Genomic DNA, 288,358 nt, shown 5'->3' with positions numbered 1-288,358 from the left:
GCCAGCTCGGTTATCTACGTCAGCTAATGAAATTTAAAATTACCTTATTCATCTTTACCACTCAAATATGTTGAATATTTTTTTAATGAGTCCAGCTTCACTTGAGCAGAAGCCGACATGCGGAAGCAAAGCGGCCACCCTGCATCCTGCATGGTGCATTTCTTGTTGGCTTAACTTAGCTACGGGCTCTGTTTTAATCGGCTACGTATCCGTTTAAAGTTAGTAAAGCAAAGTAAAGCCCAGGGATCATTAAGCGGTAGGATAATGAAGCCACTGCGGTCTCATTCCGGGGGATACAAGCTGTACGGATACAGGAAGAGACGGGCCAGGATGGGGAGGGGATGCCACCATGGCCTTGCAGTTGAAAGAGAGGCTCCTTGTTGTGTAATAGTCTCTGCTTGCATCATTTCTACCAACCAAACGCTGCAAACTCCCTTATGTAGTAACCGTAACCCACCAATGAATGGCGCCTTATAGTAAAGAAAAAGTGCGTATTTTAATAATGGCGACCCATTCATTATGCATAAGTCATTCATGCGAAGCTAAACCGTCCTACACAGCGGGTAACGTGACATTGGCAGGCAGCTCCCGATGCTGCATCTTTGCGGAAGTGGATTAGGCTCCACGTTACGTAACCTAATACAAAAATATATAGTAGCTGCGCGCGTTCACTGCGACCCATCACTTAAAAATATCCTCTGTATGTAGAAGCTTTAATGTGAATGCGTGTGATAGATAGGCTACAGCCGCTGCAGCTGGTGCGCTGAGCCGTAGTGAAGCTGGTGTACGAGGTGCAGGAGTGTACGTGAATGGAGGTGAAGCTACGTGCCTCCCCTCGTCTTCATCATGAAGTCTGTCGTCGTTGCGCCATTAGACCAGATGAGTCGTAGGCCAGGCCTACTCTCGCAATGACGGGAAGCAGAGGGCATGAATGGTGATGTAAGAAACGGAACAAATTAATGAACTACCTCGGTTTTATTTCACGTCGAAGATGAAAAGAAAGGGGAGGGAGTTGAAAACCTGTGATGTCTATGTAGGACAGGGAGGCTGCGTGGAGGCGCGTGATTCTGCCGCAGTTTGATCTACAGTCGACAGACCTGTTGATGCGGTGTACAAAGAAGACACGACCACAGCTCATCTATGAGTTATTTAGCCAATCAGCTATACGATATTTAAGCACAATACGGATCCATTAGGAAATTGCGTAGCCTTTTTTTTTTTGCTTCTTTTTTTTTTTTTTAATCTTGCAAAATCAAACCGGAAAAGCCTGGAAACCACACTGCAACTACTGAAATGTTCACTTGTGACAGTAGTACATGAACAGATCGATAAGGTGAATCATTAATTGCTTGCTCATTTTATGTAGGTGTGGTATGATGCAGAGATGTCTGGCCTTGCCTCACTGGTTGAAGGTCATCACTCCAGCTGAGGACATAGCAGGCCCACAGCTGCTGTAGTGATGCTGAGCAGCTCCTAATCTTTATTCTGAAACCTCTCAACTTAAAAATGAACAAGCAAGCACTACTGGACCTGGGGAATGATGTGCACTCACTCCTTACAGCTCAGGTTCTAGATAATAGAGGGTTATTAATAACAGGCCCCCGAGCACTGTAGTCAAACATCTGTGCTCTGCCTGGATTTTATGGCCCTGTGATCACAGTTGGGGAGGAAATTATCAGTCATGTGACATGCATCAACAGATAATAGTTTTGCAGTGTTTTCAATAAACATTCTCTGGGTGGTTTGTCCTCAACACAGAAATTGATTTAAGGATAATAGGGCGTTTCTTTTCTAACAGAGTATAGTCACTGTGGATGGATATTATTATTATTGTGATGAATTTCAAAATTAAAATAAATTTTGTGATTTCTGAGTCATTTTCTGCACTATTTTCATTTATCAATGAAAAACCAATGTGGCATAGGCCAAAACTATGTCTATTGTATGACAAATCTTTATTTAATTAATATAAATATAAACCTATAGGGATATAGAATCTGTGTTATACACAGCTGTGTCTGCTTGCTTTGACATTCATTTAGCTGTTGTGAGTGACTACTGTAGATCAGGTGTCAGCGAAATGTCTAAAATGTAAATGTCAGTGACAGTGTGGTTTGCTGAGTAAACTGTTAGGCAATGAGATTATCTGGCACACACACACCCACAACACACATGTTATTCCAGGCGAACAAGGACTGCAGCCATGTTCTACTGCCATGTTATTAAGCAGATCATTGTGTCTGTTTGACATGATCATAGATGTGGATGGGACTCTTTGTGGCTTACTGTAAGAGGTATAAACACTATCCTTTTCCTCTATCAGATTAGTGTCTGCATGTTACTTAGTGGACATGTCCTCTCTCTCAGACTGGGCTGCCTGGTTCAAAACCGATACAAATTAGTTTACTGCATCCTGCTGTTAGTTAATAATCACTGCTATTTAGAAGTCGGCCATGTCCTTTTATACATAAACGAACGAGTCATTCATCTCCCTTAAAGTTTTCCACTCATATGTAGTGTGGTTGTTTCCAGGCTAAGTGTCCCTCTCGATCTTTCTTTGCTGCTGACTTATCAACCAGACATTTTGTCCAGGATGTGTGTAAGAGAGAAGGAACTCCAGAGTGACTCAGCACAATGTGCCTAACTGTTGCCAATTTAAGGAAATAGGCTGTGTGCAGGTCTAGGGAGTGACATATACAGGTGGGGCAGAAAATGCCTATCCTTTTTTCTTTATATATTGTGGTCATTTAAAGATACAGATGTTTGCACAGCTGTGATATGAAGGAGGCAGCAGACGCAGCATCTTGATAGCTTGAGAGATGTAAGGGACAGACAGGACCAGTGCCTAAGGAAGGTTATCTGTCATCTGCTCGCTGACACAAGCTCATAGGGCTGTGGGCAGTGTGTGTGTGTGTGTGTCCTAGTGTTTCTGCATTGCCCCTGCAGAGTGGTCACATGTTTATCTCGTATTGAGTTCTCTGCAGTTTGATACAGCAGCACACCTTTAACTAATTCATGATTTTGTGTGTGTGTGTGTACACAAGCCTGTTAGTGTGTATGAACAAGTCTTTAATACACAACAATAGCAACTCCTAATTTTAATCAATTTATAAAAGTGAGTGTGAGTCAGTGTATTTAGTCGGAGGAATACATAAAGCTATCAACACTTAGTAAATTTAGTGGCTGCTCGTCATGTTAATTGTTACTGATTAAAACGTCTAGTAGTAACAGTGGAGCTCTTATCTGTTCCTGTCAGCAGGAGGCCGTGCCTGCTGAGTAGAGCACAGCCTGTGGCGTTGTGTGTGTGCACTGGTGATGTGATGATGTTGGACATTTAACTGACTAGTTTAGGGCAGCAAAGTGACATTGCCTCAGCGATGAGACCATAAAAAGGAGAAGAAGCAGGTACACTGCAAAGGAGGGGAAGAAAGAAGAAAGAGTTATTTAAGCTCTTTGCAGCAGACAGAAAGTTTGACTCATTTGACTTCATTAGTATAGTGCATATGAGCGCATTACTGCCTGTTTGATTTCTTAGATTTAATACAAGCCAAGGCGGGCAAGAAGAGAAAACATTGCCTAATTTGACAGTCTGTCTGGCCTCCAGCCAATCAACCCACTGCAGTGGAAAAACACTGGAGAGAAAGAGGGTGTGACAGGGGAATAGGGAGCTGGAGGACAGCTTGAATAGGCGAGAGACGCTGAACGAAGGGCAGACGAAGGAGGAAGGTTTGGGGCGTGGCATAGTGGGCAGAGTCAGTGAGTTCATTCATTCACTGACACATCTTCAATCCACACACAAACTGAGGCAACTTAAAGGATGAGTAAGAGCCACTCTGTATATTAAATAAGCAGGCCAGTTTAACTTACCATCATGAATTGTGTATATAGTTTTGGTCGGTATGTGAACTGTAATATACAGCTCTGCAGTAGATTATCTTTAAAGCCAGTATAAAAGTTACTGAGCTCTCCAAAGACAAGTACAGTCTGCTCGGTCATGTGTTGGTGCTTGACAGGAGGTGTTGGCAGAGGTGAAACGCTGTGTCACGCTCCTCTCCTCTCCTCTCCTCTCCTCTCCTCTCCTCTCCTCTCCTCTCCTCTCCTCTCCTCTCCTCTCCTCTCCTCTCCTCTCCTCTCCTCTCCTCTCCTCTCCTCTCAAGGCCTTGTCCTGTACCCCCACTGGTGAAACTGTGTTTCTGTGAGGACAATGGCAACTGAGAGGGAGGGCAGAGTTGTGGCAAATGAGGGTGACCGGCGGGACAAAGAGTGGAGGGGACATTCAAATTGGGACATGAATTTTAATGACTTAGTTTGGATGGTGGGGGGAAAGGGGAAGGGGATTTGTAATACTCACACGGCTAAAAAAACAAGTGAGTCAAAGACAGATGAGTGTACAGCATTAAATAGATGTGAGGGGAATTATAAAGATCTACAGGTGGAAGTGGAAAAGACTATAACGTTAAATGAAGAAGTAGCATTAGGATGAATGGATAAAGAGGTGGAGTGAACTGCAACATGTACTGTACTTGTGAACTGACACTGACTAGCTGGTTCTTCCCCTTTTCTCACCAGTCAGGAAAGGAGATGATTGCACCACTCTTTGTCAGCGTGATTGACGGTTACTGAAGGTCGTGCACGGAGTAAAGACTCGATGGACTTGTCTCTCTCAGTCCTGCTCACTGTAAATCAAGTCAATCACAACCGGAAGTAAAGTGCATGATTATTTGAAAGCCCCCTGTTCAGTTGAGACACGACAGAGCTCAGCTCCTGACTGTTAAAGTCAGCGCGACTGAAAGCCTCTTGGTCCGTCGTCTGTCTGGCTCTTTGGGCCTGTCGTTTAACGAGTGTCAGCAGATTGAGAGCTGAAGTTACTTGTACGTAACTTCTCTGCTCCGCTCTGCACAATACCTCCTCTGTGAGCGAGGGAAACGTCTGAGTGTCCCTCACAGAGTATGTGCTGAATACTAGATGAGGGCTGATTGGTCCACAGTCAACGGGGGCAGGACTGTGTGGTAACAAGTGGGAAGAGCTGTTGGCCACCAGGTTGATTTTCCTTTTGTAAACTGGCATTGAGTAGTTTACTTCTCTTTTTTATTTGAAAGCATAAACCTGCCCCATAGTTGAGTCTCTAATACTTGGCTGTCAGGCTTTTTTTTTGAAACATACTCACCTTTGTGCAGATTTTAACTCTGACTCCCATCGCTGGATTTGTGTCCCACCAGATCTTTTATGAGGCTCCACTACTCCTGGTCTCGACCCATTTTACATTTGTCAGTAGAGCAGCCATTTTGTGTTGGAAAATAGAAGACAACTCTTTTATTCAGAGAAAATGGAGAGGTTATACTGTAGTAAGAGTGAGATAAATTAGTAAGAGTGAGACAGGGGGAAGTAGAGTTCAAAGGAGAGGAAAGAGAGGCCATTGCAGGGACCTTGATTCACAATAGGTAACGGTGGGAACCAAATACAAAGGAGAGAAGGGACAGAAACATGAGAGCCTGGTCGTACTGTACGGAGGTCTCTTTCTCTCTCTCTCTCTCTCTCCATTAGTGACCTTGTATTAAGTTAGCAGCAGACCACAAAATGGCTGCTCTGCTTTGAAAGAAAGGCTCTACGATGACTAGATGAAACACATCACAGAGCCAAATAAATACACAACATAAATGACCCTGTAGACATCTGACAGTTGAAACTGTGGGGAACCGTTCAATAAATTGATTTTGACCGGAAACAAACAGTGTTACAGCTCCAGCCAGACAGGACATCATCTATCTATCTGTGCTTATTTAACAAATAATCAAAAAATATTTAATTTAGATTTTCCATGTTCATGTTTGACAGTGTCTGGGAGTGTTCAGAGAGATCATTTTTATCCTAATCTGGTTGCCCCCATAGTCTATTTAAAGTGCTCCCACAATGCATTTCACCAGATTGACAGCCTGTCCTACATGCTCCCCACGGACACACATAGAGAGAGAGAGAGAGACACACACACACACACACACACACACACACACACACACACACTCAACAGATTAGGAGATTACAGTAGTCGAACGACCAACCAGTTTCAAGGACAGTCAGTGTTGCCCTTACTGACTCTACCTGTCACACACACACACACACACACCTTAGCTACTGGCTAGTTGGGTACTAGTAGCTACTAGTGAGTTATATCTGCTCACATGATGAGACAGAAATCTCCACAGAGTTGTCTCATCTTATCTCTGCTACCTGCTAGTGATGATTGGTTCATGCATGATGCTCTATTCCTCCAATGGGAGGAAGAAAGTCACGTGACTTGGTTTAGATTTGTGAAGATATCAAAGAGTTTTCACATGCCTGTTACCATAAACAGACAGAGCACAGCAGAGAAGTAGAGGAAGAGGAGGAGTTAGTGAAGAAAAAGGAAGGAAAATGGAAGTTATTGGTAGAATAGATGGGGGGCAGGAAAAGTGGGAGGGGAGGACAGAGGAGGCGTGGAGATGTGGAGACGAGGAGACGAGAGCTCAGTAAGAAAAGGAGGGGAAAGCAGAGGAGAAAGGAGGTCACATAGTTGAGTCAGGGCCAGGCTTCCTTTCTTTCTTCTCATTCGCCAGACAAGTCTGTGTTTGCTGTGTTATGTAGCTACCACTCTCTCCCTTCCCTCTTATCCCACTGTTTTCTAAACATGTCCCAGCATGAAGCAGCAACACCTCCCTTCTCCTGCAGCAGATGCACATAAAACATATTGTTTGTCAGTCATTTGACGATAAAACCCAAACATCCCGTGTGCAGTAGATTTTGAGTTTCCTGTTTTACCCTCCGACCAGTGGCTCGCTCATGTTTTTATACTAACTTGATCAGTTTCTGCTCGCCAGCACACAGTGGCTACCACTTTGGTGTTTGTTTTCACTCTCGTATGTTAATGCGTCACACTGGCTGTAGACGACTGCTACCAGTGTTTAGACCTCACAGCTGACACTGCAAAAGAAACCTTTCCCACGGCGACTTTTTCGACAATGAGACGGCAGCAGTGTGACGACCAGACCATATGTAACAAGTTAATACAGAAGGAAACAAGAGGTTTATAAGGAGCAGAAGTCTAGGACCTCGAAGGCAGATTAAATATTGTCACAATACATCGAGGCAACAAATACCAACACACACAAGTTCATTGTATGTTGCCAGCAACTTGACTCACTTGCCACCTCCCGGTGCCATGGCAACAGTTTGTCTCTGTCCACGCACTCCCGTCCCGTGTGCTTCTGTCATTGTTGTCAAGCAACCGCAAAAACCAATAACAAATAAGTAGAAATTTGCTGTTACATAGTGAACTGCAGCGATGTGTCTGACATTATTTTGTTTTGTTTTTTGTCTTCCAGCTACAGTAACTCCACACCCCCTAAGCAGCAGCCATGTCAGACCTCTGTGTTGGAATCAATGGGTGAGTTGGAAACGTCCAAACATTTTATAAACAGGGTGGTTTTGATTGAGTTTTCCCTCAGCTGCTATTATTAATGCAGTATCAGATAGCAGAGCCTTCTCTGTGGTGACACTATGGAACAGCCGACCTCTGTCTGCAGATTAGGATTGCACAAACGCTTAAGCACTTTAAGTCTCTATTAAAAACTCATCTCTTTTCTTTCTGCATTTTACTTAATTGTCTTCACTTTGGTTTTATTGTTTTATTGCATGTTTTACTGTACATTACCTGTATCCCATTTAGTTTTATTGTGCAGCACTTTGGACAACTTGGGTTTTAAATGTGCTATATAAATGAATATGTATTGTATTGTATTGTATGTATATTAATCTTTGTCTCTCTGTGTCTCTGTGCAGATTCGGCCGTATTGGCCGTCTGGTCCTGAGGGCTTGCCTTCAGAAGGGCATCAAGGTTGTCGCCGTCAACGACCCCTTCATTGACCTGCAGTACATGGTGAGAAAAGTTTCACGCACATACAAATTATTCAAAACGTATACAAATCCAGTGGAGCACCTGACGAACACTACAGCCGAGACACACTTACATGTCAAGGTGTCACAACATTTTATTAACGGCTTAACTGAGTTTTATTCTCTGGAATCTGATTTCTTCCTTTTATTTTACTTTAACACTGCCGTTAACTCCCAAAATCATCCAAGAAACTCAAAACTGGCTGTTTTGTGTTAAAATGAGGCATTAAGAAGGAAAAATCAATGAACATTTTTGTGATGACACAACCAGACATCCCCTCACTGTCCCTCACACTAATAACCCCATCATTTACCTATTGCCACTTAGGTCTACATGTTCAAGTATGACTCCACCCACGGCCGTTACCATGGTGAGGTCTCCCAGGAGGATGGCAAGCTCATCGTCGACGGCAACGCCATCTCTGTCTTCCAGTGGTAAGTAAAGATGATGATTGATGGTCGGTGGAAGTCTCTGCGCCGCAGTGTGGCCAACTGAGTGACATCAGGTCACAGAGTCCCATTTTGATTTTCTCTGTAATTGAAAAGTTCAATTTGAATTATTACACACGTTATTTTCCATTTTAAAGGGGAGGCACCTCGTTCCATTTTGTTTTTAATATCCTGAGTGGATTCCTGGCAGTGGAACAAGGTTGTCTGCTGCCTCGGGGGGTTCACTCCTGTAGCCAACCCCCCACCCTTTGTACAGGCTGTTGTTTTAGCCCATTGAGTAATGGACTCGTGTCTGCAAAAGGCAAAACCAACAAACAGCCAGTTATAGAAGAGACATTCCTGTTCCATACAGTAGATCCTCTTATGTCAGGTTTAGCTCCTTATACCTCCTTTTATTTTTATCATGCTCTCCACCTTTATATCCCAATATGGTAAATTTCATTACTTGCACCAAATTATCCAAAGAGGTCCTGCACACTAATTTAAAAAGGATTTACTGAACTTAAATTACTGTTCTAGCAAGATTAGCCCCCCTCCACCAACCCTCACTTGTCTTGCTCTATATTTAACAATCCACTTTTGTTCTGTATGTCTTTTCCAACTTTTATTTTGGTATCATTAGTTCTAGTTTTTTAACAGTAATCATTTTGTTTTACACAAACTGTCCTTTTTCTTTAATCTAGCATGAAGCCCGCAGAGATCCCCTGGGGCAATGCTGGAGCCAAGTACGTTGTCGAGTCCACTGGAGTCTTCCTCAGCGTGGAGAAGGCCTCTGTATGTATATGCACACAGAAACACTTGTGTACACACACACACACACACACACAAAACCACCAGATGGTCCAGTTTCTAACCTGCACTCTCTCTGTTTGCCAATCACAGTCTCACCTCCAGGGTGGAGCTCAGCGTGTGGTTGTGTCTGCTCCCTCACCTGATGCTCCAATGTTTGTCATGGGAGTCAACGAGGACAAATACGACCCCTCCTCCATGACCATCGTCAGGTAACATCCCCTTAGTCTTAAACACTGTAGATATATACAGTATAGTATAAACACATGCAAACGTGTTTCAGCAGCTTCACCCGAACTCTTATGTAATTACAAGGCTCAGGCAGAGAAAATCAATTTTGATGTTTAGTAAACCAAATATAGTCTGGATGTTATTGACCTTGTCTGCCCATCTGTCTGTTGGTAGTAATGCCTCCTGCACCACCAACTGCCTGGCCCCCCTGGCCAAAGTCATCCACGATAACTTTGGCATCGAGGAGGCTCTTATGGTAAGTCAGAGTGAATGTGATTTTTCATGAACATTCACCCTGTATGCAAGAGACCAAAAAGGATTTAATGTTATTAATGTGTGTTATATGTCATTCTCTTCTGTAGACCACAGTCCATGCATACACAGCCACCCAGAAGACAGTGGATGGTCCCAGCGCTAAGGCCTGGCGTGATGGCCGCGGTGCCCACCAGAACATCATTCCAGCCTCCACCGGCGCCGCCAAGGCAGTGGGCAAAGTCATCCCCGAGCTCAACGGGTAAGGACCAACACATTTTGTCATCAGCCTGATGATCGCCAGTGACACCTCTGAAGTCAAGAAAGACTGTATAAATGCGTCTCTTTTGTCTTCTCTCTCTGTAGTAAGCTGACAGGCATGGCCTTCAGGGTGCCAGTGGCTGACGTGTCAGTTGTTGACCTGACATGCCGTCTCTCCAAGCCTGGATCTTACGCTGAGATCAAGGAAGCCGTCAAGAAGGCCTCACACGGGCCCATGAAGGGAGTGCTTGGCTACACCGAGGACCAGGTAAGACTCAGAGTTCATTCTTTATGAGGGCTACCAGTCATTCAGCATGATTTGATGAAGTGATTTACTTAATTTACTGTATGTATTGCTGTATCATATACTGTATTGCTATACACTATCTTACCTGGGGTCTGTTTTACCTTTGAAAGGTGGTGTCCTCCGACTTCATTGGTGACACCCACTCCTCCATCTTCGATGCCGGCGCTGGCATCTCCCTCAACGACAACTTCGTCAAGCTCATTTCCTGGTTAGTTTTTCAAATTCTACGACCTCTCCCACATGTAGTATAAAGTAAAAGTTTAAAAACGGATCAATTAATGTCACTCTCTTATGCTCTCTGTCTCTATTTCTCTCTCTACTCTTATTTCTTCAGGTATGACAACGAGTTCGGCTACAGCCACCGTGTTGCTGACCTGCTGCTGTACATGCACACCAAGGAGTAGATACTTCCTGTTCAGAAAGGAAGTCAGGAAAGGGACCACCCCAACCATCCGCCCCACCCCTCTCTTCTCTTTTACACACAAGCCCCACCCATAGCCAAGTCATAGCATCACGGCCCTTAGCTCTACTACAGAATATGTAGGAAGCGGCATCAGTGCGTTTGAGTGTTCTGTTTTTTTTCCTTTTAATGACGAGACGATTGGTCGGTGACAGTATTTGTGTCCGTGTGCCCCCTCTCCACCTCCCACTGCCACTTTAGATGTGTCGTTATGGCTCAGTACTATGGTAACTACTGTATCCATCTTCTTGTTGGTGTGTTTTAAAGGCTTAATCACCAGTGGAAGGAGGAAGCTGAGAGGCAGAGCTACTGTAACTCCGCTTAAGAGTAATGAGACAAAGAAATAAAACTTTAAAAACCCAAACATGTCCAAGTTTCATTACTGTTTCTGTTGAGCCCTGACACTGATGAAATTAAGAAAATGGTTGTCAAACCAATGAAAAATGTCACTACAGGCATAATGGTCTTTTCCCCTGACTCTCTCTTTATCTCTATTTCTCTGTTCCTCCTAACCCAACCATTCGAGGCAGATGGCTGCCAACCATAAATAATATTATCAAGAGAAGATGTAGATAACCTCTTTTCTTTAAATAAAAATGCATTAAGATAACGTATGTTATCTTAAAATGGTAATATGTTATGAAGTCCATATAAATGTGTAGTTCAGTTGTATGTAAGGGCATTGTGATAGCCAAGGACACAGGAAGCTGAATAGTCAGGACATAAAAGTGAAATTGAGGAAGCAGACATGTATTAGATGGATTATATTGATGGATCGTGTCTCAAATCTCCATATTCTCTTTTCAGTTCTCTATAGCAAATTGTTCTGTCATGATCCTGTAATGAGACTGTGTCCTGTTCTTAAAGTAAGAAATGGATAATTGGAGAACATAAAATGATATATATGATAAGGAAATGTTGAGTCAAACTGCTCATTGTTTGACAGCTAGTTATGTGACAGCTTTAGCTTGCACATAAAAATAGGCTTTTGATACATTGTTTCAAATCAAATTATCCAACATCAGCATTATTTACACTGACACATCGGTAATAATAATCCCATGTATAATAGTATTAGAGCCACAGCTTTGGTGAGACTTCATCTGAATGCAGGCTGTGTCTCACCATAAAGGAAATGTTTCATCAGCCCCAATTCCTCTCTTGAAACAGGAACTTATGAAAGGAGCTATCAGTTTTGTTACAGTGCCACCTACTGTTTTATTTAACATACTGCAGTAGGAACAGTTCCACCATCCTTCACCTCCGAAAGTCAGGGCTTTTTGGAGGTGTTGTTTACAGTACGTAACTATCAAAGTTGGTATACAAATGTTACCCTCATAAGTCATAGCTACACACATAGATGATTATGTGCCATGGTTTTTGTCTGATTTGTTGTCCCTTTTTGTCTCTTTTTTTTATTAAACAAAACATTGTTTATACACACACACATATAAAAAGATGTTGTTGGACTCATATCCTCTGTAAGTCAGTTTATTGTAAATGGCTAAAAAATAAAGCTCACTGCTGTCTGCAGAGATGCATACTGTTTGAATGCATAATATGTCTGAACTCTGAACTGAAATAAGAGTAAGAATCAGAATCAGCATCTCTTGACCATGAAGATCCAGAGATTCAAATCTAGTCATTTGCCTGAAGTCTGATTCCCTCACCCAAGCACAGAGGCTGAACAGTTTTAAATGTAAAGGATTTGAATCTTTCAGAAGAAAAGGAACACATTTTTCCTCGCTCAGATCTGGTCAAACAGTGGTTTTCAACACATGAAAGGATACTGGTGGAATATCTCCCTCCCTACTCCCCATTCCTAAATCCAATAGAGGTGTTTTTCTCTGCCTGAAGGTGTGTGAATACTGTCCATGCTGCATTACAAGTGATATATTCGCTGTGATGTAGATGAATGTGGCCAGACGGACAGGAATGTCTAGATGTGCAGGAATGATTTATAGTACTCTCTACTGTATGCTCAGTTACAATATGGACTGTAATATGTTTTACAGTTGTGCACAGCTCTACCATCAGGGTGTTTCTTAGGTTTGTTGTAAATACGTGACTGTAGTGTATTTTTCTTTTGCACAATGCTGTGAACGAATTAGAATTGCAAGGAGCATGCGGTAAAAATGTCAAGCATACAAATTCAGTGTCTTGTACTCAGTTACCCCACTAAATACAGTAATATGTAACTTTACAAATGTTTTCAAATGACTGTACAAGTAGCGTACAGGTAGCGTCACCAAGACTGACTTCTTTTTTTTTTTTGCATTGGAAACCACTTAGAGAGTAAACTGTCATCATGAAAACAAGACAGAGATATTTGACTATCTTGTTCATTAACCATGGTGTCAGGACTTATCATTTTGATGACACTGACTGTTTCATTGACATGAATTCTTGTTTTTGAGGAATGAACAATCCATTTTGAGCAAATGACACGATTTTGCGGGTTATCAACTAGGTTTTGCAGTTTGTACTAATTGTTCTCAGAAATGCACTAATGTTAATAGTAATGTGAGAAATGCACCAAAGCCACTGAGAAAAACTATAACTATCAAAGTTGTACAAATTTTACCCTAACTACACACATGGATGATTATGTGCCATGATTTTTGTCTGATTTTTCGTCTCTTTTTTGTTTAACAAAACAATGGTTGAACCAAAGATGTGATTGAACATCAGGTTCTATTTAGGACTCATATCCCTCCGTAAATCAGTTTATTGTATCTAGAGTTTAAAGGGGCTAAAAGGTAAATAAATAAAGATCTCCGCTGTCTTCAGGTCAGACTCCTTTTACCTATTTTGTTTTTTTTGCCTAGAGATGCATACTGTTTGAATGCATAATATTATGTCTATCAGAATCAGCATCTCTTGACCAAGAAGATCCAGAGATTCAAATCCAGTGATTTGCCTGAAGTCTGATTTCCCCATTCAAGCACGGAGGCTGAACAGTTTTGAATGGAAAGGATTTGAATCTTTTAGAAGCAAAGGAACACACACACGACTTGGATCAGTTTTGTTTTTATTTGTTTTAAGGAAATGTGCTGACGAAAAGTAAACTGAAGTCAAATCTACTTTCATACTTTTCAGGATGAATACAGCATAACACAGAGATAGATTATGGGCCAATCTAGATTAAAGCCAGTGATATTGGTACTTTTTGATTTGTATGAAAACAATGTGTTGATTATACAGATTTCAGTTGAAGATGGAGCAGAAAAACTAATGAAAAGTGGTCAAACAACAAGAAATAACGTTCTGACGTCTCTAGGTGGAGTAAAGAAAAAAGGGTATGGGAACCTTTTGGAAATGAGTGACATATTCTCTCATCATCCATCCCAAATAAATATACATGTATATAAATGTATATAACACATCCAGTAGCTCAGGGCAGAGCTTCTCAGCCATAGTCACATGTAAAAAAGGGAATTCTTTGAGAACTTGAAGTGGTACAAACAAGCTACAATGCATAAATAGCCTACATAAAGACACAAACAACTGATATGTATGTATGTGGGAAAAAAAGTTAATCTTCAGAAAGTTTAATGATAAGTTTGAGTAACTAATAATTAATGTGATATGGCTATCTTCATGTGGACTGATTACTTCAAGTGAGTAGAGGTGCTACTAGTCAGCTGGGTCTGGTGAGGTGTGTCTAGGTGGGAGTGACCAGGAATACAGTTGTTATAAGAGCAGAGGGACGGCTCCTCGACAGCCACTGACCCCACTAGAAAACAGACTTGACAAACAATAGCAGGCATTGTTGATTTGTTATTAAGACAGGACCAGTTATGGGGAGCGGCCCTAACCTCACACTCTCCTTACTGGTCATTACTGCTCTTTGCTTGGAGGCATCTATCATAAAAAGGTTGATGTACTTGCCATCTCTGAAGAGTAACTGGACTGAAGCTAGATCGTACTGTCAGAGGAACCACATTGACTTAATTACTCAGACAGCGAGCGCTGGGCATTTAGGTAGGTGGTTGGAGAGCGAAAATGTCAGCCATGCGTGGATTGGGTTACATAGGGATCCTCAGAAACACTCAGAGTGGAAGTTTGTAAATATACAGTGAGTATCCTATTAATCTGTATCTTCATTTCAATATAATATTTCAATATTGATATGCATGATATCACTCTTTTTTTTTTTTTAGAACTGGTGTTGGGCTTTCCGAATACGACTGGTCGTCGGACAGCCAGTGGGCTGCTGGACAGCCCAGCCTTCACTGTGCATTTATCGGTGATGATCAAAAGTGGTACAGTGATCAGTGTTCAAGTGAACATGAGGCAATCTGTTCAGAAAGGGACAAAATTGTCTATTACAACAAGGAGAAATCAAGCTGGGGCAATGCGTCTGAGTTTTGTCAGGATAAGGAAGGTAGCCTTGCCACCATCACTGAAAACACAGAATATTTTGGTAGTGGCTGGATTGGACTGTATCAGGCTGGTCTCCATTGGGACTGGATTGATGTGCGATCCGACTACAGAAATTGGGCACCAGGAGAGCCACTCACTGCAGATTGTGGCTCTATAAGTTCTACCACTTACGCGTGGCACTCAAAAAAGTGCTCCCGAAATCTTCGGTTTGTCTGTTCTTCTGACAACCTGGTGTTGGTGAAAGAGAACAAGACATGGGAGGAAGCCCTGGACTACTGCAAGAGCTTCTGTCCCTATCGGTCCTGCAGCGAGCCCTACAGCCTCCTGAGCCTGCCAAACTTGGCTGAGTACAGTTATGCCAGACAGCGTATCTACAAAGCCACGACAGATGAGGTGGGAGGATGAGTGACACATTAGCAAAAGAAATGGTCATTTTACTAAAGACCTCTTGACATAAATCAAGCTACTGATGTTCTCCTCTCTCACAGAGTTTGTAGAGGCCTGCAGAAAGTATTTCTCAACTAAAAATGATTCTAAATCATGAAATTAAATTATTTTCTTTTGGTTTCTTTTGAGATATTAATGACAGGAAATCAAGATGATAATATCAGCTAAATACCAAGCTGTGAACATGTTTCCTCTTGAACCACATTTAAAACTGAGCATCAACTGGTTTGTTGTCACCATTTTAGGGTTAGGGTTTTCTTTTTCAATGTGATGTAATATTTTGTCATAGAAAAGTGGCTTAAATATTGTGAGAGATGAACCTCCTTTGATAATGATTTGCTCTTGAAGCCAACAACCTTATTGTTCTGTGCTTTGCTAAACTGCAGCTGCCACAGCTAAGTAAAGCATCCATAAGATGAATAAGAGTGAGAGCAAGTGACTTCTAACACTTTCCTTCTGTTTGTCAGGTTTGGGTGGGGCTGCGCTTCCTGGGAGGGAGTTGGTGGTGGGAGTCCGAAGACGAAGTGAAGGATGAAGGGATGTTGCCGAAGTGTCCCTCCAAGTTGAATCACTGTGGGGTCCTCTCCAAATATGACACAAACAAGTGGATCACTAGAGACTGCTCAGAGAGAAGAAACTTCATCTGCTATACCGTGTAGAAGAAACGGTATAAATGAAATTAGCAAAGTTTTCAAGGCCTGTTTTTTGTGTTATTAGATTGATTTTTCTCTACTACGGGTGTTTTCGTATTAAATTGATAATTTAGTTGTTGATTTTTTTTTTCTGAGGAATGAGAAGGAATGCTACCACACAGAAACTGAGGATGCTATTTGTCTTTCTTTTCCTTTATTCAAATCTTGTTTCTTCTGATCTTTGTGATAATTCACACACTTTAGTTCTGATGTAGGCTAATCTGCACAGTAGAAATTCAAGTCAGACAACTGCTTTGTATACAAACTCTCATCATTAACACAAAATCATTATTTAGCTCTGACTGGATCTTTACCAGCCTCTGTAGCCTATTGCATAATATTCTAATGTTTATTTTTAATTGATTGATTTATTTTTTTTTAAAATAAAATTGGAATCATTTGACTGTGTTTTTGTGTTTGTCACATATGTCTTGTCTTTACAGCAACACACACACACACACACACACGATCCTGCTGCTTGTAAGCATAGACATATTAATTAAACCTTTAGTGCTTTGTGCAGGACACTTGGTTACCCTAAAGTCAGATGTGAATAACTGATACGATTGGTCCCACACTCCTGCAAAATGCAGGAGACTTAAAATTTTCCACGGATTTTTTCCATGGGAGGCATTACACGGTTTAGGATTGGACATGCTGGTTTAAATGAAAAATTGCATAAAATTAATAAGCATTCAGATGGAAAGTAAGCATTGTAGTATGACTGAATCTTTCAAGCATGTGATTTTGGAGTGTAGACAGTCCTATAAGGAGGAAAAGGGGATAGAAGGCAGCAGTGGAAAGTGCAAAAATAGTAAACTATAGTCTGTAACTGCCAATCTCTCGAGCCATGCTTAGTAGGGCACCTATAGTAGGCTACCTGGGTTGCCAACACTGCCAAAAAACACAACAGAAGGAGAATGAGCAATGCAATTCAATAAATATGTTGTTGTGGAGCAGATTATGGCAAGAATCGTTCACTTGATACAAGCATGAAATTCTAAGGGTCACGCTTTTGGAAAAAGGCGCTGGCCACTCAAAAAATTCAGTAAGCCTATGGCTCCCATTTTTCAAGATGGCCTATGTCCGTTATCAGCATATCTGTCAAAATCAATTCATTTTGGTCTGAAGTATTTTATGGGTCACATTTCATTATTATTGTTGTTTTGTTATAAGCTACAAGAAATGTTGTATTGAAGATGGCGTGCAAGATGGCTGCCGTGAAACTAATTGGAATATCTCATAATCTAGAAACACAGTTTTTGACCTAGGCCTAGGAGGTTTACCGCGGTAAAGTGAGCCGCTGTTTGCGAGATAGTGGTAAAGTGAGCCGCTGTTTGATTTTCGTTGGGCGCGTGCTACAGTAAATACGGTAGGCACGGTTCTCGAGCAAAGTGAAGGTCCTGAAAGATACATAAAGCCTATGTGCTTTTACTGGAGAAATGTGGAGGAAAATCACTTACAAGATTAATCAACTTTTTAGTTATATTTCACTGCAGTAAAGGGGAGAAAAATCACCTTTCATCGACATTTTACTGTAGAAATGTGGAGAAAAATTAATTTAAAACGACCCCTATAATAAAAGCCATTTACAGTATGCTGACCTTTGACCTTACCTCACATCAATTCCTTCATAGGTGTGTTCCTCATTTCTTTTGCATACTGTTCCTGGGGTCTTATTCTACTTCTGATATCATTTTGGTGGCATTCTACTGTAGAAATGTGGAGAAAAATCATTTTAAAAATCCCACCCATAATGACTTAACCCCATTTACTGTATGCTGACCTTTGACCTTACGTCAGATCAATTCCTTCATATGTGTGTTCCTCATTTCTTTTGAATATTGTTCCTGACATCTCACTCTACTTCTGGTATCATTTTGGTGGCATTTTACTGTAGAAATTTGGAGAAAAATCATTTTAAAAATCCCACCCATAATGACTTAACCCCATTTACAGTATGCTGACCTTTGACCTTACCTCACACCAATTCCTTCATAGGTGTCTTCCTCATCTCTTTTGCATACTGTTCCTGGGGTCTTATTCTACTTCTGATATCATTTTGGTGGCATTCTACTGTAGAAATGTGGAGAAAAATAACCTTAAAGTCACCCCTATAATAAAACCCATTTACTGTATGCTGACCTTTGACCTTACCTCACACCAATTCCTTCATAGGTGTCTTCCTCATTTCTTTTGAATATTGTTCCTGACATCTCACTCTACTTCTGGTATCATTTTGGTGGCATTCTACTGTAGAAATGTGGAGAAAAATCATTTTAAAAATCCCACCCATAATGATTTATTATTATAGGGGTGACTTTAAGGTTATTTTTCTCCACATTTCTAGTAGAGTGAGATGTCAGGAACAATATTCAAAAGAAATGAGGAACACACCTATGAAGGAATTGGTGTGAGGTAAGGTCAAAGGTCAGCATACAGTAAATGGCTTTTATTATAGGGGTGACTTTAAGGTTATTTTTCTCCACATTTCTACAGTAGAATGCCACCAAAATGATATCAGAAGTAGAATAAGACCCCAGGAACAGTATGCAAAAGAGATGAGGAAGACACCTATGAAGGAATTGGTGTGAGGTAAGGTCAAAGGTCAGCATACAGTAAATGGCTTTTATTATAGGGGTCGTTTTAAATTAATTTTTCTCCACATTTCTACAGTAAAATGTCGATGAAAGGTGATTTTTCTCCCCTTTACGGCAGTGAAATATAACTAAAAAGTTGATTAATCTTGTAAGTGATTTTCCTCCACATTTCTCCAGTAAAAGCACATAGGCTTTATGTATCTTTCAGGACCTTCACTTTGCTCGAGAACCGTGTTTACCGTATTTACTGTAGCGCGCGCCCAACGAAAATCAAACAGCGGCTCACTTTACCGCGGTGGAGGTTTTGGGGTTTAAATTCTAGTGGACCTAGGCAATTAGTTGTATTTTCTGAGCATAACTTAGTCAGTGGATGAGCTGAATTAATAGAATGAATTTGTAGTAATGACTGATGTGGAACTCAGCTTAAAAAAAAAATTTAAAAAATAAAACCAAAAACTGTGTTTCTAGATATTTCAACTAGTTTCACTGTGGCCATGAATTGCACGCCAGAAGAATAAGAAGAGGGTTCCTTCCGGTTTTACAGTCGGACGCATTTCTAGGCGGACCAAGCCAACTTCCGGTTGTCAGACGGTTGGAAAGGAGTCAGCTTCCTCTTAGCTCCTCATTTATAACGGTGAGTACCGACACACAAGTCTCTGTTTTACACCAGCTTTTATGAGTATTTCATGTTTATTACATTAAAAACAGCTTCGTGTTTTAACCGGCAGAGGAAATAAAACAGTCTTGGAGACTTGTGAACGGACTGTAGCTTCGTGTCCATGCCGCCGGCTGGGATACACGCTGAGCTAGCGAGTGTGCAGATTTCCTTAATGACATTAACACGGTGTTATCGCTTTGTATATTGATCGATGGGTATATTTACCTGTTAAACGTTTGGCATCGGCTCCTGACAGATTTGTTGTTTTGTTACAATGTGTAAATCAACAGTGTTGGTATGTTTATTGTACCTGTGTGTGGCAACGGCAACACAGTGTTAACATGGTAACCATCAGCCGGTGTAGCTAATGTTTAAAGGACACGGACAAAAATTAAGAGTTGGATTGAAAATATACGCATTGATCAAGGTGTGTTCAGATACTGCAGGCAAAAAGAAACAACCAAATAACCAATCACCGGTTTTCAATCTCATGTAGGCTAATTTGTAAACTAAATGTCATTTGAGTTGAGTCCCAGAGAAGATGACATTTTAATGTTTTTGGGGGACTTAATCAATCTCTCTCTTTCTTTCTCTCTTTCCCTCTCTCTAGGGAGCAGCATTTTGTGACCAGGCATCATGACACTGTTCCACTTTGGAAACTGCTTTGCTCTGGCCTATTTCCCCTACTTTATAACATACAAGTGCAGTGGCCTGTAAGTATCTGCTTGAATGGGGTGGGGTGGGGGTCTGCAACATGGACGGTGTACGATGACTGACCGACTGTGTGCTTTTAAAATATTACAGTAAGATATGGAAAATAGATTTTTAGGTAATCATAAACACAGTCATAGCAACATATGTTGAAGAGCAAGAAAAACCCTGTCAACAATCTTCTTAGTACTGTCAGATGTTTGGGAGGGATTCTGCATAATCCTCTTAGGACTCTGTAGTAAGGTCTTGAATTTGGCAGCATAATGTGTGCTTTTAGTTTGATTATAATTGCACTCATATAAAATATTGTATGGCGAGATGCAAATTTTGGCCTGACCTGTCTTATCTCATAAATTGTGCATTTTGTACCTCCTTATTTTACAGTCCTACCATTTAATTCTGTGTGTTTGTCCTCCTAGCTCAGAGTACAATGCCTTCTGGAGATGTGTTCAGGCTGGTGCGACCTACTTGTTCGTCCAGCTCTGTAAGGTTAGTACCTGGAATAAAATTAAGAAAACTGACCAGATTAAACCATAACATCTTCCCCTAGCTTCTCTGTGTTTTTTTTTGTTTGTGTGTATAAGGATGTTTTCTTTTTATTCTACAGATGCTGTTCTTAGCAACATTTTTCCCCACATGGGAAGGAGGAGCTGGAGTGTATGACTTTGTTGGGGTGAGTGTTGAACTGCAACATAGTAACATCAGGAATGAGCGTTAACATTATTGCCAAAAATGTAATGCAGTGATTAAAATCTGGGTGGGTTTGTTCAGGAATTCATGAAGGCAACAGTGGACCTGGCAGACCTGTTGGGCCTCCATCTCGTTATGTCGCGTAACGCTGGTAAAGGAGAGTACAAGATCATGGTGGCTGCCATGGGCTGGGCAACAGCAGAACTGGTCATGTCCAGGTGAGTAATAACACCGATCCTTTAGAAGAATCTTTAGCTTCATTTACTACTACTACTATATGACTACCACTGTGCTTTGAGGTTTGTAATAGGCTGTAGTTGCCCCATGCAAACCTATAAACTATATTTGATCTATAAGGCTCTTTTTGGCCACTTTCTGCCCTAAAGAACCAAGAGCCATTCTACCTTTACGTTCCTGCACCACTGAATTGGCACTGCATGGGATACTCAGATACCCACATCTCAGTGGGTCTCTATCTGGTTAGATAAAGGTTTAATAACAACTAAAGAATATCAACTCAAAACCTTCAGGTGTCTTCCTCTGTGGGTGGGCGCCAGAGGGATTGAGTTTGACTGGAAATACATCCAGATGAGCTTTGACTCCAACATCAGTTTGGTAAGTAGCCCTTCTCTTTCTGCACCCTCAGTTTTTAGTTTTTATTTGACTCGCTTCTGTTTTCTGCATATTTTTTTTTTCACATCCACTCCCTTTGTTGACAGCAAAGATCGACTGATAAAGTAACTGTCTACACGTTCAGCTAAACATGGAATTCAAAACATTGCATTCTCAGTGTATCCATTGTTGTGTTACTTTGTATATAGCATATAATAACTCACAAAAGTAATAATAATAATAAAAAATGTAGTTGATTTTCAATATTTTCAATATTTAAATGTATTATTACCATTGTCAGTTTCAAGTTACTTCAGTGAACATTGTGGGTTTTTCTTTCTTTAACAGAAGGGTACTAACAGTTTTGTCCATGTGTGTAGGTCCATTATATTGCCATGGCGGCAGTGGTGTGGATGTTTACACGATACGACCTTCCTAAGAGCTTCAGGCTGCCTGTTACCGTGCTTCTTGCCCTTTGTGTCTACAAGGCCTTCTTAATGGAGTGAGTCTCACACACTCTTACACTTGAACTGCTAAACACCAACAAATACACACACCTGCAGACACAGCATGAACAGTGCTGAAATGCAGAGTAAAGGAAACTTCAAGAGTGTGACATTGCTGTTGTATAATACAGCTGGAGCTTAAAGGGATGGAGTCAGTATCCAGACTGCTGGAAGTCATTTTTATCACATTTGATTTCTTACCTTTTCAGTCAGGAGAGGTACGCTAACCTTTCACCCCCACGCAAAGCTAATCACATCCTGGAATTTAATGGGAGTAGTGTCAGTCTTTGTATATATGTTTATACAAGAAGCCAAATAAGTGCATTCTCCATGCCAATATCATTTCCATGCAGTTTCCATTGTAGACCACAGGATGGCACTAATTAGCAGCAACAGTATGACCAATAATAATAATTGAGAGGATTTAAAAACAGTAAATCAAGCTGTCTCGAAGGCATTAAATAAAACTCCTGGCTAAAGATATGGTCAGGATGGCCCATGACCTGTCTGCCTTTCTGGACTACTTGGAGTACATACGTTGCATTTTGCTTAACTGGGTGTCTGTAAAGAGACAAGTACAAATATGGAAATTAAAAAATCTCTGATAATTAAAATGTTCTGCTGTTTGGCAGAATGAATCAGTTTCGAAGTGTTGAACATGAACATGCCCATTGTTCTCTCTGCCAAAAGCAAACAACACTTACACACGCAAAGCTGGATGTGAAACATTAAGCTGGTTGCCAACCACTAAAGAAAACATAAAAGGAGGGGAACTGGCAGAGGAACAGCTCCTGGCACGTGTCAGGCAATACAAACAGCTACAGGAGTTGCATATTTCAATAGGAGAAAAAAATCTGACTGTGGGGTCTAAATGAACAGCTACAGCAGTAAAGAATTCCAAATGATCAAATACATTTTTTTTAGACTATGAGCTTAAATCAAATTCAAAATTGTGAAGTGGGAACTGGTGCAACACTGAACAAATGTCAGGAATCTGTTGAATCAGCTCTTATCTGCATACTTGTCTGTTGCGGCTGCCATATCCAGTTTCAGGAATGACAATTCATAGTTTTGTTCTTAAACGTCGCAGCCAACAATATGTCTTTGTCTGTGTTTTCAGGTTGTTTGTCCACGTCTTCCTCCTGGGCAGTTGGACAGTGTTGCTGGTCAAAGCCGTGCTCACTGGTGCCATCTCTCTCTGCTCACTGTTCCTCTTCGTCACCCTCGTCCACAGCAACTAAATGAACCTCAGCACCCTGAGATAAGCCTTCAGCAGTCTGTTTGCTAGGCAGCGGACCACATTTTTCTGAAATCAGAAGCCGACCCATGACTCAACATCAGGCGAAGTATTACCGTACCACACCAAAGACTGCTGGGAAATACTTTCAGGTACTGGGTAGCTGGATTTTTCTGATGTAAAAACAGACATGAGCCACCGACTGATGCACTTACAGGTTCTTTCAGTTTGTTTTGATCAGCCTGTTTGGTCCAGTGATGGTAAACGTGCATTCACTCGACCAGTTAAAAGTGCTGGATGAAGGCTGACATCAGGAGGCTTCTGCAGTATGAATGGCCTATCTAAACTGTTTGTTTGTTTTGTGAAAAGGTGACTTTTATATCGGAATGACCACAAATGAAACCAGACTTTATAAATTACATTTTTTTTTCTATGTGTTGTCTAATGAGCCAGCGTAAATACTTAGATTAGATAGTGAAATACACTGAGTGGATTTGTAACAGGTGATTTACAGTAGAAGTAATTTAATAATTCAATGTGGCCATGAACTTATCAATTTATTTATATACAAATAAATGTACATGTAGTTAAAACAAAACTGTAACGAGAGTTTTCTAATAATTAAACTGAACTGTCGAGAAGATTGAAGGTTTAACTCAAAGCGCCTGCATTATAAGTAAACTGAGGTTTTCTCAGCGTCATGACATTATATTGAATTGTAAACCTCTATGATTTTGACATAAATATCTTTTGTCTTAACCTCACTATCAATGTCTTGATTGGTCTGCAGTGTTAAATGTTAGTTGGGAATATTCTCTTATATTTCAGAAAAAAGAAAATGAGTCACTTTATATTGCTAAATTTGATTTCAGGGACATGTATAACTATAAAACAGTATAATATCTGTTTAAAGTGCTTCACCTCACACAACCCCATGTCAAAAGGTCCTTTAAATCCTCTCTAACTGTAAAGTGTTTGACATAATGTGTGGCTCACTTCAGCATCTTGATTTGTTTCTGCCATTTAAAGATGAATGGCAAAAAGTTTAAGCTCTTCCCACGCTTCTACTTTTACACTTGACAGCCAGAGACACCTGAACCTGAGCAGGTAATCTGAGAGCGGAGCAAGAACAACCTGAATGCAATCCAGCAAGGGGATTAAATCAGGTCAAACGAATGTTGAAGAAAAGGGGGATAAAGAATATAATAGAATTGGTAAACACCTTTTGTATTCAGCAACGGAGGAAATCCAGCGAAACGAGTGTGAGTGGTGGCAGGAGATGAAGGAACATGGCAAGAAATGAAGGGAGTGTCTTTACTTTTAAACTTGCGCCTCCGGTCAGAAGTCATTTCAATTAATTTCCTTTTCTTCCTCGTTCCACAAAAAATCCACAAGAAGTAGTGATTCTATTAATTACGTTAGGGGAAAATTATTTTTATTCAAATCTCGAGACCTGTAGTAACTAAAACTAGTTAAGCCCAGAGGTTTTGCAGCACCAAAGCACCATTTTAGAAAGATAATGCCTCAGCTATGTTAACTATCACGTACAACAGTAAGGACATGTTTCATATTTTTTTCTTCTAATTGGGACAAAAGATAATAAACAAATCCGAACATAAAGTGATGCTGTTGTCACCTTGCTTGAGCTTGTGGACTCCAGAGAGGACAGTTGACTCATTATTGTAATGGTAGTTGGAATGGAAAGAGTGGTACACTATAGTGCCAAAAGTATTCGCTCGTCTGCCTTCACACGTACAGTATATGAACTTGAGTGACATCCCATTAATTAATGAATCCATAGGGTTTAATATGATGTCAGCCTAACCTTTCCAGCTTTAACAGCTTCAACTCTTCTGGGAAGGCTTTCCACAAGGTGTAGGAGTGTGTTTATGGGAATTTTTGACCATTCTTCCAGAAGCGCATTTGTGAGGTCAGACACTGATGTTGGACAAGAAGGACTGGTTCGCCATTTCCGCTCTAATTCATCCCAAAGGTGTCCTATCGGGTTGAGGTGAGGTCTCTGTGCAGGCCAGTCAAGTTTTTCCACAAGTGATTCGTCACTCCAGAGTACACGTCTCCACTGCTCTGGAGTCCAGTGGGTGACATGCTGTCATTTCGACATCACACCATTCCCACATCCCACCACTCCGACATCCCACCATTCCGACAAGGTTTGCAATATATGAAATGTGCGTTACTCAACAGGTGACTCCCTTCTTTAAGACATGCTGAGAGGAATGAGGAACCACATGGTTGTGCGTAATAATTACGCAGCAGAGCGCAGACAGGGACTAGTCTGCCTGTCTAGCCTCTACCTGGTCTTTTTACTAAACTGGTCTTTTTACTAAACTTAACCATCTCCTTTCTTGATTGCCTAAGCCCAACCAGTGCAAAATCTTTTTGGGGAAAAATACGCTGTTAAAGGAATTGTCGGAAAGGCAGGATGTTTAAAAAAAGAAAAAAATACCGTCATTCCGACCATAGGAGACAAAAATTGTGGGAATGACAGGACATTTGATAGAAAATTAAGTGTTGCCATTTAGACAATTAGAGCCCAATGTCGGATTGGTGGATGTGGGATGGAATGGTGGTTGCCCCCCAGTCCAGTGGCGGCGTGCTTTACACCACTGCATCCAACGCTTTGCATTGCACTTGGTGATGTATGGCTTGGATGCAGCAAGTACCACACTGGAATTCAGTGAGCTCCTGAGAGCGACTCATTCTTTCCAAATGTTTGTAGAAGCAGTCTGCATGCCTAGGTGCTTGATTTTATACACCTGTAGCCATGGAAATGTTAGGAGCATCTAAATTCAATGATTTGGATGGGTGAGCAAATACTTTTGGCAATATAGTGTACCTGCCCTGGCACTGAATCATCTTTTTCTCTGAGAAACTGAACTATAGAGTGCACAAAGGGAAAGTTTATAAGAACATTCAAATTGTTTAAGTACATTTTAGTGTTTCTTCTGCTGATTTACTCGACCCGCTTTTCACACCACAGAATTACTCTGCCATCAGCTCAGAGTTGGTCGCCTGCCTGGAGTTTTTCTGCTTCTTCTTCTTTTCTTTTTTTTAATCTCTCTCTCAGCGAGGGCCTCTGGAGTCCAACAAAGCTCTCATTATTGAAATGCCACAATGGGCTGTTACCTAACACACGCACACACATACATTACTTTCTGTGTCCATACAATGTTGTCGTTTGTGTGTGGTGGCTGCTTGCATCACGTGACCCATTGACATTAGTTTGACTTTCTGGATTCCAGAGAGAATTGGATTAAGAGTAGCCCCTAACCCTGGGTCACGCAGGTTAAATCATAAAGAGTTAGTACCATTTTTATATACAGGATTTTATATCCCAGGAATTAATTAACACCGGTTCACTGCAACTCTTCAGGTCAAGATACAGACTCGATAAGGTTGGGTACCCACAAGCACAAAGAGGGGATTCGTGAGGGTCCTACACTGTTACGTACTGGTCTTTCTTTCGAGAGTCTTTTTACTTTCTATCATTTAATCCTAAAAAAGAGGACTTTTTTTAAGTGAAGGTGTATTTGTATAAACTCTAATCTGGCAGAGGCTCCATCCCCTGAATCAGAAATAAGAAAGCTGCTGATAAATTGCAGTTGAGAGGTGCAATTCAGAAAGGAGGAGCTCAGGGGAAAGGGAATGCGAAGGAGCGAAGAGCAGTGTTTAGTCTGCCACTCCCTCTCCCTCTCCCTCTGCAGAGCTTCAGACCTAGATGCAGGAACATTCATCATGTCCTTCTCTGGGTACATTGAATACCATGGCCTTCTCTTGCCCCCTGAGGCTCACAGCATGGAGAGCTTGGAGTACGCCCAAAATTTCTCTGTGGAAGACACCGATGTTTTTGCTGTGACATACCCCAAATCAGGTACAGTGTATTCACTTTCATATCTTTTTAGCTGCCCCATTTGAACCTTTCCACACGTACAGGCAGATAACTTTGTACTAGCCTATCTACACTTTTTAAAAAACCCACTTGTTCTCCCTGGCCTTCTCTGTCTCGTGATTGCGGATCGCTTTTTGTTTTTTTAATTGGTCTTAAATTTTTTTGTTTTAATCTGTGTTAATTGTCTGTATCTTGTATCTTTTATCATTATTGTTGTGCACTTTGGTCAACGTTGTTGTTTTAAAAGTGCTTTATAAACAGATCTGTATCAAATTGTATCAATACATCACCGTTTTGGCATCATGATATTAGACTTAACTTAGACTCTGCTAATTCTAATTTGCTAGTAGAATAATAAAAGCATCAGCATTGTCGAGTTATTTCGACCTCATCTGCCTGAACTCGACCAGGCTTGGCACAGAGGACGCAGGAGTCAACTCAATTCAACTTATTCCTTTTATTTGATTTTTGCTTGTTGTTGAATCTATCAGGTTGATAACCTCAAAAGAGAAAACAGAAATTAGTTTCAACATTGTAAATCATAATCAGGATCATACACACCATCAGTTCCTTTTTAAATAAATGTATATCCATTTAACATGTACTTAATGTAAATGAAATAACCATAATAGCTCCTAAAGCCTGAGCCAATTAGTGTCAAACAGTGGAAATAAATGTGCCAATCAGGCAAAACCCCTCTAGCTAGCAAAATGATCCTATTAAACATGAATGAAACATGACAGATGAGGGATACAAATGGTTATCTTGTTTTCTGTCTGTATCACTGTGAAAACAATATGATCTGTGTGTTCCTATAATTTAACTGAAATGAGTGTCACGGCCCAGTGTTCATTTGATTATGGTTTAGTTACCTAGCAAAGATAAGCAGATAAGGCATGCATTATATCCACTCTCAGAAATGACCTTTCTGAAACCAAATGGTTTAATTTAAGTGAGACCTCTTCACTTTTTGTGAATACTTGTTTACACTTTTACAGATTTACATACCAATTTATGCATTGGTGCACATTTACAAATCTGATACGCACACAGATTCTGAACACACATTTGCAGATTCATGTATACACACAAATGTCAGTATACACGCATTTACAAATCTCATCACACACACACACACACAGATTGATATACACATTTGCAAATAATAAAGTAACAGTAATACCTCCATTAATAACTGTTTTGATGTTGCGTGTTTATTTTACAATACATAAACAAAACTCTACCAACTCAATGATGCAAATCAAAATGCAAAAATTGTTATTAATAGCCACTAAAATGTGAAGTCACATCAGGCAGGCAGCAGAGTCAGCACCAGAGCTGGCATCAGCTGCAATCCAGTTGAGTCTGGGTTTGTACATGTGGATGTGAACATGTGTTTTTTCCATTTATTTTTTAATCAACAAATCAACATTTCTGCCTAGCCTGTTCTGGCTGCCAATGAAATGATAATGATGGCTAATGATTTAATAGAATTATTTATTAAATCCTTCACTATCATTATCAGATTATATCATAAGATGTATACACACGCACATACGTGAAACATGAACTGCACACTGGAGTGCTCTTGTAATAATAACAATAACCAAATACTACTAATACTAATATTTAATAACAACAACAGCAATAATAATAATAATAATAGTTGTTGTTATTAATATCATTATTGTTATTATTATTATCATTATTGTTATTATTATTATTATTATTATTATTATTATTATTATTAGTAGTAGTAGTAGTAGTAGTAGTAGTAGTAGTAGTATAGTGTGGATAGAAGATTGTTTATATATCACTGCTGTTTTTAACGTCTATCTTGTGACCATAAACTGGAATGTGGCTTCCACTGACTTTGGTATTGGTAACAGTGCGGAGTGGGCGGAGAAGTGGAGGTGCTGTCAGAGTAAAAACTGAACTCGATGCGTGTCGAGTGTATAGTTGGGTAAGGGCTACAGACAGTTACCAGCAGAACAAAGTCCGTGTATCTCGGCTTTAGTTATCCAGACTGACTGAGGCTACTCTGAGCCGTGTTTTCGCCGGTGTTCCGTGCAAGTCTGTGCAGCTGGAGCTGAACCCAACCCTCCAGAGAGGAAGAGAGGGAGAGAAAGGGAGGTAGGGGAAGCTGCAACAGGAGGGGGGGGACACTGTCTGGAGGGAAAGCACACACAACTACACTCTTCCTCGCGGCATAATGTCCACTGAAGACATGTACATACTCCACCACGGCCTCCTGTGTCCGGTTGAGACGCACTCCACCGACAGCCTCAAGTTTGCGCAGGAGTTTACGTTCAAAGACGATGACGTCGTGGCTGCTACGTACCCGAAGTCAGGTCGGTGTGTAATGTAGCCTATATGTAATACAAACTGCTAACTAGACTAGTCGAGCAATGCCATGTCTTTATTACAATCCGTGCATGCGCAATGTGTGTGTTGCTGGTGGTGTGTGCAACAGAAATGACAGGTTTCAACATAACTTTTTTTTCTCCCTCTGCATCTTCATTTTGTCATTTGCAAGTAGACCTACTAGTTAAATTATGCAGAAGAACATTTCTTGTGAATTAATGCAATTTGATTTAATATCATATTGATCTTAATGATTATCATGTTATGTTTCTCTTACTTAAGCTGTGGTGTCTGAAGTGAAGCACCACTTCGGGCTTCCTTCCTCAGACCAAAGACCTGGATTTCACCACAACGGAGTGCAGCACATTCAAAAGATTTTATGCAGAAACCCCCACGTTCATATCAGTTGCATTACAAATTATACTTCATAGATTATCATTGCATTGTAATCTCTCCTATTAGCGTTTCCCACAAATTATTACTATTTTTGGTTCATTGCCTGGACTGTTTCGACAGTGCTTTGGTATTTTTCAACCCTTTCCCAGGAGATGTTACATCTGCAGCTGTAACTTCACATTATTTGCTTTGGCAGTCCAAAATCACAAAATAATACATTACATTTATCATCAGATACCAGTGAATCCTTCTCTAAGGAGCCTAAATTTACACTGGCAAAGTATTTCTTGAAATGATCATCTCACCACATTTAGGCCCCAAGTCATCCTCAAAGGAAAGCAGGCAAGTGTGTCAGTCTCTCCGGACGTCACTTCATTTAACCCTCTGAGCTTTTATGATGCTTCCCCATGACAGTTTGTCTCTGCATCACTGGGTACTGCCCCTGAATCAGCAAACATTTATTGTTGTCATGGGAGAAAGTACAGGAACATTAATGACAGTTCTGATCAAGTGACCCGGTAAGTCTTGTCAGCATGACACTGAGTCAGCATGCACAATAGGATCCTTAAACCAAAGCAGCTATATGAAGTTAACACATTCCTGATGCAATTATTAAACCCTGTGATTTTACTATTGTGACATATCGAAACGTCTTCGTTCAAACAAATAGTCTCTAGGATTCACTATAAAAGTGTCAGATGAAGTGTCCTTCAAAAACATGGGTTCAAAATGCCTCCTGTGTAAATATTTAACCCTGTTCTTAAAGTTTCCTGAAGGCTTCAGCTCCTGAGCCAGGACATGATGTTCCTATAATTTACAGGATTGTGTGTTTTTTTAAGAAAAAAAGATGTTTAACTAACCAACCAACCAGAACCTATAAAAAAGAAGAGCTAGATGTCAGAGCCTCGCATCAGCAGGCTCTTCAGCGAGGCGAAGAGTCTGGTGTCTGTTAACTACGAATTTTGTCTGCATTCTGGTTCCCGTCTTATAGCGGATCCAGAAATCACCAAATTCACCCGAGTAAAAGTGTCCACCAACATAAAACTCATAAAATAGACATTAACTTGTAATACAATAAAAGTAAAAGGTTAACTTAATGGCTCAGGGACTTTCTTGTAAATGATATTCCTTAAATTAAAGAGTTTCACCGCATTTTATTAGCTTGGTGCTTTTATTTTGGTGGAAAGGCCTGCCCCTCTCGCCCTGGATCCGGTAGGTTTCTTACCAAAACAGTGAGTCAACGGCCCCAGACTAGTCAGAGCTGATACTGGCAGAGAGGATTAAAGAGTGGACTACTAGACCCTAATCTGAGCAGAGCCATGTCCACAGATTTGTACTTTCGATATGGCGGCATGCTCCTTCCCTCTCACTGTCACTCCATGGAGAGCCTGGGATTTGCCCAAAGTTTGTCTGTAGAAGATACTGATGTGTTTGCTGCCACTTACCCCAAGTCAGGTACAGTGTGTCTGTCTTACTTACTTTGATGTAAAAGGTTAAATTTAAGTACAATACATGTTGTTGCCTTGTTGTAAATCTGTGTAAATTGATCATGAATCCAGGTGCAGATGAGTAAGAACAGTATTGGTACTGGTCCTAGTGTTAGTCAGTGTGGTTTATGTTCATAGTTGTGAATCACAAGACTTTTATTTATTTATTTATTTTTAATTTATTGCAAGGATTTTTGACTTTTTGAAGAAACCACTGGATCAAAAACCCTTCATGTACAATAACAAAGTGATTAGTGAGAAAATTACACAAACTGTTTTCCATATGTCCAATTCATGACACAAAAAGTTGAGAACATTTGCATGTTGACAATGTGACATATGTCTTGAGCTGGAATATATCATCACGTTTAGTTAACTTTCCTCAGCTAGTTGAAGTTTGAAGAAGGACTGACACAAGGAGTAAAGAGAGTGGTAAAGGCCTTTTTCATATAGACAACAGTTTAAATGTGACAGTTGGAAAAGCAAAGGTTTCTCTCAGGCTCCTATTAATGCATGTCAGCTCACTTGACACATGGTCAAGGCTTTTTGGAGAATTTAAGTAGAAAAAACAGCTCCTTCATTAATGCTCAATGTTAACAAGCCAAAATGTGTGATGTGGAAAGAAGAGCATGATAGCTGTGCACGTGACATGCAATTGCATTATTTTAAATGATTATTTTAATACTTTTATTAGCATTAACACTAACTAGGTTTTTGTCACAGTAAGATTATAGTGTCCAAAATTACACATCTTAATGGAGATCAACTGTGAGTCAGACTTGAGTTAGCCTGGGGGCCGGGCCAGTGCAAGGTTTGAGTGTGTACAGTATATCGCAATGTTAAAGCACCAGCAGCTCAGTGCCTGGCTGCAATTTGAATTCTCAATTTAAGAATGTAATGAGTTCTCAAAACATGTCTGTACTGTACGGTGAGTGATTGATGAACTGCTCCTTTACTGCTCGAGTGACTCAAGGGAATACATTTGCAAACAACCTTCAGTATGTGTGCAAAAGGACTTCCGAACTGTAGTACAGAAATCATCTCTTTGTTATAGTCTGTTAAATGCAGCCCTCTGGCAGAGATAGAGGAACAACAGGGAGTCAGATAAGGAAATAATAATATAGACATTACTTTCCACAGCAGTCCTGTCCCAGTTGTTTCCTATAAGAACAGATGATATCTTCATATGAAGATCCTCACGTATTTGATCTGTTCCAGTTGGTCATCCGGAACAAACGTCCTTGTCAAAAACCTTCTTAGCACGTAAAAATAAGTGTCCTTATCACTTTTTTTACAAACAGGCAGTGCACTACAAACCATAATCATACACAAACTATAGTCATCATTTTGCTCACGGTAAAGAGGTGGTGAGCATGTTAGAACACGTCCCATATGAACATTGTCTGCCCCAGAACGAAAGAACAGCTGATTTTCGCCTGATGTAATTCCTCCTGTCTCTCTCTCTGCTTCCCTGTCTCTTTACACCGTCCTATCCAGTCAAGCTCTGGTGCATGATTTATGAGTCTTATTTGTTTGGGGAATTAACTGGCAGCTATTCGGAATAGCCTAAGGAATGATACACCATCATTAAATGAAATAATTATCAAACCTTAAGACAACATTTTCTTTGACTTGTGCTTTGAAAGGTCCAGAAACAAAACACGGCTGTTTCCATTGGAAACCCTATTTTTGCAATGGGAACAGTTGTGTTTTCTCATTTCAGGAATGTAACAACAGCACATTTTGAGTGTTACATGTAACTTGTGAATGTGTCTATTTGAGACAGATGTGTTGCTTTGAACATTCATTTTCTTTAAAACTAAGTAGCCTTAGTGTTACAGAAAAAGTCCACACTGCACTTAGTCCTCAAGATAATTATCAAGCTTGAGTGAGTCCGGAGCCACTTGTGACCGATAAGAGAATTTGAAAAATAGTTAAAAAAAAAAAAAAATCAGTCAAGCGGGGGATGTTGAGGATAAGGAAAGGCAGTTTGAGTTTTTTTTGCCCACAATGTCAAATCTGAAAGGGCTCCTACATTTGAAATGTGGCTGAGGAAGCTGTGGAACGTATTACACTTGGAGAAAATCAGGTACATTATGTCTAAAGAGGAAATCTTTTTAAAAACCTGGCAACCTTTTCTCGACTTTAGTGTCTTGAAGTTGACCTGATGCTAATCTGTCACTGTGCCATTATCTATGTCCTATATCCTGCTTGTCACGTGTCAAAAACCTCTGTCAGTAAACCTGAACTGTTCTGTGTTCAACCACCAACTATTGGTAATAAAAATGTCAAAAATCTCCCAATTAGACAATATAACATCACTTGATCACTCTTTTGGTTTCCTTTCCCTATAGGAGAAGTAAATGCTTCCTGCGGGCCGTGTAGTAGTGATGGATTGCTGTTCTGTATTTTCTGCAGGTACAATCTGGATGCAGGAGATCCTCCCGCTGGTGCTGAATGGTGGAGATCTGACACCGATTCAAACCATCCCTAACTGGGACAGGGTTCCCTGGCTGGAGGAGAAAAGATTGGCAGAAATTGTGGATCAGCTGGCATCTCCACGGGCTCTGGTCACACATTTGCCTTACAAGCTCATGCCGCCATCTTTCCACGCCTCCAAAGCAAAGGTATTATATAGGAGTCTTTTCAAGATATTCCCATCATGTACCTTTCTTAATCTGATCTCATATTTAATATCTTAAACAGATCACACTTGTGTTGTTTGTATTTTGTCCCTTGGCTGTCTGCCATAGGTGATCTATGTCATGAGGAATCCCAAGGACATCATGGTGTCTTCCTACTACTTCCACCAGATGGCTGCATTCCTCGAGGATCCAGGAACGTTTGATGAGTTCATGGAGAAATTCATGGATGGCCGAGGTCAGAGGTTACATGAAAAGTTGGGAACCTTTGATAGCATAGTCCTTATTTGTCATTTAACCTATGCAGAGCAGTTGTTTGTAAGAATAATAAAAATATGAATTGCCTTACTAATTCTCAAAGGGAAATTCATTTGTCTAGCAGCTTGTCTAACATTTGCAGAACAATTAAAAAGCCTGATGGCTGTAGGTACAAAAGATCTTCTATATCCCTCTGTCCCGCATCAAAGAGAGAGGAGCTGTCATTTATTTGGTTGGAGATTGTTGATTGCAATTATGCTGTAATGTCATCATGTCTGTGTTGTCTGCAGTGCTGTTTGGAAAATGGACAGACCACGTGAAGAGCTGGAGCCACACCGATCTGGGAGACAGAATAATGTTCATCACATATGAAGAAATGAATCAGGTACAACACGTCACGCAGTCTCATTAACAAATGCTGACTTTTTAATGGCAATGTTCTACAGTTTTAGGCCAGAGTTGCTGGAGGACTGATGATATTTGATTTTTTTTTTTTTACCAACAAAGATCTCTTCAAACACAGGTCAACAGGATGTTTCAGACTGTTCCAATAGACAGACAGGTTTTTACATTTCTTATCTCACTGTGGTGATGAAGTTTCAGGTGGTTTATCATGTCATTCGGCCATTGTCACAGGCCACTTTCTTTTTCAGGCCCTGACAGCACACTTACAGTATATTGTTGTCCATCTGTGTGTCAGTGTGTGGATACTTGTTGTATTTCCTGACATCTGACCTAACAGCTGGAAAACATGTAACCATGTGCTCTTCTTCCAGGGGCTACCTGATGCTCTCAGGCGTATTTCTGATTTCCTGGGAAAAAACCTGAGTGACGAAGCCATTCAGAAGATAGCAGAACATTGCTCCTTCAAGACCATGAAGACCAACAACATGTCCAACTTTAGCCTGGTGCCAAAGGTGTACATGGATAATGACAAATCTCCATTCCTCAGGAAAGGTGAGGCTCTGTTTGTCCATGGTGCATTTCACTGATAACCTGCTGGAGGCCGGCTCTCTTTCACATCATACTGTGTTTTTGTGACTGTCTTTGTGCATGTGTTTTTTTGTTGTTGTTGTTGCCAGGTGTTACTGGAGACTGGAAGAAACATTTCAGCCCAGAGCAGTTGGCCCGGTTCACATCTGTCCTTTCCAAAGAGCTGGAGGGGGAGGACATGGCTCTGAAGTATCTAGTTTGACCCTGCAGATACTACAGCTAGTTAGTGTGACTGCTGAAGCAGTCACACTATTGTTCTTCTGTTTGGCCATTTTCTTCCGCCTTTTTACGGTCTTCTTCTAGTCCTTCATACTTTGTGCTATTTCAACAATTCATATATCAAAACGTGCAGCTTTTTTTGAACTTTATCGGCATTACTTTTCTCTTTTTAACTATTTATACTTTTTAGAATATTTAACTTTTTCACAAAAAATCTCACATTCATCAAAGTCTCAACCTCTCTTCATGACAACTCCACTGTAGTGTAGGGGTTAGGGTAACTGCCTGCCAACCCTAAGGTCACTGGTTCGAATCCAAGGGAAGAACTCTTGTTATGTTATGTTGAATTCTGCTCTCCTCCCCCGCCTTCAATTGGTTACAGGTGTTTGTTATCTCCTTGATTACTCATACCAGTTTGCAGCACATCATCACATTACAATGAATGACAACAGTCTTGAAAGCAGTGTGCTCTCTGTAGCCGAGTGGCAGAGTAAAGGTTTTGTGATCATATGGTCATGGGTTCGATTCCTGCCTCAGTCTTTTCACTTCATTGCTTGACTTTTGATTCCAATTATTCAGCTGTCATTGGACAGTCTTTGATTCCTCATAGTATAAAGCTCATTGTAACTCAGGTTCTCTGTGGCCATATGGTTAGTGTGTTAGGTGTTGTGCTATTTCAACAATTCAAATATCAAAACGTGCAGCTTTTTTTTAACTTTATCGGCATTACTTTTCTCTTTTTAACTATTTATACTTTTTAAAATATTTAACTTTTTCTGCAAATTAAACTCTAGACAAATTATTTTCTCCAGTTTTGTAGCCACACTTGTCTTTTGGCTAAAATTCTGGTCAAAAATGCAAAGAGACTTAGATAATAATTTAAAATATTTTTTAAATGCAGCCAGGGAGCTCTCTGCTCTCATTCAGCCCAATGCTGAGAGTTCTCCACAACATGCCTATGTCTGTGCTCTCTGTGGCAAAGTGGCAGAGTAAAGGTTTATTGATCATGAGGTCATGGGTTCGACTCCTTACTTTTTTTTTTAAGCAGAAGCCAGTGATCCTCTTATCAAAGGTTTTCTTTACCCCTCACATACTGTCTCTGTCTGTAGCCTAGTGGTTAGCTTGCTGGTCTGGAGACCTGAAGGTTGCCGGTTGAAATCTTGCCTCAACAACAATTACAGTGAATTATTTTCCCAGTTGTCCTCTGTTGACTTCTGATAACTTGCTTCATGTTGAAACTGCTGCTCTCAGCCTGAAATTCACAGAAATTTTCATTCTAAGTCATTCAAGCTTGACTCTCAAGCTTTCTTGATGTTGACAGTGTGCAGATCATTAACAGACAACAGTCTCTGCAACTGTGTGTGCACTGTGGCCTAGAGGCAGAGTGGAAGTCTAATGACCATGAGGTTGTCGGTTCGATTCTGACCTTGGTCAAACATTTGTATGGTGATCACTGCTTGCACTATTTGCTAATTCTGCAACAGCGTTCAGTTGCTATCAGCAGTCACACCATTTCCATTCTTGGAAATGCTTTTTCTAGTTATTCAATGCAATTTGCACAGGGACGTAAAGCACAATTACCTAGTAAATGTTCAATTAGTATGGTAACTCTCACACATTAATGGCAATAAATGGAGTTAAAACATATCACATAAACATGTAGACTTTTTTTATATTTGATTTGATTTGATTTTCTCCAAGCAGTGCCACATTCTTCACACATTTAAATTTTGTTCACACTGGGTTTTGTTATCAGATTTTAATCATGTATGTATCTTTATATATATTCAGCTCTTCACTCACTATAGTTGCCAGCCATTCCTTCTAAATCTCATTTTTTTTGCATGCGTGCACAGCCTTAATAAAATTTATGGTCAAATCTACTTGATAATCTTTTCCTTTAAATGATGGTATTTCCATTGAAGAGAGTTGTTTTAGTTCCCCGGCAGTACCAGGAAATGACATTTCTCCGGAGACAGAAATTTGCAGCCAAACAAGTTCTTGTGAACTGCAGTGTATTGTAAGCTATGTTCACAGTCATAACCATCACCATCACCACCATCAAAAAACATAGGAAAACAGTTTATGTTTGGGGTCTGTGGTTTATTCAAAGAAATTGGGACATTGTTTCTAGGAATTGTTTCTTACTGTAGAAACTTTTCCAGTATACGTGGACCAGGGATAAGTATGAAAACAGTACAATCAACACCAAATTTCAGCAGACAAGCTCAGACATGTCGAGTGCCTGCTGGCTACCTGTTGTGAAACAACAAAGATATGAGTATGCAACTGTAACAACATAATACAGGCAGAGATGTAGATTGTAGATAAGTAGCCTAAAGCAGATGTTAAAAAAGTAGAGCTTGAGGGATAAGTATTTTTTTTATTCAGAAGGTAATGGGATGTGACTAAAGCCAGTTGAAGAAACATCAGAAAACAAACTTTAATTTTACTGCAGATTCTTACAGGCCATTTACATGCAATCTGAGGCCTCTGCTTGTGTGGGTTTGTGAACATCCTTTGAATTAAATGTAAATGTAAAAATTAACAGTAAGTCCACTCATTTATGTCCCACAGATCTCTGCTATATGTCATTCCTTTCGATGGACGATGGCCCTATACTGTAGCTTTTTGACATGATTATCTGTTTATAACCTCAAACTAATGTATAGTAATAACAATTTGTACAGGCTGCTCTTCTGCCAAATTCATCAATTCTTAATTGCTATCCATGACTCTGAACCTGTTTGATTTTCCAGTGTTGCTGGTTCTTAAGCTGGATATTAACACCTTGACTACCAGTGCTGAGTTTTCCATTGCAGTACAGAGGTTGCTCACAGTCTTACAGACTGTAATAGAAAAACATACTTGGAAAGCGAGGGCAAACAGGTCCAAACATGTTCTCCCTGCATGCAAACATGAGCAAAGACACAGCAAGGGCCTGAGATGCTTGTTGCCTCATGCATATCTCAAGTGGCTGACTTGCACACAAACACATACGCACACTATTGTTGTCAGACAGCTCGTACTGTGAATGTTAAATGTACAGAAATTGTAATTTCACCAACAGTGATGACAAACAAAGATGACTTGTGAAATGTATTTGGTTCAGCCAATAGATGGCAGCCTAACTAAGCAAATCATAAACTCAGTCATTCATCCATAGAGAGACAGTCTGGCAGATACAAACCACACAGCAAGAAAATGAATTCATTCAACTGCAACAAATGATTTAGACTGAGTCATTCACAGAAAACCAAGTGATAGTTCTGCTTTTTACTCACCAACAGCTTTGATGGTTTAGTGCGGTGGCGGTGCTGTATCATCAAATGCACTGCAACACAAGTTTCGGATTTTCACTGACCATATACAGTATGATGAAACAATTATCAGTTACTGTAAACATAACAGCGCAATTAGAAATAAATCTATATGTTTGTATGGAAATCCTGTTCTCACACTCACACTATGGTATTTTATGTCACAGAGACAAGCTGTTTTCTTTCTTCCTTGGTTTCTGTGTATGATTTCTGTGCCATGTGCAAAGAAGGAGCATCACAGAAAAATGATCATTACTTTAGTGTAACTAAGACTATGTAACTCCTGAAATGTTTATAATTTTTACATTTTATCGTCAAATTGTACACAGATTATTAATATCAAGTTCACATGGGTTGATGCTGTAGAAAGCTCCTCTGTGTGTTTGTGTGTCCCTCCCAACTCTACCTCCCCTGAGTTCTGACACTACTGCAATTACATGGTGGCCTTTTGTGCCCGGGGGGAAGTTTGGGTGTGTGTAGTGTGTGTGTGTGTGTGTGTGTGTGTGTGTGTGTGTGTGTGTGTGTGTGTGTGTGTGCAGACGATGTGGTGCCTGCTCCAGGACACCCACCTCGTTGCCGCCTCAGCCCGTCGGTCCTGCCCTGGGCTCCCCACAGGATGCTTGGCTGCTTTGATACTCTCTCTTCTCATCAACACACTGTAGAGATGCACACGCTCAGAAACACACATACACACACTTACACAAGATGATAACCAATAACCCCTCAGAAGATCATGTAATCTTTTTAAAGTGTGTTCAGTCAGCCCAGTCTTCTTAACTTCCTCCGCCCAGAGCAGTTCTCGTTTATCCGATGAAGCTCCATTCAAGGACAAGCAAAGGTTTTTTTTAATACGTTTCAATGTTTGGATTCAGCCGCTGTAGGCCCAAGCATCATGACATTTCACATCTTCTGCCACTTTAATCCAATCTGAAAAATAAAGCATCCCATGGCTTTCTTTTTCTTTTTCCCCGTTTCAATAATCACTAGTACAGTTGGAGCTGCTGAAGGGGCCAGGGGTTTGTGTGTGTAACATAATCTAATGTCTTCTGTTTTGAGAAATCTGCTTATTTCACCTCTTTCAAATGAGTGGAGTTATGTCTACACAGTAAATATTTAGATAGTTTTAACTTAGCTCAACACAAAGACTTGAAACACAGTCAGACTGACAGCTAACCTGGCTCTTCCAGGTTCCAACTAACAAAATCCTCCTCCCCAAAACTCACGTCCTTTCATCAAATTTTAATGCCACCGTGGTGGTGGCAGCAGCCAAAGCCGGAGGCTATTGTTGTACATCCTATTCTCACAGACACAATGATGGCTGACTCCACTTACACATAAATATTGTGCAGGCCCAATTTCTTCATGGTTTTAGTGTCTGGTATCAATCTTTTCACCTGGCACGTGGAGGCATTGAGTAAGAATATTAGTTTAGTAGCAAAGAAGACTGTTTCTGTTCCTGATTATTACTATTCTATGCTTTTTGTTTCTGTATCATTTGCATTGTTAAATGGTCCGTGCTTGATGCCCCTGTTAGATACATACAGCCCGCTGCCAGCCCTCCCCAGGGTCATATAGGCAACTCTAGACATCAGCAGATTGACCCGGGATAACATACAACATCTAAACATCCTCTCCTCCCTTTTTGTGAGACAAAATCATGAGGAAGACGCACCATTACCTTGTATAACCTTTACATTCAGTACTTGGCACTGTGGTGTGTAAGACTAAATACAACTAAGCTGCAGACATGTCCACACTTTACTTTTTATTATGTGGATGATTTGCTGTTGAGGAGATTTTATCTGCTTAAATTAAATTAAAATATTGCTGAGGGGTTTTTTCCTCCATGTATTTTTATGGGGCATACAAACATACAGAACACGTAAACAAAGACATCAGAAACAGAACATAATAGTTGACAAAAAATACCCCCCGCCCCATTGCTGTTTTTTTTAACCTACTTTATTGTTGCTTTGTCCTTCACTCCATCTCATACAGTATTTTATAAATTGAATACACAATACATGTGTGTGGTATTTATGATGTGTCTATATTCTTTCAATGTAAGGCGCCTGGATTTTTCCAGAAAAATAAACTATTATCCTATATTTAACTAAAGTCAACTAGCTCAAAGTTGTTTAGCCATATTCATAATCAAATGTCCCCTTTCTGTCTCTGTAATATACACAGACAACATACAACTTCTGTCTGGCCTCATACTGTCTCTCCCATCCTTCCTTCAGCTGTCCACATACCGCTCATCCTCTCTTCCGGTTTCTATGAATGCATCGACCAGCCCAAAGCAACGCATCGACCATATGTTTCCTCAGGACAGGTCATATATATACAGCGTTAAATACAGCCTCATAAACAGGTAGGTTGCATTTGCGGCCATGTGAACAACTTTCTTAAAAACACACACACAGACACACACACTCCTCAGTCACGCCCCACCCAGGGTGTCTGCACAGTTCCGGGCCGTGGGACAATTAGCAGTAATGGCAGGAAGCTAGTTAGCGTTATCTGCTGCCATGGCGGCTTCCACTGGCACTGACAGACCCTGGACCAGTCACGTAGAGACACAGACAGACAGACACAGAGCCAGGGTGGGAGGAGGAAATAGATGGGTAAGAGACCCCCAGGCATATGGCCTGAGAGGACATTTATACTATTCACCTGCTAGGCTGCAACTTAAATAAGAAAAGGGGCCTAAGCAAGTCAGGAAATACAGCATTGTCTCCAATAATGTGTGTTTATAAAATATTAGAATAAACAGACAAACAAAAAATAACCTTTTCCTTCTTCTTTTTTTGTTTCATATTTGATGTATTGCTTTAATTTATTGAATGGAGGTTCTCAGTTTCAGAACCATATAGTTAGGCCTATCCATTCAAACAACATACTCAACATATTGTTTCAATTTCTCCTGGTTAGAAATTGATACACAGATGATACCTGAAACGTCTTTTCATGTATTTTGGGTAACAGTAATGCATAACATCCCTTCTATGTGCCACTGCTTCGTCTGCAGCACAGCGCCTGGCTGCAGCTGCAATGTCTCTCTATTGTTCAGCAGCATGTCTGTCTTCCTGTACGCATGACACGGCACATGCCTGGGAGTGGGTGGTGGGGTGGGTGTGTTTTGGGGAGCGATGGGAATGACGGTATGAGTAGCGCTGGAGAGAGCGAGAGGATGTGGTAAGGGAGGCCCAAAAAAAGACTGAAAAAAATAAAATAAACAGCAGAAGTCCCAGAATGGGGCTCAGACACAACAACCTTCACGTAGCTTTGGGCAGCTCCTGGTCACATCATCAGGGTCCACTGTGACTGTATTTACGCAACAATGTCATATCAACATCCGGCAGGGTTGTGATTATACAGCAAGTTTTTTTTTATCTGCATAAAAAATCATTGAAGTCATCATAGTTTTTATTTTACCCCTCTATGTTTTATTTAAAAACAATAGATTTTTATGCAGTATAATAAACATTTGGGCTCAGTTTAATTAGTTGTACACTACTCGTCAAAAGTTTTAGAAAACCCAGATTTATCCAGTCTCTTATTGAAAATCATGCAGTTTAATGTCTCATTGTACTCTGAATGAAATGAAAGCATAGAATGGATGAACAATTGGAGTTTAAAAAAAAAAGAAATCATGGAATCAATTTATAAAACAAAATGTATTCTAAACTTTAACTTATCAAAGTATAGCACCTTTGGCAGATACAACAGCTGAACACACTTGTTGTATTCTTTCAATGGAAATCAAAAGTTCTTCTCAACATTGTTGCAGTTACTTTGCTTTCACTCTTCTGCCCAGTTCATCCCAAACCAGCTCGATGAAGACTGTGCAGGCCATGCATGTTTTGAAGCTTACCATCTTGTTCTTCTTTCCTAACGTTGTTCTGGCCTAGTTCAGACTTGTGTTTTGGGTCATTATCTTGCTGTAGGATGAACCCCTGGCCCTGACTAACCAGGCTCATACCAGAGGGTACTTACTGCATGACGCTGCCATTTTGGTTCATGGTGCCGTTTTCACCGTTCTTGGATCCAGTAAAAACCGACCCAGACCATCCTCCATGTTCTACAGTTTGTCATGCACTGAGGAACCATCCTTTCAACTACTTGACAGCGTACAAAATCCTGCGTGATGAACCAAAGATTTCAGTCCATGGTGGTGGCCTGCAGCCTCTTTTTCCTTTACTTTTTTTTTTCAGTTTTGGGTAACCTCACCTTTTTAAAAAAACACTGGCTGTTCACAACTTATCTTTGTACCATTTCAAGATATTCATTGGACTTGAACTGCTTCACTTTCAATAAGAAACTGGAAAAACGAGGGAGTTCTTAAACTTTTGACCGGCAGCGTACATTTGAGGCTGTGTCTGCAGACTTGAAGGATCTGGTGGCTCAGTTTTCTGCTGTAAACTCTGCTTTATGCAGCCAAACTTGTGGCTTCAGATAAAAAAAATAAAATGGGTATATTCCAAGGTTAAAGTTTGATTGTTACAGTATTTCCTCTTTGTGTTATTATTACGCTGCTACTACTGTAAGCAATCAAACACTGTCCAAGCCAACCCTTTACATTGGACTCAACTCATTAATTCTTCTTACCCTGAGAGAAATTCAGTACAGGATCTCCCATCTTATCTACCCCCCCCCCCCCTTTATCTTCAATGAGTGTTTTCCAGAGTGGTCTGCTATTTCTCCTAACCACAAATCATATGCAGCTCCAGTGCAGCTTTCCCATTTGTAAAATCAGCCACTTTGAACAAAGCAAATATATTTTGTATTTACTGGCAGAATATACAGAGATATTCCAAGAATCACATGGCCCAGGTTCTTGTTTCTTCCCAAAATCCCCTAAAAAAATAACAGTGGACAATGCTTTCCTAAGAACCAGGCGATTACCAAAATACTTCTCACAGAAAAACACAATGAGAACTGTGAATCTCATCCCCCATCACTTACCCCAGAAGCATGTTTACACAGTAGCTTACTGACATTTTTACAAACTTCTTTTTTTCCAGATGTGACAACTTTTCCCCCATCCTAATTTAATACTTAATCGGCTCATGTGTGTGTGCAAGTGTATGTTCTGGTTCAGAGATTAAACTGAAAAATTATCCATACTACAGTATAGGCAACAAACTACAAATCCAGTTTGGGAATTAGAACTGAAATCTCAATTAGATCTGATTATTAAACTTTGTTTCAGCAGGATGTGCTGGTGAAGATGTAGCGTAGATTTTCTTAATTTTCTTTTTTTTTTTTCTTAATCTAAATGCCAAAGTTTTTGCTTTTGATTTATTGGCCTATGGACTGTTATTTCCTCTGTGTCTGTGTGAAAGTATGTGTGTCACAGTGATGGGGGGAAAAAAAGGAAAAACAGAGCATTTTCTGTATGTGTTTAAGTAGGAGATCTTCCCTTTTCCCCTCATCAACTCCCCAAGGCAACGGTGCAACAAAAGAAAAGGCCCCAGTCAACATTCAGATAAGGCCCATTTACAAATAACTTACAGTAATACTGCATGGAGAGGTTACGTGCTAGTTTGCCAAGCACTGTGCCACTGAACCTTCACTGTGTCTATGTGCTGCCCTGCTCGCTGACGTCTTACACGTAAAGACACAAATGCATAATGTGTGTGTGTTTTATCTTCTAAATTGTGTCGGAATAGGAATGCTTTAACTTTTCTAAAAATCACAGCCAGAATCCTGTACACACAAGTTCTCCACAAGCCAAATGTTCATTCATAAAATATGATTTGTTTTTACAACTGGCTGAAAATCCTGAGCACAGCAGATATCCAAAGCTGTCGGTTTTAATGATGTCTGCTGAATGAGATGCTCTATGTGTTTGGAAGAAAACATCCTTAACGGAAATTCTCGTAAAATATCAGTTGCTGGCAAAGAGCTCACAGCCCCTGCAGTGTTTGGACATGAATTCAGTCACTCATGTGATGGCATGCAAAATAAACTATAAGTCAAATAAACAGGGCTCCGTTCTGGTAAAAATATTGTTTGTATTGCTAAGTCGGGATGGGGTCAACAACTTCCTCTTCATTTTAGAATGTCAACAAAGGCTGTATAAGCAAAGTTTCCCATTGTAACAGATGTAGGTAGTTTATTCAGAAATCAACATATTGACAGTATAAAACAAGTTGAATTAAAGCATTTAAGCTTTTGTGCATGAGCAAACAAACATACAGGTTTATATCTATCTAAGCCTCGTACAAAGGGAGAAAATAATGCCAAAGTGGATCCACGTAACCATCTACCCATCAGTGCAGAGATGCAAAAGCAACTTGTACAGTACAAATAAGAGCTCATTAGCTGCACTGCTCTGTTTGTTCTTAAAAAAGGTTCATTAGTCAAAGCACATGTAAAGATGCTTAGGTTTGAGACAAGCTGACTGCAGACCAGCGTAACATCTGTCTTCCTACTATTGTTCCTGATTGTATTTTGAATCTCAGTGACGTGCAGCAACTTTGACAGAGCCCATCAACTGACTAACTAAGAGTATAGCCTATGATGACATGTTGATGGAGGACTGAAGAACTTAAAATACTTTTAATTGAGTTTTTTTTTTTTTTACTCCCACTTTTCAATCAAAAAGCACAAAATGAAGAAGAAAAATGAATCTGGAAATTAGCTCTCTTCATGATGTTCTTACAGGAAACATTTTGCCAAGTGACCTAGATTCAGCTCATCTCTGGGACATCTTCACTTGAATTATCTAATTCCGCCAGTGTGTTTTTTGTAGTGTTCCCACAGTGGCATTTCTTTTTTTAATCAGAGCAGTGGAACATCAAAAAGACATCTGCAGCTGGATCTGAGTTTAGATGTTCTTGATGGTCACATGAAAGGTCTGGTGAGAGACTTAATGGCGACATTCGGGATTGTTTAGACTGCCCAGCTGTTTGATGAGGGACATGGTTTAGCCGAAAAAATCTTTAATCTCTTTGAGCGTTGGCCATTTCTTGAACTTCTACATCTCTTTCTGCCACTCATTCTGTGGTCACATAAGTATAGCGGGATGCTGAGGGCATTGCCCAGAGAACCTGAGCAGACAGGTGCAGACGGCAGAGGAGCACATCTGTCACCTGTCTGTGTCCTCTGCTAACTTACTATGAGTTTCCTTTACGGTACGAGAGGCCAGGAGGGGCAGGAAGTAGTCCTGTGGAGGTGCCGGGGTCTGGCAAAATGCTGGACTCGTCCAGAATAGAAGCGGCACGGTAAATTCACACACACAATTGCACGCAAATATGGTGTACAGGATGACAACGTACTGCAGTATTTGTTTATTAGTTGTTTATGAGACAACAATGGCTGGCGTACACAGAGGTTTTAATGACCTTAGGGCGTCGGTCTTACTGTCTATTCTGTGTATAAATATTAGCCTGATAAATATAGCGAGCGGCTGCGTCACTGTCACTTTCACACTGGTAACAATAGAGAGAGTAGGGGAGAAGGGAAGTATTCCTTTTGTTTAGAGTCTTCTATGCTGCTATTTTAGTAAATGTGATAATGCTACAGACGTGCACACAAGCCACAGCTCAGTGTGTGAGAAAGAAGTGATCCAGGGGTCACTATTACCATAATACTTAAAACTACACTGTTACTCACAATATTTGCAATAATTTAAAGATTTTCATACTGCTGTTGACTTTCATCATGTTTTATGTAAGTTGCTTTGTGCAGCATAGTAATATGTAAATTATTTTCACTCATATATTTTTTAATATATTAAAAAAAGAGGGATACACAATGTGTGGTTTGCACTGATGAAAAAGAAAAGCATCAACACACCAATTAGACTTTACTTACAGCAGATTTATTGAGAAAAAAATTCATGTGTCTACTGACGAGCGGCCATAAAAAGAAAATGTTTAAAGTGCCTTAAAGAGGAACTGCAAGTCTGGTCACTTTTCCACTGTTTTGTTAACCCACCTCCTGGCCATGTGCATTTGTGTACAACAAAGCAATGCATGCAAGATGCAAGAAATCAATCGATGGAGTTGTACATAACGTTATGATGTGTATATTTGTGTAGTCTTATCTGATATAAACAAGAGATTACGGGTTACGGGGCGCGTTTGTGTCGCAGTGCCGCAGAGATTAGGGCTGGGACACCGGGGCGGCGGCCCCAATTTTGCAAATTTGGTTTTCAGCCAAGAGATGCTATGTGGAAGAGCCTCCATTCTCCCTTGTAAAAGTTAAGCCATTTATTACACCATCACAATTACTCCAAAGCTGTTTAAATAAGGTAAAAATCCTAAATCCTAAATCCTGCATTTCATATTTCTTGAAATGTAATTCTGGATTCAAATTTTTTGAAACATCTGAAGAAAAATGAAGACCGAATAGATATTTTGGCCAAATGTTTTGCCACTGTCGTGATGAAAGAAAACTTAATTTTGATTCTTTACATTTTCAAGCTTTAGCAACAATGTTTAAGCTCACACACACCTACGCAGGCAAACACATGTTTACAGTTATTTAGTGTGTGGCTTGTCGGCTGAGTCATACTTTCAGCCGGGTGGTGGACGTGCAGTGGGTATTTACACACATGCACGGGCGTATGCACACAATCCATTCTAGTGTCGCTGATTACTATCTTTGTGTGTGAGCACTAAGTACTTCCTGCATCTTGATGTTACAGTAATACTATAGAGTAGGGACAATGACATGATTGCTCCTAAATGTGATTTATTTAGTATCTGTATAGGATTCATTATCCTGTGAGCAGCGAGGTTTTATTCAAAGCAATAACTGAGAAAACGACATGAGTTTTGCGTGAGTGAAGTTCAATCCCTTTTTACAGGAGTGTATCCTCTGCTGTGGGAAAAGACTGAATCAAGGTCTGGCTGTCTCAAGCTCAGTCAAATACAGGAGTGATGAGAGTCTGTTCAGCCAAGGATATCCAAGATTGGAGACTGGAGCGGATTTTCAGGAATGATCCGTGTCATTGCCTTACATCACATTTTTTAAATGAGCTTGATGACTTAAGATACTTGCAATACTGGCATGTCTAAGGATAAGGTTCAAATCATGTCAGATTGGATTTAATGATTTATGTAATTTCAGACACAGTGTTTTTCAGCTAATTGTGAAAGATGGCAACTGTTTTGCCTAAAGGAAATGAATAAAGACAAATTCTGTCCCTACAGAGCTTTAGACAGTAGCTAGTGTTTGTGTGGTTCCAGTTACGTAAACTAATGAACTGAGCTTATCTTTGTAGTAAAGATACTTGAGAAGGTGCACACACACAGACACACGCTCACGCATGCACACATACAGTACGCCTGCTTTGTTCACACAAACGGGAGAGTGAGGGTGTGTCTTCTCCAGTCACGAGAATCTGTCTCTGTCTCTCTCTCCTTCCTGCCTGTCTCGTCCTTACGTCTTCAACTGTCACTGTATTCTTTCTGTCACCACATGTGTGCAGCATATGGGCATGTTTGTGTCTGAATTATAGGTACACAAACACTTATAAATGTTGTTTTTTTTTACAAAAAATTGTGTGTTTTGTTTGTTTGTTTGTTGTTTGTTTGTATACAATTAAAGATATAAGAGCACATACGATACATGTCCGTTGTCCGCAAGCAAACACTGCTGAAATGTCTTTTAGTAATCTGATACTATTACAGCAAAATTACAAAAATGGGTCGTGTCTGCATGTAGGCATTTGTTTGTGTATTTGAGTGTGTGTGTGTGTGTGAGAGAGGCAAAGTGTGTGACTACTATTATAAGAACAATGTGGAAGTTTTGGCACCAACAGAACAGCCAATTGTTCTCAGCATTTTGTTTATTTTTTGGTCACAAAGACAAAGAGAGGAACAGTCAATGCTCAATGTTGTGTGTGTATATTTGTGTACGTGTGTTTACGTGTGTACGTGTGTACTGTATCCAAGAGGGTTTTCTTTGAATGAATAAACCTTTTACAAATTACAACTTTTTAGAATTAGAAGATTGTGTTGCATAATAAAATCAGTCGATTACATATTGATTTGTATTGTAGATTATTATGAACCCACAAAACATTTTGGAAATGGATAGAAGAAATGCAAAACGGATCCAGACTTGATGCTATTTTGCAACATTTTTTCAATGCAGCTTATTACAGCACCGAGACTGTTAACTACAGTGTACCTGTACTATCAGACATACTGCACCCCCTGAATTGTCACACATACAGTAAGTTGCCAACATGATGAACACTGTGCTGTCATAGCATGATGCATGTAACAGCTGTATTCACAAAATTATGCACCAACCACGACTGTTGTTTAGGTTTGCCTTCAGGCTGCAGCTGCAAAATGAGTGAGAAAAAAAAGGAAAAAAATTATCAGACGCACAAGGCAGGAAGTACCAGTCAAAAACTAACATTGAGTTATGTGTCCTATTGACATTTTAGAGTGGTCTTTTATGCAGATGCTAACAAGCTGTTTCCACTATGTAACTGGCGTAAACAAGGTCCTAGGACGAGGTCTGTCACATCTGGCGCATCAGACACTCAGGTTTCACTGAACATGTTTCAGTGTTGGAGATAGAGAATCACCGCTCTGAAAATTTTAGACAGAAAGTCACGACAGTATCATCACTGTGAAATACTTAACAAATATAAAATGCTTAGCTTTGATAATGTATTGATGTATTCTGATGTCTGTTTAGTGTACAAAATAATTCATAATGTTGCTCCTCCCCCATTGAAAACCTTTGTTAAATTCTGCTCTGAGCATAAAGTTTGAAGATCAGTCTCAAGTGGAGATTGTAACATAAGCATATCTCTGCCTTTGCTCAATCTTTTCCCAGGAAGTCAAACAATGGATCCTAAGAAACCAGTCATGTCAGCATTAATCATGAGCCTAAATTATTTTTAACTAGGGCTGGGCGATATATCGAATATACGTGATGTATCGCAGCTAGTCCCCTGTGGGATATAGAAAATAATATTGTGAATATTCGAGTAGGCTACTATACTGTACTCAATTGTCACGCAGTTACTTTTAGTTGCGGGCGGGGTTTTCTCACTCTTTCTCTCTGCACAGAGTGCACCCACCGTAGCAGCATGTCTGGCAGAGATCTGAGGTAGCGGCAGCAGCAGGTGTTATGAAAAGTGGAGGAGGAAGAATTAATTCAGAAGAAAAACAATACAGGATCCATCATCTGGCGGTGGTTTGGGTACCGGAGAGAGGATGTTGACTAAACAACTGTCAGTTGGTTTTAGTCGCGGGCGGGATTTTCTCACTCTTTCTCGTCTCTCTGTACAGAGAGATAAAACAAGCGCACCTAGTTCACATTCTGCCCTCAACATACAGTCTAATTCATCTTTGAGGGCCATGCATCTTAGAAAGAGTCTTGGGTCTGTAGTAACCCAATGTAGCCTGCACTGCAGCATCAGTAGAAACAAGAGTTTTTAACAATTGGGACAGTGAATGAGAGAAAATCACTCACTCTGACAAACGTGGTACCAGCAGCTGTCAGTGTGTGCCCACCCTCGTTAATGGCCCTTGTTAACAGCCCTCATCATGTGCACACTCCGTTCTAATGAGCCATAATAGCACCTCCTGATAATCATCCTGATAGGTAGCCCCCTTTGGACTTTCTGGTCCAGGATTGGCTGACTGGAGGACGGCGTGGAGACATTGGTAGGCTATCAAGGGGACAGTGGGAGGGGCAAGCTGGCTGTTGGCCAATGGAAGTTATAGGACCCCAAGGAATGACATTTGACTGGCGGCCGGCACTAATGCTTCATAGATGAAAGGGCAGTGACGTAAACTGTGTGCGTTCGTGTGTTTTGGTGTTTCAGTCACAGAGGGTCATTACGTAGTTTCATTCATTTTACGTCAGGCATGTTTAAGATTTAAAGTTAATGCTTATGTTAAACCTGCTAAACCCCACGTGCCCCCCAATTGGGGGACTGGGGGGGGCAGGCATACAGAACAACCACTGCACTCATTATGAAAGAATGTAGTCATATTTTACATCAAATCAAACAGCAGAAGCTGGGCTACAACGTGTAAAAACCATGACCCAAACGCAGCCCAAACACTACTCAAATAACTAGACATCAAACTTCATGAAGCACCTTGTGTGGACCCAGTCGCTATATGGCTCGTATACTATTCGAGCCTACATCATGCTAAACACATCAGCTACCGCAAAGAGCAGGCTACAAAGATTGGAACGATACATAGCACCTGCGGCTACACAGAAGCACGGCAGAGAGAGAAGCCAAAAACAAGCAAAGTCGAGCGAACACAGACACTGCTTGGCCAAAACATGGTTGTAAATTTCCTCTTACTTTTGCTGTTTTGCCGTGAAAAGTTTGTTGCATGGGTAAATCCAGAGAATTTCTAATATTGTCGTAGACTGGCTCTGGTTAATCCACAATATTTCCAGTTTGAACTTTGACCAGTGTTACAGGTCCCGCCAGGCTTTAGGAGCCGGGCAGTGATGGCAAGTAACGAAGTACAAATACTTTGTTACTGTACTTACTTAAGTATTTATTTTTCTGACAACTTTTTACTTTTACTCAGTAAATTTTTAACGCAAATATCGGTACTTTCTACTCCTTACATTTCCCCAAAATGCTCGTTACTTTTTTTAATATATCAGGGTTTCCACGGCAAAATAAATTTACGGCAAAATAAAATTACAGTTCGACTTGAGCTGAGTTCTAGTGGAAAAGCAAAAAAAAACAACAACAAAAAAACAAACAAAACTAATAGAGACGTGTTGAGCCGAGTTGCGCTAGTGGAAAAGGGCCATAAATAATAACCCCCCTAAAGTGTCTCAATCCACAAGATTATTACATTGGGACTACGAACATGATTTGTGACACCACAGTTTAGAAGCCAATCCTGGTCCAAAATTTAATGTTCATAAGTGTGATGTGTAAACCTGAAGTGTACAATACAAATGCCTACGATTGACCATAGTGAAGTACATTAGGATACATTTTGTGTCCGGCAGGTAAACTTAGGCTATGTGAACAATGTTTGTTTAAACAATAACATTGATGAAATGGATTCAAGATAAATTATCGTGTGGTTATTTGCTTTGCAGTGAATCGTGCAATGGAAATACTTTTTACTTTTAATAATACTTTCGAGTAAATTTCAGAGCCTGTACTTTTTACTTTTACTTGAGTAGATATTTGGATCAGTACTTTCACTTTTACTTAAGTCGTTTTTTACACAGGTACTTTTACTTCTACTCAAGTAAAGAATCTGGGTACTTTTGCCATCTCTGGAGCCGGGGAACCTTTACGAGCGCTGCACACAACAGCCTGCACGTTCAGGATTCTGCTGATTCTGATTGGCTCATGAGAAGAATTCTGATTCTGATTGGCTCCCAGTGCTGTCAATCACATCAACGTGGGTATAGCCTCATTCTATTGGCTCCAACGGTTCGAATGAGCTGTCAATCAATCAACCAATCCGCTGCAGAAATAGAGCCAGGCGTAACTGCACCCAAATAAGATGCTCTCAGTGCAGATTTACGCAGAGGGACACAGTCTGGCCTAGAAAGTAGCAGAGCCGTAGAGATACAATGTTATATCAATCGCTCTGGATAGTAGGCAAGTTGTTATTTAGTCCCGGTTAAATCTTTTTCAGTTAGTTTATGCAAATTGTGTGGAAAAAAAAGATTAAACAATGGTTTATAGTGGCAGGTGGTTCTAAGCTGTGCCAAAAATAGACATTTTGGAAAGCTCACCTGAATATTTTGTAGTAAAATCTCAATAATTTGGTACCGCTTCACTTTATCAGAATAGAGATAATGTTCATACATTGTACAATCATTTGATAGAGGTTTTGAGCTTTAGCAGCATCATTCTGATTGTTTTGTTATATTAAGTGATATTATGTATGGATTATTGAAGTTTTGAACAGCATAGTTGTGTTTGTATGTTGTCATCATAGGCTACAGGATTTATATCCTGTGTCAGATGTATTTTCATTAAATCATTAAATTAAATATGGCTGATAAGACAAACTTTGTGTGTTACAGTGTCATCTTGTGAAAGTGTTCATTTTAATGATGGCTGCATTGGACATCCCTTTTTTTTCCAAAACAGATATTTTAACTGGAAAAGAAGAGGTGTTACAAAATTTGTGCTTTTCCTGATTTGTTAAGTTTAACTTTGATCAATGTCTGATGTCATCTAAAGCCATGTAAAGTCTATTTTGATTAGACTTTTGAAACTTTTACAAAAACTGAACGTCACTGAGCATGAAGTGTTTCAATTAGAAAACAATCAGTAATAGGTTAAAGAAGGTGTCACTGAGGTTTGTTGATTTAAGGATGTTTGTCTTCAGTAAATGTCGTGCATGTGTAGTTTGGTCCGTGTGCCTGAGAAGAATGTGACCCTTTTTAAATGGAAGAGGAAAAATGATGGAATGATAGAAATATCTTTCTCCATCTTCTCTTCCCCTGGGGGGGGCTGCCTCCCCTGCTTTCATCCGGTAGCCCCGAGGCAGACAAGGAGAGAGACAGAGAGACTGTGAGTGTGGAGGCAAACAAAAGAAGTAAAAAATAATAATAATAATAAAAATAATAAAGTCAGACAAAGGATAGGTGGACACAGTTGTGAGGTAACAGGAAAATTGTGAAGGATGGAGAGAGGGACAGACGCCTTTCACGTGTCATCACCTCCCACTTCTCAGAACAGCAACAAGTAACCCTGTTGGGTGTAAGGAGGGATGAGTGACCAAGACTCTCTCTCTCTCTCTCTCTCTCTTTCTCTCTCTCTCTCTCTGTCCTTCCCGTCACATTTCCTCTCATCTCAGCTGCTGTGCCCCTATATAACATCTGACACAGACCCTCTCCTTGTCACAGTTCTGAAAGTTGTAGGTGGGTGGGCAACAATAGTTGTCTGCATGTCAGTGTGGCACTGAGGAGGAGATATTTGAAGTTTCTTTGTTGTGTTTTAGTTGGTTTTTATTACGTTTATTCTTCTAGTTGAGTGCCATCAACACATTGGGACTCAACAGAGAAACTACAGAGTTCATATTTGAAGTTTTATGGGATTGGTAACCTGCTGCCGGGTGAACATGACGAACCAATCAGCTCTCCTGAAACTGGCTTCGCTGCTGCTGCTACTGCTGCTGCTGCAGATGGATGGCACAGGTAAGATTTGTAATGGTTTGTTTGATGACAAAAGAAAGCTACTAAGAGTGTAAGCATGAAATAACTGAATAATTTGACTGTTTTGATGATGGACAGGATTTTATGAAATAAGTTAAAAGCATGATAAACAAGGAAATGATATTAACAAGATAAAACCTGTCTGCTGTGGGAACTATGAACAGTGACAGTGAACTGTGAGATGTTGTTTTCCAGGTAGAAATGTGAGAAATAGTGTTGTACTGTACATGTGTTTCAGCACATGGGCAAGTTTTTCTGTGACTGGCATCTCTGTCTAGATGTGTTTTTGTTTTGTTTTTTAATTAAAAAAAGGAGAAAGAGATACACAACACAACCTAAACTCCTCTCTTCCTCTAGATGCAAAGCTTGAGATCATTACCACTACCCAAGATGTGCGTGTTGGAAGCCAGATCTTATTGTTGTGTAAAGGTGAGTCACTTCTGTTTCATTTGATATCTGTTAAATCTATGTGATTAACACATGGCACTTTGAACAACTGTTTTAAAACAACAAGTCTCTACTTTTACATTCACTCTCCTTTCCTCCCTCTCTCATTCTCTCACGTCGTAGCTGGAGCAGATGGAACTATAACTTGGCTGAAGGATGGCGAAGACGTTGATGAGGTCAATGTGTCAACTTTAGATGAGACCACCTCTAAATTGACTATTGGGGCGGCCACATTTGAAGATGCCGGCATATACACCTGTATATGTGAATTCGACAGCTCTGGCCACGAAGAGCGGAAGGAACAACAGATGTATGTTTATGGTATGTGACAAGAGGCCGCAGACATATTCACATACTCCATTTATCAGTCATGTTGTTGGTGTTTTCATACCTCATTCGACATGAAGAAAATGTTCAGATTTTTATTTTTTTATTTTTCATGATGTTTTTCACATGTTGATGTAAAACCTCACTCATGATGATATAACTCCTTAGTTGCTTTATAGCAGTGAATGTAGATATACCAGTCACTCTAATCCTACTTCTCTTCATCAGAGGGTCCATCATTTGGAGACACCAAAACCTACCATGAATTACTGGTGGGATCGAAGGCGACGGTGACATGCGTGGCGACTGGAAAGCCAGAGGTGGAAGTTCAGTGGTATAGGGGCAACAAAGAAATCCCTTCTAATGGTAGGACCAACACCCAGGGCATTACAGAGGTTGTGAGGTCAAAATGTGATTGTTGTGTGAATGGCAATATTCATTACATTGACGAGTTCAATGTGATCGATTTTAATTCAGAGATTTAATTCAGAGATAGATAAGACCCCTCACAAAATATTGTCTCAGGAGTTTCATTGGTCTATAATGAACGAGGTAACTAACAGGATTAAGGTTTACACTAGGTAAAGGTTTGTCTGGTAATGAAAAATATACTGATACACAAAGGTGGTGTGTCCAGTTGTGTGTGATGTGGGAGTGAATATTTGACTTGGACCTTGAATATTGAGATTTGATTCATAATGTTGCTCCATATCTGCTGAACATGAAAAAGCACCTTTTGCAAAACAACTTTTATGTCCTCATAATGTCAAAATTGTGTTTGGTACTAGTTTCACTGCCCCCAAGTGGCCGAGTAATTTGCTTGATACAGGTTTGGGGGGAAAGTTAGCACTTGTCCTTTCCTGTGATACATTCAATGCAAACCCACAATGAAAATAGACCTGAAGCATCCTTTACAGTAACACAGGATGTTTATTATTCTGTTTTAGATTAAGTATTTATTGAGCTAAATACTTTGCTGTCCATGTGATGCTTTCTCTTACTTCAGAGGGAGAACGTGTGCGGCAGCTCTCTGACAACACACTGCATTTTGAAAAAGTGAACAGAGAGGATGCTGGACTGTATGTGTGCCAAGCCCACATCAAAGGAAGGCACATCTCTCAAGACCTCAAGGTTTCTATTGTTGTCAATGGTGAGTAGCTCAAATCCAGATTGTATTGATGGATTATCTGTTTTTATTAAGGGATTAGTTCACTGATTGTACACTCCCTATACAGTAGTTAGGAATAAATCCTTCTGTTGTGTTGTGTGTTGACATATTTACAGTACATGTCAGTAAATCTGAATCCCTCTGCAGCTCCTCCGACAGTGAAGCTGAGGGAAGAGGTGAAAAAAGTGACTGCTGGATCAGAGACCAACGTTTCCTTGGTTTGTTCAGCTGATGGTCATCCACAACCCAACATCACCTGGACCTTGTAAGACCTGATTTTAAACACTGTGTCGATAATAAAGATGTTGGCGCTTCTCTCTCAAAGAAACAAAGAAGTTTACCCTTCTGTTTTGTCAATGTTTTGCAACATCACTTGTCTTTTTCTTTCTGTTCTTAGGCCGGCGCCATTTGACCCTTCACGCCATCAGTACAACTCAGACCGCAGCGAGTTGATTATACACTCTGTCAACAAAGGCGATTATGGGGAATATGTCTGCACCGCCACCAACAAGATATCTGAGGACAGTGCTGCCATCATGCTTGATGTCTTTGGTTGGTTCAGCTTGATATCACTTTAAATTGCTCCTTCATCTTGTTGTACCATAGTGGACTTAGTTACTTTCCTTTGAATTTTGCTGAGGTGATTACTGCTAATATATCTGACATGTTTCATTTCAGAGATCCCAGAGGTGTTTGTGTCGGCAGAGAAGCTAAATGTGTCAACGGGGCAGAGTGTATCTGTGTCCTGTAACGTCTCCGGCCATCCTCAGCCGGAGCTGTACTGGCTCAACAAGCACAATGGACACACAATGGTATGAGTGTTTGCATGGATGCGTACACACAGAAACTCATCTATACATATTCACCTTCAGGAACCAAGACTGAAAATGTAAATTCAAAATATTGCTTCTTTTTGCCTGTCATAGCTGAGGTGTTTGCGTTTACAACAAAACTCATTATACATGACATGAGATGATGATGATAATGATGACAAAGATCTATATGTGCTGCATTTCTGATGTTTGATTTAATATTTTTCTCTGTCTCTGTCAGGACTCTGCTGGTCGTGTCCATGTGAAGGATGGTGTGTTGGTGATAGATGAAATAATGCCCTCTGATGGTGGACTGTATTCCTGCATGGCTGTTAGCACCAATAGAAATGCATCCAGAGATGTCGCCATCTACAGTAAGACTTCATGTCCACATTTGTATTTCACACATGTTCCTTTGATATATATATATTCTTCAATCCTCCTCCCTGCCGTGTGACCCACAGCCAACCCTGGTCCACCACACTACCTGTCAGTCTCACCTGGACCGACGTCAGTCCTCTTCTCCCTCAAATTCCCACCCGTCAGTGGGGGAACAGACATCACAAGTTTTGTCCTGCAGTGGAGACAAAGAGAGACAGACCGATGGGAGGAGGTCACAGTACCAGCTTCAGGTACAGTAAATCTTCTGCTCTTCATCGCAGCTTTGATGTTGATGAAAAAAATTAGTTTGTGGATTGTTGGTCCTTACACTGCTTAGATATCAAACTGTTAATACATCAGGTTATGTGTCTTTTGTATGTTTTCTTGTGTAGATCCCCTTGCTATCACCGCCCTCAAGCCATACACAGTCTACATGGTGCGTTTGGCTGCCTCGAATGAAGTAGGAGTGGGACAGTTCTCTAACACAAACACAGTTCGCACCCAGGGAATCCGTAAGTGTTGTAAATTACTTCTAAAATTCACATTTTATGTAAGATGTGTGCTGTGCATTAACAATATTTATATGTGCATGTACACATTTGTACATTTATACATTTGCATGAATGTTTAAAGATGTGCTGGTTTGGCATGTTCACCTCTGTATCTTTATTTCTGCTATCTCTGATTTTTATCGTTCATCTCTCATGCAATCGCCATCATAACATTTCCATGACTTCATCATCTGCTGCCTGGTGGTCACTGATGCTGCTGCTGACACCTCGAAATCTACTCTCAATCAGGAGGTAACAGACATCATGAAATAATGAAGTGAAATGCTCAGTCAAGCCTAGATAAGTCATTGTGGATAAATACAGATATTAGGTGTTAATTTGTATTCATTAACTTCAAACCTGTGGTCATCTTCTCTCTATTCCCTGCCTGTAGGTGAACCTGACAGTCCAGTTTTGTCATCGGATAAGATAAAAATTGAGGGCAACTCCTTTTATGCCCCTCTTAGTCAGTTGGATGACGGAGGAGTACCTCTGCTTCACTTCAAAATACGATTCAAACGGGTAAGAAATAACTTTCTCTGCCCTTACGCTCTCACATGGAATGAGGAAAAACTCCCAACTCCCTCTTCTCTGCTCTCTTTAACCAGGACAAAGAGGGGGCTGAGTGGGATGAGATGCAGCTGCCGTCCGATGCTGATTCTGTCACCCTCAAAGACTTGCCCTATGGCTCCGACTATCAACTGGAAGTCATAGCTGTCAATTCTAATGGTTCTTCTATCCCCGCCACCTTCAACTTCACCATCGCAGACCAACCTGGTACGTAGCCTCCAACGTCTGCCACCACATGCTTCAGTGGATCAATTAGAAAATGTGTCTCAGCTTCTAGTTTGCCCTTAACAACTGAAAGGATTGATACAAAAGCTCTAATTTAGCTCTAATCTATTACTTACACAAACAATATTTACTAAGGTGGTTTGTCACATATTCAGTTTGTTCATCTAGACTTTGTCATCTCTCCTCAAAGCGAGCTGCACCAAAGGCTGCGTGTTTGGCATTGTCATCGTGATCTTCGTGGTGGTGTTCTTGCTGGTAGATGCCACCTGCTGCTACAGAAATCGCTGCGGCCTTCTAATGTCCATCTGGGTGAAAATCTTAGGACAAAAAATTCCAGGCCTCAAAACGCTTGATGACGGAGTGGGAATGAATAATGGGTAAGTAAATGTGATGGTGAAAAAAAGTGTTCCACGGCCTGTCAATGTGCACAAACCACTGTGAATGTCAGCAGATTGTCATCACTGTAATTTAAGCCCTGTCATGTGCCCTGGCTGCAGAGATGTGACGCTGAAGGGTATATCCACTCCTAGAGGCAGTATGCAACAGACAGTCACTAAGGAGGGAGGGCAGCTCAAAGAGGTCACCTGCGACAAAGCCCCCCTCACCAAACATGAGTATGTTCATTCACCTTCATACAGTCCATGGAAAAACGTATATGTTATACAGCAGAGTGGAACTGAATTGTATGTAAAACTGTAACCACCTGCAGTCAGCTGCTTTGTTCATACTCACTCACAGGAATGAGCAGCAGGTGTCTGAAGATTAATAATGCCAGAGAATAATCAAAAATGCACAGAAAGAGACCTGTGCATTTTCTGAACATACAACCCAATTTTTCAGTATGTCCATAGCACCATTACTGTTCTATTAGTGCTTTGGTTTTGTCTTTACATTATGAATAGTAGGGAACCATCTTTTTTTTTTTCCAGTATGCTCATTTATCTCGTAAAACATGCTCTAAGCTTGTGTTATAATTAGATATGATGCCTCTTTATGTTGCATTTACAAACTTTGAAGTAGAGGTAGCTGTATTCCAGTATCTCACTAATAAGTTGTTTCTTTTTCCACAGGAAAACACAACCCGACAGAGAAATTCCCATTGAGGCGTGAGGCCAGAAACTGATGGATGCATGTGAAACATGAGAGTAAAAAAACACGTGATGGTGTTCTGTAAAAACAACAAGAGACTATCAACTATCAAACACCTGGTCACAATCTCCAGCTCAGACTACTCAGTGAGTCCTACATTGAATACATCTGCCACAGGAAAGGTCAAATGTACTGACACGCTGTAAGAAACTGACTGATTCTGTCACAGTGGGGCAAAACCGGCCTTTTTCAAACCCCCAAGCTTTTGGAGTGAGACAGTAGGTCTACTCTGTGCTCAGCCTCTCCAGACAGCACTGTGCTCTCCTCAGGTGGACACAGGCCACCGGTGGGTGACGAGGTCATTATCTAGCTCAGTCTGCACTGATGTTGATTAACTGAGACAAAATCTCCTGTAATCTTGATGTCTGAGTTATACAGGGTAAAATTGTTGTCACTATTTAAATTTCAATATCTTTTTAAAGACACAACGTAAGTTTACCTATTTTACTTTTGAACACTTCATACAGACACAAGGTTTTATTTCATTTTACTCTTTCTTCAACCATACAATGACTGTATTGTCTGATGCTACTTTTTAATGTTTGTATTAGTGATGTGTTTTTTAATAACTTTATCATTATTATCATTTTATAATTATGAGTTTGACTGCTCCTCTAATGGTTGTGTAAACAATTAAACATCTTTTTGTAGTTTCTTTGTATCACTGTATTATGATATTGGCCAATATTATGAACCTCATAAAGGCTGCCTATACTAACCTTAATGTAATTATTATGCTCTGATATTTATTTATTTTTTTTATCCACATGAGGGCTATTCATGATGAGAGGCTTTGGATTTAAAGCCAAATTTGTAGCCAGCTTTACTGCTCAGCACTTTCTTGTGAAAGATTTGTATTATTTTTTTTTTATTATTATTAACATTCAGGGGACCTGCAATGAAAAGCAACTATATAAGGAAACCTTTTTTTAGTACCTGTAATAATAGACAAACATACTCCAAACAAAGTGGAATAAGTTATTTTTATAGTTATGGACATATTATTTACAATATAATCATATGTACAATCTTGTTTAGTGTTTTTTTTTCTTGCTTTTTTTTGACATTATATGCCTGACCATATTCTACTGAACACTGTACATTGTTGTACATACACTTGTTGTTACATCTTTGTGTTTGATAAAATGTGTACTGCAAAACAACTGTATGTGTGTTTTTGTGTATTTGTTGTTCTTTAGCCTGTTTGGTTGTAGTATAACCTCTCAAAATCTGAATGACCAATAGTATTTGTAACAGGTACCAGGCTGCCGATGCCAGTTGGCTGTTGTATTTGTGTGTCTGAGAACTGAAAAATGGTTGAGAGTTACAGTACCATTAGCAGGACATGGTTGCTTCTGTTGACTTCTCACAGACGTTTCATTACACATTCATTAAAATAAATCATAAAGCCAACATGTGAGTCACTGATACCATAATATCATGCTATAATGCTTCACTACCATCACATCTAGGCCCTACATCGTCACATATTCAAAGATTATCCTGAAAAATGGTACAGAGTTACTATTATAGCAGAACATGGTTGTTTTTGTTGAACTCTCACAGACTTGTGAAAACTCAGGTGAGAATTCAATAAGCCTGACTGGTTCCAGATGAAAATACATACCTCTCAGAGAGACTCATTGGTTTTCCTCCAGCTTGAATAAATATGAATTGAGAAAATAGAAGAAATGTTGTTGTGCTCTAGCCGAAACGTCAAGAACAGAGAAACTACTGTAAAACTACTTTGAGCTAAAGAAACCTGTTCACGTTTGCGGTGTAGAATATAACACTTTCTTTGATGGTAAATATTTTTAAAGGTCCAGTGTGTAAAAGAAGGGGAAAACCGTGACATCCAGCTCTCAGATTCTCACCTCTCCCGTCGGCAAAGTGAAAGTGGCCTCCAAAAAAACTTGTTTACCACGACTGGGAGTATTTCAGTACTTCTCTCAGTCCCCAACTTTCCTATTCCTCATTTAATTTTTCAGCATCTCTGAGGTCATTCATGTCACGTCATCGGTTTCTCAGAAGACCAACAGTAACCAAATGCTTTCTCTCTCTCTCTCTCTCTATCTATTTCGCTCTGTCCTTCCTGTCACATTTCCTCTCATCTCAGCTGCTGTGCTGCTACAGTATATAACCTCTGACCATGAGACACTCACTCATTAGCAACAAAGAGTGACGGCATTCATTAAATTCCCATTTTATGTAAAATGTGTGCTGTGTATTAAAGCAGAAGTAAGCGATCTGGTCGTTTTGGCTAACTTTCTGTCAGCCGATGGAGTTAGCAGTCCCCGCCCTCATCCCTACGTCACCACATGCATGCGCATTGTCCTGAGTCTATGCAACTGCCCCCTTGGCTGCACACACAGAGAGGACCGCCCCTTTATGCCGTTCTCTCTCCTCATTGGATAAAGGTTGTAGGATACAAGGAAAGTTTTCTCCTCGGCTTACAGCAGAGCAGAGTGACTGACAGACCCGTGTTTCAGACCAAACACTCTATGTAAGTGATTGCTGTCGGAAGATATAACTATTTAAGACTTATATTAACAGAAACATTCCGCTTACTTCTGCTTTAACAATATTTTCAGTATGTGCATGCATACACATTTGTGCATTTATACATTTGCATGAATGTTTAATGATGTGTATTTATCGATGCACAGCAAATTGCCCAAATTGGGACAAATAAAATTACTTGACTTGACAGTGTGGGATCTACATGTACATCTCTGTATTTTTATTTCTGCTATCTCTGATTTTTATCGTTCATCTCTCATGCAATCGCCATCATAACATTTCCATGACTTCATCATCTGCTGCCTGATGGTCACTGATGCTGCTGCTGACACCTTGTAATCTACTCTCAATCAGGAGGTAACAGACATCATGAAATAATGAAGTGAAATGCTCAGACAAGCCTTGATAAGTCATTGTGGATAAATACAGTACAGATATTAGGTGTTAATTTGTGTACATGATTAAATTTAAATATTAAGTTCAAACCTGTGGTCATCTTCTCTCTATTCCCTGCCTGTAGGTGAACCTGACAGTCCAGTTTTGTCGTCGGATAAGATAAAAAATTGAGGGCAACTCCTTTTATGCCCCTCTTAGTCAGTTGGATGACGGAGGAGTACCTCTGCTTCACTTCAAAATACGATTCAAACGGGTAAGAAATAACTTTCTCTGCCCTTACGCTCTCACATGGAATGAGGAAAAACTCCCAACTCCCTCTTCTCTGCTCTCTTTAACCAGGACAAAGAGGGGGCTGAGTGGGATGAGATGCAGCTGCCGTCCGATGCTGATTCTGTCACCCTCAAAGACTTGCCCTATGGCTCCGACTATCAACTGGAAGTCATAGCTGTCAATTCTAATGGTTCTTCTATCCCCGCCACCTTCAACTTCACCATCGCAGACCAACCTGGTACGTAGCCTCCAACGTCTGCCACCAGATGCTTCAGTGGATCAACTAGAAAATGTGTCTCAGCTTCTAGTTTGCCCTAAACAAATGAGAGCGTTGATACAAAAGCTCTAAGATTACACATAACAATATTTTTGCCTGTCACATGCTGCATTATGCCTTCTTGAACCAGTACTGTGATCTGATTGATATTTTCTAACTTTAGTTTTTCCTTCTTCAATCCTCCTCCCTGCCGTGTGACCCACAGCCAACCCTGGTCCACCACACTACCTGACAGTCTCACCTGGACCGGCGTCAGTCCTCTTCTCCCTCAAGGTCCCACCCGTCAGTGGGGGAACAGACATCACAAGTTTTGTCCTGCAGTGGAGACAAAGAGAGACAGACCGATGGGAGGAGGTCACAGTACCAGCTTCACATTTGATTTGATTTTTACAAACATACGAATAATACCAACCATTTTTCTAGTACACTAATTTATATAAGAGTAGATTAGATTGGATTTTATTGTCATAGACAGGTTCATTAAAAATAGGAGTTAAATAAAAGATATGAAGACAAGATATTAAAAACATTAAAAAGAATAGGACAGACAAGCACATTGTCAGATTGTTAGAGGAATCTATAGTCCTATTGCACATATTGTATTGCACATTTTGGTTTGAGTGAACCATTATGGCTTGGATTTAAAGCCATATTTGCAGCTAGCTTTACTGCTAAGCACTTTTTTTTTAAAGATTTTTTTTTTGTCCGCAACTAACGCTTGGGGAAAAGCCACTTTTATAAGGTCTTCTGAGTACCTGGCTGTATCGGCAAACATACTCAAAACAAAGTGGAATATGCTATTTTATAGTTATATAGTCATATTATTTACAATAATCATATATGTGAAATCTTGTTTAATGTTCAGCTATTTATTTTTTGCTTCGAAGAAACTTTGACATTATATGCCTTGAAGTATTTTGACGTTCTTATAATATTGTACTGAACATGTCCATGGTTGTACATACGTACAACCATGGACATGCAGTACAATATTATTAGTCACTCTGCACAATTACAACAAATTGCACAATATTTTTTCTGTATATATCTGTCTTTATTCCATTATATTTTATTATATTGTATAGTATAAAAAATATGTGTATTTTTTGTACTAGAATATTTTTATTTTATTTTATCTTATTTTACTTTAATTTAATTTTTTAACCAGATCAAGTTCCATGTGCTGTAAAGTGACCTTTACTCCTATCGGCAATAAAAACATTTCTAATTTTGATTCTGATCCTGATTCTTGCTGGAATTTTTTTGGTTTTCTATGGAGTTTTTCCTCAGTCGATGTGAGGGTCTAAAGGCAGAGGATGTTGTTATGATGCTGTGTAAAGCCCCTTTGAGACAAACTGTTTGTAAATACGGGCTATACAAATAAAATTGCCTTGCCTTGCCTTGCCATTTTTTCTGGATCAGTCAGCTGTTTTTCCTTTTCTTTGGCAGCCTTCCTCATTTGACTGGGCTGATATGATATATAGCAATTAATGAAAGCTTATAGGAGTTCTCATCTTTCTGTAGTGCAGGGTAACGGGTTGTAGGGCTTTTACAACAACATTGTAAATACCGTACACATAAAAATATATACAGTATATATCCCCAGAGATGGACAGAGTACTCGACCCCAGTACTTGAGTAAAAGTACAAATACTACTGGTCAAAATTTACTCCGTTACAAGTAAAAGTAGCTCAGTCGACATGTTACTCGAGTAGAGTAAAAAAGTAGGCTAGGCTACTTGTTTAAAGGTACTTAAGTATCCAAAAGTACATGCTTTTAAATTTACTTTAAGTAAAAGTAAGAGTAAGAGTACATTTATTATTTTTCACATCAATGAATTACTAATTAATTTTTTTCTAAATTAATTTAAGGACCTTCTAACTTTCTGAGAATGAACTACCACCTGCACTGATGTGCTGCTTTTAGGGGTTAGGGTTTCCTTCTTTGACAAACACAGCTTGTGTCCAATAGTATTTTAGGAAAAAAAAGGGCAGACCTGAAAGTAACAAGTAGCCTACTTTTCAACCTTCCTAGAAATTAACTCGAGTAGCTAAAAGTAAAAATAGGCTATTTGTCTTGGAAATGTATTCAAGTAAGAGTAATAAGTAGGCTACCAAAGAAATCTAATACTCAAGTAAAGAACAAATCCTCCTACTGTACTTAAGTTCAGTACTCAAGTAAATTTACTCCGTAAATCTCACCATTATCACAGTAGGAAGTATATCCTGACCAGCTCCAAGTGTGTTGACTGTCTGGCAGGCAGCTCTATGTGCCGCGGTGCTGTGACTCCCCCTCGGGGTCCCGCCCCCTGCTGATACGTTCCTGCTGACTACGAGCACATGACCAGGCGTGTTTACACCTGCAGCAGCACCGGACACACAGCGCTGTGACAGGGAGGGAGCCGCCGCCTGCTGTCCAAAAGAACAGACAAGAAGCAGCAGCGTTGTCGTGTCGTTCAGCGGACACACACTGGGACTTGGTAAGTTTATCCTGAGCCTTGTTAGCAGAGTGTGTCTGTGTGTGTGAGTGTGTTTTGGTGGGTGATGATGATGTGAGGACGCTGCTGACGCCTCTTCTTCCGTAGCAGCAGCTGCTAGCTTAGCTTAGCTTAGCATGCTAATGTTACTGTTATCTCCCAGCGAGCAGCAGCAGCATCACCACCACCATCCGGGCAGGTTGAAGGTAATTATTCAACCATAACATTAAATATACAGTAAGAGACACGACCCTGATCGTTTTTTACTCTTTTACGTCTTTTTAATGTCACATTGCTGTTGTTGTTGTTGTTGTCTCTTGGTTAACGTTAAACATTGTGGTAGAGTAGAGTTGTTAGCTGCTGCTGCTCAGCTGTGTGAGTTGTTGTGGCTGTGTCAGGAGCTAAATAAGTAGCTCGACTGGGAAGATTAGAGGTTGACAGCTGAAGATGAATACAGACTAGAGCTCTTTAGTGGCAAATATCAATGTTTTCTCTCAGTTTACAGCTGTAAGGTGCCCGACCATCACCTGTCAGTCAGTCAGGTGAATGAGAGGACCATCACGAGGAGGTGTTGGGGTGTTTTCCAAATGTATGCTTTGACTTTTCAAATATATCAATGAGTTGGATCCATACTCTTTTTTTCTTTTCTTTCTTTCTTTTTTTTCTTTTTTTTACAGTTCAATAGAGAAATTACTTGTGCTTTATTCCAAGTGCAAAGAAATATCAGCCAGCTCTCGTTCACTGACCGGTTACATTTCCATGTTGTAAACTTTTCTATCTATTGCAGGTCTGCCCTCCCCTGTTGCTCACCCTGAGGTTTCTCCACATGTTCCCTGTTACAAGGGTTTTTCTTGGTAGTTTTTTCTCAGTCAATGTGAGGGTCTAAGGGCAGAGGATGTTGTTATGATGCTGTGTAAAGCCCTTTGAGACAAACTGTTTGTAAATTGCCTTGCCTTGCCTTACCTGAAATCTAAAATCTGAAAACATTTGAATATTTTATTATTTAGAATAAAAACAGGCAGTGTCTGGAATCCCGCATTAAAATTAGTATCAGGCATATATTCACATATTGTACATTGCTCCTCAGCTCCAGGCAGCCCCTGCTCATCTGTCCCCCAGGGGGGAAGCTTAACTCTCAGCCGCAGGCTCCAGGAAGCCAGCCCTCCAGCCCTCCACCATGGATGAGACAGATGTGGAACGTAAGCTCTTCTCTTCTCTTCTCTTCTCTTCTCTTCTCTTCAGATTTATTTTTGTATCTGTCTCTTTTCTATTTGGTCTTGAAAGCTATGCCGTATGTGTTATTGCCTTTATTTGTTTTACTAGCGAGAAGTTTTACTGCATTGGTGTCACTAACTATAAATTTCTTCCTACTTTGTGAGCTTCCTCTTCATCGTGTCTTTTATGTTGTGTTTTCCCTCTAGAGGTGACCCTGGCGCTACTAGATGCAGCCAATGATAAAGACTCAGAGGTCCAGGAGCAGGTCAGGAAGTCTATGTTAACCCTTGGAAAACAGCAGCCAGACCGAGTGTTAGCAATGTGCCAGGACTACCTCCTGAAACACCCAAAGGTAAAACACCAGCTATCTATGAAAATATACAGTAGCCTACTGTTGTTATCAGTATTCCTACTGCACATTAGTAAGTAGAGAGCAAATAGCTCTTGGAGCCAGATAAGTATGACAATGTGCATACTTGTACAACTATTTCTAATGTTTAAAAACCAGCTTCACAGTTACAGTACATATAGCAATTATCTGCTGTGGCTGCTCTTTGTGATCATACTTAACACATTTAGAGGGGGAGTTGCAAGGGGAAGTCTTCCATGCTGTTAAAGTCTAATGAAGGGGAGACATTGACTTTTTCTATATTTTTAGCAGGAATCCAGATGGTACTTTCATAATGGAAATATCTGTAGCTTCATGAAAGATTTCTTTTGACTCTGGTAATGGTAACCCTAGCTAACAATAGTTTTCTGCTAATCTGTTAAACCCAGTCACACTTAAACAGCCTCTTGGGTGCCCCAAGCATGTGGTTTGCCGGCAGTAATGTCGTGTAAATCAAGGCATTGCTTTTGGAGGTTTCACAGATTTACAAGATGTAAACAATCTGATAAGAACAACATCTGTTTGTGTTAATGGTTCTGCTCTGGTGGTGAAGTTTCATATCAGTCATGTCAATGTTATTGCTAACACTTTTGCTATATCCATAAAAGAGAACAGTTTACATGAAAAATCCTTGCTCCTTGCTTTTCTTTGTACGACATACTCACACAGTTAACTGTCGTCTGGAGAGAGATTGTGTATCAGGATCAGAATTAAATTGAATTTAAAACCCAGATTTACCCCATTTTATTTATGAATTTGTTTGTACCAATTCTAACTCCAGCTATTCATATCTTACATATATCTTACTTACTGGTACAGGTATGATAAGCCTGTGCAGTGCTTGCGGTACTACATACACATAACGGAAACATCACACAACTAATTTGATGAAGTCATATCAATGTTACTGCTAACACTTTTGCTATATCCATAAAAGAGAAAAGTTTACATGAAAAATCTTAGTTTTTTTGCCTGCTCTTTGATTTTGTATTTGAAGCACATTTTGTCCTAGGAGAGTTCACTATAGAGTTTTGAATTGGCTTGTGTCTGTAAATGGTGCTGCAGCATTTTATCATATTGTCACAGCTCTATGACATGTGATTGTCAGATGATGGCATCATCACTCTGTGGAAATGTCTTTGGAAATGTCAGTGATTTGTACATAGATTTCCTTTTTTATTGGTATGGTGCGTAATGTCTGCTGTTGTATATATGCCTGTGTAAAAGCCAACAATTATGATAAATGCTTTTGATGTTGTGCTTTTAGGTGGAGATAAAAACATGCCATGCAACTAATTTGTATTTCATTTTGTCCTAATGTTTTTTGTATACGTATTATGCTACCCCTGTAATCCTAGTCATCTCTTCTCTTCTTTTTTCCCTTTCTCCTCCTCCTGTAGCTGGTAGTGAGTCACAGAGTTGTGATTCTTCAGACTATTGAGCTGATTGCTGGCTGCAGTATCGAGGAGATCAGTCCCCCCAGGATAAAAAGCATCATCTCTCTGGCCTCAGATGAGATGACACGATCAAAGGTAATATATCTTGTTGATAATTTATTTTTAGTTTTTTTTTTTTTTTTTCCCCCAGAGCATATGATAGATGATATTCCTTTTCTGTTTTCTTAGGAGGTTGTCCCTGATTGGCAGCAGGCAGCCAGCAATATCTTGGTTGCTGTGGGTAACAAGCACATCAATGACATCATGGAGGAGATATTAAGCAAGTTTCAGCCAGGGGTCCTACCTCATTTCTTTGTGGTCCAAACTCTTGCCAGCCTCTCTGATTCCAATGGTAAGATGATGTTTGCATGCACAAAAACAAAGGAAGCCACACACAACAGGCCATAAGAAAGACCTCACACACACACACACACACACACACACACATACACACACAACAGGAAATCACAACTTTGGCTCACAAGGCAAGTTTTCGGAGGTCGTTGAGAAATACAATAACCTGTCAAACTGGTCCCAACGCTGCATTTGCTGTTTGTTAAGGAGCGGCCTCTCATGCTTTATAAATTACAAGGATTACATTGTCTTCACCTCAAAGTCCTATCCCTGCAGCATTTGGGGATATTCACAGTCTCTGAGTTGATCAATACTATTTCAAATTATCATTTTAGTTGTAGCCTAAATTTCTGGTATCTGTGATTCTGTATTACGGTAAAACATTTAAGCCTGTTCTTAAAATACGGCAACTGAATAAACTCCTTCAGAAGGTGTCTCAGGTAGTGACATCCACACTGAGACTGACTGAGAATCAGCGAGCAATTCAAGTTTTGCACTGTTAACACCACATTCACTGGTGTAACATTGTATTTTAAGTATTACTGATCTTATTGCATCTAAATTCAAACATGAGTCTTTCTTTCATGCTATGGATGTAGAAGTGTTATGCAACCCTTCCTGCCACAACAGCTCTGAGTGAAATTCTGGAGAAGCTATTAAAAACACCTGCATTGGGCTTGTTTTAAAGAAATGTAACATAGGTCTACTTAATACTGAATATGCATTTTGTTTCTGTGTATGAAAGTAAAGATATCAGATACTAAGTGGATAAATAATAGATGGCTCATTGGTTTTACTGTTCAATTATGTATCATTTTAGAGGAAGTACCAAACAAATGCTAGTGTTAGTCTCTGTGAATGATTGACCAGTACAGAGATGCATTTGGGTTTGTTTTTTTTTGAAGATAATCTATTAACATGATGTTAATAATTCTGTCTGTCAAAATAAATCTCACTAGGGGTTCCTCAAGCCTTCCACCATGTTTTTCTTTCAACTCATGTACATTCTCCGTCACTTACAGAGGAAACGGTGAGTAATGGTGTGTCATTAATGCTGGTCTCTTCTCCATTTTCTCTCTAGTTTATGGCATGGTACCCTTTCTGAATGCTATTCTTGGCACCATGTTGCCTATGCTGAGCATGGCCAAACAGGACAACATGAAGTGGGTCTTCTCTTCCGGTAAGAAGCTGCCAACATGCTTCTTCTAATCATCATCATAATTGTTGAATTATATTATCTTGTCTTGAAATAACATGAAACACTTCCTCTCTGATTTCCTGTGCCTCCCCTGTTTTGTTTTCCCTCCAGCCCTTTGTCATTTCAGTGACAGTATCTTGGAGTACCTGGCCAACCTGGACAAGGCTCCAGATCCCACAGTCAGGAAAGATACATTCTCCAGTGAGATCTATGCTGCCTTCGACATCCTCTTCAGTAGCTGGTTACAAAGCAGGGAGTCCAAGGTGAGGACACAGAGCTCGGTGTTGGGGGCATTGAGCAAGATGTTTTGGTGCACAACTGAAAAAATGACTGAACATCTGACATTAAGTCATGTGGTCAGGCTTTGTAGAGGAAGCTGAGGTAAGACATGTAACTTGACATTTAGATTTTTGCATACAAGATGATGATGGCAGTGCAAAAGCATTTTAATCACAAATCGGTGAAAATACAGCGAGAACATTCTGCCGGTGTCATTTTCAGTTCCCAATTTTGGTGAAACATGTTACCCACAAACAGCACGCTTTTGATTTGCCAGTGCCTGTTAATGTATGTTTTCTGTGGGATTTTAATAGTGGAGCAACTTACCACACAGTTCACTATTTGTCTTTTATAATTAGCAGTGTTAACAATTTAACCACTATGCCTTCGTGCTGCATTACCGAAAGCAGGCAACTTATTAGAGTCGAGGATCGTTCACTGGAGTGACCTTCACAACTTCACAAGAAACAGAATAACATACAAATACTTCTTCAGTGAAAATAATTTCATAGATCTATTTATTTTCATTCATTTATTGCTCCGTAGTCTGCTATATTTGAAGGTCATTTAAGATATTTATTTAAAAGTACTTGTATTGCCTGTGTTGCATTTTCTTTCTTACAAACTACATAGATCTAGGTGATGTTGAATAGCTTGTGAATCTGTGTCACCTGATATTCTGTATTCCTGTGTGTGTCTCCTAGTTGAGGCTAACTGTGGCTGAGGCACTTGGCTCCATGTGCCACCTGATGCCCAGTGATAAACTAGAGGAGCAAATCCCCAAACTCATTCCTGCCATTCTGTCGCTATACAAGAAGAACAATGAGCACTACATCATCAGCAAGGTGTGTATGGCATCCAGCACTGATGTAATCTGTACATTTTGTCTCTGTTACATGAATCATGTGTTTTAACAACAGCTCTAGCATCCCTATCAAATTCATACTGCCTCCTTGCTTTTCTTTGTACAACATATTTTGTTTGAGCTCACACAGTTAACTGTCCTCTGGAGAGAGATTGTGTATCAGGATCAGAATTAAATATCCATGCTATTTATTTATTTATTTTTAATCCAAGTCTAACTCCAGCTATTCATATAATACACTAGTTGTTAAGTATTTTACAGTGTACTCATCTTACTCGTACAGGTATAAGAAGCCTGTGCAGTGCAAGGTTTCAATCACATAATGGAAACATCACACAACTAATTTTGCTTTTTTAGAGGGTGATGATTTTTTTTCTTCCTTCTGCCTTCATTCAGAGTCTGTGCCAAGTGCTTGATGCTTCTCTCAACATGGGCAGCAGGGTGCTGGAGACACAACTCGACAGTCTACTGTTTGTTCTGCATCAGCAGGTACCGGTGCATATTATTAAAATAAATGCAAAGTAAAACAAGATGACAGATGCATAATGCATTAGGCAGATGCTAATGGAGGACCTAAGCAGAAAACATGCTTGTAGTAATATCATTTCTCCTTTATTACTGGATCTATTGCATCCAATGACCTGAGTTTCATCTGTCTTTTAAGATACCATTGAATTTATAATTTATTTATTTTTCATTGTTAATAAATTTGTACAGAAGAGGAGAGTTTTGTAACATATTTAAAATATATCTTTGATTTATGCATCTCATTCAAAATATGATAACCAAAGAAGTGCCATAAGAGATATTTGGAGGAGTTGGTTTTGCTCTTTCTCTTGTTTTTCAAGTTTTCATGAACTTATAAAAGAAATGCTGTGGACATGCTGAGTCCACAGCTGATCTTGAACAATCCACAACACCACTACACAACATTAGCTCTTCCTATTGTATGGTCTGACTACACTTGATTGCTGGTTCCCACCATTTTGTGTAGTCATTCGGTCTTGTCTTCACTTCGTACTGCCTTCTCTTACTGTAGATGTGTTAAATGACTGTCAGAGTGTTGCTGTAGTCACATGTTGACATAATCTTGTTTGTCAGCTGACACTTGGCATGATGTCTTGACTGTTGCAACATTTCACCACAATGACTCTGCCATTGATGTGCATGTATCATCTATCTAGATCACGTGGTGGGGGTTCATTTGTTAACATTAAACCTGTACAAGTGTATAATTAAAATTTAATTTCATTAGGTCCAAACAAAGTAAGTACTTAAAACACAACATGATGGCCTTGAAAAATATGGCCCATAACAAAATTTCAGCTCTCATTTCAACTTCAGAAATGTTCCCCAAAGTGCGAGTGTGGTTATAATTTAAGCCTCTCATGTGTGACCTTATTCTATAAAAAGAGCAGGTCGCTTGAACCACAAACAGTCGTCTCCGGAAATTATGATTAACATTTATGATTGATGGAAATGATGTTTTACAGTGAGTTCATTCAGTTGAATTCGATTTAAATAAATTATTCAACTGTCCCATCATGTAACTGAACTGACAGTGGTTGTATCACAGCAGTGCACAAATTGACCTATAATTGATGAAGAGTGTAACTTTTCCTTTGTCTCCCCCAGGTGTCGGCCCCTGTTGATTACAACAACCCTCCTACTGTCAAGAACCACAACGAGGTCCTGCGCTGTTTCAGTCTGCTCGGTACTAAAAGCTCCTCAGTTACTTGTGTTCATGTCCATCTGATTATTGACTGTTGCTGACACCGTCTTAATCATGTCTTTGTAACGTGAGAAGGTAACAAGTTTACTGTTCGGTAAGAACTGAAAGTTGTTCAGCAGCTTCGGGCTTTTCTATCTGTTCTAGTTCTACGCAGTCACAAGGACGGTAATGAGATCATTCATTAGCGTGCCAGACTCAGTGTCCACCACAACATAATCATATTAACTGTGACAGTCGGTCTACTTTTCTCCCTCCCCATCCTTCTTTTCTGGTTTATCTTGTTTATCCTTTGTTTTCTTGTTTGTCTCTGTGATTTGCTGTGATTTTTGTGTTTTTGTTACAACGTCTTTCTGCTGCTGCCTCCTCCACCTCTCTCCCTCTAGCGAACTCCTTCCCCGACCGTCTGGTTATGTTTGTGCTTCAGAAGTTGGAGAACAGCAATGAACGGAGCAGGATGGGCTCACTCGCTGTCCTTCGCCATCTCATCAACTCCACCAGTGAGGAGAATAAAACATACACACACCACAAATTAATTTATGCCTTGCTAACACATGGATGGATTGGCATTGGTAGAAAAGTTAAAATTAATTAATTTTTCAGTGAGCCAGACTTTTACTTTAGGTTTGAGCACACTCAAATTATAGTTCCCCATTACTGAACTTTTATCTTCTATCATCTGGTTATTTCTACTCATGTGTTAACGTGTGTGTGTGTTACAGCTTCAACAATGGAGAATAAGAAGCTCCTGATCCTGGCCAGCATCAGACAACCAATGGCTGATCACAGCAACAAGGTAACACACACACAGTCTGGATGTATCTATCTGCTGAATTAAGACTAGTCTGTTTATCCTAACGTAATCTTAATTTATGTTAGACAATCATGACTTAAGCTCATTCTGGTTCTGTCGCTGTGTTTCCCAGGTGAAGAAGCGTGTGGTCCAGGTGATCAGTGCGATGGCTCATCACGGTTATCTGGAGTTGGAGGGAGGGGAGTTACTGGTTCGATTCATTGTTCAACATTGTGCCTTACCTGACACATACCAGGTGTGTGTTTAACTCTAATTTTTGTACAACTATGTACATGCATACAGTACAAAGATATGTGAAGTCATATATACCTTTATCCTGTGTGTGTGTCTCCAGCGTGGTGACAGGCCCACAGATCCAGAGGAGGTGTCAAACGAGGCTCTGAGGTCGATGTGTGACAACACCCTTCATCTCCTGACCACCACTGTTGGACGGCTAGCTGATGTACGTACACTCCACTCTCTCTGTCTACCACTTTACTAATTAGCCTAATTTGTCACTAACTGATTTTTCTTTGTTTTTCTAGTCATTTAAATGTTGTTTTCTTTCCTTTTCTTTCTTCTTTCTTTGCATGCATTTTTCTGAAGCTTGGGCTTTACAACAAAGCCCACAGATTCATGTCACTTCATATTATTAAGATACTTAACATGTGTATTTTGTTGTTTGCAGGTGCTATGGCCCAAACTGCTGTACTATCTGACCCCTCCACAGTTCAGCAATGCCACCACTCCTCTATGTAAGAGTCTGATAGTGCTGGGCACCAAAAAGAAAAATAACCAGGATCCCAGCTTTCACATTGACTTGAAACAGGAAGGTAGGAGACACGTTTCCCAACATGATGCATCTGTTACAAATTCATTGAAAACATAAAATTGATTTTTGTTTTATAATCTATTCTAAACTAAATGTGTCTTGTCTCCCTCCAGTCAATCTGCCCTCTCCTCAAACACTAATGATCAGACTGCTGGTGAGTAAAGACAACTGCACAACGCACACGTCAGAAATGTGTGATGACTTCTGGCCAAAGGCAAAGACTCACAGTGTTTAAACTACTAATACCTCAATTTGCAAGCTACCAATTACTATTGGCTGATTTTCATTTATAATATGTGATTGGGATTAATCCTCAACCCATCGATCACCTTTGAAACTGATCACCTGTGGTTAATTGTATAAGAGAAGCACTGTGTGTCATTTGAAATGCATGCTGAATGGATCTGTATCATCATTAGTGACAAAAACTGTGATGCAAAAAATGGGTTAGGATAATCAATCATCCATAATCCACTCCAGTCGGAGACTAGAGCAACAGATTTTTGTAAATTGTAATTAATTTGTTTCAATCTGTGGTTTAGAATAATCACTTACCATACCCAATGGTCCTTATGCATTGCCATGGCTCATTTAATTGTAATATGCCATTTACTATGTCTGATTATTTCTTTTGAATACTAGTCATTCCAGCCCCTTTACACAACATAGAGGGGAAATAGGACTAGTAGGATAACGCCCCTCAAATGTTACAGTTGTTACTGCTGGTTTGTTGAAGTAGAAGTACAGTTATGGTCGCATGAAGTGAAGTGAGACCTGTACAGTAAATAGAAAGCAGGAAGTTGTCTGCATTGTGGTTAATAGATGTCTGTTTATCTCAGGGATGCAAACAGCGCGCCGAAAAGCGAAACTCGCTTTTTTCATGACCAATTAGGTGACTTGTGTGAATCGTTCAGATCCGAAGAGTTTTTGTTTTGAGAGGGGGGGGGGGTCTCAGCGTCTCAGCTGGGGTCAGTAAAATGTTTTTCAAACAGGCTGACAGTGACAATCACGTGAAACTGAGGCTCTGATTATACTGATAACAGCTGACCTCCAATGTAGACGCGACATGTGCGCTCATTAAAGCGGCGCGTATCCGCGTGCAGTCGGTGCGACGGCGACGCCGTTTTCCCCCCGTGGAGCTGTGCACCGCGGACACGCACGGTCCCCTACGTTGCTGTGTCAGGCAGGTGTCTCCACGGAGCTCTGCCCCGTTTCAGAGGTGAAGGAAGCTCTAAGTGGAAAGACGTCGCCTCCGCGATGTAGAATGTGTTCAATTAAAGTGAAACTAACACATTATATAGGCCTATATGTCCATTACACACTGAATGAAACATCCCATGTCTTTATTTATTCAGTTTATTTTAATAGTAATAATTATGACTAACATTCAGTGAAGACCTAAAATTCAGTATCTCCAAAATGGAAATATTGCAAAGGAATTTTTTTTTAAAGTATTTTAATCTAGAAATGTTGGCCTTCTGAAAACTATGTCCATCTAGGCCTATATGCACTCAATACTTGGTTGGGGTTGAACTACTGGAAATTGACTTTTCCGTGATATTGTAATGTAATCATTTGTTAATGGTGAACCCCCCCGGGACATTCCTCTCTTTTTTGGTCCTGACCCGTTTGCATCCCTGTTATCTCCACATTGTGTTGTTGATCCTAGGTGAATTCAGCATTCCCATTCAACAGCAGAGGACACGGAGCTCCGTCACTCTCTCTTCTGCAAATCCTTAGTGTCAGCATTCATCCCAAAACAGAGAATCTGTGGGAGAACGAGATACCACCTCTGCTGTCCGTGCTAGAAGGTTTGTACTGTACTGTAGATAGCGACATGACGACGACAGCATCTGATTTCGCCTCTACTGTAGATTAGTCTGACTGTTTATTCTTTGTTTCCAGAGTCAACGCCACAGAGCCTCGATAAGAAGCACTGGGATGACAAGCTGCTGAAGGTGTGTTTTTCAGTTTGGGACTATTATCTCATTGACATCATAAGACAACAATGTTTTGCATCTGTATAAAACTCAAGTTATAACGAACGTATATTCATAAATTTACATTTTACTATGATTCAAATTTGTTTTGCTTTAGCTGCCTGTACATACACAGAGATTATGCTGTCTGCTTTGATTATGGATTTACTGAAATCTGAATTTATCTGAAATTATCTCCAGCTCTTGTCCAAAACCCTGGCTACTATTGATGATGACAAATGGGTGTGTCAGTTGGCGGCCGAGGCCACACGATATCTTGCTACATATAACAATGACTTGGAGGAGAAGGTGAATACTTTCAAAACTTTTATTTTACTCACAAATCCAAGGCAAGCTCATATTTAAGTGCATGATTTGCTGTAGTATGGATTTTTAGTTAAAACAATGAATGAAGTAAAATGTTGAACAGTGATGGACTACCACTACATAGTTAGGTTGTATTGTTTTTTTATGTATGAAAAACATTTATAAATCATGTTTTCACTGTCCATTGCAGAGTTTCCTGTATCGTTGTATAGGTGTGACTCTCCAGCAGTGTTTCAATAAGGAGTTGGTTAAAAAACAACTGCAGGAAATCCTCCTCACCGCACGACACAATGACGCTGTAGAAAGAGAGGTACTTTTGTGCTGTTGAAATAATCTGAGAACATAAATTGCATTGCAAATTGTTAAGGTGTTTTTTTTTAATACTGAGGCTGAAGTCTGTGTCTGTTCTTTCTGTCTATTAGGGAGTGTCAATGGGCATCGGTCTCTGTGCTAATAGCCACCTAGAGGGAACTCTGGCTAAACTGGACGAGTTTGGAAAGTCGGACGCCTTCAAGAAGTCGCCCAGCATTTTCAACCTGCTCAAAGTACAGAGAACTTTTAAAAAGTCTCCCAACTGATCATTTAATTATTGATACCACTTGGTTCACTTGACTTCTGTAGATCTGTCTCTGTTACTGTTAATCATTCTCTTCCTTTTTCACAGGAGCGTAACGATGTTGAGGTGGAGAAGGTGAAAAGCACGTTAATCCTGTGTTATGGCCAAGTGGCTCTGAATGCACCTCCAGAAAAGATACTGAACCGCATCGACCAAGACATCCTCCGCAGCATCAGTAAACACTTCAATACCAAGGTAGTGTAACGCCCCTGTGATGCCCCTTGTGACTTCTGGTTTGTTGAAATAAGTAGAATGATTTAAAGTAGGACTAAAGACAGTTTTGACTTGTGTGACTGATAGTATCCATTATCACATTTACTATGTATCAACCAGTTGCTGGATTTGTTACAGGAGGTCAATCTTTAGCTGTATTGACACATTTCACACAAAAAAACTAATAAATGGTGTAAGAACGACATTAAACATTTTTGGTTGTGTCAGCAGCATTAGATGAAAGATCTTAAATGGGTTTATTTGTATGTGATATGACTTTATCGCCTCTATTTCATACAGGTTCTTGGGATAAAAGTAGAGACAAAGGTATTGTCAGAAGACTACATGGGTTATTTATCTCCATTTTGATTTTGATTTTTCTTTTATCTCTGCGAGTTAACGCAAACCCTTTCATCTTGCTCTTCCTTACTCCTCTTTGAATCTATTCTGGTGTACACACGCGGTGAAAATCTTAACTGGAAATCTTTGAGGATATAAAACTTGATACAATAATGCACATGCTTTTTATTGAAGTTGTATTACTTGGCTGCTTCAGTTATATTTCACCATGGTAGAGCACAAACTTTGAGATCCTGAATGATCCATTAGGAGCTACACAGTATAAGTTTTGCTATACCTGCATAGCGAATGTTAGCATTATTTCCTCTGCTAACCAAGAAGCTCTGGCCCATCCTACTTCATAATACTAGTTTGCAATAGTGAGACACTGAAGTATCCAGTTTGTCCTCAGTGCACCATGAGAGGGTGAAGATACAGTGCCAAGAGGATGTAACCATCATCACCTGCTCCAAAAAAGAAACCACATTTAACGGCAGAAAGAAACTTCATATAGCACCTTTTAAATGAGTCATGGTGGAGCATATGCTCACCATATGTTTAGAAAGCACTTAGTTGACAGCACTTTATTTCTCCATGGAAATGTTAGAAATGCTCTGCCTCAGTGAAATATAGTTTTTAAAGTGATATGCCACAAAAAATCTTTTCAGTATCATAAGCTTAAGCCATGCAGCACTGAGGGGTTTGCAAGTTGCAACTGCTATTTCAATGCATGCGATCGGCTTGAGTCTTACAATGGATTCCAGTCATGACCAGTATCCATTGATTAAAAGTTGAAAGGTCTTAAATCAAATTGAGTTGATTTGGTGTGGTTTGTCACTCGTCTAACCCACTAATGTAAAACCTGTAACTTTAGATTATATTAACAACCTGGCATTCGAAGTGCTATGGGTTTTGAAAGCAGCTCAGATTCAACAAAAGCCTTCTTCCTTTCCTTTGGCCCTTAACAATTAAAAATGTGAAATGATTTATAGATAGATGTTGTTTGAATTACCTGTTTCACTTGTAACTTATTACTTGATAATCTCCATCTGATTTACTCACCAGACTCTGTCACTCCCTGACTGTGGTGAATTGTTCTGCTCACCCTCAGTGTGGAAAAAGCTTTTGCAATTTCTAACAGCTCTTCGTGCCTCTAGGTCTCGAGCTCCTCTGTCACTTCTTTGACCAGTGCCTGCTGCTGGTTTGCTGTTGACGCCGTCTCCTCTAATCATCAACAACTAATTTCTCTCCATCCATAGGCATGGAGGATCAATCTTCAGTATCACAAATGGATTGATTCAATTTATTGATGAACTGAGTGGATTGATTGATTGGTTTTTATATTGCTAAATGATTCTGGACTGTTTGCTTTTGCTTAGCTAGTTGCTTAGCTAGAGTTGCATCTGGTAAAAGGGAGCTTCTGTGCACGTTGTTCGCATTCCTGGTAATTTGGAAAACGCAATTATCCGGTTTGATTCATGTTTGACTTGCTTTTCCTCCTGACCTTATTCTTTTTATCTGTGTGTCCTGTCGTTTTTTCCACTTCTATGTCTTTGTATGTCTTTTGTCTGCATGGATTTTGTCCACATGTGTGTGTGTGTCTGTGTGTGTCTGTGTGTGGCTCTGATCCAGGACCTGACTATGAAACTGAGTTTGATCCAGAGCGTTGGCCACATAGCCAAAGCCATCAGCGAATGTGTGAAGAAACAAGGCTACATCTTCTCCCGCAAACAGGAGCTCATTACTGTCATGCTGGTCAGTAGAAGAAGAAATGTTAAACAACTTAACTTTCAGTTATTTCCAGACAGTGACAGCAACTGTTTCCTGATCTCTCCCCCTCACCCTGGCCAGGATTTTATCAAGGCAGAGTCAGCTGATTCATTGAGGACTCCAGTACGCCACCTTGTGATGACCACCTGTGCCAACCTGATGTATCCTTCACTACAATAAACCTGGAAGGCTAAGAAATGCTGAATAGCTAACTTTCTCTCAACCTGTACAAAAATGGTTCTGTGAAATCTGTCCAATCCACTTTATTTATATAGCCTAAATGGTCTAGCTCCTCTTTGTTTATCTGACCTCATTAAGCATCACGCTCCAGCTAGAGCTTTGAGGTCAAGCAACCAGTTACTGCTGGTTTGCCCCAGATCAAAACTCAAGAGCAAGGGCGACAGAGCATTTTCAGTTGTGGCCCCAAATTTGTGGAATGCTTTACCCCTCCACATCAGAGCAGCTGAAACTCTGGAGCATTTTAAATCACTCTTAAAGACTCACCTCTTTTCTCTGGCCTTCATTTATTTTATTTCTTTATTTCTTATTTTCATCTTTTAGTATAGCTTTTATTTGTTTTACCTTATCTTAGTAACTGTTCTTATTGCCCTATTTTACTGTTAATCTATGTTGATGATTTATGTTGTTTTTATTTATATTGCTAGCACTTGTATGTTGTGCAGCACTTTGGGCAACTAAGGTTGTTTTTAAATGTTCTATATAAATAAATTTTGAGTTGAGTTGAGCACATTTTCAAAACATAAATGTTTACCAAGGTGCAGCTGCACAGTGATTTACATAAAAGACATAGAGCCCAAAATGGTAAGAAAATGTAATGAGGATTAAAAATAAAGATAAAATAAGAACCATCAAAAAGCAAACAGATTAAAAATACAATAACATGATAATAAAAAGACAAACAAGAACAGAGATCACACAACTCTCATGCTGAGTTAAAAGCCAAGGAATAAAAGTAAGTTTTAAGATGTGATTTAAAAGTATGTACTGTAGGGTGGGAGACATCTTTATTTCTAATGGTAGCTCATTCCACAGTTTAGAAATTTGTTATTGACATTTGCTTCCTCTTGATATCACGGGTGTTTTGTTATACATAACGTTTGCATCACAACAATATGAAAACACACATCAGACAACACCTAAATGACCTAAAATTTAAAAACACTGAAAAATCTGTTTTATCTCTAAATTTGTGCACCTGAGATTCTGTTGTATCTTTGACGCTGACCGCTTCAGGCCCTTGGAACCTGCGCTGAGTGAGAATGAGAGCTTTGACCTACTAAAGGTGTGTGTGAACAGTGTGTTTTCTCTGCCACCTGACACACACACTCCAGAAAAAATCAAGGAAGAGGAGATACTGGACCCCAAACAGAGAAAGGTGAAAGCAAACAGAGAGATGTATTGTGTGCACAAACATAAGTTAGAAATGCAACACAAAAATGCTGTACATTATACAATTGTAGATGTTTAGACTTACTGTATTCAACCTCTAATCCCAAATAAACATGTTAGCCACAAGTAATTAAAGTGTTATCAGACTGACATGTTTTTGGTGTATCTGCACAGGCGTTGTACAAAGACACTCTGGCTTCACTGCAGGAGCTGCTGAAGAGCGTACTGGCCAAGGATCCCTCACCTGACGGCCTGCAGAGTGTCTTCAAGGTGAGGTCCTCTCCTGTTCACCTTAATGCTACTAATATTTGTATTATTTCATTATCCTGTTCTCCCCTGTTGCATCCTGCGATGTGGTCTGAGATCTGGTGTGTGTGTGTTATTGTTCTGTGCAGCATATTGAATCGTGGTTGAGCTCTGCACAGGACCATGAGAGAGACAGGGCAGTGACGGCTACTGCGCACATATTGGCTTTCTACCTGGATAACCTGACCGTTAAGGTACAAACACACACATACTGAACTTCTTCTTCAGTGCTGACGTTCTTGTGGTCTCACTTGATGTTAATAGGTTTTGTGTCTTTGTTCAGAACATGGTGTCCTTCCACAACCTCGGAGCGCTGTTGGGTCGACTGTCTCCTCGCTGCTCTGACCCTCACCCTGCTGTACGCGCTGCTGCTATGGACTGTATATACAGACTGCTCTATATACAGCTACGATACGAAGGTACCTCATTCTTAACTGCACATTTTATTAGTGATGTTGGGCCTTGTTTGAACGTGCATTATTAATTTTTAGTATGCTTTATCTTTATCTTTAACACTCTCAAACTCACTGTCCTCACATCACTAACAAATTACAGCTGACTCTTGCACCTGTTGAGTCGGCCTTCTTGTCAAGTCCCACTGTTTTATTGCAATGTATTTATGTATTTATTAACTGTTTGTTATTCTGTAATTTATATAACCTTGTTTTTACTTTTAGCACCCCCCCCCAAAGAGCCTTTGCTCTTTGGTTCAGGCTGCAGTCTTGTAATAAGAATTGTTTCTTAATTGCTTGCCTGAGTAAATAAAGGTTAAATGAATAAATAAATATCTACTGGAAATATTAACTCACTCTCTTCACGTAGGTTTTGCACTAGACTACAAGGATGAAGCTGTGGACGGCCTGTTGCTGCTTAAAGACAGACTAGAAAATCCTGATCATTCAGTTCTCTACAAGACCTGCTCTGACCTCACCAAGGTACATGTGTACACCTCTACCTGAACTTTGATTTCACTTGTGTTGAATCCTCTTCTCTTTGTTCAGCTCTGTCCAAGATTATACGAGTGATTGTGTCGGATGTTTGGAAAAAACACCAGCCATAATACTAAACCTAACTCCCTCTGTCTCTGCCTCCTGTGTGTGTCAGGTGATGAGCAAACGTCTGCCTCAGCAGCAGCTGACGACGTTGGTGTTCATGTTGTTTGAAGGGCTGGTCGACAGTCAGACAAACTGCTGCAGAGCCTCGTCAGTCATCCTCAATACCCTGCTGAAGAACAGAGGAGGTGGACTGCAAGAGCTGGTAGCACTCACACACACACACACATACACATGCATACACTCATCATCATACCTCTCAGTAAGCATAATGATGCACACACCTGTTCTGGATTAGCTCACACAGAGCTTGTTTGTGTCTTTGTGTGTGTTTGTCAGGTACCAGAGATGCTGGAGGTGCTTCATGTGCGACTGCAGAATATCACAGAGGAGCAGGTCAGACACAAGTATTACTTCATTTAGTATCAATATTTATTATCCATGGAGTTTTCATTGTAGAATCTGATTGCATAGCATCTTCTGAAATTGTTTTACAATAACAGTTTGCTTTTGTGTGCATTATATCTTATGTTTATGTACATTGTGTATCTGTTTTAATATGTTTTTTCATATATAGTGCATGTTTCACTGAAACGATTAATCCACTGTTGTCCTTATTGTGTTTAGGTGAGAGTGGCAGTAGGACAGACAGTACTAATCCTGGCTTCCCAGCATCTACAAACTGTTATTAATACACTAGTTAACCAACCACTTCCATATGACAGGTATATATTCACACAAAAAACAAACACCTAAATAGATAAAACACATAAATAATTCAGCTTCACTGGTTACATAAAGTAAATTCAGTCACCTAATCCTCATTTGTTGTGTTTTGAATCTAATTTGAATCTAATAATTATTTTATTTTTACTTTGTCTGTCCGTCTGTCCAGCTGGACCAGTGAGATGTGGATGGCTTTGGGGGCAGATCCCATTGTAGCCAATCAGATCATGGAGATGGTGATGGAGAAGCTTCTGGTCATGGCTCCCTATGTAGACAGGAAGGAGTCCATGATGAGAGGAGGGACAACAAAGGTGGCCACGAATCAACCACTGGCTGTAAGTCACAAATACTCACAAACTGATACTCAGACATGTCTGCTTTTATAAGGAAACACACCTAACAGTAAAGTAACAGGTGCCTATAAAGGATGAGGTTTGGCATATTTATACTATGTTCATGTTCCTGTGATTAGATGCTGCCATGAAACTTAGTTTTACGATCAATCATCAGCTGTTTCTCAAAAGCAGAAATACTCCATAATAGAAATGACAGAAGAGGATGATTTGTGTTAACATGTGTCATATGTCTGTGTGTGTGTTTTGATTGTAGATGACATGTGGCCTCAAAGAGCTGTTATTAAACGGTCAGAGTCAGGAGCCGGCCGTCAGTCTGTTCCCACAGCTCTTCTCCTGTCTCACTGTCAGACTCGGTGCAAGTGTGGGAGTGTTAGCACCGAAAGACAATAACACCAAACAAACTGCATCTGTCCATGTGGCAGGGTTGGTTATTTATTATTTTTATATTGAATAAAATACAGATTTTGTTCCTGCATACATTTATTTTCTAAAGGCGCATGGGGTCTAATTGTTTGGTTTGCTCTTGTTTTGTTCCAGGGTAGCAGCTGATGCACTGAGGATCTTGTTAGCACGTGCTCAGTTAGATGAGGTGATGAAAAGACTGGATGAGGATAACGCCTGGGACGCAATGAAGGAACTGAATTCACACATTACTGGAGTTACATTACTAGCACGGTACAGCCAAACTGCTCTTAAGTATTGATTGTTAAAAAAATAAATAAATAAACGTGTTCAGGGGTTCAACAAAGTTTAAATCACTGTGGTAATTGTTAATTTAGGATCTTAAAAAGAGCTCCAATCTATATGTTTCAAGGAATAAAGTCTGTTACCTCATTGTCTTGTCTACAGGGCGATGGCTAAACATGCTGGTCCCAGGTTACCTGCCATTGTTGAGTGCCTGTGTCCGTCTTTAAACAACATCTATGAGTGCCAGAGAACCACCGTCACTGCTTTCTTCTCTGAGGTGATAAACCATATTTGTTTAATAATGGCCTCATAGATCTGAATAAATATTTTACCACTTCCAGGTACTTTGAACAGCCAGTGTTTACTTCCAGCAGATGGAGAGTATGAATATCAAGTTGTGTTTTTATCTTTCTCTGTCATTTCCAGCTGTTGAACCATCATGTGGTTACAGAGTTGATGTTGACAGATGTGTTAATGAACAACATGATGGAGCGGATATCGGATCCCTGTTGCACCGTCCGCATGTTATCTGTCCGAGGGCTCGGTAACATCGCAGTGGGTTCACCTGAAAAGGTACGCAAACACATATGCACAGACCTTCACTATGTGCTACTGTACATACTGTACATACACTAGTGTAGCTGCTGGGTCACTCACAGCCTTCAACTCCCCCACCAGGTGAATAAATATGCCAAAGAGCTGCTGGCAGCCATGAGCTCAGGCATGGAGGAGAAAGATGATCCAGGTAAGTTTTGAGTGCATAGTTGTTTTCTATATTCGGAAGAGCAAAGTTACAGTAAAACCTTAATTGATTGCTCGAATTTACAGTCTGCTAGTTTGAAGTTTCACTTTAATTCAACACATTCATCATGTTTATTACACCACATGTTCAGCTGCTCATCCTGCATCGGTTGTATTGGTAGAAATCCTCCTCTTTCTTACTTTCCCTCCTGCAGGTAAATTAATCACTCTTGAGGCCATGTCGGGTCTGTCTAAAGTTCTCCTGCATCTAGACAAGAAAAACGTCCACTTGCTGGTGGTTTACATCTTCATGAAGATTAAACCATTCTTGGAAAGTGTAAGTTTGCTTTTTCCAAGATGTCATATGAGATTATACATGAGCTCTTTCAGTAATCATACATAATACAGTGCTTAACTGATCTGAAGTCAGTCCTGTAGGTGTTTTCATCCCAGTGTTGCATCTCTAATGTTATCTTTTGTGCTCATGAAGGAGAATGACGAGATCCGTTGTGCTTCCATCCATCTGATGGGGAATCTCTCCAAGTTTGGCTCTGGAGAGCCAGTGTTCAAAGACCAGATCCACAATGTTCTGGTCAGCCTGCTGTTACACCTGGTTGACCCAAACCCACAGGTGGTCAAGGTAAGAAATCTGCACACACACATACAGTATTTCAACAATAAACATTTACACAAACGTACAGTTTCTTAAAGATATGGATTATGTTTTTTCCATGTGTCTAGGCGTGTAAATTTGCGATGCGCGTCTGTGCTCCTGTGGTGGGATCAGACCAGATCACAACCATGTTTCAGAACCACCTTCACGATGACAAGAGCTTGCACTACGGAGAATTCATCAATGACCTCACCAAATACCTGGTGAGACACAAGTATCCCGGCAGGGTTGAGCATTGAATAGTTGTGCAATGTGGCTGGAAATGAGATATATTTGGATTCCTGTGGTTCTTTTGTTTTTAGCTTGAACAACATTTTTTGCACAAATGGGCACGAGCAACAAGATTGCTTTCAGTAACTAAGGGGGAGATTCTAAGTTGTACGTGTTTGATGTTCAGTTCGTGTTTTGTTGTTTGTAGATCCAGGACTTTCCAGGCATGCTGAACTTCTACCACATATCAGTCATCCAGTTCTTCAAGAGCAACTGGCCTGAGGTCAGAGCAGGAGCGGCCATGTTTATAGGTACAGTAAGACTGCATTGTGACCGTACTATAAACATCAGATTCTACAAATTACAAGTCACAACACACAACAGATCATAAAATATGTGTGTGGTTTACAGGGTTTCTGCTCGGCAATCTTCCAGAGGAGCATTTCTCCCACCTCAACATGGGCACCATCACTAAAGGTGAAAAACAATACACAGCTTTCATTTTTTCTTCCAAAAAAAAATCATGATCACTAGTTTTAACTATGTCTCATGTCCTTGATTTGTCCTTGTGCAGGTTTAGTGATGCTGCTCCAAGATCCAGATCCAGTGGTGAGAGTGAAGGCGGCCGAGGCCATGGGGCACTTCCACTGACACACAGACACACACTCATGCACACAAAACCTATATATAGGTAAAACATATAAATATCAGTGTTTGCATTAGGTACGCCACTACATAGAGTACAAAATAAAACAATAAAGTATATTTTTTATTATTTTGCCCCATGTGTGCATAAACGGGCAGATCCCACCATTCAAATCTGCAGTACTCACAAAATTATATAACAATAGCGTAACTGTAACAGTCATTGAAACCAAAGCAGGGACCAAAACGCAAATAAGTATGGAGCCAGAAGCCAAACTGTCACATGCACCAGTGTTAAGAAAATATACAAATGTACGCTGATTATACACATACACACATGCAAACATATTTATCCGTTAGCAGCTTTGATCGGCTTCTTTTGAAACTTGATTATGGTACTTGAAAGGAAGTGTTCATTCTTATCTATATTTCAGTGACCAAAGACTGTGTTGCTCTTTACAGATGATAGGCATTGTCTGTAGCATTTAGTGTTCAGTCAATGTGAAAATACCATAGGTATACTGTGTTTCATTAATAATATATATCATACTTCAGTAAGTTTGTAATGCAAACATTAAAAACACATTTGAGTTACTCCTTTTTTTCAGAATAAGGATAGTTTCTTCAGATACTATGTGCACATTAATATACATTTAAAGTACATGACAGAAATATTTTACATGATTCTGCCTGGTAGCTTAAGTGTGTGTGTGCAGTCATACCAGACGTTTGTGATAGTGTTAGTAGATGTTTTAGTTTTAGGCAATCTCTACCTGAGAAATAATTCTATTGTCCCAAAGACCCTCTCTTCTGACCTTTCCCCGTGTCCTCCACCAAGATCCAATTACACATTTTAGATCAGTTCAGATGTGTGATATTATAAAAAAAAAAAAAAAAAAGAAGTTTATAATAATAGCTTAACTGATTCATGCACAAGAACTTCAGCAAAGCATGAATATGGTTTATAGTTGTGGGTGAATGTGGTAATTGAAATAAATGAGGATGGTCACATTCTCATGGCTGTGTTGAGTTAGTCCAGATCATCCAGCTGGCTTTGTCAAATCAGTGAGGTCAGCCAGCAATAACCAGTTAGTGACTGTCTTTTAACAGCTGTTGCAGTTGTAGGAGCTTGCGCTAACATGATCACTGGCTGGTTCAGAGCAGATTAAACAAAGTCGTGCATCATGACTTAAACATATCTCCAACATTTCGATGTGATAACGAAGCTGTTTGTAAATCACTGCCACCACCACCACCACCACAACTGAATGGACACTACATGATCTGTCTGTGTACTTACACAGTCTGCTCAGTTTGTTCACACTTCATGATTCAGTCTCACTTTACAGGCTGCAGGGAGATGAACATTAATTATCAACAACATTGCCAAACCTTCTCTGGTTGTTTAGCGGCCATTATTGTCCAGCCAGTCTGTGACAGGGCTGAACTGTCATTTTAATAATGCAGATCTTCTTTTTATCCGTCCATTACATTGTTATCAAGTCATGAACCAGCCAGTTGCAGCCAGCCAGATCAGATCTTACTAGTGCAGAACAGACTTGTGTTGCCATGCTGAGACAGTTTGTGCCAAATGTCTGTTTATATCATGTCACAATAGCACTATGTAAATGTTGGTATTGATTTTCTCATTTTGAATGCACTTAGTGTTGTTTCATTGTCTGTCATGTTTGCCTTGAATGGTTGAGTTTTAGGGCACTGTTGTGGCCTCCTAATGTTGTATTATGTTAGTCTGTCTGTGTCACTTTTATTTCCCCTAATTAATTAATTAATTCACTCAATGGCCAACAGGCAGGGATGCACCAGCCCCATAATGTGTCCTAATTAAGTGGAGTCATTTTGTGACAAAATGTCCAGTGGGGAGTTGAGTGAAAGCAATACAGTACATTAATCCATTTTTTATATTTGTACCACGTTTAAAGTACGATTATTACGTGTATGTCTACCGTCAATGTTTCTGTTGCACTTTGAAGCTCTGTCATGTAGTCCCTGATTTCAGAACTGACTGGCAAACAAACATAAACTTGATTTTTTTTTGCCCTTGGGTGATTGATAAGAATAAGATTGTTGATGTTCTCCAAGCAGGGACTCTAGCACTTTCTTTCTAACACTATGGCTTAGTTTAGGGTGAATGGGTGAATAGGAATGAACTTTATAGAACTGATGTTGTTTTTCATCCTCCTGTTTTTTAACATGTTGTGAATGTTCGTCCTCAGGATGGTACGGCTATCTCAAATGATTCATGTTTGAATGTGTCAAAGTGTGAATGTGTGCATGTCACTTTTACATAATGCTACTGGACCAGAACAGAGAGCAGATGAAGGCAATCCATGTATTTAAAATAAAATAATAAACAGATCCATTCAAACCAAGCTGCTGATTTTTGATTATTTTGTCTTGGTAATTGTATGTATATGTAGCAGCTATAAATACTTATTCCATCTTAAATGGCGTCATCTTCACTCCCCATGTACATCACATGTACCTCTGCATCTCTTTTCACACCACATACTTATTTCATCCCCAGATTAGCATTTAATATTAATGTTTATTTGTTTTGCATACGTTTTCAGATTTCAACGTCTCATGAACGTGTACTTTTCACTCTGTCCACATGGGAGCAGTAAAAACCCAGGCATATCGATCATGCGAGAAGATAAACACGGGTCAAAAACATTTGATGACCCTGTATTATTTATTATTCCAAAATTGGTCCATTTGCTCTTGCATCATGCGGTCAAGCTTTTTGTTGTGTCAACTTATTTTTGTGATAAACTGTGTATCTCATTGTTGATGTGAAATCATGTTGGAGCTAATAGTCTCTCTGTCTCTGGCCTGACTCATCCATCACAAAAATTAGTCATATAATTTTTTTTTTATATAGTGCTGTCAATGCAAAACAATGTTGTGACTTAAAGGGATATTCCGGCATAAGTTTAACCCATGGTCTAACTGTAAGACCAAGTATAACACCACCTTGAGAGATGTTGTTGTTGTTGTAGCGACTTCAGCACAGAGAGCCAGATAGCAAAATACTGCTGTCTTAAACAATAACTAACGAGTGTTGACAGGGAAATGAACGGACCTATCACAGTCAGCAAAGCTTGTGTGCATTTTTTTCTACTGCATTCGGTAATCAACTTGTTCTTCTGCAGGAAGCGGCTGCAGGAGTCGGTGAGTTCTATTTTCTTATCTTTCCAATAGGAACCAGGCAAAGCTAGCAGGTGTTTGATGCCTCGTATTATGTGCTGTGACCCTATTTGTACTGTGTTAACAAAGTATTGTGCTGTTCTGAGCATTATTGGTGGCTTTTTTTTTTTTATCGCGGTTGGCTCTTGGCTGGCTCCATAGACGGCAGTATTTTCCTGTCTGGCTGTCTGTGCTGAAGTCATTACAACTCGAGAAGTTTGCAGTCTGAAAACTTCATCTCTCAAGGGGATGTTCTACTCGGCCTCATGGTGCGTTAGACCATGGGTTAAATTTACACTGGAGTATCCCTTTAATCTAACAAAGCTGCTGTTGAATATTGCTCTTAACTTATTGATCAGTTGTGCAGCTCTGACACCAACACAATCATCAATGTGAGAAACCTACTGTATGAGAAAATGTTTGTGTGTGTTTGTAATGAGGCAGGGAGCGCACACCAGTTGAATGTTGAGTGGATAAATAGGGATAAATAGATATTTGATCACTCCCCGAGGAGAAGTGACGCGTGAACCCTCTCACTTCAAAGTCATGAAACGGCCTTTTCTCTCACTTTAGGTTTCGCACTCAGCCCTTTCAAATCAGTCTTTGCATCTCTGGAGATCTTCTGTTGTGTGCATGAGAAAGAGAAACTACAACAACATCAAGAGCGACGAGGAAGGTTGTATATTTTGGTTATGTTGATTTGGTGCTTTGTATGATACACTTTACGTTCTGCGAAATACACACAAAATACACAATGAGTGAGGTGATCTGTTGCTGTTTCATGTCAAACTGGGTCACTGGGACTTAGTGATACTTATTTATTCTTCAACTACAACTATTAACAAAAACAAACCACTTGTGCACTTGTTACTATAAAAACTAAAGCTATGAATTATTTATTTATTGAATGCAATCATTACTAAGTCAGTATAAAGTAAAATATGTTAGAAATAACCAAATAATTTAGAAAAAGAGAAATGAACTAAAATATCTCAAAAGTCAACTTAATGTGTGCAGTTTACAATATGGATTTATTTGACAACTTATTTCATCTTTGCTAGCCTGGCAAGCCAGACTATATCATTAAAATGACTATATCATTAAAATATAGTCTGGCAACGACCGGTAGACTTCGGCTTTCGAGACTCAAAAAGTTCCTATGGCTCGTTTCTAGACCTACCTACGGAGCAAATATATTTGCTGCCGCTAGGGTGCGTCTAGATCTCTAGGTTACATCTTTGCACTTTTATGTGCTAATTGTCTACAGCAGTTTACATTGACGTTCCACATCAGACCTGTTTGCATCTGGTTGTCACAGTTTCTGTGGTATTTTTTTCCACATGTAAGTAGTGCACAACAAGTGATGTGCACCTTGGCCTCATAGGTGCCCACCGCCACACTCGCCACAGTAGCAGCTCTGTAGGCTCTAAGACACAGCACAAAGTGTTTCATGGGAAACTCAATCAGAGACTCCACCACCAGATGTGATTGCGATAAAGCTGTGGGATGTGTGTGTGTGTGTGTTGAGTGTGTCAGGAACCTCTGCTTCCTCACTTTTACTTTGTTTGGTTGGTCAAAACAAAAACAAGAAACACAATAAAGAGTTTCACAGCCTGAGAACCTGAGTTGATATTTCACAGCAGCACTGAGACCAAAAACCACTGCAGTGTCGTTGAACTGAACCATAGGGAGATGCTTTAGTGTTGGAACACGCACAATAAACTTACATTGTGGTGTGGTCTCAGTTTTTAGTTCTTCAATCTCACTGTTAGAATTTACCCCACGTTGTGTTACAACCTGGTAGTGGGTTAGGTTGTAGCAGTGGCACTTTGACATCAAATGATCAATTCTGTGATACAGTTTTAAGGCACTGCTATTTGTAGTGGACAAACAAGGGGAGCCCTTCCATGAACACTCTGCAAGGAGCTGAGACAATAATGTGTTATACAATCACCCCCGGCCTCCCCTACAGCCTGAGAACCAGTTGATATTTTGCAGCAGCACTGAGACCACAAACCACTGTGCTGTGGTTGTATAACCTATATGTTGCTGTGTTTCACAGACAACATAGGCTAGAGGTCACACAGCCTGACAGCCTGAGCTCGACACAACACAACTCATCACTTCAGTCTTATCGCTGTCCATCCACCATGAGTTTTAACAGGAGCTCCTCCAACGACTCCAACTCCAGCTCCCAGCCCTCAGAGTCCGTGCCCGACCCTTGGTACTACCTCGTTGCTGGTGTGATTGTGGTCATCTGCCTGCTGGGTATCCCCTCCAACATCTTGGTGATAACAAAACTCGGCCGGCATCTCCGCGGCTCCACCATCTCTCAGCGGCTCTTCTTCAACCTGGCAGCGTCGGACCTCCTCTGCCTGCTCTGCTTGGCCTTCGGCATGCTGGTTTTCTACGCTGGATCTCATCTGCCTTACGCCGTCTGTCAGCTTCTCTTCTACTTCTACTTCTTCTGTGTCAGCTCCAACTTAAACATCCTGGTGCTGATAGGCTTCCAGAGATACTACCAGATTCTTCATCCTCAGAAGTGGAGCAGACTGGCCCGGACTTGGCAACGGCTCATAATCTCCTCCGTGTGGATGCTCGCAACCCTGGAGGCTCTTCCTGTCGTGTTTTCACTCACAGACATGACGACCAAGAAGGAATGGATTGGTGGCCGTTACTGCGGTGGTCACTTCATCACGCCGGTGTTTGAGGCGGTCTACATCGGCTTCATGGTCCTCAGCCACCTGGCCTTGCTCACCTGCTACGTGCTTCTTGTCCGAGGGGTCAGCCGAGCCAAAACGGCCAATAGGAAACAGCCCAGAGCTACGAAGCTTTTAATTCGTATCATCGCCGTTTCCCTGGCCGTGGCCTTTTTCCCCTTCATTCTCCACATGCTGTACGTGGTTGCTCTCTTCACAGAGAGAAAAGACCTGCTCCGAATTAGCCAGACGCTGAGGTTTGTGGAGTGTGTTTACTTTTTCAATCACTGTCTGAATCCGTTCCTGTACTTCTTTTCATCTCATTACCACAAAGATGGGAACAAGAGAAACACATTATGCACATTCACTTTCTGACTGCAAATGTGGCCCCTGCGTCATAACTTTACAATTTAAACTCCTACTGCTTCAGTTTTCCTCTCTGTGGAAACCACATCATGTTCAAAAGATTGTGTAACAATTATGCTGTTAAATCACGGTGGATCATTTCGATTGTACATTTTCATTTTGCTTTTTTTGGCATGGTGAGCCTTTCAATAAAAAAAAGAATTCTACAAAATGAAAACAAAAACTATTTTCTGTTTGTTGTAATGTGCTTTAACAGCAGCAGCACAACTATGAACCACTGGGGCTATTCTTTTCAGATGCAGTTGCAACATACACACTGGTCACAACAAATGTCATACTTACTTTAACATTAGCATATAGTTAATATTAATTTATGTTAATGCTATGGTTAGCTACGATTTGAAAGACAATGAGAAAGATTTGAAACCTTTCTCTCCATCGGTCAAACTTGATTACCTGATGTTTTCTTTTGTTTTGTCCCATCTCCACTTCCTCTCTGTCTTTTCAAGCCCCACCACGTAGTTTTTCGACCTTAAAATAATCTAAACTCATTGAAGTTGTAGAGAAATGTCTAGTAGGATGAATGGTGCCACTGCTGCAGCCTGAGCGGGGTCGCGTCGGTGAAACTGCTGCACAGCGGAGCCGCGGAGTTTCCCTGCTCCTCTCCCCCCCACACAGCGCCCTGTGCTGGGCCGCCGAGCCGTCCAGCCTCCCTTCAGCTCTGGAGCTTTGCTCGGCACCGGTACCATGGATGTGATGGCTGGCATACTGGCTGAATAGAATAGAATAATAGAATAATAGAATAGAATAGAATATAGTAGAATAGAATAGAATAGAATAGAATAAACTTTATTGTCCTACAGGGGGAAATTTGTTGTGGACTCGGGTGCATGGTAAAGGCTGCCATGGACAATAAATAGACAGTTTGAGGCGTGCCGTACATGTACACACACACTCATGAAAAGATTTTTAAAAATAAAAACAAACAAACAGACAACAGAACCTCAGTTATTGCACACTTCCCAGGAAAAATAAAACAGCTATGGTCCACAAGGTCATACTGTTAAAAACCACAAAAACCTCCACATAACTTAAAGGGATACTTCACCCATAATCAATAATTCACCAACTTTCTACTCACCGTCATGCCAAGGAAGGGTTTGGAGAACTTTCGGTGTTATCAAAACGCTTTTGGAGTTCCAGGGGAGTCTGGCTGGCAACATTGGTGACGGATAGAGATCACTTTTGAATCGTCCAAAACACACACTATGAAACATCCAAATACCTCCATACTGCTTGTCCATACTGACCCAAGTGTCCTGAAGCCGCCACATGAAAAAGTTGTTCCACTCTTGATGATGTCTCACACTCTGACACGAACGTTCAGTGCAATACACACCCATTATACAGTAATCTCAAAATATCTCCTGACCTATAAACGTGGATTAATACACCAATACACAAGACTTGTTTCTAGGCTACTGTTTAAAGTTTCAATGGAGTCTAGGTTTGAGTGAGAACTTGTTGATTTTTTTTTTTTTTTAATTGATTGGTGGTGAGTTGAGACAAAGACAGAGAGAGGAAAACAGAGCAGAGTCAGTGGATAAAAAGAAAAGAGAGAATTTGGTTTGGCTTATCTATCTGTGAGTTTAGGAGAGAAAAAAAGTTGTATAAAGAAAAATTAACTAAAGAGAACTGAATAAACTAAATGAACTAACTTTCTTCCTTCCTTTCTACTCGCCTTTTTTTTTTTACTTTCGTTTTTCTTTCTTTCTACCCCTCTCTCTCTGTCTCCTCCTCTCCTATCTCCTTGTCGGTAGGCTACTACAGGCCTACAGTCTATGGTAGCCTACCTGTACAGGCAAGCAGTTAGGTAGCCTACGTGTATAGCAAGCATGGATGTATTAACGATGGCAAGCCATACGTGACGTTTACGCGGCCGTTTTGAACGTCGAGACGTCAACAGACAGTTGCGAACGTGTGACGTAGGCAACATTATGGAACGTTACCTGCTGCACGTTCGCCCGCAGCTCCGTCATCTCCTCGGTGACGTAACTGACATCGAGATCCTTTAGAACGTCAAATGACGTCACGCATTTGTCTGTGAAGTGCTACGTCACACGGAGTGCCTTTGATGTCTAAACGTAGGCCTAGTTGTCACACAGACACAAGGTGAGTTGACTTAGAAACAAACACACACACACACACCCTGAGTTTAATCAGACACACACAAAAAGTGCGTTTATTTCTAAAAAATTATCATCGACAGAGTGAAATTAGAGAGAAAAACACACAAATAAATAAATAACACAAAGCAAACAACTGCAGAGACAAACAGCTAAAGAAAAAATAGCTAAATAAATAAGAATAGTCACAGTAAAGTAAGTTCTGTGACATCATCATCATGTCCATCTTCGGTAGCGTTGTCGGCAGACTGGTCTCAGCTGTGCAGGGGGTCATCTTTCCAGACAGCAGGGACCCCCCCCAGCAGCAACCCGCCCCACCCGGCTCCCCGTCCTCCTGGTGGCAGGTGGGGGCAGCCGCGGCGCTGATAGGGGCCGGTGTGTTGGTTGCGTGTCCCTCGGCCCGAGAAGCCGTGTTCTCGGCCGTGGGGGGCGCCGCCTCCTACCTGGGGGGGGTCCCCCCGTTCTCCACCCTCAAAGACTACCTGGCTGTCAACGTGTGCCCCCAGCTGAGGGAGGCGTTCATCTCCAGAATGTCACAGCTCATGGCCTCATACCACTTTTTCATGCATGAGCACTACCCTGCTCTTCATTATGAGATTCTGGGAAGAACTGCAGTTCAGTTCATTCGTGACAGGGTTGCTGAATGGGCGGCGAAGTCATTTCATAGCTATATGTCTTAGTTCATCTCTCGTTTCTCGTTTCATCGCTTTAACGTAAACCATTTAGTCCTCTCAAACTTCCTCTATTTTAATTTTCTTTTAAACTTATTTTCTTCCTCTTCTTATTCTTTCCACTTCTTTCATCCTCTTCTTTCCTATTCTTTCTTCATCTCAAACTTCCTCTGTTTTTAGTTTTCTTTCTTTTAAACTTCTTTACTTCCTCTTCTTATTCTTTCCTATTCTTTCTTCCTCTCAAACTTCCTAGGCTAGTTTTCTTTCTTTTAAACTTATTTTCTTCTTCTTCCTCTTCTTTCTTCTTTCCTATTCTTTCTTATTATTCTTTCCTCATCTTTCTTCTTCTTTCATCTTCTTCTACCCTATTCTTTCTTCCTCTCAAACAACATCTCTCAAAATCTTTCTTTTAAACTTCTTTTCTTCTTCTTTCCTCATCTTTCTTCTTCTTCCTCTTCTTTTTTCTTCTTTCTTCTTCTTTCCTCAAACTGTTTTCTTGTGTGTATACCTACAACATCACGTCTGCCCGTCCTGGGTGAGGGATCCCTCCTCTGTTGCTCACCCTGAGGTTTCTCCGTCTTTTCCCTGTTATAAAAGGGTTTCCCTGTGGGTTTTTCCTCAGTCGATGTGAGGGTCTAAGGGCAGAGGATGTTGTTGTGATGCGATGTAAAGCCTTTTGAGACAAACTGCCCCCTCCCCGCCAACTTCTCTCTTCTCGTCTTTCTTTTTATCCACTGCCTCTGCTCTGTTTCCCTCTCTCTCTGTCTTTTTCTCTCTTTTTAAACTCACTGTATAGATGTGTCAACTCACCATTAATCAATAAAAATAAAATAAACAAGTTCTAACTCGAACCTATTTGCAGCATTGCATGATGATGTGAAACTACATTCATTAAAGTTTGAACATAAGACTAATAATGACCTCAGAGGCTGAGAATGGCCATGTATTTATTTTACTGTATTGTCGTTTTCTCGTGATAACTACTTATTTTGTTCTTGACATAACAAAATCTGTTTGCATGTGACTTTATTTCGTAAGACTTGTGTTAGTTTGTAAACACAGGAAATCACATGTGTATGGGCTACAGCTGTATTGATGTGATGTGATGGCAGCAGGGTTGCCACTGTGAACTAAGTTACACTTCATTACTGTAAAAGAGAGACTTAGAAAATAAATATAAGATCACTTACATAACACAACATTCATTAAAACAATGCAGCACCAACTTCTATAGGCCTATTGTACAAAAAAAAAATCATCAATAGGCCTATTTTACAGAAGATTACAAAAGACCTGTAAAGGAAAACTAGCACCGTTTTCTGATGGGAATGACACCGAAGATGTGTTCTGTCCAGTGTTTCATTCCCCGGTTCATCTTCTGAGTTCCTGAGTTTTAAAGGGATAGTTCAACATTTTGGCAAATTGGCCCATTGCCATAATCCCTATAGTCAAAGCAGTAGGTTCGTTACCTTTAATTGTCAGTGCAAGCTATTTCTATAACGGCAGAGCTAACACTCCTCTCCTCCATGTGCATTTGTTTTCAACGAAGCTGGTGAGAAATCAATCCATGGAGCGGATAACGTGGATAACGTTATTCATCATATACCATGTTACCATGTGTATATTTGTAGACCATTTTGGTTGTACATTTTCGTTTTGCTCTTTTGCATGGTGAGCCTTTTAATAACAAAAATCTACAAAATGAAAAAAAAAAAAAAACAATTTTCTGTTTGTTAATGTGCTTTAACAGCAGCCGCACAAATATGAACCACTGGAGCTATTGTGTAAGAGCTTCAGTGAGAGACAGATAGTAAACAGGACTCAGACAGGAGGATAAACCATTCTGTGAGCTAGATATTTGATTTGTTTCTTTTCTTTTTGAGTATGTAAGAGAAAGTTAGAAAGAGAAGGACCCGTTCTGCTCTTTACACACATTTACATAATGTTGACTGATTTCCAAATACTGAAGGCAACACTAAATGCAATTATATGGTCAACTAAAAAGTGTAAACAAAGCAAAATATGTTTCAAGTCACAACACGTTGTATTTCCAAACTTAATCCAGCATACTGGTGTATGTTGGTGTAACAGAGAACTCTTCACTTAATGTTAACCATTTAGGTGTTTGTTCCTCATTAGCATTTGATTTAAATGACTTATCAGCTGAAGTCCACTGGGAGGCCTCAGGCAAGATCCCCTCACTGATTTTGTAGCAAAGTTTAGTTTCAGTTCCCAGGAGGACATGGACCAAGTTGTTCTTCACAGCAGCTTCTGTTCAGTCAGTGGCAGCAGATCATTAGAACGATGTGCACACACTCTCACTAATGAGGCCTAATGCAGATGGCTGACACTAATCTTTTTTAAGTATTAACTGAGTGAAATTTAAGAGAGATACTTCAGGATTAGTTACATTTATTTCCTGTTCAGGAAACTGTCTCATTAATCGAAGTGCTAATCCTGTGAAAGCCCGAGCAACAGACACTAATAATGTCCTGCTTCTGTGGAATCGAGGTGAATCTGGTGAATTTCACCAAGTGCTCATGTGGATGGACACACATACATACTACAGCAGGAGGACATCCAGTATTTCTCTACTTCTAGGGCTGCTCCATGCTGACAGTGGCTGCATGAGATCAGCTCACCAGCTGCGCCCTCCAGATATAATAAATTCATGCTTGTAAACAAATGAATTACCATGTCATGCTGCTGACGTCAGAGAATGGATCTTTATTTTGAATTATACTGGATCTGAAAGTTGGTATAAACATAGTATTTATTACTTAACCTTCAAGAGTGCATACATTCATACATACATAATGATTTTTCAGAAAAGAACAGAAACACTCTTCTGCTCATATCTACATAATTTGTATTCCTGATTTTGACTGCATGCCACCAAAGTCCACTATGCAACAAGGGACTCCGAAGTTGTCTCGTAACATGTCCAAAATATGTCTTGTGCTTTTCACACTGCACATTTCTAGCCCAGGGTTTCCATCAGCAGGCAGGGTTGAAGGGGGAAAGCTGCTGTTTTAGAGGTGCTGTCAAGGACTGTTGTTGTATGTGTTTTCTGTTGTTACAAGTGGTAAAAAAAAACAAAAAAATGTTTTACTGTGCAATTTTGTAAAGTTGAAATGGATTGAAGCTCTGGGCTGCAGGTGAGTGCAATGTGCAATGAATTACAAATCAAAGATAGAGACTTCAAACCCAATTTTGGTTCAATAGACACTTGTGGTTAGTGACTATACTGTAATGGCTCACCACGGGGCAATATAAGGCGTCAGATGCATTCTGAAGTATCAGTAAGATCGGTTATTCCAACACCAACCTGAGTGACATAAACTTGAGTCCAAAAACATATTTCTTTTCTCATTTAAATTAATATTTATGGTGCAGGTTTTGCAGATTTGTGCCTGATAGTTCTTTGTTAGCTGTTTGACACCTTTGTTAGCTGTTTGACACCTGTTTTCTTATAGTGTCGACAAATCTTATGAAAAGACCAAAACCAACAATGTACATGTGTTTTCTGTGTTTTGCAGTGTACTCCTCTGTGCATAGAGCTCCGTCATTGCCCAAAAAAATATTATAAAAACACAAAAATGAAGAAAGCAAAAATTCTTGCAGCACTGCAGGACTCGTAGCGTGGCACTTTATTGCACTCTTGTGACGTACGTTTCGAGCAGGGATGTGCTGCGAGTGTTTTTGCTTACTTTATTCTTTGACTTTTTCTACTCAGCACCTGTCCTTTCTAGGTGTGATGTGCGTGTCCGCAAAGGTTTTTTCAAAAACACAAAAATGAGCCACACTGTTGCACTTGTTGAAATGTTCCTTCATTGCTGTTGTAGTTTATTTCGAGTTTAACCCACATACACTGCCCTACTGCTGTAAATACTTACTAGAGCACCCAATCAGTATCTGTATCAAATCCACTGCTGAAAATAATCCCATAATAAAAATGCACCATTGATGATGATTGATTGTTTATGTGACGGTGTTTAAAAACTACAGTTTTCAGAAATGTTGAGTCTTACTCAAAAATAAAATTATCATACATATTGATCCGTTTGGACGTGTTTTTAAAGATTTAGCTCTTCAATAGGAAATAATGGGTCTGAGAGCTAGAGACAGGCTGGGGAAGGTAGAACCTACTAACAGCTGGACCAACACACTGTTCAGTTTCTTTTCTTGTATATAACAACAATACAGAATATTATTGGTCCTTATCTTTACAATTCAGTACTTAATACCATTTGACATACTGTAGGGAATAGTATAGAAGGTGCTCTTATGTTCAGCATAGAGATTCAGATTGCAGGACATGTCCTTTTGGTACAGGATCCAGTCGAGTCAGCCCCGGGTTACAGTAAGTGCAGTGTGAAAAGGGCTCATTATCTTTCTGAGCTTTTGTTGGCGGTGTTGGGGGTTGCAACTCAGGTTCGTCAGCGAAAGCAAGCCGTGCCTTAGGAGGAGTATTCATACTCCTCTGCACTGCGTCTTCCAAAGTCCATCCAGCCAAGATAATCCCTGTCCTTTATCCTGTGGCCTGGGGCTAGACCACTGGCTCTGCTGGTGATGGAGGATCTGGTCTGGTAGGGAGAGCCTGGAGGAGACAGGACATGATGTGATTACAAATGTCGTTCTGCTTGGCCATAACATGTCAGCATTACACGTTTTCCACCTGCACTGACTCTGTAATAATAATAATAACGGATAACCTCTGAATTAGTTGAAGTAACTATTGCTGACTTCTGTTTCTATTCCCAGTGAGCTCAGCATGTCTCCCAGTCACACAGCATTGACTTGAAAAAGAAACAGAGATACACAGCGACAGAGGGAGCAGAGAGTGAGGTCAGGAAACACAGGGAGATAAGTAAAGGAGGGAAGGATAGAGGAGGGATGGAAAAGGAAGAAGCAGAAGTGGAAAAAAAAAATAAAGGTTGGAACAAGGAGGAGGTATGGAAAATGGAGGCAGAAGAGAAGAAACTAGAGGGGGGTGGGAAATGCCAGATGGTGGATCTCAGGCGCAGCACGAGTGATGACTGATTACAGAAGGACGGACGTCAGGAAGAGAGAAATAACACGACCAGGAGCAACAAGACGAGAGAGGAGAGGAATGACCGGTGTGTGATGAGATGAGATGACTACAGGGGAAGACTTTCGCTCCAGTTACTCGTTCTATCCGTCTACTGACTGACAGTGGTCAGGCTCGACTATCATCCAACTGCTCACCTCTCCTGGAGATGAGTCTGGCCAGGAGCTGGTTCAGGCTGTTTGCGTCCTCCTGGGGTTGGTTGTAGTTGGTGAGCCGCCCTGAGGGGGGTGCTGGAGCCGAGCGCGCCTGGCGTGTGTGGTTGGGTAAAGGTGGAGGAAGGCTGTCTGACAGAGCCTCACCCTCGGCTCTCTGTGGCTGGACAATAAGAAATATAAAACTGTGTAAAACATTATAACGGACTTTATCATAATTGAGATGTTTTATGTGTGTGTGTGTGTATGCGTCTCTTACCATGGACTGTGAAGGCAGACTCAGGGAACAGCTGGACAGGGCAGCCAGGAGCACACACACACAGATACCTACATTCATGACTGTACAGAAAGAGAAAAGAAGGTTTAGATTCAGTGAAGCAAATCGATGTAAGAAGACATCAACTTTTGATGGCTCAGCTGAAACAGAAGGGAAACATGATTTTGTCTTGCTCAAGCACTCCTTCATTGTCACAGAGAACAACATAGTAGTGTGTCACACACACACACAAACACGCACACCATGATGAATCAATACTATCAACATCGGCAGAATCCCAAAGGAAACACACTAATTTTCTCCACATCTTCATGTTTCCTTTTTCTTCATTCTCATATTCATAATAGCTCCAAAAGATACACAGTACAAAAAAAAGAGGAAGGGATAAATACATTAAAATAATGGAGTTGAATTGTTTTTTATACATCTCTGATCTGCTTATAATTTAAAGGTCAATTGAGCACTTTGTTAGTGCAATAAAATTATGCAATGCACAAGGACAAAACACATGAACAGGTGGTATAATGTTACACTGACTGATTTGTTGACGCTGTATTTATCTTGGAGTCTGGCAATGAAGCTTATTAGCCACAGTGAATTACACTTAGTGCCAGAATATTCAGGAAAATATCCAATTAGATGAACTCAGCAAGGCAAGTTGCTCTGAGGCTTTCAGTGTCTAATCATTCAAAAACCCACTTTCTTTGTCAGTCTCACCACCACTATCACAGCACGGCTCTATGGACCTCTCATATTTTCTCTCTCTTTAGTGGATACATTTGTTCACTGTTTTTCACGTCCGTTTTCAGTTGCTCCTAATTTTTCGCTGTTTTACTTTTTCACTTTAACAGAGTGAAGGTACCGTCCTTTTGCTGCAGTGATATCTGGACGTACAGTATGTGTAGTGGTGTTCTCAACTCACTTATTTTTCTGACTGAATAATCTTTCCTCCTTGTATACAGAATTACAACAGCAATTTGTTGAGATCCCACAGTAACCTGGATGAGTCCAGCGTTCCCTCTAATTATGCATAAATACATTATAACAACAGTTCAGCATGTGAAAATCAAAATCTGTAGTTTTTTTCTGTAGTTTTAAACCATGTGATAATAACAATGTACTTATTACTGCAAATCTGTACCACAGGCTATTTGAATTATTATTATTATTATTTAGTTTAAATTTACACAGTGGTGGAGTAAATAGTCATTCTGTTGATGCTAATATAATCCCTGTTAGCAGCTGGTCATTGTGTCTCTTTCATTATTCAGTGGGCTGGTAATGATATGTCATTGTAATGTGTGTGAAAGCCCTCTCCACTCTCTTCCACTCCTCTCCGCAGGAAAAAAAATGTATCTAAATTGCTTCCATGTTCAGTTATTGTGCAGAGATGAATATTTGCTCCTTTTAGACTAATTTGATTAAAAGTTATTAATATTGAGCAACACACTCCACAAACTACACTATACATGGAAAATATTATTTTCTTTGTACAGAATATAATATAATATAATAATAATAACATAATATAATAATATAATACATACAATGGATTGTGTCTTCAGGTTGAAATTTTGATTTAAAAAAAAAACAAAAAAACTCAAGTGCTTGTATTGTCATGAATTAATTATACTATATTGTAGCCATTAATTGATAAAACTCAATACTTGTCAGTTTATTACTTTTATATCTCATTTTAAAGCTACAACCTACTGAGCTGCAGTTACTGATGAAAGGGTAAAAAGTATATTCAAGTATATTTCATATTTTTTACTTAGAATATTAGAATTTGCATAATTGTAAAAAAAAAAAAAAAAAAAAAGTAATTTCAGCATTTACACTTCACAGAAAACCTAACCTTCACAAGAATAGAATATGTGCATAAAAATAAAAGCACTTGATGAATTTCCTGCAGAATGAGGTTGTTTTTTAATCCTTACCTGCAATTATTGGTGTGGACCACGAGAGTCTGAAGATGCTGAGCTCGGTTCCTCCTGTGTTGAGGCTGTGAGTGTGTGTGAGAGAGATGAGACCATGTTTTTATACTGACACACAGGAAGGAGGAGGGGTCTGGGCCGAGGGGAGGGGCCTGCTGGTGGCGCAGAAACCGATGCCACTGACGCAAGTGAGGACGCAAAACAAGCACACATATACTGCAAACGCACAAGTGAACAGGCATACACCCCGCAATGCAAACTATATGAAAAAGTGAGAAAAGGGCTGGTGACGAGGGCGACGACATTAATTGTGCTGCTACGTCACAACAACAGAGACACACACACATACAGAGACAAAGGTTGAGGCTAAAAACTGTCCAACACTGGTCAGGTGGAGAAACTTTGATGGTTACAGACTAAAATCTTATGGAAAAGGTTATAAGTAAAGAAAATAGTAGAATATGTACAAGTACAGTATGAACACAAAGCTGCTGCTCTGTCACTGTGTTTGCATCTTCATTTTTCCAGGAGACGAGACACAACATGCAGCCGAGTGCCCTTTCCAATTTCATCGAGGACATCACGACTGCTGTTTTCTCTTCTTCGCATCACAAATGATCACTGGTACATTTCTGACAGAATGAGTCCAAAGAACAAAGTAATTCTGAGACTTTTTACTGAAGCCGTGATGCAGCCAGTGGCCTCTGCTGAAAGGAGGAAGTGCTGATGAAATCTTGTACAGCTGTTTTCATTCTGACACAGCAGTCCAGGGGTTTGTCAGTTTCATCAGCACATTGATCAATCAAATAGCAGCTGCTGTGATTGTGATTGCTCTACTGTAAGTGTTTATCATCCCATTATCTTTTTATTTATTTATTTATTTTTGGCAATGATTTTAATAATTTCCATCAGTGATTAATGTTAGAGCTCCATCCTGAGAAAATCGTGAATCTTCAGATCCACAACACACTTGTTTTTTTTTTTATTTGAGATGATGCATTTCACCTCATTTATTTTCTTTTTCCTTTTCATGTGCAGCAGCAGGATGAATTGTGGATTTCAATCAACCTTCAATGGAAAAAATGCTTTTAAGAAAAATCTAAATCATCGAATTTCACAGCAACAATGTGAGTAGGCTATTGATGAATAACGGGCAACATTCACAGTCTGCAAGTCTGAAATAAGACGATAGAGAAGTTATTTATCACATTATGAACAGTTTCGACATCTCTTTCAAACAAGTTGCGAGGTCGACATAATCAAAGATACAAATAAAAGATAGTTTTAAACTTACATTGAAAAACCTCTGAAGGTCAGAAAGGTGGCAGAGAGAAAGAGAGAGCAACAGAATGAGTTTGCTTTGTGGAGAAAAGGCTGAATGCCATTCATACATTAACAAGTACTGTATGAGCTTCACAATGGCATAACAACATGAAGTGGTGATGCAGATGGTTTTTAAAAGGTTCATTAAAGCTGCAAGGACTGACCTTAGCTTTTAACTCAGTGCTTACGCTGAGGTAACAGTTATTCAGTGATCGACCTTTGTTAAAGTCAATATAAATTACCTCTACAGCAGCTTACTCAAACCATAATGCTATCTGAGAAAAGAAAAACATGTTTAATCATCTGCATTAGTCTTGAGCAGAGCTTTTGGTTTGTGTTTGTCATGTAGAGTGAAGTGAAGACATACTGTAGCTACATCTTTACTGCCACTTGAGCTTGAAACCAATAAAGTTGCATTATATAGCCTAGCTCTATTTCCATTATTGTTGACCTTTGAAGTAGCCTAAAATAGTTTTCAGAGCTGATCACAGTAGGCTGTGTTCCCAGAGAGTTAAAACACTAGCAAAGTATGCCAAAAAGATATAAAACAATATTGCATGTTACGCATTTTGTGTGTGTGTGTGTTGGGGGGGGACTCTGTCTCTGTTTTTAGCTCTACTCCAGTATGCTAATGGCGCTAACATTAGCCTGTTTCCTAATACTGTCATTCGCAGCTGTTTAACTTTAGATTCACCTAAATGCTGTCGTTAGCACCTGTCTAACTACTACCAAACACAGGCACAAGCACAGTTTAGTGAGATTGCTAATTTGCTACTTTCACACCACCTGATTGGCTGTTTGGTGTTCTTGTAGCCTAATATAAATTGAATGACACCTGCTCTTCACTCCTGTGCACTCCTGTAATAAGAAAGAAGAGGAAACAATTTCCCCCCACAACCTGCCTGGATATTTTGCGGGGAACATTTACTCTTTATCTGCTTCACCATGTGTCACAGTCTAATCCATGGTGTCTGAGAAATCAAGTGTGCTTTAAGACAAACAGACATCTGAACAAAGGACTGGAAGTCGACTAATCCACTCTCCTCCTTAGGGATTTCATTACAGAAATCCAGCCGTGCACCTCATCAGACAGGTTCTGTTTGTTTGGGGGGAAAGGAAGAATGTAAAGTAATTTAAAAAATGTAAAAAGTTGTGTAGAATAGGCTACGTAAATTTTAGATCTAACAACACTCTATTTTCTGTTTACCTTCATGTATGAAATCTGTTACATTTACATTCACAATCATGACATGCGCAGGGTTTGGGGCAGGCAGTTGACACAGAGCCAATCCATCCCAGGGCTGACATAAAGACTAACAACACACATACTCGTTACACATACGTTCACACTTTCAGGCAATTTAGAGTCACCACTTACAGTAAGAGTCACCACTTACAGTAATAAGCTGCATGTCTTTGGACTGTGGGAGGAAACTAGAGAATATGCATTACACATGACATGGTTACATGTGTAAACACGGTGTAAAACAATGGGTTGGTATAGATGAGAGTGAAGTTTGCTTATAGAGCTACTTTTGGACTGGCAGGCTTCATAGGGCTGATGTCTGAGCCAGTTGGTCTGTTTCTCACATCATCTGCTGTGCATCTCAACTTTGGTCTTAACATGCAGTTGTTTGTGTGTTAATGTGAGGATCCCTGTGCTGTTGCTGCTGCTGTTTACTCACCTCTGTGCAGTTATGCATTGCATTGGTGGCTTGCCCTGGAAACTATGTGCTCTTGTTGTGTCTGGGGTGTTGTTTGAGATGTTCATTATGCTTTCATGCTTGTTTATGCAGAGATGAAATATGAGAAAGCTACTTGTGTTTGAGTACTGGGTTAAAATGGTTGGATACATATTTCCCTCGAGGTTTTTCCTTGTTTTTCTGTTGGATTTCTTTTTCTTTTTTCTTTTTTTTTTTAGCTCAGTGCAAAGTTTGAGAGGAGGATAACATAGGCCTACATTCATTGCAACTTCCTAAATCTTTATTTTATAGCCATCAACACTTAGACAGGACGAGTTAGCAGGAAAAACTACAAGTCACATCCAGATTCAGATCTTTACTCCACACAGACCAGATGTTGATGTCAAACATAAAGTTAACCCTCCGCTGGAATCTGCCTGCAGTCTCTGTCAGTCTGAAAATATTCTGTGAGTTGAGTGATGACATCACTGTTGTCATCAGAGAAAATATGCATGAACACACATAGTTTTTCAAGGTATGCATTCATGTTTATTCTCCCATGTCTCTCTCTCTCTCTCTCGCTCCCAACAGTGAGTCATGGTCCTTGAGTTAATTGCATTGTTGTGTTGTGTGGGTCAGAAACCTCTTCAGTGGATGGACCCTCTACTTTGCTCTAATCAGTCGTCTCATTCTGTATTGTCAGACATGAAGAGAAGGCCGGGGGCACAGATGAAGACAGAGGGGGGGCAGTGGGCAGGGGCAGAATGATGCTAATGATAAAAAACATTAATCATATATTACCCTAAAAAAACAAACATGTTTATCACTTTTAAAACACCTAAACCACCTTCTTAAACCAAATGAAAGCATTTTCTCAGCATTTCCTTCATTAGGGTTTCTTTCACCTCTTTTTCTTAAATTCACAACAAGACTGATTTTGCAGCTCTTGCAGACTGAGACACAATGTCTTGAAAATGGTTTATCATTGTACGGTAATTATGTTTTCCTTATGTTCTTTATTATGTTTCAGAGTGTTCTGGTAATCAATTAACTTAATGAATAAAATCATGCACTGAGAGGGAATTAATCTCTTTTTTGAGGCAAGGATGTCTAAAAAAATGTATTTGATGTAAGAATTAGTGGGTAATCAAACTCCATTTTGAATTAAAATATCGATCCAGTCCAAAAGCTTTCAGCGTATTTCTCTCAGACTTTTCCCTGTGAGGCAGCTCGGTAGCCGGAGGAAGTTGAAACAAAATAAGACCACATCAACATTTGCCACATCTCCTCGGTTCTCCTTTATTTTTCATGTCATATTGCTCGCTGAACTTGTGTTTCTCAGTGGAAATATTGACCTTTGCTCCTCTCTGTGGTTTACAGTGAAGCTTTTTCACTCAAGGAAGAATGCCTTTCAAGATATCTTTACATTGATTATTATTTGAATTGAAAGGATAAGCTGTAAGATATATGAATTAAAAATGAATCTTTGAGCTGCAAGGTCTTATTGGTGTATCTTAAAAATGAGTTTCTCAGGGGAAATAATGTGCGACTGTATTTAACTGCTTTTTCTAATGCATCCTTTCATCAGCACTAATTCATCTCTCTGGGCCATAAAGCCGCTGATGTTTGTGTGCGTGTTTGTGTTTGTGTAATCATCACAATTGCAATAACATGTGTGTATTTATATGTGTGAGTGTGTTTGTGTGTATTACGGTAGAAATTATATTAAGTTCTGAGGCACTTAAACAGTGGCGAGACAACAGTAAAGTGCAGGTCTTGTTATTAAAAATATCCAGTCTGAACTGTTATTAAATGCTTCTGGATGTCTGCGGATGTCTTTAATGTTCTGTATTATGAGCAGACAGGAACAGCAAAACACCATCCTGGGATGGACTCATTTCGTCCTGCAATAAAAGAAGAATAAAAAAAAACAGAGGGGAAAAGGTGGCTAAGTGCTGAAAATATCACAAAGGTTTCATTTATATATTTCAACTAAATATTGTATTCATAATGAAAACTGGTACTGTAGCCTATGTCCTGAAGTTGAAACTCAAATGTACGTGGATGAAACGGTTTTCTCATGAAAGAGACAGATATGAAGTGGGAGCCAAATTAACAATATAGCAATAGCCAAAATTTCCATTTCCATTTCTTGTCTGACACTAAACATCAGTAAAACTTTGTGCATGTATTTTTACATAAAAAAAGGAAGCCAGCCAGACATCATTGTAAATGGGTAAAACATCCAGATTTTAAATATCAGGGAATTACTGTCCACTCACAACTAACCTTTAAGAAACACACAAATCAGGTGTAAAACTGTAAAATTAAACCTAAGGAATTTTAGATACATTTGAACCCAGACAACAACAGGAGGACAACTAAGAAAACCAGCAGAGGTGACTGTGCAGTACATCACAGATCTACTGAGTTTGATAGATCAGTCGTCTGTCAGAGCTACAAATTATTGAAACTCAGTAGGCTACCAAGCGAGATAAGAGAGAGTAACAGCTTTACTGACTTTAAAGCAAAAGTAAGCGATCCGGTCGTTTTTCTGACTTCTTGTCAGCCGATGGAGTTAGCAGCCCCCGCCCTCGTCATGGATCTATTGGTCCTCCTCCCTACGTCACCACATTCACGCGCATCCCTTGGCTGCACACACAGCCCTTCATGCCGTTCTCTCTCCTCATTGGATAAAGGTTGTAGGATACAAGGAAATAAAATAAAAGTTTTCTCCTCGGCTTACAGCAAAGCAGAGTGACTGACAGACCCGTGTTTCGGACCAAACACTCTATGTAAGTGATTGCCGTCGGAAGATATAACTATTTAAGACTTATATTAACACAAATATCCCGCTTACTTCTGCTTTAAATCCAAGATGAAATCATGGATAAAATCAACCCAGTCATGTACCCACCAATTATAAACTCAAACACAAATACAGGGTGGCTGGAAAACCTAGCTGGCTTACGGCTACAGTAGCTAGCTATATAATACTCTCATCCACTAAACGTATTTCATGAATATTGCATGTTTTGTGGCTTTGTTTTAATGCTGATCCATGGGTATTAGTCATGGTTATATGCAGAATAATTCTGTAATGGAAATATTAGGCTACGGGGGGGGGGTGGGTGGCTGTGGGCCCCTTGATTTGTCCTCACATTTTCCCCTATGCAACGGCCCTGCATAAAAGGTTATAAAGCCTCCTCCTCTCCTCTCCTCCTCTTGTTTTGACAGTTGGTTTAGACAGATATATTGCCAGCCTCAGGCGGTCTGTCACTGGTGGGAAATGTGTTAGAAACATTGTGGTAAGAGGCTGCACACAAACACACACCCACATAAACCCACACAAATGCAACTACTTACACGTGTAATGAGAAAAACAAGACAGAGACCAAGAGAAACAGAAAGGTAAGAGTATAAATAGGCCGTTCAGGTATAAAATTACAACGTGAAGTGACCTTTAACTAGCCTACGCATGTACAGTATGTAAGTGAATCTACTGGTCCAAGAGAAACTGGACCAATAAATATATTGTTTTTGGAGATACTACTAGTGAACTGACCAGTCCTATGAACCTCTATCACATTGACCTATTTTTTTGTACCTAATTATTTTTCAGTATAATATGTGTACTGGGGCTGATCCCAGCATGAGGAAAAGGCCAGTACTTGTTTGTGGTAATGGTAAGTGTTATGTTTGCATGGGCAGTTAAGACTGTCCAAATTCATTTTCACGAGTTGTCTAAGTATATCCGATATTGTTCCCCAGATTTCACCAAAAAGTTATTGTTGAGGTGATTAGAGAGGGGCTTATTAAAGTGAGAAATGTACCTCTGTGCTTCCCTCTGGTCTTATACAAGCTAATGAGACAGTTTATGTTTTCAACAACAATAACAAAAGGCATGGTTGTTAATGTTTTTTTTTCTGAAACACATTATTCCATTTTCTGAACTAAATCCTCAGGGTCCTGAACCATCCATCCATTGTCAACTCTTATCCATTGAGGGTTGTTGGGGGCCGCAGCCCATCCCAGCTAATGTAGGGTGAGGGCAGGGTGTACATGCTGGACAGGTTGCCAGCCTATAACAGGACCGACACTTAAGAAACGATCAATGCACACAAACTCACACCAACAGGCAATTTATAGTCCCTAACTCACCTAGAGTGCAGTCTTTGGACTGTGTGAGGAAGATGGAGAACCCACTCGGGCACAAGGAGAACATGCAAACTGTCACAAATACACTGAAGTCACTTGCACTTTATTGACCCGCTCCCAAAGAAACTCAGTTTGTATTGACAACCAATATGAGAAGGACTTGTGGCAATACTGTATATGAGGCTGAAAAGTATGACTGGGATAAACCAGCTCTTTTTCCAAGCTAAGCTAAATCCCTGCAGGATGCCTTTTCAAACTGGAGGCTCAACAAAAAGAGACTGGTTGCTATAACAACTGGCAATGGGAGAAATATTGTCAAAGTGGTTGGTGAGTGCAATGTTTAAGGAACTGATTTTGGGGTGGCAAAAAGGAGATGCCAAGCCCACAATCCTTAGCTAAATGAATATTTTCAATGAGAACCACTTGCAGTCATCTGTCTGATGATCAAAAGTCTATTTGAAACGTTGAGACTAAATGAGGAAATGTCAGCAGCTGCTGTCAAATCTACAGTAGGCTACAGGTATATCAGAAAGACTTGTGAATCCACAGTTTAGAGCAGCAGGTCAAAAGACAGATTCATTGAAATACAAAACAGATTCATTGGAATACAAAACTGTCTTAGAGGCACAGAGTATCAAGTATGTTCATCAAGTATATTTAGTTAGCAGCCCTATAGGGCTAAATATAAAAACTATAGTTTCCCCTCTGAAAGGTTTTTCAGCTGCAGTGGCAACATTGTGACCTGCCACAGGGCATCCCTGAAGCCTGAGGCTGTTTCCCATTGCACAACATCTGTCAGAGATGAGCAGGGCTATACACAGGAGGCGAGAAGTGTCTACCTCAGTAGAAAACTTCACTACTTTGTCAGGGCAAAGAAACCTGCACACTCACATAGAGACAGCTCATAACATGATGCTGGGGTCATGAATATATATTTATTTATATACAGCATACTTTCGACAGCATGAAATGTAAAATTGTGATGATAAAGTTGACATATTATGGCTCCATCTGATCCTACCAAGTGGGTTTTTTTTTTCTTTTTTTACAGTCGAGAGAGACAGGAAATGGGGAGACACAGAGAGGGGGAATGGCACGCAGCAAAGGGCCACCAGAGTCGGGATCCTATCCAGGGCCGGCTGCAGTGAGGACTAATAGCCTCAGCATAACAAACCCTCTTAAAATGTTATTAAATCTTGCTATATGGTATTTACTAATTAAACAACTTAGGGGAAATGATCCATGATCAGCTATGGAAATAAATGTCATTAATGCTGCAGACTGCATCATCCTCTCTATCTTACTTTAAATTCTTACAGGTTAGGTGGTGGAGACAGACTACTTGAATTTTGTATCTAAAACTTGTAGCATGTTGAACAAGCTTGTTACTGTAAGCTTGTAAAACCTGACAAATGGCATTTCTATTTTTCTTTGTTTTGTCTGCTTATACGTTCTTTGAATTAAAAAAAAAAAAGTGATGTGCTATTGTTCCAATTTCTTTTTGGGGTGAGTGGATTTCCTTGAAAGCCATTCTGGGGTTTTGCACCATCTCTCTCTTTTGTTTCTTACTTTTTTTCTTTTATAGTTTTTTGTGAGTTTTTTTTTTGTTTCTGTTAAACATAGTGTGTATGTAACTTGCACACATAAATAAATGAAACTAAATTTGATATCATAGAGCAATTAGCTAGTTCAAAGAGCCTGGTAGCAACAGCACTGTATTGGTCTCTGTTGGTTCAAGAGGGAGCAACTCAGAAGAAAACACTCGTGATTAACCACAACTGACTTCAATGTTGCTCTCCCACAGGGTGTGTGAGGTGTCACTCTGTGTGGGTACTTCTGGGTTTGTACCTTGACGTATGTGCATGTGTGTTTGTGTTTTCCTCCAGGCAGCATGGCACCAATAAAGAGGTGACACACACACGCCATTCAAAAGATGGACTGAAGAGGGGAAATGATAGCATGACACCTCGGAGACCAGCCGGGGGGGGCGAGAGAGGAAGAGATCCATGTAATATTGCCATGTGCTTGGAGAGACATTGGTACATTGTTATTGCTGCACTCTGTAAGACACGAGGCTGATGCTCTGTTTCTGAAAGGTGCCTCAATCATGGCAATGAGAGATTTTGTTGAGCTGCACAGAGTTAGGAATCTAGTTTTCTCTTATTTCTTTTATATGTAAAGTTGGCAAAGGCCTTATCCAGAAATGAGATAAACAAGATAAGTGGAATTCAACAATAAAATACCTTTCTTATTGATAAATCCAGTCCTCTTCTCATTCCCCTATATACACAACTGTATATAGTACAGTTTACCTTAGATCCCTAGTGTAGGGCTGCAGCTGATATCCGAGTACTCGATCGGCTTGGGTGTCATTTCACTAATCGGATACTCGCCCCAGTTGTGCAGAGAAGTACATGCCTGTCCTAATACGGGGGGTGCGTTATTTGGCAGAGCTGATTTTGGACCTGCCGAATAATGCATCCCCTGACTTTTTAGCCAGAAGAAATGAGAAATGTTCAAATGGAGCATATCAAGAATGTTGTTCTCTCATAATCTCTCAAATGTATTAACTTTCATAAAATATGAACCTCCAATATAATTATGATCACAGGTTACCCCCGAGTAGTGACCCCGAAAATTCGGATAGTAAAATATGCCACTCGTTGCAGCCCAACTAGTGACTCTGGCTTCATATATTCGAGTCTGAAAGATGAATACAATAGAACATCTGCAGTGAAACTACAGTAACACAAGAGAAATATAGAAGAGACAAATAACATACTCGATACTTTCACAGTGCCTCTGTAGACACTTGCACACACACACAACACACATATACACATTTTTGTACTGCCATAAAACACCTAATAACCTACACTTATGTATGTTCAGTGCATACATTCACCCATTCGCTGCTATCTCATCATCTCTGCTTTGAAAAATGTATCGAATGTATCGAATACAACACACTCTACTGTATTTACTGTCCTCTCCCATGAGTCTTATATAACTCTGACACAGTGTTGATGGACAGTATTAGCTGCTCTTGAGTGGCCTTACACTTAGAATAGTGCACAAACACACATGCACGCACACACACACACACACACACTTGATGACCTTTGTATCACCACAAGATATGCTTATGCACACAAGCGCTGTAGAAACGGTGCACTTAGTCATGCATTTATTTTATACACAGACACACACACAGATCAAACAGTGTTGTCATTAGTGGGGGTTTGGTCATCATAATGCAGACAACCACTGCAGGTGAATCACTGGATCAACAACCTATTGTTACTCTGTTCTCTATGTAATTTGATAGAGAGCAGCTGGATGAGCAGCACGAATATTCCTCAGCGATCCCACCCTGTCATGATAAGTCTGTTTTCTTAATGGGGACATCGTTGTTCGTTCGGCATGTACACGCTAATTTTGCTGTCAGCATCTGTGCCATCACAACAATGCTATATTTATTCAACCATTTACGTAGAGGTGAGTGATACTGCCCATCAGCAGCTCTGAGTTTCATCACAGCATGAGGACATGCAGTAGCTCTTTGCATTTAATGAAACAAAGGAACAATTAGATAAGTTCCACAAAAAAATGGTGATAAAAAAGAAGAATACATGTCATGAGCAGTTGACAAACAACACAGCGGTTTTGGTTCATCATTCACTGCACATCAAAGCCCCTTTATGATATAAAGTCTTAAAACTACATCCAGTTGTCTAAATCATGTAAAGCAAATCACCCTAATACGACAGGTTATACAAAAACACCTGTTTTGGTTACATTTTGTTAAGTGCCCACGTCACAACTGTCTCCTAACAACTTTTCACACTCTTGAAACTATTTCTTCATTATAAGGACCAAAATAAACATAAAAGAAGAACAGAGGGTAGGAAAAAAATCTAAAATGGCCTGGACACAAATTGACAGTGACTAGCTCTGGAACAAAACAGATTTGCATATTTCTATCACGACTGAGCAGGTTTGATCTTCAGACATCAAATATTCAGCTGGTACATTTCAATGACCCCCATAATCCCATTGTTAACCGAAGGTCATTAATCATACCTCTCATGGACTGAAATGGCCTGTTGTTGTTCAGGGTCTTTTCTTCTCCACACATTTGTGAAGGAGTGTCAGAGAGAGGGATTGCTGGTTGTTGTAATCCAGAGGATTTAAAGCACACAGCCTCAGGTTGTGATTGGTGTGATGGGTGACCGAGGGGCTCAAGGATGAAAGGCAGAGAGAAAGAGCAGTTTAATTGGATCTGAGTCACTCTGCAGAGTCACTTGTCTTTCATTAAGAACAGAGACAACAGAACAGAGAAACACTCATCTGGCACCCTGACAGTGATACTTATTTAAAATACACAAACACTGTCTGGGACTGGAGAGTTGCTTGTTGACTTTGACTGCTGACAACAATCTTTCCGGCTGCATGTCTGAGAATTATCCTTGTGGAACGGGAAAGCAAAGGCCTGTCTCATATTTTGGGTTAGACTGTTGTTTCAATCATAATTTGTGACTAATTAGTTGATAACTGCAATTAAAGGAGACAAACAGTGGGTGGCAGGGGCAGGAAAAGGGGCAGACTCAGTCAGGACATGCAAAGTTATTGGAAGCTAGAAAACAATAAGAGTTGCAAAATTTGGAGAAAAAAATACAACAATTTACATATATAAAGAGTTTAAGTCGCCTGCAGGCTAAGTGTCTGTTGTGTTGTGAATCAATAAGGAAAAGGTAGAAACACAACTCTTTACAGACTACACATGGATGTAAATTTAAATTATTGCTGTGGGTATAGTTAAAAAAAAAAAAAAAAAGTAGATGTCCAGTCAAACAACACAAGCTGCCCCCAGCGTTTAAGTTTTCCGGTAGGACACAAACAAGCTCATTAAAAAGCAGGAAACAACGTGGGAGCTCTTTGTCGCAACTGCGAGACTGTACTGAGCTACTGTGACTAATAGCAGCATGCCCACAGTGTTAAAGGGATAGTTCAACATTTTGGCATATTGGCCCATTGCCATAATTCCTATAGTCTTAACAGTAGGTTTGTTACCTTGTCGGCGCAAGCTATTTTTAGAACGGCAGAGAAGAGCCACAAGCTGCTCAGAGCTACGCTACAGAGGCTATTGGGATTTCTTGGTTTCCCTCATCAAACTCATCAAATACACAATCCAGCAACTCCAAAACGCTCTGGTGGACAAGTTGTGACCTGCACATTCACCACGCTATGAGATAATAAGGGAACGTTACGAGACAGAGTTGTTTTCGAGGCAAATGCAGAGACTGCTTGCCGAAAAACTGCCTCTGACGGGAACGCGCATCAGTGGTTTTGCATGAATTTACCTCAAAAACAACTCTGTCTCATATCGTTCCATTATCTCATAGCGTGGTGAATAGGTCACAATTTGTCCAAAATGTTGAACTATTCCTTTAAGACATTAGTTGCTACATGCTGTGTTCATTGGGTGTGTAATGTAGCATGCTCACTATCTTAGCCTGTTAGCATGTTAACATTTGCTAATAGCACAATTTACAGCTGATGATGGGAGTATTACAGTAGGCTACAAGAAACGAAGAGACAGTTTGGTGATGATCTTGCAATGTTTCCTCTTGTCTGGTAAATAAACAGCTCGTATTATTGCTATTGCCATCGAGCCAATGCTATTATTTAATAGCATTGTCTGGACGACAATAGCAAAACTTACAAATAACTCTGTCCTTGAGGCATTTGTGACTGGTTGTGTGGAAAATATTAAGTTTCAAAACTATGATGTTCGACCACCGATCACTAACCCATTTGTATATCAGCCCGACACAGCAGGAGCTTGTTTCACCAGCGCCTTAGACCATTCATCACTAGGACACCATAAATAATTGACTTCATAATGTTTTAATTCCTGGTCTCTGCAGGCAGGTTTAGACACACGCACACACACATATATACACACACACACTAGGGCTGATTAGTGGTATTAGTTTCTCTCTACTCTCTGCGGGGATTAACCTTTTGATCTTATTAAATCAGGACAGACCACAGTCCATGCCGGTACAAGTAGGATCTGTTCTTTCATCTGTGAGTGTGAAAATGCAAAAGGCTCAGATACAGCTTGTGTGGGATCATCATATACAAATCTTGTGATTTTAAACGCTGACTGTGAAAATCATAATTTATATTCATGTTTGAAAATTCATTATGTTGTGAATTGGAGTGAAAACAATAACCTCTGTCTCAATCACAAGACTGACAAAATATGGTAGGACAGTGCAGGAGATTTAAGCTCCGAGAGCAGTTTTTTTCACCTCGATAACCACTGTGTCTTTAAACACAACTTTTTCAAGTTTTTGACACCTGGCTGCTTTAGTTTCCAGCCTGCAATCTGATATCATCAGCAGCTGTGAATCACACTGAGTCTGAAAGCTCCACGTGATTTTTTTTTTCCAGCACATTAGAAACCAGCCACACAGCAACCAAATAATAATCAATATCTCTTCTGTTGGTCAGTAAATAGGCCTATATCCAGGAGCCTCTTATCAACCTGCCTCTAATTATTCCGAATAAACACACACACACACACACACACACACACACACACAGTAACTAATTAATCAGTATTAATCAAAAACACAAGAAAATGGTGTATCTTTGCCCTCTAGACGTACATGTAAATAATGAGCTCCATTTATAATCCCTGTATTGCTTTGCTGACACAAACAGACCCATTCATTGATGGGAACACACACCTCTAGCACGCACACACACAACACACAACACACATGCACACATACACACCCACTAGTTTACACGCGCTACCTGCTGCTTCCTGGGATTATTACTATAATGGCTTCCTGTACTGAATGTTGAGCAGCATGATGGGTAAGAGTCATTAGTGGCACAGCTGGGACCATAAATCACATTTAACACTGTTGAACTTTTTATTAATGATAACCACACACAACAAAAATCAATATGAGACTGCATGTGTCCACTTATGTAACATGCTGTGAACAAAGATATAAGATGAAGATGGGATGACAGGTTTTTTTCACATCTAACAATAAAACCCCTAAAATACATGTGTTTATGAATGGCTAGTTAAAACTGTGTCTAAAATGTAAAAACAGCGTCTGTCTCAACCATACAGTGTGAAAACCAGAACAAATTAATTAAAATGCTGTCATATGTCTTTAAGTGCTGTGTAAATATTGACTTAGAAAGCCATTGTAATGTCCAATGCCACACAAGGACAGAGTAATATCAAGTGGCAACATCGGTTTTTGCAAATGTGGTGCTCAAATCGTTCAATTTTTCATTTAGATACCAACTTGTGCCCTGAAATGAAAGCTGATTTATTTATTTGTCAATTAGGCAAAGTCAATAAGTAAAGATGCCAAATATTTCCTAAAATGTGATTGTTTGCTGCTGTCCTCATATTATATAATCAGAAGTTGAGCTCTGTTTGTTTACTAAATACCCACATTTTCTGACAGTCTGCAGATCTCATGTTCAGGGGGGTCAACTTATAATATCAGTCTTTACAGAAGGTAAGCTGCAACTTCTCAGGTGTTTACTTAATAATGAGTCCTGTTCCCCATCTGTTTCTAAGTTAAAGTCTGAGAAGTTTCCTACAGTGTCATATCTTGATGGGAAAGCTGAAAATTAATTTACTCCATGTCTCCATCCTCGATGAATTTCTGTTTAATGGGGTGCTGTGTGCCAAAGTGCTGTTTGTCATCTTCAGTTATGCTAATGAGTGAAGAAAGTTTTGCTGCAAAATCTTGCATGGCAGTTATCTATCTTTTTCATCAATACATTTTTGAATTATCATATCATGGTTTAGCCAACCACTTAAAATTCAGTCACTCTTTATTCATTAGATGTTCTGGGGCAGTTAAAGTGAAGACTACTTCTGATTTAATAGCAGCAGCCATGAAAGTGCAGCTCCCCTGAGCATTACACAGAGAGAGGACGATACTTGAATAATCTGGAAGTTTGTCACATTTACAGCTGGGCTATGGTTTTTATGGCATTTGAAGAAAATTCATCTCTACCCTACCGCAGGTCTCATGTCTCTGAAGATAGACAGGGGCCAAGCACAATAATAAAATCTTCTACTACTATCCAAAAGGCCTTATAGGTCATATATCTTACATAGCCTTCTTACAAATAATGAAACAAAACGTTATGATCAATGTATTCTCCTATCGTTTTGTCACAATAAGCGCAAACAGGGAAGCAAAATATCACTCTCTCTCCCAGTGTTTTTGCCTGCCTCTGCCTGGGGTCTGTTTAGCCCTCAGATTGCCACGAGTTTGATGTTTGTGGTGTTTATTACTTTCTTTACTGTCATCATACACACACTCACACAAGTGAACACAGAGAGGTTGACTATTTGAATGTACATTAAAACTGATGTATTATCTTGAGACGGGACTTCTTGCACTGTAGATGGCGAAAATACACTGTCTAACTATCCCTATCAGGTTGTGGGTTTGATTGCCCCCACCCCACCCCATGAAACTCTCAAAGTTTCTGCGAATACATTTATTTATTACAGTTTTAACAACATGTTTGAGTTATTGCTCTGCATGGAAAACTCATCGTTGGCCTGTTAAATAAGTCAACACTGTAATCAACCTACTACCACAGGTTTTCTATGTTGGAGCTAATAAATTAGGTTTTCTGTTAATAACATCATGATGCCAGAATTACATTCAATAAAAAAAACTAAACCAATTAATAATGACAATGTGATATTCTTGTAGTATATTAAACTACCAACACATGATGCATGATACCAATTATATCTGTATTCATAACTGCTGGCTCTCTTATCTGCCCTCCTCTCTGGCTGTTTGTGTATCAGTGGGATCCTGCTGATTTGTGTACTTTATACACATTAAGGCCACATCTTCCCAGGCATGTGTGTGTGTTTTATGGCTCATATCTCTTGTGGTTATATCCTAATGCCTTTATGGCTGCTTGTAATGGTCAGTAACAGAGGGGAGGGATGGAGACAAAGATGAAAGATGGAAGAGAGAAAAGAGGCAAAAAATAAGTAAAGAGAGGAGAGAAGAGAAAGATTAAAGACTGTGTGTATGTGTCTGTACTTAGTGTGTGTTAAAAGCCTGTGTCATTACTGTCCTGCTGTCTGTAGCACACATTTTAGACCTGTCTACCTTCATACAAACTAGTTGCAAGACTATGTTAACTGCATCCTTATGAAATACAAACCATGTCTTTACGAGGAGCCAGGCTAAACATAGCCTATGAGAATTAAAGAAAACTTTCTTTCTCCATGTATTTGGGTGGCATTACAGTAAATCATGTTTTACTCATGAACCACTTTGATAACTGACAGAGACCTGAATGTGACAGGCAGTTCTTAATGCTGCCTCTCAAATGGTTGATTGATTTGAAATAGTTGTGATTTCTCTCTGACACGACGTCAAACCTTTGACCATATAAACAAGAAGAACAAGTTTGTATTCATTTTAACATTCATTCATATTTCCTGTTGTTACAGGAGAAGGTGGCACGTTATTCAGAGTCTTTATTGATGCTTTGTAACAGGGGTGTCAAACTCATTGTAGTTCAGACACCACAAACAGCACAATTTGATCTCAAGTGGGCCGGACCAGTAAAAGTAATGGCATGTGAACCTGTAGCCTAAATAAAAATAATGTTTCTCTCGCAGGCCGCACGTTTGACACCTCTGCTTTGTAAGCTGTCTGACAGGAAAACATAAAGTCTCCCCCTCAGGGAATCGAACCCCCCATCTGTAGAGCTTAACTCTCTTAACTTTTACCATTCATTCTCTATGGTAGTTCTTATCACTACGGGTGCAATATATTTTTGGCCACAAGCGGATTTTGGGGGGCGCTGTTTCCACATTTTGGTAAGAGACTCCCAGTGAAGAGGGAGAGAGAGAGCAGCGCCAGCGTCGAAGCAAGTGACTGTCCGACATATTTTACAACAACAGCAACTTGGTAACTCTCACATCTGCAAACTCACACTTTCCACTGCCTAAAACGCGAACGTAAACATCAATTTTGACATGGGCTACATTTGTTTCTGTTGTTACGGTCATAGGGGCCACAGTCACTCTATTCACAGCCTAGGCTGGAATATGTCTCCGCCAATCACACGGACGGAGGACCCAAGATCGATTCCCCCGGAGGAAACTGGTTATTGTCAAAACGTTTTAATCTCATTCTTGCTCTTATATTACTGTTTCATAGCAAAAATAAAAAATAAATTCTCCCCGTCGGGGAATCGAACCCCGGTCTTCCGCGCGGAGGCCGGGAATTGTTTAGCTAAAATCCCTAAACCGTTTCTCATTCATTCTCTATGGTAGTGCTAAACCACTACGGATGTAATATATTTTTGGCCGCTACGCCCCGGTGGCGCTGTTCCCAATCACTTACATTGTTTTCTATGAGCTGTCATTCATTCTACGCTGACTTCTGTTGGAGACCAGTCGAGCCCACAGACACAGCCGAGAATTTCACTTCGTGTACATTTATCAAAGGTAAGATGATGTTTTTTAATATATAAATTTAACACTACAGTATGAGTTTACTGTCATATCACCGGGTTTATGTTCCAATCCGCGCTCATTCAAACTTTACTGTTCGCTATTCATTCATTCACTCGGTACGATTTGTCTCTGTCAAACGGGTTTTGTGTAAATACGGACTGAACTATGAATTAACTTAGTATTGTTTTTTGATAATATACATGTGTGATAAAGTTAACGTTATGATATTGCCGTGACAGCGCCGTACGATAAGTTACCGATCTGTCACCGGTTAACGTTAGCCCGCTTCTTTTTTCTTTCCCCCGGTAATTCATAAAAAGGCGCTCGTAGTAAAAAGGCGCTTGTAGTAAAAAGGCGCTCGTAGTAAAACGCCGCGCAGAATAAACAATGAAACATGATGGTTTTATATTTTCTTGTGTACAGTTGTTGTTGTTGATGACGGTAAATCGTCTTGTCAGTAAAGTTATGGGCGTGTCTTGACGTTAGCTCAGCTTTATTCCTGTCGTCATTGGTTCGAAGTTTACTATGAGACTACGGTGAAGTTATGCGTCAATTCATGAATGAATATGAATTTTATTTTTTTTTCACATTTCACTTTACATCTGAATAGTATCGATGTTGACAGGTCATTCATATAATAGTGTACACAGCTTGTATGATAACTCGTTTGGTAGTTACTGACAAAGTCTGACTACATTATTGTTAAAATAAAATTTTCCGCCATATTTCCACTCTCACACACACACGTTTATTCTTTTAACCTCTTCATTAATACACACTGAAACAGGTTACACACACTAGTAGTTCTCCACTTCTCCTGTAACTGTCACCCTCCCCCCTCCTGTATCCCAATGTGTGAATTCACACACACACACACACACACACACACACACACACACACACACACACACACACACACACACACACACACACACAGGGTCATGACCTGTTTTGAAGTTCAGAGATCAAAGAGAATGTACTGCAGCAACATCTTAAAAGGCCAGGTTGTTAAATGAATAGAATAACAAAATAAATGTGATGCAAAACAAACCTGAAATGTCATAACTTAAAATGTAAAATAAACTTTAAATTCTGTTTTTCTTTTATGGCAGATCGAGAGATGCAGATGTCTTTTTTCCCAGGGAGACTCAGTGTTGTGTTCCGCAAGGGACCACTTGGGTTTCTCCTCCAGGACCCGTCTGCTGAAGCCAGGCGGATCAAGGACGACCCCACTCTGCAGGACAAGTCTGGCACCCACGAGGGAGGACCAGGTGCGGCAGAACGCTCTGGCTCTCGTCCGTCAGAGAGGAGGCGATGCCTGACATGACGGAGGTGCTTGGAGACTACATCCTGCAGTTTGGCAAGTACAAGGGGAAGTCTTTCAGGTGGCTCTTGATGAACGACATCGGGTACACAGTGTACCTCATCAAGCACGTCCAGAAGGAGGAGGCCATGGGAATCTCCACGACCGAGGGGCATAGCAAGGACAGCCTGAGATCTTTCGTCCACTATGCTCTCGGTTTTACTGAGATCCAGTCCCTTCTGGCGTATGAGGCCAAGGAAGTGTGTTGCAGCAGGCTCAGCGGAGGACGACCAGCTCGTGGGCTTTGGCACCCGGGCCAAGAGCACCTGGAAGGAGGTGTGGGACAGCAGGGCTGATGGCTACGCCAACTTCATCCTGGGGAGGAACTGCGCCCCAGGGACACGCATGGCCAAGCTGCAGCAGTACCTGAGGAAGAGGCAACAGTCTGCTGCTGCTTCCACAAGTGCCTCAAGTGCCCCAGCCAATCCCACAGGTAAGTTCTTTTATTCATATTTTGTACATAATATAAAGTTAGTGGTGGTTAGTTGTCTGGCCAGAAATAGTGCTTTAAATCTGTATCATCTATATCTATATAGAAATATACTTTACATGTAACAAATTACAGCTTCTTTTAATGCAAACTAAATCTTGTTTTATACACACTTCTGTACAACAAAGTGATGGATGAAGATACTGAGTTGGAGAGAGCGATGCTGAGCATAACACCCTCCAAGCTTCAGGTGCAGAGCTGTAAGTACACTTTTTTCTACACTAAATGTCATAATTGATGATGGTTATGTTTTGTATCTGATGTCTCCTCTATTCATTTCTCTGTGTGTAACCAGGTGATGTGCCAGTAGCAGCAGCTACCACACCAGGAGTGCCGTCAGGAGCAAAGACAGGTTCTTAAATTCAGGGTTTCAGGACTGGAGTACAATTCTTTGACATGATGAAATGCCCTCCAAACCTGAGCCTGTTTTTAACTATTATGTTTGTGTTCTGGCCACGTTCTGGCCTTGTTCTGGCCACGTTCTGGCCCCGTTCCTTTAATAATACGGCCCTATGCTGGAGTTGTGTTAACTGTCCTATGGACTATGAATTGATGCCTGCCACCATGAACTGATTTCAACAGCAAAGATGGTAAGTATACACCGTTGTTCTCCATGCATGTTGTTTTAAAACAAATGAAGCAGTCTTGTCTGCTAACACTTGCATGCTTGTTCGTTGTGTCATACTGCTCCTCCCACTTAGGTTAGTGAGTAGTGTCGTCTGATTTGTTGCCTGCCATGTAATTAATCAATTTAACTTTGTGAAGTTATGAGAAGTGGGAGTAGCAAGTTTATGGCTGTTTGAGTTCCTACTAACACCAACACCTGATGACATTGTGAACTCTGAATATAAGTGATTAATTTGTTTTTCTTTTGTAGTTCCATCTGCTGCTGCATCTGCTCCCCCTCCTGATACAACTGTTAAACTGCAGGCATCTCCAGCTCATGGTAAAAACACAGAAATCCAGTCCATGTAAACAAATCATGTGTTAACTTGAGTTAAATATGACATATTAAATATGATTATAATTGTTTTGCTTTTTATATTTAACTCTCCTGTAGCTCCAGCCTCATCAGGAGCTCAGAGGAAGACACCTGTGCCCCTCCCACCACAGTTGGCGTTCCTCTTGAAGGAGACTGCAGGTCCAACAGAGGAGGAGAGGACTGAGTCAACTGCAGGTCAGTTCACATTGTAGTATACAGCTGACATTTAACTACATATCTGCTAATTGCATGAAGCATTTCATTCACTTTAGCCAACATGTTGCCATGTTTATATCCTGTACAAATGCAAAACAGAAAGATTATATTTTTTTCAGGACCCAGCACAAGTCCTGCTCTCACTGCTGCGCGCAAGGTCCTGACTTTTGAGGACAAAGCTGAAAACGGTAAGAGAGTGTGTAGAAACCCCCTCTGCAACTCTGCTATAATCATTTCATTTTAGCAAAGCTTTTCACACTAACTATAATGATTTTCTACTGTTTGTCTCCTTGTTTTATCCAGTCCCTCCAGCACAGCTCCCTGTCCCTGTTACTCTGCTTGGGCCTGAGCAGTACACGGTCACCTGGAGCTGTTCCCGGCAGCAGAGGCTGTGGATGAAGACTGAGCTGCAGGATCTCGGACTGTGGCCAGGGTCACGCCCAGTTCGTCACCCAGGAAACAGCATTTCACTGTGGCGTCTTCCTCCGCAGCCGGAGCTCATTGACACAGTGGCTGACCTCCCATCTCCCAACTTCTTCCAGCTGCACCCCTTCTTTATCTGGAAGCCCGAGAGTGACATCATGGTCAGGCTGAGGAACAATTACACCCTGCCTTGCCTCCATGACTGCCGTCATCCTCGGGTGGTCTCTGCTGGCGTGGGCAGGCCCCGGGTGATTGTTGGCACCAGTGGCCAGTATTACATCTTCTCCTCTCGACTCTGCTGCAAGGACTGTCGGAGGATCTGGTCTGCTGACAGTCCCCGGTGGCTGGAGAAACTGCCCAAGCGCTTCACCAACCTCCTGCCTGCATTCCTGACCTACAAGAAGGCCATCTGCAAGTCTGTGATGGATGAGCTGAGGCGCACTGGCAAGTCCCCCACAGACATGGCAAACCAGGTGAACGAGCTCATGCACCTCAAGTATGAGCGAGCTCACCTGGCGTACCTGCACGCCATCGAGAGTGTCAGGGATGCTGAGGCTGGGGTGTATGGCAGAAGACCATGGCGCAGTTCCTGAGGAAGGAGAACACACCACAGGCTTTCGGGTCATACGAGGATCCAGATGGCTGGTGTGGGGTCTCTGTGTCGGCCCACTACCTGACTGACTGCCTGCTGGATGAGTTCAGACGTCAGGAGCCGGCCATGTCCAAACTCCTCCAGGGAACTTTTGGACAGGTCTTCAGATCTGACCACACCAGGAAAGTGGCGCGGAAGGTAACGCTGGCGTCCGGCGTTATGTCCAGTTACGCCGTGATGAACGAGAACTGGCTCATTGCTTCCTGGGTGATGGTTCAGTCTGAGGCTGAGAAGTCCTTGGAGTCGATGTACCAGGGACTGCAGAAGAGGTACATCGACGCCGGAGTGGAAAAGGCAGGCTACCACTGGATGGACAGGTGAGAACAGCCATGTTGTCTTTTCACTGATATACAATTAACAGAAATTGTTTCTTTCATTAATCTAAATTGCACTCCGTCTTGCTTTCTTTGGTGTTTAGGGATTGCTGTGCTCCATTTAGGATCCCAGACTCTGCTCCTGGGGAACATCTCCACTGGGACGCCTGGAAGACCACCCCCTCCGTTGTTGCTGAGGCCACCTCTGGACCGCTGGCAAACTCATGTGCATCACGCTCGTGTTACAACAGCAACATGGTTGTGAAGCTGGACTTGTTCCACTGCATGAGACGTTTTACCCGAGAGTGCACCTCTGAGCATCACCCTCTGTTCAGCACTTTCTGCCAGCTCCTCTCAGCTGCCTTCTCTGTGGTGGACCAGGATGACCTGAAGAAGCTCCGGGCTGCTTATGAGTTCTGCGGCATCCAGCCACCCAACCCCACCAAGCAGCACATCCGCGAGCACTGCAGGACCAAAGTGCCCCAGCCCATGGAGCTGCTGGACAGAGTGGAGAAAGTGCTGCAACATTTCCACGTGGCAACGGACCCCAACAACGTCCCCCTCTTCAAGGCATCCATGCTGAAGACGTGGCGCATCCAGCGCGTCCACGTTCTCCGTGGTTGCCTGAGTGACCCTGAGCTCAAAGAGGGCATCATGTACAGGTACGGCGGCACCCTGCAGCTCAACCACGTACCTGGGGAAGGTGCAGCAGTCCCCCTCTGGATCCCTGTCAGAGGAACATCACAGCAGGAGGGGTTCCACTGCCACCAGGCTCACTGGGTCACTGGGACCCAAGTCTCCCCTGAGCTGTTCCAGGCCCAGGGCATGACAGGGGTGGCGCGCTGGAACTACCAGCGGCTGGTGGACCTGAAGCAGCCCGGTGTCATCCTCCCTGCTGTCTTCGACCCAGCGCTGATTGCCGAGCTGAACTCTGCCTCCCAGAGTGTGACAGGCCAGCAGAAGTACCCTGCTCTCTGCCTCTCTGACAGGGACACTGGAGAGAGGTTCGGCCTTGAGTACAGAGAGCCAGGCTGCCGACCGGTGCCTCTGGACTGGGACAAACATCGGACACAGAAAAGAGACAGAACTGTTTCTCCTCCACCTCTGTCCCCTGTGCCGACACCCTCTCCTGTCAAAGGCCAAGCCCCAGACACAGCACCCTCCTCCAGCCAGACACTGTCCTCTGGCCTGACATTTCCTGCGCCTGTCGGTCCTGTCCTCTCTGCTGGCGTGCTGCTGAAGCACGAAATGCCAGCAGAAGATAAGGATCATCCAGCAGCACAGGGTAAATTGACATAATTCTTTGTGTATAAAAGTTTGGGTTATGTTTTAATGTAATAACATGATTAACTGAGGATGTCCTATTGCTTTATTATGTTCTAGAAATGTCACAGGCCCTGCCACTGCCGCTGAGGTCATCGCCACGGAGTGCACGCACCGGTCCCATCAAGACAGGTGGGCGTGTGTTTGTGCTGGACCACACACGCTGGACTCCACCCATGAAGGCTGCCATCGATGGCTTGCTGCAGAAGCATCGTGGGGAGGAGGACATGCTGCGGCGTGTGGATCAGGAGTACGCAGACATGGTCCATCAGTCTGCCTCCGATCCCAACAGCTTGCTGCACCCCACCACCAGGCTGCACATATCGCGGTATGTGAAGCACCTGGCAAAACTGCTGAACACCAGCTCCTCCCTGAACACGAGCCAGGAGAAACTCCTGCAGACTCAGCAGCTGTGGCACGCTCTGTCGGAGGGGAGTGAGACTGCCAGTGTGCCAGTGGTCACTCTGAAGCCAGCTGTTGTGAATCCACCTGCTCTCTCCACACCTCTGTCTCAAGACTCTATTGAGAAGATTGTGGAGAGCATCTTGGAGAAGCAACAGAGGCAGCAGCAGCAGCAACAACAGCAGCAGGAGCAGAAGAAGAGGCAGACAAAGACCTGTCTCGCCTGCGGACAGCCGAAGTCCCGTTATGAGGGTGACGGGTCATCGGTGCACTTTTTTTTCCAGCAGGGGCCTATCCGCTATTTCTACTGCTCCAAGAAAGTGCATCAGGTCTACGCTGCTGATGGACTCTCTGACTCCAGAATGCCCTTTGAAGAGTTCCAGGGGACAGAGTTCTTCCAAAGGGAGCTGGAAGCTGCCAGAAAACGGGCTGAGGAGAGAGCAGACAAGAAGAGGAAAAGGCCGGAGTCTGAGAAAGGAGGCCGCCTCTGCAGATTCTGCCACTTGGAGGTGAAACAGGGACCAAACAGCCCCCACATCCACACCTGCTTCCCTGGAGTGGCAGGGAAATACATTTATTGCCCCTCCAAGGTGTTCTCTCTCTTCAAGGAGAAGGGCATGGCCAAGGAGATGACCTGGGGGGAGTTTCAGGCCTGTCCTTTCTATGAGGTAGAGAAGCAGAGATGGGTGGAGGACAGAAAAAAGTGATGTACAGTATATGTTGTAAATATGTATGTAAATGTTGTACATAGTTTGTGATGTTGAATAGAGAGAACCAAGTTATTGTTTTGTATGTTTACATGTTCTCTCTATGCACTGTATCATACTGTACATATATATAGTAGATGTAAATATAATCATTTGTAAATATCTATCTATCTACTGTATCATAATGTACATATATATATATAGTAGATGTAAATATAATCATTTGTAAATATGTAAATATCTATCTATCTATCTATCTATCTATCTATCTATCTATCTATCTATCTATCTATCTATCTATCTATCTATCTATCTATCTATCTATCTACTGTATCATAATGTACATATATATAGTAGATGTAAATATAATAATTTGTAAATATCTATCTATCTATCTATCTATCTACTATATCTACAGTATTGCACATATTGTTCTTTTGGCTGCTACTTTGTATGCCAAAACAACAACAAAGTGTGTAAGTGAACTTACAGTAAAACAGTGCACAAAGTTTGAAATATTTTGTCATACACATGTATATAGTTGTCTTGACCTTTAATATTCCACTTTTCATCTTTATGTAGCCTACATCTGTTGCAATCCAACATCATATTCTTGTTTTCCAGTATTCTTTCATGTTGATACATTGTAAATATTAAAACTGTCAATATGATCAACATGTTAATTGTTCTGCCTAATTACTTTATTTTTTTCATACCTCAATATCTCAGAGTAAAATTTAATTCTGTAGTCTAAAATACTTAGAAAAGAAAAGTAGGACTCTCACAACTATTACTATTACTACTACCGTCAGTATGTTTTGAAAAGTCCATGGTATTAGTACAGACCCTGTATTAGACCCACTGCAGTTTGCATACAGGTAAGGATGGAGTAAAGATGATGTCTTATCTATCTACTGTATCTACAGTATTACACATATTGTTCTTTTGGCTGCTACTTTGTATCTTTGTACAAAGTAGCAGCCAAAACAACAGCAAAGTGTGTAGTGAACTTAAAACAGTAGGATGTACACTTTCCAATAAGATGATACTATAATAATTAAATAATGGTGCATTTCCAAATCTAATCAAACATTTCTCAAGCGTTTTCAAAGAGTTTACAGTCATTTAGAATGAAATTTGATGAAGCTCCACTCGGGATTCGAACACGGGTCTGTGTGGAGTTTGAAAAAAAGAAAAAAAGTTGTCTGTTTCTCCGTTACGGGAATTCACAGCTGGCCTCCGCGTGACAGGCGGAGATACTGTCCACTATACTAACGAGGAAGGGTGCCCTAAAAGAAATGATGGTGCGTTCAAGACCAGTCGGAAGTCTGATTTCCCAACTCGGAAATTTCCACATTCTGACATCATTTGGTTCACGCTGCAGGAACTCGGAAGAGAAAAAAACATCATGGATCTCTCTCAGGCCGCACGTTTGACATCCCTGCTTTGTAAACTGTCTGTCAGGAAAACATAAAGTCTCCAAATCGGGGAATCGGACCCCGGTCCCCGGAGAGCTTAACTCTCTTAACTCTCTTAACTTTTACCATTCATTCTCTATGGTAGTTCTTATCACTACGGATGTAATATATTTTTGGCCACAAGCGGATTTTGGGGGGCGCTGTTTCCACATTTTGGTAAGAGTAAGAGACTCCCTTACAGATACAGAGTGAAGAGGGAGAGAGCAGCGCCAGCAGCTTCCCATTCAAGTGCAAGTTGTTGCTGTAAACCTGTGATGGATTTGATGCAGAAGTTTATCACCAGGAGGCCTCTGGGAAGCATGAGGGACATGGTCATATTGATGTTTTCACATACAACCCCAAAGCACCTCTTTGAAGAGGTGTCTTGGTTTGGCTTGAGCATGACAGTCAGCCTACACAATGATAACTTAGGCCTATTGATTTTTCCTGGCAGACATACGTAGGCTACTTCCCCCATCCCTTGAAATTCAAACTTGTCTGAGTCAATAGCTACTCTTCATAATCTGTTGAGGACGGTTTGCTCCATGGGAGACTTGGGGAAACGGGGAATTCGGCCATTTGGTGCTCATTTTTCTTTATCTGTGGACAGTTTTGTCATTATACACCACAACTTTCCTACAGTCATAAAACTGTCTCAACAGCGAAACTAGTTAAACCTTGGGTATCAATAAAGTAACGTGAACCTCAACCTCAACCTGAACATCTCTAGTTTACCAGCTTAAAATGATTTGAATATAAAAGAGCAAAGATTGTGAAATATGAGACCTGCTGCACGCTTGAAATACAAAATACAATGTTTTATTCTTTTTTTCCCCCAATGAGGGCATCCTATCTTTTCTACCTATTTTTTGTTAACATGTATAGCCTGCTGTGCACACAGTATAGATATTGCTTTGAATCTCTGCGTGTAGCCCCAAGGCTTTGTGAAGTGATTCTAATTGTTGAGAGGTGCAGCCGTTATTGGACTATTTGCATGATGAGTTTTGGCACCATGATTTCTGTTTCAGGATATCTGACTCTAACCTGAAGTGGCATTCTAATAAGAAACGTCCCCTGTGTAAGTCTAAAGCAGCAGCAGCAGCAGCAGCCCAATATGCACCATAAGCGTAAGGATCCCATTGACAGAAGCGCCATGCATCCACTCTGTGAAAGATTGTAGAACTAAAAATGGCTTTGTTTCAAAATGTTATCTGTTAAAATCATGTCACATGGCACAGTGCAAATCACTTTACATCAGGCTCTCCACACCTAACCTACAGTTTGGTTATTGTAAGTCCTTTCCCTCCAAACAAGGAGAACAAAGAGACGAGGAACCAGTGAGTTGGACTTTTAATGTGACCATTTATTTTATGTCGGAGAAGATAATAGCAGTTGTTTTAAACAGCCTTTCATTCTGGCCTGATTGTGAATGCTAATTTCTATAATTTATTAGAATATATATTTGATTCTTAAAAGTGAAGAGATTGCGGATGCATAAGTGTGACATCATCAGCCTATTTTCGTTCATTGTTTGCAATATATTATTTATATAATTTTGATCTAATTGTACTGTTTGTGTCGCAGTCACATCATCCAGCCAACCACCAACCATCAATCAATCTTGCAAACGACGGACTGAACTGTGAGAATGAAATCCTAAGAAAAGCTCCAGGATAAGTGCTCTCCAACTTGGACGATCTTTCAATAATGTTTAATCTTATTTATTGTTGTAAATATAACGGGAAACATTCTGCTTGATGACGCAAATATCAAACATTAATAACGCACAAGAAGAAATCAGGAAAGGACACGACTGAGAGCTTCATACCCAAACACATGACATCATCTCCTACGCAACTTCATTAGCACCGGGCTGATGCCAGCATGCTAAACCCCCTCCCAAGCCTTTCATCTATAAAACACATTTACATACACATCACACTGCAACTTACACAAACCAAACACTTAACTATTGTAGCTCCACATGGACAGAAACACACAAAAAAGTGAGTCACAATACATAGAAACAGAGGCACGCTCTTGTATGACTTGTTGTTCAGTGTGGACACTTGACTTTGAGTTCATGACAGCTCTTTGTATGCACAGGCACACTGCTTCACTAATCAGGACCGCTCACATCACGAGTGGACGCTCTCCATCTTTCATTGTAAAACAATGGGCTCGGTCTCTCATTACATCTTTGTCAGGTTGTGGGTTTCAACAGTTTATGAGACTACCATCTGTCTGTCTCTAACTTTAAAAAATAGATGGTATAACACAGTAATCTGCCTTCATGGCTGTTTTATTTTGCAATTCTGCTAATTTGGAGAGCTAAAATTCTCATATTTGAACAATGTGGATCTGGGTTGTGTCTCTTGCAGCATTGCCCTGCATGTGAAGGACCTGCCTGAAGAGACAGCAGCCAAGCCTGTGGATGGAGAACCTGCTGACATCTTCTGTCTCTTAAGGAGACGACGGCAGATGCCTCAATATGTGCAGCTGGATAGGTCAATTGGTAAAGGCATTGACTTTGGAGTGGGAGGTTTGGGTTTGAATCCCAAACGTGGATAGTATGTTGCCTGGGTAAACAAGCTCTGCTGAAGAAGAGGTTTCTTTGTTAAGATGAATAAATGTGAAGAATTATTTATTGTAATCAGTAGCAGAACATTTCACTATATTATGACTAACCTTATCACCTGGTTTGAAGCAATGCAAAGCAACACAACACAACACACAGGCTAATGTAAGACAATAGTGTGGCGGAAGAGAGCGCTGAACACATCCAGCTGGATCGCTCAGTGGGTTACACCATTGACTGCTGGCCTGGGAGGTAAAGGTTTTGAATCCTACTGCTGGCTCTAAATGTTGCAAATGCCACTGAGACTGCAAAGAAGAAGCATTGGATTCCCATTGCATCTTCTACTGATATCTTCTTCAGTTGTATACACTTATATGCTGCATCTATTGTTGATTCTACTGTTAAGCCTCCTGTTGTTACATCATCCCTGACCTTGTGTACCTGCTATCACGATGACAAGAAAATGACCTGGCAGTCCTGCCGTCATAACAGCACAGTGACTCGGTCGGCATTCTGCGAGGTTATTTTAAGACATAGGGATGGATGACGTAGACATACATTTGAACAGAGCTGTGGTTATTATAAAATCCCATAAATTAAATACCTCACTAAGATTTGTCAAATAACAAAGCCATGAGTGAATTGTTTGATGTCGGTCTACGCATGTGATTTAAACCCACAATCTTACAAAACAGACAAATCTGCCTTTGCAAAATAGACATATTGGTTCACAACCACTATGAGCCTTGCTGCCTGCGTCCGTGCTCATATACACGTGTCTTTATTAATATTTCATAATGCTAGTCAAAGTAATGATGCTTTTCTCAGCTGTTCTGTCAGGTTCACTCGTCATCTGGTCTAAATGTTTTACAGAGGTTATGAAAATTTAAATATGTATAATTGACACATTGGTTTAAAGTTGTTTTTGTGTATTTCCTCCACATTGAGAGCAATAACAGTATGGCGAAACAGATCCCTCACTTTGTGTTCAAGTTTGGTCAAGTAGCACATATATTATTTAATAATGGCAGTACAGGGTACTGTGCGTAATAAATGTCCATATACTTGATTCTGACAAACACAATCCTCCTGACACACGCAGATGCACACATAAATAAATAAAAGCGACATCTCCATCTTCATGTCATGTCATCTCGTTCTACATCCTTCTGATGACGCAGGTGAGACAAGCAGATTCTGCTAAATATAACCTTGCACTGGAAATGTCATCACTGTCACATTCCTAAATGAAAAAATAAACTAACCACAGCTTCTGATATAAACTGGTTACAACCATACAGTCTATAGTTACAACCTGGTGAAGTAAACTTTATCAACTCATGTCATCTTCATCTGTTTCCCCGAACTCTCTTCTCCTGCACTCTGACCTCTTCCTGAAAAAGACAAGTCTGCATAAGAGGACGTACTGTATGTCCAAACAAACCATGGATGAACACAACAACAAAAAAGGACACAAAACAACAGGAAACAGGTTTTCGCAATCAGGTGTAACCTGATCCCTAATCAGGTGTTTACCAAATTAAGAAAACCTAATATAAATTCTGGGTTGCATCCTGTCTGACTGTCAAAATGAGCCGTATTAGTATGAATACATATGAACACATTCATGTCTCCTTCCATCTGCAGGGCATTACTACTGTTGGTCCACGCCACTTCAATTGTCCTTTGGTTAAATGTGTGATTTTGTACTTTTGCTGTTTTTTTGTTTTGTTTTGTTTTGTTTTATGCACTCATCATGATGTATGACATGGGGGGATTTCAGATGATGGAACAAATTGTTTGTAACAGCTACCCAACTATTGTCCAACACTTTTGTACTTTCAGCTTTGTTTGCAGTACGTTCCCAGCTGCAATTTGAAGCATGTGTTTTGTCAGAGGTGCACTCCTAGTTAATTAGTTTGCTTAAGAGTGCTCAGTAGAACAATGTCAAATTTACTTCCTCTGTATGGAATGAAAAAGGATCATAAGTGTATAAGGGCTTATTTTTAATGTTGATTCATCTTTTTTTTTTTTTGGATATTTATTATTATATTATTATTACCATAATAATTAGTTGATCATCATTATGGTTTACTTTTGGTGCATTCAAGTATTTGATTCATCATTACAGCTCTCAAATACACAAATGGTGTGACAGATGTTGTGCTTCATATGAAACCACTTAAATAAGCACTGAACTGATGTTTGCTATAAGTATTGACGGTATGTGAGTTCAGGGTCAGTGGTTGTAAGGTGACATCATCAGCAGCGAGAGGGAGGGAGTGGTGTCAAAATAACCTTCGTTGTTGTTGTATTACTTAGTCTGTTATGCAAAGGTGCTTTGCTGATTGTGGATATCATTAAGCAGAACATTGGCAGGCAGCCAGTAAAGAATCCAATTTTCTTTTCTGTTGCATGGAGACCAAATAGTTTTTAATATCTTAATGTTATTAATTTCTTTATTAAGATCTTATTATAGCAAGGAGACTCACCTGCCCTCTCTTTCTTGTTGCCATTCAGACTTGTTCACTGTTTTTAGCCGTTATAGTTATTTAGCTGCCCTTCAGATTAAAGTTTTTCACCTGGTGTGTCTGAATGAAAAGCTAAATGATTTTCACTCATGAAGGCTGAAGGTATTAGCTGATGTTTGTTTCCCCTCGGAGACAAATGTAATTCTGCTTAATTTGACCTGATTCAATTTGCTGTCTGGCAAATTCTAACAATCAGATTTAAATATTCCTGAGTTTAAAATGTCACAATGAAACTGTAATGAGAGGAGAGGAGAGGGGGGGGGGGGGGGGGGGGGGGGGGGGCCTCACACATGTCAGTGTCTCAGACCACAGCAGTGGAAAGACATTAGCTCTCATTTTGTTGTTCCTTCAGGACGTGCTGCTAATCACATGAGGGATGTTGCTGCAGAAATAAGCAACCATGAATAAATTAAAGATAGTTATCTTGCGCATCACATTGTCTCAAACAATCACAATATTACAGTGATAACATGAAAGTGTGAGAAATGCTGGAGGAGTACTTTGGATAATGACTTGTTTATTGTTGTTTTGCTTCTAGACACACTGTTATTTGTGTCACTAGCTTTTTCCAAAGACAATAAAACATTCATGTTGGTGATTGCACAGCAGGTCTATAAAAACAGACAGGTCAGGTTGTCATTGATAAAAACACAGAAAAAGAAATCAGCGAAGTCATGAAACAACGCTCCATGGACGGATCAAACAAAAACTTTGACTTGACTAAATGAAAGTGATGGAAAAATTAAAAGAAATTGAAGAAGAATTCGAGAAGCAACAGCATATGTGCCAAAGCCACCACATCATCGATCTAACACGGTGATGGTTGTTATTCATCTTCGACAGTGTGTGTGTCGTCAGGGCAAAATGTGTTGCTGTAGCAGAACAGCCACGGAAGCAGTTTTGAGCACTTTGGCAGGTGTTTACATGTCTGCCTCCTGTCTGTGTGTTGATTTTTGTCAAAGCAAGAAACATTTAAGAAACTTTACAGGTGTCCTACTAGAATTTAAAGACAACTTTACGGGGTGATATCACGCAGGATATCAGTGTGACATTTTGCAGCAAGCCTGACAGGAGCTGATGTCAAACTTTTAGTGCTGTTAAACGCTAATATAAACACCCTCAATGGTTTTGTTGCATGCTGCACCCATAACCTAGCAGACAATGCATACATTGTGTAACATACATCACTGTGCTACTTCGCTGAGTTGTTAACATTAGCTTAAGTTACAGTTGTGTTGCTTTAAGATGTAAATGTAACTGCGTGAATGTAATTTCTTCCATTAATCTGTAAATGTTGGCCCATGTAAAGTCCTGATTAACTTTCAACAGCTGAAACCACAAACCAGTTGTTTGACTGTATTTCCAATGAATCATCTCAGTAACTAACTCAGATGTGTGTGTAATGTTTTGTGTCTACTTACTGTTAGTGATATGAGAAATGTGTAACCATACTCTTTATGGTAATCAGAGGATCCCCAGCCAGGTGGCATCCTACAAGTGCCTGTTTGTAAACAGGATGGTGAAGAAGCAGCAGGAGTGTCACACTCAGCTGATGACTTGACAAGTGCCTGGAGGGCCCTCGTCTCAAACAGGCAGGTTTAAGGTGAGACAGGCAGCAGGAAGTGATATTTTGAGTCTGTGTGTACAAACCTGCAAGTGTACTGGATATTTTAAGGCATTTTTATCACTTTAAAACTTCGTTTTAGATATAAAACAATATGGATTAGACATTTTTGAGCATGTTTTTTGTGGCACTTCATTGTGTTTTTTAGGATAAATATCATCAGCATGAGTGTTATTAGAAAACTAGTTTGAAAAATGCCACAATATCCATCATTAGGGCTGAGGTACTTTATGTGAATCTATATGTTTATGAAAAAGCAGATTTTGGACCTGGTAAAGCACGTTTAAAGTATGGGAGAAGTGAAAGCATATTATAGTGCCTACCATGGATTTAGAGTGGAATTAAGAACTGATTTAGTCATGAACCAGAGTAGAAACCATTCAACTTTGGTGCCTTCATGCAGAAGGGAAATGATCTTATCAGTCTCCTCACCATTTACAAATAGGACATGTATTGACACATTTGTCAGTTTGTCAGGAAATAATGTATGGATATTCAAATGAAAATATATAAACATATTTATTATCCCCCACGTCACAGAGCACAAATTTTCAACAGGTACTTCGAAATCGAAACAGAAAAACACAACCTCTATCATCAGATCCTCAACCTGGATGAGGAGAGCTCTGATCAATGGGAAGAAAAAACTGGAGATTATCTGGTCTGTTTTTTTTAGAAGTAACATGGAAAAAGAAAAACATTCTTTGTTTGTATGTAAACTGGAAACAGTATAAAATCAAAATTGAACTTTAATTGTGTCATAAAGACAAATACAGCCCACAGTTTTCATCATCAAACGTAATCATCCAGCAATTGCATAATAAACAAAAAAAAGTTTTAAATGACTTTAATGTCTTTACATAAATGTAAACACTTAATAACCAGCAGTTCAATCTCTGTTTCTTTGTTTTTATAAATTTAAAATGCTGCAACACAAATTCACCGCCATGGTGTTGAGTGAGTGTCATGTCAACATGTCAGGTCACAGTTGGCTCTTTAACAGTCCACTTGCACTGAATTATTACTGTCACTCACATGTTCACTTTCACAGATTTATTACTTCCTGTTGACAAGAGAACATATGTTTCATATGTTGACACTGTACAAGAAAATCTCTAATGGCATCACTTGGCATCCTACAGCTGATCGGTGTGTGGGCGGGTGACAAGGAAAACAAAAAGCGACCCAGAGAATCGTTATCCAAAGGCAAAGATCTTATTTTACAGCTTTGATCCAGCGTGAGAGAGGACTGGCGCCAGACAGAAACGAGGACAACTCATGAGTTCTCCACAAATGTGTGCGCTAGGCAAACACAGTGCTTGTTGAGTGAGTGTACATACACACCGTCCACACAAATGAATTACCGTGGGGTCACGCATGAAAATGGCAGGTGTGAAGTGCCCATTCAGAAATAACTAGTCTGCAAAATCCCAACAAAATAACATGAATTACACACAGAGTTACAGTGTACTTGACATTGACATGTAGTGCGATTGAAAAAGTGTTGTGTTTTGTTGGAAGGGTTTATTGCTTTCTCTGTATAGCTCTTAGCTGCTTTGGTTGGTACAAGCAAAGAACCGTGACATTCAGACGCCCAACCAGCTCTCTGAGACCGCTTCAATACATCCAACATCATAACGTGTCCACTGCTGATGTTTAGCAGGTAATAACATGTACATGCACCATGTGGATAGGCCGAACACTGAGATATTTAAAATGATGGGTGGAAAATGTGTCTGCAGGCAAAAAGTCAGGGGATCAATCATCATCATCATCATGGCCTCATCACATTTGAATTTCCTCTCAAACAAACAAACAAAAAAAGATTAATAAAAATCACAAATTCACAGGTTTTTGACACCTAAACTATGTCACGTATTCAGACTCTGAAGGACCATTGCTGAGGGACGTCGGCTGTGCTGCTCGTCATGCTTCACCTCTTGAGGACATGATCACACGTCACATTGCTGAAGTGGACCTTCCTTCCGAGCTGCTGTTAATTAGTCTGTGCTCAAGAGTCTCTTGAATAATCTTGGCTTCCAAGCACGCAAAGAAAGCTATGACCCAATGCAGCTTTTATCTTAAAGTCTGAAAAGTTTGTCCATCTAATTATTTAATATATACAATACAAACCAGGTTGAGAAGTATAGTCCTCCTCCTCCTCCTCCATCATCTGATTCTCTTTCCATTTCTTTACTTGTCCGTCCTGGCTGACTCAACGCTGCGAAATGTTTTCATTTCCCCTCTGGGACCAGACACACCTGCTGGTCTTCTACTAAGCATCGAAAACCACTTAACAACCATCCATCCCATCTGTCCCCTCTCTTCATTTTCATCTTATTTATTCCAACAGAGAGACGCAGTTTTACTTTCCATCATCTGAGTTACCTCTCCGTCATTTGCTTTTGTGTCAACTTTCTTTCACAATGTTTTGATAAATCTACATAATTACAATATTTTAATGGACACTCTGCCAGACAAGTAAGTAGATAACAACAAATACTGTAGCAATAAGAGCAATAATCCTATTCCCTTCGTGACATTATTAAAATGAATTAAAAAGATAACAAAAAGACTGATGTGTGAGTCAGTGTTGTGTCGAGCTGGAGGACAGAGTTCAGTTGGGCTTTATTCTGAGGCCAGGGGGAGCACACATGAGTAAACTACTCCAGTGCACTTAAGCTGTAAAGACCAGTTTGCTTTCTTCCCTAGGCTTAGACTTGGCCACAGTGTGTGTTTACGCCAGCTGTCAGCTCTGTTCTCTGAGACACACTGCCTCCCTGTGGAATATGGCTGTAATTAGAGCCGGAAAAGTTACCTGGTGCTGTTCACAGAAAGTAATAGTGGTATAGGAGAAAGCTGAAAAACATGCTGAGAATGACCATGATTTTCTGCATTAAGTAGACATACGATCTGATCTTCTTTTGAGTCTCATCTTTGGTGAATAAGGTCAACGAGTCAGTTTTTATGTATTTGTTTTTTTATTGACAGCACAGTCTGTTCTGTAGAATAGAACACTTTACTCCCTGAACAGAAACGTTTCTCTCCTTCTTTACTCAAAATAAACAACTTCATTCTCCATCTTTTTTTTCTCTACTGTTACAGTTTATTTAAAAAAAATAAAGTTAGCATGGCTATATGTGTTGCATACATTTATAATGCAATAATAGTTTCCCCTCTTAGGTTAACACAAACTAATAAAGATAAATCAACGTACTGTACACAAATATATGGCCCTACAGCAGGATTACTGTTTGAAATAACTTACATTCAGATGATTCAAGTGACACAGAAAAACAAGCACACACACATGAACACACACCAACTCCTTGTTGCATCGTTGGCACTTGGTATCAATATTAAATACTGTGAATTGTTGTCTTGTTTTTTTTCTCCCAAATGTGCAGCTGTATTGAAGTATGCTTGTACACAGCTAACTGTACCCATTGTTTTAAATGGAAATGTCTCTGCAAACCCATTTTTACTAAGTGCCACAGAAATGTCATGAAACCAAAATGGCATAAAACTGTCCAATTGATCAAAATTGATTCAAAATGTCAGTGACAGTTCAAACTATAAATAAAAACTGCTAAAATCCTTCACTTAAACATATACAATGAATATTCAGTAATATATGTGTGCCTCTAATAATCCAAGCAATGTAATAAATATATTTAATGATCATTAATCTCTCACTATAGACAACATTGCAATTTTAATCCCTTAATCATTAAGGAGTTCAACAGATCACTGCCAGCGTCCGAGCCAGCCATTTTATCCTTTCATTCATCAGTCAGTCAGACAAGCGTTCACCGGCCCAGTCCCAGGGTCCAACCTCAGATTTAAAGTGACACTTTCATGATCAGTTAAGCCCCTCGAGCACAGGAGGGTACGAGGAATGAGGGATCGGACGCATGAAATCCCTTCACCTTCATGTATGCATGTGGGTTCGTTCAATTTAGTGCTACATTATTACTCTCTTTTCAAATCAAGGCTGAGTATAAGTTTTGTGCAAAATGCCTGATGGGGCGCTCCTGAGGGTGGACGCTGGATCTGGACCAAAAAAAATGTTTTCCCTTCAGCAACAAGCTGTGATAAAAGCTCAGTCTCTTGTCCTTAACACCACACATTTGGATACTTCAAGTCACTCTTATTTTACAATTACATTCAGAAATATACAAGTCTCCTAATGCCTCATATTGCTTTACATTTTTTCCCACCCACATGTTTGTTATATTTTGACAGATTCAATGACATGATGTCAGTGTGGATGCATGTGACTGCACACACACCTACATGATACAGAAATAAAGTGAATTTGCTTTGTCTGTTTAACAAGCAAACAAACTTCAACTCTGTCGTCATGGTTGACGTCTATCCACTGTTTGTGTGGGTGTACTGTAGCTTTGGTTTGAGGGAAAGCTCAGGGAGACTTTACTTTCTGATCTTCCAGCTCCCATCTGCATTTCGTTTGTATCCATGTCACATCATTTAACATCCACCTCAGACCTGTTCTTCACTGACTGGATGAGTATAGAAAGATTGGAGGAGGTGCAACAAAATGAGAAAATCTGAAACAGAACAGTCAAAGTGTTAAACCAGGTATCCGCACAACTGGACCTGTTTCAGTGATGCGTTTTCCTGCGTTTTTTTCTAAAATAACAGGATGATTCACCCAAACTCATTAATGTCCAAAAAAACAGACACAGGCATAAATGAGCATGTGTGGGACTCCCTCAGCAGATTCAGATGCTAAAAAGTTAATTTGCACAATTTTTCTCAATTACTCCCTGTACTGCATACCATCATAACAAAACAAAACAAAACAAAAAGGCTAATCAAAAGATTAATCAAATCAAACAAATGCAAATCCATATTCCAATGAGATAAAGTGTATTAGCTGTTTTTTAGGCACATAAGAACATTCAGTCACAGCAAGAGGACACATTAAAGCCTCAATCCAGATTTTTTTTTGTTTGAAATTACATATTACACACATACAGAGAGGAAAGAAAGAGCCGCTGGTAGAAAATGATCTCTGATGCTAATGCCACAGTGACATTATAACCTCCATTTCATTTTCAGTGCAATTAAAGGCTTAAAAATACCATAGTGGCCCGAATATAAGATATTATAATATTAATTAATAATAATTAAGTAGCTTTGGGTTGACTTTGATGTTAGTCTGCACTCTAGGCTGAACACTGGGATGAAAAGGATTTTACAAATACCATATCAGTTCAAACAATAAAAACTCTAACCTTCCTTCGTATGCATCCTATTAGTCATCAATGTGAAAAATGTTTTTTTTTTTTTCTTCACAGTAGAAACCCGCTAGCCAAACACAAATCACACATCCAACACCTGCTGTAGCAAATATGCAATTGTGTAGTCATTGAATACGCAACTCCCTTTATCATATAAATAAATCTTATATTCGGCTCAGTACAGTAAAGTTTAAATTCAAGTTGCTGCCTTTTTTTAGTGGACTCATTCAGGTTTAGGAGGAAGAAGATTTAAAACTGTCTATGGGAAAACTCTGCAGTGCTTTCACCAGATTGGGCCTTTAATGTTATTATTATACCGGGGTATGACACAGTATATTGCATACACAATATACAAATACAATGGACTCATGAAGGCAACGTACTCCATCATTAGCCTGACATTATACGAGTTAAACACAGTGTAACAGTTTCAGCCACGACAGGTTTATTCACCATTGGGGTTTACGTTGATTAGACGGATGTTTGTTAAATCAGTCAGAGGGTGGACTGGCTGGGAAAGATGACATATTGTTTGGTTGAGTCTATGGTTGGACTGTTTCTGTATATTTACGCAAGGTATTTGGTTTTGTGAATGTGTATGTGTGCATGTGTAGTCATGTAGAGTAGTGTACTGCAGAACGGTTGAGTTTTTCTGTGTTGCAATCTGAACAAATGCTAAAGATTTTCCTACTTATGTCACAGTATCGTTATCACTGGGTCGGTCGTTGCTTGTCGGCCTGGCGTGTCTCTGTATTATTGTCTGTGGTGTGACTGTTTCCAGTGCGTGTAATGTCTGTGGTATGTGTATGGGCTTTGGGACCAGTGTGTGACTTGTTTGCGGTTTGCCCATTTCTTGCGTGTGCACTGTGTGTTGTGTATTTGTAGTTTGCATCGTGTGCGGTATGAGTATCTCAGTGCTGGGGGGCCCTCCTGGGTCTTTCATAGCCATGCTGGCCCCCACCATGGCAGGATAGCTTCGATTTCTCCTCAGTCCCGCGTTCAGTCCTGGAAGACCCCCACCCAGAGCGCTGTTGCCCAGTCCGGTGGAGCCAAAGGGGGCGAGAAGAGCGTTCCCCGACGAGACTGAAGCAGTCAGAGGGGAAAAGGTTGGGAAACTTTTCAGTTTGTCCACAAGCCCCAGGTTCAGCATCTCCGATTGGCTTTCATCTTCCGCCTGTGCCTCTCGCTCCCTCTCCGCCTCCCCCAGCACTTCCCTCAGGATGGTACGAGCCGGTTTGGAGGCGAGGAAGGTGTCGTAGTACGGAGGGTCGTCGGCGGTGGGGCTGAACTGGAAAACTGGGCGGGTGGGGGCCAAAGAGGAAGCGGATTTGGAGCGAGGGGAGTTGGGCGGGGTGGAGGGCTGGAGCAGCAGGGTGTCTGGGCGTTTCCCCGGCCGTCTGGCGTCGGTCTCACCCGGCGTGTCGGCGGCGACGGAGCACCTCTGCGCCTGCGCTCCTCCCTCGGGTGTTGAGGCTCCGCTGGAAAACAGCCCTCGGTCCCAGCTTCGGGGGTTGTACACGGATGCAGAGATCCCTCGCTCCTGTAGGAGGCGCACCAGGCCCAGAGAGGTGCTGGTGGTCTTGGTGGAGTCCCTAAGGTTGGTGGAGGACTCGGCCAGGGACAGAGACAGGGAGAGGCGGCGCGGAGTGCAACAGGGGGTGTAGGAAGGCGTATGCGGGGCGGAGAAAGGTATAGGAGAAGAAGCAGGGGTAGGGGTGCCGATGTGAGCACTGCTGTAACAAGAAGCCATAGCTGGGCTGAAGATGGGGAAGAGGGGACGGAGAAAGGGGTGACGGAGAGATGAAGGGGGGGAGGAAGAGAAAAGCAAGGGGGTAGCATTGAATGTGCAAAGAAAATGAGGAACCGTATGGGAGGAGAGAAAGAAACAGATGAACTTAGTTATAAAGTCTTAACATTATACGGATGTTGTATCGATAAATCACATTTACATCTCATCTAAAAATGTGCAGAGGAGCCATACAACCAAACTGAGTTATTATCTGTTACAGAAAAGCCCATTAGACATCTGGACATACAGTACTGTAATTATTCAGTTATTTATTAGATGCTCTGACAGTGTGAGAAGAAAGTCCAATTTGAGTTTTCAGATTCATCTTATGGTTTTACATTCAGTCAACACAGCCACCTCAAGTGTCACCACCACATGCTGAAAATAGTTTTTTGGACAGCTGCTGCTATTTCACTTTTACAGATGTGTGATGTGTCATAAATAATGTCACACACTGCTTCAGCCTTCTTCTCCAGGTGGATCTACACTTGATGTGTTCAGTGGCCTGTGATGGGATGGGCAGCAACATCTTAAACCCTCCACCACAGGTCGGCTCTGAGTTGAGACAGGAACTGCTTTCTCTCTAGTTTCTCCCATATGTGAGTTGTTATCACCAAAGGAACAAATAAATGTGATATAAGGTGATGACACCTGATGCATCTGCATTTTCAGAATAAAGACCATTAAATATGCTTAAAAGCTAGACATGGGTTTTTTTTGCATTTGCATTTGCATTTGCACCAGATTTAAAAGGTCAAGAATGAACACCAGTGTTCAAATCCTGAAAAAGTAGATTTGGTCAGTGATTGAAGCCATAGCATTGAGTCAGACGTTGGATTGTTAGTTGAGGACATGTTGACAAATAATATTAGAGTCTGTGTGGGTCCACAGGTCTGTAATTATCTCTGTTAGAGTCAGTTCCTCATGTTATTGTTGCATACACACCCACAAAAGTTTGCAAATGCACTCCCATGCATTTTTTTCTCACCCAGGTGCACCCCAGTGGGTGCACTCAATGGGTCTGCTCTACTCCGGCCATGACAACCATATGATACAACTCCACTTCTTCTTCCTCATCACATGACCTGCCGAGGCCAATCAGACAGTAGAGAAATAAAACACATGAACCAGCTGCTGTGGCAAGTTGGAGGGAGACAGAGAAACTGAGAAGTGGCCGATTGATTGACCATACACACGGTGGAGATCTTTGGTCAAGTTAAGTAACACAGAGTAACCATTACTACTGCTGGCTGAGTATAACTTCCTATTAGCAGTACTTTTTTCTTATTGTGCCACTTTGCAAAGATACAATGCATGAGTTCATAGTAGTTTTGCAGTTGTTTAATACACACAAAAACAACTGTATTGCGACTGGCTATAGGGAAGAGCACAATAGCAATCAAAAGTAAACAAGATGTTTACCTTGGGGACACTGAGGTCAGCTGATCAGAGGGATGGAGAATCCTGCAGGTGGTGAAGGTGTAAGTGGAGCTTGTAATGGACATACACTTCCCTGGGAAATTGACTACAGGTGAGGAGAAGGTGGAGGGAGGAGAACAAAACAGAAGGAAAGGCCGTTAGTTTTCAGACACAAGGAAACCAAACAATGCTGCAAAAACACTGACCAACAAAGCAGGGAAAAAAAACAAGCCATGATCGAAGTTTCAGCCCCAAGAAAAAAAAGCACCAGCATCCATTTGATTCTTAATTTCTGATAAAAAGTTAGCAAAGTTTGCCAACAACTATTTTCATCAGCAATTTGTTGATTACAATGACGACATCTGCAGATTCCTGATGATTCCAGGTGAAAGATTGAGTCATGAAACCAGATTAATGAGTGTCCACAAAGAAAACATGGAGATATTTCATCATTAATTCACCCTCATTATTTGTCAGTATGTACATGTTTTGGGAACTATTTTCAATTACGTCAATGATTATTGTTTCCAAAATGTCAAATGTCTGTATTTAGATACGAATTTAGCTAAATAAGTTTTCTTTTTTCCTTGTTTGGGAATTAATTATTTCAGAGACACACAGTGTAGTAATACATGCACCAAGGAGGAGCACTGTGTGTGTGTGTGTGCAGGAAGGTGACCTTACACCAAAGCCACTGGAGTCAACTCCAATATAAACCAGGCATGGGCGTCATGTGTTCATGTGACTTGGACAGCTGCACTAATAACGCCTGATTTAGACATACATGACTTACATACATGATATTCCAGCATCTACTATGTACATGGTGTGGTACACCAGTGTGTAAGTTCGTGAGCTATCTACCATTTGTGATTTCAACAACTTAAGCCATAACAAATGTGTGCTGCAGGTCAAACGGCAAACGACAAATGACATTCAAGATTTGGTTGAAAGACTGACAATCAGGTGTGATTGATGAAATAAAGCAATGAGCGGCAGTGAAAGAAGGTGTGATCTTAGAAGGAAGAATGGGAGGATGCAAGGTGAAGTAAAAATATAGAATAAAAACAACATGTACTCAGTTTTGATGGGGTTCGATGGCTGCGCGCACACACGAACTGCCGGTGAGGTAGGTGGGTGTTGGGTGTGTACACATGAGTGCAAATCATGCAGGAGGGGGACGTCACATTGGGATTGTGAAATGTCCAATGAATGCCTTCCCCAATCCCTCACCCTCCCACCCCCTCTTCTTCAAACCCCCTCCCCTTTATCCCCGTGGGGTTATAAGGGAGGGGGCGGATGCAGTGCTGCGACCCCACCTAAGAGGCTCCCTCACCAGGCATGCGATCCACTGTGGGCGGCTGTAAGGCCTGGAGCTCCTTGAGGTCCACATGCCCGTTCATCATCATCTCAGAAGAAGAGGGGAGTGGGGAAGAGGAAGGGGAGAGGCTGGAAAAGGAAAGGGGCGTGTTTCCAACAAGTCCGTCTTTTCCTTGGATTGCTTCTTTAGCCGCAGACATTTCTCCACTAAATGTTTCTGACTGGCCATTGTCATCAATGTCAACGCTTTTCTTGCAGCAGGCGGATGGAGTAGAGGTAGAGCGCGGCAGATCCAAAGGAGCCAGACTTTCTTCCGACAGGCCAGTAAACGAGTCACATGAGACCTCGTCCTCCTCCGGTTGGTCCAGCTGCCAGCTGTCTTCCTGTCCCTGCTCGTGTGCTAAAGTGCGGAAGCCCTTCGTGACCACACCGGGCCGGTGATCCAGCAGAGCGCCCATGTGGGGCTGAGCCAACTGCTGCCACGCATGGAGTGTAGCGGAGCCTGGAAAACATGGAGAGGAAAAGCGGATGTTATCTGTTAAGCTGCTCGCTACCACAAACATATCATTAAATTAATTTACTTCCATCTGCGCTGTGATCAAATCAGATGTTTTCATCTTTTTGTACTTCAGTTAATTTTACCAGTTTGTCATCCACTATAAAAAATGTCAATACACTACACCAAGCCCTTATAACAGCAGAGTTATAATAAGTACAGAAACTTAACTGATTTAATCTTCAAATGTCAAATTAAAAGATTTTAATGCTGCTTATACCATAGGGATATTTAAACCTCAGCTGGATCCATTTTCATACCATTCAAATTAAATGTTACAACATAATTTAAGATTTAAATAAGTAGCTGTAGCAATTCCACACCAGTGTTTTTTTTTTAAATTGTTAATAAGTAACTGGATGACTTATAGCACTTGTCTGACATCGCTGCCACAATATCAGCGGAGATCTGATTCACTAAACTTAGTGCCAACCTGACCAGTGTTACATTACAGACTCTATCTCACACGCACACACCACAGGCTCTGTTTAATTTAAGAGTCCTTGAAACTAATAAGTTGGTTTCACATCACGAACAATGAATGGTTGTTTTCTTGAATCATGCACACAGGTCCCTGCAGAGATGTCAGTACAAAACAAATTAATAAGACCAACACAAAAAGAATGAGAGAGAAGGGGAAAATGAGAAAATTAGTAAGATTTTATTCAAGAAGTCATCAGCAAAGAAAACAGACAAGTCGAACAGAAAAATAAGTAAAGTGCAAAGAAAAGACAAACCCAAAATGAAGAAAGGAAAAAACAGAACAGGGGTGAAAGGGTGGACAGGAAAAACAGTTATTTATCTCTAATGGAGAATCAGAAATCTGTGGATTGGTGTTGCACTGTCTTACTGTATCTCTTCAGGAGATTTCATGATCTCACAAGCTCCTAAATTTAGACTGTTTATTTTTCAATTTCGCATCTGGACTATTGACTTTGAGGATCAGGGGATCATCGTCCGGCAGCAGCCAGATTGACCTTATGAGTAATTACTCCAGAAATGATATGATGATGGACATTAACTCGCATCACCTTTTGCATTACAACACAAGTGTTGTGATGCCGTTCGACCACTAGGTGGTGACACGAATCTACATATTGCACAAAAGCAAAATATATTCAGATTTAAGGCTGCTGATGCTTTTTTAAAATCTTAACTGGCACCAATGTGTGGATAAATACTGGAGACTAAATGTATATAAAAAAATCAACTATACAAACCCAAGAACCAACGCACTGTGGAAATAAATGATGATAGGATGATAAAGGTCCTCTATTAAAACAAAACAAGGCACAAAAATACCTACAGATACAGTAAGTGCCTAAAATATCACATACTGACTCAGCTATTGAAAATGCAGTGTAAAGTGCTCATCTTTGTGATGTGTGTGTGATAAACGTAACGCCAGGAAACATGCATTGTTCTCACTTACAGTGTTTTCACCTCACATCTACTTAACTCACAATAATGTATTTTATGGTTTGATATATACTTTGATGCATACTTTCATACCTTTTTCATACTCATCATCATAGACTCTTATTACTACTAGTCTATATTTCAAACCAGCAGCGTGGCTGTGTGTATCTGAAGTAAAAAGAGTGCTGGAGGTTCAAAGTGCCTTCCTGTTGTTCCAGCGCCTTCAGCAGGCCGGTGACTAATGCCACCGGGTCTCTGAGGTGCAGCTGCGAGGCCGGCAGGCTGCTCAGCTCCATCAAACTAGAGCTCCTCCACAGGGCCTTTGGATCCCGTGAGGCAGTCAGAAATATTTTAGACTGACTGCGGTTATGGAAAATCTGATATTGATTCTGTTGCTGGTTGTGAGGAGCTTGACCTTGGTCGTGTGTTTGGCTTTGAGAAATCTGGTTGCAACTTTGGGAAGGATGTTGAAGGACACTGTTAGATTTTTGCGCTACGCTGTGGGTGTTATTTTGTTCATTGTGCAGGGTTTGCTGATTTTGATTCTCTTTTTCATTGGTTGGAGAACTAGAGGCTCTGTGACTCTGAGAGGGATAATCACCTTCTAGCGGCTTTACAATCTGCAGCTTCTCTGGCAGGTAGGATCTTGCTGTGAAGGAGTATCCCGACCAGACGCTGCCGAGGGAGGGGTGCGAGCACAGTGACAAGAGGCTTTCGGTGGGGGTCGCCGGGCCTCCGCTACCCTCCCCACCTTTTTCCTCCTCTTTGGCCAGGTAAGCCAGCTTTCTCTCCCTCTCTTCCTCAAAAAAGCGTTTCTCTGAGAGGTAGTTGTCACGGCGGAGGGACAGACGGCGGAGGGCTGCCTCCAGGTCCCTGCTGCCTGGGGTACCTGGGGTGCCGGGGGGTCGTTTGTTAGAGTCTTCTGACCTGAAGCAGGAGAAAACAGGTGAGTTAAGTTTCAGTAAAGAGTTTTAAAAGTAGCATGTCTCTCTCCATTTTATTTTGCATAGCTCAGTTGGTCTGGTAAACAGTGGTTGGTGGTAGTTTGTAAAAATGCAGGATGTGATAACTGAAACCTAAAACCTGGTTCCTAGTAACTCTAGCCTGTAACAGAAACACACCAGCTCAGACCACAGTTACCAACATACACAAATAAATCAACAGGAGTGATAGAAGAGTAGGACAACCTTAGTTACGTGATACAATAAAACAGGAAATAAATGATAGAGATCAAAAAAACTGCAGGTTGCCAATATGATGCATTACGAATTTTAGTTAAGAGACCTAGATGGCGGATTGCGAGCTTATGTTTGTAAATGCACATGTCAACACCCTTAATAGTGATAGTTTACCATTTTGGCAAATTGGCCTATTGCCATAATCCCTATAGTCATAGCAGTAGGTTTGTTACCTTTACTTGTTGGTGCGAGCTATTTTTAGAACGGCGGAGCAGAGCCGCAAGCTGCTCAGAGCTACGCTACGGAGGCTAATGGGATTTCTTGGTTTCCCTCATCAAACTCTTAAAATACACTTGAAAACAACTCTGTCTGGTAACGTTCTGTTATTATCTCATAGCGTGGTGAATGTGCAGGTCACAACTTGTCCATGAGAGTGTTTTGGAGTTGTTGGATTGTGTATTTGATGAGTTTGATGAGGGAAACCAAGAAATCCCATTAGCCTCCGTAGCGTAGCTCTGAGCAGCTCGCAGCTCTGCTCTGCCGTTCTAAAAATAGCTTGCACCGACAATTAAAGGTAACAAACCTACTGCTATGACTATAGGGATTATGGTAATGGGCCAAATTGCCAAAGTGTTGAACTATCCCTTTAAGGCTGATTTATGTGTTGGCTTGATGCCTCAGAAAATAATATAATCAATAGTTTGACCAACATCAACAGTAGCTCCATCAGTATCTGTACTAGAGACACTGGTTCAGTTGTCTCTTTTTAACTTTCCATTAATTTCAATTTTTGATATCCAATATGTATTTTTTTTAGCTTTATTCTCTTTTATTGTTTGTGTTGTGTGTCTGTTGCTGTGTGTGTGTCCGTCTCGCCTATTGACCTCGAGTCTGAAATAAAGATATAGACATACCCGTCGTCTGGACCCTCCAGTATACTGCTCGTCCTGTTGTCCAGGATGATCCCACCTCCTGTGTCGCTGCCGTAGATGGAGTTAGAGCGAGGGGTGCCCATCCTGCTGGAGCGCCCTGAGGTGAAGCAGGACGTCTGATTGGAGCCCGGGATGTTGAGAGGGGAGGGGGCTAGTGATGAACGCTGACGCATCAGGTTGAGGTTTTTCACCGTCTGAAATACTCGCTTTGGGTGCAGTCTGGAGAGACAAGATAGCATAAATATCAGATTGATGGATTCATATTCTTAAACCTTTAAAAAAAATTAATAATCCTATCTGGATCTATATGTTTTCTTTCTCTAGAGTGAGTCAGACTTTAAAATCAGATGTACCTCTGCTCTTCCACGTCTGGATCGTCCATCTGAAGTTCCTTCCTCATGGTGCCCTCAATTTCGGCTGCCAAAGAGTCCTGGAGAACAAGGAAACAGTTTGTTACTAATCTACTTGGGCCCTAAATCAGACAGATACTGTATGTTAATCAATGACAGCAATGGTAAAATTCACTGTGGATGTCTGACACGTTTAGGGTCATAGGTTTTAATAGGTTAGACAAAGACTAAGACTAAGACAAAGACAAAAGTGTAGTTAAGTAGCAGGAGGTTGAGGGACAATAATAAACCCACTTTTGTCCCTCTTATGTGTTGTCCCTCCCTCCCCCTCTGTCCCCTCACTCACCATCGGGAACAAGCCCAGTGAGTGGAAACGCCTCGATGTGTTGAGTGGTAGCGTTTTATTTCTCAGGTTCTTCAATTCCTCTTGAGCCTCATGAAGCATCTCCATACACTCTGCGTACTTATCTTGGAACTCCCGCAACTTAAGGAAAACGATAAAAAAAACATTTACTGGATGAAAATCAACGGATATGGAATATTTGATATAGAAACAAAGATTGTTATCCATCAGTATGTATATTCATAATGGTTATTAAAAGCCTTGTTGCAAAATCCAAGTAGTTCAGTCAGCTGAAATCTAAAACAGGAGTGATGACTTGGTGTAACAATTGCCCCGCTTTGTCATTGCCTGAAGTGTCATTGTTACATCCAGGTCTCAAAATTGTTTTTAAGGACACTTTTATTGATTTTATTTTATCACGTGCAGTGCTGCAATATTTGATAGACCTCCAGATTATATTAATGTTGAAGGTAGGGTCACAAGCCCTGCCCTCCTTTGTTATTGCAGGAGGCTTTCTGTCAGTGTGTCCTGCTGCTGCTGCAGGACACACACACATTGAGGTCACGGTCAGTGGGTTGTTGATCGTCCTACCTCAGCAGTGAGTTGTCGCTGGGCATCTTTGGCTGCTCCTAAGTGCTGAGTCAGCTCCTCGTTTTCCACAGCATACTGTACACAGACAAAAATAGACAACAACAGGGTATGAAAAACACTGAAGCTACAATATGAAACCACTTGCATAAATGAAATGAATATAAATGTATGCTACATATTCATACCAGCTTGGCCTTCTTCTGGAGGTCTACTATCTGGGAGAGGAGGTGTGTGATCTCCTCCTGCTGCCTGGAGGCGTCTTCAGTCTTCCTGGCCAGTTCTTCAGCCAGGGAGGACATCTGCACATTGGCATCGCCTGGGAATGAGAACAGTTGCTCAGTAAAAGGTAAAGCTGCTTTTTTTCTCCCCTGCCTCACTACATTTAGGGAACAAGGAAGTAATTCAGTTCTTAATATGATGACGGTGAAATACTCACGTAGCTCTTTGACACAATCATTAACAAGCTGTTGTTCTTTCTCCTCATAAGAGATTGTTTCCGTCTCCAAATGACTGGCCTGAGGAAAAATTTAACAGATCGTATTGATCATTATAAAACGGAAAGGTGAAATCCGGCGATCTGATTGGTTGTTAACCGTGGTATATTGAGCATATACCACGGCTACTATTCTAAAGCCTTATCACAGCGTAAGCTATCACTCCGCGTCAGGCACGTATGACTGGTATGAATGGAAGTTGTTGTCATGTATCCATGACAACGGACTGTTGCAGTCCGTAGCCCAAGACAGCTGATGTTTTTACGATGTTAAAAAACGGACTAAAGTAGTTGAATCCACATGTTTAAGGTGAACTTTCACCTCCGGAGAGGGTTAACAATGGTAGAGGGGATTGAGCAGTGACTTTCATCTGAAAAAAAGCGGAGGAAAAGACGAGATGCAGAGCTAACTAGGAGCTAACGTCTGGAGAGGTGGGACTATTTTTTTCACAGTGAGGCTATTTTATTGGATAATATGTATTTCTGGTTGAATAAAACTACATGAAATTGATTGCGTATCCCTCTTTCATATTGCCTTTATTGGTAACCGTTTTATAAAAGCAATATATCACTCCAGTCCGTGGTATATGCTCATTATACCACTCTAAGGGGGTTGTCGTCCCTCCGCTTCGCGTCGGGCCGAACAACGCCCCTTAGCCGTGGTATAATGAGCATATACCACGGCCTGTCGTGATATATTGCTTAAATATCACACACAGGAGACATTCATCACCCCAGCAAATAACTTCTCCTCAACATATTGCATTAAACAGATACAACGACAGAGTGAACGTGTCGTACAGTGTCACCAGTTTGTATGTGTACCTCAGATCGCAAAGATTTGTTTTCTTCCTCCAGATCTTTGAGTTTCTTCTGCAAGGAGTCCAGGGGGAAAAAAGTTGGAGTTGACACATTGGGTTCACTGGGACGCACACTGATAACACACACATGAGAGGTTTTATATTAATATGGGTTTATATTACTTTATAATCACATCTTGCACACAGATAAATTAATAAAACCTGCAGAGATCGCATAATATTTTATCAAGAGATACACAGAGAGAAGAGGAGTGGTGATGACGGTGAGGAGAGGAAGTGACTGAGACGAGACGTACGGTGTGGAGGTGGCAGACTCTCCCTCGCTTTCCTCTGCAGCGCTGGTATAGAACTGCAACAGCTCATCTTTCATGGACAGGTCATGGCGCAGCTGAGATACCTGTGTGTGTGGAAAAACAGAGGGACACATGCAGATGGAGGAAAGCTGAAATAAAAGAGGAGATGGCTGCAGCGGTAATGTTGTACAGCTCCAAACGCACACATTACACATGTTTTATTCATATGTTCAGTATATAAATAAAGACATTTTCCAAACAGTGTAACATTTGATGACAGCGGAGAAATACACACAAAAACAAACGCCCCATGGCTGTGTGTGTGTACCTCCTCTCGGATGTGCTCTACTTGCTCCTCCAGCAGTTCGTTTCTCTCACTGAGGGCTTTGTTTTTCTTCAGCAGCGACTGTCCGATGCGAGCGGCCAACTCCAAGTCACGCTCTTTCTGCACAGAGCCAAAAAAAATGTGATTAGTGTTTAAAACAGCAAAATAGCTGAAAATATTACAAATATTAAAATGAATAATTCAACATTTTTGAAGCATCTCTCCTCTAATCTCTGTTTACTGGCTGCTGAGAGACATGAGAGCGACAATATTCATTGAACTCTCTCTAAGCAAGCAAATTGCAAGGTGAACTGTTTCTTTAAAATGATGGCAGTGCATATTTATTTGTGAAAGACATGAAGCATGACAACAGAAGCAAGACTGAGGGACTGTCAACAAACCTGTTCACAACACATTAAGTCAGTACAATGAGCTTGTACATGGTGGAAAACACTAACAGCCTGGTCTGTTTGTTGAAGGCAAGACATCTGTGAATACCATGTTTAGTCAATACTGGATGGCTGCCTGTTAAATTGGATGGGTCATATAACAATGACTCCTTTCTATCTTCACAGGTTTGAATATACGTATAAAGATGAAGTCGGCTGAGCTCCTGCTGCTGCTGCTTGTCGCTCTGATGTTCACGGAGCAGCTGAGGCGAAGAAGTTGGATTTGAATATCACGTTTGACGCTAAACTTTTTTTTAATCAGAGACCTCATAAAGCAGCCAGCGTTCAGACTATCAGACCACTTTATAACATACAGCCTAACAGTGTGTCTGCCTTCACTCGCGTGCTTCATGCGTTTCTACTTGAACTTGATGCTCCTTGACTTGATCTCACCTCTTCCAGCAGCCGAGTGACAGCGTCAATGTCGCTGTAGGTCTTCGTCATCTGGCCCACTCTGTCAGCACACAACACTGCACAGACAGACAGAGACAGAAAAACATAAGTGACACAGAAAATACTCCATAAAAGATACTGTACAGTTGACAGTGCACTAAGTGATGAATCATCATGGATTACATTTGCACCCATATAACACGGGTCCTCATTCATTTAACCCTCTGTGCCTGCACTCCTTCAGATGAAATACTACATCTGGTGAAGCTTTGACAGGAGTAAACCAGGGAATGTCATAAAACCTGTTATAAAAACTGTAAAAACAAACATTTAAAATTGTTAATTGTCACAATATCTGTAATACAGTTATGTATAGTAGTTTATTATACAACAGTCTGCAATAAGAGTGGATTTACTCACCTACCTTCAGTGACTTCAATAGTTTTAGTCGACTGAGTGTTACTTCCTCATGACCTAACTCTATAACTCTCAGTGTTTATGACGCACAATGAGGATACATGTTGGATTTTATACTGTAAATTCAATGATCCTCTGTTGTCTCCCTTTCTCTTCAATCTTTTCTAGTTGTAGGTTCATGAATCATATCATAGTAAAGTACTACACATTCACGCTCGCAATACACGCCTTCACAGAATCACACACACACACAGCTCCACTATTCAGTATCCTGCAAACTAAAAAAAGAAAGGTGAAGTTGTTGTCTGCAGACACAATGTTCAAAGTGAAGGCCCACACCACAGCGCTGCTATTTTCAGCTACAAGAGAACAAGCTCATTGTCACCTCCTTCCGTCCTCACACAAAAGGTCTGATTTACCTTTATAATCTGTTTTCAATGGAGATTGACAGAATTATTCACCTCAGAGGTAAAAATGAAAACAGAAGACATCACATGAAACAATATGAGCCTCTGCCTGCGGTAAAATACCAATGAGAGAGATTCAAAACAAAAACTATTTCCTCTTCCTGGATTGATTTTTTTATTATAAGCATCTAATCTAATTACCAGGTGATTTATTACCCTATATGTTGCCCAACGCCTGAGATTTTCTCAAGTTACAATCGCACAGTGTAAGTAAAATGTCTTGGTGTGGTTATATAACAGTATTTATTTTTGGTCAGTTTCTTTTAACACTGTCAGTTGGAGAGAGAAGGTGTGTGAGGTTGAACTCTCTGGGAAGTGCAATGGCCCCCATGAATTAGTCATTTGCTGCCAGAAGCCACAGCATGTTAATATGACACATGCTACAAAGACATGATGGAACCACTGAACTGATTCAGTTTCCACAGAAATATAACTTTACCTCGGATCCAACACACAAATGTCACGATAAGCAGATACACAACACTTCTAACTCAGAGGCCTCAGGATGCAAAACAGAGTTGGCCGATGCAAACAGCATATTTTCATATCCTCATACAAGTACAAGACACAGGCAGTGTGTGACTACTGAAAACAAAGGCACAAAGCCTCACCGGGCTTTGCTATAGTTTAGGATATTTTCCATTATTGTCATCTATTATTAAACAAGCTGCACTTTTCAAACCAGACAAGGTGGAATGAGTATGTCACATGCGGCATAGGCGTTTTGTCTGATGAGATAAGGATGCCTTAATGTGTTTGTCATTCATTTCTAAGGTTTCCAGGGTTGTTTAGAAATCGAACCATTTCTCCTCCAAGTACAGTAGACATCACACATCAAACAAAGACAACAAATTCTGAGATTATGCTTGAATGAGTCTAAACTAAAAGCTCTGTTAGACTGCATGTAAGATCAGTGATAGCTTGAGCTAAATGTCAAAATTTAAATGATATAACGTTTATATTTTTATCCAACTTACCACAGTGAATACAACCATGTACAGCAGAGTGTGGTAGGATGCTAAGATTCAAGAATCAACCCTAAAGCTAAACAAGAAGATTGGCTAAAAAAGAAACTACTAGTCAAGACTTTCACCATTACCAAGGTAATGTCTACTACCCACGTTACATTTGGATATCAATTAACTAGATACTGTATCTGATAATGTGTATTATAAACACACAGGCCTGATGATGAAAACAAAAACACTCCCACACATCACGTCTCATGGGTGTAGTTGTCAGGACACAGAGGATTACTGTGGGAACAGTGAAGGAAACAGTGACAATCCCCTGAAAGCACACGTATGTGTGCGTGTGCACACACACAAAAATGCATCACTTACATCTGCTATCTGACCAATAATGAGATTGTACACTTGATAGCACAATGAGCAGGCGGTAAAGCAGGCAGACATACTGTACGTTTGTTTGCTTTGTGATGAAGAACATACTGCTTTATTTCCATGGAAACACTCCACCCGAGTCAGACAAATAGGGTGAACTACGTGCCCAATAAAAAGTTACAAAAGGTGTAGGCATAGGGCATAAAGCTCACTTTTCTCACAGCTATGTAAAGATTATGGTTGAGTGGAAGGCAGCTTTGTGGAGACGCAAACAAGGTCGACTAGAAATGACAACATGTCTGAGGTCGTGGGCAGACAGCTATTCAGCACCAAATATAAAATACCAGAGATTGTATACACTTTGTGTCATAGCATTAACTGAGAAAAACATAGGAAGTTCCTTGTCTTTTATTGATATCAGAGGGCGAGGTTAATTCTCTTTAATGATTTTCGTTATCAATCTATTGAGTCATAAATGGAGGGTGAGATGGTTAAAGGAAAAACAACTGTTACCAGACGTAACCTTACACTGGAAGGTGATCTGGACGTCTTTTTGGTGTTTTCTACACAGAGCAGGTAACTTTAGACTGATGGTTGCTCTCTGTCTTTGTCAGACGGAGGATGAAGGGGAGAAACATGTTCAAGTTTTATTTTTACACCCCTTAAGATTCTACAAACTATTGTTGTTCAGTTTACAGGTAACTCCCCTCAGATCAGATGTCTGAAGTAGTGACTCAGTTTTAAGTTAAATATAATTAAAGCTCTGTATGAGTCTATTAGCAGACTCCTGGTTTTCTGTGTCTGCCGTGCAGCAGGGGGGCGGAGGGAGACAGAAGTCTGGAGTTACCGCCAGGATTGGCTGCTCCTGGGAAACATACAACACACAGGCTCAATGACAACAAACACTACGCCAACTGAATGAAAGGTAAAGATGAGCTTTGCTGAGCCAAATCAAATCCCCCAAAACAGCTCGTGTAGAAATGTTATGAAGCTGTGCCACTTTCCTTGTTGGACTTTAGTTGATAGTGATCTTAATTGCCACTATAAAAACATGTTTGTCCTAGATATACAATACAGAGATATGGGTCTTTGGTCTCTACCCAAAAAACATTATGTATTCACAGACACAGTGCACAAAGAGGTTGTTTTTAAATTTAATTTATCTTTTATTTATGCATATTTTATAATAAAGCTCACTTTAGCTGTTTACTTTCAGGTCTTATATTATAACCACCTCCATCCCTGCTTGTTAATGAACCTTTAGTTTATAATGTACACTAACATCATGTCTGCAAAAAAAATAAAAACCAGGTTGGTTGCTCAATATTTGCACATTTTAAAACACTGTTAAAACTGGCACTTGCACACGAGCTGGAATAAAGAGCCAAGCCCATATTTGAACTTGTCAGATGAACCACACCGTACTGAGACCAGGCACAACATCAACATGAAGGACGACTGCACCAGCTGGATTAATATGAGTCACTGCCCCTGTGGGGACATGGTTCCCTTCAAAAAAGCTGACACAGATCTCTAGTAATCTCCCTCAGAAACCATATCACTTCATAACAAATTAATAAAGTCTGAATCACGCGACAACAAAAGGTCAGACGCACTGTGTGAGCCCGACGGGCGAGAACTAGGACATGCACATCAGAGATAATGCCCTCGGTAACAAAGATGACCAGTGCACTACCTTCAAACAGAACTTGTCGTTCCTCATCCATCTCCTCTTCCTCCTCCTTCTCTGTACTATCATTTTCAGGGAGACAGACGTACTCCTCTTCCTCTTCCACATCCTCTTCTTCTTTCTCCTGCTCTGGGCTTCCATTACTGGGCAGGGAAACATATTCCTCATCCTCCGGGTAACAGTACTCCAGCTCGCCTTCAGCAGACGGGAGCAGTGCCATCCCCCCCCCCCTCTGGCACTACGGTTTACTAGTAAACCACAAAGGCTGCGTGTGCAACAGCATGGATCCTACCTGTGCTGTGTGCATTTGTGGGTGTGTTTGTGTTTCAGTCTCTGAATCAATACCTAATGTGTGTGTTCCTATCTTTTGTTCCATAGTGGAGAGAAAGTAATTTTAGTGTCTGTCGTTTGTCTCTCTGAACACTCCATGTCTATGGGTGTATGTATGTGCGTCCAGTGCTAACTGGTGTGTTTCTATGTGTTTCTAAAAGAGTGTGCATCATTTGTCGCTGTGTAGCTGCATGTGATAACCAGATAACTCCCCTAACTCCTCCCCTTGTCCCCTGTGACTGGTCAATGAATGGCCTACTCTACTTTACCACATACAGGGGGGGTGAACACACGAATATAAAGGGAGTTGTCTGTCAGCAGGTTACAGGTCATAAAATTTGGATAAAAAGATTAAACACAACATATGACAGCATTTAAAATAATCTGTACTATTTATCTTAATCCGTGAAATTCTCAACAATTCACCCCCCATCCAGCCTTTTTCAATGCATAAGTTAAAAAGGTTCATGGTTAGCATCTGCACAAGCAAAGTGGAGCTGAGGGAGACGCTTGTTTCTCAGGTGATTGTCAAGTCCAAACAAAAGCAGCGTCCTAATGTAACCCCTCCACTAGACAAAAAAAACATGGTACAGTCCGCTCAGCCTCCATGGCGACAGGGCAGGGCCAACAATAATAGATATGCACCTGTTCCCAGGGTGGGGCCGAGCACAGTGAAACCTCCACAGGTGAATGTTTTTTACACATACTTCAACCTGCAGCCGGTGTTATCAAGGGAGATCCACAGGATAGTGGGTTTACCTCGGGCTGCGAGGGTGGAAAACAGACTAATGACAAAAGGGCAGAAGGCAAAATGAACAGAGCTGAACACTTAAAGCTACAACTAAACAGAGCTATTCTGCTTCAAACATTAGTGAAACAACAAAGTAGAATATAAATGAAGTGGCCTGGCTGCTCAATCAAGTGATTAACGGCTAAATTCACTTCCTTGGTCACAAATAGTACACATTTAATCCTGAAGTTTTATCCAATTTAATTACTAAAACTATTGCATGAAAACTTGCACAAAAAGTATATGTTAATGTCAGCTTAAAAAAAAGGAATAAAGACTGAAAAAGAACTGAGATCTGTTGAATTTGGGTTTCTAGAAAATTGACACAAAATTATCCAACACTTCAAAACTCTGAGAGAAAAAAACTCTGTAGAAAACTACATTTTTGCATGTTACTGCTGTTTATAGCCAGACACCTCCTAAACTGTCCAATTACATTCAAATTCAAAATAGCATGGTACAGCTTATCACTTTTAATGGACTGTGCTGCTGAAGTTCCCTTTACATTAAAGAAGACAAACAATAAATACTATGTGCTGGACCAGATCCTTCTTAAATTCAATAGGTCACATGAAAGCAGTCCAGTTCTCTGCTCATTACTCACAGCTCAACTTATAATTACTGTAATTGGTCTTGAAAACTGATGCCAGCTCAATAATGTCCTGCACGCTTGAGTAACTCCACTCAATGGTCCTATGGATGCAGAGCTGCTGGCAACAAAAGAGACTCCCCTCAGTGTTTCTGAGCACTGTTTTCCTACTCCCATTACTTTTCTGGTCACATTCACTTTTTACACTCCACTTGCTTTTCCGTCCCCTTCACATCACCTCGCCCCCTACACCTCACTTGTCTTTCAAGTTTCTATTGGCACTCTTTGTGCAGCATTTTTGACGAAAATAACCTAATTTTGGCCAGTATAAATGTAGATGAACCTATTGAAATCAAGAAACCCAGCTAGTTCAAAGATTGACTCATAGCTCAAAGGCTCCACATCTCTCAACTTGTATCATTGCAGGCTCTCAGATCTAAATCTCACAGTTTCCTTTGACACAGCAGTGGTTCCTGTAGCAACGATACAGCCGGAGGAGCCATGGTATCTCCATCCTCCAGTGTTAACTTTGAACTCACATGATACAGGGGAGGCTAATTTAAACCGCTACGGACCTGGAAACAAACAATTTGTTTGCAGTGAATGAATTAAAACCACTTCAATCTTAAAAATCAATGTTTTATCTCTCAGCTTCACTTTGTTTCCAACAACCGTCGCTCCACCCTGTCACGTTCCCACTGGGAGAATAGTTTGCCCTCTTTTTCAGTCCCAACGGTCTGCCCTGCTCACCAACTGCCCACCCAGCCCTTTTGTTTTGAAGGTTTCCAAGAGTGCCAAAGAAATATTTGGCAGACTGCTATTGACAAGTGTGGCAAGAGAGACGGCTAAATATAAGCCAGCCTACTTCCACATCCCTCCCTTGCATATCTCAGAATAAAACCAGCTGCTTTTCTATTTTTGTCTCTACACTCCACACGAAGATTTGTCAAAGAACCTGCTCACATTTTGTTATTTGATCAGTTCAACATCAAACACAGTAAAAGCTATTCTAGGAAACATTAGTCTCTAAAAGCTCCAAAGTACCAAAGACTAAAAAAAAATCAAGTCTTATTTGGCTGCCACAGCTAAATAACAGTGCAGATGTTGGAGGTGCTGAGCCGTCTCAGCTGTTATGTAACATATTTCTACAGAGCATCCCTGACACACATACATAATGGAGCTCACATAACAACTCAGAGATCAGATTGCCTTCCTCCACTCACTAGACTTGCAGATTAAATGCAAACAAGACACATTATATCCCATTGATTACCAAATTCATACAAATGCACCTGTGCTCAGTCAAATGAAAAGCATTTATTGCAGGATCACTGCAGTACACAAAACATCCAGTCATGGACTATGACAGGCTCAATAATAACAGAGGAGAGACAGACAGCGGTGAAAAGATAAAAGATGCACAGTGAGGAGGGAGAGCCAGAGGTTGTGCCTAAAGGCTGCTAATAAACCGTCTGCTGCAATAACCTGCTGTTAGTCACACATGTCACATGACTACAGTACTGTAGGTGCCATCAGTCTTCCACATGCCTTAGCTGTGTGTGTGTGTGGGGATTGATTGTTACCCTCACAGGTTACTTACAGCTGCTGCAGCGAGACAATAACACATGCTGTCGTAAAACTGGGGTACATTACATAAATGCACTGCACCAAGTTCCACAATTACTGGGTAATCTTAAAGCTGTGCACTCATCCTTTACTTACATCACCATGCTCTCATATTGCTTGGTGTGTTGTTTTTGTCCTCTTTTGAAACACCAATAAAATTATATTGGTTATATTTAGAGTTTTTTTTCCACCTTTGACTTGATTGATTCTGTTTTCAGCACATTTACCTATAAAATAAACAGTTTTTGCCCCCTGTGACTTTTATTCATCTGGTCAGGTCAGCTGCTGCCTCCATTTCTATCAGCAGCTGTGATAAACAGGTACCTGGCATCAGTACAGACCGGTCAGTCTCCAGAACCAGCAGTGAGGAGCCATGACAAAACCCAGTCCTGCTCTACACACATAACACCCACTGTTTGGCCACCTTGACTCTGCTGCCACAGAGCACCTGTTACAACATCAGTTGCACTGTCTTCCTGTCCAATGTCACTACAGTTTAAATACTGATTTAAATTGTTGTTTTCTTTTATATTGCATAAATGTCAGTCAGGGTCACATCCTCTGGGTTGTCTTTGATGGAAACAAGCAAAAAATAATCAGTTCAAGGCTAATTCCAGTGCTGGTTTATGCTTTTTATGTTGTTTAATTATGTCCAGTCCACCTTAATCCTGCTACTACTTCTCCTCACTCTAACCTTAATCCGTGCCTCCAGAGGACACCTTACACCTTATAAAACCTGGCAAGTGGTTATCAAACACTGTTGCATCACAATTGCAATGTCACCACCAAAGCACCTCTTATAACTGTGAACCTTGCTCCTAAAATACAAGTCACTTATCAGGAAAACCTTTGTACAATTGAATCTGTTTCAGTCTCTTTATAACTAAATAAATGATGAGCTCTGGATGAAATGCTCTGTGCAGCAAACCGCTCTCTTGTAGTTTCTAGACAGCTCTTGTTTTGGTAACTGTTGGACGACCCTCTGTGCATTTTCAACAACAACATCTTACACATCTACATTCCAGAAAACAGTTTGACTCTGCATCGGTCACATGTCGCTGCATGCGGTTCAACACTGTTGCCTTACCATCAGTGCACTCTTCATAGTACCAGTCCAGCTCATAGTAGTCTGCCTTGACAAACCTCTGGCCTCGTCTCTTCATCCTCACTGTTCGGTCACACAGCTGTATTGTTTCCAATGTCCCAGCATACTTAGCAGCAGCATCTCCACCGAATCCAATGTCCCAGCATGTTTACAGATAACCAGCTGTCACCGGGGTTTTTTTTATTAGTTACTGATAGTTTCCGTTGGTCAGTGTGTGCCCAGTTCTTCTATCCCAGCATGCTTAGCAGTTACCAGCTGGCACTCGGTCGTTGTTGGTGGTGAGAGTCTGCCCAGGCTCATCATATGTTCTTTTCGTCCCCTCCTCATTAGCAGCAAACTGTCAGTGTATTACGGTCCATATTTGTTGTGATGCCGGTGCCATTTCTGCATGTCATCCCACTGAACTGTTACTTGCGTCATCAGTTGTCAACAGAAAAAAAAAAAACACATTGTCATTAAATCGCCCTTTATCCAACGAGAACACGTTTCAGTGAATCTGCCATTTGGATCGTGCCATCTTTCTGCAGTCTCTTGTCTTCCTCTATCTCTCGCTCTGTCTTCTTTCTTCTCTGTCCATCAGTTTAAATCAGTCACCCCCAAAAGCGTGCGCAAAATGTGTCTGCTTCCATCCTCTTACTTGCTCACATCCATTTATAGCTTCATGTCAATTCATCCTCGTGTCCTCCGGTGCTCCTGTGTCTCCTCCTTCTCCTCCGGTCGAGTCTCCCTGAGGTTATATACACTGTTGTGTCTCCTTTTGTAACATTCCCTGCTCATTGACAACACAACCTCCACACATGGGCATCTCTTACAATGACTCAACACAGCGACACGGAGAGTGAGCGAACAGCAGCAGCAGTCACGGGTTTTGCAGCAGAAGTGAGGATAATCGTGACACAGCGAGTCGGGGCGGGGTTAACGGATGCCTACAGCCAATCAGACCACCAGCAGCATCCTCCGGTCTGCTCCCACCCTCCATTCGTATTTCAGCATCACCCCACTCCTCCTCCCTCCTCCTCCTCTCCTCTACTTTGTCCTTCTGTGTGGTTGCTATAGTAACAGGTTCAGACTCCAAGGCCCGAGGCTGAGCAGCATGCAGAAGGCAAGCGAGTGTGAAAAGAGTGTAGCGTTGGCAGAGATGACGTGGCTCGCCCAAAAATGAATGAACACACCGGGTGTTCGGTGATTGGTTATTGTGATAGGGGAGTGATGAAATAAACACATGCACAGTGCATGGGAGAGAGAAGAGGGGCGTCGGTGCAAAACCCAAAACACTGCATCCATTTCAATCTCTGCCTGCTTGGAAGTTTTTTTTACAGAGACCGATGCAGCATATAAATTGATTATATGGTATATCTCAATACACTCAAAACCTCAAAGGATGGCACTCCAACTTATGGCACTGACTAACTAGAGGACTTACATAACTACTCTGATTTTACTTGTGTGATGCAATAATGCTGCATTAGTCCAGACTTACAGATTCAGTTACAGCTCACACCATGTGCTATTACTACATGACAATGCATCATCTCTTCACTCCTTATAACGTATGAATAGAAAATATATTGCAATATATAAACAAACCATCTACATATTCAAATGTCAAACTGTCAAATGTATAATTATGTGATTAATGAATATGATAAATGTACAAGAGACAGGTTTATTAGATATAAACATCTGTCTTGTTGTACATAGATCATTATTTTTCATGTGGTTGACAGTATTGATCACCAGCTACATTACAGCTTGAATGGCTGTTATCGGCCAATCAGACGTCTCCTCCTCCTGTGTGATGATGAGACATGTGAGAGTGATGTCATCACAACACTGGCTCGCTCCATGGTTGCTTTCTATTGGACATCTGCCTGATGCCTCCGTCTGCCTCCATGCCATCAACCATGCTGTCCATCTGAACCAAACAGTTCAAGCACTTGGATGATGTTACATAAACCAGTAAAGCTTGTTCAGCAATTTCACACACAGCAGCTCCGGGTAAAGATTCATTTTTAAGTAGTACTGAATATCACCTGTATGTTTAACCTCTACACCTCCACTGCTATATTACAGAGAAACACAGGTTTATGACCAGGAGGAAACCAGGATGACCCATCACAGCTCATTCATCATGGGCCTTGGTGAAACAGTACCTGTCCGTCTGTTTGAATAACAATGTCATTGCACAGCCACTATATATAATTAAAGGAAAACAATACAGTTCATAATAAAGCACAACACCAATGTTTAGTGTTCAGAAACAAACATGCCTTGCAAACCATCTCATACTGTTTCTTATGTAACATGACCTTGTCTTAGCTCCTTAGCCTGACTTGCTATGATGAATGTCAAGGCCAAGGTGTCCATGTCGACATGGGGGATCGAGGTGGTGTTTCGGTTCTTCGTTAAACCTATTTATAAGACACTTGATCTATTTTTAGAACACGTTTTACCCTGAGTCACTGTTCAAGCAGACATGAATTAGACCTGAATTATTGATGGTGAAAAACACTTTACGTTCCCTCGGTTTGCCGTTTGCAGAGTGTGCACGTGTTTTTACTTCAGCCTCTGTGTGTTTATTTGGTTCCAGTTGTGTGTAAGTGGGTGTGCGTAGGTTTATCTCTGGCATAAGAGGGCAACCACAAGACGGCAGCTCTTAGCCTGATAGAGCAGACACGTGCATGAAAACACAACAGGGGACTGAGGGCAAGAGAGTGCATAACATCAACCAACAGAGAGCGAGACAGAGAGTGAGAGAGACCCCTATCAGGTATGTTTGTTGTGGCAACCATGACCAGCTGTCACACCCACACTGCCAGGCAAATGGCCATCTCACTCTCTCTCCTTTACTTCCTCTCTCTCTCCCTCCTGATCTGATTCCTGCACAGTCAAGGTCAGTTTGAATCTAAATCACTCACCTCTCAATCATATTTTTTTCATTTAGATTTATTTGTCACAATGACAAAATATGATTGAGTGGCAAGTCTCGAGGTCCAATTTTCTGTCGTTACTTCATGCCATATGTCTGGTGTTGAGAGTTTCGGTAACCCTTTAATTTACAGGACGTTAATTACATGATAATGTTAAGAAATAGCCTAGAAATAACAATTAATTGCATAGTAATGTCAAGAAACAGCATAGAAATAACAGTCAATTTCATAGTAATGTCATGTTTTTCATAAAGATAAAAGATTACACATGCTTTTCATGCTTTGAATTTTTGGGGAAACTGCAATCAAACGTTATTTCTGGGCTATTTCTACGCAATCAATCATTATTTCTTGGCTATATATCTCAACATTACTATGAAATTGACTGTCATTTCTAGGCTATTTCTAGACGTTATGACACAGTTAATTTCTTGACATTATCATGTAATTAACAGCCTGTAAATCAAAGGGTTACCAACAACATCAACATCAGCAATTTCAGGGACAGACACATTTAAAACATCATTTGAAAACAGTATATGATCAACTTACAGAAGTATTTCAGAGTCTCCTCTATCTGTTCAGTAGTGAGGTCGAGGGCAGAGTCAGGGGCCACCAGTGGCGTGTGCAGCCAATCATCTTGGTCGTAGCCGAAGATGGTGTCGGCCCTCAGCTTGTAGACTGGCAGCTGTTCCTCCAATAAGCTGATAATCTCAAGCTCCGGCAAATCAGTACTGTTACACACATCTGTGCAGACAGAGAGAGAGAGAGAGAGAGTGTACAGTATTTGTTCTTTTCTTCAGCCAGAACATTTTCTATGATGGATTATGGATTACAAATGGACCTACATAATGCTGTATTCACCAGAGATGGTTTTGTGATGGGCACAATTTGACAGCATCAGTTCTGGTCATTTTAATTACATAACCCACTAACTGCTCCCCATTTGGCAGAAAACACTACAGGACATTTGAGCAGTTTATTTTAACTGAAAGTACAGGCCGCCCTCTACTGGACGACTACAGGAATACACCAACTTCTCTTTACAACAACCCTGTGGCATTAAAAAAAAGAAAAAGACGAGCCCAACTAGGCAACAAGCTCATTTGTGTCTATTTGCATCCTTATAACATCTAATGCTTACCTGGGGTGATCAGCTGGACCCATAATTAATGCAACACCTTTCTGAACTCAACAACACAACTTCGTCTCCTTTGTCCTCGTGTATAATAAGGAGTGTTTTACAGTATGCATGTCAAAATCTGCTGTATAACGTTCATTTTTCAATATGCGTGTAAACAGTTGATTCAGTATTAATCTCAAAGGCACAAAGTGTGGAAATGTCCACAAAGGTGGTGTCTGAGACAAGTAAAAAAACAAAAACAAGGGGTATCAAACACAGTTGATGACAGTAAAAAAAAAAGTACTTCTTTTTTATGACCGGCTAAAAATAGAAAATAACTGTAATCATTTAAACACGACATGTTGTTATTGTTGGCCTGGCAACCAAACCGGTCCACAAACTCAGCAACCTCCTACCTCAAACCTCTGAGTCAACCAGAGAGCCAGATTTTCTGTGCTGCTGTGGAAAATGAAGTGATCTTACCTAAGCTTTCAGCTATGTGCCTCGCTGTTCACACATCACTTTAGTGTGCCATTACAACGGGCATGCATGCATTTAGGACTCTATTAGAGAGCGCATATACTGTCTGTTCGCTCACAGGATTCAAGTTTTAGTCATTTTTTTCTAAAGAGATGTCAAAAAAAAAGAAGACAGAATGAGAATTAACATACAGTAAAAATAATGTCCTTTGTTCCTCGGCCTCCCTCTATTTCTGGCTCTGTGTCTCTCATCTGCTGTCCATCTCTCTTTCTCCATCTGTGTCCCTCTAACAATGCTGTCTCTCACAGTTTGCTAATCCAGACTGAATGACTGACTGTGCTGAGCAAGGGACACACACACACACACGCACACACAAACACACACACACACACACACACACAGAAAAAGAGAGCGAGAGAGAGAGAGAGAGAGAGCAGCTGGGGAGTCATTCAGCAAGCACAGCCAGTGACGTTTCAACACAAGAGTAAGTATTAGACTGAATCAAATTTCTTACCAAAGCAATTTAAAAAAGTTAAATTTTACCATTAGATTGTTTGTGATTGCTTGTTTTTTTCACTAATTTGTGGCACTAAAGTTGTGTAATGGTTTTTACTCTTGTCTGTGTCTAATCACTTGGTTGTCTCTCCTGAAATGGTGTTTTCATGTGGCTTTATATTACAGCGGCAGACCAACAGCTCTGTCAACCCTGAGCTCATTTTATTCACGTGCACGGTTTTTGTATTTCTCCACAATTTTGTCACATCACATGCAATAAGTTGTGCTGTTTGGAAAACATTACACCACCGTTACCATTCAGCATAAACCTGTAAGATTATTGATGAGAAGTCAGGGCTCTTTTTCCAACCAAGTGCACCTGTGAAGCTGTCAGCTGCCATATCAAACGTCACCTTAACCTTTTAGGAGTATCAGTTTAAAATGATGTGAGAAGCAAATAATATTAAAACCAACAGTGATCTTGGTGAGGAGAAGGTTGTTTCAGATTCACAATATTACCGTGCTGTACTGATATGAAATATGACCTGTGTGCACTTCAGCTCCTAAATTGAGTACTGATAGGACACAGATGAGGATAATAATAGCACAAACTGTTCGTGCTGTGTGTGCTGACAAAAGGTCAATGGAGACAGCAAATTGTGATTTAAAAAAAAAAAAAATGTGTGCTATTTGTTAAAAAGAAACATAGTTTTTCAATTTGACAGGGACCTCTTTTTGTTGAGTGTGTGCATGTATTTCACAATTCTCAAAAATAAACAGTTGCTTTGACAGCTGCATTCAGGGCAAGTTAACCTGGATCGTGCAAAGTACAAAGTAAACCGACTGTCAATGGTAACAGAGGCACTGACAAAATATTTATTTACTGTACATGTGCTCAAAAACACAGCAGACAGTGTTTTCTTTTCTCTGTTGCTGTTCTGTCAATAACTTTGACACAATAAACCATGTAGAGAACCAGAAACCAGCACACAAGGTCAGCTTTACAAATAGCAGGGATGTAATGATCACCTGACAGTGATATTTCAAGTTTGAACTGCTCAGTTTAGACAAAGGTGATTATACAACAAGCTCAAGTCCAATATTCAAATGTAAATATAGACCGCAGGCACAAAGGGGACGAGCTGCAGGGACATGCCAACATTAAAACAGCTAGCAGCCACCAGAGAGGGAAAGTTCAAGTTCACATGTGAGAACAGGCCACTGTTGATCTGAGCAATAAACACAGCAACATGTGCAGAGGACACAGAGTCAGGAGGCAGAAACACAAGTGTCATTGGTATATTATTATTATTATATATCATTATTTTGACTGTATACACTGTACTGCTAATGACCAGAGCCAGAGCCAAAGACAGTTTGGCCAAACTAAGACAAAGTAATAACACACTCCCTCTACTTGACCCACACAAGCACCAACACTGGATATACAGTACAGTGTAACTATGTGTAGTATCACTACACTGAGACTAAATTAGGTCGCTGAAGAGTGTAGGGTTTACAAGCACATGGGACGAATTCACACCAGGCCAGCTGGACAGGACTTTAGAAATGTTGTTAAGCAGAATGGCAGACCCCTGTTAAGCCCTCCTGCTGCTTGTGGCCAAGTCACAAAGCAAAGTAAACCTTTTCCACAATTGTATTCATGCAAACTTTTTTTTTTCCTTCGACAACACTCTCATAGGTTTGGAAAAAATGAACTTAAACTCTGAAAGAGAAGTCGGTAAAGACTCCCTAACTGTAGCCTAGTGGCCGAAGGAGAGGAAACTACCGAGTGGCTCACAGCTGCTGTAGAGATAACAAACAGAGATGATTGCGAGATAGCGGCAGTCAGAGAAACTCTACCCAGATGTTAACCAATCTACTCCTGAACCTGACTGAGAAGAACAGCTGAAAGTGGCAGGAAAAAAAAAACACCTCGCTGTGCACAGGGGTACTCACTCATGGTGCCTGAAGCCCGACAACCACCAACTCTTCTGCCCTCAAATCACATTTTCCACTGATCCGGGGGAGAGCAAGGTCGCAAGAAATAACAGAGAGTGGAGAGAGAGAAAGAGAGTTGGGAGGGTGAGAGCGCTGCATGTAAGAGACAGAAAGAGAGAGAGAGAGAGGAAAAAGAGGGAGGGAGGAGTGAGGAGGAGATGAGATCTGAGCCAAACTGGTTCGTCATGCCTGACATGCCAATGACGGAGTCCACATGGACCGCCCTGCGCTTCCTCTGTCCCCCTCTCTCTCCTCCTCCGACAGTCTCTCTCTCCTAAATAAACACAGTGTGTCCAACAGCAGACTGGGTTCCTACTATCTGACTATGTGTTTCAAGCAGCTCCGACTCTTAACACAGACTTTATACTGGAGTATATAACCAGTAGAAGTGTAAAAACATTATTCAACACCAGAGAAACAGGTCAGCGGAACAGATTTAACACAGTTGCAGTAATAATCACGGCCTGTACAACACCGGCAAAGCTGCAGCAGAAAAACTGCCAAAAACCCACTCAGTGTGTTTGGTACTTAATCCTGCAGATCAGAGCATCTGGTGCTGAAGGGCACAAATTTCAACCCTAAGCGGGTGTATAAAAGACTTAGAAGAAGACTAACAGCTGTATTACCCTGTAATTACGAATTGCTCAACTTCCTTTAAACATTAGTGGATTGGGTGTGTCACATGGAGACATAAAAGGTAGAACAAAGTGAGGAAACAATGATCAAAATGTTTAATTTTAGAAATGCTTGTGTTTTTTAGAGCAACTCTGAATGAAACCCATTACTTGCAACACTTGCATCTCACTCTCCCCTGATGAAATAAGCAACTTGGTGGATTGTTGGTAGAAGACCAGGTGTATGCTGCTGGTTCCTTCACTTTTAATGGGAAAAAAAAGTCTATTTATAAAGGACACCGAGCACGGTGAGCAATCAATTCACACTTGGGACCAATACCCCCCATAGAAGCCATTCAACCAAGTGGCCTACTGCATGGAGTTGCAGCACAGACCTGTCCCGAATTAGACTGAGCTACAGATGAAGAGCGCCGCTGGTCACAGAGGGTACGCATATGAAATACAGAAGAGTACGTCGACGTGGTCAAATATCACCGGCATCCCAGGACCTACGTAAGGAAGCAGCAGCAACGTGTTCAAATGTCACTAACCCTGTAAATCTTGACGTGCTGTACGTGAGTGCAGTTCTTTACCGAGGTATTAGCTTCAATAAAAAGCATAAGCACAGGTCCTATAGGGTTGAGAGTGGAAATGCAGTGGCACCATGGAAGGGGAAATATTACACAACTTTTTCCTAACCCATTCAATTGTTCCTGTTTCCCTACACAAATACTGTATCTACTCTGTTATGAAAATTACATAACAAACTTGCAACAAAACTTTACTCTTCGGTCAGCTCACATTCAGCCTAACTGTGGTCTGCACTTTGTTTCTGTTCAGCATCTACAGCAAAGGGGTGCAGATCCGATGTCAGGATTGGGGGGGGGACACAAAAGTTTTTTGGTTTTTTTTGCCCGTATGCAACTCATACCATGTCACCATAAATCACAACTTCGTAGAGGCTCGCCATATCATTCAAAAAGTACTGCACAGGGAATCATTTATTGTGCTTACCTTTCTTGTTTATTTGTCCTAAAGAGCCAACAGCGCATATCACTGCTTACTTAACTGTATATTAGTAAATCATAATTTAAAGGGTCTCAGGCATTTAATGTCTTCTCACGTTCTTATCTTTCGCCTCCCTCCGACCCTTCCAGATCCCCAGTTCTTCTCACCATCTTCCTTTTCTCCCAGTGTATGGGACAACTTTATGCATGATTAATTGATATGGATGAATATCAAAATATGAAGCCCTAAGATTGAGGGGGTCATTTTTTTAAAGGCCTGCTGATGTCATCGGCGTCTGTGTAAGAAACTACCCATTACTTTACATTGTAGTGGAGGAGACCAGAGATTGAATATGGAGTCAGAAATATATTTGCCAAACATTATTTGTTCCACCATGTGAATCATTTCTTAATAGATGTGAATCTAAAATGTGAAGAATGTGAAATCTGAAAATACATCTGTTCAATTTTGAATAATTTGGGGTATTTTTATTGGGGGGCACATGTCCCCCACACCCCCCCGGGATCTGCACCCATGCTACAGCACATTTACAAATGCTGTCATACAGGGCAGAACACTGGGTGCTGTACAAAGGCTATACTGTACATGTGATTCCAGTGCTTTATGGTCACACAACACATGGTCATGAGTTGGTTTTGTCAGGGGTCAAAAGAAATATAGAAGCCTGCTGTACAACAAGTTAACAAAGTCATTTTGTAGCGTGTTGTGTTGTAGTGAGCATGACAGGACATGTGGCCGTATCAGATGTGTAAACATGTAACGTCACGGGCCGACAATGTCCCCTTCATGAGTCTGTAGCAAAGAGAGAAAACACAAACAACATTTATATACTTTTTGGCTTATTGTCTCTGAGGCTGAAAACAATCTGACTGAGATCAACGTTTTCAAGACTTCATTCAGCGTCGTCATCATGCAGTGTAAATAAAAGGCTCTTGCAACAACAACCAAACTAATGCAGCTCAGCCTGCTTTGTCAGCTCCTACATTAAATCATTCAGACCTCTATGTACAAAAACACTGTATCCATGGCAACAGTGTAAGTTAGTAGGCTATGAGTGGTATTCATCAGACAGACCCGAGTTAATTTATAATCCAACAGAATGAGTACACTCCTCCAATAAAACCCCCTACTCCAACAGAAGTGAATTACTCAGCACTCAGCACAAACAAAATGGTCTTTTTGCCGACTTTATGGAGACGCCACCGGGTTAATACAGTTTCAGTCTCATGTTACTCATGTTAGCTCTGTCTACTGTGTGTGTGTGTGTGTGATGATGCAAACAGTGAACAAGAACCAAGCGCTGCACAATGGCTGTTTTGCATGCCGTGATTGGATCAGAGTCAGGCAGCACACTCAGCAGTTTGGACTCCACTCTGTTTGTCCACTTACATAACTTTGTCTCTTGTCTCATTCAAGTCCTCTGTCTCCTCTCTGTCCTGCCCCGTTTGTTCCTGATCACTCTCCTCTCCCAACCAAGCATCCCATAATTTCACAGTTACTCAACTCTTTACATCACCGTTGGCCGGTAACCACGGAGAATTAACCTTACAGCCCAGGAACTGCCCCATGGCAACGAGCGGCTCCATTCAGCTCTTTGTGTTCATTTATCCACTGGATTTTGTGCAGTTGTACACACATGCACACTTCCACACCAACTCTCTCCCTGGGGTGAGGAAGTATTCAACTAGAGAGTTGGACAGGCAGACGAAGACAGTGAAGGAGGAGAGACAGAGAACGAGACAAAAGGAAATAAAGAGACAAGAAGGAACTTAACAACATTAACATTAAGTTTTTACTGTAAATCAAACGTCGAATGGAAAGGCAGGTTTGTTATTTTACTCATATGACACCAGCAGGTGGCAGCACTGACCTAACCTCCTCAACTGCCTTGCCCTTGAATGACTTTAGTGTTGAAACCACACAACTACAGCAGATCTTACCACAGCATTATGGGTGTCAATTACCTCACGTGACTTTGTAAAATACACGTGTTACACTATTGTACATTTACATGTCACAACTTCTTCTGAGAAGAAAGTTGCAATCAAGAATTGAGTGTTTTCTTTTCTTCTTTTGACACCACCATGTAGAAAAATCTTTGGAGAGCTGAACATTATTTATTATTATACAATACAAGATCAAAAGCAAAGATTCAAGTCAAGCAGCATTAAGATCTAAAATCCCAAGCAACGCTCATGAACCTGGGATCTAAATTTAGCTTCAGCACATGAGCAGGAAAAAAGTGAAGCAGCGACAATGCTTTTACAAACCGTTTCAACACAACTGGGCATAATAAGCTTTAAACAGGCTTGGCAGGACAACTGCAACTGAACTGACGACACTATACTGCGCTGTGTGTGTTCCTTTTACTTTGTCCACCACCTGCTTACGAAAGCATGGTTTAGCAGCATGCATTAAGAAGTAGCCATTAAACGCACTGATTCACTGACCATAAAAAAAAGTTTTGGGACCTCAGTAGCACACACAGCATCCAGCCAGTGATTCTGCTGAAGAAGCTCTGGTGTCATGGTGCTTAAAAAAGGGTTAAAATTAAAAAATAAAACATATTGTAGCATTGATGCCCCAATGTGTCAGACCAGATCCATAGCTGCAGATGATAACCCCTGGGAGACTACTATCTGTGCAAACCTTCATTATGGTAATGCTAAACGCTGCTAATTCCCCGAGCTTGAAGAAAATGAGACAAGAAAACCCTGCCCTGCTTGCACATTCACGCTCCATTCTTGACTGTTTTTCAGCAAGAAGACTGTAAAAAGGTTGCTGGGCCATCACACAGGTCTGTGAACTCAACTAGAACAAAAAAAGCTGACAAATCCCCTTGGCCTGGCCCCTGTCCTGTGAAAAGATAAGCTGGCAACTGAATAGATGGATAGGTGGATGAACAGTAGGGCCAAGCGTGTGTAAATGTTAAATGTGAGAAAACTCCATAGGAAGCTAAAAGATCTCTTCATGCTTTCTTTGAAGGGAACTTGAAATAATGCAAGGAACTGAGGTCATGGTGAAGGGTGGGAAGGAGCGCGCTTGGGAGAGCCTTTTTCCTGTTGTCTACTGTGAGTTAAAAAAAAAAGTGCCATAGTCTAAATCACTGCTGAACTGACTCTTTAGTCTAGTGCTGTACAAGTGCTTGGAAACCTTTATGGCCCAAGTGAAGTAGCTTTTGGCTGCATTCAGCTCCATTTCCTCTTCACTGGGTCCGCTCCTTACTGGGTCCATATAAAATAGAGGAGTAGCTATGTTGCATGAAGACTGTGCTGGACTCAACACTTATTTCAATGCCCACACAGTCTTGTACTGCTTTCTCAGCTCTACTCAGTTAACTGACTCTCAATGAGTCGTCTGTCATCAGTAATTGTTACCAGGTTGGGACAAACTAGCCTGCTGTATTGTTAAAAATATATGAAAATTAGTTTAATCTATGATGAGACATCACATGTTAAAAGCATGTGGCAGATATTTTGTCCAGAATGAGCAAATATTCGGACCCATATATTTGGTTAAACTCTGCCCATGTTGGAGATGTTGGACATCTCTGCGCTACTGGAGAGAGAGGATGAGGATAGAGAGAGAGAGAAAAAAAGAGTGAATGAGTTGACAGACACAGTCCGTGGGGAGCTCCTCTCTCTTTCACATACTGGCTTATGCACAAAGCAGCGGTCCCATAGAGCTGCTGTACTGACAGGATGTGACATTAGGAGAGGGGTCACAGAGAGGGACAGTTTCTCACAGCCACACATGCATGCCTCACACTCACACAACACTTTTCACTTCACAGCCTGCATGTTCCTCCATTAGAAATTAAACGCAATTAATATTTGAAACATTTTCTTAGGCTAAATTATGATGGTTATTAAAACTGGGGTGATGCAAGATGTGAAGAACTGACATTTACTGTATGCATAGTGCTGAGTCAGTGTTTTCAAATTGATTCCAGCATGTTCTTCTCTGTTTGTGTGTGCTTTCGACATAATGCATGTAACATTACCGGTGATGGTCTCTGCATCTCTGTAGGTGGCCGCGAACTCCCGGAGTGCAGCCGGCAGACTCGCCTCACTGACATACTCCTCCTCTTCCTCTTCCTCGATTGCCAACTGGAGCCCTGGGTCGTGAAGCTGAGGTGTGTGTATATGTTGCGGAGGCTGTTTAGGGGGCGGGGTAGAGGAGATGGAGCAGGTGAGGGGAGGCGGGGTCTTTGGGTCCAGCTTGGCGCCGAATGGTTACTGATTTAATGCAGGATCAGCCATGGACACAGCCCGGACTTGCCAAAACAAAAATGTGGCAAACTGGATTCTCCTCATGGGCTTTGTTAGGCTGGAAGTGGACAGAACTGATCACGGCTTCTCACCAGCACAAGACAGGTAGGGAGTAGGTGACGAAACACAGCAACACACTTGGATGAACAGAAGCTTTTCAATGCATACCTATAAGAGAGAAGAGAGAAAAGAGAACAGGAATAAATGGCTTATAAACGGTCATAAATGGCACATATGTCACAATATGACTCTGAATATGTGTGATATACATATCATACAGGAGTACATTAAGTTTAAAAGTCAAGCTCATTAGTTTAATATGTGGGAACAGTATGCTTTAAATGAAAAATCCCTTCATGTTTTTCTTTCACACTAGGTTATTGCAAGCAGTAGTATTTATAGCCGCAGCGACTCTCATCTGTGTAATGGCTGACTGGTTCATAAACAGAACGCAGTGCTCGAGTGTGGATAATTATAGAGATAGAGTTCGCTTTGCAATGTTATCAGTTTAATAGGTTTATAATCTAATTCAACGCCCATGTAATCAATAATATCCCAGAGGAGCTTATAATATTCAATTTGAGGATGATGATGTATCAGGAGGATGCAAAGTGTGTAATGTTTGGGGTAATAAAGTGGTATTAGATTTGACTGCAATGAAATGAGGTGTTTCTTTTGCCCTAATAATCACATAACGAGGGAGGATGAAATATTAGAAACATCAATACAAATGCAGTCAAGTGATATCATCACTAACTTTAGCTTAAAATTTTGAATCCACACCAATGAGGCACAGTGTCGACCAAAACTGAACATTATCATCTTCTCAAAAATATGATTAATTGTGAAGCAGTTGTGCTTTGCAGGTGTCTACTACCCCTAATAAAGTCTTTATGTATTGGTGTATTGTGGAATCAAACTGAATAGAAGAGGAAGAAACCTGAAGCAAATAAATATGGCCAATTAAAGCATGACTATAAAACAGATGTAAAAGATCTGACTGAACAAGGGATGAGTAAAATAATACACACTTTAACAATGGCTCCAGAAATGTGTTGAGTGCTAGGATGAGTAAGTAGCTGGTTGTCTGGACATTAATTCAGCAAGACATCCTATATGAAGCTGCAGGACAAAAAAAAAAGGTGTATCCATCCATCATAAGAAGTAACTTGGGCGTTGAGCTAAAGAAGCGGACAAAACAGCCGCTGCAAGCCCAGCACAGAACAGGAACTTGGGTAAGTTTCTATTAATAGTCAACCCTTCAAAACACACACACACACACACACACAACTCTGAAGACAAGCTGCTGGATATGTACATCTCGACTCACTCTCTTTCATACAAACAACAAAAAAAAACAACAGCTGTGGTTGTGTTGCACCACTCCTCTCGCTTCACAACTTTGTTTTCTCTCCTCTGTCTGTATGTTCTTTCTCTCGCCTGTATCCATCCACATTCATCAGTTTCTCACCATTTCTCTTTTTTCCACCCCAGTTTCTTCCTAGACATATTGAGTCAGAATCTAATGCCTTGTGGGGAGCAAAATTTAGGTCATGCAGTTTCCATTATTTAGGAGGACATCCAAATGCCCAAACACTGTTGCTAATGACAACAAACTGCTGCCATGACATGTTTGTTCTATAGGCGAGGACCCGAGCCTGTCTGATGATGACTGTAGCAGGCTGGAAAAGTTAGAAACAACTTTTTTTTTTCTTTTAAAGATTTGAAACTGTAATCTGACTGCAGTAGAACATTTTCCTTCATAAACCCTCAAACACAAATGGTATCACAACAGTCAGCGCCTATGACATCATTATAATTACTGTATTGCTAACAAAACAGCGCTGTATGAAAGATCAAAAGAAACAGGATCAGCATTACCAGGATCTAATGTGTTATGGCCACAATACTCCCACCCTGCACTGTTCCCCGGTGAGGCAACAACAACAGGGTTGGGTAAAGAGGAAGTGAAAGATTTCAATGGGCTGATGGAGCAAAAGCTCAAGAACACAATAGTTAATGCAAATTTCCTCTTGGGACAAGGTGTGGTTCTTCACTTTCTTATTATTCTTTCCTTGATGTGACAATTAAGAAATGTACATATCAACACACAGAGTGGGTTTTCACCGAGCTCCATTGAAGGTTTTGTTAAAGCCACAGAGAAGTATTTTAATACCTGGTCCGTGGTTAAACAAAGCAGAGGGCTGACTGATGGAGCCGACTGAAACTCCACCAAAAAGGATTAAACAGGACCGGACTTGTGTGCAACCAGCACTGTCGACACAATCCCACTTTTTCTTTTTTTACGTAACCTCCCGACAGCCTGCTCTGATACCATGTTTGACACTAAACATCACCACATAAGGTGGGCGGGACAAAATACACAAGGTTTTAAACTTAAAACCTTTTAATACCTTCTTTGGGCCCTTTTGGAAAGATCAGACGATACTCTGACTGACTATTTGTCAGGTAACGTAGAGAAGTAGGGACGGCTTCAGTATTATTGATTTGTTTTTTTCAATGTAGACAGAAGCATTCATCAATATAATTAATAAATCCGATCATAAGTGATCAACTCCACTTGTTCTATTAAGTGTGATAGTTTTTCACCATTAGTGGTGAAAAACGTTTTTAGACAGTTTTCATTCTTAACCCAGTCTACGTGATATATCAATGTTTCTCTTTATCAGCTTCCACCTACAACAATATGGACATTACGACACTGACCACAGATATTTATTCTCAGCGCCTAGAGGAGTTTACACCACCTGAACGTCTTTCACTGTCACTGGAAGTCTCTTCATCTACAGCTGTGGTCAACCCTGAAGACTGAGTCAAGCCCAACTCAGCGGTCTGAATGTTTTGGTGTTGCAACCTGACCTCCTTAAAATCGTTAGATCATGAGACCTCGTCATTCTCTAGCCTGAGACTGGCTGCACAAACAACACACATCAGACACCTAAAACAGGCCAATACCAATTTTCATACGTGTTTTTTTAAACCTACAAGTAGCCTAAATACTGAATGGGTTCCCAGAACCACAGGACGAGATGTTTAAAGACCCAATCAGAAGGGTTAGGGTATATTATTATTATAATATTTTGCTGTACAGAGCAATACAAGTGATCACTAACGGCGCACGCGCGTGTGTTCGTATGCTCAGTTCTTCTATGGCACGCAAGCCTCCTGTGAAACTATCTGTTGATTGATGCACTGATAAGTGAGGAATTCAGTCAACTCAACAGTATTATGGTATATTACTACCGAAAATAACAGTGCAAATGAAAAGCTGATCTAAAACGATTGTTTATGTTTTCCCGTTAGATCCTTGTCCATTTGTACTATGTTTCTGTAGAGTGCTACCATGTTTATTCAGTTTATAGAAGTGATGATCATCCTGCCCTCTTTGACCATGATTGGCTGTTGTACAAAAGCTAATTCCTACTACATGACCGGACTAGAAACAGAGTCTAGCTGCAGCTCCAGCTGTTCAGTGACTAAAGTGTGTTTGCTTCACACCCACAATCTACAGTACCATCTGTTGATCAAGACACAAGTGGCAATAAAGCGCAAGAAATGAATTTTAGACTGCACCCCAGACAGAAATTCAGCGCTTGTGGACGAGTCTTTTGATGACATGTGCATATTTTACATTTTACAGGTAATAATCTAAAGGAACTGACTCTTCAACATTGAATTGCTAAAACTGCTACTGAAACGTAACCCAAATTTTAGTTAGAACAGAACTGCAGCACCAAGCTTATAAACTACTTGTAACAAGTTTGCCTAAAAGTTTTAACACTGCACTGCAGAGTAACAGTCAATATATCAATTCACAATATGTGTGCCTGTGCAGCACTTCTGGCAGCAGAGTGCTGCGGTTTGCCCTTGCTTGAGGGGATTTCCTTACTTTCAGTAGTTGATAGTGTAAACCACTTTGGCTGGGAGCAGGGCTGGTTTCCAGTGTGATGTGTGTGTTCGTGTGTGACCTGGTTAATGGCATATAGAAGGACATGCTGATGTAAAGCCGTCTCCGGTGGCTGTGTGTCTGTTAGAGGATGTCCACACATGCTGTGACTGACTGACTGGCTGAGAGCTGGAACACGACTCTAACACAGGAAACACTGCGTACACCATAAACAACTTCCTGTAAATGTTCTTTGCTATAAAGCACTCGGGGGGACGATTCCTTCCAGGGTCAGGACATTGAAGAACTGCTTCAAGGCATGTTATAGAAACACTGGCTCTGTTTGCCTAGAGAAACAGGTCAGAGCCTCAGTGACAGACGGGTAAGGCTCCATATTTCAGCTCAGTCCTTGCATGACAACACCATGGTGACTACATTATTACGTATATAACTGAGACGTCAACAGCTTAATTACTCAGTAGCCATGTTTAAACCGGTATAAAACTCAGAGGTCCAGGTACTGTGTGATTAAATGTTACAAAGGACACAGGTTTTGATTCTCAGCGTGAACCTACTTGACCACGGTTTCATCTGATGTGTTCAGCCTGGTCTCAGATTTCTCCTCAATTCCCTCCAGCTTGGTTGGGTTGAGTTTCATTTCATCCCCACTCCTTTTCCGTCTAAATCAGATCATGTGAAAGTCCTACCTGAAGTGTTTAGATCACCAACACGTATTTGTAGTTACTTGATGCTCTTTGCTCTTATTATTGACTATAACAGTCTATCCTCACTGAATAAAGTCAGGACAGCGTGGGCGTGTGCAGACAGAGCTCGATTGACATCTCTCTCTGTCTATCTTGCACACACCATAAATCCACCCAGTGTCACCCAGAAAAAAGTGTTATCATTGTAAACACACATTTCTAGAGTATTATTTGGTACAAGTTTAAGTACGACCAAGACTTTCTGTTCATTTAAACATTTCAACTCTACAAACTGAGTAAAGCAGTTTTGTCTTTCTAACCACATCAATACAGCTCAGTGACGTGACTGGTTGATGGTAAATGAACCACGTGTTGGCAGAAGGATGAAGAATTAATTTTAAAAAACCTTCTCTTTCCTTCTCTCATTCATTGGCCTCTCTCACCCTGAGCACTCTCCAACATATGGCAACGAATTATTTGCCAAACACTAAAAAAATCTAACTTGAAAAACTTACGGACACCTCAAAAGAGCCAGGTGCGTTGCAGAGATGACCAAACGGCCAACAAAGTTCAACAGAGAAAACTCCCACACACTGTCTGCACTTGCATCAGATTAATTGGGGTTACAACATTGTCTCTGTCAAATATTGAAATCTAAAAATCTTCTTGTCAGACAAAAGAGATATGATACCATCACTCACATGGACACACACTCTCAGTTCTGGCTGAGGAAGTTTGACAGAAGGAAGCTGCTATTTTAATGTAGGAAAAGTCACATGACCAGTCAAAGGGCTGAAGAGTGTTAGTGCTAGTGAGAAAATAAATGTTTTTCTAATTTGTTTTGTGTTATTCTTTCAGAGAGCCATAAGCCCATAAAACTGTCTTCTCACAAGAGTGTGCAGTAAAAGCGCTTTGAAGATAATACCGATCATAAAAGCAACCTTTGGTCTGTCCTTCAAATAAATGCACATTCATACGAGTTCATTAGTCTAAATGTCTGTCTGTGTGCTGACAGGGTAGAACATGCTGGACACTGTCATTCATTACTGATCAATATTGATGAATATTTCAATAAAGCATTGCCGTCTGTCTGTATGTTGCTGTCTTTGGCTCCAGCCCCATGCAACCCGGCATGGATGGATGTAGGCTATAGGATGGATGTTGTTGACCATGTTGAGTGATTAACCATGTGTGTGTGTGTGTATGTGTGTGTGTGTGTGTGTGGGGGGGGGGGGGGGTGAGACAGAGGTCAGAGAAGAACAAACACACCCAGCAGCCTATGTGTCAGTGCCTCTATCTGCCAGAAATTGGAGCTATCTCTTTCAAGCTCCTGGCTGTGTGAACTTTCGCAGAAGTCTCTGTACTAACAGCGAGGCTGGCTGGCTGGCTGGCAGGCTGGCTGGCTGTGTCCGAGCAGAGAGACAGTACGCAGGCCCTCCACAGATCATGTGCTGTTCCCTGGCAAAACTAACTGCAGCCTTATTTAGCTTCTCAGCAGCACTGGCTGAGAAACCCTCCTCCTCAGCTGTATAACTGAGGTAAATGAAAATCACTGACCTCTCAGTACTTTTAAAGGGTGGCCAAAACATGTAGGGATGTTAAAAATATGAATGCATCACAATGTGCAGGATTTGTTTGAGTAAACATACACATAGGCTATTCATTTATGGTGTGTGAGATACATGCCTGTGTTTAATTTTGCTTTGGAGAATGTTTACACTTTCCAAAAAAAGTTGTTGACTTACAAAAACTTTAAAATAGTCTTATTTCATTCATATTGGTAATTCATTCAAGGGAATGGTTTGCCCAGTTTCTGAGAGGTAGCAGCCTCTAATATGCCCTAGACTGCTTATGGGAACTGAGGGGACTTCAGTCACTTTTAATGAGTGGAGGCAGATTTACTGCGATAGGATTAGGGCCTTCCTAAATCTGAAATCAATCTTATTAAAAAGTGCCCACAAGCGGCTGTGACAAACTCTCAAAGGGCTGGACATTTTCACTACTGAGTGGGACACAAAGCGTGGCCAGAAAACAGAGGCAACAGATCAGACTCGCTGATTATTCTCATGCAAAATAACCGGGACTATAAAACACACAAGCGATTTAAATAAAAACACATCTGAGCCACACACTTTAAATCCTCAATGGATGAAGGCGACAAGGAAAACAAATCTGTTTCACTGCTAGTAACACGAGTTAACTCTTGAGAGCTACTTTGCACCTGCTCCAGTATCATCATATGATCATCAAACTTTTACATCTATACAAGTGTGAAACTCTGTAAAGACTTCTTACCGCTTCAGTAGACAGCTCACACTTCCCCCGAGGACACGAAATAAGCCGGTTTCTCTGTTTAAGTGACTCGCTACAGGCTACTAAGTTAACTTACTGTCGGTTCACCCAGTGCGACTCACTCACTACTCACTTATCTGCTGCCGATGTAAAATGAGCCGAAATGCTACGATCCGACCCCGGTGGTGCAGGAGGTATCACCCCGCTATCAGCCGGAAAACAAGCCCAGTGACCGGGCAAACACAGAGGATGTGATTCAGTCAGCTCTACTGTGCTTATTTACACAACTTTACTGAGTTTTTTTTCTTTCTTTCTTTTTTTGCTTCCCTTTAGAAAGTAGACGCAGAATCACTTGATGGAAACAAAGCTGCTAAACGGAGCTGAGTAAAGGTAGAAAAGAAGTGGACGTACTTCCGGTTTCAGTGTTTTCAAAATAAAGCAAACATTCATCTGTCGGTTTTGGTTGGTCGTGTTGATGGAGCAAATAACCTAAAATAAAATAATAATAATTTAAAAAAGAAAAGAAAAGAAAAGCTGTCTACAGACTTTCTGCTTGCCTGGACAGTGTATGTAATGTGAGATATGAACAACTTGGTCAGAAATGACAAATCCCTAAATGACATAGATCACAGCACAATTTCACAGCCAGACTGACCTGAAGTAGATTTTTTTTCCCCATACAATATTTTCTGTTTTTTTTTATATATTATATCATAGTGTGATGGTGACAAGAAACCGTTGTATCACTGTGGATACAGTAGTCTATTTTTATTTTTAAAAATCCAAGGTGCTCATTCAAATATAGGGAGATATTGATAGAAATACGAATATTGGAGTGGTCGGCTCATACATTACCAAAGTAATCACCGAATAAACACAAACTGCTATCTCAGGAAAGGTCTGAATAAAGTATGTTAAATGAATTTCTTTGCCTTTATTTTGTACATTAAAATTATATCAGAGGAAGTTGTGCTCTTATAGTATTTTTGTATAACTTGACATATTAGGAAGTTTTTCATTCTAAGTTCATTCATTGTATTTAGAGGATATATCCACTGTAACTTGCTCTTCGTTGCTTCCCAGTCCAATTTTAGACTGTCTTTTCTTTTCTTTTAATCATAAAGCCTATCAGTTTATTTTGTTCATTATATTTTCATAGGTTAGTATATATTCTGTTTTGATTTATGTGGGTTTTAGGCTTATTTATGTTTGACTTTATTACCACTAATTCCCGATTTGACGTTAATGGTTGTCGATTGTAGAAAACGTTCAAACCGCACATGAGGCTAAGACGTCTGCATGAAATCCATTCAGGATGTCACGGGTGCCTGTGTCCTACTACCGCGGTCTCATCAATGAATGACGTCATTCTACTCTCAGATAGTGTGTGAGGAGGTACTTTAGATAAAAACGGTGAACCATAAAACATAGGCCCATACAGTATTGTGCATTTATTTATTTATTTGAATGCACCACAACAATGTTTTTGGAAAGGGATGAATGCAATTTAATTTTGAGGAAAAACAACTAACAAAACAAGACAACAACAATCCAAAACCATGTAAAATGTGACCAAAATAAAGTCTCTAATCTGTATTGTGGGATTTGCAACTAACACATGTGAAAGCCTACGTTTAAAATTTCCCTACATTTTAATGGCGATCTGTTGTATGCACTCTCGTGTCCTAGCAACGCTGGAATATGCCATTTCGGGGTGAGCCGGTAAAAAAAAAAAAAATCAGTATAACTCTTACAGTAAACCATTGTTTTTGTGTGCATCACGTGTAAGTGAAAGTAGTTTAGGAGGTAGTTTACAAACAAAAATACGTTTGTTTATATATATTTAACGACTTTTGGTGGGTAGGACTCTTCCTCATTTTATCTGACGAGGTCCAGACTCCCCTCTTCCAGTTGGAATGACGTGACCCACCGCTCTTCCGCCAACAAACAGCGCGTCGTTGAAGAGGTAAAAAGTTCAAAGCAGGTAATTCATTAGTAAGTTTGTGGGAAAAGCACACAAAACACGAATTTTAACTTTTCAGGGATTGAAAGCTGATTGATAACAGTTTGTGACATGTGACTTGACTTGTTTTTTTCGCTCTGTGTCATTGGAAGCGAGCTGCCGCCGAAATAGTCGATGAAGTTAGCGGTTGCCTGAACACATAACGTTACAGTATTGACATCAGTTCAAGTATATTTTCCACATTTAAAAGCCAACTTCTCCACTCAAAGATGATTTTTTATAGCCTAACTACACAACACAATAGAGTCCTGTCTGGTGGTTAGCTGTGGATGGCAGTTCACCTCCACAAACCATACCCACAGAGTAAAACTAGCAAAGTGTCGCGCAACTAATAATATCACCAGGTAATTTTTGCTACAGCATACAGGTTATGTCCATAGATATAAATGGTTAGTTCACTAAAAGGAAGACTGTACCGTAAGTACACAACAAATAACGATATATTTATATATGTATACATCTACACAATCTGTTTTAGTGTTGTAAGAATATACAACTTGAATAAGTTTAATTTAATGGTAATCATCAATAGAATAATTATGGTCTGTAATGTAGTGTTATGGCAACAACATGTCTAACACTTATCTGCTTCTGTTTCTCTTTGATGACAAACTCATTTCGAAGTTTCTAATTGTTTTCTCCACAGCTGATGGAAAACTACATCCTGTATGAGGAGCTTGGGGCAGGCACCAGCTCTACTGTCTATAAAGGAAGGAGGAGAGGCAATCTAAATTATGTGGCCATCATATGCACCAACAAGGCGAAGAGACCTGAGATCACTAACCATGTACTGCTTTAAACTTGTTAAACTTATCTGAGACACAATAGAGACATGTTTTCATTTATTTTAGGTATTACTACTATTTTAGTTTTATGCAGCCTGATGAGGCCTTAGTTATACTATACAAGTGTAATCAAATGATCTAGTGTTACTGCCGTAGTCTTTTAATAAAGAACACTTACTTGTAATACATGTTACACTTTTGCCACAATACCGGCACCTTGACTGATGCTGTGCACAGGCATTTTTCTATTAAAGAATACTTACTGTTTATGTGTAATGCTCTGTTTCTGTTCCATGTTAGGTTCGTCTCAGCCATGACTTGGATCATCCGAACATAGTTTGCTTCTATGAGTGGTATGAAACAAGTAACCACCTGTGGTTGGTAGTGGAGCTCTGTACAGGTCAGTAATTATTTCTGGCTTTATCAAATGCAATTTATGTCATTAATTTCATCTATCAAATAAGTGACAAATGCATCTTATACAAGCTGAGAACTTATTTGTTAGAGGATTCTCCCTCATATTTTTTCTTTCCCTCATGCTTGCTCCCTTTTCGCTTTTTTAAAAATCCTTGTTAGGTGGTTCAGTGGAGTCTCTAATTAGTCAGGATGGATGTCTATCTGAAGATGTTGTGAGGCGGTTTGGATGGGATTTGGTCAAAGGACTGATGTACATCCACGAATTAGGAATAATCTTCTCAGATTTAACCCCTGCTAAGGTTTGTATGTCACAGTGTGTATCAACGTAACAGCAAAAATGACCATCACCTTATACTGTAGATACACCAACTCTCCTTTTGTCATCCATAGATCCTACTGGATGGCAGTGGCAGCCTGAAGTTTGGTAGCTTCTGTCAGTCCAAGGCAGAAGGGGAGACACTGGAGGATTTCTTTTCCCAGCTCTCTACATCTGAGGAGGCCGGGCAGAGAGACAGCAAGGAGAACTTTGACAACATGAGGAAAAGATTACAAGGTCAGATGACCATCTTTTAATCATGTTGCTTCTCTTTGTACTGCATTATTGATTGATGGAGAAGCTAACCAGTAGATTAGCAAAGAGGAGTCTAAAGATATTAAACTTTTTGATGGCTACAGACAGTTAAATAGAGCTTATATACTTTGGGGAACAAATTAGCAGCTGGAAAACACATGGACAGACAGCAAGGACTTTATGTGACAGACAGGGTGGAAAAGCCTTCAGGGGAAGAATACTGGCCAGATGCCCGGGTTTACAACAACAGGAGATGTATTTTAGGTCATAACAAAAACACTTTTTGTGTGGGTGAATTCAAAATGACAGGAGCAACAAGGCGATGGAGTAGTTGTTGTTATAACATGGTGATCACGTCAGAAACTTGAAGCTGAGAACATGTCTGGAGGAATTATATTCTCTGATAACTAAGGATCCCACTTTCTATCAGTAATTGAATAAATTGGTTTAACATGAACTAATATGAAAGCCAAGAATACAAAACTTATAGACTTGACCAAAGCTCATCATCATAACATCTTTGTTTCTTGTTTATCATGAGGATTCATGTCTTCTTTTACCATTTTTGTCTCTCCCAATGACCATATGGTTGTGATGTATATTTTCAGGTTCTCCCACTTACAGTGCTCCAGAGGTTTTGCAAGGATCAAATACCAGTATGAGCTCTGATCTCTGGGCTCTTGGATGTATACTCTACTACATGTACACTGGTATCTACATCCACACACATGCTGACACATGCATACAATGAATATGATATGATATATTTATAAGTGCACATCAGTATGTATTCATATAAGAATGTTTTCCTCCTATTTTACTACTATATAGTGGGCACTCGTCATTCATGGGGATTGTGATGATGAGAATTCTATATTATTAGGACATAGAATTAAAATAGTAAAAATTGATGACTCAGTTCTGAAAGACTAAACTACAAAAAGGTGAAACAGTACAGCAGGTTTTATAAAATACAGTACTATCATTAACCTAAACCTCAACTGTCTTTGTTGCCCAGGTAAACCTCCATTCTCTTCTGATAGCTACACTGAACTGAAAGAGATGGTTTTATACCAGGAACCACCACCCCCCAGACAGACAGGTAATACATAATCATGTATGCACACACACTCATTCACATTCACTTTGGTGTAAAGTGATGTGATGTAAACTTTGTTGCTATTTACCAAAGACAGCTGTTAGTAGCAGTGAAATAGCTTGTTGAAAATAGCTTTGTCTTGCATGTTGCTGTTCTAGAGTATCTGTATTGTGTTTGTTTAATTATACAAATATTTTGGTTGTTCTTTGCTACAGTGTTTTCTGTTGACCCTCCCAGTGAAGACTTTCAAAATCTTCTGAAACGCTTGCTCAGAAAAAACCCAGATGAGAGGTCAGGTTCATCGACACCCACACACTATTCTACTGCTGCTGTTAATACTGGCATTGCAACGTTTTACCACATAAATCACATCAGGGCTGGGAATATTGAGATAGCCTCTAATTTGATTTGTTTATAATGACAATACGAAAGCAATGAATGAATAGATGGATGCAAACAATATAATATCCATAATGTTAACTTTTAACACAGAATTTTGTTTTTAGCTAAATTATCTTCAAGGTATCTTGTACTTTTAGCTCATCATCAAATTGCTGTTGATGCTATTTTTGTATATTTTTTCACACTCTAGATTAAGTGTTAAGAGTTAAATGTTCTTGAACCTCCAATAAAATTAAACACATTTTCTAATGTCAGTCAATCAAGTTTTATTTACAAAGGTTAACAATCGACATTTAGAGAGTCTCTATGAAATTTACTTAAATTCAATGTTGCATTACTTAAGAATACTCATTGTCAGTGCATGTTGACCGTAGTTTAATGTTTTGGTCTTCTCATATTTAGTTTTGTTATGTTTTTTTCTTTTCTTTATTTTAAGGATGGACTGGCCAGAGTTGCTCAGTCATTCTTTCTGGACACCCATACTGATGGAGGAAGAAGAAAAAGAAGATGAGGGGGAGGGAGAGAAAGAAGAGGGGGGTGAAGAAGGAGATCCAGAGAAAATGTATTGTTCTGACCCTTTATATCAAGCACGGACTGATGAGCATCTGAACAGCCACTTAACCTTTACCCAGCCGGCCCATAGGATGTGTGAGAAACTGATTTCATCATCACAGATGGTAACTGCAACAAGTGGCAGACAGACTGATGGCCAACAAGTTGTTAGACACACTACCTGTGGAGCCTCACAAAACCAGCATATATTGGACAGGAAGGTGGGAAAGGAGAGAAGAGTGGAGGGGCAGGCAAAAGCGGAAGATGACCCCAAGCTTACTGGGGCGCAACAGATATGCTCCACGCTGCAGCCCCATAAGTCATTCACAATAGGTAACACATTCACTGATGTCTGTGTGTTTATTTTTTGCTTGTTTTAAGTTACTAACGTGGGTTGAAATATTAGCCATAATTTATGTGTCCTCTGAGTGTGGACCATGTTTGTGGTTGTTACATGGCTTAAACCCTTATTCTTTTACCTATAAGCAGCAATGCTGTTTCAAAGCAGCAGCCTTGTAAATATGTAACTTTTAATGACACAACCGGCAAACTTGTGCTGCAAAGATTATTCAGTAAGGATTGAATTCATTTACCACCTTATTTTTCTCAGTTTGATCTGTTTGTATAAACATAACTGTAGTTATCTGGTTTTCTAGATAAGCCAATTTGGCTCTGTCCTATTGTTTCCCTCTCTACTGCAAACCTTGGGATTTGTCACTGCTTGGTATTGTTCCTATTGTGTAAATTCAGTCTGTGAGCTCAATCTTTCACCTGTGTGGCATTCACTAGGCATGTTTTCCAGACGTATGTGTCATACAGTAGCATCCCACAGAAAATCTTGATTCTGTGTCCTGTGTGTTTCTTCCTCCAGATAATGTATCAGAGCTCAGGCCAAAGAGTGGTATGGATGATGACAACACTGAGGCCATTTTTCTGCTCAGGTATTCAGTAACTATATTATATTATATTATATAGCTTGATATTTTCACATTTCTCATTTCTGTCATTTCCTTGCCAACTCAAGAAGGACCTGTAACATCGCTGACTCTCCAAACCAGACCCCTGTTCCACAGGTATAGCATATACTCTGAAATCTTAAAAAAGCAGTAATTCATACAGTAATGATAACATATATAACAAGCACACTGACAACTTAGCCATTGTGCATCATCATCATTGTATGCCATCTTTTGCTGAGGTTGATTCTTCTTCTCTTCTGTCTTTTCTTTCCCCTGTTTCAAGGCCACCTCTGACACTGACTTTACATCCAGTGTGAAAACTCTTCTCCATACTCAATCTGATCTCACTGTCACTCCAGTCATGGACAACCCCAAGGTATTTGTATGGACACAGGCTCTTTTAGTTTAGTTTAGCTTATAGTCAAATACATTAAAAGTACTGTGTATGGTCAATGCAATGGAAAGCCAGACACCTCTTCAACCCTCATCACAATAAAAACAATTAAAGCAGAAGTAAGCGATCCGGTCGTTTTGGCTAACTTCTTGTCAGCCGATGGAGTTAGCAGTCCCCACCCTCGTCATGGATCTATTGGTCCTCGTCCCTACATCACCACATTCACGCGCATCCCTTGGCTGCACACACAGCCCTTCATGCCGTTCTCTCTCCTCATTGGATAAAGGTTGTAGGATACAAGGAAAGTTTTCTCTTCGGCTTACAGCAGAGCAGAGTGACTGACAGACCCGTGTTTCAGACCAAACACTCTATATAAGTGATTGCTGTCGGAAGATATAACTATTTAAGACTTATATTAACACAAATATTCTGCTTACTTCTGCTTTAAGTCAATAAATAGTCATTCATTTCAGAGTGGTTTTAGATACTTAAACTGCATCTATTTCATAGCCAATATGCGTGTCATTATAATAGAAAATATTTTATGCATACATAGCTAACAGGAAGGAAGAAAAATAGTTACATGGGAATTTAGACTTAACATTGTTTCTCTCCATTCACCAGATTGCTAAGAGTCCTCGTGTGCGGTTCGATCCTAAAACCCTTTGTGTACTAGCACATTCAGGTATATTTGTTTTTGGGTCAGCATTGAGAAATTTAGTGTAGAGTAAATCCAAAGGTTCTCAGTCTATGGCTTCTCCTCTCCTCTCCTCTCCTTAGTTGAGAAGCTACAGTCCCTGAGTGGCGAAGGCTGGAACGTGTTCCTGTTACAGCTCTGTTCATCCCTTGAAGAACAGAATCCCTCCACTCCTCTGTCCTCCTCCACTCCTACTGTTCCTGCCTCCACAGCCACTCGCTCCAGACTCAACCTGCTATGTTACCTCTGCTGTGTGGCTGGACATAAAGTCATTGCTAACAGGATGATTAACTCAACACTGGTAGGAAAACATGGATTTTCTGAGCTTGCCTGTTCAAATATTGTTGCATCACTACTGGCTGGGTTTATTTTTTGTATTTTAAAGAAGATTTTAGACCACAACATTGTAAAGCAGTGTGGGAGTCCTTACTCTTAGCTGAGTGACACTGAGATAGTAAAATAACCTTATTTTCTCAGTTTGTATGTTTGTAAACACAACATAATTATTTATTAATTTAGTTTTTCTATGGCCTTTGTGCTCCCTCTGTTATATACCTGTACATACTAGCCATTTATTTATAAATTAGAAAACACTGTCACCAGAAAGATGTAACATGCAGTGGTTACTTACCATATCTCTGATATGATGATTACAAGCATAAAATTGAATTAAGGTTATTAATAGGCATAATTAAACTAAAAGCCATATTTCACTGCTACATATGATCATTTCACACAAATCTAGTTTCGGCTTTCTCTCCATGTATCTCTAATTATACGTTCTCTTTCATTCAGCTTCCAGTATTGACACAGCAATTACGACAAGCTCCTAACTGGGATGTGTAAGTACAAATATGGTTATATTCTCTCTAGATAGGGAGCACATTAGTGCGTCTTTGCAGGAATGTTGGAGAAGTTGTAACCACTGACTCATAGAAAAACAACAAAAATTCTCATCGGAGGTGATGTAAGTTACTGAGTGATACCAGAAATGTAAGAGGTTTGACAGACCTGCACTATAATACAAAAACTGAGCAAAAAAAGTGCACAGACATAACAGTCAAAATAGTTTTTTGGCTGCACTTAAGTAATAAACATCACAGACAAACGAGCACCTGGAAGATGGCACACACAAAGATGTGTCTTTGATCAGTCTCCTACTCTCTCTCTCTTCTTTACAGTTCTTCCAGAACTGTGAAAAAAAGAGGTCTCCTATTTAGTGTTACCCAGTTACTGCTATTAACACAGACACATAGTGTCTTATGAAAACTAAAGGAAAGTGGGTGTTTGAAAATATTTTAGTACTAATTTAGTTTGGAGGTACAAGCTTAAGACATGAATTTGAAGTTGATACTCTTCTTACCAGTAATCTATATTATCAGGACTTTTTTTTCTTTTAGATTGTCGTGTGTTGATATACAACAAAACTCAACACAAAACTTCATCAATGAAAAAAAAATGTTTTCCAGACGGAGCAAGGTTCTCAGAGTGATGGGTCTACTGGCTCTGCACTGTACTGAACTTGGAGAGGACACTCCTGTTTCTGAGGTACTGAACACACACACACACACACTGTATTCTGTATTGTATCCATGGCAAGTTCGTGTTTATTGGTTAGGTTCTTTCAGGCTGGCGTTACAAAGTACAAATATGGCGCTGTAGAAGTCTAACACTAACAGAAGTCTCTTGTCTAACAAGGGTATTCCCAAACGTTAGTACTCATATATGTTGAGGACTCAAAGCTGCAGTACCAGTTTGTGCCATGAGGTGGCTGTACATACCAGCAGGAGCCCACCATATTAATATCACCAGAAGGGTGAAAGCAGCACTTATGCATTAAAACATTCATAAAACATAAAAATAGTGAGTGCAATATTACATACAGTTTGATGAATTGTTTCATGGCTAATGCTTCTGAGCAAATCTATCATTTTTATTTATATATTTATTAATCCTGAAGTAATTTCTTCTGGACATTTGTTTTGCTTTTGTTCTCCTTAGATGCACAAATGTCACTGAAAAGCCTCTCCCCAGTCATGACTAGGAACATCACCTTTAGTTAAACATAGTATAAGGATGGGAGTGGTTGCCTCTGTCCACTCTAACTTTATAATACTAGGGTGTACCAGCAGGTGGCATTGAAAAGCTACAAGACAATGAGTCTTTCTTTAGCCCTCTCTCCCCCTCCCCTCTCTCTTTCACACACACACACACACACACACACACACACACACACACACACACACACACACACACACACACATACACACACTCTGTGTTCCAATAGGTGGACACACTGACACAATGCGTTCCTGAGCCCCTTACCCGAACCTTAATCACCCCAACCCTAACTAACCTAGCCTGAACCTAATTTTACCCTCAACCTTAAAACCAAGTTGTTGCCCTCAGAAACATTTCAAGTTGTGGAGGCCAGCCAAATGTAAAATTCAAACTTATGATACTAAGAAGATAATGAAGCGTTTTTGCAATGCTCTTATTGCTTTTGTAATAACCTGTAGGCAGTCTTCACTGGATATCTTTTGTTGTTGTGTTTAGTTGTTTAATTGTATATTGATTTTAGAGTTTGTGTTCATTTATATAGATGATGCCTGTAACAGTTATAATGGACTTTCTTTGTTACAGGCACAGTAATGATGCAAGTGAAACTGCTGCACATATATTCACAGATAGTGTTTCCAATTTATTAGGTCGACTGAATTAAAAAAAAATAATGCAGTCCTAGTATATAGTATAATACAAATACCATTTTCACATAGGTTATAATGTTCAGTGTTTGTCAACTTCAACTTTTGGACCTTAGAGAATGGGGGCTGCCTAAATAACATACCTACCTTTTCATTGTAATGCAATACAATTCAGAAGCAGCACTGCAAACTGCAACTTTCTCAATGACTGTACAATTGAACAATTAACTCCTCTCTTAAACAGTTTCAAGAAAAACTTAACATTATAATCTACATTAATGATTTATTCCAAGACTGTGGGATTAGTCTAGTTTTATCTAGTTGTTCCTCATAAACTCACAAATGTAACTACATCACTGTTATACCCTTAATCATTTTTACGGAAGTGCTGTACAATAATAGGACACACTTGTCAAAACGCAAAGTCTTTTTGACAGAGACACACATAGCCAATTCAAATGCCTTACTGAGCTCCCTGAACACACATACACATGGAAACACACACACACATTCAAACAGTGCGGTGCTGAACTAATTCAACGTAAAAGCAGTTTAGTATGGTGGTGAGATCTGGAGCCGCTCTCCCTTATTTGATCCTTTCATGCTGAACAGATCTAAACACCCTTTCCCTGTCTCTCTTTTTTCGACCTCCTCTCTTCTCTTCTTTATCTCTTCGTCTTCTCGATCACATCTATTTATTCTGAATGAAATCCATCCAGCTACAGTAGTTCTGATTCCACATGCGCCTTCCCTGGTTTGTCTTTTTCTCTTCTCTTTCTTCACTTGTTCTGACACTTTACTGCTACTAAGTCGTCACGGCGATTTACAAAATGGCTGACTGTGGCACAGCAGTGTTTTTTCGGTGCGCCTGTTGTTAAAGACAAATGGCGGAACATTTTTTTTTCCGCTACCCTCTATACCTCCCTACAGCTTGCATTGGATGGCAAATTGTTAAAGAGAAGGACAAAGCTGTACGTTTGTGTCTGTGTATGTGCGTCTGTCGGTTTCTGTCTACGACCATATGTGTCCCTCTATATACTCAGCAGGGTTTCTGTTTGTGTGCATGGGTGTTCGTGTGTGTGTGTGTGTGTGTGTTTGTGTGTTTGTAAGTGTGCATGGGCTTTTTTGAGAAATGTTTGTGTGGAATCCAGTGTATTTTACTTTATTCTGTTTCCCATTAATGTGTGTATGCAAATGTTGTGTTGTGTGTGCATATTCTTATGTTGTAGGGATATACTTGCATTTGTGTGTGTGTGTGTCATCTCAGCAGGGGTTCTCCCGCTGCAGTCCTGCTGATTGGAGTGTCAGGGCTGGGTTTAGTTACCATGGTAACTGCTATATGCTTCGATCACCCCCCACCCCACCCAACCCCACCACCCGACACACACACACACACACACACACACACACACACACACACACACACACCTGTCTCTCATTTTCTGTCTCTCTTCCTGTCTTACTCTATGGTTTATGATTGTCTGCTGCTCTCTTTTTTCTCTTGCATCTGTCTTTATCCATCACTCTCTCTGTGTCTCTCCCAAAAATAATTAAACAAGAATAACATTTTCCAGGTTAATGTTACTAATTCAAGTTTACAACTTTTCCCATGCGACTTAGGGGAAACTGTGTCTTCGAAACCAACTAGAAAACATTTTCTCCTTCACTTGTCATCACTTATAAAGTTTTATGCAGTTTAGCCTGTGAAGCTTACTGTGCAGGTTGATCCATGAGGATATTTGGTTTGAATGCAGCTCACAGCAATCTTTAGGAACATGTATTCAGAGGGCTGTTCTAATCTACATCCTACAACATGTAAATTAGGTGTTTAGTTCATTACTGAAACAAACAGTTCAAATAGAAGGCATATACTTGCTTTGTATAGTTGGGCGATGCATTGCCATCCTGTTTGTCACATACTGTACTGTATGTCATGATCCACTTGAGAACATGTTGACAAAAGGTCAAATATACATCTAAAGGTCAATCATAGGTCATCTCAGGAAAAGCAAACATGTGAATTTGGGAAGTTGAGCAAATTAAGGAGGAAACCTGGGTGTCTCCTCCCTCAGCTCAGCAGAAACAAACCTTGTGTGTTATATGATAAATCACTGAAGTCACATTTGAGTCTCTTTCTTCTTCATATGTCTTACCCTCCTCTCTGTGTTCTTTCGCACATCTGGCTGCCCTAAGTGTAGACACACAGTAACTGCTCATGTGCACATTTGTATCTGTCATATCTGTGTGTATGAGCCCAACTTGTAGGTGCTGTGTTGGTGAATCCTTTTATTCTCTGTGCCATTATTTGAGTGTTTTATGCATGTAAATTTAGTGCATATGTTTTTGTGTGTGGGCCTTCATGTGCATCGTTTGATCTGAGGGAGTGTTGATGCTGAGATAATGATAATGTGTTCTGGGGGAAAATAGTTGTGTGCATGCATCTGCATGCCGGTTTGCTGTTTCACTCTGGCTGGTTGCACAGCGGTGCCTTTCAGCACCCTCTGCCTGAGAGCAGCTGTGTGGCCAGTTTCAAACACACCCCAGAATCTAAACTCCCCTCTCAGCCATTTATGTTATTAGTGGTTTCGGTGCAGGAGGGGAGAGAGAGAGAGAGAAAGAGGGCAGAGCAGTAATGTGGGAAATAGGCAGAAACCCAGCAGCACATGTGTACCATTAACATACTGGGTTAATGTTGGCACAACACTTTGTGAGTTCATAGTCTGTGTATAAATATGTTTAAATTAGGTTAACTAAAAAAACAGTTTGCCTTAATCTCAAATTGTTAGTGATGGTACTGAGACGTACTCAAGATTCCAGTTGATACAGTATTTTGGTCTTAGAAGGATCAGTATGAGGATACACTATGGTTCTTGGGCACAAATAAAAGGAAGGAATAACCCTTTTAGGGAAAGGGAAAGATATGTTGAGAGAGAACATGACAAACAGACTGTTACCACTTCTCACCCTACAATGAGAAAGTGAGACAGAAGGTGAGAGACAGAGAAAAGCAGCAAGTGTGAAAGAAACATGTAGGGGAGTGAGTGAGAGAGTGAGTGAGAGATACTATGTCACATACATACATAGAAGGTGTTAGATCCCCGGTAAACAGCCCCTTACCAAGGCTTCCTATTGGACCAGCTCTCCATTTAAAGGGTCCGTTCGCAAGTTCTAACAGGTACTGACCTGTACAGGTACTGACTGAGTAGGCAATTAAATAACATTTACAGACTCAAAGATAAGGATAACAATTCTCTTGTCTTTTGAGCTGAATTTTTATTGCAGGAATTTAGCAATGACAAAGCAGCATCAGAAAGCATGAACATGAAACACAAAAATATCATCAATATTAGCCCTATTAATTTATCCCTGTCTCTGATGCATAATTACCATTTTTACCATTTGTGGGTAGGATACAGGCTTCGGCTGGCCAGTCATGAATTTCCTGAGATCCTTTTGCCGGGGGTGATGGTTCTGGCTGAGGGCTTGATGCCTTTTGGCTGAGAGAAATCAATCCTTACCTGGGCTGAACATACCCAAAGAGCAACAATGGCTCTGGCCTCAGCAGCTTGTTCGTCACCGGACGGATCTAACCCAGGAGGGTGATCACTGCTCTGGGCTCAGAGGGCTCTGTTCCCCAGGCTGAGGCTTCCTCGGGGGGGAATGAGCGTGCTCTGCACTTGGCTGCTAGATTCTTACCAGGCCGAGGAACCTCAAAGGGGTAGATTCAACACCAAGCTCAGAAAGAGATCTCCACCCTCCTCAGCCAACCCTGATACTCCAATAAAAAAGTAGAGCAGAGCAGAATAAAATACAGAAATAGGGAGAAAAACAACAGAGGAAAGAGAGAGAGAGAACAGAGAGATGGAGAAAGAAAAAGTGGAGAAGGCAGAGGAGTAAGGCAGAACTTGCATCAGATCACAGAGAGGGGAAGCTGGCAGTAATGCTAATGCCAAGAAGCAGCGAGCCAGCAAGGCTGTCTCTGCATATACTTAGCTCTCTCTCTTTCTGTGTGTGTGTGCATGCGCACATTTCTTGCATATGATTGCGTAAATTTGTGTATCTAGTTATGTGTGTGCATGTACTTAATGCTATGAATACACATATGTGTATGTGTATGTTATTATATGTGTATCCTTTACCATGTAGTTCAGTATGTGTGTGTGTTTGTGTATGTATTTTAGTGGTTTTCACTGAGATTGTTGTTGCTGCTCTCTAGCTCATATCTCTCACTAATACTCTCCCTCTTTCCCGATCCCCTTTCCCTTTTCTCCCTCTTTCTTTTCTTCATTTAGCGTTTCCTATCGGTTTAATGCATTCCCTCTTCGTCTTCCTTTTCACTGTTGTCTTATCCTTCATTTCTTCATTTCATCAGAATCGGAATCAGAAAAACCTAAATGATCCCCACAGGGAAATTCCTTTGTTTCGATTGCACAGCACACATTTGGAAAGAGGAAATAAATAAGTAGAGAAAAAAAAAAGTTAAAACTACTGTTGAGAAGTAATAATATTTAGAAGTGAATAGAATGAAGTGCAAATGAAAATGTACAAAAAGAAAAAATAATGAACCAGGGAGAATCAAAGAATAAACAGGGAATTTGAAAAGCAGATTAAAAGTAGTTTAATTGAAAATTAAAAGTAATGTGCAAAGGAAAACTGAATGAAAAGTTCTTTAACACCAGAGTAGTGATGGACCTCTGCAGATCTGTAATGAATTGTTTAACAGGTCAGTAGAGCAGCTAGTCATTCTGAGTCTGACTAAGCAATGCTCCTCAGCACTATGTAGAAGGTACAAGATATTCTCTGAGATGGAGAGTTTGACAACATCCACATCCACACGTCAGACTACAGTTAACAGTTAAACACATAGCATAAGCAACCTTGATATGTATTCCTCGTTCTGGTGATTTTTGTATGTGACTGAGTAAACAACTGAACATTTTACTGTGTAAAAATCGACTGGTTCCCTCTGAGACACTTTTTCTTAATTTGCTGTATACTGTACCTTATTTGGCATTTCCTGTTACACAAATGCCAACATATGACACAGGCACTGTATATCTGGAACAAGCCCATTTTTGCCAACAATGTCCTGGTCAGTTTATCAGTCTAACGATTGTGATAACATAGCAGCAATCAGTGTTTGAAATCAGTGTCTAATTTGAGCCAACTATAATCTGATTAGCTGAATTGCAAATACTAAACAAATTAGTGCTGTGCTGGTGTCAGTTTTATAGATCATAGTGTTCTGGGTAATTTGCAACAACAAAGAACAAAAGTGTTGATAAACTGTGTTGCCTTCTTGTTTCTCTTTTCAGGCAGTGTCCACATTGACAGACCTGTTGAGGGACAATCTAAGGAATAATAAAGTAAAACAGTTCCTGCTGCCACCACTTGGAGAGTTCCTGTACCTCATTGCATCTCAGGTAGACTCTGCATGACTCTGTCGACAAGAGTGTTACTTTCCCCCCCACATTTTTAAAAGTTATTTTCTGGTACTGCGCTTTTATTTGACAGGCCAGCACAGAGGGTAGGTTGTGACATTTGATCAAGGTTTGCAACGATGTCTGAGTTTTGGTGTAATTCCTTGGGCACTGGCTCGTGTGAAAATCTCAACTGTAGTTGAGAAATGAAACTAAAGACTGAGGGAAATGAAGAGACATGAAGACAAAAACACTTATACTAAAACAAATGTGAAGTCATTTTCAAAAATGTTAAATGCATCCCCTCATGACAGTTTATTTCGGTTGACTTCACTTTTAGCAGATCAGTATTAGGTAAGGTAATGTGATTTGATTTAAGTCATTGACACTTAAAAACAACAAAGGTATCCAGCCCACATGGGCCTACCAAACACTTTACACATAACATAACAAGCAACTGTGAAAGAATAAATTAAATACACCTCCATACATGTCACTCAATGTCAAGTCAAACATGAACACAATCCTGCTTTTCAGGCATCACAGTTATAAAAACTTAGACATATCTGAAGTGATTCATTAACATATCAAACTCAGGCATAATCTTATACAAACTGAGTTAGGCGAAACATGGTAAACAACATTTAAGTAAGAAAAGTCTTTATCTTAAATTATGTTATAGTGGACAGTATACAGCAAAATGTACATTTCATACTGACAAATAATCAATCAAAGAGAGTTTTCTGTAGCAGTCATTGACTCATTGCACATTCATTGCACAAAATCATTGGGAGCATAATCCTCAGAGTTTGATGTCTTATTATAGATGTATAAATATAGCATAATTATAGCATTTTCTGTTTTGTACATCACTTGAGATGACCATACTTGAATGAAGCAGTGATCTGACCTGGCTTTTAAGAGACTTCTTTTTTCAATCAAACATGGTTGATCTAATCTGTATCCTGTAGTGTGTCAGTGTCCTCAATTAAATCTCAGACAAGTGCTCTCAGTGTTTCTGAGGCCTACTACTACAAACTAGACCTGGGAATGACCTAATCGAAAAAAATCATTAAATTCATTGATTGGTTCATATAATTACATGCTGTGGGAAATACAATGAATACAATAACCCACTTGCTGTTTGTTCTGCTGAGAACAACCTCCAACAGGAGCAGGCTTGCTGTCAGGCAACTGTTGAGTGGTTCACCTCTAGTTTGCTCTGTAAACAGTGTTCAATAATGCAATTAATGTGCAATGAGTCTCCATGGCTGATGCCAAATGCAAGAAAATCCAAGGATATTAGTGAGCTCTTGTATGAAAAAAAATAAATGGAGAGCTCTGTCCTTTGGTGGTAAATCCTAATTTTAAATGCTGACTAAACTAAATTGACCCCCAGCCCTGGAAATTACAAGAGAAAGACTGGAGCAGACCTCAGAACTCATTTGGCTTCATTAGAAACGGTGATCCCAATTTATCTCTGGTTAACCTCAATCTAACTGAACAAGTCGATTAAGTATAAGATATTTATTTGCACGACTGATGGATAACCTTGAAAAATCAATCACCCTGGTTGATTACACTTATTACTCTCCTGAAGCTGTTGAATATCTCATCAGTGTCCTTTAGACGCTTTAAATAAATTAACATTGCAGACCCTGTAGGAGCCAGGATTTTCCACTGATGGCAATGTGTTGCTAACAAATATTAACTCAGAAATTAACTGATTTCTTTAACTCGTTCCGAGATATCATTTATTGTTGACATATTGTTCACTGAAACATCACAATAATACACCGTTTGGCTGTTATTCAATGCTGTAACTCAGGGAGAGGACGTTGTGACATATTCCCTGCTATTTAGCTGGTATAGGTGAAGGCAAACCACAAGGCAGTGACTCTAATTTTGTTTTCACTGTGACTAAAGTTTTTGGGGTGACAAAGTGTTCTTGATCTGTGTAATTCCACAATTTAGTGAATGAAGACTTAGGTGTAGTAAAGTAAACTAGGGTTTATTTTTACTTAAAGGGTAAATTCAAAAGCTTTTTTTTGCCTAAGGAAAATCCAAAGTTTCAGGCCTTTCCATTCTCTCTCTGGGAGACGTGCCTGCGTACTTGTAACAAGAGACCTTAACAACCCTAGCGTTTTGCTCTAGGGTCCAAAAAGTCTGTAATACAATTATAACTTATGCAGAAAGCTGCTCCCAGAATTTTAACTGAGGCACAGAAGAGCTCACATTACTTGTGTAGCGCAGTCCCTGTGCAGAATGTGCAGCTAAGACAGCACATTGTTGAGATTTGATCAAAACATTGACAAACACAAGGATTATTTATTGGACTTTGGACTGTTACGACTTACGAGGCTTACATAAAATGTAATTTGGGTATTGATTCCCATGTGGTGGGTACAGTTAGAAAAGTTAGACAAATTCAGTTCTGTGAGTCATCATTCACTGCACAACCATTCATTGAATACAATAACATAAAACAGCAGCAGTGGCAGCTAATGTCTTCATTAGAACTAGTTTTAATGAAAATCCTAAAGACTTTGAAATCACCCTCACAGGTGAACACACTTTGCTCATTTAATGTCAGGAGAAACAGTTTTATTGGAATCATTTTAAGAGTGTCCCCCAGTAAAATCACCTGGTTTGCTCCTCTGTTCCTCTGCAGCACCAGTCAATGACAACGATTAGCTATAGCCTCTAGTGCTGTCTTTATCCTCAAGGTTAGATATAGCCTGGAGCCTTGCACAGTAGCAATGTTTCAGAGCAATGTTTCATAAAAAATTTAAAATACTGGTTGAAATAATCCAAATTTTGTGGAATGTAATGACTGCTGCTATGAGACTGTACTGTAGTAGTACACTTATTCAGCGTGAGCAGCTGAATAATCGAAACATAATTTTATATTTATTTATTTTCATATTTATTGACGATTTGGTTCTTTGTTTTACACAATGTAATTGGCTTTGAAGACATTACCTTGATCATGGGCATTTTTAACTATTTTCACCAGTTGAAATGTCTTGTGGGACTATTTGTGGAAGTTTCTGGAGGGCTGTGAATTTCTAATGAAAACTTTTATGAGTACGGTGAAAGTCTTTTTTCCTGCCTCTTACATCATAATAAGACTGAGATATTTAAGTAAGAAAAATTGAAGAAAACATTATGTATACTGCTCGCACAAACTGTGTTTCTAAGTAAAATCAATATTTTGAAGAAAAGAATCAACTGAATTTAAATAGCTATGAAAGCGCGTTCATGCACAGACGGTAACCAAGTAATCAAGATGTCACGGCTCCCCCGTACTTGGCCCTTTCTTGCCCTTTTCCTCACTTCTCTTTACTTGCATCTCTTCCACGTTATCTCACTGCCTTCCTCTCACTCCCACTCTACTTCTACACTGCCCCCGCCCCCCATCCATACCCCCTCCTCTCTCCTCTCACCCTTTCTCCCTGTCTTTTCTATGCCTCTCTATCAGGAAGAGAAGAGAGGCTCCCCAGAGGGACTGTGGTTCGTTCCCGCTGCCGCCTACACTGGCTTAATGAGGAGCCTGCGGGAAGGGGTGAGTGTCTCTGTGTATGTCTGCGTGTGTCTGTTTTTGTGTCTGTGCCTGTGTAGCTGTGACTAAGTCTCTCTCACTGTGTGTGCCTTCGAGTATGTGTGTGTGTGTGTGTGTGTATGCGCAAGTGTGTGGCAGGGGATCCCTGTGAACAGTAATGATGAGGCAGCTGTGGGAGCCTAAAGCGTTGTTTGCCAGCTGCAAGTCAAGGGCATGCAGAGCAGTCACACACACATGCGCACGTACACACACGCACACATACACACACACACTCTTACCTGCATCAAACACAACCCTTTACTGCTCAGCAGCCTGACCTCAGCAGCAATTAGGACCCTCCAGACACACACATACAGTGGTTGGAGCAGAAGCACCAGCAGAAATATACGTAGCTCTATTCTTTTTGCTGGCTCTCTTTTTTGCATTTTTTTTTTTCCTTTTCACCATCTCATCTCTTTTTCTATTTAATTATACTTCCCCTCTTATTATTAGTGTGTCACAACAAGTAGAGCTGTACCATAAAATGTATAATAAACAGGTAATATAACAATGTCACTAAACATCCGAGATTGAAACTGTATTTACACAATGTTTATCTCAATGTTCAGTTGTGAGTCAAAGCCACATATGAGATGTCACAAGCACTTAGTAAAACAAACTGTGATCATGTAAACAAAACTTTATATAAAATATTGTTAGGCTTGTTTGGAGAATATTGTTGAAAAGCCATCCTGTAAGATTCTTCAGTGAATTTGGGAATAAAGTTTCCCACCCATGATGGGGAATTGTGCAGGCCCAGAGGCAGCAAAGCCCCGAGTTATGATCCTCTCTCATACCTCACCTTTGGGACACCTTTGCTAGTATGCAGTAGCATTTTTCCACTATAGGGCCACATGTTTTTCCCAAACAGTTCAATCTTTCATTAGTCCACAAAACATTTCCCCACTAGCACTGCATTGTCAAACTATCTCACCACCTGAAAAAGTTAGTACACTGTTTCCTTCTTAATTCATTGTAGACATGGTAACTAGAAGATACTTTACTTATTTAGATCTTGCATTGCATTGAAGCAAGTGCTCCCCATATGACATTATAATATATGATAGTGTATTACAGTGTATAGTGTTCTTACTTGGTCAACCAATGCTGGCGAATGAGGAATATTTTGGCGAGATGCAGTGGACAGGAAGAAGGAGAACCGGAGATGGATGGATGTTGTTTTGTCATTCAGAGTTAGATGGGGTCTTACTGTGGTGGCCCACTATAGCAGAATGAATATAGATGAAACTCTGGTCTGCACAGTTGTCAGCTAGTACCTACTGTTGCTTCATTACCACTGGGAGTGTAGTGTGGGGGTGGGGGTGGGGGGTAGATGAACAGAGGAGGGGTACGTGTGACAGGAGCAGGGAGAGGGTTTGAGGGGAGGAGAAAGGAGGTTGACTTATTTATCATTATTGAGCTGTGAGAGTACGCTGATGGAAACACACACACACACACACACACACACACACACACACACACATGCAGCCTTAGGGACCAGACACTCATCCTCAGACCCAACCTGCCTCCCTCTTCCCGTTTCTTTCTCACCCTCCTCTCCCCTCCCTCTCTCAATCCTATCTACTCCTGACTGGCTGTTTTTGCTGTTGATGCACAAGTACATTTGGTATTATTATTACAGAGCTCCCTAATAGTCAAACTTTGTCTCATGGGCATTACACGCCAAGCATTAACAAGGTGGCCATAACATACCATAGCCTACTATCCTAACATAGAAAGTCATATAATAAGTCATTGTATTATCGAGATATAATGATATAATTCCTAATGCACAACTGCTGTTTATGTTTGCGGCATCAGTTAAATACATTAAATTGTGTCTCAGAGACAAAGGCAATAATGAAAAGCGTAAAGTTGAGATTTCATGAAATTTGTTTTGCAGAGGCCAAAATAGAGGAAGCTATTGTATGTTGTGATGTGTGTGGCACACCATCCAATTTCAACCCTGACACACCAGAAATTGACCTGTTGCATAAAAGATCATTTGTAGCCAGTTACAATACAGATGATGTCACATCATCCATCCATGAGCCAATCCCAGCCCCTGGACAGGGCTGACTCATAGAGACAAACAATACTCATATTCACACCTATGGGCAATTAAGAGTCTGACCTAGTATGCATGTCTTTGGGCTCTGGGAGGAAGTTGGAGCACAAAGCCCACACAGCCACAGGAAGAACATGGAAACTCCACCCAGAAAAGCCCCAGAACCTTCTTGCTATAAAGCGGCAGTGCTAACCACTGCACCACCATGCCACCCTAGACATAACTTTCTCTTCTCGCAACTTGGAGCTTGGCAGGACACTATAGCTTGATGGCTCCAACATGCTTTTTAGTAATTAGCATGTTTGTGTTTAGCTTCCTAATTACTGTTCCTCAGGTACCTGCCTGCAAATAATTACCAGAGTGCAAATATCGCAGCACCACCAATTTCACAAAGATATGTTAAAGAGGGGGAACTCATTTATCAGACATGAACAGAAATGAAGATCCTCCCAAAGGGCAAATAATTGCATGCTATTTACTTTTGCTTTGCTTTGCTCACCTGAAATTATAGGCAAACTGGGGAAAATATGCATTTTGCAAAATAAGTTGTGTTGGATTTATTTACCCATAAGATAATGCACATGCACAGTATATACTGACTTCCTCACAGTAGTTGAAGTACCAGTCCCTCTTCTTCCAAAACCATACCTGTCCTTACTGTCTTGCAAGATGTTAATACAGAGTAGATAATGAGGAAGAGTGAAACATGAAATTTGTCAGTAAAGAGGTCATTGGGAGAAAGAGATGATGGAGAAAAAGAGGGCAAGGAGAGCAGAGATGTGGGGAAAATCTGTCTGAGATAAACTTTGACAGAAGCATGACAGTTGATGGAGAGCAGGGAAGAAGTGAAGTCACATTTTTTTGGTATGTATTTTTAAATTCTGCTTGGTTCATTATGCATATTTGTTTGGTTTTTAGATTTTTTATTTTTTATTTGCTTGGTCCTGCTTCTTGCTACAGGAACAACATTTTGAGAGTCAAGTTTATGCCTAAAAACCACAACAAATTAAAATACTGCATACAGCTGAACAAAGAGTTGTGTGGTAATTGTTCATGTCACAAGGAGCAGCATCAGAGTTGATATAAAAATACTGATCACTTCAGTTTTTGATAAAGTTATTGCACAACTAGATTTTCAAAGATCAGTCAAATGTGGGATGTGGCCTTTTAAGATACAAAGAGACTGATTGTTGCTGTTGGGTTTCACTTGACCTTGAATTGAAAGCTAAATATTTGTTAACTCCTACACAGAGATGTTAAGATGGTAGCAGTTTGCTTTGGCCTTACTGTGAGTTTGTGCAGTTCTGACAGTCTGACACCTTTGACATTTGAAACCACGCTACAACAGCCTTTTTGTAACTTATATTGTCTGATATGATCAGTTGCATCAAATACTTGGTGATGCAGTTTTAGTACGGTGTTGTTTGGACAAGGAAATTGTCTGCCAATGGCCTAAATGTAAATTGAGTGCCACACACTCTTTATTGCATGACAGCATGGAGATGCGGAGCCAAGACCCTGTCTAATGTGCTCCAGGCAGTGTGGTTTTGATGCGTATTCTGACCCGCCGGATCTCCCCAGCCCCCCTCCACTGCTGTTGAGAGTTTTCCTGATTTACAAGTAAAGCACGGGAGAAGGGGATAGGGATCGTCGTACAAGAGGAAGGGTCGACTGGAGGGAGGCGGGGGGGCACAGAGCCAAAGAGAGCATGGTGGTGGTGGAGGTAGTGACAGAGAGGAAGAGACAGAAGGATCAGTGGGAGAGGGGGAGGAGATGGCAGGAAGTCAGAGAGGGAAAGAGAGAGAGTTGTACTTGGAGAGGGGGAGTGGATGGCATGGAGTGAAAGACAGGTTTCCAGGCCAGACTTGAGCTGCAGGAAATTATTTATGAGCATGAACAAGATGATGCTTCTGCTGCCTATGAAGAAAAATCTGTGTGTGTGTGTGTGTGTGCGTGTACAGCAGAAATGGGATGTGAACAGTATTACAGTGATAGAAGCCAAGGGGCAGAAGGCAGAACTCCCCGTACACACACACACACACACACACACAGACACACACACAAAGCAGTGGTGAGCCTATTAATGATTTATCACTATCTTTCACAAAGGGGAGGAGAACAGAGGGGGACGCTAAGACAGTCATGGGTCCTACCCTTGTGTCTCTAACATAGGATGTGACCACTCAATGTGCATGCAGTCACACGCACACACACACGTGATATAATAAGGTACTCTCGCCATATTGCATTGACTAATACATTTAAAAAATGATTGTCACTGTCCTTTATCCACACAAAAAGGAGGGACAGATGATGGCTAACACTGCGTATCTATGGACGAGCCTGTCCTGATGCCCTATCAGATTGTCTGTCTGTTGCACTTTGTATCTGTTTTGGTAATATGCCAGTCTCTTCTTGTTTTGTCTGCTAATTTGCCTGTTAATTCACATGTGCTTATCTTTTTGTCTGTTTGGCTGTTCGGTCTCTATCCCCTGTGTCTGTTTGTACCTCTACTTGTTGCTCTTTTCTGCTGTTTTGACCACGTTTCTCCCTCTTTCTTCACGCCTCACTGTCTGTCTGCTGGCCTGTTAATCAGACAGTCTGTCTCTCTCTTTGAGTGTGATTATTAGTGGTGTTAGATGTGCTGTGAGAGGTTGATAGATGGTGTCTGTCTGTGCCATAAGGGCTTATTCAAGACCAGGTGCACTGGCTTCTAAAGGACTTTAATTACAGAGGAAAACCACATCAGACATGTGAACACACTCTCTTGTGCACACACAGGCATACAGACAAATCCAGCATCAGTTGATGTGATGTAGTTTTTGTGATGTATATCTCTTTCTACTTGAGGCTCAGAGTCCAGGTGCAAACATGTTGGGATATAAAACTAATCTACTGATCAACACTTGAAGACAGGATTTTATTGTTCCATATCTGCCTAGCCTTTAACTCTTTTCATCTGAAAACCAAGGTTTTTCAAACTTTTTTTCTAGCCTGGGGTTCAAAGTTGTGTATGTCTTGTCTGTCAGCCCTGGGCTGTAGAATAAGGGGGATTTTTGATTTAAGACAGTTACCAATAAGCCAGTTAGTCCTGTTGAAACCTGATGAAAAAGGGTGGAAATCCTGTTTAAACTGGATACATCAGTGTAGTAGCTACAAGGTAGTTACATGTTTTTTTTAGCAGTTGCCAAACTCAAACCCAGAAAATCTAAAATCGAAGAATGCATGCTTCCCTACAATCGTGAATGTGTTTGCATTGTATGTTGGCTCTGTGATAGACTTCTGACTTGTCCAGGGTGTGCCCTGCCCACGCCCTGTGTCAGCTGAGCTCCCCCACAACCATGCAAGACAATGGATGGATAAGATAGATAGATGGAGAAATGGCCTGCTCAGAAATCATGACTGGATGTTTGGAGTGAGAATGTATGCATCACTGAATGACATATGAAACATTGGATAAACAAAGTTTGTAAAAGATGGCTCAATTCCATCAAGCTCACCTAAATGGAATATAGTTAGTATATGTCATAAATGACATCTGTGCTTTTGCTGCTGTGAAGAAATGTCACACCGGCTACTCTTCTGTGTCTCATCCAATTGCTTGGTGTGTAGACGTTGGTCATGACAGCAGTCATGCTCTTGGTCTTAGATTTTTGACAGTCTGAATTTTGCCGCAGGCACGGTACAGTGTGGGACCACTGTTGGACTGATGATGACAGATTTTATCACGTTTTTCCCATAACTGTTGACTTACTAACCGCCAAAGTTAAAGGCGCTTTTAGTCTAATGAAAACTACATTACTATCCGCTTAACAATTACCTCAGTATATTTATATTCTGTGGTGAGAGGGGGTGAGATTGACATGCAACAAAAAATGGTATCATCATGTTGGTCTGTCTTGTCAAACACAGCGCTCAACTCCAAAGTTGTTGTAGTATTGTGAGATAAAAAGGCTCATGCAAAATTACATATTTCTCATCATTTACGTTCAAACTTGGCAAAGCCATGTGTGTTAGGAAAAAATGTCATAGATGACCTTGTAGCTAAAGTATCGGGAAAACCATTGCAAAAATTTCACTTTTTTTTCTTTATAGTTGACTTTCTGGAGATGTGGGGTTTAAGTAGGACACTGAGTATAATATAATGAGTGTGTTTCTTGGATGAACTTGTTTCTCACACTGGGAAAAATTATAATGAGAATAACTTACTCTTTCCTCTGTCTCCTGAATTTCTCTCCCTGCATCATAATGATGGAGTTTCTTGCATGTGCTGCTTGTTTCCCACCACATATAAGGATATCTCTCTCATTCTATCTTTCTCTCTCTTTCTTTCAGTCTCCCCCTCTCTCTCTTCCTCTGTGTAGTTCCTGGCAGGGCTACAGTCTATTAAACACACAGACAGTGGGTTCTCCCCCGTGGGCTCATTAGTGAGCTGGCCCGCACGGCCTGGGGAATGCTGGAACAGACCATTCGCCCGGTTCCCAGAGGGGTGCCAGAGGATTCATTATGTTGTCATGCTACATAGTCCCTTGGTGTTGAATATACAATGTGATGTCCTATATTGGATTAATTGGTAGGTTACTTAAGCTATCAGTTATGATTAGAGTTCCCATATGACTGAATAGTGTCTCTCATTTTTGTGAAATGTTAGATAACTGTGGATCACAGCCTGACCATTGATACCTTGCAAATGTCAAAATCAAGATTTTCTGTTTGGTTCTGGTTTCTGCACGTCAATATCAACATGATTTTGCTGGTGCTTGTGGGAGTGCATATGTAAAGGCAGATTAGGTTCAGGTAAATCATTTTTTGAAACTAAAAATTATGAGAAAATAAAACATGGTTTAACACCTGAACTGACAGCCAGTGCTCTCTCATGTAGAGAGAATAACAATCTGGTCAGTTTGAATTAATGCCTATAATCGTCTAAAGTTATCGTCTAGATAGAAACCATTTCTGCAGCCTAATTCATATAATCAATAATCAACAAAAGAGCAAGACGGATACCATGAAACATAGTGTATTTAGACATAACTTGTTAAATGAAACTTGCTTTGGGTCCATTGTAGATGACACAAGTTCATATTGACCTCAGATTAGGTTGACTGTGAAGAAACAAACTAAAAACTTGAACAGGCACCATTAGTGTGGGTTGAGACTACGACCAATTTTAATTATTCTGTCTTTTTTTTAGGTCTCTTTTAAGTTTTGTATGTTCCATACATACACAAATGTGTGGAGCGCCCATGCAGTTATGTGTAAAATTTGAAACAATTAAGTAGTGTCACAATGGTATTATCTATCACTCACACCCCTTCAAGAATTACCATGATAAATTGTCACAGTGAAAGTAATGTTTTAGCTGTTATTATGAACCTTTACCAGGAAATATAGTCAGCTCTATTTTATGAATAGGCTCCATTGTATCTCATATCTAGAGAGTAGTGTCTAAGTGATGTAACACAGTGAAACACAACAATAACCTGACAGAGGCAATCACTTCTGTTCCACTTCCTGTCTTTCTCCACAATGACTTTACTGGAAAAACTCATTTCCTCAGCCTCAGAGATTTCATTAGCATGGCCCCATTGTCTGAACACAAACAACTATTCTCTACTCAGGCAAAGGTGTGTGGGCACATGCAGTATACACATAAGCATACACACAAACACTAGCGCACCAACACTCGTATATTCTCACACATGCACACACGCAACCTCTCTCCCTTTTGTATTGAGGTGATGTTGAGAGCTAATCTAATTGCCAGTTTGTGATTGTGTTAGTTCATTGTTCAACTCTCCCTTTTGCTATATGACATTTTTCTGTAATTGAGTTTTTAATTTGTAAGTTAACAATGAGTTAGAGGATGCTATGCACATGATGTCATCACAGGATGGACAAGAAGAAAGTCATGTTGGGACACATAGCACTAGAGGGAACAGCACAGCAGGGAGGCACATGCACAGTGATGCAGCAAATAGAAGACACACACAACTTTACTGATCTGATTTTACTTCAATGGGTGAATGAACAAAACTTTATCGCCATGTGCAAACAAGAAGGTAATACCCCATTGTGATGTCATCATGTGGAAAGGGGGTGACCACCTTTCCCAGTGTCTAGACACTGGTCATGGTCTGAAACTAGGAAGATGAAAAGCTGGAGATCTGGTTGTAATGATGAGCTTGGCCTGACTGGACACGATGAAGGAGATGATCCACCAGGATAAAAAGTACATAAGTGAAAGTCGGGGTCGGGGTCGCAGCAAGTGCAATGAAATGACATCTCACAGTGGGAGAGTGGGGAACAAATCGGATTTTAAAATACGTTGAGGACAACTTGATTGGCTGGTTTAGATTGTGGCGAGATCTAATTGGTTACCAAACACCTGGAGTCAGGTGATTACCAGGAGTAGTGAGAGAGAGAGAGAGAGAGAGAAACAAGAGAATGGTGAACAGCATCCAGAAACGTAAGAGGTAGTTTCTATGACTGAACTTTCTCTAAGCTTCATTTTCAGCACATATACTGTATTTTAGAAAAGTATGTTGTTTCTGTTTACACTGTCTCTGCATGTTTCTCAGTGTCCACTTGTTCTTCCCTGTCCTTGTCCATTTAAAGACTATGCCACTGTAAACAAGGTTGTTTTTTTTCCACGTCCTCTTTCAGGAAGCTTCTGAATATGGTTCCAAAAACATCTCTCATTATTTGGACCAGCAAAACTAGATAATCCATTTTTAATTGGCTTGAATATTTATATGCAAAAAAGGCTGTGTCTTTGGGACGCTATATTATAGGTTTAACATTACACTCTACAAGTGTTTTAAGAGTTGCTGCTAAATCTATCAAGTGTCAGTTTGTCAATGCCAACTTAAATTCATAATTTCAGTAAATGATAAATTCTTGAACTCACTGGGGTTACTGCACCATAGTGAATATACAGTGAATGATTCAAATGTGTTTATGTGTCCGTCTTACAGGATGATCCCACAGTTCATCATATGGTTGCAAAAATCATAGAGAACATCTCCACCACTGTTTCTGGCTCCACCCACCACCTGGTTACTACAGACATCGGCTCCGCCCTGTGGTACCTGTTCACTCACTCCACTGTGGAGGCTGTCAGAGTAACGGCGATCTCTGTAAGTTCACACACATGAAAATACACACTGAACACAGGCATGTGTAAGTATGACTGTGTACATATATGTAAAGCTACATGATAATGACTTGTTGCACATCCAATAACTTAGCTTTACATGTACATTGATTAACAGCAGAATTTGATATCCATGTCCATGTGCAGATTTGGTGCTCCATGTTATGCAACATTGCAGTTTAACATGGGCAACAACATCGAGTGCAACATGACATTACAGGGACTGCAAACACATAATCTGTGAATGATATACATTACCTGTGTGTATATGTGTGTGTTTACAGTCTCTTTCTAGGCTGGCCCGGGTGGTCCCAGCCGTCTTCTTGGCAGTGATTGACACATCTGGCTCCGTGGCCATCTTGGAGAGCGTGGGTGCAGCAGGAGCCAGGGTCCAGCAGCACTTGCTCACTGCGATGGCCTCTGCCTTAGTTGCCTCACAAATCCAAACACACCGTGTCACACAGAGCAAGGTATGTGTCTGCCAATACAGACGCAGTTTACATATCAAACCTCAAAGCAAACAAAAATATTGTTTCGGTGTTATAATTTATTGATATCACTACAGAGAAAGTTCTACAGATTTGTGCGTCACATCAGTGCTGAGCCGGGTTCGACTTTTAGAGACATTTATGTGGAGAATATCACTAATAAGGAAGGTTTTGCACGAGGGATGAAAACACTCGTAGACTGTAACATCAGGAACAAAAGAAACTTCAAATCTGTAAAACCTTTATGTCATACTTACTCTCTCACTCTTTCACTTCCCTCCTCTCTCTCTGCCTCTCTCTCTTCCATACAGTTCATGAACTAATGCTGAACTGTGCATGAACTAATTTGTCAGGAATTACTTATTTAATTTTTTATAAGACAGCTCATGTAGTGTGTATGTGAAGTGCTAATCTTGGTAAGGCAGAGGGGCTAAAATTGATTTGAAGGTTTTTTACTTGGAGTCTAGCATTGGTAATTGACTCTGAACTGAATTGATTTGCATTGAGCATTTCCAATTTAACACCAGAATACAAACTTAGTACTTCAACTCTACTCTAATTATACACTGATATGCATTCACCCCCCTACCAACCCCCCTTCCCCCACCCCTGGCACAAAGACAGACAGTCCAAGAGTTTGTTTACACAGAACTCTGTCTGTTAGCGTGTGTGTGTGTGTGTGTGTGTGTGTGTGTGTGTGTGTGTGTGTGTGTGTGTGTGTGTGTCCACAAATGCGCATACACTAATTTGTAGTGTGTGTGTCAGTATCTGGGCTAATTGGCTGAATGAAAGCGCTGCAGCCTTCTACTTCAGCAAAGCATTATGGGTAGTGGGGAGGGACTTATCAGCTAGGCACACACTACTGGGCTTTGAAATTAATTAACTTGGTGTGTTGCCCCATAAACATTCATGTATGCACATTCTCTCACATTAACTCTCAAACACTCATGCACAGACATACACAGCCAGTAGTGTATGGTGTTGGTGATAATGATAATAGTAATGAATGCTGGCCAGTCTATTTTTTTCCCCCCAACCAGTTACTGCTGCCGAATTTATGCTGAGTGAATGAGCGTCTGAAGTAGCTGTAGGCACACAAGTTTGTGTGAGGATGTGTGTGTGTGCAGGTAGGGAGTCTGAGCTGATTAAGTTTTGGTCTGATAGTTTGAAGCATTTTCAGAAATGTATGGGTTTTTTTTCTCTTCACCTTAGGGAAAATGTTTCATGAAATCATTTCTTATTTTTGTGCATATGTCATTTGGATACAGTGCAGTAAAATCTTAGAATATGATAAACTCAGTTGTGTTCAGTGTAGAAACATTTTTCTCTCCATACACATGATACAAGGAAAAGTGTAATACAACAGCTTATCCAGCACCTTCTTCTTTGTTTTCCTCCCACCAACAAACCCACATCACCCTCTCTCTCCAGCCCCTGACATAATAAACCAAGACAGTGTACACAAATAAAATCACAAAAATAGACATGAAAACAACATTTGGAAAATACAAATGCAACCTAACCAAATATCCAAACATCCACATGGCTGACTTGTATTTGAATTGCAAAGTAAAGCATTTTGGATTGTACACCAGCAGAAACACATAACTAGTCTCAAGAAGACTTGTACTTTATTCATTCGTGTTTGTGTCTTGTAGGATTTGGTGTTGAAGGTGCTGCGCTGTCTCGAGAGTCCGTCCACAGTAACAAGAGCCAAAGCATTACTACTACTGCTGCTACTAATGCAGGACAACTCGCACATACTACTTTACTGCTGTCAGCACAGGTAAATAAATTCACACTCACACATATGCACACACAGGCGTGCCTCACATATGGAGACGAGTGAAAGCCTGTACTACAATCCAACCAAATAAATGTGCTGGATGTAAATTAGTTTTATCGTGTTAACTGGGCAACAACTAGAAGATTTTCATCACTTACATTGACTAAGTATTTATTTATAAAATGGATGAGATGAAGTGAAATTCTCTTACAGCCTTCTGACATGGCAAACATTATTAAGGTTTGTCTGCAACTGTGTGCTCTTACAATAACCAGTTGTGAGAGATCAGTGTTTGATCTATCCTCTATACCATGGAGGACTGTGTTTGAAATAGTATTTGATTTTTGCTAATAAAAACACTCTTTTTACTCGTATGATAACAAATGAGGGTGATGTGTGTCTTTAACTGCTATCTTACCGCATAGCTCAGTGCACTGCGATTTGGACCAGTGAGGATTACTTATAACCCCACTCAGTCTGTCAGACCACTGGCTAATTAGTTTCTGCAGTTGCTCACACATAGACTGAACTGTCAGAGAACAAACAAATAGCATTTGTGAATTCCTTATCAGGGTGGGATTCCCCTTTAATTATTCAGCTGTAGCTTTCACTGTGTGTTCTCTGATTCAGTGACGATGTCACTAAAATTAAAATCCTTCTTCAGTACATGGTGTGTTGGGGAAAAAAATTAAAGTTTTTGCAGTTGTTCATTTTATAGTTATTGGCATTTGTACTAGTTGCCACAACAACTAATCAACATAATTGCATTATGCATTTGTAAAATATTTAGAGCATTTTTTTATGGTCAAATCTTGTTATATCTAGATAAGAGAGTGACTGGTGGGATTAAGTAGACTGTGGCAGAGGACTGCAGTGGAGGAGATGGTCCTTCAGTGTGGCTTAGACACATTTGTGTTCACACAGCAAAAGGAAAGTGGACGTGTGGCCCAGACACCCTCCACATGTGGTCTGAGTGATCAGATCTCAAATGTGTCCTGAATGCATCTCGGTGCATTCACACCTGTACTTAGAACCCACCACTTGAGATTAAATTAAACTGGGATGGATGGTGATACAACGTCTGAACAGGGTCAATGAATTTAGACCTTTTTGCTGACACTTGAAATCTACGTCAGGTTCCTCCCACTTCTCTTGATCATCTTTAAAATGTTGTGTTGAAACAACAACAACAATAACAACCAGAGTTGTAGGATTTTTTTTTTTACTGAAGATAGAGAGAAAAATTGTTGATTTTCACATTCAACCAAATTAGCTTGGCTATGTTATGCCACAAACTCAAAGATTAATTTCATTATTAAACCAATAAATTTCATCATACAGCCCATACATCGAGTAATTTGTCCTGAGGCAAATGTGTTGCATTCAGCACAGTTATCTGTTATTTAAAGCAGACTGCTTTTTGAAAGGAGGCTTCTTCAAAAAAAAAAAAGTCTGCCTGGGGTTGTTGGCAGGCGGTTGCACTCTGTGTAACCTTTGAGTTAACTAGCACAGCAGCCGTGGGAATGATAATACTGTATGAATGTATGTACCCTGGACATCCAGTTTATGCTGCTGCATATTGTAACTTTACTGGAACTTCAAATGGTTCATTAGAGCTGGTTGTCCTGTGTTTCACCCCACACTAACTTGCAGTGCAGCTGTGAATGTGCATTGCTCATATAATCAGATGCATATGCATGATATATACACCCAGTTCCCTTGGTAATTTATGACCAGTTGGTATTCCAGTTTGATGCCCTAGATTACTGACATATGGATGATTATAAATGTCTCTATCCACGTGTCTTCGCTGCCTTTTTTTCTTTCTTTTTGAAATGCTTCTCTTTTCAGTCTCAGACTCTGCTTTCTCTGCTATGGCTGTCTTGCATTTTACACGTGTGAACTGCCAGGTCAAATTTTCCATTAAATAGTGGGGGTAAGAGAAGTAAAAGAAGAGATCAAATACCAATCATTTCCCTTACAATTGTTTTTACTCCCCAACTAACCCATCAGGTCAAAAGGTCGAATCAGCCATGACACCACAGTTTTGTCTGCCGGTCTCATTCATAAACACAGTATCTCAGTAACTCTTTTAATTCCTTAAAATTTGATACAATTTATTAGGTCATAGTTAAAGGTTGCAGTGATCTCACTAAACACGGTTTAGGCCTTCTAAATGTCATATCTTAAGACCACCCTGAGGGGATGTCTCAAGCATGAACTCAGAGGTAGAAATTGTAGGTCTGAGTAAATAAATTCTGTGAAAGACTCAATCTCCAAAAGAAATACACAACTCTATATTTATGTAATTTTAGGGTGTTACAGTGAATCAGTCACCAACAACTCTGGACCACTATTGAATCTTGCAGGATTTGGTTTCAGCACATTTTTACATGAAAAACACCAGCTTCTATTCGATCTATAATAGAAACTCTCATCAGTGTTTTGTTTGACCTCAAATAATCTTTTCAGCTTTTGATCTTTTTCACAATATCGGTCTACTGATCGTTGATCACATGATCAGAGGAGAGGCTCCAAAACTCTCCTCCAATTGGCTGATTTGTCCAGAGCTTTTGGTGATATTCTGGCGTATACTCCCCTCTGTGATAGAGAAATGGTACAGTATGTGGCAGAAAATGGAAATGTAGCAGCAAAACTGCCTCATTTAGGATTTTTTTTTTTATTGGACCATTCTTCCTTTTTTAACATAACCTCCTTTTACACATGACCCTAAAACAGAAATAGGGTGTTTTTATTTCTCACTTCCCGTTCAACTCTTTTCCTCTGTCTGCCTGTCTTTTACTTTCACATATATTTTATTTCTCTCCTCTCACTTGCTCTCCCTCTATTCACTGTGCTGGAGCTGTCAGAGTTGACCTGCCTGTCTCTCTCCCACCGAGCACTCTGGATGATTCAACCACACGCACAAACACACGCGTCTTTGCCTCAGTCCTGCTCTCGCCCAGACACGTTGTGTTTAATTAGCTCCTCAGTGGTGTGAAAATGTGTGTGTGTTCGTGTATTTGTTATTGTCTATATGAGATAAACTTGTGCAGGCCTCACTGAGGAAGTGTCAAGATTGCCATTGGGAGTGGTGTGAGATGGCTTTCAACAGACTCAGTCACACACACACACACACACACACACACACACAGCCAGGGCAGGCCACTTGTAGGTCAGTTGTGTGTGACTACTTTGTGAGTCTCCCACAGTGACTGACAGAGAGGTTGCAAGTTTGTCTCTGTTTAGCACTCTGGAAAAAAATGACTGCAAGACTAACAGAGGAACACAGAGACACAAGTCTAGCAGGGAGACAAATTGGCAGACAGACATGAAGAAGGCGAAGGGCTGGGTAGAGAGACAGACAGGTCAATAACTACAGACGTACAGGGAAGGTAGACTGATAAGCATTTTGTGTTGGTGTTGGAAAATAAGTATAATTGAGACTAGTGAGTTAATTACAGTTTTTCTCAATTGCTAAAACACTAAACCCTGTTGTCTGAACCAAATTCTCTGTTGCCTGAACCCACTGATTGAATCAGTCACTCTTTTGGCAAAACCATCAGCACTTTTCACCTGTTTAGACACATCTTACCAACACATTTTCATTGTGATGCACCTGTGTTGCATAATGCTGAGCACAGGTGGCAAAAGTCAAACACAACTAAAGCACAAGTTTCACCGGTTGAACACAACAACTCAAAATTGATAACACTTGTGTCCAATGATGTGAGGGCACATATACTGTAAGCCAGTTCAGGATGAAGTCCTGTGGCCTGATCCAGTACAGAGAAATGATGCTGTGGCTGAGTTATGCACTTCTCATTTCTATATTTTTGTACTTTATTTTTACGTAGGCTTACTGTATACAAGTGCTAAATGCACAAGATTTCTGTTTGTTTTTGTACTGTACAAGTGCTATGTGTAAATGCACAAGATTTCTGGTTTTTGTACTTCTTTTTTTTTACTATGTACAAGTGCTAAATGCACAGGTTTTTCGTTTTGCAAGAGGAGAAGATGAGAGACGACAGGGTGAAGTAAGAAAGGATTAGGGAGGGAGGGAGGGAGAGATGAACTGGGAAGAAAAAAGAAGAAGGAAGGAAAAGGGGATGAAATGGATGTGGAGAGGGAAGGAGGAGGGTGAAAGAAAGGGAAGGAGAGAAGTGCTACAGTGTACTGTAAATGCACAGGTGTTTTGTTTTGCAACATGCATTTAGCTACAGTGAACGATAAACATTTATTTCTACAGCCTCATGTGCTGAGCGTTGTGTTTTCTATTTTTCTATGTTGTGTTTAGTGACTGCTCAGTAGTGTTTTTAATTTTGATTGACTCGGGGCACGATTTGACAACATAGTTCAGTTTTGAGAACAGATTGAACTGTTTTGAGGTGAAAGTTTGGTTTTGCAAGAAGAGTCTGAGGTTTTGTGAATGTAGCTTGAAAATTGGGGTTTGTGTTCACAGTTTAGAGAAAATGAGAGAAGCTTTCGAGAAATGTGTCTTAGCAATCGAGAAAAACTGTAAACACAGTGACTTTCTCTTCAACAGACTTTTTTAAGAGATTATATCTTGAAAATAAATAAAATAAAACAACATTTAGATTGATGGCCACAAAATATGATATAATAACTTTCCTTACCTTTGTGACTAGCACTATTAACAGAGCTCAAGGTTACTCTGTAGGTATATATTAATAACACCCAAGTTAGGATTTGTTTTTTTTGTTTTTCTTCTCTTTTTTGCAACACTAAAGGGAAAATTGGAAAAACAAAATGCTTTGGATCCCTAAAATAGTAATGATAATGTCAGATACATTTAACCATAACACTAGATTGTAAATCTTAGCTGCATCATTATCAGGCAGAATAGTGCATGATTCCCAAACCCTCTGCACGATTGCCACTGTAAATCTTGGAATCAATATTTGTCGACTAATCTGACCTCTCAGGATCTCTCTGCATGTGTCTGCATTCATTTCTGCTGCTGCTTGTGTCAGTCCTGATACACACACATGTGAGTGTCTGTGTGTCAGTAATGAATATCAGTTAACAGTGCGGTAACCTTTCTGTTCTGCTCTGAATTTGTGAATAGAATATTATTGATTACTGTTCAATACATGGAGTCTGATGAGAATGAAAATTTTCTCTAACTGTGAGCCTATCTGTCTGTATCTCTCTTGCCCAGAGTCATTGCCCTGTCTTTTTTTCTTTTGCACCCTGTCAAAATCTTACTTTTTACTGACTGAAATCATTTTTACTAATGAGTCGTAGAGTAAAATTAAAAGAAAAAAAAATCCATGCCTTCATGATGCATTGATGTTGTCATAATACTACATACAGAACTGAAAATAAGTTGTCTTTTCTACTGTATGACATGCAATGCATGTGTGTCCCTTCCTTAGACTTGTGATGTACCTGGAGAGAGACCTGCGCAAAACCCGACCTCTCAGAGAGAACCCCGGTCAATCAGGATACTTGTCTCAGTGCCTGGACTTGCTGATTGCATATCTGAGCAGAACTGTGCCACGGATACTGGGTACAGACAGATACATGTGTATTTTTAGGATTCTATAAAACCATTCAGAGAATTTCAGCTTAATGGGAAAATGTTAATGTGTTTGCTTGAAGTAAAAAAAAAACAAAAAAAACCTCAGACATGCTTTATGCTTTTGTACGTAACCCATTACCTTATCTTATATCCCCTTGTCTTGTCTCCTGTCCTCTCTCTAGAGGACGTCTTGTGTGCATTAAGAGATGTGATCGGGAGGAGACACCCATCTACAGCTCAGAGCAGACAGCTAAAACACACTTTGCCTACCATGTCTGTGGTGCTGGAACTTCTGTCATCACAGGTGAGAAGGACCAAAAAAGGAATACTTTTCCATTTTAATGTTCTAGCAGTATTGTTTGCAAGGTTATCCACACAGACCTTCTTATAAATTACCAATGCATATCGTTAACATTGAACACAGCCTTGTCCATCTGTTTTGCAAGTCAATTATTTCATTAACCAAACATTTTTAGTCCTTGCATTGAAGGCCAGGTGGGTGAGCCTGGTAACAAATATATAATGAGTTGATAGACCATTTGAATTTGTGTATAGAGGCATTCAAGACAATAATGTAACACTGCTCTCTTCTGTTAAGTTTGACCGTTTTGCTCCCATCGTGCCATCGTCTTCTCACAGGTCTTTCGATCTCAAATTGTGACTGAAGAGTTTTTGGCTCAAGTTGGATTGCTGCTTGTAAGTGTCTGCTAATACTGACTACTTGTTTTATTGTGGACTAGTTGTCGGTCTTCACATGAGAATGATTGTCTTACAAATACGTTAAAACTATGATGCTCTAAGACATTTTGAATCTTAACATCGTTGACATGTTAAAACATACAGTGACATCCCCACAGGATTAAGCCAGTATTAGCCTAATGTAAAAACAACTAATTTCCATCACACCACATTTATATTTTGTAGTGAAACAGAAAAGCTAACTGAAACATAGCAGCACATGGTGATAAGTACATGACTGAGCTTAGCTAGGTATTGCGCAGTAAAATTATCATCATTGCAAAGCATTTCTTTATGGGATGTGTAATTTTTATGCTCTCTTTCTCAGAACTATATCACCTCTCTAGAGTCCAGTGAAACAAATCTGGCCAGTGCTGTGGGTGAGTTACTTTTTCAATTACTGCACTTGTTAGTGCACTTTCATCACTTTTCATGTAATTAGTGTTGTCTTTTCTCTCATATTATAATAATGATATTAATTATCAATCATATTATATCAACAGAGTCTTGAATGTTAGACTTAATTCTACTACATCTGCTGTTTTTCCCTTTGAACTGAATTTTACAGTATGTTTTCTTCACCTGATCTAATTAGGACTCAAAGAAATGAATGAAGCCTGCAAAAGCCCATACCTTTGAACAAATTATGTTTATTTGTAAAGGCTACATTTCGACACCTTTGGTTCATATGAAAAATATTGATAAATGGATGAAAAGAAGAGAAACAGATACACAGTGTACATCCTTGAAGAGAGAGAGACGTGGCATTGAAAGTCAAATGTGTTGTGCACAAGGCAAGTTCAGGGTACATGGTCAGCCACAGCGCTCTGCATCTGTGGGAGCTGAGGGGGCTGTAATATCAACCATACTCCAGCTGCTTATTCATCAATGGAAAAAGACCCAGACGTCTGTGCAGGGGATTCAATTTCTGGTCACCCTGTGGGTCACCCTAGTAGAGCTGAATGATATTTGAATCCCTCTAGGTGCAGCTGTATGTGAGGAGATGATTAGGACAACTTTGTCCATTGTGGAAGTGCTGAGTCAGCACCAGGGTCTCATCACCCCACACCGTAGAGCTGTAAGTATGCAGCTGACTTTCTGTCTGACTCACTGTCTGTCTACCTGATACACAGTGTTTGTAAATGTTTATGTCTGTCGGTCTGTTTCAGGGTCATTGGCTACTTGTCGGTCTGTCTGACTCATTTTTTAATGTTTTATTAAGTAGTAATAATATAGGACAGTTATCCTGTGATTGTTCAACATCACTATATTACTTCTGACAGGACTTTGGAGAAAACTTGTCATCATCCTGGTATTCTTAGAAAAGTAATGCATTAGCTGATTTGCTGTGATAGAACACTTGAGAAAACAATGGAGGGATATAAAAACTGTCAGATTAATGTTCATGTCTCCATGAATGTCACCCATTTTTGTGCATTTCTTACATTGGTCCTCTGTTTGATATTCACTGTGTGTCTTCTAGTCTGCTAAACCTGTCCATTAGTGATGAGAGGACACAGGGTCAACCTGTGGGCTAATAGGCAAGACACTAATCAACTATTGAACCAACAGGGCTGCATCAGATCTGTGTGTGTCTGTGTGTCTGTATGTCTGTGTGTCAGTGATTGTGTATGAGTGTTTGTGTGTGCGTATGTGCATGTGGGACAATGAGATTGTGTTTAATGACTATTGACGTATGGAAGTGGAGAGCAGCAGGAAGCAGACAGGATGGAGGGAGAGAAAAGAAAAGAGATGAGGAATAGAGGCAAGGAGCAAAGAGGACTCTCGTTCCTGCTGAGAGTCAATAACACAGGAAGACACTTTAATTACCATCAGCCAGCTCAGATTAACTTTTATTGCCAGCTGGACAAGGAGACACACTCATGTTTTAGTTCACGGCCCCGAATCCCATCACAGACTTAAGTTGGCAGTACGTTTTTCCCCCACAGTTATTTATTTACTTGTTTTTAAATAAGCCACTTTCTCACTTAAAACCAAGAAGGCATTCAATTAATTCCTAGTCCATTTTATGTGCGATACGGAAAAACAAATAAAACATTTTACAGACTACGCAGATACAGTATGTAATAGATCCAAGTAACAGTTGATTTCAATCACTAAGCATGCTTTTATTGCACTATACAGTTAGCCACTGAGGTAGGTTCATTAATTTTCATCTACATTAGCATATTCAACAAGTCAGAAACTCCAACATACATGAGTTTATTCTCAAATAATACCATATAATTGTGATGCAATACACTTATAATGTTGGTATAGTAGCCCTTTCCATTCACTGCTATTGAAGAACATTAAATTGAGCTAGTCAACTTGTTTAGTGGAATATTTGTCATTTTGGCTCCTGTATCCAGGAGCTGCTAGCTATCAATGGCTAAGTTGTTATTGAATTAATCTTGTGCAACAGCTTCAGTACAGCAGGTATATTAAAACTGTGTAGTTGTGTGCACTGCTTAATTAAGAGTGTAGACATGAGGTTTGTTTACTGGTAACAGAAGGTGAATTTCAGAAGCCCAGCTGTTGCCTCTGATTTGCAAATGGTAAAAAAAAGCTAAATAAGGTGTACGAAACATTGCATCTTACCTACTCATGTAAGAAAACAGATAAAATAGTATTTTTTGGACCTGCAAAACAAACTGAATGAAACTCATCACAAGTTACAATTCCTATGTTTTTTTTAATTTTTAATTTTTATTTATTCATTCATTTTTTTTGCACCACTGTACATGAGGCGGAGGGATTACTATGTAAGAGAGCCAAAACAGAAAAATGGGAACAAGAAAGGATTTCAGAAAGTGGAGGGACATGTCACCCATAGATAACAGTTCAGAGAAACTGCACCCCCCGCCTCACACACACATAAACACACACTCCATCCAGTCTTTTGATGGTTGTGATATTAATACACAGACCATTAAGTGGTGGACAGCATCCTTTGTACTTTTCTTTCTCTGCCTTCAATGTAATGACCTCACACACACTCACTCAGCATTAGTGTTGTTTCTATGGTAATATTAGTAATCATGCAAATTCATGCAATACAGATTCATGCCTAAATAAAGGCTTTTAAAGTTGCAGAGGTACATGTGTGTGTATGTGTGTGTGTGTGTGTGTGTGTGTACATGTGCCTGTGTGTGATCAAAGAAATCACTCAACGGTGTATTTCCATAGTAATCTGATCCTCTGACAGTGGTCTGTGTGGTTGATGCCCACAGAATTAATATAGCACAGAGTCTTTTATACGGACTAATCTAAAAATATATCTGTTTTCAGATTGGCTGTATATTAAGTATGCTTTCAGAGGAAAGGCTGATTGCTTTTATTGATGTACTGGCTTTCCCCTCAAATGAGAGAACATGGGACCAAATTAAATAACTTATACTATTCATCTTCAAGAGGGAGATTGATTGTGAACTTTTAGAAAGAAAATAAGCAAGAAAAGAAAAGTCTGCAGCAGATTGGCAATAGTTTTGATTTCACATTTCCAGCAAGTTGATTGTATCTAGCCCCCTAACATGCCTGACTAACACTATGCACTTTTGGTGCATTTCTTTACCTGATCTCTCTCCACTATTTCAATAGATGTAACACTTTTAGTGTTAGTTAATTCTAGTATTGCTTCCTTACTGTAGTTAATCAGCCTCTTATCGAGTATTGTGATAAAGGATCTTTACAGTGTCATGTGTAAAGACTTTTGGTCCATTTGTGTCTCTTGAAGGTTGTGGATGCCATCCTGCCTCCACTGACAACACTGGCTTTCAGCAGAAATGGTAAGAAAGGTGGTTGCTTGTTTTCTTGAGCCAGAAGTGAGAGGAAGAAATGAGACAGAGGAGATGTGAAGATACAAGCAAATGTCAGACTGAGAGAGGAGGGGGTGAGGAAGAGAAAGGAGCAGAGCAAATGGGAAAGAGTGGAAGCAATGGGACATGTTTAGAAAGATAGGGGTAGACCAAATTGTTAAAGTGCATGCCACACAACTGCAATGACATTTGCATTTTTGCCAGTCTTGTCTGTCTTGTTTGTGTCTAGTAAGAAAAGAAAAGGTGCCAAAAAATTGTAAAACATATATATAATACTTTGTATTTTATAGACAGTTGTGATGTTCAGTTGCATGCATGGTCAAAATATCCCAAATTTATCATAGACACCATTCCTGCTCTTCATCAAAAAAAATGCCTTTCCATTTCTAAAGCTATGGTAAAAATGTTATGCAGTTGTTTAATGTTGCCTTGTAACATTTTGTATATGCCCTCTCTCTCTTTCTCCATGTTACAGTGGAGTGGTCTGTGTTTGTTTTGAGGGTGCTGTCTGAACTCAGTCTCGTCCTGCTGGTCCAAGATTGTGATGGTCCTGATGAAGTTGAAAAGACAGAGGGAAGAGAGAGGGCAGCAGAAAGAAGAGACAAAGGAAACTCTCACAGTCAAATCTTGGCTCTCATCACTAAATCTCTGCTTCCAAGGTTGGTCTGGTTATCAGCATGACATTGTTTCTGGTTTGCTTTGTCAATTTTTTTTAATCTGTTGGAACAGATACTGTAAGTCTCCTGTGACACTTAATGGCATTATTTGCATCTACAAATCAGATGTAAATACATATTATTAATGATGATCACCATCATTATCATGTTATTTGTTATTTTTCCACATTTCATTTAACCCCCTTTTGACAAGAATATTTTTTGTAGTCAACCTAATCCTTGTTTATGCAAGTATCCCACCATTTTTTGGCAAATACTAGCTGTGCCTCAACAATAATTCAAGTGAAAGAGCTGGAGTACAACAACTGCAAGGCTGAAAATACATGAAGCCTTTGTATCTCGGTGACAACATTTGATAGAGCTTTAGAGGAATTTATAAATTCAATGAGCCCTCCTACTATCTTGGGGTTTCAAAGACAGGTAAGAGTACAGTCAAGGCAACTCTACATATATTTATATATCAGTGTTGATATACTGTAAGTATTTATTGACATCAAAAATTCAAAAAGACCTCTGGGTCTTTAGAATAGAATATGCAGAGTTGTTCTGTGTCCTGCGTCTGTGGGTCCTCGTCACATCATAGTATTTGTGAGATACGGCCAACTGACAAGCATCTATCTTTATGAGTGTTGGCAGCCAATGATCACGCAGTCTGTGGAGAGCAGAGACAGACACATACAGTTTGCAGAAGTTCATGTCATGACAGAGTAACAAGAATACAAAAATAGACGTTGACATTTGTTGTCTGCTTTTCTCACTTTCCTTGACAGCCTCTATGTGGCTGTATACTGTCTGCTCCTATACCATTGTTATTTTTACTGACCTCTTTTAAAATGTCCTTCTCTCTTATTGCTGTCGTATGTGTTCAGTTTCCTATTTCTCTTCCTCCCTCTTTTTCCTTTTCCTTAAATTCTCTCCTCTGCTCCTCTTCCCACGTTTCTTTTTCTCTCCTTCTCCCATTATACCTCTGGTTTTCCCCTCCCCCTCTCCTCCACCCTTCTCCTCAGATCTGTTTCAGTTTACACTCTGTTACTAATGATCAGAACAGTACATAAATTATTAACACTACCAAAGCCAAATGTTGTACTCATGAATGTTTGTGTCTAGGTATGAGTCTCTTCTTCGAGCAGCAGAGCCAATCCCACTCTACGCACTCAAACTGCTGGTGTCAATGACTGAACACAGCACCCAGATCTGCAGGTACTGTACACAGTCAGACACAATCAGCCAAACAGAAAGAGCAAAAAAATCTTACTGTACTGCACCTTACTGTACCACTCTCAGTACTGTATGATCATAATGTACAGGTGGTATGTTATACATCCATTGAAGCTGTTCCCACCTCTTAACACACCTAATTTCCTCCTTTAGTGACTCAAAGTTTCTGTGGACAAGACGTTTGTTGACTGAAAATAGTTTTGACCCCATTATTCTTGTTCTACATCCAAGACCAGGCTTTGGTAGGGCTGAAATATTTTGCAGTCCTGGCAGTCTTGCACATAAATACACACAGGCACATTTTAGACTCTCAATATGTAATGTTTTAATGCCAAGGCCAGTCACTCCCCAGCTCAGTACTCTGAATCGCTACTAACTGTTTTTTATTCACAACCATGCACAACCGAACACACACACACACACCTGCACAAGTGTGCACACAAACACAGAATCTTACCATTGGCAGTGATTTATTTTCCCACTCCAGCATATGCACAAATAATAATTTATTTATTGATGTAGCTGATGCACATTCAGTGCTAATAGCAACATCAGCACAGCTGCGCCACTGATCGTGATCTACATTGAACGAGACCCTTTTCACCCCTCTTAAAGCCAATGTTTTCTACATTAGTAATCAGTTTAGCAGCAGGTATAAGGTGCTGCATCAGCTAAGATGTTTAAAGACTTGACATATTGTGCTGATATATCTTGGCACACTCGCTACTCTTGAAGAGGTTTGTTAAAAAAAGTGTACTGCACACACTTTGAATGTGCAATACTAAAGATACAAGTTATTGCTGCCATTAAAGTAAGATTCCCTGCTGCATAATGTCGAAGTAATTTGCTATTCAGGAGGACATTAAATATTTCCTGAGGAAGCAGTCACCTGACACCAGAATTAAAAAAAAAAAAAGTATTGATGTGTGTGTTGTTGCAGAGACAATCTGCTGATCCCCATTGTAACCATGAGATGAGTCACCTGTGTGTGTGTGTGTGTGTGTGTGTGTGTGTGTGTGTGTGTGTGTGTGTGTGTGTGTGTGTGTGTGTGTGTGTGTGTGTGTGTGTGTGTGTGTGTGTGTGTGTGTGTGTGTGTGTGTGTGTGTGTGTGTGTGTGTGTTTGATAGATGTGTTCTGACAGCAGCTGTCAGTAAGTCTTGATTCTCTGGTCATCTGTCTCCTCTTTTCAGCTGTTGATAGACACAGAAAGGGAAGGTGCAGAAAAGAGAGAGTAGGAGGGAAAGGAGTGGAAGGAGGGATGGAAGGAGGAAGCAGGGAAGGTGAAGGAGATTCAGGAAGATGGATGGGAAGAAACACTTGTAATGAGGGAAAATGCTGACAAAGGGAGGAGGGGGGGTGAGAGAAGGGAGGGATGAAATGTCAATGGGTGAGGCAGCATGAATGTCTGCATCACCTCCTGATTTTGAAGAGAGGGTGAGGAAAAATGGGACGAAAAATGGTGCAATGCCTCACATGAGCAGTTTTTTTGTGGGATTAGGAGACTTGTGTACATTATAATTACTGGATGTGTCTACAAACTTTGCTTGCTGTACACAAGGCAAGATACATCTTTAAAATAGAGTCACACATTCACAATTTGTAAACCACAAAATTATAATCAACATGAAAATATCCATGGCCAAACACATGTAGTTCTGTGTTTCATCTCATGTCTTTCAATGGAAATATTGTGAACTGCCTGTTTTGTCCTTCCCTTCCATTTCTCTCCACTCTTCCATCCACTTATTTTATCTACTTCAGCCATAATAACTCAATAAACCTCTTATCACCATTATCCCACTCTCCGACCATCTCCATCCGTCCCTCCCACCCTCCCACAGTTCACAGTTCACCCTCGTTGGTGAATGTGCCCCTACTTCTCTTATCAGGAATATTACCCCCTCTCGTCCTTATCCTTCTCTTCCTCCCTCACTCCTCATCCCCTTCTTTCCTTGACACAAGTAGAGTGACGTGAACTTTTGAAATTGGTGTCAGCACTCTTCTCTCTACATCTTTGTTTTTCCCTCACTTCTTTCCTCTGACATTATTAACAATATTTTACATTTTTTTCTGTCTCCCTCATTCTCTTTCTCACACCATCGCTAATTTATTAACATTAGTCCACATTTCTCTCTTTTTCTGTGCCCTCTCTCCACAACTCTCCCTCCATCACTGCGGTTATACAATCAGAAATTAAATTGCCTGGGTCTTGGTTAGATAAGTGTGGCTATGAAGCCAGCCGTGCGGTAATTAGATGGTAAATTGGGGACATTAACGTTGGGTAGGCAGCCTGCTGTCTCTCTCTGCATTATCACAGCCCAGACACACCTTCAAACAAGTACATTTACTATGACCTTTAGCCAAAGAACCTCATGCTGTGTGGGTGTGTGTGTGTGTGTGGCCAACCATGTATGTCCGCTAACCAACCAAGTAGTGTAAGATAGTATTTTCTTGTAGTTTAACTAGCTTGGCTATTGTGTTGTGACTGCATTATATGTGTGTATATACAAAAAAAATATTGCCATTCCTAATAATTCTTACCTGTGTGTTTTCATGTGCTTTCCTTTCATCATTTGTTAATAGCCTGACATAGTCTCAGCCTTGCAAAGCCATAACATCATCAAATTGCTGGAGTCATTTGGACACGAAAGTCTCTAAACCAGAGAAAAGTGGAATCATTAGCTCTTAACAGCACCAAGGTGGTCGTTTTCATGCATTAAAATGATGCTGTTGCAAGTAAGAGCCTGTTTTACTGGGCTACTCTCAAGAGTGAGTAAATGCATGAAAAAATATTTTAAAATATTCTTTAGATGATACAAAAACTCATTAAGGTGTGTCATTTCTGAATAATTGGACCAACCTCCAGGGAGGACTTTCCAGTATCTTGTGATATAGGCTAATTTGACTAAAACCTCCAAATGCTAAAATATACTCCTTGACTTTATCTTTGGTGTTTATTATCTTGTGAATGTTTGACATATTGTAACAAGGTCCATATTGCCCTTTCCGAATCATCTAATATTGAGTTTGAGAGATTTAACTGTTAGCTGACAGTTAGCAGGAGTATCTGAACAGAGTGGAGCAAAGGTTAATTCACTGCAGTGGTTATCCATGTTGTCATAATTGTTGTATTCTCTGGTTCAAAGCTGATGATGTATGGCTGATGCAGTGAGGTTTGTCTTATCTGTGTTTGTTCTATTACTGGCAGTCTATTGTGCTCTGGTTTGTCCAGTGCATGGTGTTGTGTGTAATGTCTATTGATGTATGGCTGGTAGTTTAAAGGTGGTCCAGTTTATCATGTCGTGCCGGCCTGGCCTGTCCTCTCATCTCTCAGCCTGTCACCTACCTAATGGGAGGCCATCCATCATCATGTACAAACACACAAACAGATACACACACACACAAACACATACACATACACACGCATTTGTGAAGGAACTAACACAGTTTAACGTGTGTAATATAACGTACACCATACAGCTCTGGATTCATTCATCATGACTCTTACAAAACGGTTACTAGTAGAGGTTTGGTCAGCTCCACAGCTCCATGTTTCCTTAAGCCTACAGACAGTGAGTCTTCTCAGTATAACATATATGGTCACTGTTCATAGTTCCTAAAAATGTGAATGCTCTTAATTTGGATGTGCTAATGGCAGCATCTCAGATTGTGGCTGACTCCAACATTGTAGCATAAAACGGCAAGCTTCCATCACCATTATTATTCTCGATCAAATATCTCATCGATCAGGGTCAGATGAGATGAGCATGACCTGTTCAAGGACTTGTCAACATAGACTTGTCAACAGAAATTGGTTCAGTCTAATGACCTAATGACCTAATCCATTTCTAGTATTACAAACTAAAACACTGAAGAGTTGGGAATATTAGGAACACGATCTTCAAGACTTACTGTGGACTGAAGCAGCTGCTTGGGCCAATAAATCACAGTTTCTTTTGCAGATGCTGACTTTGAGCTGAGAATTTTGGTGTAATGGTGTGGGGAATATGTCAGCACACATTAAGATAAAATCAAAGTGGTATTGATCCCTGGGTAAAAAGTAGGTTGCAGGACTGCAGCAAAAGTAATCTGATGCAACAAGTAAAAAGCTAAATATAAGACCACTGAATATAAAGCAGACAACTGTCTATAACTTGTGAAAAGTAAAAAAAAAAAAAAAAAGTTGTGAGGACTTCCAAGGGTGTTATTTGTTAAAACCTTGTATTGCTGGAAGCTGAGTTAGAAAAAATAAAGGTTTGAGTGGTCTGATGCCTGCTAGTGAAACTATAAATCATAATTAGAATCAACAGATATTCACACAAGTGGACAGGCTTTGTTGCCCGCAGTATATTAACACCTGTCTGACGTCAGCTGGCTTTGTTCATTGCTGCCTAAATACTTAATACTTAAATACGTATGTGCATGTGTGTGTGTGTAGAGAGATGCCAACTACAGAGTAATTGGTTGTTAACAAGTGGAGAGAATGTCCTTTCTAATTTACTGTGGACATCCACATCTCTTTCTCTTTCTCTGCTTTTCCACAAGTTTGGATTTATCCACAACACTCATTTCCTTTCGTTCTCTACTTCCTCCTCACACCCATTTGTTTCTCCCCCTGTTGTCTGTCTAAATCTCCCCCCCCCCCTCCCCCTTTAACCTTCCCCCTCCGTTCTCCTCATCGCCACATGCAATCTCCCCTTACCTGATCTTCCCCTTAACTCTCATCTCCTCCTCTCGTCTTTCCCTCTCTTCTCCCACCTCCTTTCACTTCATCTGCTTTCATTGCGTCTGTTCTTTTCGTTTCTCCTCTCTCACCAATTCCACCGGTACCAGACAGGAGTCGTTGTACCGGAACTCCAACCTTAATGAAGATGAAATGGCCCAGTGTCTGTTTGTGTGTGAACAGTGCAGTGAATAGCCACTAAATTAAATTAATTCCTCTACCCGCCTTTTCCTATCTCTGCTCCAATATGTATTTCCTCTGTCCCTTTCAGGTTGATCAAACACAGCAGGATCCTACCAACTGTTTTTCAGCTCATCATGGTAAGAAACCAATCTCAGTTCAACAATTTCTTTTCCAGTCAGTGTATATGTACCAATCTTAAAAACAGCAAGTGAAACCCAGTATTTCTGCTCTGTTTATTAAAGCTCAGTTGTTTTGAAGCTCCCTGCTTCTCTTTCCTTTCTCACTCCATCTAACCCTTATAGATGTATTTATGTAAATTAGTCTGAGTGGTGTTGACCTATTAGAGGGCTGGTGTAATTGACTGGCAGGTCAGCCATAGAGAGGGAGAAGGGTTAATAGAGAGGGAATATGGAGTCTACTATTAAGATTGCACACAAACACACCGCACTTGTCTGTTATCAGCGAAGCATAACAACGTTTCCAGTAGACAATTTATTTCACCTGACCCTTTTTGCATATGCACAATCTATCCACCCCCCAACAAACACAGTACAATCTGTTTTCAGCAAACCAAAACACGTGTGCTGCGGCAAACAATTTTATACACACACACAAACATGCACGCACACACATTCTCACTTAATAATCAGTGTTCTGCTTGGCTGCCCGTCCAGCCCCGACTAGCTGATGCAGAATGTTAAACACTGTTATCCAACAGCCTGATTAACTTCTCTCCTGATTGTTTACTCCTGTCTGAACCAGTCATGTCAGGATCCATTAGTGCCGTCTGTATTGCTCACATTTGGATTGATTTATGCTGCCTGAAACACTCTGATCTGGATTGATTACACCTGTCACTAGTGATCACACTTGTCATGGAGAAACTCACCTAATTGTATTTGTCTAGATGATGAAGTAGTTCTGCTTCAGACATAAAAGAACCTCAGGAAACCAGCGAGACCAGGGTCTTAATTGGTTGGTTTCTGTGCCTGAGGGGGTAGAAGACTATTCAGAGTGGGTTGCAGTCAAATACTTTTACAAATCTAACCTCACTTAGACTGTACTGTAGGCACACCAGTATTTCTCACCACATTCAGTGCTCACTATGGTAAAAATCATTTCTGTTTGGCATTTTTCATTTTTCTTTACCAGATTGATGCTTTCAGTGATGTACATCAAGCCCTTTCATGCCTTATTAGTCCATAAAGATCACAAATAAATTAGCTTTAGCCGTGTGTTGTCACTGACAGGCAAGTTGTCCTAGGTGTGAATTGATGTCACTGTCTTCAGCCTCAGGCTACTGTACATGATGAGCACCATCCAGGCTTATCAGCCCATACGCAGATCACACTGATGCACGCAGACCCTGCAGGCAGAGATGGTTTATCTCAGAGAGGATCAAATAGAGAAACAAGGGCAGAAGAGAAGAGGAGAAGTGAATTAGGAAGGAGAGAAGGTTTTGTCAGGAGGAGAAAGAAGTAGAAGAGGAGAGCAAAGGGAAGAAAAGGAAATGAGGAGGAGGGAGAGTGCAAAGATCTATGAGTGGGAGGAATGTTGAAACTACAGGCTTGCCCCTCGTTTCTCTTTAAAACAATCTATTAACACAGGTCAAAACACCACCATCCACTGACAGACAGAATTAATTTGATCTTTTGTCTAACATTGTGCTCTAATAACAGTTTTCAAATTAGATAGAATAAAGAATGGTAAAATAAATCCCTGCTGTATATGTTGAGTATGAGTTTTTCTCTTGCTGGTTCGCGTCAGTGTTATGTGACCCATGACACAGCACTGAAAAAAATGACCTTGTCTGCTGTTTGTGGTGTCCTGCCAAAAACGGTTTCACAGATTTGTCTTTAAGGGCAGCCTGTGGAAAAAATAAAAACCCTTGGACAGATTTGCAAAAAGGCTCATTCTGCTATGCCATGTCTTGTTCTCTTGACACATACATAGTCTGAGCTTCCAGGAACAGCACTAGGTTAAATGCCTGAAACAGTAAATCACTAAGGCTTAAAGGAGACGGTGCCAACTCACTCTGTATAAATGTTCCATGGGGGGTAATATGGGGACTTATCGGTTGGAACTAAAGGTTGTGTGCCGTGCACATAGGTTTTCCAGTAAGTTCAATATGTTGAAGATTTATGTACTGTGAAGTACTGTAATGAAAATATGACAGAAACTTTGCACTTGATAAATGGGGCTCCCAGTGTGTGGAAGTCCACTATATTACCTCTCACTCCATGATCTATCACAAGTCCCCACACTTTGTTTGACATTAGAGAGTAGATGCTTGAAATGTTATACTGTATTTGACTTTGGAAAAAATATGCATATATACTGTATATACAGGATGCTGAAAGATAACATGTAACCTAGGTATCCTCTCTCTGTCTCATACTTTCTCTAGGCTAACTGTAGTAATATCACCAGTGGGATCGTCCAAAATGCAGTTGCCTTGCTGTGTAACCTTAGTGGAGACACAACCTTGGACCTGGAGACATTACACCAGCAAGGTACAATATACCTGTATATATTATGTATTGGAAAGTTGTTGGTTTCCTCAGCTTTTGGATCCGCCTTGACTTGTCTTGTAGTGTGCTTGTCTTCACAACAGTGAGGCCTATCTGTCATTGACCTCACTGTCGGTGCCATGTATCCAGTCTGCTAGCATTACTTATTGTAATGTTACTTGTTGACATCTTGTTTTCCCCAGCCTGCTGTCCTGACGCAGCATAATGCTTATTCAGGTCAACAACCTTAGCTGCATAGTATGTGTGTGTGCATATGTGTGTTTGTGTGTGTGTGTGTGTGTGTGTGTGTGTGTGTATGCGCCATGCTTTCTTGTTGATTCGAAGTGATTCCTTTGCATCCAGAACAAATTACCCGATGACAGGTCATTTTAGGCCAAATTGAGGACTCAAGAAATAGTTTAAAATTTTGACTTGAATTGGATGGAAGGAATAATTAGACACAAAGCTTGAGATGCAGCTAAGTCTAGAATCAACAAATGCACTAAATTAAAGAGATTCATAAGAATAAAAATACAAACGCCGCTGCTCCTCTCCCTCTCTCTCTCTTTCTCTCTCTCTGTCTTTCTCTCTCTCTTTCTCTCTCTCTGTCTTTCTCTCTCTCTATCCCTCTCTTTCTCTCTCTTTCTCTCTCTCTGTCTCTGTGTATGTGTGTGTTTTACTCATTATTTTGTGTATCGTTTTGTCCATCTTTTCCTCTGCACCTCCTTTTCCCCAGCCCCCAAAAACACCACCACCCAACTCTTCCTCTCCCTCTACTTCCATTGGGTCAGCAGTACGGCAGTTCAGTAGTCAGCATCATTATCGTCCAATCAGCTTTCCTCTCAACAAGAAACTGTCAACCCAGCACTAATACTGGCCGGGTAATTAACGCTATCTCCCTCTCCTCTCCTTTCCTCTCCTCTCCTCTTCTCTCCTCTCCTCTCCTCTCCTCCAGTCTACTCAGCTTACATTTTGCCAGTCTTCTCCTCTCCTTTCTCCCGTCTGCTCCCGTTTTTTACACTCTCTCCTATTCTCTATTTTGTGCTCCTCTTATATTTCCTCTTCTCCTTTTTCTCCCCTCTTTTCGTTGTGGGTTGTGGTTCACTCCAGATCACTGTGGTGATGGCAAGAAAGAAGGGAGCAGGAGAGAAGAGGAGAAGGGAGGAAGCGTGTATAATTGGCTTTTTAAGGTGTGACAGAAAAGGAGGGGAAGAGTGGTGTGTGTGCGTGTGCGTGTGTATGCATGTGTGTGCATGGGAGGCAATGAAATAGACAGAGAAGAAGCTCAAAATAGGGAGGTGGGTTTTTTGTGCTCATGTGAATGTATTTGTGCTCATGCTTGTGTGTATATTTGAGACAGAGAGGAAATGTGGTGTGTGTGTGTGTGTGTGTGTGTGTGTGTGTGTGTTGGGGGGGGGGGTGCAGGAGCTTCCAGTTTATGTGAGTGTCTCTAAGAGAGAGAGAGAGAGGAGATGAGGTTTATAATTGGGCAGATTTGCCTCCGACTGAGATAATACCCCCTGGGGACTGAAGACAGAGGGAGCAAAGAGAGGGAGACAGTGATAGGGAGGAAGAACGGAACAACATAAAGAGAAAGAAGATGGCAAAAAAAGGCATGAGGGAGAAGAAGGAAAGCAAAATGGGAGGCAAAAGGGGTAGCAGAGAGGGGACAGTGAGGAAGAATGAGAAACAGAGAGCGAGACGTGGTGAAATGTGGTGCATTTGCTTGAGAGGGATGAGATGACGGAGGAGAAAACTCGAGGTTGAAGTGAGAGACAATTTGAGAGGGGAAGTGACAGAAAGCAGGAGGGGGAGAATTCTTGATTACTTAAACAAAGTTCAAATTATTTTTTGTATTTTTTTTTAGAAGAGACTAATATAGAAAGTCAATATTGTAATCTGATTTTATAAGGATACAAAGCCTAGAGTTCCTCTGCAAAGAGTGAATTTGAAACTCATTTTGTGGGCACATTGACAGGCAGACTGCATGATTTAATAAGCAAACACCTAGAGCATGTAGAACAGCCATAATGTTCTTGCATCCCAACTCCTTAGCTTGGTCTAAGGCTGTGGTGCTGACAAGGTGTCACTTGATTAAAGCAAGCTTGTCCTTTAATTAATTTTAAAAAGTCTTCAGGGGCGCTTTATGTCTTCAGGATCGTCGAAGGTCTTTGAGGTTCCTCACCGGGTTTGATCCGTCACCAATCCTTGTTATTTCTCTTGACCTTCTGTGAGAAGCTCAGAGGAATTTTTAGGTAATTGCTTCTGTGCCAGTGTTATCTAGTTTCTGTGGCACTCACATTTATAAATTGCCATTTCAAATTGGGTTCAGGTCATTTCCCCTAACAATGTCTAAAAAGTTCTATGATGGTTCTTCCACACCATGTCCATATGTGTCCAATCAATAATTATGCCCCCTGGCAGAATTTATACCACTAAGATCTTCCATATTAATGTTTTCATATTAGCAAGCACCCAAGAGGTTCTAAATTGACAGTTTTACATAACTGCAATCAATATGACACGAAAATAAATTTGTTTGTCTCAACTTGTGCTCCTCAAAGATTCATTGATACTGGTACACTTTGCATCGTAAGAAATATTTGTTCTTTTTATATATACAGTATGTAGACTTAAGATTTTTCATTTGAAATGGATAAGTAAGTTGTGATTGTTTTACCAATCAATCTATACACTGAAATAAGTAATGACATTGGGAAATTGTGTGTTGTCTTAGAAATGTTGGCAAATTTATTAAAAATCTGTATGCATAATTTCTCATAGATCACACTCGTCATCCAAAACTAAGTCATGACGTCCAAGGAACTCTCTGTAGGCCTTTGGGATAAAATTGTGGCAAGACTTAGATCAGGGCAAAAGTGCAAAACCCTCTCTCAAGCTTTGAGTGTTTCTGGGAGGACAGTGTGGACTGAATAATTGTCAAATAGAATAGTTTGGAAACATCATGACTGCCCTCTAGCTAAACTGAGTCACCGGATAGGAAGTGCCTCGTTCAGGGAAACGATCAAGAAATCAACGTTTGCTCAGAGCAGGGAACCTCTGCAGCGGTTGAAAAACTGCCAGAAAGATGACTGTCTCAGCAGCACTCCCTCAATTTAAGTAAAAGGCCTATGACAGCTTGATTGGACTTTGCCAAATGCTATTTAAAGGACATGAGCACAAAGATTCTCAGATTAGATTGGACAAAAATTAAATTCTTTGAGCTGAACTCCAAACGCTTTATCTGGCAGACATCAGGCGCTGCTCATCACGAGTTTAGTACAATCCGTACGGTGAAGCATGGTGGTGGCAGCATCACGCTCAGGCTTCCCAACCAGCAGGGACAGGGAGGATTCAGGGAGGGATGACTTTAGCCAAATACAGACAGGTCCCCGGAGAAAAACCTACTCTTGTGTGCATATGACATGAAAATTGGGTGATGATTCACTGACCTGAAGCACGCAGCCATGATAATGTTGTGCAGAGACCTGAAGATGACAGTTCACAAATGCTTCCCATTCAGTCATATTGAGTTTGAGATGATCTGCCAGAAAGAACAGGATTAACTGTGCATTTTTTTTCTGCCCAAGAAGACCCAAAGCTGTAGCTGCATGCTGCCAAAGGGTCTTGAACAAAGTAGCTGAATTATTTTGTAAATGAGAGTTTTCAGGTTTCAATTTTTGATAAATTTGCTTAAATGTCTAGACTCATCATGTTTTCATTATGGGATAATGAGTGTAGATTGAAGGGTAAAAATGGGAATTTCATGGAATTAAAACTAAATCTGCAACACAATAATGCACAATTAAGTTGATAAAGTAGAGCTCTGAATACTTTCTGAAGCTAGTGTACATTTTGTTAACAATCATTAATGGGGAACATCATTATTAAAATCTACATAATATGATTTAATTAAATTTAAATAAGCTGAAACATTATCCGTTAAATACATGTCATTAGTTTAGTTTTTCTCTCCCCAGAAAACTTTCCTGCTCAGCTTTGACAGTAATGATATGAGCCATTCATCCTGTTGATTCCCTGTAGAACTCATTTTACACTGGTTTATAAATAGATGATATTGCAAAGCATTGTGGAGTGTCTATTTTTAACCTAGTTAGAGTCCAAACTCCAAAATAGGACAGACCACAACGGTTTTCACTCAGATTCCCATAGCATTAACATTATGCAAGTGTCATTTGTAAAAAATTGTGACATGTTTAAAATTGACTTGCTAGTATTGACTTAATAAAACAGCTGTCTCTTTGATAACCAATACTATGTCTTCACCTTAAAAATACATTCAACAATATAATGATTCACTAATGCAGAGATATTGGGTGCTCTTTCATGAAATGATGAACATTTTACATGTACCTGCAAAGATATCTACAGTAAAACCCCATGTAATGTGTCTGTGTGTGTGTCTGTCTGAATGCAAGGCAAACCACAATAACATTCATTAATATTTTACAGTTCTTCTATGATATTTCTTCCAAACATTGTAATTTTTCTTGAATCTCGGATGGTAATCGATGTGAGTCCGTGCACTGTGCTCTGTGAATTAAAAGGTCACTGTGTTTGCTGCTCACGTTATTATCTAAATTGGTTTTCAGGGAACTTTGTGAACTGTTTGTGCTCAAGACATCACCAGGATGTCAATGTCTCTCCCACACTTTTCCAACCTCAGGAGCTCTATGACCTATGAATGTAAAAGCAACCAGTTAAATGTGTTCTTTAAAGTTTGTGTGACTATTCTGTAGCAGCTTTTTGCTTGTTGAGTATGATTGAATCAAGGGTGCCCTCAGAGGGTCAAGAACGCATAAATGTACGGTGCTTTGGAAAAGCAAAGTGGAGACTGCAGTTGGAAATCCTATACTGTGTGATTTCCAGATGGCTTTAGCATCTCAGAAGAAATACAGCCTGTGAGCCTTATTATTTATCATTTATCTAAACGTTTTGCAACTTCCTAGCCTCAGTCAAGTCAAACCTTTTTCTCTTTGAAACCCATTAGAAATCTTTGCGTAATGTGTATGACCTTGTGGAATCAGTGTGAATGCCTTTCAGGACTCTTCTATGGTTTACTTTTATTGAAATGCCCATGTCATGTCCACTGAGTCAGAGCACTGGCACAATGTGAGTGGAACTTATGCAAGGACACTTGGAAAATGACCCGAATGTAGATGCTACAGTACGACAAATGTTCAGATTTATTTAACAAAGCATATACTGTAGGCTTTCAAGTTGCACATATCAAAATCTCAATCCAGCACAACTCCCAAATCTATAAAACAGGCCAAAGGGAACAAGAGATTAAACATGCATTAACTGCCCATAATGATCCAGCAGCTGAAGAGATGCAACACAAGACTAAATACACAGGAAACTAATTAACTAATGAGACACAGGTGGAACGGAGAAAGAAAAGAAAAAAAATCAGGAAAAGAACACAAACACAGGAAGCAAAACCACAACAGACTCAAATGGACTGCAGTTTCAAAATAAAACAGGAAACCAGGCAGGAAGTTGGCAAGGAGGAGTGCGTCATGACAGGAAGCTTAAAAACCACATCTTGGCCTATTTAGTGCTGTTTTTTCTGCACACGATTGTAGCAGATTTTTAGAGTACTGACTAAACCAGTTAGAAAATCAAAGTCCATTTTCATAGTCCATGTAGTCACTAGTTACAGCTATCTAGGTATAGTCCCAATATGGGCACCTACAGTGTAATGCCTTATCAATAGATGGCTCAGAGTTTATTTACAGAATACCTTGTTTTTGTTTTTTCATTCTTGATTTGATATTTATTTTCTTGAGATATGTTGCTATGTATAGGGATGACTGCTATTCTGTATAAGAATAATGCTATTAGCATATATGTGTGCAACTATTTGTGTAGAGTTTACTTCTACACAGGACTGCATTGTCAAATCACATTACCAGAGGACGGTCTTTGTTTGACTGCACAGTCCAAAGTGGGACAGTTTGTTTATTTAATTTATGAGGCAGCTTGACAAAGCAGCAGTAAATCTCACTGACAGAAGTCTAGCTTAATAGCTTTCTAGTGTCTGCAGTGTTGCACTTTCACTCACAAAAATAAACACACACAACATCTACTTTCTAAATAAAGATCTGTTGGAATAGAAAATAACCTGGCAGTGCTTTCCCCAGTGAAGACAGTCATTCAGTTCATTTGTTATTTAACTGTTACTTTTTTGGTGTACAGGAAATGCAGCACACGTTTTGGCCTAAATACTGGCACAGTGTACATTTGTTTTGGAAAAGCGTGTCAATAATGTATAATAATGTGTCATGTCAACTTCATCAGGCCAGAATCTATCCAATCTTCACTTACACAGACGTGTTGGGGAGAACACTACAGGGACAGATGCCCACAATAGCTAACTACACAGATAGAGCTGCAAAACGGGCAGTATCCTCCATGTCATGTTAAAATGAATGAGCCAAGGAACATGGGTTTGCACTTTAGTAAGTGGTATTTATTCATGGCTTAGCAAGAGTTGGCATCTTTTAAACATGTTGTGCAGTGGACAATTTTCTTGGGAGGGATATAGCGAGTTGGAAAGGAAAAGGAAAGGAAATGGGTAAGAAGAGAATAACCAAATTCTTTTTAGATGTGAATCTTATCTGACTTGTCCTCCATTGTTGCCTCTTGTGTTACTGTTGTGTTGATTTGGAATTAGGTTTGTCGATAAGTTGTCATAGAAGAATCCAACGTTGCACAGTGCTAGTTCTGTTGAAATAGTTGAATGTCACATTCAGCTTTTTTCTTCTGGGCAAGTTGGTGACAATGAAATGCTAATTGACTGAAGAGGGAGAGTGTCTCTCATCTTGCACAGGAGCTATCGATCCACCGAGGAGTCGAACCAGAGCCTGCAGTTACAGATATTTACACAGGCTCAGGTTATTCTTTACCTCTCCAACATACGTGTAGCAGACAGAGTGAGGTGTGTCAGTTGGGTTCAAATGTAGAGGTTTTTAAGTTTGATTTTATACAATATTAGTATGATATATCAATATTATTAGTAATAAGAGCAGAATGGATTGCAGATGTTTCCTAATGATCTTGGAGAGACAGGCAGCCTGAGAATATGTTGCTTATTTTTATAATATGACACATTGTTGGTCTGTTTGCAGTTTACAATGCATTTAGCCATGTAGACTTTAGAGTGAAGAATTAAAAATGGTATATCTCGTTTAAACAGACTTAAACGAATCCAAAAAGGTTGTAAATTAATTCACAGCCTTCTCATGCTGATCTCTTTTCTGCTGCACAGGCCTGGTAGAGGTGATTGTGGAAACTCTCTCAGAGGCTGCAGTGGTTCGCCTGGATGCAGAGGGACATGCCATGAGGAAGAGCGGACATCTTGTGTTACAAGCTCTTCTGGAGCTGCTTCACAACACGCTGAAACAAACTGTCGTCGCCCGCTCTGCACTTCAGGTATCAACATCCACATACAGTTGATGAGAACAATAAATTCCCAACATGTTCTTCAGCAGCTAAGCTCTCTGTCAGCAAGGTAGTCAACAGATCACAAAAACCTCTAGTTCAAATTTTCAGCACTCTATTGGCAATATATTGAAAATTATTACTGATATATGATTATGGTTGGTCTGTAACACAAAATGTAAGAAAAAAAAAAGAGATGGACGCTTTTTGAGTAACTAAAGCTAAATTAAGACCTTTCTCTTTACACATGCTTGCCTTTCATGAAAGAAAACCCACTTATATGGCACATTAGTTACCAGAAAGTGTAATATTGATTAATTAGAAGTTAATGTGGTTCTGATCTCTCAACTCTTTGCATTAGTCATATCTCAAAATGTATCTGTGGAGAAGACATACAGGTATATCAATATTTGGAGTATATGCTTTTACATTGAAAACTAATACCCCTATAGACTTATAATTACAGTGTTGTATGCTGTGAAGCAACGTTACTTGCGAAATAATCCTTAAGGAACCGAAACATCTTCTCTTGTAGATTTTAAATGATTGTTACCATTTTTTTTGCTGTATCATGTTATATTGGTCCTTAGTCTGGTGTATCTCCCACATTGATTAACCACCATTTATCAATTTCATCCCGTTGAGCAGAGTTCCCCCCTAAAATGTTGTCCTTGTATCATGTCCCTGGAGGCATGTGTGTGTATTTGTATGTGTGTGTTTGTGAGTGTGTGTGTCCATTGATGTGTGCAGTAAAAGCTAGCAGGTTTAAGCAACTGCAATATTGAAGTTGTGGACTCAGGAGAAAGCGGATGAGGTCCCAAGTCACTGGGACAAACACACACACACACACACACACGCACACACTCTTACAGGCGTACGCAGAGGGGCCTGTCTGGCGATGTCCCTGCGGCCTCATTATCACCACTGGCTTTGTCCTCAGCTCGCCTCCCTACACACAGATGCACTCACACTCACATATGCTCACATACACACACCAGCCCCCATCTCCCCGTAGTGTGCACCCCAGCCCAACGCATACATATTAATGCTTAGACGAGGGGGGTGGAGGGGGGGGGGACTAAAGGGGAGGCAGGGTAAAAGACTGGATGGAGACGGACAGAAGAGGGAGAGGGGAGGATGGAAAGATAGAAGGAGAGACAGAGATGGAAAAGGGAGCAAGCAGACTGTGCAGCAGAAATCAATTCTGTGAGAAATGCAAAGCTCATTAAAAAGAAAACTTCTTCCCAAACCAAATTCATTTGGGTAATAAGGTCTGATAAGGAGAGAGGACGTGACTAGACCACTCTCCCCAAACTATTACTCTGTTGGTCAAGAGAGAGAGTCAGAGATTATATATACTTCAGAAAAAAAAGAGAGAGAGCGAGAGCATAACAGAGGAGAAGTGACTTTGGGGGAGAGAGAGAATGTGTGCCAGTATTAATCACATTATTCCACCGCTAATTGGCCTGAAGTTCCACTGTAGGCATGAACTGCACTAAAATAAGCCGAAGTGGGGGTACAGAGAAGCAGGAGGGAGAGTGGGGGCTGGTTGTAAGGGGGAAAAAGAGGGAGAATGTGAGAGACCTGAAGTCTTAATGAGATGCAATAATAACTTGATGGGACAAATAAAAAATAAATGGCATAAATCCACTAATGTAAAACATATCTTGTGCTAAAGAAGGGGTTAAAATCACTCAGTGTGTTTAGTCTATCAGTGTGTCTTTCTGTGTCTGTCTCAGTCTGTCAGAATGTGTCTTGGCAGGTCTCTGGATCCATCATTATTGACTGTCAAATCTCTATAAATGATTTAACGTGTGTGTGTCTGTGTCTATGTGTGTCTGTGTCTGTTTGTGTGTGCGTGTGTGTGCATGTGTGTCTGTGTGTGTGTGTTTGTATAGAGCCAGAGGCTATCTTGTCCAGCAGTAGAGATGGAGGCAGCAGAGAAACTGCTCCTAGCCAACAGACCCCTGAGCCAACTCAGCACACACCTCATTCACATGGTGAGACCAACACTCACAGAGCCTGTGTGTGTGTGTGTGCGTGTGTGTGTGCGAGAGAGAGAGACAGAAAGTGAAAATATGCCTATTTGTCTGGTTATATACTCTCCCAAGTTGTTGTAAGAATACTTCAGTTATGATCCCTACATCTGATTAAAACTCAAAGTGTGTCAGAAAATGTGATAGCAGTAAAATAAATCCCTCTTTGCTCGGATTGAAAATGACACCAGTTGCTGTTGTCACCACAGTCACTTCCACCATAGTATATAACCTTAGTGAGTTTATACGTCTTATCATTTTACAGTTGGTATCAGCGATAAGTTTGTAATGCTAGACCAGTTCGATCTCTGTTTAGTTTTGTTGTTGGTTAAATCCAGAACGTTTCCATCTCAAAGTAAAACTGTGATTTCATGGTTAGCAACAAAACCAAAACCAGATGAATCCATTCAGAACTGTAAACTATCTACCACTGTTAAACATCTGATATATTATTAAAAAAAAGACCTGCAGCATCTCAAACTTGACACCAAAACCACTCAGTTAAAAGTTTATCCTCAGTTATCTTTCTTCTGAGTGTGTACATGAGTGTATGTCTATCAGGATAAATGAATTAAATTAGCTGTCACGCATGGACTGTGTGGCCTCTAATTCCTTCACTTAGTTCTGTCTAAGTGTTGTGTTTTTTGATGATATTATATGTGTTGTGTGTGTGTGGGGGGGGGTGTTGCATAAATGCAGTATGCACCTTGCACATCACCTGTCTGTTTAATACAGATGATTATCTTAGTGCACTGGAGTAATTATTCTACACTTGTTTCAATTTTAAGCCCAGAAAGCTGCAGAAAAGAGTTATATCTGCAAGTACCAACACAGAACCTGATGCAATCTGAAAAGCAGAAGATAAGAGTGGGTACAATCTTGGCCTCTCTGCTGAGAGAAATGTGGAAATGTTATCGCACAAGCCTTTCAAACACCCGCACCTTCTGGCACCATACACATTACCGAGGATTAAATAATCACTTAAAATTGTATATTAAACAACAAAGTGATGCAAAATAGCTTCCTGTGTCTGCACTCAGAATTATAACTGAAGTGCCTAAAATCTAATTCAGGTAATTGATGGACAAAGGTCTTTGTTGTTATGCCTATCTATCTATCTGCAGCTTTTTATTACAAAAATTAAATGTGTTTTGTAAACTCATCTAAACAAAACAGTGATTTAGATGAATAAATTCATATAATATGAGTTATGAGTGTGAAAAGTGTAACATAAAATGGCAGAGTGTCCATTCGAAAGAGCAGAGGCTCTGTAAAACATCATGGGAAGTTGAGGTTGTGAGGGTAAGGGTGGGGGTAGAGGAAAGGGAGTCTCAAGGGACACAATAGAGTTTTTTACTTATACTTGACACATTGAGTGTTGGGCGAGTGTCTGTGTGTGTGCTTGTGTGTGCCTGGTGGGAGATGAAGGGGTTAAAGGGGCAGCTAACCCACCCCCACCCTCTGCTCAGCCCCTTTGCTCCTTGGGGTATTAGTTGGTTGGAGGGAAAGCCAGTTAGAGAGTGTCAGTGTGAGTCCTGAGTCTAACATCATTACAGCTGCAAAACTTGTTTGTGTTAAAAGCTGGCGCTTCTGAATAGCAGTGGGCAAATTACTGAAATATGATTTAGTGCAGGAAACGTTTTGATGATAAGAGGTTCGTTATGGACTGTAATTTTGTTCTGATGCACCTGGTTGAAAGGGAACATTGATCCTGGATTCTTGTCTGTAACATTTGTTCATAATTACTTGATATGGCCTTTAAACAAATCAATAGAATACAGTAAATTACCTATGGCAGCGTTGTATTGACCCTCTATACTATACTCTGTACTAACCCTCTAATTAGAAATACATAAATTGTGCATGTTGTTGCTTTAATCATTTATTTAGATATAATTTTATTTCTGAAACGTGTGGTTTAATACACTAACTAACTAAAGTGTGATGTAATTGTGTGGATTCAGTTTAGGTTTCTATTTCAAATGTATTATTTATGGTGTGTATGGTCAATAAACCTGTAAGAAGGGGAATTAAATCACTTTTTCTAGCCCATGATGCAAATCATAGTGAGATAAATTAAACAGAAGCAATTTCACTGTTCAGTTCACTGATTTTTCTTTCTTTGTAGCTGTCCAGTGAAAACCAGGAGGTGTGGGAAGAGTCCGTCCAGTGTCTGGCCCTGTTAGTCCAGCTGTATGGTGGAGAGGGGTGTGACTGCCTGACGCCCTCTTGCTTGCAAAATTTCTCACATGTGCTGCAAACACACATGCACGCTGAGACGCCCCCGATGCAGCACACAACCCTCGGGATCATCAGTCGACTGGTGAGTAGCAGTGTGGGCGCAGGCAGATGCAAACAGTCCAAAGTTTCACATGTCAACATAACTTATGACCTTTTTTTAAGATATCAATTTGTGCTCCCTGTGCACCCCTTCCTCAGGTGCCAGTGCAGGTCATAACACAGCACCGACACATGTTTGCTCTGTAGCTCTGTGTGACTGAGAAAATTTGGCCCTGGGTGTGTTTGTATTTTGGGGGGTTGAAATATTAACTGCCACCACTGCAGAATGAAAATATTGGAATAATAAAAACAGACTTAGTCACACACGCACACACACATTCAGCCCTGGTGAGCTGCTGAAAATAGAGTGTAGTTTTACCAAAACTTGACTGACGGAGGCAGCAAGACAGACAGAGAGAGAGAGAGAGAAAAAAAAAGTATTGGTTTGTATCTGCCTGTCACTCTCTGTTCGAGTGTCTGTCCAATTTTGTCTGATAGTCAAAAAGATTTGTAGTACAGGCCAAAGACGGGCTGACTGCAGAGTGCATTGCAGTAAAGCAGGAGGAGATTCAGCGAGGCTTCTATTTCCCAAACATAATAAACAATATTATCTCACTCTGGTAACATGGGGACAGCGATGCAGCTGCTGTAGCCAGCTTTCACCAGAATTAGGCAGGCTCTGACAAGGACGTCATTTCTTGTCCTGATCGACACAAACAATACTACAGCGACATTGTAACAACTCAGCACTTGAATTAAAAAGCCAAAAAAGACAGTTAACTAAACTGCTGGTACAATATCGAGCACACACGCACACACACACACACACACACTGTTCTGGAGTTTAGCTTCTCAAGGAAATAATTTCATATTGGATTATTCTGCAGTACTGTTGGGACAAGCAAGCATTTTACCATAGCAAAAGACACCAAAGAACAGGATTTGCATACTTCTACGGACAACAATTGATCAGCTTTTAAAACTCAATGCCAGCATTATTCTAACCTAAAATAATTAGTTTTGGTTGCATAAACTTAAAGAGTTGTGTCACAGATTATTCAGGAATAAGTTCTTTAGAAAGGGTTGATGTTGGATGCTTACAAATGTAGACGATACAAGTGTAATCCAGAGATTTCTCAGAATAGCAGGTTTGAGTGGACACAGTCCAGTAAAAATACATCTCAAAAGTCAATAAGACCAAGTTTGAAAAATTGCCTCATCTTGCTGTCGACCCTCATGAATTATGTAAAATGCACTCCTAAGGTTTGGGCTGGGCCGCAGGGTCATAAAATAGTTTCTGCACGTGGGACACGAGGTGAGCTGTCACTCTGAGATCATATGTTCTGACTGAAAGATGTGCCTGGAAGCTTCCTAATATTTGTTATGAGTGTGTGTATGTGTGTGGGAGAGACAGAGTTTGCGTGTGTGTGCAGGAGTGCGTGTGTGTATTTTTGATTCCTCTCACTAATTAGATCCAGCCACCTGAACCACCCACACAAACTGTCTCTGTCACACACGAGCTCACAGACTTACCTCTTTCTCTGTCTGTCGTAACAAATTTGTTCTCGTGCAAACTCGCTCATTACTCTCTGTGCGAACAGCTACAGTAACATCGAGGGGTGTATTCTCTATCCCGCTCACCACCCCGGAGCAACACACACACACACATATAAAACTGTGTGTATGTTTCAGCCATTTCTGCATAACTAGTGAATGAGTCACTAAGCAGCGCAGTGCTGAGAACTAATTTATTTGCTCAGAAAAATATCCATCTACCTTTCCACGCATATAGTCATTCCACATTAGTTAATTTAAAAGATTTTTAAGTGTTGAAGTTTTACTCTCCCTCTGAGGACCGTTACTTCCACCTTGCACTTCTTTCTACTGTTATCCAGTAGTGAAACTTAAAAAAAAAGAAAGAAATTGAAATCTACATTTTATAATCATTTTCTAAATTGGGTTTTCTTGAATCTTATTATCATCCAGTCAGCTGGCAGAGAGCAATGTGCAGCTTTGAAAGTGTTCAGCAGATATTCTTTATCCTCACAACACACTTTTCCACCTCTATACCATCACAGAAACACAGTGACTCACATATTGTCTCTCAAATACACACCTACACACACAGACAAGTGCCTGCCCTTCAACAAAGGCTTTTTAATTATCTTTCATTGATTTCAGGGCTGTGTTAATCTCAATCAAAGATCCCGCTCATTGCTTGGAAACTGCAAGGGAGGAGAGAAAGAGAGAGAGAATGAATCAAGAGTGAATTAGTGAAATTTTCAACGTGTCTTTTTTCAATCACAACTTAGGACTTAAAGGGGAATGCTAATTTAATGAAAAAGGATTCAGAAGACGTTGTTAGAGAAAAAAACATTCATTATCTCTTTTCAGTTTGATTTGTCAGTGTAAAATGTTTTTTGAACTCTAGTTGCCTCTAGCAACGCTGAATTTATTTAGAAGTGATGTTTATTACTCTTGTAGTCTTATATAAATTGTAACAAAGCTTGATCTGAGAGGGCCAGCAGGATGCTGTTGTTGTCCTGTGTTTTCTTCTCACTGTTTGTTGAACTCTCACTTTTATCTTTCATCTCCATGAACTGAAATATTCCATAAATGTCAAAGCCTATAGTGTTGGACTATTGTGACCTATTCCATGTTTGTACATGTACTTGTCCAAAACATGTACATTTATTTCATTTGTTTAATCCCTAAATTGTAGAACTTCCTGCTTTGCAAAGTAATCAATCCCCTGATGATATATTTTTCATGTCAAGTCACTAGACATTGCATCGATTAACATGTTTCCACTTCTGTCAAGGCACTTTAGCAACAACCTGAGTATTAAAACTTGACATGAAATAGATTTGAAGCCCAGTGACATCTGCACCAAACAAGACAGAATAAAAAAGTAGCTGGCAGGGTTGTCTTATCCTTCAAGATTCAGAGAATAAGAAATAAGGAAAACTGTAAGTCATAATGTCCATGATATGATGCACTAAAATCAAACTTGACGGTACAGTTTCAGGTTTATTTATCAAACCATATACGATCATCAGAATATAACATGCATGGTCACTGAGACAGACTGCACAGGACATGCAGTCCAGTTTCCAACCTGTACTACAGCAGTGGGTAGCAGTCACTTCTTTCCTAGTGTGATCCCTAAAACAAATAATTATTCCTTTATAATCTCCCTCTCTTCATTCTCTCTCTCTCGCTCTCTCTCTCTCACACACACACACACACACACACACACACACACACACACACACACACAAAGTCTTATTCTTACATTATCTACTGTGTGTTATTCTGGCAAATGTACTACTCTCCCTCTCTGCTGTCAGGTACATTGTCACTTGTTTGAACTTAATATCTATTATGACAGCCCTGTGCTGTTTTTCTTAGAGCCGGCATGTCTGACTGTCTGCCTGTCTGCCTGTTTCATCTGACTTTGAGTTCAGTATTATGGAGTCAGGGTGTTGGTCAGGTAGCGATGGGGAGAGAGATGGTGGAAGGAGAGGACAAAGAGGAGATGGGGAGCAGGGATGGAGGGGGGGGGGCGGGGGGGGGCGAGAAGTGTGTGTGTGTGTTTAGAGGTTGGTTGGCTGGCACACAAGGATGTACCCTCACCCTGATGGAGAGACTTATGTTTGAGCGTGTGTGTGTGTGCTCGCAAGAAAAAGTAAGCAAGTGAGGGGAGCATCTTTGTCTCCTCCTAACCCCGTTGCCTAGCAACAACCATGCTGTGTCGCCACAGAGACAGAGGTGATGATGTCACCGGAGATCAGAGAGAACACATTCACCAAACGCATGGACACACATCCACTCTGACACGGCACATGCCTGCCTGCATGCATACGCTTACATAAATATTCACTAATACACACACACACACACACACACACACACACACACACACACTTTGGACAATGTTAAAAGAAAAAAATAGGTAAATAGTATTAACTTTAACTGTCACTTTGCTTCAAACCAAATCTTAACTCAGACCTAAACTTGGCATTCGGTGTAAACTTGGTAATTGCCCCTTATTAAAATGAGGACCACACACCCTGACACACACACACGCACACACAAGCACGCACAGTCTGAGGACCAGGTGTTCTGGGTGGGTGTGTAACCCAGACATCATGGTGTGGAGAGACATGTCAAGACAAGAATAAATTCAGAGGGATGACGAAGAGAACAGATAAATGATGCAGGGAGGAAATTCAGTGAGAGAAGAGAGCAGAGCCGAGCTGAGTCTGGTCCAGAGTGGACAAGTTCAGCAGCACAGCCCTTAAATTCATGAATCAACAAGACATGTCATCTAAAGATGGACTGTTAAAAGAGCATGAGGATCAAAAGGACAATTTGTAGAAAGAAGAAAAAGAAAAGCACTTATTAGAAAAATCACACACAGGGTTAGAGTTAGGGTTAGTGTATATGTTTGTGAATTCAACAGATTTTGACACATTAGCTCTTTGATCAGTTTGCATGCATTGATAAATGAGTGCAGTAAGATTAAGAGTAAGTAAGAGGCCTTTATTGTCACTGCAATACAATGAAATTGCAACTGCCCATCACAGTGGTGGCATACATACTTAAAATCACACACATCATAAGAGCAGGAAAACAGAAAAAAAAACATATATAGCATAAAGACAAAGGACGGTTTGGTTAAAAGAAGATAAAGAGATGAATATGCAGTTAGATAGACAGTTGTGTTTCCTGTATTGGAGTGATGATTTTCAGCTTGTTGTTGGACACTTTCAGATCAAAGTTCACTCTTCTTCAGCTTTGACTCTTTGAATTATCACACATGTGATCGGTAATGATGCTTTCATACTCTATTGTCCTGATCACCCTGCTCAGTATTTATGACCCTCATCATACCCGTGTCATCACATCTTTTGTTGTGTGTGTGGATCAGTGCCATTCACCAGCAGCCCCCTATCTTCTTTATCCTTTGCAATCTCACTTTGCGCCTCCTCTCTCCCTCTTTCGTTATAGGTGCAGACCACGGACAGATCTGATTGGTTAGAATGTCCAGAAGGGGCGGAGCTAGCAAGTATACTGCAGGATATAGCTTCATCCAACAGGTGTGTGTTGCTGCTGTTTAAGTGTGTTTATGTATGTCTCCATTTGTGTGTCATCAACAACATTGATAAGAAAATAGTCCTCTCACTTTATCTTCATTTTCTATAGATCACAGACAAAACAAGACTTTTTACATGTCAAGTTTAATTTCCTCAATGTAGACCAACAACAAATCACTCTGGATTTCCAAAAGTCTCCTCGAGCTCATTCCCCCATCTCATAATTTTTCTGCATGTCTGAACATGTCAGTGCATTACACATGTCAAAACTAGTTGTTAATTGAAAGGATGCAAGCTTTTGACATGGCACGGTGTCAGCTTATTGGCTCACAAAGAGCCGAGAGATTAGATATATGCATTTATTAAAAAACAAGACTTCAATTTTTGTTTGGGAGCCTCTTGAGGTCTTACATCAGTGGCAGGAGTCATGACTTGCATCTCCCCCACACAGCTGACAAACTAACAGCTTCCTTCTCAAAAAGTACGAGTTTTGAAATGGAAAGGTGTGTGTGGAGGCTGCTAAGATGATAAAAACGCAAAATCAAGATTAACACAATCTGAGCCACAAAAACTGTACACACAACTTCAAGTGTGACTATGTACTTAATATCATACTGCAAGTGATACTCACTTTTAAACATGAAGCAAATAACACAAGCTAAAGAAAGAGAGGCAGCAACTCCTGCACATAGTTTGACAAGTAGACGTGAATTTAGTTTGACTTGGAGAAAGAGACTTTACTCCCTCATTTAATGAGTTAACGTCAATGTCCTCTCAACACCTATTTATAACACAATCTGTCACCGCCGCTGTGTGTTTGATAATGGGAGGTGAGATCTGCTGCAGGGAGGGTGAAGCAGTGAGACAGTGACATCTCAGACACACGTCCATTTCATTTCACTGAGCTGTGAGCTCTGTCACGGAAGTGTAATTTTGAAGCACATCCTTTAAAAGGTGTGGCAGGAACAGGCCATCAGCTGTTACGACCGTGTTTTACCTGTTTTAGGTTCACATGTGTAAGATATTGAAAAATAGTCAGAAGGAGAAAACAGATAAACAAAAGAATAAAAAGTCTATATGCGCGCACACACACCTGTGTCTCTGCATCTGGATGCCTTTTATGAGTATGTGAGCTGAATGTGTGTTCCCTCTTTGAGCCAAGTGTTTTGTCACCGTAGCGACTATGCTCTCTTTGATCTTTTGATGTATGAGACCAGCGGCCTGTCTCTCTCTCTCTCTTTTTCTCTCTCTCACACACACACACACACACACACACACACAAATAGTCGCTTTCACTCCTTTCTATGTGCAACTCTGTCTCTCAATCACACACACACACACACACATCCTGTCAGATCAATAATAAAGGTGTATTGTTGTCCTGCTATAGAGGCCTCTCCTACGCTCCACTCCTTCTCCCCCTCTTTTCTCCTTGGTCACCCCTTTTCTTCCCTTTTTGTCCCCCTCTGTACCCATTTCTCCTCCTCTCGCCCCCCCTCCATTTTCTTTCTATTCTCCTCATTTTCTTTCTTTTCCTTCTCTTTCTCTCTCGTGCTTTCCCTCTCCCACTTCTCCTCTCCCCTCGTCTCCTCTCTCCTCTCCCTCTCTGGCAGATGAAAGCAGAGATCAGCTCTAGCTTTGAAGTAGCTGAGACTGGCACACTCCCACTGGTTTAGTGGCAGGAGGAGGGGAGGAGGGAGGCAGAGGTTTTAGGAGAAAGGGCAGGAGATGAGAGGAGTTATGAGGGGAGAGAGGAGGAGAGCGAGGGGGGAGGAAGAGGGTGAGGAGAGGTTTTAATTGAGAGGATGAGAGGAGGTGGGGCAGAGAGAGGAGACGGAAGAAAGTGGGAAGGAGCGGGGAGGTCTGGGCTGAGATCCTAACCCAAATGATGTCATTCAGCCTTTACCATGGCAACCTGAGGAATGCTTTTTCAAAACCTCAAGTCTGAGTGTGTGTGTGTGTGTGTGTGTTCGTGTGGTTGTGTGTTCATGTGTGTGTGTGGTGGAGGGGTCCTTAATTCATTGTTAAGGTCAGTCAAATATAAAGCCATCAGTATAGCACATGGCAAATATCTGCCTCTAAACTCCTCTGTAAACACTTAGTACTGCTACTGCAATTAGACTCAACATGAACACTTCACATTAACATCTTTAAGTGGACTGTGGAAAATAATTTGCTGCCCAGTGTTGCTTAACAACAGCTCGGCCGGTCGGGGTTTAATAGAATATTTAACTAATTAAAATATATATATTGTTAAATTGATATTTCCCTCCATTGTTTAAGGCAATTATTCTACAACAAAGAACATTGTGTGTGAACCCTCACCTCATGTACTAAATGCAATTTGAAATTTAAGCCTACAGAAATAAACAAACAGCTGCAAGATCACAACGACTCCTGTGGATAAATTATCGCCACATTATCCTTTTTTTATGTGACTCTAAAATAGAAAACTTGTGAATAATAGAAAAGAGAAAAACTGGTTGGGAACCACTGGTTTGGGAAATAGCAGCTCACATCTCCCAAAGGTAAATCTCATGACAGCTTAGTATTAAAACCATGTTGTTGAAGGTGATAAATCCACCGGGGTAATCTCACAGTGAATTAACTTATCTACTGTATTCCTGTGGAGAATCCGTTGAGATGAAGAATGTAAATGAAGGGAACAGTGTGGTTAACCTGCTCTTGTTCTGCGCTCACGTCTTTCGCTTTATCTCTAAATGTGGAAAACAAACACATATTCCTCTCAGCGAGCAGCCCGGGTGTCGCTGTAAGCAGAGTGTGAGGCTAATGTGTTGCCGCTGCAGCACTGCGCTGTAATCTAAAACCAACTGTTTGATTTTCCGCCGTCCTCCATGCAGCTGCCGAGTGTCAGTTTTGGGACTGTGCACGGACTGTTCAGTGATTTAATGAGTAACCAAACTCTAAAGTTTGTGTGAAAACTTTTATAGATCCAATTTATGTTTTCCAAATCCTTAAACTTTCAAGGATTTCTGAGGCCTCTGGGGGCTGTGTTAATTAGGTTAATTATATAGGTTTTAATTAACTAAGGGGGGTGGTGGGGGGCTTCTGCTGGCCTGGATGCCCTCAAAGACACCTAGGGGGAAGAGAAGAGGGGAAGAGGCAGAGAAGAGGGAGGGGGAAGGGAGAGGTAGAGGAGGAGAGGATTACAGACAGCCCACAGGGGTTTGACTGTTGTCTAAGTATACCATAATACATATGCCATATGGCAGAGTACAGTTAATATAGAAATCCCACTTGTGCAAGATCCAATAAGAAATTATGATCCAGATATTTACAGATATGAGACGTGATACACAGCTGCAGCATGGTAATCATTTCAAGGCATCAACATTAACAGAGTCCCATGGAGACCAGACTGGACCCTGAGTGACTGCAGCTCTCTGCATGACCTTTATTTATTCATTATGCTCAGCAGCATAATCCACCTGAACATGGCTGCAGTCTTGTTGTCGACTGCCATGCTGAGAACTGGCCTTGATTCATTTAATAGTCATTTTCACCAGCGAAGGTTACCCTAACAACATACCTGCCCACTCCATTTACACTCACTTATCTGAAGTGGTGGCATGAAATTACTGGAAGAAATCTTGAGTTTATTAACTCTAAACTAAAGATGACAGAACTGTGACTATTAGTCACAGTTTCTATGCACCTTAATAAAGAGTATATTTGTATGAAGAGCACATAGTCCAATAAGTACTGATGGTGAAGTTAAAATAAGACAGATGCATATTTACTAGTGCGCAGGATACATCGCTGGCCTGATGGAGTAGGAGTGGCAGCTCATGATTGCATCCATTTCCCTTTTCCCCAACACCGAACCACCAGTGTAACACAGCTATGAATCTCACACTCTGTAGTATTCAGTATTAGTCTGTAATTTCTGTGGGGGGAAATGAGTCAGAGCTGAGAGAGAGATACGAAGCCGCTGTAGAAAGGTGTCATTCTGTTAATAACAAAATTGTGATGTGGTGAATAACATGGTGATTTTCTGTGTCCCAGGTCTGACGTTGATGTGGCTTCACTGGCGGCTGAAATCCTCCAAGTTTCTGCATCCATCAGCTGATCAAACATTCATTTCCAACCTCTTACCTGCAGGACTTAGAAAAATGCTTCAAATGTCTGTCTTCAGGTAAACTGTTAATCTTAAGCTAGAGATGACTGTTCTTTGAAAATGTCTTTAGATGTTCATTTGTTTTTATAAACTAGACTGGGTAAAACATTGACTGTTTGGATTCACAAGTAGTTTTATTTATTATAGAGAACTTTTTTAACTAGTTTAGTGGTGACAGGCTCCTGAAAGGTTTGAGAAATGAGTGCTTCTGGCCGTGTGGTATCAGAGCATTCACTCATCTCCCTAAATGTCTCTCGTCACATTTGTAAATTGGATCAATGACAGTAATAAATATTGCTCTGTCACAACACTAATTTGACTGCTCAATCAAAACAGCCATCCAGCGTCCATCAGACTGAACAGGATTACAGAACGAGTGTTAATGCAGACTGTCACAGCACTGGCCTCTGGGTTTCCCTCGGCAGACTGATGGTCAGTGCAGCTGTGAACGACTCGGTGCTCAGCTACTGCCACTTTTTGTCGTTTCCTTGATGTTATCACACCCTGAAACTGTCTCTTATCAGGAGTTATGGTGCCACACAAAGGGTTTTTTTCTTTCTGCTTGCTGGCACACGGGACCAGAGTCACAGATGTAACTGAACTCATTCTCTACAAAGAGATGTTGGATGTTTAAGTAGTAATTTGGCAGAAAACCCAACTTATAGTCGATGTAAGTTGGGGCATTAATACTAGTATTCAAGATATTTTAGGGTGAGTAAAATACCAGGTTGGTTATACTGCAGGGATTAGACGTCAGAGTAATTATATGTACCATTACAGTGGGTGTCTGTTAAAAGACAGATGTGTATGTGTTGGTGAGAGGCTGAATGAGGACAGAGTTGAGCGATCATTTCCTAGCATCTGTCCTCTATGCAGCACCATGTTCTCAGAAAAATACAAAACAATCCTGGACACCGTAGTGGTCACCGCTGGCAGGCTTTTAGTTCTTTGCTCCAGGTTCTAATTTCATATGCAAATCTGACTAATCTCACTAAAGCTGCAGCAAACACAGCTGTCACTGTTCAGTTGTCTAATATCATCCAACCAAGATAAACCCACTGAAATCTAGCACACATTCTCATAGGAGGAAGATAGTGCACTGAGCTGGCTTCCTGCCAAACTGCACTGCACGTCATCGCAGCAGGTGGATACATGGAGGGACCCACTTTCTACACCCTGTTACAGATCGTTTGGTTAGTGTACAAAACTTCAGGTGTGCCTGTGTTGTTGTGGTCATCTACTACCTTTGAGGCCTGGTGCAGCCTGGTACTTCCTATAGCAGAGAACTTTTACCAAGCAGCAGCTTCAGACTGACTGGTTACTGATCAATACTAGACCAGGGATGTCAAACATACGGCCCGCAGGCCTAAACCGGTCCCCGCCAGAGGGATGAATTTGCCATGTGGGGAAATCACATAGAAGCCAAAAGAGGCATAATATTGTTGAAATTGCAAGTATTTTTCTCAAGAAATTTCAGGTTGCTAATAACATGTTTTGTAAAAGGACAGTTCATTTGCACTAAAACAAAAGTAATATTTGAGTTGTCATTATTAATAGATTATCACGCTATTATTTCACTGGTCCGGCCCACTTGAGATCAAATTGTGCTGTATGTGTGGCCCCCTAACTTAAGCAAAAGTCAGAGTCATGTGACCTGGTCTTAAATTGGATTTTGACCATAGTCTGATCTTTTCTTTTATCTTTCAAAGAAGAAAACCAGCGATGTGATGTGTCGTCTCACTCGTGTTGTTGTGAGGTGCAGGAGAAATTAGCAGTAGAGGCGTCCAGGTGAAATGACAGTCCATTTTATTGTTTCAGAACACAGCAGGCTACAGCAACCAGCTCCTCCCACTACCCCACCCCTTAGTAACAGCAGACCAGTAAAAGCCCTCCTCCTCCTCCTCCACCCCGATCCTTATTCACAGCCACACCCATCCAGCTCAGGTCAGCTACACCCCCTTTGGAACAGCAAAGACACATCAGTGTCCACCTTTAAAGCAAGAAAATAGCTTGATATTTGGACCATGATTTCCAATTCATGTTTTTTTATACAAAAGCTACACAATGTTACACTTGATCATCAGAATACAATTCAACTGATTAACTTTAGTGTTTGGACACCATTTAAAATGTCATCAAATTCTTTACTTGGATGGAGCATTACCACTAAAAAACTCAACACTATCAGACTTAAAATACACGGGACTGCAAAAACAAGAGATGAGTATCAGAATTCAGAATAATGAAAAAATCAAACTAGAATCAGTTTGTACCATTACAGACTTAATGAAAATAGAATAAAAAAGGTAAAACAACCAAAAGAAGTAAAAATGAAAAACAAAAATACATAAAAAGGGTTTTTGAAAAATCAATTGTTAAAATTAAAATCTGTGTGTCATGTCAGGATTTAATGTCAGCCCCCTGTCAGGCTGAGAGACCAGAACAGAACCGCACTTAAATCTTGTTTGTCCCAATGGAGTTCCCATAGACAGGAAACTCTGCTTGCTGTTGTTGAGTCATCTTCAGGCACTTTCTGAAACCCCGCCTCCTCCATATGGGCGAATCACAATGCAGGTTCATCCAGATCACATGATACAGCTGCAAAAAAAGAGGAGAGAAATGAACTGAGTGGGATAAAGAGAAGGAACGAGGGGAAAAACCAGGTGCTGACAGGAAGGAGACTGAGCACAGAGGTTGGTAAGAGACCACACACACAGATCAAACACCACGTAACATCACACACACGCACTCACACCACATCACACAGTTTTGCAATTAGGAGCAGTGTGACCATGCAGCAGCCTCGGTGAGTAAATCCACCCTGCCCTCCCCCCTCAGCCATTTTACCCAGACAGAAAACACCCCTGCTGTGTTTCTACTTGTACATCTTGCCAAGGAAATGGCTACCACTTTTCTTTTTCTGTTCCTGTTAGCACAAGGCTGAAGAATGAGCGTGGAGATATTCTTACCTAGTAGAAAGTGTAGTGTAATGTTGGTCTCGGTATTTACAAGTCGGTGTCAAACCATGCCAGTTGGTTCGAGTCGCCTGGCGGCAGGCCCTCTATCAGTTCCTGGGCGTGTCCCAGGTCAGGCAGCCCCTCCACTGGGGGGTAGTCCTGGCCCGGGTGGTGGCCTCCACCCAGATCGTGGTCCATCATGGGCTCCATACCCATCGTGTCCCCTCCGTAACCTCCCGAATGGAAGGAACGGTAGCTTGGGTCTGGTGGGGTGAGGAGGTTGAGGTGGGGTGGGGGAGGAGGAGTGGATGGAGGAGAGGCGGGGGGAAGCAGAGCAGTTGTTAGAAGCATGTTAACAAACCAAGCTGACACGCAGTAGTATGATCATTCAAAACGCAACACTACACAGCAACACAGCACACCGTTCAGCCTCCAAGTTACGGCTCCACTCAACTCAAACTACAGCTGTTGGGAACCTGAAACTGAATTCAGCGGCAACCGTGGCTCAGATCAGTTTTCTGTTTGGTTCTGCAGCGACCAGCTCCTTCTCCAAAACATCTACCAACTGCAAGTCTTTTTGTTTTCATGTGGCTAAATTAAATAAAAGCCCTTAAGGCTGGAAGGATGGAGCAGTGCAAATTAAAATCAACAAGCACCGCACGCCCCTTAGCTTATTGATCCAAGGTCCTGGTACACTGGTAACATTCAGATGGGCAACTGTGACAACAACTAGAAGCAGCAGTATTGTATTTCTCAGAGCCACCTGTGTTATTCTGAATGACAGCAGGGATAAAATCAATCTCCATCTGTAACTTGAAAGCATTATTGCCCTTCACCACTCTCTCAAGTTGCCCATGTATCGTGACCTTTAACAGCCAATCCTGTCATCGGCAGTAATGGCGAGGGACAGATGGAGTGCAGTCATCGGACTGTGACAAAATTTAGTTGCGCATCAGTTATTAAGAGGGCAGAGGAGTTTCATGGGTTTAGAGAAAGTGACAGGTTGGAGTTACCCTGAAGAGACAGGAAATAACTGTGGAGCCTAATCAGTAAAAAAATAAATAAATAAGTCGACTTGTTTTTGTTGCAGCCTTTTGTCTCTCTCCTAACATCCCTGTCCCTTCCCATGATCCTCCCGGGAGCCTCCCAGCCAGAGGTGAGGAGATGACTTACCTTCCTGTCTGTAGCCCAGAGGCTCTCCCTGAGCCCCGATGTCCAAACCCAGGTCTCCAGTCTGCACAGCAAAAACAGACACACACACGGATGAGGATGGGCACGGAGGCAGCAGTGTTAGTAAAACTGCACCGGAGCTCAATTCAGAATGTGAAAAAGCACATCCGAGCATTTTGCATGTACAAATCTACTGATCATACCTCGTTCCAGGCCATTGGTTCTGTTCTGAAGAGCGAGCTGGTGAGTTCTACGGAGAGGCGTTTCTTGTAATCCTGGGGTTTGTCCTCTGACATTCGGAACAAAACTGCTGCAGCGTAGGTGGCTGAGGAGAAACAGAGGCGATAACAGAGTTATTAGAGAACAGAGCAGTAAAATGCAAAAGTATTGCATTAATTATAATCACAGCATTAATGTCTATGTCACGCTAAACAGTCCAACTTGGAAAATGTTGCAAAAACAATTATTTCTAAAGTGACAAGTGAATTATACAGTCCCAGCCAGGCTCTTCTGAACATCTGTGCAGCTCGAGAGCAGCCATTATGTGAATGATGGCCGTATGTAAATGAGGGGTTTTGTACGCACCGACTCCTTCGTTGCGGCTGTGCAATAGCTCTGTGAGTGGGGCAGTGGCTCCCTCAGCCTCGATGGCCTCAGCAGCCTCTTTGTCCTGAGCCAGCTCACACAGGACGCCCGCTGCAACGCGCTGGATGTTCTCAATGGGAGAATACAACAGCTGCACGCACACACACAAACACAGACAGGATGCTTAGAAAAACTCTCAGCCTGCACAGTATCCTGCAGCACAGCATACGCTGCGACAAACAGTCCTGCGCAGTGTGAGGACACACTCACACAATAGGAGGCATGTTAAATTGTTCTACCGTACGAGGCATTTAGATCCACAAGGCCTCATTCTGTATGATACAATTACTAATAGATAAATGTTCTAGAAAGTTCATAAAAAGGATTGTCTCCATATCATTTGGTTTCACTTTTTGAGATGAGCTGGTGTGAGTCCACCGTGACACTATCAGCACGAGAACCGAGGAAAAACTCAGCTGAGGGTTTTTTACCTGTACAAACAGTGGAATGGTGTTGAGTCCTCTGATAACTATTCTGTTGTGGACGTCTCTGGCCAGGATGTGAAGTGCTCCTGTGCAGCCCTCCACAATCTCCTCCATACGAACTCCCTCCTAAAAAAACACAAAACCAGTTAGTAATGTTAACAGTGTTGAAGCCATTTAGATAACTAGACAGCATCTGAAGTGTCTGGTCAGAATCAAATGTGACACCAGTTTAAGATTACATGATACAAATTAAACTATAACTTGGCACCACTGAACTGCACGGCGTCCCATACATCATCATCAGGACAAGGGGTAGGATCACGTTTTTTACTTCTACTCCTACTCCCTTTCAAGCATGTTGATGAATATCATTTATGAATTTTATTTGTTTTCTATAAGTATTTTGTGAGTGTGTGTGTGTGTTTTTGTTGTTTGCTTTGTCTTTTGTCAGTCTCTTTCTATGCTACCTTGCTCAAATAAGGCATAATAATAATCATGGTGTTTGTTGTGTTGATGTGTTTACAAAGATGGGTTATACGTGTGTGTGTGTGTGTGTGTGTGTGTGTGTGTGTGTGTGTGTGTGTGCTCTCACCACAAACTGCTGCTGTGTGCCTCCCATGCTGGTGCGTCTCTGTGTGTCTTGGTGTGCTCTGACCAGCAGCTGGACCAGTCTGGGGATGGCTCCCTGCTCCCTCAGTGGAGCGTGGTTTGCGGGGCACAGAGCCAGGTTACGGATCAGACCAACTGTAGCCTGATGGAAGAACACAGATGTTGTCAGATGTTATTAAATCTGTGATTTTAATGTCAACATTAGGCAGCTATGAAGGCACACAGACAAGAGCTGTCTTATCAAGTACAACATTTTAAAAATGCAACGCACACAACGAGCAAGATTTGTATTAGTACTGCAGGTTTCAGCAACTCACACCAGCACAGCAGTGTATTCTCAGTGCAGAACAAAACATTCACTCTTTAGAGACCCAAAGGAGATGTGCGGCCAGCTACACTTTATCACAAAGACAATACTGTGCTCTTAAAGCCAGGTTCGGCCCATTAGTTTGGCTTCAAGGTGTGGTGAACTGGTTAAGTGGAAACACCACAACCATAACAGCCAAATTGCTGCTGGCAAGTCTGTGTGTGAATGTATGTGTGTGTATACCTTGATAAGCGGCCAGTGTGATGGTGGATGCAGTAATTTGACGACCACAGGCAGACCGTAGTGCAGCCTGACGGCGTTCTGTGCCATCTCGGCGTCCTGGTGTCGAGATGTGAGGTGACGCAGGGCACAAATAGCTGGTTCTGTGATGTCTTCTCTGTCTCCTGCCCGAAGCACTGTGCGAACTAATGCCTCAATACCGCCGACCTGCAGAGGAACAATCGGTGCAAAAGATTAAAGGCTTTATCAGACATTCAGTTTTGTTGACGGGATAATAACATATCTGAAAGTCTTGTTTGACTTTTTTCAAATTACAGACTCAAACCTTGTAAATATCACTGTAACTTTCACCTTATATATCAGTTAGTTAGTTCACCGTGTGTGTGTACTCACCTGACAGACCATCATCTTGTTCTTATAGTTGTTACAGGTCAGGTTAGACAGAATACCAGCAGCGCAGGTCACCACATTGATGTCGTCACTGCCGAGCAGCTGGACCAGAGTTCCTAACAGACCCTCCATTCCTTCCTGGAGATGAAGACATTTGTCACGTTAGCATGGATGGACCGATGGTTACGTCTTCTGTCCAGTCTAATATACTCAGTTAATGTGAATACTTGTGAATTTCAATAACAAAACATAACCTTAGTGGTCGTACAGGGGGGTTGGTTTCTCATTACCTGTTTGGTGGCAGCGTCTGATAAGTTCCTGAGAGTCCAGAGACAGTTCTGGACCAGTCTCTGGCTGGGGTCTGTCAGGTGGAGTCCCAGAGCCTGCATGCCTCCTGGACAGAAGACAAACATGGAAAGGATGCGTTTACACTTCATCATCTCATCATCATCACATATTACCAACACTTGGATGTGTGACAAGACATACCAGCTTCTACGATGGCAGGCTTGTTACTGGAGCAGACCGACAGCACTTTGAGAACTCGGCTCGTGGTCCACAACAGCTTCTCGTAGGTGTAGGTCCTCATGATGTTGACCAGTGCCTGGGGGCCACCGCTGGCCAGGATTATCAACTGTACAGAGCAAACACAGAGAGAGAGCGTTAGGGGTTTTAATCTTCTCCTGGTGGGAACGGGAGTGCTGCTGCTTTGAAAGAGTCCGACCACTCACCTTGCTCTCCTGGTTGCCGTAGGCCAGGATCTGGAGACAGTCTGTGGTGATGGCCAAGAACTTGACGTTGGTCTTGTTGAGTAGAGCCACCATTTTCTGTAGACCACCAGCTAAACGGACGGCCATCTTGGCTCCTTCCTGGTGCAGGAGGAGGTTGTGGAGGGTGGTGATGGCGTAAAACAGGACAGAGTCCACGGGTGAACTGCAAAACAGAATATTTAGATGAAAAAAAAAATACATTTAACAAGTTTCTCATATCAGCTAGTAAGAATGTCATGTTCTCTTTCACTGTGTCAGTGAGTCGCCATTTACCAATAAGATTTAGAAACTCAAATGTTGAGCACACTGCTTCCCATTTCCCTGCAGTACTTCAAATAAATTAAAAAGAAACTCTCCAGTCCCTTGGTCCTTTCACATACCCGAGCATCTTGACTAGAGCGGGTATTCCTCCAGACTTGAAGATGGCCAACAGACCCTCTCTGTGATGGGAAAGGTTGTGCAGTGTTCCTGCAGTGCAGCGAGCCGTCTCCACGTCATTTGTGTTCTGCATGGTCCTGACAATAGCAGACACCATCTGAGGGGAGCGCATGATGGCATGACGAGACGCTTCTTTCTTTGAAAGTTGGTGGACCATCACCGCTGCTTTGTTTACTACGACCTGGAGGAGATGAACAGAAATGTTATAGAAAGATAGTGGGGGTAAAAAATAATAATATTCAGAGCCGATTCTGAGGCACTGTTCCCATGGAAATCTACCTGGTCCTCATCGTTGAGTAGTTTGGTGAGTTCTGGTATGGCTCTTGTTGCCAATTCAGCGTCATCTTGATAGTTGATCAGGTTGACCACTGCATGTTTGAGCATTTGTGAGGGCTCTGCCAGCCTCTGGACGTTGGTGGGGTTTGCTGCGTCATACTGTGTGGAGGGGATCTGCATCCCCTCCTCAAGAGTCTCTGGGAACATTGCTGCACGCACTCGCTGAGCGCGTGTCATGGCGTACTGACCATCTATGTCTAGAGGAGACGGCGGAACAAAGGTTTTATTACATTACGTTTCAAGTTGGCTGTACAGGTACAACAATTTATACGCACTAAACACCTCTATGACAGTTCAACTCGGTGTATAATGACTTACCTTGTACTTGCTCCGGGGCAAAATTCTGGTTGAAGCCCTGCTCCCACTCGTACATGACCTGGTTGTTGTCGACATCGTCCTCCTCTGGGTTTCCCTTCCCACTGAGGGAGGGAGCCGTTGTGGTGGCTCCTGAATGAATACCTGAATCCAGGTAGGACTGCTGCTGCCAGTGACTGACTGCTGCCTTACGGTCTGGCTCCATGGCCATGTCCAGTTCCATCAGATCAGCTGCAACAGACAAACAAAAATGCATTTAACAGAATGAAAACATTTGTCAAAGTCAATCTTACCTACTTTTGCCCATTACAATTTGGTAAACTACTCTTGTCTTGTCAGCCCACAATGCAGACAAACTGGATATGTCAGGGCTTTGTGATATCTTAGAAACAGCGTGGTGAATCCTGTTCATGTGAGCTGGGGGCTATCCATGAAAACAAAAAACACCTTTAAATCACTGCCAAAAGTTAAAATCACTTTTGAATCAAGTTTCTGATTCCTGCTTTCATCAAATTTAGCTGCACTTGTCCCATCTTGCAGCAAATGTTTTTTTTTTTTAATTGCCAACTTTTAATATTGGATAAATGAGCTAGCTTTTCCAAAGAAACACTGAATGCAGTTTAATGAGCAGAGGGTACCGACTGTCTAGACTGTGGTTTATAGCAAAGTTCTGCACTAAATGGATTTCTAACCCGCGATCTGTGCTTTAATTTTACACACATTTTCTTTCGTAAGATAAAATGTGATTTACCAGTTAAGACTCTAAAAGAATAACGTTTGATTTTACACATGCACCTAGTCTTAGATAGAAATCAATAACTAATTCCCTTTGACGTAATGAGAAGAAAGAATTGTGTGTGCACTTGTGAACTGCCCTTTAGTTTGTGTGCAAGTGTGACAGATGCAGATAAATGATGGGAAAAAAGCTGCAGCTAGAAAGGTGATGAAAGAGAAGGGTCCGAGAGTGAAATCTTAACTCACCCTGGGAAGCCATGTTCCTTTCTCAAACCGCGACCAACACAGCTTCCTGATCTGAAACAGAAAAAAAAACACCATCATGCCAAATGCTTATGAAGCATCTTTCCCTCCTTCTATCCCGCTCACTTAAATTGAAAAAAGCAAAACATTACAGAACAGTCTAAGGCTGGAAAACAGACTTTGAGAAATTAGCAGCAGCTTTTTAATAAGAAACCCAGAAGCCAGACAAACGACTTTCCCGTCCCTTCTTTCCTTTCCTGCCTCCTCCCTTTCTTGGATTTCCTCCCCTGTTCAAGCCAGCCTCGAAAACAGCAGCAGCAGCAGCTCACACAAAGCCACCATTAAGAGCAACTATTTAGGTGAGGAAGGACAGGGGAAGTAGAGCACTGGGTGGGGAGAAGAGGGGCAGGAGGAGGGAGGAGGGCATACACATTCCTGTGCTGCCTTTGAAGCTGAAACCACACTCTGCAGGAAAGTAAACACCAGCAATGGCAGGAGAGAGGTGAGCGAGTGAGAGGGGATTAATTCTTAAAAAAAAAACAATGAAAATGGAAACAGAAGCATTTTCAATTCATACTCAGATCTAAATGTTATGACAGTAAACACCCATAAAAAAATGGGGGGGGAATACAGACGAAGATCCCAACTAAAATGAGAGAGAAAGGAGAGGCTGTGGTTCCGTAGTTAGAAACCTTTTTGAAGAGACCTTTCAAAAGCATCTGTGGTTATTTCAAATGAAAACGTCAAGCGAATCCCTTTCAATCAAGACATGAGTCTGAACATGTAACGAGACACATGGAAGGAAAAAACGGTCTGGCAACAAATGAATCATTAAGTGATTTCAACCCTACTAGAGAAAGTCTCCTGCCGAGACTAGAGCAACAAAAACCACAAAGCTAATTTACAATTCACAAAAACGAACAAAGCTCTGTTAGTCTCAAACTTATTTATGTTGTCTACCATATTTGTCCAACAGTGCAAAAAAAGTAACAAAAAGAAAACTCAATCCAAGTCGTAGTCACATTGAGAGCATTTCTACTGAAACATATGACGCAACAGGTGTGGCAGCTGTGTTGTTGTTGTATGGTCAGATGTAGAACATGATACCAGCAACTTTGATGTTAGTCTCTGGAAAAACGTTGTGAAACTGCAGTGAGTTTTATTTGGTATTTTGATTTTCTGTGTGATCATTCAGGGAATCTGAGCGTGTCACCTGTAGCAGTGAAATAACTGGTTACCTCCCAACTAGTAGATAGGAAACAGATCCGTTAGATTAATGATTATGTCACCCAGATAATCAGTCTATCACAGTTTGGGTAAAAAAAATAGACTCCAATGTGCTGCTAAATTTAGATGTGACCAGAACAAGTTTATCAATGTATAACCTGTGACAACGTCATGCCCAGCAGTGTTATAGTCAAGCATATCTGAGTAATATGAGAGCTACCTGTGTCGCACACTGCCAGGATAATCCACCTCCATGAATTTCACAGACCCCCAATCTAAGGATATAAACAGGCTGTCGTCTAATTTTAAGTCATGTGATCAACTTGATTGTTTCAGTAGATCTCTTTACCATATCAGATTTGTCAATGCTGTTTTGTCCTTTTGGGGCCAAAAGGTTAAATGACACATGGCGTGTTGTGTACAGCGCATTAACCAGACCATAGCAAATAGGTAAACAGCTAAAAGGATTAAAGCCTGTAGTTGCTGAGTTGTATTTAAAAGAAGTACATAAGAAAACTGACTACTTGAATTTAAGATGTGACAGCAAACTCTGAGAATATAGTTTTTGAATGTTGATAACCACTTAAGAAAAGCAACTGGGTGTGTAAGTGCCAGCCAAGGATTTAACACACTCTGCTTACGGAGCTTATGCTCACAAATACCTTACAAACAGCCCTCAAATTTAGACATTGCATGTTTAATTGTTTATACTTGGCAACATATTACCCTGCCTGCAAAACAAGACTATAACAGAATCAAATGAAAACAATAAAGCCCAAAGAAAAAAAGACTTAAAGGCCTACTAAAGGAAAGGACATACAGAAAACACAGCCTGCGTCTGGCACATAGTGGTAAAAATCTGTCTGACACCGGTGCCAAATGTGTAGGAGTTTGTGGCATTAAATAGCTGCCAATATGCAAATATGTCCAAGGACAGCTAAAGTACTGCTCTGAATGACTTCCCTCCTCCCGGACCCACAGCACCCAGCTCAGCTGTGTCATTAAAACACAATCTTGAGTCAGGCTCCAGAACTGCTGCTTCTAACCACAAGCTCACCAACTCAAATTCACTGTTCACACGACATCCTCCAGAGCTTCGCAGGCCTGCCCTCACATAACCTAGCCCAGTCCTAATGGGAGCCATATGTGCCATACAAGGCAGCGCAAAAAAAATCAAACATACAATCAAAGCACACAGTGGAACCATTTATCATTCATACGGGTGGAAAATGTGGTTCTTTACATCTGGCTTTGGAAACTGAGCTGATGATAGTTTTTTTGATGGCTAAACAAGAAAAGCCTGGTCTCCAATTGAGAGGCACAAATGGCAGCCTTAACCATAAAGTCGTACTCTGAGCGTTAACACACACACACAAAAAAACTCATTACAATAGGAGTTCCTGGATATCAGGCCGGCAGCCCGTCCACAAAAATCTAAACAAGGGTTCTTTGAAGCCAGATGTGAAATCCGATATGTTGAGTTATGCCTGGTCCAGCTTAAGCCATGTAACCGAAACCAGATGACTAATGAGTGACATGCAGCAGTCACAGAGTCAGATGTTTGTCTCGTGCATTGTAAGTGGGATCAATTGAGGTATATATGTACCAAAAGAGAGTTGAGGATTTAGAAGGATCTAGCACACTCTTATCTTCTTAGTGCACACACACATGAAATTGTGAATGTAAATGATGCAGGCACATACACACTCTAAGCTATATGTGTAGTGAAGTGTAACCACAGCAGCACTGTCCCAAGTCAACGCTCAAAGTGACAGGCTTACTGCCCAAGCACAGATTTGGATGGCCGGGTGTTGCCTGTTTCAATCTGTTACACTGTCCTGAATACAGTAAGGAAAAACATGCCGTGCAAAACAGGGAGCCAGGTTTTATTAATCTGTCAATGACAAACCTGAGTCCACCAACAGAACAGGAAGATGAAAACAACAAAACTATTTCTGCTGGTGGGTTGGTTTTTACCACAACCTCAAAGCACTGCAATCAGCTCCAGTCAGACAGAGCTGGACCACACAAAAAAGCCATGAAATAAAGATAAATATGTAAAATAAAAACAAGAAATGCCAGTTAACTGCAAAAAAACTGTTCTGAAAAACCATTCCCTGACACGTGGTGGCAACCTCAAATCTTTGTACCAAGCTCTTGCTAAATAACAGAGGGCACCTTAATCAAGATGATTGAAAACTATCATGATTTCCAACCCCCACATGTAAACTAAGACATGACCAGCAGGTAATTAAAGATCCACTGTGACACCAGCACAGTCTGCCGTGCCCAAGACATCAGCAGCTAGCTAAGCAAGCGTGACAGAAATCTGTGAGCTATGTGGGAAATGTTAAACATCTTCAAGCAGAGGGAGAGAAAAAAAAATACACAGCAGACGCAGCAACACTAAAGAAAAAATGCCACTGCTACATTGCTGCCCTGTGAGCATCTTCTCTCTCCTTTCATTTTTAATTTGTGGAAACTTTAAATAAACCAAATCATAGAGGGATTCATTCATTGTTGGAATTTGCAACAGCTAAGCACATCTAAACGCTGCAATCCTATTTCTGCTTTCTGAAAAGAAACAGCCATTCTGTCAGCAAATCTGAGGCAGACCATCACAAAATGAATCAAGGTGAGCCTGAGTATTTATTGTGTGTGAAGGGGCTGTATGATGTTGACATTTATTGAATAACTCGCTGTATGAAACACACTTCCTCAAATTGCACGTCACTCATTTAGCCTGCAGACCTCAACAGCTTAATTTTATCTTTCCAGTATGCCACTGTGTTTGAATAATTTATGCAAAATGTATTTGGTAGAGGTAATACACAGTCCTGGAGTTAAAGAAAAAACATTCTTTGAGAAACATGACCTAAAAAGAGCCAAATGCATCTAAAACTCTTCCTACACAACCCAGTTTTCTCTGAAGTGACAAAAAGTGGGTTCAATACATCCATACAAGTTGATGACCCAAACAAGCTGTATTATCGGCACAAGCAGAGAGACAGGAGCTGCCACAGGCTTTAGTGTTAGCCACATAATGTGCAGGGTCAGCAGCACTCACTGCTGGGCTGCCAACAATACAATGAGCTCAGTGCCTGCAGCCGCTGCAGTGTTAGGTCTGTGCCTCCACTGCAAAATGTTGGAAGCCCATGGAGAAACAGGGAGCCACCCGGCAACATCCAAGCAACCTCCATACTATGATGATGTTTCCCTTGTTCTATTCAATAATTGTCAATCTATTTATTTCAGATGGCAAAATAAGATTGAAAGTGGTGCAAACCAGAGATAAACATCTTGCATGATGTAGTCTCCAAGAGAAGACAATTACTTGGGTTCTTATCACCAGTAAGAGCTAAACTGAAGATTTATTCATACAAAGTGATTAAGCCTTTCTCCCTCCCCATGAGGACACAAGTCATTTCAATCACAAATGGTGCTTCTGGAGACTCTAGGTGAGAAGCTCTATTGTCATTTTACATTTAAATATCTGCCTCTGACCTGCTAGTTGTTTACAGATCTCCATCTAAATGTGATCACAAAGTGAGATAAAGAGAAGGAGTGGGGGGGAAATCACAGCATTGGTTAATGACAATACCACTGTAAATGGTTACTGGCAAAACAGATTTCTTGCAGGTGGATCACCTCTACCACTACCGGTCTCGGATGTAGCCCACGCTTCCGTCTGAAATATATGAATGTAGGCTACTGTTGAAGAAAATTTCGCTGACAAGATTAGAGGTTTTGTCTTTTTTTTCTATTTTTTTTGTTCCATTGTGCAATCAGCGGGGACTTCACCGAGGGACCACAGACAGACGAATACCCAAAATATGTTAAATCTATCTAAAAAACCAAACCAATAGTCAAAGATAATGCTGTAATTTACGTGGCATCAAAATACAACAGTGGTGATGTTATTCCTGTGATTGTGTTAAAACTCGAAAACTGTTCCACCGTGTCCTTATTAGGCTATATATAAACTATTTTAGTTGCAGAGCTTCATCGTCAAAAAAACAATCTAGAGCCGCCGGATGAGATGTCAACATCCTCCTCCAGCCGCCGTTTAATCTCATCTCTTTCTGATTCATTATTTCCGACGCAAACATAGCCTGATAAATGACGTGTAGAAATCCTCTTCATCTGAACACATCAACACCACATCGCCCCTGCGCAAATTAAAAACTACCACACACACGCAGGGTTTTTTTTCCCCCAGCAGAAGCCATGACACCGCTTGTTTTCCGTATCGACAAAGGTGCCGGAGAGCAGCGGTATCCAACTTTTTCTGCGGAGTGGCCCGCCTGTCCCTCCCTCCCTCTCTTTCTTTCTTTCCAGCAGACCAAAACAAGCACGCATCTGGCTGTGCTACGGCACCAAGCGATAAAAAGTTAAAACACCCCCAATGTAACATTTAATAAAGCAGATCAACACAGCACCCAAACAATAAAACACGTACATTTTAAGTATCCTTTTTGCTTGCACCCCTTCTCCTCCTCCACAGCTGCTGACCGTCCCTGACTTTCTTGCTCCAACAAACACCACTGACTCAAATTTCACAGTGTGGCTCCTCCTCGTCCTCCTCCTCCCAGAGCACAGCGGCTCACAGGAATTTGTCGGTCTTTGTTTAAAAGGACGAATGGAAATGGAATGGAACTAACCTTTTGTGTTTAAATTTTAACCGTTAAAACACAATGAGAGTAGTTCCAAACGACGAATTCCATTTAGAACGGAAGTTTTGAACAGTTTCGAGTTTTAATGAAGTTCAAACTTTTTGGAAGAAAAAAAAAACGTTTGCGTTGAAGTTAACTCTACCTTTACCATAGTGTTTCTTGACTTGGCTAATGATGATATATAACGAGTTTTCAAACATAGAAAACTGTACACATGGCCACAACACAACAAGCTTCTCACGCGTATCTTCAGTTGTGTGGTGTCTGTCCAAGTAAAACCAGCTGCAACAACAACTGAGCAAATGGTGAAACTCAAGTCGAGCAACACACGAGTCAGAATTAGTCCACAGCAGCAGCAGCAGCAGCACAACTGTGCTAACAGTGGTTAGGCTAACTAACCTTGGCTATCAATTCAAATCAAAGCGAGGACACAACATCAGCGTTTAATCCCGAAAAATCCTGATGTGGGTTCGCGTTAAACCCGGCAAGCACAGAAAACCACCGCACACATCTACCTACTGTGAACTACCAATATCCATATTTAACAACGCAATACCGTTGCTACGATAAAGTCAATGAATGCCTTCAGTAAAAAAAAAAAAAAAATCTGTATGTTCCCATTAGGCGGTGTCCAAATATCTGCCCGTGAAAGCAGCTGGATCGCTAGCTGCGGCGGCGGCGGCAGCAGCAGCATCCCCGACCGGCCCCACACAACACCCCGTCTCCATTCGTGCTGCTCGCATTCAGGGGAAAAAGAAAAGCCCGACATGAAAAGCAGGGAGAAACTGAGTAGAGCCGATAGTTTTTAATGTTGAAGCCTACCCTTTGACAACACAGCAACTCCGTCCACTCGGCTCCTGAATGGGGAAAAACCACTTAGAAATGGGAAAAAAAAAGTCGAGGAAAATGTGAAGACGAGCGTCAGCGGGGAGCCCTCGTCCACTCCCTCCACAGTCAGTCGATGATAACTTTGCCCGAACAGCAGTGACTGGGAAATGTAAGATGGCGGCGGATTTATATAGACCGGAGAACACCTCCAGCCGCCACATATCCTGCCGTACGCTGACATAAAATAGGAACCAGAATCAAATAAATCTTTAATTCTTACCTCTCTTTCGCACATCGGTATATATATATCACCAACATCAATAGGCTGCAGGTTTGGTTGGGAGTTTTACTTGATTTAACTGTCTAAGGTGAGCCAAAAACCCGAGTCTACAGCATGAGTATGAATACACAATTGAATGAAGATCCGGCCGGACTACAGAAGGGAAATCCGATTCCTTTCCCCCAAGTTAAACCTTGGGAAAGAAAAAAATGTTTCACCTGTACACAGAAACACCTTCACCTAAAAGGAGAAAAGGCTGTGAGACTATCAGTGTTTATCATCAGTAGCTGCTCCAGCACCACAAAGAAATAATTTCACAGATTTAAGAACAAGTTCACATAGTTCACAATGTCAGTAATAGGCTGAACACAGTAGGCCTAGATAGGCTAATGAAAAGGCCGATCAGTAGCCTTCAAAAATCTGTGTCAGTAGATCTACAATACATTAATTTGTTACCCAGAAAGGAAAAATATAAGTATCCAAAACATTAAACACAGCAAACAAAAAAAGTTCAACAAAAACATTTCTCCCATTATCATTGGCAATGAATGTTTGCCAGTGTCAAAGGTCAGTGGTCTCAAGAGCAAGCATGTTGTGTTCACAAATTGCTGTTCTACTGTGTATTAAAATTGTTGTTGAGTATGTTCAGGAAGCATTTCATTGGGTGCACGTTTTACTAGACAAAAGTGTGCGATTGGGCATATAGGCATAACACAAGTCATTCAGCAGGTTAGAGCATCTTGTAAATCAATGTGTGTCAGTGATTCCTGGAGAGCTGTTGATTACTGGAACACATTTGGTTGTGCCTGTGAATTGAATAAAATCTCACACATTAAGGAAATATTTCAAAGTAGTGTTTCATTACTTCACTTTTCATAGTTTGACTGGGAGGAAATGTGAGTTCAGGCAATTAATTTGTATTACAGACTTAATTGATCAAACAATGCATGCATTGCTGAAGGGATTATTTCTTCAAAATATTGTGGACTTAGATGAATCATATTTCCTGACTCCTTTAGAAGGCAGATTCAGTCATTAAAATTATTAGTGATCTATGGCCATAGCCAAGGTCCTTTAAGTAAAGTGTGATCTCCCTTTTATTCTAAGATCACAGAGTTGTGGCTATTAATTTTCAGATGACTTTCTATTTGGCTCTGTAGTAAGTTAGTGGATAGACCACGCAGGAAATTTAAATATGCATTACAAGTCTTCTATCAGTGTTCGTTCCCTTAATCTCTGTGTTATAAAAGGTGGAGAGCAGGTAATGTGCTGCCTTCACACTACCCCTTCATTCTACAGGTAACAATGTCATAGGCAAACAAAGGTAAAATCCTCTCTTGTCATCTGCCTACAGGCTATTTCATTAACCTTTATTTATAGCATGTGGGTGGAATAGGTTACTGAAAGCCAAGCTCTAATTCAAAACAGCCAGCGCAGCAGTGCCTGGGTAGACCATACATATTATATCATAACAGCCAGTATACACAATATGCACACACATCACCTAGAATGAATCCACCCAGCATCATAAGATTGCAACATGGAAATTTACAGTAACTGGGAATGATTGATTTTATTTGGAATGACTTTCCAACCACAGTGAGAATTGCTGCTGTCAGTCAGTCTAATATATAGCCACGATTTGTGAAATCAAATGACTCAGATAGTGTAGTCACGTGATTTCACAGAAGCTTGCTCATCTAACCAAACAGGTACAACAAAATCGATGGCACAGTGTAACTTTGAGAAAACAGGATGACCTAGCAATCTGGGTTGCAGATATTTTAATGATATTTTAAAACATATAAAAGTGGTGTGGTGTAGTGTAGTGGCTGGGAGACAGGCTGATGACCAGATGTTTGCTTGGTTGTGTTCCTAACAAAGCCGCCAACATCTGAATTAACCTCTTACAGTAATAGTATAACAATTGTCTTTAAACTCCATCTTTAGTGCATATTCCCTCATGTCAAACATGAGAAAATAACATAAATCTCTGAACAAGAGGCCGGTGTGCTGCCAATATCACCACAGTCATCTGTAAAGCAGTAAAGTACTCTTTTGAACTTTGTAAAATCAAGTATACTTGTGAGATTCTTTATAAAAGAAGGTGCATCCATCTTTGTAAGGGTGAAATAGAGCTTACTCAATGTAAACTGAGCATGTCTACAAATCCCAGAACCATTTTGAAAGGGAAGCTGCTTCTATCCTCGATTATTGTGATTAATGTTTCAAGTTCATTGTTCAAGAACAGCACAAAATCAGAGGAGCACATATCAGAGTAGAAGAGCATATTGCAGTTTTCAACGTATTTTTTATCACACATGGAAAAGTATCACCTGATTGATCACAAATCAAAATGCAGACATCTTTTACTGCACAGTTTAGATGGCTTTTTAATGTACTTGTGTCTGTCATATTCATTATTAATCAAAACTGTGTGTTATTTCTGTCACGCAGTGTCTGCACTTATAGAAAAAGCTCAGGGAATAAATTATGTACAATGTCCTCCTTAAACAAAGACAGTGGAGGATTGGCAGTGTTTCAACAGAGGGTGCCGCAGTGCAGTTACTGAGTTCGGTTTTACTTACAATAAAGTTTTAATCAGAATAAGATTGTCACCATATATCCTTCTGTGACCACTAGACCAGGACCAAATACACAGAGTTTACTAAAGATTCTTGAAGTGTCATCTGCTTTGCATTCATTGAATCTTTGTCAAGGCTTTTCATTGAAGAACAGCATCAGTTTTTGTGTTCAATTCGTGTGTGGTTATATAAGAAAACACATCACTTTTATGTAATTCCATTCACATACTGTAGTCCTGCCCTGACATCTCTAGTTCTACACTACTTTATATATAGATTACATTTATTTCTGCATGTGAAAAGTGATGTTACTCCATGCTTCAAATTTAGACCTGTCAATCACTGCTCCTGTCAAACTGAACTTGGTAAAAATTTCTACACTAAGCCTGAGATAATACATGAGGGAAGAGATAGGATTTGTCTCTATGTGAACCTCACATGAACGGCAAATGGAGTGATAAACACAACAACTTGATTCAAAACTATTAAAAGTGTGTTCTTCCTTCTGTTAGTGTAAAAATAGTAAGACAGCAAGTGAGAAAGGGAGGGAAGCAAAAACTACAACACTTATAGTTTAGTCAAAGGTATTTTATTTACAATAGAAATATTATAGTAGCTAAGAATCAAAACCTTTGTTGCATTGGGTGCAAGTTTCTTTTTAAACATGATGAGTTCATGCTTCTTCTGGCTTTTGTATGACTCACTTTATGAATGGTGCACACTTTACAGAATAACTGCATTTTCATCTTTTTATAAGGAGCCTGATAATGATAATACATTTAAAAAACGCAGTGTTTAGCCCAATGTGGGTCACATTCAATCCTCTCTATCCTGGTTTATCACAGGAGAACTCTCAGCTCTAGGACACGTGAGGTTAAACATCCAATTTTGTTTGATCCTGGAGAGATCCTGCCAAAGATTAATCCATAATGCCTGTGAAATGGCCCTTCATCCAACAGGCTGTGCTGAAATAACACAGATTGTTCTGTTCCCAAACATGCTGTGGCTCTCCAATGACCCAGTGTTGCACCACTTCAGGGAGCCCACACAGCACTTGTTCTTCCAGCTGGAGAGGCCGTTTCATGTTCCATCATGGCAGCAGGAGGAGTTCGCTGGAGTATTTACACCTGCAATTTATTGATAAATGCAGATTTAGATGACATTGATAGACATCAAGACAGAATATTTCTATATAAGCATAGTGGAATTATAAGTGGCCTACAACATTTTGCATACATTACAAAACATTAACATTATGAATAGAATATAGTAAATGCTTATTCTAAATAGTGCAGGACAATAACATTTTACTTGCAATGGAGGACAAGTTGTTTTACACTCTGAGTGTGTACCTTCTCTGATCATTTTCAGCTTCAGCAGGCTAACAGACATCATGTACCATGCGGGACGGTAGCTTACCCGGACACTTTGAAAGTAAACAGCTAATAGTATAAATTCAGAGAAAAAGAAGCCTTCAGCTTTCATAATTTTCTCTATGGAGGTGGTCTGACAATATATTTGTATTAAAAAATTGACAGCACTCGAAAATGAAAAGAAACACCACGTCCATATTTGAGAAGCAGATTAAGAATTACGTTACATAGAATCACACATGAGCAAACCGTAGGGGATTGCATACATTATTACTTGCTTGCACCATGCAAATAATCACACACCTTGACAGAACCAACAATTATCCTGACTTGTGCACTCATCCGGCTTAATGCATGCCTGTGAGAAAACTGCATGCATGTGTACACACACACACACACACACACACACACACACACACACACACACACACGAAAACAGGAATGTTTTGGTGCCCCTGGGGGTTTACATTCACAAGTGAAGCACAGGTCACAGTAGAGCTCTGTTCTTATTGGTCAAAGCCAACCCGTGTGTTTACATTAGCATAGAGTGTGTGCAGTCTTGTGTCTGTGTATGGTTGCTTTGACATATCCATGTATGCCACATTCTTTAATTTATGTGTCATAGGGGTATATGTGTGCACTAATATGTCTGTGAGGGCGTGAACATGCTTCCTTTAAGACTTCCTATATGCATATGTGTATTTCCTCACAGTCATGCACCTCTCTCTTCAACCTCTCTTTCTCAACACACACATATAGATGTAAAGCACATAATGCAGTATGGGGATTCACATGAAGAAAAAAAATATATATATATTTATTCTAATTTAGTATATTCCACATCTATATACATGCATATAAATATGTAGCTATAGAAATCCCAAATCCCCAAATCCCAAGAGAACGAAAATGCCACACACACACACACACACACACATACACTAGGCCCCGGCCTGAGGGGTGTGGTTCCTTTCTCTAGCTGTGAAAGAAAGGGGCAGGACAGAACTATAGATAGGGGCAGACAAAACAAATAGTCCCTAACACGGACACACAGACACACACACAAACTCACACACGTCAACAGTAGCGGCAGGTCAAGGAAGTGCTATAGACGGAGAACACATGGAAGGAATGTTTGTTCTGGACTGACGTGCTTGTGTACAAGGCTGTAACTTGTGACCTTCTTGAAAAATGCTCCTCGTGCAGCTGCACAAATCAAGCATATATATATATATATTAAACACACACAGTGGGTACAGAACTGCAGATGTCTCAATCTGTGACCACTTTCTCCAAGTAATGAAACCACTTTGGTAATGGAAATAATGCTTGATTTCACACATTTATAGTTTATTCCATGAACAATATAGACAAAATATGCGAATGAATAAGATTAACATCAGCTCCGCCTCGAGCAGCGTCACCTCGTACATCTGCTATATTATTTAGTTTGCTCCACTGCTCGTTTCAGCACACTGTGAATGTTCAGTAGACAGGACATGCAAACATTGCATCATCTAAACATCACCTTATTCACCACAGAGGTGAAATTGCCCCTCCCTTTTGAGCAGCAAAATACACAATAAAATTATAATACAGAAAGTTATTTCAATCATAATCCCATGCTAACCTGTTAAGCGTCATTTTTCAGGCTCCCCCCCAGTAGTAATCCAGTGTGTGAAGAAAGAGGAGGTAGAGGAGGACACAGAAATCCTAGAAGAAGAAGGTGAGAGGACACTGCAGGGGCGACATATTTGACTCAGGCTACAGTGGGATTACGAGGATTGGGCAGTATAAGCTGATATAGAAAACAATGTGAAGAGGACACTTGACAATAGTGGCACAGCTAACATAAAAAAAAATGAAGTGGTGCTATAATGCAATATAGGAAGCCACACTGAAGAAGAGAGATTCTTTTTTCATCTACAAACTGCTGAATGGAGACTGAATAAAAATGATGCTGTGGTGCAGAAAAACAGAAAACAAAGACCTGATTTCTACAGAAGAGCCAAGTGGGATTTTGTGTTGACCACATTACACATCAAAAGCACTCCTTGCTCATTTAAACCAATAACCTGGATGACATTTCACCTGCCTTCCATGAAGCCTGTATTATTACAGCGGTAGCAAAGGCTCAGTCCCTGCATCTATACTGCATTAGTGGTTGCCATGGTAAAAGTCCTCCATCCTGCATCTACCCTGCGCAGACACTCACGCTGGTTTCTGCCAGAGGAAATTGAGGGTCTGAGAGTCAGAAAACAGCTGAAACCCTGTGACAGCTATTCACAGTTACACAGTACAGCGATGTAATTGTGATGTACCTGTAAATTCATGCTGAGATTTCCACCACACTTTACTGCGAAGCCTGAGATACTGACTGGGCAAAACGAGCCTGTGGACGAGGACGAGTTTTATCATACCGAGCTGTTTCAGTTTTAAATAAAATTTCTGTACCACTTTCCCTCAGGCAGACACACAGATATAGAGCGACAGAGACAGACAGACGGACACGGACAATGAAGGCCCGGCGCTGGATTTCAGTCAACATGACACTGTGAATGTGTGGCTGCTGGTGCACTGAGCGATTCACACTGCTCCCTGATATTTCACTGCATCTCATGATGTCATGTTCAAATTAAACTCCATGCGCAGAGATGGTGGAGCCGAAGGGTTTAAAGCTTCTAAAAGTCATTTATCAGATGGATTATCACTAACAGCTGCTCATTAAAAGCAGTCACATCTGGATTTATATGCTATTTGTGTCACATATACACAAGCAGGGCCCAAAGACTGTTATTATTATTGTCATATCATTATGACCTAAAAAATAATTTTAACAAACCACCAGTGATAGTAATAGCATAGTAACAACAGTGCTCTGCAGTGATTTTGACTCACAATCCAGCAGATGTGGTTTAGACTGGATAAACTAGAAAACATAAATCCTGCAATGCTAAAATGATCCCAGCTGTTGGATAGAAATAAACAATAATCCGAAATGATTTTGTTTGCTGTGTCACATTATTTAAACAATGCAACATGACGCAGCTTCAGAGAGCTACTTGTTTTCAAAACAGATAAGAGTTGGAAAAAAAGGAAAAAAATCTTTTTCAAAACACAATCGTACAATGTAAGAAAAATTAGTTAGAATAAACTATAATGAAACTAAACTATATTATAAAGTATACCAAAAAAGAAAAAACTAGAAGCAGACACAATATGCTCTAAGTAGAAAGGAAATATTTATGTAAAACACTGTTTCAAATGATGACACTGATATCGGTGCCTGAGCCAGGAGTCTTCAGCTGAGACGACGAGAGCGCTTCTCGACACCGCTGATTACATTCAAATGAATTGAATAAATCATGACTGAGCGTATATTTCCACTCGCATTGCTGAACAATAATTCAATAATTATAATTTGGTCAGCCTCGACAAATTCAAGCAACAAAACTGATATAAACAGCTGTATCACATTTATCTCAAATCATCTTTCCGTAGCATAAAACAGCATCCTGCACGGCTGGCTCCAGTTCACCTTCAGTTTAATCAATTTAGGAAGCCAATTTTCTCCCAAACATTTCAATATTGAGCAGGACAAGGTTGTTATATCCATCCTATTAAGAGTGAATGCACTATCATTAGCAAATCAATTGCAGTTTCTATTCACATTTGGAATGGGTTGAACCGAGAATGAATTGAAATGAATTGACGCCCTCCCCCTTCCGTACAAAGCCTGGTTCACTCACTCAGAGCTATATGTGAAGTGAGAAAGCCTCTTTTTTTCTACACTATTTGGAATAGTCCTTTAAAGTTCTCTACTCACTCCGAAGCAGCTTATAGACAACAATGTCAAGTTGGCCCATAGATGACCTCTAGCATGACTGATCCTCCATATGTCTGACACATTGTGTGAGTGTGAGTGTGTGTGTGTGTGTGTGTGTGTGTGTGTGTGTGTGTGTGTGTGTGTGTGTGTGTGTGTGTGTGTGTGTGTGTCTTCACACAGAGAATGTGTGACACGGATAGAAAAAGAAAGAGCGAAAAATCAACAACAGAGAGGGAGTATTGTGGATGCTAAAGCTCAGTTTAAAAGGCGGTACGACACACACACACACACACACACACACACATGCAGACACACTTACAACAACACATCTCTGTTTACGTAGATGGTTGGACATGAATAGCAGCACAGGCCTCATACGCTGCTAAGAGGAATGAATGGAGTTCGTAGAGTCAGTGGTGAGTTGAAGACACTCTTTAAAAGTCAAAAGGTAATTTGTCGTCTTTATGCAATCGAAGCACTTTGCACACTTTGTCTGTTGTTTCTACACCTTGAAGGTAAATCACACCATCATCTGAGTCACAGTACTTCAGAAACTATAGAAATCTTATCGTCAAGGTTAAGTGTATACATACAGGCGTATATATGTTACCTGAGGAGATAAGAAAGACAGCGCGTGATAATAAATCTGAAAGATGTGGGCATTTAATATCTGTGCAGATAAGAAATATGAAGCATGATAATAAATCTGTAAGAAGATTCACTTGAAGTGATTTTAATTTTGATCACTATGAGGGGTCTGATCAAAAGCTTGAGGATACACATAGTATATATATAAATATATTTTTTTCTCAGCATAGTTCTTGTCAATATGTAGCTTACTGGCCAATAGTACTACAGTGGTCCACTCATATGACCCAGAGGAAGGACACAGCATTGGACAAATTACAAACACAAAACCTGTGTTTTAAAGCTAATACAAATTCTAATAGGCTACACGTATGTATGTATAAAAAAAAATAGGTTTATTCTTATTTAGAATATAGGTCTAAGACTATCTCATATGAATAAATTAAATCAGGTTAGAGGTGAAACAGTCAGATAATGCTGCAAGATGACTGCTCAGTGCCTGGTTTTCTAGGAAATCACATGTGTGGTTGTGGGAAAAAATTGTAAGTCAGTGTGAAGTATCATGAGCACAAATAGTAAAGGAAAAAAGAAAGAAAGATTGAAACACACACTTTACTATCACAACATTTGACTTTGCACTCAAAGTGGATCCATCAGATACAGTGCATGTAAGATGTTAGGCCACATGAAAGCCAGTGGGGGAGCTATGCTGTTCACACACACAAAGTCAATTTACAGTAACAGATACTTTTTTTATTTGTTTTCATTCCCAACAAGAGTAAAAGGAACAACCAGTGGGATAATAATAATAATAATAATAATAATAATAATAATAATAATAATAATAATAATAATAATAATAATAATGTATACATTTTTCACAAGCTAGTTATATTGAGTATTATGGGGAGATGTTACAGATGACCTGGCAAAGCGTGATCTAAGAACTAAAACGATTTGGTGTATAATCTAAATGAAACCATAATGCTGATGATCTTTGTATTTTTTCAAGTGTTTGAAATACAATGTATTGGTCTCTTGGTGTGTCCAATATTTAATTTTTTTAATGATTGGATTATTGCTGTGTTCATAGACGATTTTTTTATTTTTATTTGACAGGATGTTTTTGATCAATATTAAACTGTGTCAATATAGTGTAAATAATCAGTTGAAATTACACAGTCTGTTCCCCAAAAATTAAATATTATATTGTGAGTATTATTGTGATTATTGGAGGAACTGGCTTGGCTTTACATTCCTGGAAATGTCTTTATAAAACTGTTGGAGTTCAGTGGTATGCTCTTATTTTGTATTTCAAAATAATATATTTATTTTATTTTCTATAAAATGTGTAATGTTCTGTTACAGGTACAGAGGCTTATAGCAGTATTTTTATTTATTTATTTTGCAAGATACATTTTGCATTATGAAGTCTGGACATTGTGTCTATCAAAAAAAAAAAACACCATGTGAAAATTAAAACACATTACATTAAAATATATAGAATCCAATATGAGCAAATGCAACAACATTGCAAGTGTAAATTGTCTTTCAATATGTGAGTTGTGACTGTGCCAACCTTAATGCTTTTATCAAAAAAGATAACGCAATGATTTTGCACAAACTCCATTTCGCTATTGTGAGAAAGTCCAAGAAAACAAATCAGCACCGTATGAAAATTTGAAGCTTGTAAACAACGGTTACGGTTGCCACTTTGGCTGTCTGTCCCACTGACCGCTCTGTTAATCCACTTAACACACAATAGACAACAGAGCCACTGAACTGCTGGATCACTACCTTGCACAATGCATTCCTAACAATTTATTGTAAATCTTAAAAAATATATATATTTTTAGGTGTTTCTCTGCTCATATGAAATAATGACTTTTGAGGTAAAAATGACTTAATTTGACAGAGATGGTGTTTGTGTATAAACACCAGCGCTGGGTCACTGGGACTGGGCCGTGGTCTGAGTAATTTTTCACGGTGTCTTCTCCTTCACTCTTTCTCTCTCTCCCCTGCATTACCTTAACAAAAGCCTAACACACTCACACACTCACACACATACACACACACTCACACACATACACATCCACATCCACTCCACCAGTGTGACAGACAGGGAGACAAAATGGCTGAATAGTGATGGAGGGGCTGCATGTTCCTTTATGTGTCGACTAATCAGCCAGCACTAACATGTGTCAACACTACACTCACACTCTCCTCAGAATGGGGACATTGTCCCACAGACACAGGGAAAAACTAACACTCTTTCGATATCCTGACAACGAACGATGAACAAATAAATAAAGCTTCAATCACTGTGAGAATATCAATTATAAAATACTGTATCGGACGGTATGTGAACCCACAATGAAATACATTTTAACAAATAACATCAGCTGATTTCTGATCTTAGTTCAGATTCTTTCTCGAGCTAAAATAATTTCTTGGATGCTGTTTTTTTTTATAAATGAGCTACCGGTGGAGATTTTCTAACAGCAGCTCCACGGTGACAGCGGTGCACTGGCCGTCGGCTGCCTTTTGAAGGCTGCTGCAGCATCGTTGATGCTCTCCACCACACGTACACACACAGTGTCATCAGTAATCTGGAAAACCTGCCTGTCTCCACTCCTGCTGTATTTTTAGTAATGTAATTGACAGCTGACATCCCCCTCAACTGTGTAAATGATATTCTATGTATCTGAGGTTCAGAGCTTGGATAATATACAGTAAAATAGAAAAAAACGAGATGATAGATAGATAGATAGATAGATAGATAGATAGATAGATAGATAGACAGATAGATAGATAGATAGATAGATAGATAGATAGATAGATAGATAGATAGATAGATAGATAGATAGATAGATAGATAGATAGATAGATAGATAGATAGATAGATAGATAGATAGATAGATAGATAGATAGATAGATAGATAGATAGATAGATAGATAGATAGATAGATAGGAATTGTGTTTTAAGCGAAACATAATTCTCCAAAATGAAATTCTTTAAGTATGACATCAAATGATTATGGTTAAATGGAAATAAGGGAGGGCTGAATATAGAATTAAAACTGTATTGACAAAAAAAACACTTTAGCTTGAAAGAAAAATGCAAATATAATTTCACGTGTAACATTTCAGCCTCACAATGTCTCAGTTGATCCGAATTTCAGTTTTCCAGTGATTCGAGCCTTTTCACCCCACCATCATGCATCAACATACTGCAAGAAGGACAGCTCGGAGAGACGGGGAGTAGAAGAGGTGGAGAGATAATGAACCTGTGTGTGCTACTGCTATAGGCAATCAGGAACTAACCTCGTGAATAATCAAGGCTTGGCAGGCTCAAGAGGGAGAGGGGGTGAGAGAGGAAGAGAAAGAGGGAGAGAGTGACTATAGCACCAGTCTCTAATCCTATCAGTCCGGTCCATGGTGTGTGAGTGTGTGAATGTGTGTGTGTGTGTGCATGTTATGTGTGAGGGTTGTTTCTTTAGGATGGCTCCCACTGCGAGCAGAGAAAAGCAACCTGGAATCAAAGCCTAAATGCATCTGTGTTTGTGTTTATCACACAATGGCAAACCTTCTCTCACTGAGGCCTTCTATGCATCTGAATCATTCTCCACGGCTCTGTGCCTCTCTCTGCCTCGCCATGCATTTCTGGGGTTTTATTTTATGCCTGTGTGTGTGTGTTACATATCGATGCCTTCCCATTGAAATGGTTTTCTCTTTAGGCAGTGCATCACTGTCAACTGCACTAAGCATGATGGGGTGTTTGTGAAGGGTAAAAAAAAGAAGAAGCATGTTTTACCCCTTTATATCATTGGTTTGAGAGGTGGGTGATGGGGGTTACTTACTGTCTGTGCAGCTACAGTGAGAGTGCAGCGATGCTGTGAGGTGGCTCAAGTGAATGAAGCCTCCAGCGTTAAAATAAAAAGACGATACAACTGACTGAAACTACGTTAAGTTGTCTTTCATATGTTCCAATGTAACCTGATGTGCAGCTGACACAGGTAAGAGTAAGTTAACAAATAAACTAACAAAAGTGGGCAGTTGAAGGGCTTCAAAGAAACTGGATGCTATGCATCAAAATGTGTTATTTTATTTTATGGCGTGTCATTTTATTGACTCCCTATCTGTGTTTGTATTGTGTGTGGTGTGTGTGCATGCTCCCTTCATACATACATACATACATACGTACATAGCAACTGTCATGCTCCCATTTTTGACAAGGATGGGATTGGAACAAATTACCCCCACTCTCTCTTGTGTGTGTGTGTGTGTGTGTGTGTGTGTGTGTGTGTGTGTGTGTGTGTGTGTGTGTGTGTGTGTGTGTGTGGCAGAACAAACAACAGCTGATGCTGTGGGGACAGGTGGAGAGAACACTAGGTATGTGTTAGCATGTGTGCATGGACTGTTACATGGATACACATGAACATACACATGCACACAACACACAACACAGTCTCACTTACTAAACTTACACAACTGAAGTGCAGAACTAGTGACTGTAGTCAAGTCAACGCATTGTTCAACGTCCAACATCCATTGTTCAACACATCGTCCTAACTCATTACTAATGATCAAACACCAAACTCAAAAAACACTAAACATAATATCGATACTGCGACAAAACCGTATAGAAACAAACAAAAAAAAAGACAACGTGATGTCCTCTGTCTTACGAAACTGTCCGCTTAAAGCATATTTCTCGCCCTCCATCTTACAGCTGGCTGGCCGACAGGCAGACAAAGAGACACTACCGCAGTGTGAAAATATACTGACGTAGCTGGCTTCTCTGTGGCTGAGACTTAGTCTGCCTGTATGTGTGTGTGTGTGTGTGTGTGTGTGTGTATGTGTGTGTTTATGTGTGTGTTTCTGTGCCTTATGGAACGATGTACATAATCATGCTATATTTTGCGTCTATGATCTCAGAGGTTCGATGTGTTATCATGTTTGAGTGTGAAGCAAGTTTGTGTTATTGTACTCATCGTTGTAATTATTGCATGTGCATGTTTGCCTTCTTCGTGTGTTCTCCTGATATGCTCTCGTGTGTTTATGTGTGTGTTTCACAAGTACAGTGGGGATGGGCAGGTTCTCGCTGTAGTAATCTGAATTCTCAGCATCTCAGTGTTCGCTCTTCTTTCCTTCCCCCGTCCTCACTCTGTACCTCACCCATCCCCCTCCTCTCCTCTCCTCTCCTCTCCTTCCCTCTCCTCTCCTCTCTTCTCCTCTCCTCTCCTCTCCTCTCCTCTCCTTCCTCAGACTATTCCTCAATGCAGGTTGTAGATAAAATTGCAGTACTAGAATTTTAATGACAGCCTTTTCCTTCCGCACTGTCTGGTTACTGCCTCGATAGACACACTGAGGAAACTAAAAACACTGGAGTCTTTGTAGGGAAACAACACACACTCATGCAAAACACATTCAGACATGCACACCCTCCTAGTAATAATGATACTTTGAGTAAAACTCACTCACTTATACCGTTTCAATTTACGACTGGATTCAACTATGACACAGTATGAGATAAGATTTCATTTGTTAGCCTGATGTTAGCTTTTTCATGACTAGCTCTGCTAACACGCTGATTCCATCCAAAAGTGATGTATTTAACACAAAAATACCTAAATATTTCACCTAAATGCACCAGATCCCAAGAGAAGTACATAACACAAGTGTTTTGTACGATGCTCACCTGTCTGAGGCAGTTGCTGGCAGGTTAAAAAGCTGTCCATGTGATGGCGGCCTGCAGACTGCCAAACCTTTTTGCTTCTGTTTTACACGGGCAAAATGGGCTGACAGCTAACGCTTAAAATCCTCTTTGAATTTACTAATGGTAGAAAAAAGAAAAAACCTAAATGCAGAGAAAAATGGTAAAAAACAATCACCCATATTTGGTGTGAGGAGAAGAACTTAAAAAGTAGTAATAGAAAGTAGAGACAGAGAGAAGAGGTGACCTGCTAGCACTTCACTGATCAACTTTCAACTTTGAGAACAGGAGCAACAGATGCGGTGGTGGTGTATTGTGGAGGGTATTAGGATGAGGGACACCCCAAAATCTCCCCCACTGTGTGTATGCATTTGTTTGTGTGTGTGAGTGTGACAGCGGGGAGCAGCTCAGCGCAGGACGCTGCACGCAGCAAGGGGCCATTAGACATGGTGGGGTGACCCACATAAAAGACACACACACACACACAAGCATGAAACTTTCCTTTTTGCGGCCAATGTGCCATGATAACCATAAAGCCAGGATTCTTTAGCTTTGGGTTTAGCATGGCCATTGTCACATGGTTCTCACAGTGTAGGATTTGGGAAGCAACTGCTTCTCCAATAAGCCTCAGTATATTCAGGAGAAATCCAACCAACTCCCTTTCAGTGATGAAACGCTTTCTTTCTCTTCAGTTTTCTGAGTGAAGAGTGTCCACAGTGTTTGGGTTGTTCTGCACTTTAGCTTGTCTTGCTGCACTGTGCATTAGAGGCCGATTTCCGTAATTCTGTCAGCACCGACTGATTTGTGGTGATAGGTTGGTGGTGGGCTGGGAACATGCACTTCCAACTGGCAACAACACAACAAACTTGAAACAACTGCCTTAAAATCACTAATTAAGGCCTCTCTGACATGCACTGAACACCCCATGATTTCATGAAATTCACATGGTAAATTATCTGTTGCAGAGATTTACAGCAGTATTGGGGTATACATCCCATTCCTGCACATGTACTGGGAAAAGACTGACAAACAGGTGTGTCTTATCACTGCATGAGCACTAAGTGATTTGTAGTACGGCAAGTAGGGATGCCACTTCGATATTCTGGAGACACTTTATATGGCAAATATTTGTGTATATTTATATTCAATCTCATTTACCAACCAAGACACCACCTCTCCTGTAACTCTCCCACACACTCAAAGCTGACGTAAGACATAGTAGAACTACATGTAATAATCAATGTTGTGAAAATCAACCAAAACGGTTCTTATACACATCGAATGTAAAATTGAATGGCAAATTTCCAACAGCTACACTAGCTCTGAGGATGTACATAAACCATGAGAAACAAACCAAATCCATGTTCCATCTGCACAGTTATGAGATAACATAACTTAACCTGGTCTGCTGCTCACTGAAGAAAGTTTCAGGTTCAACTTGAGACAACCTGTAAGAGTCATGCAAGAAAGTGGCTTACAATTTTACAAGTGAGACAAACTTAATAAACATGGCCTTTACAGTGTTTTATCTGTGCAAAACAAGAGGAAATGTCACAGGATTGTGAAACTGGGTGGATAGATAATTGATATTTTAACTCATAAGATCATAACAGTTGGTCCTCTATGGTCTGAATGTGTGCTTTCATCTTCAGGGTGAAGGTTTAGTATATCCAGGATGTAAACTACAAGAGGCATCACATCCTTCGTCCCACGCAGCCTTCGGCTGCTTAACAAGCTCTGATTACATGGTGTGAATCTGAGTCTGAACTGCAGCGCTTCTTGATATCGATCTCCCAACTGATGGTTTTAAATACATTTTTACATGCTTGTGTTTCATGTTATAACACGTACTGTCATGTATGAATGCTGAGGTTTTTTCATATTCTTTTTTTCATTTATGCTGATATAAATTGAATTCCCACATGGACCACAATGGTTTCAATCATTCATTCATTCACTGACATAAATACATGCATCTATGCTTATACCGTGTACAAAATACGTGGCATACTTTCAGTATGACAAGGCTATTAATTAATGTGACAAAGTTGAGGCAGCATCAGGTTCTCCAACACAATGTTGTGCTCTGTAATAAATCTTGAGCCATGTCTTTTTTCTCTCAGATAATTACAATTTGGCTGCACAGCTCCACTTCCTCTCAGAGCTTCGCAGCAGACAGATTGTTGAGTTGGTGAGTTGGCCTGCAGTTCTGAAACTCTCCTTCTTTCATTATCCTTATCTCTCCATATCTCGCTCCTGCCCCCACAACACACACACACATATACATTGCCAGAGGGATTTGCAGCAGCTAGGCAGTGTGTGTGTGTGTGTGTGTGTGTGTGTATGTGTGCATGCACAGCAGGGAGTTGCCAATTACAGCAGTGATTAAAACCCAGTAGTGTGGAAAGAGAGAGGGAGAGAGGGAAACAGAGTGAGAGAAGGAGGGAGGAAGAAAGAAAAAGAAAGAGATATGGACGGACGGACAGACAGACAGACAGAACTACAATGAACAAGGACACAAACGTGTTCCTCCATATGCAGCCTTCTTCCATAAATGCTATGAATAGTAGTTGTGATATTCTGTGAACAGCCCAAGTCAAAATTCCAGGAAATGGGTTTTTTGGCAATTTACTGTGTGAAACCCAAGTAACATCTCCGTAAACATAAGTGCAATGGTGTCAAAATGACCAGTCATTATTGTAAAGCAGGATAATACCAGATAATCATCACCAAAGTGCAGTTCCTCTGAAAAAATGTCCATTGAAGGCCATTTTGACCAAACAAACCACCAGCCGGTCCTGCCATCTGCTGATAAAGTTGTGCCACAACATTATATGTTTTGCATGTGAAGCCTTGCAAAGCGTTAACGAGAGATGGAGATAACATGGGAACAATACGAATTTTGAATCTCTCTTCTTAGACAACTGTCCTCTCCTCCTTTGCTGTGGTGGGTAAAAAACTGAGAGTCAGCTCAGCCAAGTAGGACAAATTTTAACCTCCTTCGCAGTTTACCTCCAACCCCCCCTCCCCTTAACCATGTGAAAACAGCTGCACATGGCTCATCCATTGCAGAGAGAGAGAGAGAGAGAGAGAAAGAGGAGGCAGCAGAAGAACAAATGAGGTTGAGGAAAGTCAGGATGTTAGAAGTTGTACAGGAATAATGCTTAGATGACCACATTATGTGATACAGTTACTCCACTTTAACCATAGATAATGATAGATAATGTGGAGTAATATGTGGATACTGTATTAGCTTCCCTTGGACTCACCAGTGGCAGAAGTGTTGTCACAGTATGATGCCTTGTTCACACACCAAAGGCTTTCCTCACGTCTCTCCTCCTTTAATCGGCCTGATTTGTGTTAACATACAGTTCTTAAAATTGCACCTACGACCTCTGACCTGAATATTTCAGGTCACCGAAGTGTCACACTTAAAGATGTCGCTGGCTAAAACCCTCTCTGCGGGGTTTGGACAGATATAACCACCGTGTTTCCTCGACTCATGACTTGAAGTCATGTGTTGCATTTGTGTCATGTCAGATTTACCATAAATACAGGCTCCCCGCTGAGAAGAACCATTCATGTCAGCCTCCTGCTGTACTTACAAGCTACAGACGTGGTATTTTGGCGGGCTTAGAGATCTCTTTGCATCACAAGCTGAAAATGTGATGACATGGGCTGCAAACACCAAAATAAGTCCACTAATGTTGACTGCAGTGACTACGACTGCCAGTTAGTCTACAGTCACAGTGAAACCGTACAGTTACAAAAAGTATCACCAACATCTGCTGCTTTTTTGAAAATCTCACATTTAAAAAACAAAACAAATGGAAACCCTCAGCACTATACAAGTCAACATTAGGCTATGCAACATTAAACATATTTTAAAGGATTAAATATTAAATATATTAAAAAATATTGTATGTATATAAATAAAACAGCATGAAAAT

At 40.6% G+C, this 288,358-nt stretch overlaps 12 protein-coding genes and 1 long non-coding RNA gene across 25 annotated transcripts in view; 10 read left to right on the top strand and 3 right to left on the bottom strand.

Moving 5' to 3' along the window:
* Positions 1-11,043, top strand: part of gapdhs (glyceraldehyde-3-phosphate dehydrogenase, spermatogenic) — an 11,234-nt gene extending 191 nt beyond the window's left edge. The window contains exons 2-11 of the mRNA XM_085802644.1: positions 7,359-7,420; positions 7,816-7,912; positions 8,258-8,364; positions 9,063-9,153; positions 9,262-9,380; positions 9,574-9,655; positions 9,762-9,913; positions 10,018-10,180; positions 10,330-10,427; positions 10,554-11,043. Coding sequence (XP_085658770.1) covers positions 7,392-7,420; positions 7,816-7,912; positions 8,258-8,364; positions 9,063-9,153; positions 9,262-9,380; positions 9,574-9,655; positions 9,762-9,913; positions 10,018-10,180; positions 10,330-10,427; positions 10,554-10,623 — 1,008 coding nt within the window. The 5' untranslated portion in view covers positions 7,359-7,391 and the 3' untranslated portion in view covers positions 10,624-11,043. The remainder of the gene's footprint in view (positions 1-7,358; positions 7,421-7,815; positions 7,913-8,257; positions 8,365-9,062; positions 9,154-9,261; positions 9,381-9,573; positions 9,656-9,761; positions 9,914-10,017; positions 10,181-10,329; positions 10,428-10,553) is intronic.
* Positions 11,044-14,479: 3,436 nt separating this feature from the next.
* On the top strand, positions 14,480-16,171 carry LOC146972429 (secretory phospholipase A2 receptor-like). Its single transcript, XM_085802608.1, has 3 exons — positions 14,480-14,757; positions 14,843-15,458; positions 15,980-16,171. The coding sequence occupies exons 1-3, from the start codon at positions 14,480-14,482 to the stop codon at positions 16,169-16,171; spliced, it is 1,086 nt and encodes a 361-aa protein (XP_085658734.1).
* Positions 16,172-19,394: 3,223 nt separating this feature from the next.
* tmem147 (transmembrane protein 147) lies at positions 19,395-23,982 on the top strand. The gene is made up of 8 exons (XM_085802642.1): positions 19,395-19,438; positions 20,073-20,175; positions 20,593-20,662; positions 20,781-20,846; positions 20,945-21,081; positions 21,394-21,478; positions 21,856-21,977; positions 23,102-23,982. Exons 2-8 carry the CDS (start codon positions 20,099-20,101, stop codon positions 23,220-23,222), a joined length of 678 nt encoding a protein of 225 aa, XP_085658768.1. The 5' UTR covers positions 19,395-19,438; positions 20,073-20,098; the 3' UTR covers positions 23,223-23,982.
* A 2,911-nt stretch (positions 23,983-26,893) lies between these two features.
* On the top strand, positions 26,894-35,496 carry sult2st3 (sulfotransferase family 2, cytosolic sulfotransferase 3). 2 transcript variants are annotated; one of them, XM_085802640.1, is made up of 6 exons: positions 26,894-27,110; positions 33,794-34,002; positions 34,129-34,255; positions 34,566-34,660; positions 35,052-35,232; positions 35,358-35,496. In XM_085802640.1, exons 1-6 carry the CDS (start codon positions 26,975-26,977, stop codon positions 35,468-35,470), a joined length of 861 nt encoding a protein of 286 aa, XP_085658766.1. In that variant the 5' UTR covers positions 26,894-26,974; the 3' UTR covers positions 35,471-35,496. The 2 variants fall into 2 exon arrangements, with proteins under 2 accessions (XP_085658766.1, XP_085658767.1); XM_085802641.1 differs by lacking the exon at positions 26,894-27,110 and adding an exon at positions 29,275-29,479.
* Positions 35,497-53,706: 18,210 nt separating this feature from the next.
* ncam3 (neural cell adhesion molecule 3) lies at positions 53,707-59,759 on the top strand. Of its 2 annotated transcripts, XM_085802634.1 has the most exons (16): positions 53,708-53,939; positions 54,315-54,386; positions 54,528-54,725; positions 54,960-55,097; positions 55,738-55,881; positions 56,047-56,164; positions 56,297-56,451; positions 56,578-56,711; positions 56,953-57,085; positions 57,176-57,343; positions 57,485-57,604; positions 58,038-58,165; positions 58,252-58,420; positions 58,629-58,815; positions 58,936-59,052; positions 59,509-59,759. In XM_085802634.1, exons 1-16 carry the CDS (start codon positions 53,834-53,836, stop codon positions 59,546-59,548), a joined length of 2,127 nt encoding a protein of 708 aa, XP_085658760.1. In that variant the 5' UTR covers positions 53,708-53,833; the 3' UTR covers positions 59,549-59,759. The 2 variants fall into 2 exon arrangements, with proteins under 2 accessions (XP_085658761.1, XP_085658760.1); XM_085802635.1 differs by lacking the exon at positions 58,936-59,052 and having other exon boundaries at positions 53,707-53,939; positions 59,509-59,651.
* A 2,580-nt stretch (positions 59,760-62,339) lies between these two features.
* On the top strand, positions 62,340-63,109 carry LOC146972425 (uncharacterized). The gene is made up of 3 exons (XR_015037876.1): positions 62,340-62,464; positions 62,628-62,756; positions 62,843-63,109. It is a non-coding gene; the product is annotated as an uncharacterized LOC146972425 (long non-coding RNA).
* Positions 63,110-65,367: 2,258 nt separating this feature from the next.
* Positions 65,368-87,220, top strand: mroh1 (maestro heat-like repeat family member 1). Of its 3 annotated transcripts, none has more exons than XM_085802636.1 (45): positions 65,368-65,530; positions 66,615-66,726; positions 66,949-67,094; positions 68,531-68,662; positions 68,756-68,918; positions 70,002-70,100; positions 70,230-70,381; positions 71,102-71,242; positions 71,659-71,751; positions 72,898-72,976; positions 73,378-73,491; positions 73,714-73,787; positions 73,918-74,040; positions 74,140-74,247; positions 74,473-74,617; positions 74,730-74,770; positions 76,286-76,427; positions 76,522-76,574; positions 76,797-76,904; positions 77,113-77,232; positions 77,345-77,467; positions 77,587-77,733; positions 78,052-78,078; positions 79,723-79,845; positions 79,942-80,021; positions 81,115-81,256; positions 81,445-81,540; positions 81,666-81,770; positions 81,860-81,995; positions 82,399-82,511; positions 82,681-82,833; positions 82,968-83,024; positions 83,256-83,353; positions 83,524-83,689; positions 83,964-84,133; positions 84,248-84,385; positions 84,560-84,674; positions 84,824-84,970; positions 85,076-85,142; positions 85,354-85,475; positions 85,629-85,778; positions 85,880-86,014; positions 86,230-86,332; positions 86,433-86,498; positions 86,596-87,220. In XM_085802636.1, exons 2-45 carry the CDS (start codon positions 66,705-66,707, stop codon positions 86,670-86,672), a joined length of 4,911 nt encoding a protein of 1,636 aa, XP_085658762.1. In that variant the 5' UTR covers positions 65,368-65,530; positions 66,615-66,704; the 3' UTR covers positions 86,673-87,220. The 3 variants fall into 3 exon arrangements, with proteins under 3 accessions (XP_085658762.1, XP_085658764.1, XP_085658763.1); XM_085802637.1 differs by lacking the exon at positions 65,368-65,530 and adding an exon at positions 65,715-65,733; XM_085802638.1 differs by lacking the exon at positions 78,052-78,078.
* A 4,641-nt stretch (positions 87,221-91,861) lies between these two features.
* On the top strand, positions 91,862-92,947 carry LOC146972423 (C5a anaphylatoxin chemotactic receptor 1-like). Its single transcript, XM_085802604.1, has one exon. It carries the CDS (start codon positions 92,024-92,026, stop codon positions 92,945-92,947), a length of 924 nt encoding a protein of 307 aa, XP_085658730.1. The 5' UTR covers positions 91,862-92,023.
* Positions 92,948-99,604: 6,657 nt separating this feature from the next.
* Positions 99,605-103,309, bottom strand: ccka (cholecystokinin a). The gene is made up of 4 exons (XM_085803361.1): positions 103,257-103,309; positions 101,299-101,378; positions 101,025-101,202; positions 99,605-100,395 (listed from the first exon to the last, which is right to left on the bottom strand). Exons 2-4 carry the CDS (start codon positions 101,374-101,376, stop codon positions 100,256-100,258), a joined length of 396 nt encoding a protein of 131 aa, XP_085659487.1. The 5' UTR covers positions 101,377-101,378; positions 103,257-103,309; the 3' UTR covers positions 99,605-100,255.
* A 21,690-nt stretch (positions 103,310-124,999) lies between these two features.
* On the top strand, positions 125,000-127,846 carry LOC146972421 (uncharacterized). Its single transcript, XM_085803360.1, has 3 exons — positions 125,000-125,417; positions 125,519-126,699; positions 126,798-127,846. The coding sequence occupies exons 1-3, from the start codon at positions 125,026-125,028 to the stop codon at positions 127,844-127,846; spliced, it is 2,622 nt and encodes an 873-aa protein (XP_085659486.1). The 5' UTR covers positions 125,000-125,025.
* An 11,152-nt stretch (positions 127,847-138,998) lies between these two features.
* Positions 138,999-182,445, bottom strand: trak1a (trafficking protein, kinesin binding 1a). 6 transcript variants are annotated; one of them, XM_085802633.1, is made up of 17 exons: positions 182,181-182,445; positions 175,007-175,442; positions 165,814-166,008; positions 153,975-154,051; positions 153,136-153,252; positions 152,811-152,911; positions 152,519-152,627; positions 151,637-151,715; positions 151,386-151,516; positions 151,201-151,275; positions 150,613-150,750; positions 150,270-150,346; positions 149,899-150,135; positions 148,408-148,733; positions 145,848-146,333; positions 144,515-144,617; positions 138,999-143,060 (listed from the first exon to the last, which is right to left on the bottom strand). In XM_085802633.1, exons 4-17 carry the CDS (start codon positions 154,023-154,025, stop codon positions 141,995-141,997), a joined length of 3,096 nt encoding a protein of 1,031 aa, XP_085658759.1. In that variant the 5' UTR covers positions 154,026-154,051; positions 165,814-166,008; positions 175,007-175,442; positions 182,181-182,445; the 3' UTR covers positions 138,999-141,994. The 6 variants fall into 6 exon arrangements, with proteins under 6 accessions (XP_085658759.1, XP_085658754.1, XP_085658755.1 ...); XM_085802628.1 differs by lacking the exon at positions 182,181-182,445 and adding an exon at positions 167,056-167,203 and having other exon boundaries at positions 175,007-175,142; XM_085802629.1 differs by lacking the exon at positions 182,181-182,445 and adding an exon at positions 167,056-167,198 and having other exon boundaries at positions 175,007-175,131.
* A 1,558-nt stretch (positions 182,446-184,003) lies between these two features.
* ulk4 (unc-51 like kinase 4) lies at positions 184,004-253,825 on the top strand. 3 transcript variants are annotated; one of them, XM_085802625.1, is made up of 36 exons: positions 184,004-184,143; positions 184,847-184,987; positions 185,286-185,385; positions 185,562-185,701; positions 185,793-185,955; positions 186,582-186,683; positions 186,992-187,075; positions 187,288-187,363; positions 187,911-188,359; positions 188,898-188,967; positions 189,054-189,099; positions 189,269-189,361; positions 190,004-190,064; positions 190,160-190,377; positions 190,872-190,918; positions 191,546-191,624; positions 198,097-198,204; positions 201,683-201,766; positions 210,848-211,009; positions 211,311-211,496; positions 213,173-213,300; positions 218,700-218,833; positions 219,028-219,149; positions 219,485-219,541; positions 219,912-219,963; positions 220,567-220,661; positions 223,320-223,371; positions 223,877-224,060; positions 225,186-225,278; positions 230,291-230,339; positions 232,610-232,715; positions 240,007-240,170; positions 242,078-242,179; positions 244,344-244,538; positions 249,509-249,597; positions 253,621-253,825. In XM_085802625.1, exons 2-36 carry the CDS (start codon positions 184,850-184,852, stop codon positions 253,682-253,684), a joined length of 4,092 nt encoding a protein of 1,363 aa, XP_085658751.1. In that variant the 5' UTR covers positions 184,004-184,143; positions 184,847-184,849; the 3' UTR covers positions 253,685-253,825. The 3 variants fall into 3 exon arrangements, with proteins under 3 accessions (XP_085658751.1, XP_085658749.1, XP_085658750.1); XM_085802623.1 differs by having other exon boundaries at positions 189,051-189,099; XM_085802624.1 differs by having other exon boundaries at positions 184,056-184,172; positions 189,051-189,099.
* Positions 253,826-255,521: 1,696 nt separating this feature from the next.
* Positions 255,522-270,202, bottom strand: ctnnb1 (catenin (cadherin-associated protein), beta 1). 2 transcript variants are annotated; one of them, XM_085802621.1, is made up of 17 exons: positions 270,035-270,202; positions 263,316-263,366; positions 262,338-262,565; positions 261,963-262,216; positions 261,626-261,864; positions 261,207-261,408; positions 260,965-261,109; positions 260,766-260,869; positions 260,479-260,613; positions 260,089-260,292; positions 259,522-259,680; positions 258,936-259,055; positions 258,445-258,595; positions 258,063-258,184; positions 257,863-257,923; positions 256,702-256,952; positions 255,522-256,330 (listed from the first exon to the last, which is right to left on the bottom strand). In XM_085802621.1, exons 2-16 carry the CDS (start codon positions 263,326-263,328, stop codon positions 256,738-256,740), a joined length of 2,352 nt encoding a protein of 783 aa, XP_085658747.1. In that variant the 5' UTR covers positions 263,329-263,366; positions 270,035-270,202; the 3' UTR covers positions 255,522-256,330; positions 256,702-256,737. The 2 variants fall into 2 exon arrangements, with proteins under 2 accessions (XP_085658747.1, XP_085658748.1); XM_085802622.1 differs by lacking the exon at positions 256,702-256,952.
* Between the last annotated feature and the right edge of the window lie 18,156 nt (positions 270,203-288,358).

This window comes from Trachurus japonicus, chromosome 16, assembly GCF_045865225.1.
Source record: "Trachurus japonicus isolate A0001 chromosome 16, Traja_1.0".
NCBI lineage: Eukaryota > Metazoa > Chordata > Actinopteri > Carangiformes > Carangidae > Trachurus > Trachurus japonicus.
Note: the sequence above shows the minus strand (reverse complement) of the source record. Positions and strands in the feature narration are given on the sequence as shown.

Bases quoted from the DNA above. Each gene is read 5' to 3' on its own strand.
- LOC146972429 (XM_085802608.1), top strand. From the start codon at position 14,480: ATGGGGAGCGGCCCTAACCTCACACTCTCCTTACTGGTCATTACTGCT. The intron at 14,758-14,842 runs GTGAGTATCCTA...TTTTTTTTTTAG, and splicing joins TGGAAGTTTGTAAATATACA to AACTGGTGTTGGGCTTTCCG. The intron at 15,459-15,979 runs GTGGGAGGATGA...TCTGTTTGTCAG, and splicing joins ACAAAGCCACGACAGATGAG to GTTTGGGTGGGGCTGCGCTT.
- tmem147 (XM_085802642.1), top strand. From the start codon at position 20,099: ATGACACTGTTCCACTTTGGAAACTGCTTTGCTCTGGCCTATTTCCCC. The intron at 21,082-21,393 runs GTGAGTAATAAC...CAAAACCTTCAG, and splicing joins GCAGAACTGGTCATGTCCAG to GTGTCTTCCTCTGTGGGTGG. The intron at 21,978-23,101 runs GTGAGTCTCACA...CTGTGTTTTCAG, and splicing joins TACAAGGCCTTCTTAATGGA to GTTGTTTGTCCACGTCTTCC.
- sult2st3 (XM_085802641.1), top strand. From the start codon at position 29,341: ATGTCCACTGAAGACATGTACATACTCCACCACGGCCTCCTGTGTCCG. The intron at 29,480-33,793 runs GTCGGTGTGTAA...TATTTTCTGCAG, and splicing joins TGCTACGTACCCGAAGTCAG to GTACAATCTGGATGCAGGAG. The intron at 35,233-35,357 runs GTGAGGCTCTGT...TGTTGTTGCCAG, and splicing joins ATCTCCATTCCTCAGGAAAG to GTGTTACTGGAGACTGGAAG.
- ncam3 (XM_085802634.1), top strand. From the start codon at position 53,834: ATGGGATTGGTAACCTGCTGCCGGGTGAACATGACGAACCAATCAGCT. The intron at 54,726-54,959 runs GTATGTGACAAG...TCTCTTCATCAG, and splicing joins ACAACAGATGTATGTTTATG to AGGGTCCATCATTTGGAGAC. The intron at 58,166-58,251 runs GTAAGAAATAAC...CTCTTTAACCAG, and splicing joins TCAAAATACGATTCAAACGG to GACAAAGAGGGGGCTGAGTG.
- mroh1 (XM_085802636.1), top strand. From the start codon at position 66,705: ATGGATGAGACAGATGTGGAAC. The intron at 77,468-77,586 runs GTACAGAGAACT...CCTTTTTCACAG, and splicing joins GCATTTTCAACCTGCTCAAA to GAGCGTAACGATGTTGAGGT. The intron at 78,079-79,722 runs GTATTGTCAGAA...GCTCTGATCCAG, and splicing joins GGATAAAAGTAGAGACAAAG to GACCTGACTATGAAACTGAG.
- LOC146972423 (XM_085802604.1), top strand. From the start codon at position 92,024: ATGAGTTTTAACAGGAGCTCCTCCAACGACTCCAACTCCAGCTCCCAG.
- ccka (XM_085803361.1), bottom strand. From the start codon at position 101,376: ATGAATGTAGGTATCTGTGTGTGTGTGCTCCTGGCTGCCCTGTCCAGC. The intron at 101,203-101,298 runs GTAAGAGACGCA...CTTATTGTCCAG, and splicing joins GTCTGCCTTCACAGTCCATG to CCACAGAGAGCCGAGGGTGA. The intron at 100,396-101,024 runs GTGAGCAGTTGG...TGTCTCCTCCAG, and splicing joins CAGACTCATCTCCAGGAGAG to GCTCTCCCTACCAGACCAGA.
- LOC146972421 (XM_085803360.1), top strand. From the start codon at position 125,026: ATGGCGCAGTTCCTGAGGAAGGAGAACACACCACAGGCTTTCGGGTCA. The intron at 125,418-125,518 runs GTGAGAACAGCC...TTTGGTGTTTAG, and splicing joins GGCTACCACTGGATGGACAG to GGATTGCTGTGCTCCATTTA. The intron at 126,700-126,797 runs GTAAATTGACAT...ATTATGTTCTAG, and splicing joins GGATCATCCAGCAGCACAGG to AAATGTCACAGGCCCTGCCA.
- trak1a (XM_085802628.1), bottom strand. From the start codon at position 167,140: ATGGAGAAAGAGAGATGGACAGCAGATGAGAGACACAGAGCCAGAAAT. The intron at 166,009-167,055 runs GTATGTTAATTC...CTGTCTGCACAG, and splicing joins CAAAGGACATTATTTTTACT to ATGTGTGTAACAGTACTGAT. The intron at 154,052-165,813 runs GTAAGTTGATCA...CTGTCTGTGCAG, and splicing joins GGAGACTCTGAAATACTTCT to TGTTGTGTGCTGACAGAGTG.
- ulk4 (XM_085802623.1), top strand. From the start codon at position 184,850: ATGGAAAACTACATCCTGTATGAGGAGCTTGGGGCAGGCACCAGCTCT. The intron at 186,684-186,991 runs GTATCTACATCC...TTTGTTGCCCAG, and splicing joins ACTCTACTACATGTACACTG to GTAAACCTCCATTCTCTTCT. The intron at 242,180-244,343 runs GTGAGACCAACA...CTTTCTTTGTAG, and splicing joins GCACACACCTCATTCACATG to CTGTCCAGTGAAAACCAGGA.
- ctnnb1 (XM_085802621.1), bottom strand. The intron at 262,217-262,337 runs GTAAGTCATTAT...CGTCTCCTCTAG, and splicing joins TGCCCCGGAGCAAGTACAAG to ACATAGATGGTCAGTACGCC. The intron at 258,185-258,444 runs GTGCGTACAAAA...GTTTCTCCTCAG, and splicing joins CAGCCGCAACGAAGGAGTCG to CCACCTACGCTGCAGCAGTT.